Raw genomic sequence first — 241,155 nt, 5'->3', positions numbered from 1 at the left:
CACTCGCCTCTGGCCCTTCCATACAGGTTCATGGTGCTATACTTTAATCAGTCGCTGAAATCTATAATTTACTCTCCCGCCACCCTCCACCCCACCCCTTACCATACCTTCACTTGAATTTCTGAGCTCGCTATACTTCATTCTTTAAGCTAGTCAAATGACATCAAACTGAATTCGGGTCAAACCTGTTGATGTTAAAATATTTTCACATCATTGCTGTATTTTCAGGGCACCAATATTTCTGTCACCGTATAGAATATCTTCAAAGGTCACATGTGTATGACCTTTACTTGGAACTATGTATGCTTTACCCAATTACAGAGCATTAAAAGGCCAATAATAACAATAATCATAATATGTGACAGTCGGGTGTACTTGACAACGGCGGACAAGGACAATGGAATTGTGAAAATTGAAGCAAAAATTGAATTCACGAAAGAGATGACATTGTCGAAATCCTTGATATTGGCATTTTGGTTTACCCGGTTATGTAGGGTTATGCAGTTACACGTATGCATGCATGGAAAATCTGATCAGTTAGTAAAGCTTATATATTTCACATGTCGGCTGACCCTTCCATTAAGACAGCTATACAGCTATGTATATATATATATATATATATATATATATATATATATATATATATATATATATATATATATATATATATAGTTGGATAGCATCATGTTTGATCTCTAGAGTAGGGCAAAATATGTCACCAAAAACAGAACTAGTATTGTTCGATATAGGTGACAAACGCCTACAGTGGAATTACGATCTTTCCTTACCGGTTTCGAACCTCTGGACATACAATCAGCGTCCATAGCCTAGTGGTTAGGGTGTCCGCGTACAGAGCGGGAGGCCCGTGGTTCGAATCCCGGTGGAGGCTGAAAGTTTTTTCACTGTTCTTGATTTTCCAACTCATTACGATTTTCATTTATATATATATATATATATATATATATATATATATATATATATATGAATTAAAAGCAAACATTTTTGAGGTAAATTGATAGACATATATATATTTCATATCGACTATAAATGTGTGTACATTATAATATGTGTGGTTGCTTTATCATGATATTTCATACAAGTGCATGGATGACTATACTATATGTAAACTTTTATGTGTAAATACAGTATAATAGTTTGGATATAATGCAGACATCTTATAACGCTTTGTCTTTAAATTTCTTTATCAAATTATGTGTTTTTTATTTCCCTATAGCTCTCTCTCTCTCTTTTCTCTCTGTTTTATTCCCTTTTTAATATTAAATATCAGGAAATGATGGATCATGATATACGATATTTGTCAATTTAGGAAGAAAAAGAAAAACAAATATCAAAACAGATGAAAACTTAATAGCAATGACTAAAAAATATGTACGGGTACCCAGTACCGAGAAACCAATGTTACATGAGGTCAGGAGACGGTGGGGGAAAATAACAGGGATACGGAGGGGTTGGGTGGTGGGTTGTGTGGTTTGAATGGGATGGGAATTGGGTAGTAGAAGTATAGTTAATCTCACCAACAGACCAAAAATCATTATTTTTCTATATTCCGCTGTTTTATTATAATGTGAACTTTTCCATTCAATATAAAGGCACTTGTTTACGGACATAAAAACCAACACACAGACAAACAGACAGTGACTTCAACTTTAATCAGCAAAACGCCAACTAAGCAAACTTTTGTCATGATCACTTGACCAACTGGTTTCGATTTGCGAAAATAACCGGCGCTGGGCATGTGAACCTGCATTCTGAACGACGATGAATGAAGAAAAGAAAATCATTCTAACCAGATTCTAACCTGGGTGAAATGTCTTATAAAAGACGAAATATTAAGCCCAATTTCAAAACAGGTAATATTAAGTGTGAGGTCCGATAGACTTAACGCTTGCATCATGCATTCCATGAACTATGACGTCACATTACGTGCGGCACAAGTTACGTTCAACAAAAGAGTATATTAGCTAATGACACACTTAATTTTTCGCGCTTTTGTGTTTTGGCCTTCCCATAATTCTTAGTATAGTAAACTTACAGCGGCAGTATAGTTAACTTTCATGCGTAGCCGAATAACCGTGTTTCAGTAGGCTACACACTAAACCAAACAATCTTTTACGCCTATACGCAAGTCAGCAAGTTGTGCTGTGTTGTATATGCTTATGACGTATATAACGTATATTAAGATGTCAGGAGCAATCATGTAAACCATACATAATATTCAAAACAGGATATACGGCTCTGGGCTTTACGCTTGACTCCTGCCTTGCCATGAACTATGACGTCACATGATATACGGCTGACGAATACCGTGCATTAGAAATGTTTACCTCCAACAAATCCTACAATGATCCAAGTAAAAGTGGATCATCGTACATTAAAAATGCATATTTAAGATATGATTTTTCTTATTAAATGCGGCAAATCATCTAAGAGCCTAAATCATATAATAATAAATAATTATTATTTATTCTTAGCGCCTTAAATGTGTGCTGCAATATTAAAAATCATATTTGTAAACGCTATGTCATGCTCAGCACCATATTATGACTTTCTTTTTGCCATTTCATAACATTGATGGTTTCTATATAGCAGGATGTGATCATCCTTTTCAAAACAAACATCCTGAGAATTGTTACCTGTTAATCGATTAACCTACATGATACAGCGATGGAGTGGCTGTGTGAAGAAGAACGCGTGTGCTTTCTTCACATATATTCTCGCGGCCGCCGTACGATAGAATCAAGGGCGTATGCAAATACAACTTTATTCGGGAGGGGGGGGGGGAAGTTGGAGGGGTGTATATTGATCTTGAGACCCGATAGCATGTAGCTGAGAGACTGACAGTGTGAGGTTTGAAAAATGGTAAGGGAGAAATAGGGTGGGTGTGGGGAAAGGGACGGGGGAAGTAAACATGTACTGGAATTTTTCTTGAGCACTATATAGCTGCAATTTGGTTTTGCTCAGAGGTGTAAGACAGTAAGTGGGGGGGGGGGGGGGGTGGGGGATATCATGCTGTTATTGGTTGGGGTCTAGGGGATCGCCAAGGGCCCCTGCCCAAAATTGTTCTAAATGTACTCTGAATTATTAATATTAATATACCATGGATCCATCCCACGACTGTGAAACCGTTACGATACGTTATTTGATGTTTTATGCACCAGTCTCCGTCTTTTCTTGCACATCGCAGGCTCACCTTCCCCCTCCCCCCTCCTCCTTTAGTATAGTCCTATCTAATGGATAAGGCACCAGTCTGCGTCTTTTCTTGCACCTCGCAAGCTCGTATTGACCCCCCCCCCCCATCCTTTTATTATAGGCCTATATCACACGTGTATCATTCTATCCAGCGCCGACCCTTTAATCAATAATGATAAAACAAAATCCTCCTTCTGCTCATAATTCCTGTACGCTCACCATTTCCACTCATACATGACCGTTCTATTTAAATGTATATAAATATGAGAATGGCGTATACCTCTTACACTAGTATCAGTTGAATCGTTTAATTTAATCCTCATGGATTGTAGGCATTCGACCCTTTTTCATTTACGATCGTTGTATATAATTGGTTATCGACAAGCTTGCCGAGAATTGACATTACGGCAAAATATAAGTACCAAATGTTTCCTCCCCCCCCCCTCCCTCGCCCCACACATCCAACAAAAGAAGTTAATCTGGGAATCAGGGCGCGGTTCCATAAGGTGTTTTTTATCTCGAGAACTTGCAATGGAAGTGGGAAAGGGCAGGCCCATTTTCCAAGTTGACAAAATCAAATCAAAAGTATATCTATGGGCACAGCCGTATACGTTTAAATATGCCACAGAATGAACCATTTGACGTGCAAGATTTTTCTGGGAGACTAACCCAGACCCGCATGGATGGCGCTGGGTTGTATTGAGGGCCACATTCCCTCCTTAATACCAATGAGGGTGGGGGGGAGGAGGGAGGGAATATGGACCATATATCTTTACTGAATAACCTCGAATTCACTATTATGCGGGCACCCCCACCAGTCATGTTATAAATCGACTGATGTGGACATTTGGTTTCCTAGACATCTCCAGATTTAGAGTCAGAAGAAATACTTTAACGCACATGTGTATAAAGAATCATTCAGACCTTAAATTAAGACCCTTAAAAATTGTATACCCCCCCTCCAACCCCTCCCCCTCTCAAAGTACTTAACGTGTGGTCAATGTTGGGAGAACTTCTGCACTGTGGTCACTTCATCCCTTTCTGTTTCATGCCCGCTCATCCCTTCCATGTCCCCTCCTTAGTCTCATTGGAATATGTGAGGTCGACTGCTGTCTCCCACAAATGACTTCCCAAGGATATTCCGGAAGTACAGTTCACACACAAAAGCGCGGGAACAACAATTGTGACATACCATCGCATATGTGGACCTATTTCGCGAAACGAAGTCAAATGCACGTGAAAACGTACACAGGCCAATACCAGCCTCGCAACGATCCTCTACAATTTAGTAACAGTACGAAAATTACATAAATGATGGAGACGGAAAGCCAAAGCAAAGTAGAATCAAAGGGAAAAGAAGCAGGCGTTGTTAGTGAAAAGGATAGCGAAGCGAAGATATCAACAAAGTCGAAACCTGGCAAGTCGTCAAAGAAGTACCAAGTGCCGTGGTATGATCAAGTTTGTCGCTAGTTTATCTGGGCTGTCCAACTCTGGCCTAGCCTAACTTAGGACATAACTTAGACTATGCTATACATACATCACTCAAAAAGATATGAACATCGTCAAGGAAATTTGAAAGTGAAACCATCAGACAAAAGACAAAATGCATGGGCCAAACCTTGAAAGACTGTCGAATCTGAACAGTCAAAAATACTGTAGGCCATATAGTAAGGTGACCATATTTTCCTGACTGGAATCGGGGACATTTATTGCGTGACTGAAATGGGGTAGGGTTTAAGGGAGGGGTGAATATGTTCAAGTACCTAAGGTGCTTTAGATGTAAAATGGTGATACTTAGAAGCACTTTTTAAATCAATTTTACTTTCAAAAATGTAGCTTTCTCTTAGATGAAATTCACTTCCTTTACGGGGTTGTTTGAGAACTTGTGAGTTGCTGGTGTCATAAATTTGTGTTCTGTTCCTTTCTGCGACTGCACACTTGACAAACTTTTGTTTTTACAATTATTTTACTAATAATGTGGGATATTTTCGAAATTCCTGAACATTTTGACGAATCGGGGACATTTTTGGGGACACTTGGTCATCGTGGACAGACACTGTAATCGAGGACTGTCCCTGAAAATCGGGGACGTCTGGTCACCTTAACGTATATAAGCCCACAAACTGTACAGTGCATGGTCTTGGAATTGGGACACTATAATTTTTTTTTATAAATTGCAGTTTACTCAACAACAAGCTATTAATTTGAATTAAAAACATTGTGTTTTGTTTGCCCAAACTTTCTGCAATTTTCCAGGGAAGTTGCAAATCACAGAAGACGATTAAATTCCCAAACTGTTTATAACTCATTCAATTTTGTTTGCAATATAAGCAGCTGCTGTCATTCAGTAGTATCACGAAAGTGGTAGGTAGAGTCTATAAGTTCTATAACTTGTTAATTTGCTATTTGAAAATGTTTGTGAAATTAAAATGTTTCAAAACTAATTTTTATGTCTTAACTTCTTGACAACCAGGGTTGAAAAGTACAGACCTACAACGCTGAAAGATGTAGCCGGAAATGAAGAGACTGTTAGTCGATTGGAAGTCTTTGCCAGGGAAGGAAATGTTCCTAACATTATTATAGCAGTAAGTAAAACAAATCTAGATGAACAAAACATCATCAAGTGTAAATTACAAGTTATAAAGCCATCTAAAAGGTGACTTAATTATGGAAGAAATGTGATTGGTATTAAAGGGTGTGAAGACTCACGCAAAAAGAAACGTCTAATGCCGGTAATCTGACCTAGTTTCGAATGAGGTGTAACAGAAGTGTTAGACACCACCATCGATCCCAGAAAATACACACACAGCTTGTAACCGTCGGTAATTAGACACTAGTGTACAGTCAGTACATACAGTTTCGGTCAATACCCACAGCACAGTGTACAGTATAAACGATACAGCGATGGACATCTCAGGTCCAGCTAAATATAACAAGGTATCACGTTTCATTACTGTCTGCATTTTGTAGCGACATGAACAAAACGTCACTTGCAAGCAACAGAAAGTTAACTTTTTCAGATGGCGCAACGCGGTTTGGGGGTGAGTCTTCAATGCCTTTAAATATATAAATGTATAATAGTATAAAATAGCTTTAACTCTCAGTGATATGTTTTTTTTCTTCATGAATTTCATTTAATTTGATATTCTTTAAACTCAATTTAATCATGTGGGATAACAAAATTTGTAAAAACTTCTTTAAAATCTATTTGGCCTGGCACAAGAAAGTAGTTTTAAAGCTCGAAGGGGGAGTTTCTTGTTAAAAATCTTTGTGTGTTATTTCGAAGTATAGAGAAAAGACTTCACTTTTAGAGTGCCTTTCATGAAAACTTGCGAGATACGTTAATAACCAGGCTTTGACAATATTTTTGATTCTCAAGTTCATGCAGGAGTCACAGATAAAGGAGAAACCCAGATCATTGAATAATTCCATAGTTTGGATAACATCTTTTTGCTCTTAGTGATAAATTTGTATTGGATTTTATCTTGGACAAAATACTTATTTGTGAATGAAGTGATGGCATTTGTTAGCATCCTTGAAACTTAGAACACTCAAACACTGACACGTTCTCAGAATCTCATCCTTCCATTTAAACTGCCAGAATAGGTAGTAACCATTGATGTCAACAATTTCTTTTCCCCAGACTGCCTGGAAAAAATGTGGGCACCCTAGTTTATATACTGTACAAGTATATTGAAACCAAATTAATAAAAGACTTTTTCCACCATCTCTGTAGTAATATACAGAGATGGTTGAAAATGCTCAAAATTGACCTCTAAGTTGATTTTCTTCTTCAGGGACCACCAGGAACTGGTAAAACTACAAGCATCCTATGTCTGGCCCGGACACTTCTCGGCCCCATCTACAAAGATGCCGTCATGGAACTAAATGCATCAAATGAAAGGTAAGAGTATCCCCTTTGATAAGAGTGTCCATCTTACACATGGCCAAATCTGCTAAATAATCCTATGAGTTCTTTCATTAACATAGTATACTCTATATAATTGCAACATTGACTTAAACACTAAATCGTCAAAGTTATGTTGTCTCTAAGTCCTTGTTAGAGTTTTCACTAGCTATAAACCCTAACCATCACTGGATAGCTGATATATTGGCCATTTATGGCACCATCAACTTTCTGTATAATGACCATGAAGATTTTTCGCTATGAGAACCTGAAGTTTTCGTACTAACAATAGTAAACAATTATTGTATGCTGCTCCTTGGAGGCCAAGGTGGTCTAAAAATTGTCTCAATTCACCCAATATTTGCACCCAGACTTGTTTGATAACATATCAAAAAAAGATGTTCTCCTGACAGAGGTTGCAAGGAAAGGGGATTGGGTGTGACCAGGGGTGAACAGTGGCATTCTCAGAAGAAATTCATAGAAACTCTTCAGGTTTAGACATAACAGTCAAGATGCTTGATGATTTACAAACATGTTGCCATGGTTTCTATTCATAGAATGCTGTATCAATATCTTGCACTAAGTTGCTAGTGTCAAATATTGCTCCATCCACAAATACTGCCCATCAAACAAAACTTCCCTCACACAGATTACATCAAATTATGCTAATTTTCTATTTAATTTGACCTTTTTTTTCTAACTACTCCTCCTACCCAGAGGTATAGATGTGGTCCGTAACAAGATTAAAATGTTCGCACAGAAGAAAGTCACAATGTCTAAAGGATGTCACAAGATCATTATCCTGGACGAGGCAGATAGGTACGTTTAAACCGTCATGGAAAAATTCTCTAGGATTTTATCTTTTGGTCGTCACATGGACAACCAGACATTACTTTTTGGTCGTCTGAACAGCAAATTTGGGTGTCGGCAGAAATGTAGCAAAGTAACAAAGAAAGACAGATATGTACACTATAGAAGAGAATTGTGGGTTTGTTGAGTAGAACCAGATTTGGGCCAGTAAAATTCCCCATTGGCTGGATCAAAGGCTGACCACTATGTTTATATATATATTGTACAGTATATTCAAAGTAATGGAGGAAGATACCAATTTTTCATTTAACTTGTTTGGGAGTTTAACAATCTAAATTTGATGTACACAACTAATAGTCTACAAGACAACCTCCAAAGCTGATTTTGGTTGTCTGAATAGGGATTTAGTAGTCTTGAGCGATGGTTAAAATTTTGTCCTGACTTTCTGAATTGAGAAGAGAAATGGGCAGGTCAGAATACGGTTCATTCTTCTTTGAAAGGAAACTCAAAATATTATAAAATGTGCTTTTTACATGATTATGTACCACAAAGGCAAAACATTGCCTGATTAAAAACCATATGGCTGTGATCATGAGAAATGAATACTTACGTGCAACAAGCTCACATTTCAGTGCTCAGTGATCCATTGTACAAGGATAGACTCCATATGCTGTCTTTACTTCCATAGTATGACGGCAGGGGCGCAACAGGCACTGCGCAGGACCATGGAGATCTATTCCAAGACGACAAGGTTTGCCCTGGCCTGTAATGCATCTGACAAAATCATCGAACCCATCCAGTCGAGATGTGCCGTGCTGAGATACTCAAAGTTAACGGACGCTCAACTCTTGAAGAGGCTCCTGGAAATCTGCGAAGCCGAGAGCATAACTTACGACGATACCGGATTAGAAGCGATTATTTACACCAGCCAAGGAGATATGAGACAGGTAGCGTTGTAGCCATGTACTATCGGACAAATTTATGTTTAGATTCTCTTGAAACTTAACCTTCTCCTTAAAGGAACTATAAATTGCAGCTCCCCCTCCCCCCCCAAAAAAAAGAACATAAAAGTAGGGGAAAACAACAGCCTGGCTTTTTTGTTCAAGCTTTTGAGAGCAGCCCTATCATATTTGCTGATAATGAAGCAGTAATACAGGGCTTTTATTAGGTTACAGAAATCATGCAATTTCTTCGACTGACGATTGTTAAATGACCTATCACGTTTTTAAATTCCTAATATCCAATGACAGAATATTGCAAGTTTCTTTCTATATACTGGCAAATAGCAAAATCCTATGGCATTTAGACAGTAAATAGCCCAAATTTTGAGGCTTGCTCCCATCTTACTCATCAAAATCATAGAAATGTTTTGTTTTAGAAGGAAATTCAATAACGTTTTTGAGAGGTTTCATCTACAAAAACTGGAATGCTTCCATTAGGAGTAGTACACCCACTGTTAGAAACAATATACATTTACATATTTGATCTTTATAACAGTTTTACATTAATCTTTTCTTTCTCGCACAGGCAGTTAACAATCTCCAGTCAACGTTCTCTGGATTTGGGGAGGTCACAAGCGAGAATGTTTTCAAAGTAGGTTTCTGGAACTCGCCTTACCAATAGAAATAATTCTTTAAGTGATAAATGCAAACTGTATATGTTAGGCTGTTGACCTAACCTCAATGGTAATTGGAATTGAGAATAATACATAATACTGTCATTTTATGAAATGAGTTAGATAGAATAACCATTGTAAACCTGTTGAAGTGTTGTCGTACATGGACCTTTCATACACATACACTGTTTTTGACATCAAGTTTAGCTAGGTGCCTTTAAATTGTACTGCAATGTATCCCCTCACGTAAAGAAAAGTAAACTAAGATATATTTTAAAAGAGCAAAAAAATGATTTGCTAGAACGGGGTTCAAACCAGTGACCTCCAGACCGGACCTGTGCTTTACCAACTGCACAGTGCAGCCCTTAATTGGTGAAAATCCTTAGCAGCACAGGACTTGTAATTCTAATGTTTGTTTTGGCTGTGCCATGGACAACTGTTATTTTATGTTAATGTTTGGGAATTAAGGCATTTGGGAAGGGGACGGGGGGGGATTTAGCGGAGAGGTCTGTTTGTTATACACCTTCTTAGACTGTTTAACCTGCAGCTGTGGTACCTGTTGTGTTTGCTGTTGATATCAAGGCCTTTCTTGTCAGTTCTTACTTTACTTTGTTTTTAAAAACTTTGGTCTGGATGTTGGCACTGAGTTTAATACTTGTTCTTATTCATGAATGAATTCCGTGGAAGCGTTTTTACTTATTTATTTTTAGGCAAGGATTTTCAAATTCTTCTGTTGTTTCATTGAAACATTTTTTTATTTTCATTCTTACTTTGTGTTGCACCTTGAACAACATACTTATTGAATTTTTTTATTTTCATTCTTACTTTGTGTTGCACCTTGAACAACATACTTATTGAATTTATTTGTGTTGCTGTCGTTGTATTATATTGTTGGTGATTGCTCAAATGTGTTTGACGACGTGTTTATGGATTACAAGTATCCCCTTAGACTCGTAACGATAATGAAGACGGCATCTTGTATTTGATTATATTGCTCTCTCCTGTTAACTGTAGGTCTGTGATGAGCCACACCCAACTATGATAAAACAGATGTTAGACCATTGCGTGCAAGGAGAAATAGACAAAGCATATGAAATAATGAACCACATGTGGAGGATGGGCTATTCCCCACAGGACATCATCGGCAACGTCTTCAAAAACTGTAAAACACATCCGATGCCAGAATTCCTGAAGCTAGAATATGTTAAGGTAAGTCAAAATGGCAAATGTTGACGTATCAAAGGGAAAAACTGGAAAATAGAGGTAACCTTGTATTATAGTGTACTTGAGTGTAGGATATGATGATTGTGAATGTGGCAGTACTGATAGGCAGTGGAACACACGGTTCTCTCCTCATCTGGGAAAGAAGGCAAAGTAAAAACCTCTCAACATGGTCATAGAAGTCCTTGATGTTTGACGTTTAGTCTGAAAAAGTGAGGAAAAACCTCATTTGAACACCTCTCCTTATATCATGCGATATGACTTACGCGAGCAAGATTTAAGAAGTCTGAGATAAAGTTAATGTAATAAATCAAACTGGTGAAAAGTTATGGCTACATCATTTCATGTTTGGTGTTCATGGATCTTTGAATGTTCCCCTCACCACAAATTAACAAAACTGGTTAGCATGCATTTTGCAAGGTTACAGTTGTTAGACTTACTGAGGGTAGCCTAACATTATGTCATCATTAGTGTGTAGGCTTCATAGTAAGACTTGAAACAGACTTGTTGTTGTACTTGAAGAAAGTCTGGAATTTTATTTGGTAACAGGATCTCCAATACCAGAACAATTTGGTCCTTTAATATATAACATGTCCCTTTGTGAGTACACAGTGACATTTATACTTTATCAAAGTTAACTATCGGACTGGTTAAAATGCCCTGTACTCTTTAAAACACTCTTAGAAGCATTTATCCCAAAAAGTGAAAGAAGTCCTGAGATTTTGTGTGAACAAGAAAATTTACACTGTTTGATAATCTTCTTTTCTTTCAGGAAATTGGTTTCACCCAAATGAGAATTGCAGAAGGGGTGAACTCTCTCTTACAGATGTCAGGTTTATTAGCAAGGTTATGTAAGAAAACAGAAGAACCACAGGTGGAGTCCTGAAGGTAAACAACTCTGACCAAACAGTGGGGACAAGAACTCTTTCCATTCTTCAGGACGTAGCTCTTAAAGTTCAGAAGTAACTGTTGCAGACCACAACTATCTGATGAAGGATGTCTCGATAGGATTTTGAATCTTGGAAATATCATATTCCAATTGGGATGATTGTTAACATTAATAAAGAGATGTCAATATGTCCTCTCTTCAACCAATATTGGCTCGATTCCATAAATGACCTTTTACACTTTCCCGTTGAAATGTACAAGACAAGTGGTTTGTTTCTTGTTGGGAGAATGGATGAACGTGACCATGATTGCCAGTTGCGTAATAAGTTTAAACGGTAAGACGTAGGCAGAAAGTTAACATCCACAGATGTGTGTCGCAGTGGTGACAAGGGTAAAAGGACACATGTGGAGAAATTTAAAGGCAGGCAAGTACAGAGTGAATAGGTAGTGGCATACTTCCAATGATAAACAGACTGCAAGATTGGTTACTAACAACATACACTTAAAGTAGCCATGAAATACATTGACGCACTGTCAAAAATCAAACTGGTGAGCAACGAGGATAATTATAAATTGTGTTCATGTACAATCACATCATCTTCACTTCAATTTCCATCCAGTTTGGACAATTTTGTTTTCTATATTACTGTATTTTCATGTCAAACTTATGAATATCAGTTATCTAAGAGATAAATGGTTAGAACTGTACATACTATTAATGCGAGTGCTTTAAAGGCATTAAAGACTTGCGCACAAAGAAATGTCTAATGCTGGTAATCTGACCTAGTTTCGAATGAGGTGTAACAGAAGTGTTAGACACCACCATCGATCCCAGAAAATACACACACAGCTTGCTACCGTAGGTGATTAGACACTGTGTAGTGTAGTCAATACATACAGCTACAGTCAATACCCACAACACAGTGTATATAGCAGCGATGGCCATCTCAGGTCTAGATAAAAGATAACAACGTATCACATTTCATTACTGTCTGCATTTTGTAGCCACATGAAAAAAACTTCACTTGCAAGCAACAGAAAGTTAAACTTTTTCAGAGTGCGGCACATGGTTTGTGGCGAGTCTTCAATGCCTTTAAAGCATGAAATTGGGAGGGGGGGGAAGACAGTAAAGAGTGGTATTTAGCAGTCTGATGTACAGGGAATGGAGATCATTTTTCTGAAAGAAGTTCTAATATTACCGTACATCTGCCCATTTCTCAACAACAAGTCTCATCTTATTGTTAAGATTTAAAATCAAAGTAAATGAGATTTAAGTGTATTGATACAGTATGATGACAGGATGCCCAATAAACTTTGCACATTCAAATTGGGGCTTTTCTTGTCTCATGGAGAGAAAGTCTTGAAAGAAGGCAATGTCCTAGCTTTTAAGTTTAACTTGCGATTAGTTTCATGAATATAACATCATCTGAACACGACAATGACAATTGTACAATTCACCTGGTTACGTATTTTCATGTAAAATTTTTTTGTAACAGACCAAAGAAGTTGTTCACATTTGCATTTAATGCTGGCAGGGCAGGGGATATAAAGAATGCTTCAAGACTTCACCTAACATGGAATTAATATTGGAAGAGCTGTAGCTCAGCCTTGTTGATAGTACTAGTCAAACACAGTAGGTGGCAGGTTGTTGATGTCACCATCATGACATTTTGGTATAAATTGAAGTTCTTATAAGGAGAAGCAAACCCATCCCTCATCTTTACCATTTAAGGGATATTACGGTGGCAGACACTGTCTACTAATATTGTAGAGGAAATCTCTATCACATACGATGAAGATGGCAGGTTGGTTTGCTTTGTCATTTAATATCCTTAAAATGTGATCATTTCACTAAGTTTGATGATGTCACATCACCATGGTGATATCCATATGACATCAATATGGTGATCAAACCAGTGTTGTAAATAAACATATAAACTGTGAGAGATTTCGTTTCTTTTCCATGTATTATATGGCATCTATTATATAATATGAAAAAAACAGTTTATATACACAAAACTCCAGGCCAATATATGAACCACTTTACAATATATACAAAGCAAATTATGAAGCTATGAAGTTAAATAATTCATTTACAACTAAAATAATAGAGATTGATGAAAAGAAGAGTCCTTACATCATTTACATTTGGAGGCTAATTTGTTGGATTATCACTTCATATTATTGTAAGCTGTACAATACTCACAAATAACTGAAATCCAATCAAACTTACAAAGAGAATGTCATTGGTGGCTCCTATTTAGTGACTGGTTATTCTGTTTAGTCCAATAATACAAAGTTTTGTGTCTCGAAAATTTAATGTAATTTTTTGAGTTTATTCCCCCTGCTATCTTCTGTATTTTATGCAAAATGTCATCGTTTCTGTTGTGAATTGGTGAACTTAAAAGTAACATGCCTTTATAAGAAAAGTCACCCGAGAAAGAACCTTTAGTTTGTGTTACCCCAATATTCAACCAATTTCAATGCAACGTACAGCTTTAAGAACAACACGCACAAACTACACAAAAACGATAAATAGAAACCACAAAACATAAAATAATGGATCATCCCCCTAATAAACCCTTCATACAACCCCTCTTTCACAACTTTTACATACCAGCAACCAACAAGACAAATTAGTTTACCACACTTCTGATAGTGGAATCAGATTTTCCCTGACAATTAAGCCCAACTATGATAATAAGGTGGTTTTTTTCTCTATCACAACATGAATATTCACATATTAATATTCATAGTATTTATCAGACCTCCACTGGGGTAGTATCACTCCCCCTGTTATCATGACCCTAACAGATCAATGTAACTAATTTCAACATCGTTTGAAAGTTCAGTCCAGTTAGTTCAGTTAATATATTTCGCATATACATAGACATACAAAAACAGTGCAGTAATGGTATATACAGGATACTAGAAAAAACATAAAATGTTTTTATCAAAGCTAGTAACCCTAAAGAAAAAGAAAGAAAATAACAGAACAAAGTAAGAAAAACAAAATGTACAAAACAAAAATTGACAATAATATCAATCACGGTACTTGAAAGCATCAATCAACTACAGAAAAGATTGATTTCTTAGTTGATGTTAAAAGCTAAATAAATAATAAACATCAAACTGACCGAGAAATTATAAACAAATTTTGGAATGGCACAGATATCATCTGCTAGAATGGTATCTAAACCAATGACTTCTGGATTATTATCATTATAATCGAAAAGCTCTCTAATGAACACTTGCACAGATATAGCAGACAACATAGAGACCTGTTTGAATATGCAACATACAATCAATATGCAAATTAGATGAATCCTTGAAGTATTCTCAGTCTGATGGTAGTTCCCATGATTTGTGCTTTAATCATTTGGTACACACAGAACCATGTTGACTTATTATATTTATTATTATTATTTTAGGTTGAGAGTCTTGTTCAAGGCCAAGGCCCTATCACACGACTTTACAACTTAATCCCTGGCTATTGGTAACTTGTCACACACACACACCAAAGTGTGCACAATTCAAACAATCTCTCCTGGGGCACCACAACCATGTGTCTCCCCCGGGGACTTCCCATAGGGTGCAGCCACAAACCGGCGCACGCAACTATATTTACAAGTTACCTCGCAAGTCCCCATTTATACACCTGGGTGAAGAGAGACAATTGAGATAAAGTGCCTTGCCAACGACACAACGCAATGATCTGGCCAGGACTCGAACCTGTATTCCTTGGATCACAAGTCTGATGCCTTAGCCAATTGGCCACCACGCTCCCACATACTTATGTTGCTTGTCAGCAAATTGAGCCAAGTAATTGCAAGGTTGTCCGTGCAACGGTACAGTATTTGCCATTGTTACTCTCTGACCAGAAATGTTTGTTCTCCCTTGATCGTAGTTACAACATCTGGTAGAATTCACTTTCCTTTATGTTGCCAGAGTTGGTCAATAGTACTACAGCAAGGACAGAGGGTGTATCCAAACAGTTACCCGAAATATACGAACCACCTCAAAAAAAAAACTTTCACATTGCACCTAGTCATGGCAACTAATGTTGTTTCCTTTGCAAATTATTCAATCCGGTCTAATCTGCATTAAGTGGATCAGCCAGGCAAGCCCATTAAACGGTGGATGTATTTTCTATTTTTCTAAACAGTTCATACTAAAAACATATTTCCGGCCCAATAACAGATATATATATATCTCTGACTCTCCAATGGTAAGTTGTGTCCACAATGTACAATTTTGTTTTTCCTCAAATTCGGACATTATTTTACAATCTCATCTTTCCAAAGCTTCCAGCTCTTCTTCCTTTTTCGTAATAATTCTGAAGAAAGAAAACATTCGGACGATATGAAACATAAAGATATGTATCCTTGTCGTTAAAATAGAATAACTAGGTTAAGAATCCAATTAATATCATTCTGAGTTTATTTTCTTTTACAATTCAACCCTACAGAATAGAGCAGGCTCAACTCAAGTAAGTCACAAACAAGTAACTACTGAGGCAGTGGGGTGGGGGGAAGGGGTAGGGGCTAACACAAGACCATTGTGCTAAATGGCATAGTTCATTAAAAATAAAATAATACAAACATCTAGCATGAGAGAATATATCTGTCACTTTATACAGAACAAATGAGCTTATGCAGACTGCCTAACCTTGGAATTCACTAAACTAAAACAAATCTCAACAAATATGTCACACTATGGTTTTCATAACATTCAGAATATAAGACCGCTGGCCTGTCATCGCATACCAGTCAGAACAGAGGATATTAATTAATACAATGGATAATTAAATACTCCTTTCTAATTAAAATTAAGGTGACACAAATGAACTTACTTTTTTAGCTTTGAAATATTCATCTCCAACTGTTTTAAATTTTGTTGACTTTCATTTAGTGATGCAGTGTGACGAGTCTATGAATGAAAAACAAAATGTTAAAGGCAAATATAAATAATAAAAAAATAATGATTTAATTATAACACTGTTTCTCCTGTCTAACAGTAGCACCATACAATGGATAATGATTGTACATCCCTCCAACCTCAACGAGTGTTGTGAAATTACCTGGACACAACTTAAACTTGATTCTCACCAAATCCTTCCTTTCTGTTTTGCAAATGCATGTCTTAGGCCAGGCTTACTTGAACCAGCAGATAGCATAGAATAGGAGATACACCAGAGTGGCCTCTGAAAGATTTAGAGGTTGCAGAAAGTGGGGAAGGGAGGGATTCAGTCAAAACATAGAACTTAAAAAAAGCAGAGGCAACATTCTAATATAACTGCAAAACAGGGTTTTTAAGAACTGAGTGTGGAGAGAAGGGCTGTCAAGGAACGAATCTTACTTTTTTCATCTTCCCATTTTATTAACCATGAAATATTAAATGAATTTAATGAGCTCAAAGCTTGAGTGAAAACTCTACTCAAGTGATTTATACTTGAAAGGCTTGTTTATTAAAGTCAGACATTGTACTTTCTTACCAGAGCAGGCCTCAACATGGTGGTGTCTGCTGTTCCAGGAGGTGCTAAACACTCTGTGCAAGTCTCTTCAAGTCTGTAATGGCAGAAGTAAGAAAGTAGTTAAAAAATATAAAAGTTCTTTCTAGATATGCTCATTCATTGCACACTTGCAATCGACCTGACGTCATATTTAACAGCTCCCAAATATGCATGACGATTCTACATTCACCCAGTTATGTGTGTAACGCTTTACTCAATGCACACTTCAATATAGATCATATGCTATATATATATAAGAAATCACAATTATGCTTTGTTTCAATGGATGATGTTGTATACTTGTATTACAAGATGTTACATGGATGGATATAACTGTGTACACACAGGGTTGCTGGTCTTTCTGTGACACGACCGGCCAAACTGGTGGCCAAATCGGGGGAATAAAATACCAAACACGAATTTGCTATTATTTTACAGTTGACCCTGTACATGGATAGGAATTATTGAGTGGATTCACAGTTGTAATTGGGGTCTGTTAGATGAACAATTAGGGAGTGAAACATGGTAAAAAAATCCAATTTTTTTACCAACCTGTACGTCCTGAGTCAGACCGAACGACATGAAATGGTAGAAATCAATGTTCATTGTGGAAATTTAACAACTTTCGCTTAAACTGGTAGGCCAATTAAAAAACTTGCCGAAATACTGCTTGGCTAGACATTTCATTTTCCTCAGGGCAAAAAAATTTGGAAAATGCCTAATTTGTCATCTTTGGCATTCAAAATGCCAGACTAATATTTTATTACCTACTCTGTGATGTCATAAACAAATCAATCCTCACCTTGATGTTAAATCTGCAAAATGCTCTGAAATAAACTTCCTGTCCGATTTGTTTAATTGTTCACAGGCAGATCTGAAATTAGATGAAAAGGAGAGTTATATTGTTGGGTGATATTGCTATACAAAACTATCGTACACCACAACGTTAACAGTAACACCACAGTTTGGACAATAATATGCTTCTGAACACATTCCAGAGCTACTGTAGTCTGGTCACTACTCCCCCACTACTACTTCAAACTGTGTGGTATTGCTGTTCTTATGTATTGTACACAGCTACAATAACCACTCTAGTTACTAGTTATGATTATAATATGCTTCTGTACACATACCAGAGCTAGTCTGGTCACTACTCCTCCACTACTACTTCAAATTGTGTGATATCCCTGTTTTTATGTATTTTACACCACTAGTAAACCATTCTACTTACTAGTTATGATGATAATAATCTTTCTGAACAGAATCCAGAGCTAAGGGTAGAGTTTGATTAACTCTATAGTTTGTTGCTAGTCTGAGACTAGTACTCAGGTTTGAGTAGTTTGGTTGTACATAGTACATGATACCAGTCTTCAATCACAATATACTCACAGCTTGTTCTCTTCAATACTCTGCAACACTAAATTAATCAACTCTTTGGAGAGCGGCTTCCATCTGGCTTTTCTTTTATCTGTCACTTTTTGCAACAGTTTTCGAGACTGTGACTCCAGCTTACTGTGCAAACCTCGGGTGTATTAAGAGAAGAAGATTACAAATGACTGAACTATGTGATGCAACAGCACCAAGTGGCAAGTCATCTGACTCATCAAACGATTCATTAAGTGGCACGTTAAATAGCACATCAAGTGGCATCACAACATTCAACATTTTCATATTTGAGTAGTAAAAACTTTTCAACAGTACTTTTCAGGAGGTTCTGACTCTCATATTTTCTTCAGAGAATATTAAGGAATGCTCACTTAGACAAATAAAAATGTGAAATGGATAAATGAGGGAATATCCATTGAGGGTGAAGTTTCATCATGAGTGACCACTTAATATTTGACTTTCTAGCATAATTGGGGAGGATATCGATGACTCTTTAATAAGTATCCAACGTTGCTTCTGTTGACACATATATACACACCCTTTCTCTCTTTTTGAACCCTTTCATAAATTTTTGATTGTGTAATGCTCTTTCAATCTATATACACTTGCAAAGTATACCAAAACAGATCACGCTGCAATGGTATAAAAAACCTTTTACAGCTGAGGGGAATAACTTACTGGTCAGTCAAACTTTGCATACTAGTTTATTGGCTGTGTCTTCTTAAATACTATGGTTCTTGTGTTCAAAACTGTTGTGACTCTTTGCACTTAGTGTTATGGCATTTTGCTACGTATGTGATGCCAGATCAAATATTCCCAAAAGCCACACAAAATGAATAACAAATACACAAAGTATTCCTGTAAATTAAAGAACTGGATAAATGAATCAAAGGTTATTTAATGTTGAAAGGGAAGAGAAGAACTGTAAAAATTTAATATAAACTAGACGTTTTACTAATTTTTCTTTTATTTGTACAATGATTGGTACTGTACTACCTGCATCCATTGATTCGCTGCTTCTTTCAGCTGGACGAGGTGAATCTGACTTATTTCCTTTCTTGGAATTCTTTTTAGGCATTTTTGGGTGAAGTAACAGGAATGGCTTGTTGTAGTTCACAGCTTGCTGTCTGTAACAAAATAAAAGAGGACAAATACTGCTGAGTGTCTGGTTTGTCCGTCCAATAGAGCCTCACAATTTTCGCAGTAATATTATCAGACTGTTGTCTGCCAGGTGAAGGCTCTTGTAATGTAAGGATTATCATGTATCTCATTTTGAGATATTCAAAGAATAAAATATGTGCACAATAGTGAGAACTATTTGTAGTGATGCTTTGAACTTGATAAGGGACACCATATTAGGGCCATCATATTCTGCTGCTAAGTGGGATATGTAGGTTTGCTAAATAGCATATAACTATATTATTAAGTACATTTAATAACATGAGTTAATAGGTGATGTATGCATTATTTTAAGGTTAACATATTTTCCAGGAAATCTGGGCATATGTTGACACCCCATCCCCATGTTGACAATAAGGATCGGTATCCAGTACCTACTGTACACTGTACATTAGAGAGTTTATGTTTCAACAATGTTGGTCAAAGAAAGCCCAAGTTTAGAACACCTCATCCAGAAACAAGTGTTTTGCCCAAAATAAATGTCCAATGCCACACAAAATTGAAGGTACTGGAAGTCTTATTACTACTCACCAAGTGTAACAGTACAAGCTATGAAACTATTCAGTGATCTGGCTTCCATTATCAACATGTGAATTAACTTTATGCTTGTGGTTGTAAGCCTTTTCTTCAAATTTGAATAGGCCTTTATTTCGGGGACATAGGGTCTAGGCCTAGGGCAGTTTTATTCAGAGGACTGTACATGAAATCAGGGGATTGTCCCTGGAAATTGGAAACGTCTGGTCACTTTAAATTACTTTAATTGCTTAACTTAGGCCTAGTCTACTTCAGTTTCACAGTTCTGTCAAACTATGCCTAAACCAAGGTTACTGTAGCGGCTCTGTAAATGCAAGGTTGGCACTGTTGCTACTGTGTAGTGTTACTGTTAGGCTTAGCCTACAGTAGGCCAGACTAATGTTTGGCAGGGCAATGTACACTCGTATGCAGAAGTTGCATATATGATGTAGCCTAACGTTACTGGCTGTAGGAACAATTTGCAAACTGTGCCTAGTAAGTATTGTATTCATTTACTGTTTCTTGATATCTCCTGCGTAAGCCCCAACGATATATCCTGTTCATAGAACGAGAAGTACAATGTTTCAAACTTGAATGTCACTCAACCAATCAATATGTACATCAGGCCTACAGTTACGCGATGTAGTCTTCCTGTGGGACTAGTAACAACCTTTGCACTACCACAAGTACCAGGACTAATCATAGTTCGTATCGTCATTGAAGCAATGGTAACAGCTAAGATCAAATGTCTGATTGTTACTCGAATAACACATAAAAATCACCTTCAAGTCTCCTAGTCGTCAAATATGATGATGCGACAGTTCAGATCGATCCTTTGAGGAAAGAGTGAATATCAGTTCGGAAATTCGCGGGCCTCTCCACTGGGATGGTAATATCCGTCCATGTAAAGAAAATCTATTGAACGCCAAAAAGGCCAAAGGATGAGGACAATATATGGTCGGTCGAGCACCTAGATCAAATCGCGGCGAATGGAGCGAAAGTGGGCTAAGTTTATACATGTGCACGCATAATTAGCGTGAGTGAATCTGCCATAATATTGCAAATCAGTGAAATCTTCAGTTTGTAAAGGCCTAAACTTACACACCGCATAGAGATTAGAAAAGTGCACAAATGGTATACAGACTAAGCACAGACCGCTAGGTCTAAGAATGCCAAACCGATAACCGATATATTCATCCAAAGTATGCAATTGTTGAATTACATAGCCGATATTCACTCAAAGTGTAACTTACACAATCAAACTGCTACTACAAGAATCATTTCAAATGGTTGGGCAACCCGCTTTTTGAAGTAAACCCTCAGCAGTAACATCCACCACAACTAATACAAAATATAACCTCACAGAGAGGGTAATTACCGAGTCACACACAGTAACTACATTTCTAGTTATTTTGGGTATGCTCCGTTTACAAAAAAACGTCAGGGAAAGGGTTAAAAGATACAGCTTTCCTGATAACAAAGATAGCGCGGTACATGTATTCCGTGGGTGAATTATGCATTACATCACTATTCATGTATTGGGCATACCATCACAGATCATAAACGTCAAAGATGAGTACTTTGGGCTGTAACGGCTATGAAGGCAAGCTGTATATGGTACGTACAGCAAATGATAGGTTACACATTAGTTCGTAGTGATTTTCAAAACGTACACATGGGAGCGTACATTCGCCATTTTTTCTTGGGTCTAGAGTGAGTTTAGTGCAACAAAAGCTGGATCTTCTATATATACAGCTGCAATTATTGGCTGGTAGTACAGGGAACTGGGCAAAGCCGCCAGAAGCTGCTTTTGTAGACATTTCTTGTTCTCTCTTGAAGTTTATACACCAAAAATAAAATTCTCTAGAATGTTTTTATAAATCCAAGTGGCGGACTAGGGGGCTACACCCAGTGAACTGCAGGTTTAGATATTTCTGGATCCCTTGTAGTGAGTTTAAAGCACAAAAGTACATTGAAGGGCGAGGGATTCAATTTATCTGGAATGTATTACAAAGCCCTGGGGGAGGTTCAGGGGGCAAATTTGTTCCCAGTATCTCTAACATTCGCTGAAGTTTCTCGTTCTCTAGTAGCGGTCTAAAGTTCAAAATTACATGTCGGAAAGAAGGATTACAGTTCTCTTGGAAATATTTCAAGCCCTGGTGGGATCCAGAGCCACACATAAAGTAGGATATGCAGAAGTACCAGAGCACAGCACCATATAGCTGGATAGGTTAACACCGCTACTACTTATCGGTCTAAAGACACTAAATCAAAAAAGAAAGGACCATGAAAATTCAGTTTAATATTTATTTACATATGAATCACGAAGTAAAAAAAAAAAGAAGAAAAATGTACTGTCCAGAAAAAATGACTAAGTTGCCAAAGAGAAAAAAGATCTGTTTGTTCATTTCTCTTCAACCTAATCAAACTTATTCGGCATTTAATCGACAACTATGTATTAACCAACAGAGTGCAGAGCCTGTTTTCCAAACATAACTGATTCAAATCCCATGCTAGGCAGAAACCTCCCTTTCAACTTGTAAACCCTCCACTTGACAAAGACCTTGTGTCAATAGCTTAAAAATTCAGTAAATAATGATCAAGAAAACATTCTTCAAGTAGCCACCAAAAAGGTTACATTTTATTCCCTTTTCACCAAGAATCATGATAACATTATGAACTCTTGTGCTCTTTAGAAGGCAACAATATCACAAATGGACAATTCCCTTAAACCTCCTCCACTTGTTCTGAAAATAACCTCTACTTCAGAAGAGTTGATTTCTAAGTTTCTTCTGTCACTTTGGCAAATATGAAAAATGCTACATTTTTAATATATGTCATTTGAATACTTATTTATATTTTCAAGAAAGCATTTTTCCCCTAACCGATGCAAACTGATGACATTACATTAAATTAACACAATGTTAAATATATTTAGAAAATCAAATGACATTGCATGTTACACAAAATATCAAACCAAATATATAACCTTTTGTCTATTGAAATAATAAGATTCGGTTTGCTTTACAATGTATGCTTATTTCATTCTTTACTGTAGTTCCATGGCATACAAACAAACCAACAGACAAAAAGGACAAACTTTTTCCAGAAACAATTACACGACTGCTTGTGTGTTAAACTTTTCTGACCCGATGCTGTCGTTCTTATAAAGGCCACAAACTTCCATGCACACTTGTTCCCTTGATTTTACAGTGATACAGATCATCAAACAGTTGGTTAGATCAAACGAAGAGAATAGCATTTTCGTTCTAGGCTTGCCCCAAAACTTTCCAACTATCAGTTACAGATTTCGTCGGCAATATATCACAGATATATCACAGACATTGATGAATATTCAGTACCGATCATAAATAAGCGTATAGACAAACAAAATGGCAAACTTTGTTCTGAAAGTTAATCTTGATGTTAGTTCAATTTGGTCCATTATTTGATAATATGACCTTGCTATAGTAACTTAACTTGTGAATGTACCAAATGCTACAAAAGAGAATAAAATGAGGTGGGGGGAAAGTATAACGAGGACTGGGACATAAATTGATGGCTTAATACACACTCCTTTACAATAAATAGATCAGTATGTTTGTTATAGTAATAATTGCACAATGTTCTTTGAAGTCAATTCCCAGACGTAAGTTTTAAAAGTTCAAGAAAAATACAAGCTGCGCACCCATTACGATGATCGAAGCATCGGCAGTAAGTAGTAGTAGGTGGTGGCTGTAATTTCTATTCCTTTTTCCAAAAAAACCCTGCTTAACTGGGTTCTATCGATGTCATTTTTGGGAAGATTCTCCAGAACTGTGCCTAGACCGGGTGGCTGACCGTGATCTACTTCTGCTGCTGGTAGACATCTGTGAGTCGGAAGAATAACCACAGCTGGCAGACGGTCGGTTGTATGGAATTGGTAACTTGCGAGCACTGAAAGATGACCAGACAAAGATACCTTCAGAGCTAGCTCGGTCTGACCGATACACACAGCTATCTATGACTGAGTGTACTTTAAAACAATGGGGGGAGCCCTGTATTACTTCAAGGTCAAGTATTTGTAGCCTCTAATAAGTTTAGCAAGCACCCTTCCTGGAAGTTCTGATTCTACAAATTAATTCCATCACGCTGAGGTGAAAATCTCAGCGAGGGGATATAAGGTCCAGCAGAACAGTGTAAAGATAATACTTCTTGAAGGGTTGTAACATGAGTGACCACTATTTGATATTCTAGCATATTGGGGTACAATTTCAATTCTCTATAGTACTGTAAAATCTGGATTATCCTTATTTGATCCAGTATGAGTATTATCCTAATCCCAAAATCCAACCATTACTCTGTTTGTCATTCTATTTGTAGTTCTACAGATTACATTAGCAAAAGTAGTGCATTCTTTAGTATTATAACGAAAAATCAACTTTTTGACATATTTCCAGCAGACAATGTGCAGTGTATCTTTCAGTCAATAGATTGAAACTTGGAAAACAAAATAGATTTCTAAATATTCCATATAATACAAATAATGGTCTTTGTTTTTTTCATTTACTGTGCAAAAATCTGCTTGAACATGCCTGCAATCGGCCAACAAGTTAATAAGGGCATTTTGACGGTGACAACTGTGAGGCTGTAAAAAGATGCATTTTATAACAAGCTTATGAATATGTATTAGTATTGAATGCACTGCAAAAATTAAGTTGTACTGTGATGCTACAGCTGTGAATAAGATGCATGTTAATGGTGATTCATTGGCTCATGAATATGCATTAGTCATGATCCCCCCCAAAAAAATACAATATAAATTAACAATGCCATCAACTAGGAGGGGAATCCTTGACGAATATTTTCGAGTCAAAGTTCATCGGTGACTCTTTAATGAGATGCGGCAGCAGTGAAGGGAGCAGTAAGGTGTGCACGTTTTATAAAGTTTTCTGGTACAAAATGGCTCATATTAAAGGTGCATAGCCTCATTCCTACCAGTAAGATTGCAAGATCATTTTTTCATATTTTTGCATTTGAGGAGACTTTTGAGCCTAAATATTCTGGCCGGGTGGCAGGTGAACTTAAATTTTCACATCTTCCACTACAATGCAACTTTATGCTGCAGTATTCTCAAATGATGATCTGCTTCATATCTGAAGGACAGCATTATTATTTTCTAACAAGGGAAAGCTAACTGCTCGTTGGTCAATATACTAGTCGTGTATACTGCTAGTCTTGTATATTGAATGCTTATGATACTTAGCAAGTTATAAGTAGAGTAAAGATAAACATTTCTCTATTTTTTTTCTTTCTTAATTCTATTCATCTGAGTTGTTCCATTTGAGTCCAACTGATTGGTTGAAACTTCGAACATACCAGTGTCCCAAATTCTATGATTTAAAACTAACATTATACACATATCACAGATAAAATCAGCTTCTTCAAACAATTTATAATTTAGCTAATCATACCACTTATTCGAATAAACTAATTCCGCAATGAATCAAAATGTTAGTCGCAATGAATGGGGTGAGATGTCAGGAAGAATTGGTGAATGGTAATTGATGTTCAGAGTTGGCAAGGATAAAACCATACAACCGTAAACGGATAAAATCATACGACCACCAGTTTTGCTACATTAATAATTTGACAATTTCGGCATACTGGTGAGACAAAATCGGTACACCAGTGTAAAAAATTCTCATACAGTCGTGTCTTAAATTTTTTGTTGTTGTTGCATAGAACCAATTCTGCGCACTGAACTGCTACAGATTCTCATCAATTTTGGGTTTTTTCACTCACATTCACATCGTAATGAGAACTGCATTTTAGCGTGTCATGGATTGAATAAGATCCAGCTAATGCTATTATAGCACTGGTATAATGATGTATCATTTAAATCCAACTTTTCATTTTTATGCAGGTGTAACTAAACCCATGATAACAGTTTTTTTTTGTATCAACCACAAAGGAAAAAACTTTTGATAGCAAGTTTTAAATAATTTGAAAGTTTCATAACTGACTGGCTCTTTTGTTTCATCTTGATTTAAAAGAGTGGCTTCATTTTCATAGTGAGTTGGCTAAATACAGAATAAAATTGCGGGCAAAGACGATATATATATATTTTTGATGACCGTAACTCGCGGTAATAATAATATTAGTAAACCACTACGGTCCAGGCCGGGTAATAAGATTGTAAATACTCACTCGAGACCGTTATGTGGTGGCATGCAGCAAAAACATTCAAAGAAGTGATACACCACAATCAATTAATTAATCAATCACTTAATCAATTACGGTGAACTGGAGAAGTCAATACTTCATATTCATGCAGTAGTTATGATGTTAAGTAGAAACAAAAGTTGGCTCAGTTCACTAAATCATTTATTATTATAACAAATCTCACCAAACTTTTTTTTTGAAGAAATCTCTGCGATTTTTGCATTTTTGCTTACAGCAAATGAACTAAATCACGGAGATACGTAGAAATATTACAAGAGATGAGTTTTCTAGACTTCACTCGGCCTTCCTACACATTCACATGTTGTCATCAACAGAAGACATTAAAATTGCATTTCTCATTGCTGAAGTTGATAACTTAGCAAAAACTGCTGAAAATAGTCTGCATCTTCTAGTCAGAACCATATAAATCATAACAATTTCCATCGGGAAGATGATTTTTTTTTTTTTTTTTGGTGTTTTGTAAATTGCATCTGGCAACAGCTAAAATGAATGACATCATCAGGGCAATTCAGCTGCAAATATCTTTGTTTTTTTTATAATATTTCAAAGAAGAAAATAATATTTTGATTATCAAGTTGCATTCTGGTGAAATTTTTAAACTGCTGAGAACATTGACAGCTAGGCAAACGATCCAAATGTAATGGGTTTCATGGATAAATTAGCGAGAAGATTATAATAATCTAAGGATTAAAATTTTAAAGAATATTTGCTTTCAGACCACCTACTTCTGATCCAACACAAAAAACTAAACACACTGCAAGTTAAGTGCTGTGCAAAGTGCTTCAAATAGATTATCTAGTGAAGAACACTGAAACTGACATTAAAAACAAAACTTTTTCATCCACACCATAAATGAAGTAATCAGATAGTTTCAATCATAAAAACAAACATGAACACTGTTAATACAAATTTGTAAAGAAATTTCCAGAACAAAGTAACGTTATTGAACCGAAGCTACTTTTTCATGCACTTGCAAAAATTGGAAGATATTAATAATTAAGGGTGGAATATTCAAATATTTGACACCCAAAAAGATACAAAAAAATGACAAAAATATAAGATGAACATGGAAACATGATTAACTCTACATAAAGGAAAATTCATGCATAAATTAAAGAAGCAGTGTTGAGCATCTAAATTTGAAAAAAAATGATAACATGCAAAGAATGACAAAACTTTTGTTAGACAAAACAGAAACAACGAAGGAAAGACGTGAACACATGACACAGGAAGAAATAAATACAGATCATTATTATTAAGCTCCTCCTCCACTCATGAATATGCAGTAACCTCACTGATTGAAGCTGATAAAACTAAGATATTGGAAATGGATCAAAAGTTGGTATTAATATGCCCATACTAACCCTAGAGTAATATGACTAAGCAGAAACCCAGAGTAAAGAGAAAAACATTTTATAGAAAGATCTGCTTTATCTTGATATTAAATTCCCACAAATATATTTGACAATAAATGATCAACCGTAGGATATTTCCATTCTTTAAATTTTTTATGAGATATTTCCTGTTTACGCTTTAAAGACATTATTCTAGATAACGATAACAGCTATCAATTGTCTTGTCAATGTTAACTTATTGATATACAATATTTCTTCTGTTTGTTTGAGTGGCGGGCGGTATTTGCTAAATTATATGTAAAAAATAAGTTTGAACAAGTTTTGAATCGGTTCGTGATTCCTACCTTTTGTATGAAAACCAAAGATTCAAATTCGATAATTTACCTTTTCTAAATATGCCTTTTTTTAGACTTTACTGAAATTAAAATCTGGAAATCAGGAACGATTAAAGACAATTTCCTCCTCATAATTAGTAAAGCATGCATTTTAAAAAGAACTCGTAGAAAATTGAAACAATATGAAAGAATGCAAAAAACAATAACAAAAAAAGTTGCTGAAGATGAAATCAGCATGGATATCTACACAAAATGTGAGTTAGTGGGTTTGTCCAGTCCCAAGCTTTTCACTAAAAAAAATTTTTAATTTTTAAAAAATGACAAAACTGACTTTCTGTAACTGATAGGCGTGATATATGACTAAGTAATGATGATGATATCACTCTTAAGTATGATAAGGTGATATCACTCTAAATACAATGACTATCTTTTAGGCAGTATCCAAACTAAAATGTGGAAAAGCTTGGGAAGATATGGTGTTAAAAAGCTGATTTTTGTGTGGGCTACCATGCTGTTATAGATGAGTTCAAGCTCTCTGGAAAAAGTCAACTTTGATAGTTATTTTTAAAATAAATTCATGGTTTTTTTTGGGTGCATACTAATGATAGGATCGCTCAGCGATGATAGTCACGTGACCGGCTACGATCTCGCCGTCTCCTACTATAAGTGTCGTCATCCTCTCTTCTCCGGTCTCCATCTCTGCTTCTAGATCTTTAGGTTGGGAGAGTTTGAAAGAGAGTCACATTCATGAAAGAAATAGCAACGAGTAATAGAGAGAGAAATAGAGAGAGGGACCGGGTACGACATCGAATGTATAGAAAACGAGGAAACATAAAACATTTACCAACATTAAGAAATAGCACAAATACTCCCTCTTTTCTAAAACTTAACATTTTCATCAAAATGCTGAAGAAAGAGAGAAAAGAAGGTCCTTCACCAAACAGATGGTGGTATGAGACCCAAGAATGATAACAAATACTGACTGAAAATGGATTCTCCTTGTAGTCTTATGATCTTTGAGAGCCAAGTAAAAGATGAATCTATATACAATGCTAGACAACAAAATTTGACCAAAGTGGTATAAATTTGCGGGTTTTTTTCTTTTAGAATTTTTATATCAGGTAACTAAACATTTATTTTATCATATTTTTTATGATAAAAAGTTTTCCATACATATAAAACTAGAATTTTATTTTAGTTTACAAGTCATAGAAAAGTATTGTTTTGGACTAAAATTCTGGCAAGGAATAAATATTTTGGGTAAGCAAGACAAAAAATGATATCTTATGGATAAATCTTCAGATTCTAGAAAGTCAGAAGAACAGTTAAGAAAATAGAGAAACATAGCTAGAAACATTACACGGATGTGATATTTTTAGAGTATTCACATCTCACAAAGCATACTTTGAAAGAATCTTGGCTTCAATTCAAAAGATACACATCTATGTGAAGAGATATGTAATAATGTACAAGACATTAAAATGGTGTCCCTCCACAATCATGCAAAAACCATGTACCAAGTTTCAAAAAGGTATACATAAATAAAAATCATGCAAATTTTCTTGTGTTCTGATGTTGCAAATGCGGATTGAATTTAAAGAGTGAAAAAATTTTGCATATAAAGCACTGAGATGAAACAAATGTGTAACTTCTTAGGAATCTGAAGGCAATTTCAAGAATTTCAATAAATTTAGATAAGCTGGGCAAATAAAAAGCTAAGAAACACAATCAGATTGTCCTAAGGAAAGAAAAAAACAAGACATAAAACACAAATATCTAATTACTGGAAAAATGGGTAGAATTTTTTTTGGGGGGAGGGGGGGGTTAAGAAGGTTGGTTGCTTAGTATTAAAGCAAACCCAGCTTTAAACATTAATGTCACATGACAACATGACATTCTCCAAGAGAACAACAGTGTACTAAATAAAGTGACAAAACTTTCTACTATTTCAAGATTGCCAAGAAATGATCTATCTCTCTGCCTTTGTCAACCCCACCCACCCCCCACCCCTTCTTAATTTGGAATGTAGAACCATTGAGTATCATCTCCATACTCTTTTGGCTGGGGAGGGGAGGCGGGGAGGGGGGGGTGAGGAAACGGTACCAGGAAAACCATTACCACTAGACTTGTTTTCTCACTTTTCTATTTTAGTTTGAATACTTTTAAAACCACCAATCCTGTGTTCTGTAAAAACCTGAGACAAAGTGAAGATTTTACCTGTAAAGAAAGAAATTAATCTATAAAAGAAAGAATTATTCAAAAATAATTTTGGGCAAAAATCACTTGGTAAAGAGGGAGGCATTAGAAGTGACAATGATCGGACATTTTTGATTGAATCGCATCGGTCAATCCCGAAACCAGTCTGAGAAGTTTACCTGGTTATTCTTCGACGATCCAGAAAACTTGGGGAATCTCTTCGTTTCCTAATTGGAGAAAAACTCTTTTTCCTGTCACGGCCGCCGCGCGGTGAAGGGCTACCGCGAGACGCTGACCGCCTCTTGTCCGCTGGTGAGTACGATAGGGACTTGGAACGAGACCTTCTTGAATGAGACCTGGAGAAATGTTTTCATGTATTAGATGAGCTTTACCAACTTTTGTAAATATTTTATTCTTATAATTACGGGTTGCTTGCTGATCTGATATCTCGAAGAATCATGTCATATCTTCTTAAATCCTATCTGAAGTTTGTTAGAATACATCAAACAGCAAAGCAATGTCTTATGCACAACTCAATCTGTTTATTACAAATGTACTTTATCATAATAATAATAATAATAAACAGCAGTTATTTTTACGATGCTTAAACGACCACAAATGTGGGAGAAACCCTCAAGGGCTTATGGATTACAACTTACATGTCAGGTGGCTTACAGTTGAACATTTCTTTAACTCAAAATTTGGAATCTTTTCAATTTAGAAAGTTAATTCAGATGGGAAAACCGTAGATTGCTCCTGGATGGCCTTACTACGGCCTGGCCGGGTATCGAACCTGGAACCTCCCGATTGCTAAGCCTCATTGCTTTAAAATGCCACTGCCTTTATCCTCTTGGCCACAGCAGTCATTTTGCAGTAATTTTTCTTTACACTCATTACGGTCAACTCTCTCCCCTCTATTAAGTGTTTTACATGTGAATTATCATTCTTCTGAATATACATTTACATTTCTTTTTCGAATATTTAAGAAAGCAATTTTCTTTACCTGCTTCTAGAGTGGTGTCTTCTGTGGGATGGCGATCTGGACTGGCTTCTTGATCTGCTCCGAGAGTGTCTGACGATGTTAAAAAAGTGAAAAAAAAGATCCTGAAAAGATGGTGAACATACTACCTTCTGTCAGCCTGGCAAAAGACGGACTTCCATTTCGCTGGCACTAACCCTAAATGTAAAATCCTTTTGCCTTTCCAAACCAAATTAGCTCCCTCGGTCTCTATGAAGTTGCCTGCTTCAAGCTTAAGTAACACTGCAGCAGGGCTTATACTACAAGTTGTCCCTACTGAAACTTGGATGTTCCTACGGAAACCTGGATGCTACTACAGAAACCTGGATGTTTCTACAAAAACCTGTACATTCATATGGAAACCTGGATATTTCTACAGAAACCTGGACGTTCCTATGGAAACCTGGACATTCCTTTAATAGTTACTTCAGCTTTTGTCAGGTGGCAAAGTAACCTACAGTCCAGCGAGGTAGATGTGCAGTGAAATGTATAAGGAAGTCTGAGCAATAAGAAGGCCAATTTTAATTTTATTTGGCCAATCACAAAAGGCCTGGTAATTGTTCCTACAAGGTATCCTCTTGTACCGTAGGACAACCCTCACAAATCAGTCCCAGAATGCATCGTACTTACCTTCTTGTTTTCTTCTCGTCTTTATGAGGAGACGGACTCCTAGAGTTATCCGATTTGTCCGAGTACGGGCTGTGGGAATGTTTCCTTCGTTTTTTGCTCTTCTTTCTAGACGACCTGGTTTTGTCTGGTGAAGACCTAGAAAATAGCAAAATGCAAAACTGGTTAAGGAAACGGATTATTAATGCCAAAAAGTCCAACCAAAAAGTTTCCTCCGTTCCAAAATATTTGTATTTCTCTTGTAGATATGACGTACAGTACTACTGTAACAATATATATATCTGTTTGTACTTTTCAAGCATACTTTGTGTTTATAATAATTCCATAATGTCCCTCTAATAAAGGGTATTCCTAAATTGTTTGTCCACAAGTTAAGTCATGTGCTTGAATCCCAAACTTTCCTCCATTCTTCTCTTCAAGGCTGGTTAGCTTAAATAAGGGTATGCCGGTAGGTTTAAAGGGTTGCTAAAGGAAAACGTTTGAAAAATATTACATGAAACACAGAAGGTAACAAAATGTTTGAGAATCTGATACACAGATGATCCAATGCCATTTCTTCACCACCTGGGAGTACCACTGTTTCTTTAACTTTTTTAGTAGGATGCCTTAATTTTAGAGATAGGTGTCCCTAGAGACACCCATACTGTGGTATATGACATCAGGGCCATTCCAAATCCAACTATCGTCCTTAAGAGTTAGACCTGCATACAGCTGCAAGGTGTTTTACATGCCACATTGAAGAATCAGTTGGCAGACTTGTTAAGAATCTGTACTCGTACGCCAGCGTTGTAAGTACCCCCTTTGTACTTGTATAATAGTACAAATAGTACTTGTACTCATATTCAAACCCAAGACGAATTATACTTGGACATGTACTCGTGCTGTTGTACCCCAGGGAATCATTAATCCAGTATCCGCATCCTAAAACGGTCATGCCAAAAAGGTCAAACTGCTATACAAGTATATACAATGATGTATAGCAGTTTCTTGTACTCAGGAACCATAGTATTTCCTAAGAGACAAAGTTCAGCGACTTCAAAACTGCTACACAAAAGTTTGAACACTAAATTATTTCCCAAACTCATACTTCCAAGTTTTGGCAGTTGGTGATTGGCCCTTGGTGTGATAAATTCAGATATGCTCACTGCGTGACATATTCACGCAGACTTCTACAAGTCATACAGATCTACAAGTCTATAGTACTACACTGATATACAAATCAAATTCTTTGAGTTCCTTCCTTACCCTGCTGATTCTACACCAGATTCGTTATCAGATTTTTTCACATCCCTTGTTACACCTTCTGGATTCTCATTGTCTTTAGATCTGAAAAGCAAAACAAATAAATAACATCAATTCACTTATATTCATGACACATTACATCTCATATATTTGGGAAATTAAAAATCCATCACAGAAAACAGAATTTTTCTACTCCACTCTTCTCTCCCATCCTTACATCCCCCCTTCCTCATACTTCCCCCTCTTTACACCCCACACTCTCATCTTTGAAACCCACTTCTTACCCTCATCTATGAATCTGTTTGACAAAATATAAATCAACAAAAGCTCCCTCCTGTCTCAACCTAATACCCATCCTCTTTATCAGCTTTACTGGAAACGTCAGGGCCTTGATGATCTTTCAAACACACTGATGATCAAATGCATTGATGTTCCTGGTGTACTTATCAAGTTGCAGTTTGCATAAAAAATTCATACAATAAAGCTTAGCAAATGGTAGTGATGGGAATGGTCCAACAATTTGCTCCCGGGTTGCCCATTTGCTAACTTCGGTCGATCCACAGGGAACCCTCCCATTCATTATGGAGTTCCAGGAGCTCCAGGCTATTCAAAGATTACTTGGAAAGTTCTTAGAAACTACATCCATCCGATGTCCGATGGTGATGTCCGATGTGTAACTACGGACCAATCACAAAAAAGTTCTGTTCAACTTTTGTGGGACCGTTCAACTAAATTTGACAAAGGGGTGGTCAACTTATGAGCTGCCCAAGAGTACAAAGGTCAAGTTTTGTTGCATAAAAGTGTGCAAGTACGCAGTGCGGAGAGCTCGCTTCTAGGCTGTACAGTACACTGTGCACATGTAAAAGTAAACAAATGTACGTGATCAAAACATTCTCAAGTGGGAAAAGTGACAAATTTTCGTCAAATTTTACACATAAACACATCAAGAAGGAATTTCACCAAATGTTGAAATAACAGAAAAAGGGATTAACTTTTTCCCACCCTTTCATTAATTTAAATAAAACTAACTGACACGGAGAGTGATGCTTGTGAATTTTATGCATTTCGGGACCAAGTCATAACAGCTTGGACCTGGAAGTTTTTCAGTTGGTCACCTGGGTGCCCGGGTACATATTCCCATCACTAGCAAATGGTAACCAAAAACTTTCAAAACACTGGTCAACCAAGTTTCGTTGTAATTTGAAGTACTTACTCTTTGGGGGATTTCTTCTTCTCTGTATGAGACCTGTGAATGTAAGAGAGAGAAAGAGACAGTATAAGAGAGTTTATATGCCATGTACAACACAACCATCACCATGAAAGAAAGAGGATCATTAAAATACATTAAGTATATATATATATATATATATATATATATATATATATATATATATATACTGTACATATATATAAATGAAAATCGTAATGAGTTGGAAAATCAAGAACAGTGAAAAAACTTTCAGCCTCTACCGGGATTCGAACCACGGGCCTCCCGCTCTGTACGCGGACACCCTAACCACTAGGCTATGGACGCTTATTGTATGTCCAGAGGTTCGAAACCGGTAAGGAAGATAGTAATTCCACTGTAGGCGTTTGTCACCTGTATCGAACAATACTAGTTCTGTTTTTGGTGACATATTTTGCCTTACTCTAGAAATCAAACATGATGCTAACCAACTCGAAAATCATTTGTGATTCCTAAAGCCGGATCTCGAAAGAGATACTTTGAGCAGACTTTATGTTAATGCAATGGAGGTAAACGACAAAGGCAAATGAATATATATAAATGAAAATCGTAATGAGTTGGAAAATCAAGAACAGTGAAAAAACTTTCAGCCTCCACCGGGATTCGAACCACGGGCCTCTACACATGACCATTATTAGCATACCTATACATGACTATTGTACATGGTAGGTATGCCTAAACGAGGAACACATGTATCCAGTAACCATACATATGAATTACTACCAATTATACATTACTGTATATATACCACAATAAAATAAACATACAGTAAGTCAATAGTACCTGAGCTATAACAACAACAAGTATCTACATCTCTACATATATGTGCAGAGTGAAAAACAGAAGACTTGTCACATGTATGACACACACACACTAAATTTACAGAGCCTCTGTAAGTCTGTATACACTTGTTATAATGTGTTACTACATCTGCAACATAATGTGAATTATACACCATTATACCAGTGCTGCATGAACAGAATACAGTAAGATGATCTCTATGTTAGCAATATACAGAGAGTATGTAGTAATGCACCTCTACATATGGACTAGCAAAATGTTAAGGTATACGGTAAGTAGATGCAACCAAATCCCGACATGAGCAGCAGAAGTATGCAGTACCCTATGTATGGACTAGCTAAACAGTTTGGTAGATACCACTGGAACATCAACATATATGGTAAGTAGATACAACCAATAACCGACATGAGCAGCAGAAGTATGCAGTGCCCCGATGTATGGATTAGCTTAATAGTTTGGTAGATCTCACTGAAACATCAACATAGGTACAGTAAGTAGATACAACCAAATACCGACATGAGCAGCAGAAGTATGCAGTGCCCCTATGTATGGACTAGCTTTTAGTTTGGAAGATCTCACTGAAACATCAACATACGGTAAGTAGATACAACCAAAAACCGACATGAGCAGCAGAAGTATGCAGTGCCCCGAAGTATGGACTAGCAAAATAGTTTGGTAGATCTCACTGAAACATCAACATACGGTAAGTAGATTTAAAGTTACAGTTATAGGTCTTCTCCCTATCTATGACATCCCATATTGACCTTCTTACTCCTCCAAACAATCACAAAACACTGAAGTAATTTGATCAAGGCATTCAAGGTTTGATTAGTCTACAGTTAACCCGAATAGGCAGGTGAGGGTAAGGAGAGGGGGGAGCAGAAAGGGGGGGGGGACTTTTGCCTGGAGGCCAAAATTAATACTGATGTTTTAGTTGAAAGTTAAGTTAGTTACCTGAACCAACTTGAAATCACACTAAGTTAGAATCAGTTTACTTTGAACAGAAGGCTCATTTGGAAACAAATATTTACAGAAGAAAAAAGTGTAAGTGAAACATTAATTAACTCCATGAAGTTTGGTTAACTTGTAAGGACACAAACTGGAATATAAGATTGCACCATTTCTCTTGCTGGTCACAGGTTGTGCTTGTACAGTATTTCCTTTTAAGTTCTGTCGACATGTAAAAGGTGAATCTTCCACATAATTGTGGGATAAGTTGGTGGAGTTTGGGGAGCAGTGTTCATACACAGTCTATCCTCCGATATTTTTTACAATAACTGCAACAGTGCTATGATCGATCAATTGAATCGATCCATCGGTTGAAGAATTGATCGATAATGCAGGAGTATGCATATGGCAGATATGAGCAAATAACTCAATCTATGAACCAATGTAAATGAAGCACAGAAAAAAACTGGAAACCTTTAATAGTTTCCATATTTAGACATGGACTACCTTACACCAGCTTCAAAAATGATCTTTGCTACTAGTATTAAGCGGGCGATCTCTAAGCACTGAAATGCAAAATAACCATGATGATGTGGAGGCGAGTATGAAAGACCCCCTGGATGTTTGAGGCTATGAAAGTAACCTTTTCTTGTACTCACAACCCTGGAGAAAACTTCACAAAAGCATGAATATGAGCTCACATTTTTCACAATCCCCTTAAAGTTCACAATCTGCATGATACATGGTTGAAAATAAAAGCAACTAAAAAAAAAATTACGACAACTACAACAAACAACAATTTGAATTTACGATTCACAAAATGTTGTGTTTTTGAGACGAGTACCTCTTATGCCTCCTCCGATGCCTCCTTCCAGATCTAAAGGCAGCGTGCGTAAATTGGGAGGAACAAAGGTTTAAGTTAGTAGTGAATTTGGAGCATATCTTGTACCGGCTTTAGAGCGTGGTAGCATGCAACATATACAGAAAAGATGATGAATGTTTTCACCAAAACATGACAAGATTGGCTTGTTAAAGACAAATTGTACAGAGTAGAGATGTTTTGTCGGTTAAGAACACAGATTAAAAAGAAAAAAAGTAAAAGGTTCTAGAAATTCGCACCAATTTTACACACAGCATGCAAACTAGTGGATTGCACTCCAGAAAAAAAGAAATGGTAGATACCACATGCTGGAAGATTATTACTTACACCACAAAGTGACTAGATCCATTTCATGTGACTTTTACAGTTTTGTATTGGAGGGTGGGATAGGGGGGTCAGACTGGGATTGGCGTTAGGGGGAATGGTGGAGGTCATGTGGAAGATTCTAATTCATACATGTATAAAAGAAACATGACAAGAAATATTTATGTTACCTTTGGAGGGGACAGGGGTAGGGGGAATTATTTTCAAAATGGCTATTAGTTGCCATAGTTTATACTTCAGTCACTGAAATCGGTCTATTCACAAAATGACTGTTAAAACTTTAGTTATTAAGTATTGCTGGACAACTGGCCACAGCCGTGTGAGGTTGACACAGATAGCTTCACCTCGTTTACAGTTATAAACCAACTTACTTCTTCGCTCTGCACGTTACAGATACTACAAAATCAAACATTACAGCAGTAAGGTCAGAGTAGAATGTTTTGAGTAGCAGCTTTGAAGGCTTGGAATTTTATTTCTTACAAAATATTGTTTGTGTGTAAAACAAAAAGTGCTACACATCTTTAAATTTATACAGCAATTTGCCCATTTTATATAACAATTAGTAATTATGCAATACCGTATATTTATTATTCCCTGAGGGTTAACATAGTTGCATTCAGTTGGTCTTTTAATATTACGTTTAAATTCTTCAGGAAAATATTATGGTATAATTTATGTACAAACGTTTGTTTTTTCTTTTATTCTAAATCCTCGGATACCAAAAGAGGCAGGCATTGCAGGACAAGAACGCAATCTTTGATTAGAACACGGTTGAAAACAGATCAACCCTCTCTATTATGCGAACAACATTCCCTATAAATTTTGACCGATATAGTCTCAAACTGATGAACACTTTATCCAACTTTTAAAATGTCCTCATTTTATCAACTTATTACAGGCTTTTATGTTATGAACACACTGAAAGTTGCATCTCAATTCTCAATTTTTATTATTATTTTTTTGTTTTCTGTCATTTTTTGGTTTTGAATGTGCAGTTTAGTTTCTTCTAACAGAGACACTAATAAATGATAGTTTAAATAAAGCAGAATGACTCCTCAATTAGAAAGGGAAGGAAGAGAGGGTGGGTGGAAGAGGGGGGGGGGGGGGATGGGTGTTGAGTGAGCCTAACCAATAACTAAGTTATCAAACTTCTTTTTTACAAGTGTATCAGTATGATTATTTTTTAACATCAAATATTGTATCGTCCACAGTTTGACATTGTCTACTGTATGCAAACAGACTATGGCCAGCTGTCTTTAGATTTATGTTGAGAGGAATTCACCAAGACCAGATTTGAGAATTAAAACACTACATACAGTAGTACAATATAGTAAGACTTTAATAAAACAAAAGAAAAATCTGCTCCATACACTTTCCTTTATATCCAGGACAAATTAAAATAAATAATACACTTATTAATAATCATTGTCTTTCATACTGTTTTCCAAGTTGTGATATATTGTGGTGAACAGTATTACACTGAAAGTTATGCAAATTTTCTCAAGGAAACCTACCCACATTGGAGAGTCCATGCATTAACATTTTAATCTTTCCCATTGACAAATAACACTACAAGACATTAACTTTAAATAGAAAAAAATTAATTAATAAAACACCGGTATATCTGTCAATTATTTTGGTACTATAACTTTTTTTTAACAAACTTATATTATTTGAATAATCTGTGAAGACCTTTCCTGTTGATTGTTTTTTTATATTATTTTGAGTCCTTTTATCCTTTTTTCAAACTAATACAAAAGTTTCTGTGACTGAATCTCTGCCTAATATTCCAAACTTTAAATGTTTTTTAAATAAAAAATTTACATAACCTGAGATCTATGATGTGTTAACATTTATCATCTGGCTTACACAAAACTTTGTGGAAACAATCATATCTTGGGACAATAAATGAAATTAAAGAAACTGATGCTGAAATGTCGGGAAATCTAACGTGAAAAGTGCCAAGATACTGATGGAAACTGGTACACCGAATCAAAATGTTTCCATTATCATTCAAGAATTCTCTGATATGGCATACTTTGGTAAGTACTTTAGAGTCATAAGGAGTAGGGAGGGGGTAGGGTGGGGGTATCAAACATTTGCAGAGAATCCAATTTGCCAACTCTGTTCACATGTTTATGTTTCAATTATGAACCACAACCTTTATAATTTTTTCCTGACCCTAAAGCTCACCAAAGTTCCCATAGAGTCGTAAAAATGTCAGAAGTCTTTCCGCACAAGTTTGATTTCGAAAAAAACGTTCCAGTTTATTACAGGGAGTGAAATGTTGTCACAATTTCCTGTTCTAGTCAATGACAGTTATGGTTGGCGAAAAAACTCTGCCAAAAGGAAACTTATTCTTTACTTACTTTACATGTTGTTATGATGAGAAAAGTAAAATGAAAAGCGATAAAAAATACAGAAAGGTGCAAATGAAAGATGATTTTTGCGAAATACAGGAAAACGGCAAAAACAGAAAACTACCGCAGAGAGAGAAAGAAATATAAAGATGGAGAGAGATAAAAGTGAAGTTTTCGTTTCAACAAGCAGCCAAGATGTGAAACCAAACATGGAAACTGTCAAAAGCTGGTGAAGATAGCTGTGAGGGTAATGAGTTGAGGTTACACAAAGCATGATTTTGAATGGTAAATAAATAAGTGTACCAATTGATGTGCTCATTTTATGTAGTGACATAATATAGCACGACTACTAAGCTTTGAAAGTCTAACCATAACAATATGCTGAGAATTCTGGAACACCGAACAAGAAATGCAGTCATGGCGTGACTTGCACCAACCTACGAATGTCTTACCGGGTCCTTGAAGGCGGTTAAGGCATTCCACCGATCACCTTCTCACGGTTTCACAAAGCTTAGAAACCTTATTATGTACAGTCCCAGACTTGGCCTGCTATAGTTAAGTCGCTCTTAGCACCTACAGTACCCTGACAGTCAGTCATTAACTAATGATATTTTTCAAGATGTCATTTATCTAGACTTACAGGACTAGTATACCGTACAGTGTCACCATTCATCAAGTTCACAAATTTGAATGAAATGATATTGTACCAGCAATCGATACTTACAAATCTCAAAGTATTCAAAAAACATTTTTCAATGTGGAAGTCTGATAAATATGCTCTAGAAACGAAGGTCCCATTTTGGTGCTGATGGGAAGTTGACTTTCTTGAAACTTCAAATAAACAAGCCCTCCTCACACTATAGTATATCTCACAGTATAGACTTTTGTATTAACTCCTCGCCAAGAAATTTAGTTCAATGTTCCAATGTTTGAAAATGGGAACAAAGAAAGAAAAAAGTGGGTGGGGGGGGGGGGGATTTGATTCTAAAGAGAACAAAAGCTTGATACCCTTACCTTATAGCAGTTGAGAAACTGACATATGACCAGGCAAGGGATATATACACAGGCAGGGGATATACCCAAATGGTTGTTATCAAGAGGTTATGCAATGTTTATCCTGGCATGCAGTATATCCAGAGGGAGGGGCATTTACCCAAGGAATTGCTACTGTATATGAGGTATATATGCCACAAGATGGTATACTTCATTTCAAAGACTTGATATATCCAGGGAATTTGTACATACCCAGGAAACCTGCGAGAGGATATATATCTAATAAACAGACAAGCTGTTTATCTAGGGAATCCCCAATCTTCAAAGCTTACAATTTTTTGTTAACAATAAGGAATTTATCACCATGACGATAACATGTGTTCTACAAAATTACCCTCCGATATCATGTATATCTATGTAAACTCACAGCAGCTGTCATAACACAAACTCAAAGTAAACCCTGCTATAAATTGTGTGGCCTCACAGACTGTGGCATCATATTACAAGAGCCTGTTGTTTGGTAAGCTGTCAGTGTACATTCCCATGGCGACTAGGTGCCTCATTGTTTTTGATATTTCTTAACTCTGCCATTCCCAGTGACACAACCCAGCATTAACACAATGAACCACCAGCATACATGTTTTGTGCTACTGTAGGATTCTGCTTTAGTTCCTACACTATGCTGCACTGTGTTTACACAATTAGCAAGGTAACAACATCCACATAACAATAATCCGGACTATTACACCAACTGAATACTGTACACACACATATATATATATATATGTATATATACGTATTGTCTGTAAGTAAAATTCTCAGTACCATACTGAAAGCCTAGGTTGCACTTCTAATATGTGAATTAGAGCAAGATAAATATTTGTTTTATTACTGAACCCGGCATTCTTGTTTAATATTGAATGAATTTATCGAAGCATTTTGCAAGGCAGGAAACAAACAAAACAAAATTAATAGAGAAAGAGCAAAAATAAAGTGGAAAACAGCAAAAATGAAAGTCAAAATTGTTGGAACAAACATGCAATAAAAGTAAATGGTGAATCAAGGTAAAACAAGATTACGGAAAGGACAAAACAGCTGCGAACAAGCCCCAAAAAATGGAAACAATTTCCAAAATGCACATCAAACCATAAATTAAAACAAATGGGTGATAATTCTCTAGCTGCTAAGGACCATAATGTTCCTTCAAAATGTATTTATTGCTACCACTGACAATTATTACTGTCACAAATACAAAATGCTTGAAGCGTCCAATGAGGAATCCAAGCCCTTAGACAAACGATGTAGAAACGCAAATTAAGGAGTGCATGAAAACATGTGAGTTTGCGATCCATTACCATGGGAAAATGGCTTCCTGTGGAACTTTAAAAGGTGTGTATAACCCACACTGCTCTTCCAATCCCTTTCTACCTTTATTCACCCTCCCATTGCCCCAACCTACCTTCCCTCACCCCAACCAACCTTCCCTCACCCCAACCTACCTTCCCTTTCCCCAAACCACCTCCCCTCCTCTGTTACATTGTACTCCAATCCTTCATGCAGTAGCTGGTAATATTAATTCATACTACACATCTCAGCAGACTCAGCCTTTGTGTTTAATTCTCGAGTCCTGCTAGAACATCTCCAAGAAAGGATTATAGGATACACATTCATCATGCATGACATGTTTCTGGTTTAGATGCTGATTATAACCAGGTAATCCAAATCCCAGGTATTGACCTTGAATTCCATCACTCTGTGTTAAACCTTAAACCTAAATTTACGTGATGAACAAATGTGGGATTGTTTTCCTTTCATCACAGAACACAGCACATGATGAGATTCTTGACATTTTAATTTTAAACTTCAATAATGTTTAATTTGTTTTGTAAATGTCAAATTATCTGAAAATATAGCAATTTTTTTTCTTTCTTTGTGACTAACAGATACAGTTCTACATGTGTGAAACTACAGGGTACATTTCGGTGACTAATAAATATTCATGAATGTGATTCCCATCACTACACGATGGAACACCTACAACTCAAAAGAGTGCAAACAATCCAAACATTAAAGTCTTTACACCAAGTGTTTAACTACCGTTTACAGTTATACACATATATATAGGAAACCCTCTCAAACATTTTTCACATTACAAAAGAATGAGACCTATAAATGATACTTGACATGTGGTACCATGGTAAAAGTTGCAAAAAAATGCCAAATTTTTCTGATGATATATTGTAAATATTTGCCAATTCCCACACCATATTATGAGCGACTTTTTTAATGAGACCATTGTATACAATGCCAGCATGTTAACTACTTCAGAGATGAATATACAAGACCAATCATGCTAAACATATCAAGGAACTAATATCTGAAGACTGTCAGAATCTATCAATGAAGTAAGATTGAAAACTTTCTATGTTGAGATTAACACATAAATACAGTAAACTGTGTGTATTAGCCTCACAGAGCTTATGAGTCGTGAATAGTAATGAGAGAAGATTCTTCAGTCAACTTTAAAGACTTCAAGACAAATTAATCGATAATCTTTACAAGAAGAATATCATATCAGGTTTCCAGAATTCTACAAATTAAGATGGAACAACCTCCCCCCAGTCTACCCCCCCCCCCCACCATTAGCTCTCCCACCACAGACAACTGCAACAACTTTAATAAAAAAAAATTATAGTCAAATTTGCTTTGAACTTTTGTCTCAATCCAAGTGGACGGTTAAAGTACCAAGACAAAGTACCTACAGACACAGTCTCAAAAGAATTTAAAAAAATACAAATCATGAATTTTATTATGCATTTTTCCTCTCCCTTTTTTGAACATGCTTTTAACAGAGCATCCAAACTATTAAAATAGAAATAAACCAATCACAGTTTAAAATTTAGAAAAGAAGAATAGAAATTGAAGGTAAGATGATGAAAAAATAATTTACTATTATTTTATGGCACATAGCACAATGTAATATCTACCGACATTGTTGAAATTAAAAATGGTAAAAATAGCGAAATTCTGGCTAAATAAACTGCCATGTTTCTTTCCTTTCGTCCAAAAATTCTTGTCATGAATTGTAGCAATTACTGTGCACAGTGTGCAGTACAAGATAAATATGTATACCTACCTATGTGAGAGCAAGCATGCAATAACCCTATCCATCCATAATGCTAGATAACATTTTTCTTTACTTTTGAGACCAATTTTAGGCCATTTATGGTGTTGCTCCCTGTCATGTGCCATGCATTTGATACATACAAGCAACCTTTTCAATCTGTGGATAATCAATTCAAACTTTCAACCTTTTCGTTCCATTCATGAAATCAAACAGCCATCTGGGTCTTTCTTTTTAAATTCAAATGAATGTAATTAGTCGGTTATTGTTAAACTGTACTGAATTCTAAGCTTTCATTGCTCAGGCAATTGTCCATATATAGTATTAATAACGTTTAAAAGAGAAAATGAAAATATTCAAAAACTGGAGACTTTTCTGTTATTTTTAAAACTTAAAATAGTGTCAAACCCAGGAGAGGTTGCCACCGTTTAAAACTTTTTTCGGTCGTTTTTGCAGTATATTTGCAACGGTCTGCATGATCATAACGACCAGGAATGAAAAATTACAGGAGAAAGCTTCAACCTTGTACAACACATGGTCTTACATTATAAACAAGACACATACCTCTCGGAAGGAAAAATATTTGAGAGACACTTTTGCTTCCTCACTAATAACATGCTCAAAAAAAGAAGAAAAAAGATGGAATTAACTTGCATGCGACAAACTACCACATACACACATTCCACAATTGTTCATGCAGTCATATTTTCCTCATCGACGACTACGTACGAGTGAGAGAGACGAACGGACCAAGCGTAACATTTCCCTCTTCCCATTCTCATCAATGACTCAAAAGACCATAGCTGACCAATCAAACAATACAGATATACATAATAATCATAGAATTAAAGCAATAAATCAGTTTTTGACATAAAAGTTGGTACCAAAATTGTACTTCCATGGTGTCTTCTCTTACCCATTTTTTACAAGGCTTTCCATCTCACAAAGCCACTACTTGCCTTTTCGATTGTAATATTAAGTTACTGTACTTACACTCTCCAGGTTACTATACTAAACTGCAAAGTACTTCTTACAGGAACACAAAAACCCAAGCAATTAGTTTTGATGCTATTTGAGAACAGGGTGTCTACAAGGTAAAATCAAATTTCTTCTTTAAAAGACGACACATAATCCATCAGTACCAAAGACCGTGAGTACCACTAAAGTGTCAACAAAGTCATGAACATTTGTTCCAGATCACTAAAGAATTTTTTTGGGCACTTAAAATTTGCTTAATTTTGACCATTATAATGTACATAAAGGACAATATTTATAGAGTGTCTCACAAGTATGTGTTCCTATCAATTCACTGATGTTTACTTTTGCAGCGCCATATTGGTAGTAATTTTGCAAGCTACTGGCGTGCCTTCTGTTACATTCCCCCCCCCCTAACTCCGACACATCTGCACTCTTTCAAGGAATTTGGGATCTGCCACTGTTGTTGAACATAAACAATGGCAGTCAATAAAACAAACAAGACAAGATACCAATTAAGATTCCCACAGATGAAATTACAAATGGTATCAGTTGCCAGTATGTAACATTAAGGTGCCTTATTGTACCATCCACCTGATGTGAAATTTTTCTTTTCTCATCCAAATGCCTGGACCAGTGTTTTATTCACCAAACCTACACATCTCTCATACAGTGTACATATTGGTCATTCTTTGTTACTTTGTTACATTTTATTGAAAACCAAATCTGCTGTTCCGACGACAAGAAAAAAATCCTTTAAAACTTTGCCCTGTTTTAAAGTCATGTTGCTCATATGTTAATGTGCCAATTGCAGCAAGCCAAGTAAACCACTATACCAGACTATTGCTGAGGAGTTATCGGCAAACAGAGATAGATTGCGCAGAATTCAAGAAACGCATGTGATATGTGCTGCAGAGAGGGACTAAGATAAAGCAACAGTTTGGATATATAAGTTGAGATATAAGGAAGGCTTAGTGATTCACTAAAATACAAAACCCTATCAACGACTGCTTTGCTGAGACACATTAACTTGAAAATTCAATTTCAAATCCAGTTTCATGGTAATCATTGCGGTTGGAAATTTAAGCGGTATCTCGTAGCTTGTAAAGACAAACCTTAGAATTACAGTAAAAAAAAACAGGGAAAGCTGTGATTTGACCGGTCGGTAGACAGAATGTTATACCAGGAGTTATCAATTAGGTTTCTATGAGGGCCGGAGAGAGAAGAAAAGATTGGAGCAAAAGTGCCAGACAGAACCAAAATCTGACTACAACTATAATGATCAATGTGCATGATAAGAGGGTACATTGCTCAAGGCCTACGGCCCTATGGGTTGGCATACCAAATTACGGCATCATTATTTTGAACCATGGGCCAGATTAGATTCTTCCACAGGCTGGATATGGCCTGCAGGTCCTCCCATTGAGAACCCCTGGTATAAACTGACCATAATCTGAATGAATTGCTATGCATATCACACATCTTCAATACATTACCTTTTTCCTTTTCTATTTTATTTCCCATCTATTTCTTTTCACACAGACAGATGTCACTTAACATGTGATATCACATAGAGACAGGATACCAAAGACCAGAACATGTCCTCAACACGAGATATCACGAATAGACGAACATATTCCTATAAAACCATATATATATATAACCAGATGCCACATCACGGTGGACACACAAATTGCAGACATACCCTTCGATATGCGATCAAACAGATACCCCTATCTTTGGGAGATAGATATCAGAAAGGCAAACCTATCCAGCAGTTAACCAATGCATCCCGCCATCTCCAAGAGATACCTCACTGAGGTAGGCAACACCTTTAACAACGAGATGCTACATACCGTTCGGCGCACCTTTGACATGACAATCAGCACATTGATGTCAGTAGGTATCATTTAAAAAAAATTGTAACACTACGACTATCGCATGGCATCCCCATCTATGTAAAGATATGACAGATACACCCGAGACAAATGCCGTCTTCAGTCACTTTACTCGTGCCGCCCACCCCCTTTACTCAGAAGGGCGGCTGAACCATTACTTAATATGGATGATCATAAGCAGAAGATTATAAAATATATTCATGAAAATAAATTTGAAACTCTCAATATCATCTCTCTGTCAGATTTTCGATAATAAGACGTAAGTGAGATGTATATATCAGGAATGAAGTTAAATTTACCTGGCCATTGGATCAAATGCCTGCTTAAGAATGCGTACTTATGTGGGAGCATACAAAAAGAAGGAAAAGGGGCAAGAGAGAATGGAGATTCACGTTATTTTTCGGTTTCAAATGAATGAGCAGTTGAGAGAGAAAAAAAAAGAAAAAAAAGAGAAAAAAAACCAACATAAAACTGAAACGATTCAATTTTTTTTTAAACTTTTTACTTTTTAAACCATCTTTATATTAAAAAAAAAACATACCAACATGAATAAAACATGATCAGCATGCCAAGGCTAACAGCAAACAAGTTTTAATATTTTACTTTTAAGATTTAAATAGAAGGCTAGTCCCTACTGGCCATGTACTATATAAAATACCTATGATGCAAATCTCATACAACTATGTTACATTGTAATCAAATCCTTGTATAAATACAAAAAAGATTCTCAAAACAGTTATCCGACTGAGTAAACAGAGTAAACAGAAATAGAGAAAGAAAAATCATCCCTTAGTAGATCAGATATATGTTTCCCCCAAAAAAACTACCTACCCTCCCCTTCTCATTCTATTCTGTTCCTGTACCAACATTTCTTTGCCTGTTTATAAGAAAAAAAATTAAAACATACTACCACAGCTTGTTGTATCACATCAAGTAAATCCAGTGAAAAGTCATATTTTTTTAGACATTAGATAGTTGCATGAGTTTTAAAACCCCTACCTTTTGTGTTTCTTGTGTGATTTCTTCTTCTTCTTCTTATGCTTACGTTCTGGAGATTCACTTTCCGATCTAAAAAAAATACAACAAATATTACATTTGAGTTGTTTATACATATAACAAATTTTGTGGCTTAAGTCATCCTTTAACATTGTTCCCATGTTAAGCGGTTCTATACTTAATATTGGGTATTTGCAAAGTCCATCTCCATTACAGAACATAACATTGGAACCCAAAAAAAGGATTTTTTCAAATTATTTTTTTACAAAATTAACACACAATTGGCTGGATTGCATCACGTTGAAACTTGCTAAAAAAAACTAGTGTTTGAAGGAACATTTAAGTTGTGATATCTCACCAAACAGAGTTAAAGTTATCTTAGTTCTTCTGTTAAGTAACGTATCATAGTTAACCTCTATCACATAAACCAATGATGATGGTTAGGTTTCTGTATCCTTTGTGTCTGGTAAAATTGCTCTCTGTGGGGTTCTCTTGTGGTGAGCTTTTGATCTCAGAAGCAAACCTGTTGAGAACACAGTGTGACCCTTGTTCACAGAGGAAAGATCTGGAATTGTGCCTTCTTCACATTTATGGGTAGGTCCCTTTTAAATGAATTGATAATTTTTACAACCTAATAAAGTGCAGCCTGCATCCTCCTACAAACAATTCAACATCAATTTTGTAAGGTAGGGATGTCCCTGGCTGCTGGGGAGATGAATTGCTTAATGTAGAAATAATTCACTTTTATCTTCATTTCACTTACCTACTCCCATCATGTTTCTTTCTTTTCTTCTTTTCAGTTGAAGATGGATCAGCAGGTTCCAGAAGAATACTGGAAATTTATAAAGTGAAATACATGAACATTTAAGACTTTGAAACAAAGTTTGAGTTTATTGAAAAGAAAATCTCCATCCACAAAACAAATTTACAAACCGACTGTGTATCTTCCATATTGTTATATACAGGTATTTACCAAAATAACCCTCAAACAAGCCATGATTCACAGGCCGTATGAACTTTGTGAATTATTTGTAACCACGGGTAACAGCTCCTCGGCCTAGCAATTACAAAAGCTGCTCATTCAGGGAGCTTAAACATTCCTGGGGTTTCCATTCCAACTTCCACACCTGAAAAACAATGGACATTGCCTGGCTGGCCTATTCCGTTACCTATCATCACAGGTGGAAGTGCATTTTAGAAACATGGGTGAGGGAAGGGGCCGTTGTTGTGCCTGCAGTGATCTTGGAACAAAGTTGCAGGTACTGCACGAGCTAAGAGCATAGGCCAATATGCCTGAGCCCAGGACTAAAGACCATGTGATGGTCTAGTGAGCAGAGTCTGCGTATACAAAAACGAGCTGACAGTATGAAAAATAGGCAAATTCCGGCACACTATAGAGTATTTTCTATTGGGTAGTGCATTTCCTGAAGATGTGGACCTGGGTCAGTGGTCTAGTTTGTATAATTATTTGTATTATTGAAGAGATGCAAAAATGTACTACAGTTTACAACTATATCAATTGGAATTTGTACATTTGACACTATGTGTTAACAACCCTACAGCACGAAAGGCTGTGCTGTTCCCAGAAAATGTGGACCTTTTAAAAGGGGAGTGGGTACATACTTTGAGCACCACATGCAATGTCATCAGTTTGTGTAAGTGCAACTTTATTAAGCAGGTGGGTCTCCCCACTTCCACCCGTTGTGGTTTAATCTATCGAGGGTGAGGATAGCGATGGAGGTGTTTTCCAACTGCTTGCAAAGAATGGCTCTTTGATACAATACCTATACTTTTTCTGCTGCATGGCCTTAGCCTCTGCTTCCTTGGCTTTACGGTCTGGGTCGAACGAGCTGCCATCAACGTAAGTATCAGATATTCCAAACGCTTCTCGTAACTTTTGGTTCTGTTTCTCTTTGGCTGCGGCCAGCTGATGTGTTTCTGACACCCTTTGATCACGAAAAAAAAATATTTAAGTTATTCCCTGGCATTAATAAGCAAAAATGGCTAGTACTATCAGAAATTATGATATAAATGGACAAAAAAAGTCCAATTTAATCCATACTGCACTTCCATATCAAATACGTTACTGGTAAAAGACTGATTACATGCTAATCCTAAGGACACACTCCCTCCATATATAAAGCACATGTTCACCTTCTTTAAAAACAGCTGGTTGTACACGTTTCTTACTGAACTCACTGATAAATTCCACATCTAACCAGAGTCACTCCTGTTACCAGTATTATACAATGTTATGCCAATTCTGGCCTACTGCTATGAAATATCTGTTCTCATTTTCCCAGTACTAGTAGAGACATTAACAATTTTCCACCAAAAATCTTATAAACAAAATGTGCTAGAATAGGCACACCTGCCAAGAAAGGAATGTTTCTTTTAAAATATAAAATAATCGTTGCCCTAAGTTTTAATAAAGATCTCACTGTGTCAATGTTGCAGCACATGAAAGTGATGCATAACATATTGATGTATACCTCCTTTATTTACTGTGATGGTATAGAAGTTGTATCTAATTTACAATTTTAATTAAGAGAAAGCTTGGCTCATTAATATCTCGTCTCTTACTTTGACTTTGTCGTGGAGTCATCATCTGTATCTGTGACTCCTTCTTTGTCCATAAGCATTTTACGGAAGGCAGACACTTTGCGAGTAATTTCTTCCTCTGTGTGTCTAGTGAAAGAAGCAAATGACATACCAACGATAATAATACACGGTCAGGGATGCAGCCGAATCGAATGAGTAGTGTGTGTCAGACTTGAGAGAACAGAACTAAGAATGCCTCTAGCATGTATTAAAGATCAGACGTATAACTTAACTGATACAGCATACAGAGTATATAACAAAATGATCCGAGATGTGAAGATAAATTCAGAATTGAAAGATGTACACCAGTATGAAGGATTTCGTATTTTATGAAAGCAATTATATAATACTGTACATCTAGGCTAAAGTTGGAAGGGAGTACTTACAGGAAACAAATAAAGTGAGAGAGATGGAGTTCCCATATCCAGGGAATAGTGAAGATTTTGTGTACTCTTACTATGATTCCTGTGCAAAGAAGAGCTATAAATCTTTGCACAGTGCTTCTATAGTAATTTGCCAGTTTTGCATAGAATTTTGCTATGTGAAACAAGATAACTTCTTCTTTTTATTGGTAACTTTCATTATGTTAGTGAAGAGGAAACTTAATTTTCTCAAGTTTTACTGCCAGCTTATAAACCTTCTATTGCGATTTGTTTCAAAGTCCATTATTATCATCTTAAAGACCTACCCTTGTTCTTCCAAATGTTCTTGCATTTCAAAGCATTTGATCTCCACCTGTCGCTTCCTCTCGTGAGCCAATATTTCTTGGTTTGGAGGTCTGCTGAGGGCTGCTTCAGTTTTTTTAATTTCTTCCTCGGACTTATACTCCATCTTTTGGTGTGCATTTCGCACCAGGGCAAAGTTTCTTTGTACAAAGCCATTTGTCCCACTACCACGAGCTGTGGTGAGCCCTACACCGTTGTACATGACTCACAGGGAGTGATGTTTCTTAAAAATTCTGCAATTAAAAACCATGATAATAAGTTAGTGAAATTATTTTGACCTTAACATTGTCAACAAAGTTCATGTCACACAATTCTGAAAAGACTTAGCCCATATATTAGGCATACGGTGAGTATATAAGGCAAAACATCCACCTAGGCTAACAATAACATTAGGCCTAACAACGTAAGGCCTTACTAACTACAGTAATACAGAATATAAAGCTTTTGAAGAACATTTGCTGTTACGAATATGACATCACATACCACCTACTGTGAATACTACAAGGAAATATCAAGGGTTTAGTGAGTCAAAATAAGCTCCATTCAATCAAACATATAATAGGAAAAGATATCGAGATGTGGCTGTTAACTAACAGTGTGGAATATCTTTCTTTTTCATTTGTCACATTGTCGGCCACCACTCACACCACACAATGTCCCTTTATTTGATTCCCTAAATCATATACTATAAAGTATAGGCCTAGGACTAAGACTTTTTGTTTTCACAATCTGCTATGCCTAACGCTAAATGCAATCAACATGAAATGCAGGAATATGATGCCGACTATCAAACTATCTTTGCATCAACTGGCTGGCATCTTACTTACTATCCTAGCCGTACTCTAGCATACGCAATAGTAATTAGGTCAAACTTAGTAAGTATCAAAGCCTAACGTTATGTTTACTGACTCTACAGTGTAAGCACTTGTCACTAGAACGTAGAACTGTAGTATTGTCAACAGTACTACATGGTCCTGGGCCTATCACTCCAGTAATGTGCAACATCGCAACAAAAAGATACCCAAGTAAGAAGTCTAACAGTCCCTGTTCTACTGATTGATCTTACGTTTTACGCTACAAAATCCGTCGCAGCAGAACGTTTCACTCCCTGATGATATCGAAGTTATTTGAGTTTTTGGGATGAATAAAACGTTAATATTTTCCAATGTGCACTGGCGAAGCGAGACGAATTTCATCGATTTTACGATGCGCTGGTGTTGAATTGTGTGGATTTGCGAGATTTAGAACTTATATAGCGCCATCAAACTTACGAGCTCGACGCTTTTATTCGCTCGCGTTTAGGTTAACACTGAATTCATCACTTTCCATGCCGCTAATGCATACATAGACATATCCAGCGGTGGGGGGGGCAGTAAAGTCCTATAAATTGCTACAGGTTGGGCCGACTGAAACGTCATCATGGCTTATGTTCTTCCGAATCTTTATTTTCCATTTATAAATTAAATTTGTTTATTTATTCTTGAAATCTGCTTCATGTGGAACACTTATAGTTAATTGTCAATAGTTATATTTTATTCAGACCTTCAAATTGCCTCTTCATTCTTTCTTCTTTCTCTTAAGTTTTTCATCTTTTCCGTTATCTAAATTGCTCTGTAGATAACCGATTTGTACATTATACAGAAGAAACAAAAGACTTGAAAACAATATTTTTTATAGTGTTTTTATTCGTTTGTTTGATATTTTGCAGTTTTGTAGTTTTGCATTTTTCTGTTTCACCTTTTACTGTAAAGCGCTTAGTGGCCTCTGTGATGTTAGGCGCTATATAAATGCTTTATATTATTATTATTATTATTAATATTGCAATGATAATTTTACTCACTGTGTTTACTCAATGTGTTGTTGTTGAAAAGGAGATTCTTAATAAAATTTCCCAAAACTTTCAAAATTCTGCATTAACAATAAACATGCTAGCTGGAGTTGTGTCCATCCTTTGATGGAGGCATATTTACACTCTATAGATGATCAAATTCTGCCATCATGATATCCTTTCATAGAAAACTTGATCATTCTTCTCAGTTTTCCATATTGTAATAAATTTAGAGAAATATATATCAAACGTTACAAAATTTGCATTGCCTTAGAATTTTACTGCACCATTTCCCAAGCTAACCATTATTGAACTCAGGGGACAACTTGTTTGTATCAATTTTCTCAAGCTCCAAACCTGTAGGTTGCACAGTTTAAGCTGGCTACAGCTGATACGAACAACTGTTATCCATATTGACCCACACTAATGGAGATAGGATTAGTAGATCTGCAGTAAGTTTATAAGGAGAGAATTTCAGAAAGTCCTTAATGAAGTTAAGAAATACAATGAAACTTTATCCTGATAGTCTATGAAGCAAAGACAAACTTTTAAAAATTTGAGGGGAAAAAACATGTTACTCCTTTAATGACGTTTCAATAGAAATTCCCAGATTTTCCACCCACTTAGAGCTGGTATTAAAGTTGTTATTTGTATATATTATGATTCTGCCAAATCGATCCTCATTGTCATCCACTTACAATAAAATACCCGGTTAATTTCATTCGTATTGGTTGCCATGGTAACTTTGCATCTTTGGTTGTCATGGTAACTTTGCATTTTCAAATTGTCATGAACCACCAGTCTGTATGATTGATTTGAAGTTTAACAACCCCATTTCATGATTAGTATCCTCGCTCTCTCCAGGAATAACGCCATCTTTTCCAAGCACACATGATCTCAGGGTACCGCCACCAATTACACCCTCCAATGTTACCGTGGAAACTGACTCCATAAAAGTGACAATTATTTTACTAGTCTGTGGCACTTCTCCTGTAAACTGCCAGGCAGATTGTCCACACGAAGGCAATGCAGCTTTGAAAGAGAACTCTGAACTAAAAATTGAAATATGAGGAAAAGAACAAAAGAGAACAAACGAAGGTGATTAGTGAACTTTTAAAAGAAAGGAAGTCTCAAAAGATCTCAACATAAATCAGATGACTTGTTCATGTTTGAGGTTTTGGCATTAAAAGTTAAATTTGTGAAAAGCATTGTTTGGATGCATTTCAGTCTTGTGCAGATTCACAATTGTCGACCATGGTTTTATGCAAACATTATTGTGGAATGACAGGTGCCACTAAATTGTTGACCATGGTTTTATGCAAACATTATTGTGGAATGACAGGTGTCACTAAATCAAGTATTCCACACAGCTTTAGTGAAATGATAACATTACCTGTATTGGCACATAATTCAGATTAATAAACTGTAGAACAGTCCAAATTTTCCAGTTCATCTTTAGGGCAGTCCAAAATGTGGTTCTTATTTTATCCACAGATGCAGTATGTCCAATTCCCTGAAATAATGGATAAAAATATATATATGGGGCAGTGCAAAAATGGTTCAAACTTTGAAATTCATTTGTGATTATCTGCAAAGAGGAGTCCATGCTAATTTGTTTATTTAACTGGACTCGTTTGTTTACTAACTCATACTTACAATTCTTTGAGAAAAATCCATCTGGACCATCTCCAAATGGACCAAGGTACATAAAATGATTTAGGCAGCTGCTAAAGTTACCATGTTACCATGAAAAGGTTTCCTACCACTAAAATAAGTGAACAAGTTTCAAAGAAGAAGGTTGTAATTTTCAAGTTTTTTGGCAAAACAGACAACTTCACTAGTCACTGGCCTGCATCCCATTCCTGTGTTTGTTCAACCTCAGATACAGCTTATATCAGGCGCGTAGCCAAGGGGGGGGGGGCGTAGGGGGCAGCCACCACCCCCCCCTTGAGCATATTTTTTACAATTTTTTTTAAGGTTTTTATGATATCGCTAGTATTTTCAAAAGAGAAAATGCTAAGATGCAACTAACAAGGCATGGGAAGTGCCATTTCCGGCGATCTGGGAGGCATTTACAGCCAAAATTTTCTTGTACGCTTCGCACCAACACATGGTGGCGCTACGCTTAGATAGTTTGCAATGCCGAATCTACAGTTTCGCCCCTCCCTTGGCAAATTCCTGGCTACGCGCCTGGCCTATATACTAACTGGCAGGAGGGATAGCGGGACAAGTTGTTATTGTGTGCTTTATTAAGGTCAAATGCAAGTTTTGTCGGGCAGGTTAATTGAAAATTTTTATAGCTACCACATCAAACAAAACTTTCCCTTACAGTAGTAGTATCTAAATCAATGAATTATTGTTACACATGTCAAAGGCTAAATGTGGACATATACACACATGAACATAAGCACACAACTACAAATGCAAACATCCATGTAACTTTATTGGATGGGGTTATAAAAAGTTAAAAGAATATGAACCCATAGAAAGACCCACAGAATCAAGCGAGCATGCATGTATACAGTGTACACTAAAGCAACCTATTCTATTCTTACCTCTAATAATCCCAACAGATAGAAAAACACGAGGAGGTAGGGTGGTGCAATCACAAATCTGTCCGCTATGATTCTCTTGATAGCATAGTATGAGACATCTTTGGGAATAAACTGATCCAACCAAGAATAAAAGTAATGGGCTAATGGTCCTGAGTAACATAACCTGCAAAAATACAAAAATGTTAAGTTAGCTATGACAATTACGGAACAACATAAACAAACTCTATGAAATGAGTACGTGACTAAATATAAGTGTGTGAAATAAAATTTGTGAAATAAACTTAATGTAGACATGAAATAAATGTAATGAACTCATGTTAGACCAAATAATGGCCCAACTGATCAACAACTATCCTACGAAAAGGTTCATGATCACTAAATGTGGTGATCATAAGGATTGTCATTCCTCACAATGGCACACAGTCACATGTACATCCACAATACAGACTGGTATTCAAATTTGAATTCTAGTAAGTGCTGCTTGAATTAGTCATTCTCATATATATTGTTTCAACTGCTGTGCACCATTAGAATTGAAAACCTTTTCACATCTATCTTGGAGGTGAATTCAGGGAATCCGAAGCAACGAAAGGGTTATAGATAGGTCTTGATGAAAAGCAAATTTGTTTATTCAATAGTTCATAGACACAAAATGAAAAATAAGTCATATATTTATATTGTATGTGGATGTGGATGAGGGACATTACAAATTACGCCTGGTACTTTGAGTAGCCTCTCACCCTAAAATGGCAAAAGCCCCCGTCTGGCGAACGGTAAGAGGTGAAGAGTCTCTCAGGACAATCTTCTGTGCGATAATGTCTCCAACAGCTGCAATCACTCCACTGCAAATATTCAAAATCAAGAAATAATGAGAGTTCACTACAAAGCATATGAGATAAGGGAAGATCGGTTTTCTTATTTTCACTAAATATTCTGTGTTGTTTGCACAACAGCTGGATGAATGGAACATTTTTCCCTTAGCATGGTTATATGGAAAATGGTGCACTCAACCTGTTTAACATATATTTGTATTAAATATAACACATAAAACCTTGATTGCATATCACCACCAGAATGGATAAATTGTCATATTCAAATTGTTATAAAACTGGCCAAAGTTGGCTACATGGGAGAATTTGTGGCAAACTTTAGAAGGCTAGATAATTTCATCCAAAGCTAGACCTAGCCTTGCTGTCGTGCAGGCCTGCTACTTATCTGTGCAACCGATGTGAACGCTCCGCATTTCTATAGAGGTGAACGTCGGCGGACGTAGGTATTACGAAGTGCTAAGTACACAAGTAATACACGTCCGTGTCGCGGGCAAGCCTACTACTGCCTCCCAGTGTGTAATCTTACTTTTCGGTTAACAATAACAACTACTGTATAAGTAAAAATTCGCAGAACATGACTTAAGCCTACGCTAGGCATAGGCCTATATTGTAATAAAATTTGTTAAGGTACCTGGACACAGATTTAGTCAGCAGGGGTCGTTCCTTGAGGAGCTTGAGGTACGCTTTCCATATTTTCTCGGCTTCAACCGAAATTTTGCCTTTCTTTGAATCTTTTGCATCGTTCGCCCTACTGCTTTCCACTTCCATGTCAGGCCTTTAATTAATTTAAATTGTAAATAGAATTGATAGTCGCTACGGCAGTATTATAGACTGACGCCACACCTGTTTGAACGTAGCAGCCACTAAGAGCAGCCACTAACAGCAGCCAATAGTGTATACATCAACGTTACACGCCGTTGGCCACTGATGTTTGTACACTGTGACGAGCGCTGGGTACGCTGTGGCGGTAAAGTGGATCCCCAGCAGCCACTAAGGGCAGCCTAAATTAGCGGACAATAACAAGACTGCTACTTTTTCGTACCTGTTTTAAAGCGATCATAATTAACGCTATGAATACTGTAAAATGCCAATAATTGCACCATATGAGAGATGAGTTGTTGCTCTTTCATGTAATATAATTTTGGAATTTAATGGTGGACGAAATCTGCATCCATATTGAACTGAAACTTGTGATCCTACCAAATCTTGTGGAGAAAGGCGTAAATTGCGGCAATTTTTATACCATTGTTTTTCTTTTTTTTTTCAAATGTCTAAACAATTAATTTATGAGAATATGCAACAGTCAAGAGGGGTACAATGACGATGTTAAGTTATTCCTCTTATACGTGGTATGAAAAAACAGCCAGTAACACTTTGATTTATTGAAATTCGATGGCTACAAACCGTGTGATCCTAACAGGAGTGGGAAGCAAATGGGAAAATTAGCTCGAAACGCGCGGTAATGTGTTATGATCCAAACGTATTATTATTTCAAAATCGGTTAATTTGAGTTATCGACCTAGTTAGGAGGTCCGGTTAGCATCAAATCAAAGAAAACAATTTCTTCTTTCACGTGTAATACCTACTATCGGTAACAAAGCCGATTTTTTTTGACCAAAAGTGGCCTAAACGTTTTAAAATATTGATTTTTTTTTCTTCTTCTTCAAAATCAATTAATTCTAGTTATGGAACCTACTGGCATGTCTGGTTAGCACCACATTAAAGTAGAAAGGTTCATCTTTCACGTGGTATACCTCTACTATCGGTAACAAAAATGATTTCTTGACCAAAAGTGACCTTAAAGTTTTAACCCCGATACGGACATCTCTAAACGCGCTGTATATACGTAGTGTGTAATGATAAGAAAAATGGTTAATTTTTATTTTTTCAAAATCGATTAACTTTAGTTATGGAGCCTACTGGCATGTCTGGTTAGCACCACATTAAAGTAGAAAGGTTCATCTTTCACGTGGTATACCTCTACTATCGGTAACAAAAATGATTTCTTTACCAAAAATTGCCTTAAAGTTTTAACCCCGATACGGACATCTCTAAACGCGCTGTATATACGTAGTGTGTAATGATCAGAAAAATGGTTAATTTTTATTTTTTCAAAATCGATTAACTTTAGTTATGGAGCCTACTGGCATGTCCGGTTAGCACCACATTAAAGTAGACAGGTTCATCTTTCACGTGGTATACCTCTACTATCGGTAACAAAAATGATTTCTTGACCAAAAATTGCCTTAAAGTTTTAACCCCGATACGGACATCTCTAAACGCGCTGTATATACGTAGTGTGTAATGATCAGAAAAATGGTTAATTTTTATTTTTTCAAAATCGATTAACTTTAGTTATGGAGCCTACTGGCATGTCCGGTTAGCACCACATTAAAGTAGACAGGTTCATCTTTCACGTGGTATACCTCTACTATCGGTAACAAAAATGATTTCTTGACCAAAAATTGCCTTAAAGTTTTAACCCCGATACGGACATCTCTAAACGCGCTGTATATACGTAATGTGTAATGATCAGAAAAATGGTTAATTTTTATTTTTTCAAAATCGATTAACTTTAGTTATGGAGCCTACTGGCATGTCCGGTTAGCACCACATTAAAGTAGACAGGTTCATCTTTCACGTGATATGCCTCTGCTATCGGTAACAAAAATGATTTCTTGACCAAAAATTGCCTTAAAGTTTTAACCCCGATACGGACATCTCTAAACGCGCTGTATATACGTAGTGTGTAATGATCAGAAAAATGGTTAATTTTTATTTTTTTCAAAATCGATTAACTTTAGTTATGGAGCCTACTGGCATGTCCGGTTAGCATCACATTAAAGTAGAAAGGTTCCTCTTTCACGTGGTATATCTCTACTATCGGTAACAAAAATGATTTCTTGACCAAAAATTGCCTTAAAATTTTAACCCCGATACGGACATCTCTAAACGCGCTGTATATCTAATGTGTAATGATCCCAAAAATGATTTTATTTCCCCCTCCAAAATCGATTAACTTTAGTTATGGAGCCTACTAGGATGTCCGGTTAGCACAACATTAAAGTAGACAGGTTCATCTTTCACGTGATATACCTCTACTATCGGTAACAAAAATGATTTCTTGACCAAAAATGGCCTTAAAGTTTTAACCCCGATACGGACATCTCTAAACGCGCTGTATATACGTAGTGTGTAATGATCAGAAAAATGGTTAATTTTTATTTTTTTCAAAATCGATTAACTTTAGTTATGGAGCCTACTGGCATGTCCGGTTAGCACCACATTAAAGTAGAAAGGTCCCTCTTTCACGTGGTATACCTCTGCTATCGGTAACAAAAATGATTTCTTGACCAAAAATTGCCTTAAAGTTTTAACCCCGATACGGACATCTCTAAACGCGCTGTATATACGTAATGTGTAATGATAAGAAAAATGGTTAATTTTTATTTTTTCAAAATCGATTAACTTTAGTTATGGAGCCTACTGGCATGTCCGGTTAGCATCACATTAAAGTAGACAGGTTCATCTTTCACGTGATATACCTCTACTATCGGTAACAAAAATGATTTCTTGACCAAAAATTGCCTTAAAGTTTTAACCCCGATACGGACATCTCTAAACGCGCTGTATATACGTAGTGTGTAATGATCCCAAAAATGATTTTTTTCCCCTCCAAAATCGATTAACTTTAGTTATGGAGCCTACTAGGATGTCCGGTTAGCACAACATTAAAGTAGACAGGTTCATCTTTTACGTGGCATACCTCTACCATCGGTAACAAAAATGATTTCTTGACCAAAAATGGCCTTAAAGTTTTAACCCCGATACGGACATCTCTAAACGCGCTGTATATACGTAGTGTGTAATGATCAGAAAAATGGTTAATTTTTATTTTTTTCAAAATCGATTAACTTTAGTTATGGAGCCTACTGGCATGTCCGGTTAGCACCACATTAAAGTAGAAAGGTTCCTCTTTCACGTGGTATACCTCTGCTATCGGTAACAAAAATGATTTCTTGACCAAAAATTGCCTTAAAGTTTTAACCCCGATACGGACATCTCTAAACGCGCTGTATATACGTAATGTGTAATGATAAGAAAAATTGTCAATTTTTATTTTTTCAAAATCGATTAACTTTAGTTATGGAGCCTACTGGCATGTCCGGTTAGCATAACATTAAAGTAGAAAGTTTCCTCTTTCACGTGGTATACCTCTACTATCGGTAACAAAAATGATTTCTTGACCAAAAATTGCCTTAAAGTTTTAACCCCGATACGGACATCTCTAAACGCGCTGTATATACGTAATGTGTAATGATAAGAAAAATGGTTAATTTTTATTTTTTCAAAATCGATTAACTTTAGTTATGGAGCCTACTGGCATGTCCGGTTAGCACCACATTAAAGTAGAAAGGTTCATCTTTCACGTGGTATACGTCTACTATCGGTAACAAAAATGATTTCTTGACCAAAAATTGCCTTAAAGTTTTAACCCCGATATACGGACATCTCTAAACGCGCTGTATATACGTAATGTGTAATGATCAGAAAAATGGTTAATTTTTATTTTTTCATAATCGATTAACTTTAGTTATGGAGCCTACTGGCATGTCCGGTTAGCACCACATTAAAGTAGACAGGTTCATCTTTCACGTGATATACCTCTACTATCGGTAACAAAAATGATTTCTTGACCAAATATGGCCTTAAAGTTTTAACCCGATACGGACATCTCTAAACGCGCTGTATATACGTAGTGTGTAATGATCAGAAAAATGGTTAATTTTTATTTTTTTCAAAATCGATTAACTTTAGTTATGGAGCCTACTGGCATGTCCGGTTAGCATCACATTAAAGTAGAAAGGTTCCTCTTTCACGTGGTATATCTCTACTATCGGTAACAAAAATGATTTCTTGACCAAAAATGGCCTTAAAGTTTTAACCCCGATACGGACATCTCTAAACGCGCTGTATATACGTAATGTGTAATGATAAGAAAAACTGTCAATTTTTATTTTTTCAAAATCGATTAACTTTAGTTATGGAGCCTACTGGCATGTCCGGTTAGCACCACATTAAAGTAGAAAGGTTCATCTTTCACGTGGTATACGTCTACTATCGGTAACAAAAATGATTTCTTGACCAAAAATTGCCTTAAAGTTTTAACCCCGATACGGACATCTCTAAACGCGCTGTATATACGTAATGTGTAATGATAAGAAAAATGGTTAATTTTTATTTTTTCAAAATCGATTAACTTTAGTTATGGAGCCTACTGGCATGTCCGGTTAGCATCACATTAAAGTAGAAATTTTCCTCTTTCACGTGGTATACCTCTGCTATCGGTAACAAAAATGATTTCTTGACCAAAAATTGCCTTAAAGTTTTAACCCCGATACGGACATCTCTAAACGCGCTGTATATACGTAATGTGTAATGATAAGAAAAATGGTTAATTTTTATTTTTTCAAAATCGATTAACTTTAGTTATGGAGCCTACTGGCATGTCCGGTTAGCACCACATTAAAGTAGAAAGGTTCATCTTTCACGTGGTATACGTCTACTATCGGTAACAAAAATGATTTCTTGACCAAAAATTGCCTTAAAGTTTTAACCCCGATACGGACATCTCTAAACGCGCTGTATATACGTAGTGTGTAATGATCAGAAAAATGGTTAATTTATATTTTTTTCAAAATCGATTAACTTTAGTTATGGAGCCTACTAGGATGTCCGAATAGGACCACATTAAAGTAGAAAGTTTCCTCTTTCACGTGGTATATCTCTACTATCGGTAACAAAAATGATTTCTTGACCAAAAATTGCCTTAAAATTTTAACCCCGATACGGACATCTCTAAACGCGCTGTATATACGTAATGTGTAATGATAAGAAAAATGGTTAATTTTTATTTTTTCAAAATCGATTAACTTTAGTTATGGAGCCTACTGGCATGTCCGGTTAGCATCACATTAAAGTAGAAAGGTTCATCTTTCACGTGGTATACGTCTACTATCGGTAACAAAAATGATTTCTTGACCAAAAATTGCCTTAAATTTTTAACCCCGATACGGACATCTCTAAACGCGCTGTATATACGTAGTGTGTAATGATCAGAAAAATGGTTAATTTTTATTTTTTTCAAAATCGATTAACTTTAGTTATGGAGCCTACTGGCATGTCCGGTTAGCATCACATTAAAGTAGACAGGTTCATCTTTCACGTGGTATATCTCTACTATCGGTAACAAAAATGATTTCTTGACCAAAAATTGCCTTAAAATTTTAACCCCGATACGGACATCTCTAAACGCGCTGTATATCTAATGTGTAATGATCCCAAAAATGATTTTTTTCCCCTCCAAAATCGATTAACTTTAGTTATGGAGCCTACTAGGATGTCCGGTTAGCACAACATTAAAGTAGACAGGTTCATCTTTCACGTGATATACCTCTACTATCGGTAACAAAAATGATTTCTTGACCAAAAATTGCCTTAAAGTTTTAACCCCGATACGGACATCTCTAAACGCGCTGTATATACGTAGTGTGTAATGATCAGAAAAATGGTTAATTTTTATTTTTTTCAAAATCGATTAACTTTAGTTATGGAGCCTACTGGCATGTCCGGTTAGCACCACATTAAAGTAGAAAGGTTCCTCTTTCACGTGGTATACCTCTACCATCGGTAACAAATATGATTTCTTGACCAAAAATTGCCTTAAAGTTTTAACCCCGATACGGACATCTCTAAACGCGCTGTATATACGTAATGTGTAATGATAAGAAAAATGGTTAATTTTTATTTTTTCAAAATTGATTAACTTTAGTTATGGAGCCTACTGGCATGTCCGGTTAGCATCACATTAAAGTAGAAATTTTCCTCTTTCACGTGGTATACCTCTGCTATCGGTAACAAAAATGATTTCTTGACCAAAAATTGCCTTAAAGTTTTAACCCCGATACGGACATCTCTAAACGCGCTGTATATACGTAATGTGTAATGATAAGAAAAATGGTTAATTTTTATTTTTTCAAAATCGATTAACTTTAGTTATGGAGCCTACTGGCATGTCCGGTTAGCACCACATTAAAGTAGAAAGGTTCATCTTTCACGTGGTATACGTCTACTATCGGTAACAAAAATGATTTCTTGACCAAAAATTGCCTTAAATTTTTAACCCCGATACGGACATCTCTAAACGCGCTGTATATACGTAGTGTGTAATGATCAGAAAAATGGTTAATTTTTATTTTTTTCAAAATCGATTAACTTTAGTTATGGAGCCTACTGGCATGTCCGGTTAGCATCACATTAAAGTAGACAGGTTCATCTTTCACGTGGTATATCTCTACTATCGGTAACAAAAATGATTTCTTGACCAAAAATTGCCTTAAAATTTTAACCCCGATACGGACATCTCTAAACGCGCTGTATATCTAATGTGTAATGATCCCAAAAATGATTTTTTTCCCCTCCAAAATCGATTAACTTTAGTTATGGAGCCTACTAGGATGTCCGGTTAGCACAACATTAAAGTAGACAGGTTCATCTTTCACGTGATATACCTCTACTATCGGTAACAAAAATGATTTCTTGACCAAAAATTGCCTAAAAGTTTTAACCCCGATACGGACATCTCTAAACGCGCTGTATATACGTTATGTGTAATGATCAGAAAAATGGTTAATTTTTATTTTTTTCAAAATCGATTAACTTTAGTTATGGAGCCTACTGGCATGTCCGGTTAGCACCACATTAAAGTAGAAAGGTTCCTCTTTCACGTGGTATACCTCTACCATCGGTAACAAATATGATTTCTTGACCAAAAATTGCCTTAAAGTTTTAACCCCGATACGGACATCTCTAAACGCGCTGTATATACGTAATGTGTAATGATAAGAAAAATGGTTAATTTTTATTTTTTCAAAATTGATTAACTTTAGTTATGGAGCCTACTGGCATGTCCGGTTAGCATCACATTAAAGTAGAAATTTTCCTCTTTCACGTGGTATACCTCTGCTATCGGTAACAAAAATGATTTCTTGACCAAAAATTGCCTTAAAGTTTTAACCCCGATACGGACATCTCTAAACGCGCTGTATATACGTAATGTGTAATGATAAGAAAAATGGTTAATTTTTATTTTTTCAAAATCGATTAACTTTAGTTATGGAGCCTACTGGCATGTCCGGGTAGCACCACATTAAAGTAGAAAGGTTCATCTTTCACGTGGTATACGTCTACTATCGGTAACAAAAATGATTTCTTGACCAAAAATTGCCTTAAAGTTTTAACCCCGATACGGACATCTCTAAACGCGCTGTATATACGTAGTGTGTAATGATCAGAAAAATGGTTAATTTATATTTTTTTCAAAATCGATTAACTTTAGTTATGGAGCCTACTAGGATGTCCGAATAGGACCACATTAAAGTAGAAAGTTTCCTCTTTCACGTGGTATACCTCTACTATCGGTAACAAAAATGATTTCTTGACCAAAAGTGGCCTTAAAGTTTTAACCGTGATACGGACATCTCTAAACGCGCTGTATATACGTTATGTGTAATGATCCAAAAAATGATTAATTCCTGTGTGGGCAATTGGGCCTTTGAGGTTGCTGCATGGGTCCCGTTACAGTTAAAATATGAAGTCGTTGGTATTTTTGGATACCGCAATGTCCAATAGGGCCAACACCTCTAAACGAATTATCCTGCTTTTTGTTAACATAATCAAATCACGTGTGGGCCATGGGCCCTTGAGGTTGTCTGGGCCATGGTAGAGGATAAATTTGTAGTCATAGGTTTTTCTTTTTTTAATACCCGACAACCTTATGGTCCAGCGCCAATAAAAAGAAATCATCCTGCTCTCTTTTCACATGATTAAATCATGTGTGGGCCACGGGCCCTTTCTGGCTGCTGTATGGGTCCTGGTACATCATAAAGTTGTTGTTATTAGTATTTTTGGATACCCCAATTTCCAAAGGGTCCAATGCCACTTTAAGAATCACCCTGCTCTCATTTCACATAAATGAATCATATGTGGGCCACAGGCCTTTTTTGGTTGCTGCCTGCATGGGCCCATGTACATCATAAAGTTGCTGTAATTAGTATTTTGGGACACCCCAATGTTTAACTGGTGTACCGCAAAATGAATTATCCTTGTCTCTTTTCGCATGATTAATACCATTTTGATGGGCCCTTCTGCAGGGCCCGTCACAAGGTACAATTACTGTCATTGCTATGGTTCTAAAAGTATCTTACTTTGAGTTTTATCCAGCGCTTTTGCCTTGCGTCTTTCACATGATTAAATCAACATTTGAGCCCCCTATTTTAATTGAAGGCACATTTAGACTACATACACGCACATTGTGCGGCACGGCAGCAACACATAACCTTGAATCCTGGTCATAAACGGACATAAGCTGCCCATTAAACCCTCTGTCTCTTTTCAAATCTTCTGGGTTCCCGGTCCAGTTGAGTATCGAATCGATGCAGACTGGGTTGAAAGTAAACGCGGGCCAAGTGCAGTGCAATGCAATAAACTAGGCTCACATCACTGCAAGATGCGAGCCATCATAATGACGTCACAGGTCGATTTACTGCAAATTTATCCTCTACCATGGCCCAGACAACCTCAAGGGCCCATGGCCCACGCGTGATTTGATCATGTGCAAAGACACAAGGATTATTCTATAGTTGCATTGGACCCTTTATACATTGGAAAAAACAAAAAAATACCATCTACGACTTTTATCTGTACCGGGCCCCAGGCAACAGCCATAAAGTGCCCATGGCCCACACATGATTTGATTATGTTAACAAAAAGCAGGATAATTCTTTTAGAGGTGTTGGCCCTATTGGACATTGCGGTATCTAAAAATACCAACGACTTCATTTTTAACTGTAACGGGGCCCATGCAGCAACCTCAAAGGCCCAATTGCCCACACAGGAATTAATCATTTTTTGGATCATTACACATAACGTATATATATATATATGTTGAATTTGACATGTTGATAGACGTAATGACATATTGGTATTTTGTCTCGATATGTTCATATGGAATTGTAACATGTTGATATCGAATTGGACATATATATTAACTTGGACACTCCACTTTCTTTTTCGACATTTATGGAACGTTTGGCTCTCCGTACTCTTCGACTGTCTTTGTGTTATGTTATCACTTAGTTTTGTATGAACTGATCATCTGATCACTGTATCGTCTCTGTATTCCAATCAAGTCTTGGTAATAAACAGAAAGTAATTCATCAATTCTTTTCATGTTGCGATCACTCAGCTGATTAGATTTAAGAACTTTCATTCTCGATTCAGCATGACCAATTGTTCGTGGTACCGAAACTTTACGAACGTTTCTGGTAATACTATTTATATCTCTATATTAGTATGTCGGTTCAAGTCACCGAGAAGTAACCCAGACCAAAAAGCAGATGACGGTAATAAAACAGTCTCCAATTCTTTCATAAGTACTGGAGAGTAAAATAGATTGGGATCATACATTTGTTCTTGTATTCACTGGCGGATCCAAGGGGGGGCCAAGGGGGGCCATGCCCCCCCCCAAAGGTGAGCAAAAAAGTGTTTCCGAACATCCGCTAAATCGTATGATTGGAAATTAAAAAAAATCGAGAGGGATAGCAATGGTAGACTAGTCTAAACCTTTTCGTTTTCTGGTTTAAAATTAAATGCAGAGCTCCCAACTGACCCGCAATTCGCGGGAATTAGACCCGCAGTCTAACACCCAAACCCGCTGACCCGCACAAGCGTCCGAAAAAAACCGCATTGTAATTGTCAAGTATACATAAAACAATTTGCATCGAATTTTGTATGAGCATATGAGCATGTATGTATGAGCATGAGGATTTACAGTTTAACACCATTTTGCAGTTACAGGCTGGTTGTAAGAAATTTATAACCTATGAGAAATAAAATTTCTTGAGAAAGATGATCCCAACTTTGTTTTATAAATATTTTAGAAAATTACACCTGGGAAACATTTTTTTTAGAAGTAAATTAACATCACCATTGTACACTTTTGTCGCACCAAATTGCATCTGAGGGCATTCAGCAATAGAAAATTTTGGATGTAACTAAGTGTGAATATAGGGTTTGTCATGTCTCATAGAGAGTCTGTTTAACTTATAAGACGTTTTATTGTTGTGATAATATTACAAATTATACTTTTACAAAGAGGTAATGAGAAGAGAGATTAATATCGTCAGTCATTCTTTAGAACCTCAAGATCATACTGCAGGATGATTCGTACAGACTCCACACAGACTTCATGTTGGTTATATGGTCTTATGGTACGATGTGAAGATTTTCTTGTCATGCCTCAAAAAGGAAAATGACTAACTTCTTTTGAAAGAAAATACAGTACGACGAAAAGTTATCAATTTTATTTGATTACATATTTTGTCTATATAGTCTGATATTTCGGTACAGGTGGAGCACAGAAGTAGATTTGATACAAAGAGTAGCTATGGAGCACAAATATTCAGTTTGTTCCGACAAGAAGGACAAAATTGAATCATAAATAAATCTAATCAAGAAATCAGTTTTAGGGGTCTGTATCGGGGTTAAAACTTTAAGGTCACTTTTGGTCAAGAAATCATTTTTGTTACCGATAGTAGAGGAATACCACGTAAAAGAGGAACCTTTCTACTTCAATGTGAAGCTAACCGGACATCCTAGTAGGCTCCATAACTAAAGTAAATCGATTTTGAAAAAAATAAAAATTAACCATTTTTCTGATCATTACACATTACGTATATACAGCGCGTTTAGAGAAGGGTCTGTATCGGGGTTAAAACTTCAAGGTCACTTTTGGTCAAGAAATCAGTTTTGTTACCGATAGTAGAGGTATACCACGTAAAAGAGGAACCTTTCTACTTTAATGTGGTGCTTACCGGACATCCTAGTAGGCTCCATAACTAAAGTAAATCGATTTTGAAAAAAATAAAAATAATAAATTTTTCTGATCATTACACATAACGTATATACGGCGCGTTTAGAGAAGGGTCTGTATCGGGGTTAAAACTTCAAGGTCACTTTTGGTCAAGAAATCATTTTTGTTACCGATAGTAGAGGTATACCACGTAAAAGAGGAACCTTTCTACTTTAATGTGGTGCTAACCGGACATCCTAGTAGGCTCTATAACTAAAGTTAATCGATTTTGAAAAAAATAAAAATTAACCATTTTTCTGATCATTACACATTACGTATATACGGCGCGTTTAGAGAAGGGTCTGTATCGGGGTTAAAACTTTAAGGTCACTTTTGGTCAAGAAATCATTTTTGTTACCGATAGTAGTGGTATACCACGTAAAAGAGGAACCTTTCTACTTTAATGTGGTGCTAACCGGGCATCCTAGTAGGCTCCATAACTAAAGTTAATCGATTTTGAAAAAAATAAAAATTAACCATTTTTCTGATCATTACACATAACGTATATACGGCGCGTTTAGAGAAGGGTCTGTATCGGGGTTAAAACTTTAAGGTCACTTTTGGTCAAGAAATCATTTTTGTTACCGATAGTAGAGGTATACCACGTAAAAGAGGAACCTTTCTACTTTCATGTGGTGCTAACCGGGCATCCTAGTAGGCTCCATAACTAAGTTAATTGATTTTGAAAAAAATATAAATCAACCATTTTTCTGATCATTACACATTACGAATATACAGCGCGTTTAGAGAAGGGTCTGTATCGGGGTTAAACTTTAAGGTCACTTTTGGTCAAGAAATCATTTTTGTTACCGATAGTAGAGGTATACCACGTAAAAGAGGAACCTTTCTACTTTCATGTGGTGCTAACCGGACATCCTAGTAGGCTCCATAACTAAAGTTAATCGATTTTGAAAAAAAAAAAAAAAAATTAACCATTTTTCTGATCATTACACATTACGTATATACAGCGCGTTTAGAGATGTCCGTATCGGGGTTAAAACTTTAAGGTCACTTTTGGTCAAGAAATCATTTTTGTTACCGATAGTAGAGGCATACCACGTAAAAGAGGAACCTTTCTATTTCAATGTGAAGCTAACCGGACATCCTAGTAGGCTCCATAACTAAAGTTAATCGATTTTGAAAAAAATAAAAATCATAAATTTTTCTGATCATTACACATAACGTATATACGGCGCGTTTAGAGAAGGGTCTGTATCGGGGTTAAAACTTTAAGGTCACTTTTGGTCAAGAAATCATTTTTGTTACCGATAGTAGAGGTATACCACGTAAAAGAGGAACCTTTCTACTTTCATGTGGTGCTAACCGGGCATCCTAGTAGGCTCCATAACTAAAGTTAATCGATTTTGAAAAAAATATAAATCAACCATTTTTCTGATCATTACACATTACGAATATACAGCGCGTTTAGAGAAGGGTCTGTATCGGGGTTAAAACTTTAAGGTCACTTTTGTTCAAGAAATCATTTTTGTTACCGATAGTAGAGGTATACCACGTAAAAGAGGAACCTTTCTACTTTCATGTGGTGCTAACCGGACATCCTAGTAGGCTCCATAACTAAAGTTAATCGATTTTGAAAAAAAAAAAAAAATTAACCATTTTTCTGATCATTACACATTACGTATATACGGCGCGTTTAGAGATGTCCGTATCGGGGTTAAAACTTAAAGGTCACTTTTGGTCAAGAAATCATTTTTGTTACCGATAGTAGAGGCATACCACGTAAAAGAGGAACCTTTCTATTTCAATGTGAAGCTAACCGGACATCCTAGTAGGCTCCATAACTAAAGTTAATCGATTTTGAAAAAAATAAAATTAACCATTTTTCTGATCATTACACATTACGAATATTCAGCGCGTTTAGAGATGTCCGTATCGGGGTTAAAACTTCAAGGTCACTTTTGGTCAAGAAATCATTTTTGTTACCGATAGTAGAGGTATACCACGTAAAAGAGGAACCTTTCTACTTTAATGTGGTGCTAACCGGACATCCTAGTAGGCTCTATGACTAAAGTTAATTGATTTTGAAAAAAATAAAATCAACCATTTTGCTGATCATTACACATTACGAATATACAGCGCGTTTAGAGATGTCCGTATCAGGGTTAAAACTTTAAGGTCACTTTTGGTCAAGAAATCATTTTTGTTACCGATAGTAGAGGTATACCACATGAAAGAGGAACATTTCTACTTTCATGTGGTGCTAACCGGACATCCTAGTAGGCTCCATAACTAAAGTTAATCGATTTTGAAGGGGAAAAAAATCATTTTTTTTAGATCATTACACCTTAGATACAGCGCGTTTAGAGATGTCCGTATCGGGGTTAAAACTTTAAGGCCACTTTTGGTCAAGAAATCATTTTTTTTACCGATAGTAGAGGTATACCACGTAAAAGAGGAACCTTTCTACTTTGATGTGGTCCTATTCGGACATGCCAGTAGGCTCCATAACTAAAGTTAATCGATTTTGAAAAAAAAATAAAAATTAACCATTTTCCTGATCATTACACATTACGTATATACAGCGCGTTTAGAGATGTCCGGATCGGGGTTAAAACTTTAAGGCCATATTTGGTCAAGAAATCATTTTTGTTACCGATAGTAGAGGTATATCACGTGAAAGATGAACCTGTCTACTTTAATATGGTGCTAACCGGACATCCTAGTAGGCTCCATAACTAAAGTTAATCGATTTTGAAAAAAAAAATCATTTTTCTGATCATTACACATCTTAAGTATATACAGTGCGTTTGGGGTTTTTATTGTCACCAATCTAGCGTTTTTTCGTCAACTGTCGCTGGTAACACTGGTTATAACAAACACACACGACCGCAGTTGTAGTACTGTGTGTCATGTCTTACTGTCCTTTTTTTCTTAGTGGCTGCTGTTAGTGTCTGCTCTTAGTGGCTGCTACCTTCAATGAGGCTGACGCCACTGATCTGTAGTGTACAGATCAGCGTTACCAGCGACAGTTGACGAAAAAACGCTAGATTTGCGAAAATAAAGCCCTAGAAAACGCTAAATGGTAGTTTCCCTAACATTCGTGTTGTTTGGAGTCAATTTAACACAGATTCGTAGGATGAATGGGTCACCGATCACAAAATAGATTTTGAATAGTTGATTTGAGTGTAGTCTGACCCAGAAAATTTGAAAAAAAAATATGGAAATTTTCGGTAGGAAATTCCGAAGATTGGGCAAAAATACTCAAAATAAATTTGGATGGGTCTCCAAGTAAGAATTTTGTCTAAAAAATCTGAAAAGTGGTCAATTTTTGGCAAATTTAACTAGTTTTAGGCAAAAAACGGTAGAATTACCAAAATTAGAAAAAACGTGCGCTAGAACCCCACAAATGACTAAAAACGCTAGATCTAGTGTAAAAACGCTAACTCTGGTAACACTGGTACAGATCAGTGACTGACGCATGTCTGTAGTACTAGTCAGGGTTGACCCATCATTTTGAGTTCATTTCATGTACCTCTTCCGAAACACACTCATAAAAATTGAACACACCTTACACAAACGTTATAGTCAACCATGACTAACCTGTCGTCTGCTCCGTCCGATCCTAAAGTTGGACCAAAGTCTAAGTTAAATATTCAATTCGGTATATAATATCCCTGTTACGTGAGTTAATCTCGTTCTTGTACTTGTCGGCCAACCAAATCAAGTTGACCTTGTTTAAAAAATGAGCATCGAATTAATCAAACACTGTGGTGGATGCCACTGTGGAAGAGTTCGCTTTGAGGTTCTAGCACCTGAGATCTTGGAAGTTATGGACTGCAAGTAAGTGTCAAAATATTGTTACGAGGGCCCATTGTAGCATAACGCTAGTCACTGTTGAACCTAATGTTATAATATAGGAAGTATTTGAAACGGCCTACGTGACGAATCAATATTTGAGAAATTAGGTCGGGTTACCGTGTCAGAATGTTATTTGTAATGAGCAATACATGATTGTTCTGTTATATTCCTTATGATGACACGCTGGTGTCGGTTTCTCGAAACTGGGTCGAATTGTTACTCAGGTGTATCGAGAAAGATCCAGATGATTCTTGACATGGCGAATCGTATAAAAACCAGATCGGAAAGTCTCTCATTTTCTGAACGAATACAAGCGACGACACATATTATACCATTCTACTATATATCGCCAGTGCTCAACTGCCAGTAGTTTCTGAGGGATTGAGATATCGATACCAAGATTGGTTCTACACTTCCATTCAGAAGTTCGTTACGCCAGGAGTTGGTGGCTATAAAGCTGATTTTGGACTGGCTCTGGTAATATTTAGTCGGCGAGAAGTTCGACTTGTGCTTCACTCGATTGTGGCTGGAAGTCCGTCTTCTATTTTGGAGCATCGCCGGAAAGAAGGTGACTGCTGTTTCTGGGATCGCGAGAAACTTCGTCGAGGACCAGTGAATTTCGCGGTACAACGGACCGAGAATCGTCGTCATCAAGGTCGTGGCCGCTGAGGGATATCGCCGTTAGAAGAGACCAGCGTTTTTTAAAGTGTATCCTATCTTGTTAAGTTTGTGAGTAATTTTCTATATTGTAATTACCACTTGTTGTTGTTGGTTCAAACTCCATTGTTCAATATAGTTTACGTTCTCATTCAAATTCTCTAGACTCGTCAATTTGTCTGTGTTCCTTCCAGAAAGGAACCCAGGCTTGTGTCCCATTAAAAATTAATTATCGAGACCTCTCGCATTCCAACGTGACAAAATAGATTGTATCCTAAATTTCTAAAGGTGTAATGAGTACTATCAGTGGCATAAGTATAAGGCCTTGGGCTAACCTAGGCTAAAAATGTGGAATGACTGCAAATGTGGGGTGTTACTAAAACGAATGACAATTGCGTTACACATAACGAATGACAATATGTTGTACACACTAAAAAATTGCGTTGACTAAAACGAATGACAGTAATGACAGCACAGACATTTGCTTCAACCGGATATCACAGTTCAGACTTCGTGGGTATCTAGATCTAGTAAAGTACGGACAAGATACAAACGCACCTTATAGTAAGTGAAATTGTAAGTCTGATTTTAAAAAGTAAATATAACGTCATTTTTCCGATATTAATTGTTAGAAACTAACAATACTATAATCTTGAAACGGCTTCAGTTATCTTTCTATATAAATCTACAGAGGTAAAAAGCACAGCACTCAAGTGCATTCTCACACAAAAACTTTCCCTGTGGTTTCTATCCGTAAATTACACCAAAACCCTGCAACCATGTAACATGCAATTTTCCTCAAATCTTTTGCGCAGAAAACCAGTAACCGCATTTACTCCACTCCGTTAATCATTCTATCTCTTCTCAACACTGTCATTCGCTGTCATTCGCGAATGATAATTAGCCCTTTACAAAGTCAATTGTCATTCGCTGTCATTCGTTTTAGTTTGTCCCGCAAATGTGACACAAATTCTGCATCATATACTGCATTGTTTAATTTAACAGTGTGATACATTCTTAGTTGGTCTGTGTTCCTATCAATCATGATCAACAAATAATTTATCCTTCATTTACATTTTGAGGTGTGCTAATAGTAATAGTAGTTGTACCAGCTCTAGATCCAGAAATTACAAAGTAGGATTAATATTCGGCATAACCTTTTTTCTAATAGGGTTGTGAATGAATGGGAACGGTTTGCCTGAGAAAGTTGTATTTGCAAGTAGTGTGAATGGGTTAAAGAATGCCTATAGACAAGTTCTTTACGGATTGTAATTGGTCTGATTTTTTTTTTTGTGTCATGGTTTTTTTTCTCTCTCCCATAGGGTCCTTAATTGCCCCTCCTGAACCTTTGTTCTACTAAACTTAGCTAAACTAATCAGTCACTTTCAGTTGTGTTGTTACATTGACAAGATTTATTACCAGCACTTCAAAGTTAACATTCTGAAAGTTATGTATGGTACATAAGACCTATTTATGTCAGATTCACTTGTGGGCAGACCTGCTCACTTGTCTTTCACAAATAAAGGGAGATTTACAGATATTCATCCCCAAAAAGACTGGAAATTAGGACAAATATGGTGAATAAAGCTTAACCCAACTTAAGCAAGATGTTAAAGTTACAAAGAAACATGTTTGATACCTTTACACATCACCTCTGCAATAATATGTATAGGCTACATAAAGATCATTGTTGTGCTAACATTAGTAAGACAGAACGCGATGGCATCAATATTTTATGCAATTATTTCCTGAAAAAGGAAGTGGATTTTCTCCACAGCAATCTTAAAATAACTTGCTAAAATCCCCCTGCAGCCTCCAAAACATTATGTTTTGGACGTTAAATGGATGTGTGCCGAGAGATTGGCTTCTGTCAGCTTGCGAGTCTAAAGGCCTCCATGGCTTCTTTCGCGAGTTCCTGCTTGCGGGAAGATCACATATACATACATACATACATACATACATACATGATTAATAATGTGTGGTACACTCCCCCCCCCCACTCCTCTCCACTTTGTGCAGATTCACATACCACTAGGATGATTAGGATAAGTCAGTATAAATCAATGCAGTGACAGAATGAGGCCAAAATAATAACAAAAAGTTTGAGAAGTCAAGGAAGTTGGTTTAATCACATGTTCTTATACAAGTGAATTTCTATTTTTTGACAAATTATAATTTGTAAAGAACCTTTACAAGAAACATGTTACAAAATTTTGTAACATTTGACAGGTATTCCTGTCAGTTATGACCACAGCTTCGTCAGTAGACATTATTAACCCAAGTAACTTTTCTTCCTTTTTACAGTTGCAGCATATGTACAAAGAAACAGAACAGACATATTATTGTTCCAGAAGGAAACTTTAAATTACTTAAGGTATGGATTCAAAACATGGACAATTTATTTTTGCATTCGTGGAGTTTTGTCCAAATCCTAGCATGGCTAGATTGTTGTATAATAATAAGAATGTAGGATGAAGTACTACCATCTGTGGGGATAATTGTATACCAGATTGAAAAGTTTCATACTCAAAGTGTGCAAGCTTTCCACAGATGCCTTTGTTTTATTTCATAATTAACAGAAACTTGTTTCTCAAGTGGTGATACTGGTTTGTGATCAAGTTTGATACCCATACACAAATACGGAGGAGAGCTAGGTTTATCCCATACATCCCTTTTAAGACCATGTAGCCAAAACATTACAGATCCTGATTTCTGGCAATGACTGGACTCAACCTTAAAGTAAAGTGTGTGGTTACAACTCTGATGCAGACCTGTCAACAATCCTATGGAAGAGAGTGGATGTAATCACTAGACCATTGAATGTAGAACTCTTGACCATATCATCAGTGCATAACCCTTGATATCATTGATGTTTTTCAATTGTATACAAGAATGTTTTGCTTTTGATGAAATTTAAATCCTCTCTTTTTCTCCATTCGTTTTTGTTTGTTTCTTGCTTTAGGGGGAGGATTCTTTAACAGTTTATACATTTGGAACTGGAGTAGCCAAGCATACCTTTTGTAAGGTTTGTGGAGTGCAGAGCTTTTATTCTCCTCGGTCAAATCCAGACGGGAAAGGAATAGCAGTACACTGCCTTGATAGTGGAACTGTGAAGGGAACCAAACTACACACATTTGATGGACAGAACTGGGAGAAATCTATGAAAGAAGATGATCTTAGCAATATGTCCAAACCATGAAGGAATTCTCAGACCCTAAGTAGATATTCTGTAGGTAATAATTATGCAACTGCCAAATTATCAAATCATACCTGTCTGCTCAGCTTTACTTCAACTCTGTAATGTTTGGTTAATGACTCCAAACAGTGATTACCAATACAAGAAATAATCATAAGTACACAGAGATGGAAAGTGTAACTATATAGTTCTTTATTTAATGAAGTCTGATGCGCAGCATTGTATATTGAATACACAGTCACTCTTGAGGTCAAGGGGGTCTAGAACAAAGCTGGCAACTTGTCAACCATTATGACATCATCTAAGGGGAAGAGTTTCTCATACTGTGGTTTGCGAATGATACACTTTGTTACCAGGGGTTTACTATAGTTGCTCATCATTACAAACTCAGAATTTAACCAAAAACACCAAGATTCCCCAGTTTTTTCTGTGGAAACAATTTCCAGAACCATAAAACAAGATCTCCTTTCACTAAGTTAACTGCACCAGTTTGTTTTATTGCGATGCTAGGGAACAGTATCAGGAATCTATGTGGTCATGATGGTGTGTGTGTAACAGGGGGGCCTAAGGTGTACATAATAACTAAAGTCACTAGGCTAGGCTGTTTTATAACTGAAATATATAATTAAATATTAAATATTGAAATATAATTAAGTCAACTTGCACTGTGCTTGAGTAGTTGTAAGCTTTGGGGCACCCGTCAGAACTGGGGGTTATTGTGTGTTATTCCTTAATTTATCATTTGAATAAGGTGAATTATTTTAGACTGCGCTGGAGTGGATGTATTTTGGGGAAACTGCATTTAAGACTACATTTACCGGCCAGTTGATGGTTACTTAAGGTTGTATCATTTTGCTGTTATATTTTGATTAATTTATTTGTACTTACGGTTTTGGTGATCTTCCTTTATGCAGTGGCGTTGCTGGCAGGAACCTTGCATAATAAACGTAACCCTCACTCAGGAATGTGCTGTAATATCAGCAGTGTTACATTTGTGTGTGTACGTGCGTTACTCTTAGCTTATAAACACGATATCTCAGGAGCTTCATGCATAACCAAAAATTAGGACCACAGCTTGTTTTCTTTCTCACTCATGATTGGTTCATTCAGTGATAGATTTGATGAATAGTAATGATATTCCAAACTAGGTAATATTGAAACAATCAAAGCGAATCACTCACGATCAAAGTTAGTCGTATAACTTACCGCTTCATTCAATCTTTTATTTTACAGTCATCTATTCAACTTTCATTCATCTAATAGAAGTCGATTGTGGTTATCTGGTCGCGGAGCATTTTAATAATAATTTACCAAATCATTCAATTGAATGTGTGTTTTAATAACTTTCAACTTTCCTGCTGCGCCGAGTCCCCAATATGTCACAATTGGATATTCAAGACTGGGCTAACATAAGGGGTGGGGGGGGGGGGAATTGCAATGAAGACTTAGGAATTCTTTATGGTTGTCATTTTGTACAAGGGTGAAATTTACCCTAATTCCCACCCTCCTTTTCCCCTCTGTACACACATTTAGTCACTTCATGTAAGGACTGTCTTTATCACTTAATTGGTTGGAATATCAAGTTCACTGCACTCTTTCCAAAATCTACTGCATAAAACTGAAAGTTTAGGACCATCTGGTCGATGTGCGACAAAACAAAGACAAAAACATAGCCAAGGACATTAAATAAACTGTACTTATGAATGAAATTTATTGAAATTGTGACTGGATCTAACAAGTCTGCAGAGAGTGGATCATATCTGGAGACAAACTCCACAGTACCTTCAGTTACTGTCTACAAAGGGTAAAGATTATCACAGACATCAAACTGTCATTCTTGAAATGCTAACTATCTCAAGATCATCAATATCGGCCACATATTGTAACATGCTAGAAAATAATAGGACTTTTCATGAGGCTTCTGATTTTCAAAACTATCTTCAGACATTTGAAAATTGTTAAAATAGACGATAAAAATGTCTCTGTGTGGATATTAACTACATTTTAAAGTGGCAGTAAAATAGTTGCTATAAATTCATTGGTGACCATTTTCCCGAATTTCTAGCATATTTGGGAGCAATTCTGATGACCTTTCTGATTATTTTAACAAATCGCTTATGTCATATTTAGGCAAACTTCCTTTCAATGAAAAAATTTATAGCTACTTGCTTTGGACAGCCGAATGAGTTTGGCCAGATGGCAAATTTTGTCCTTCCCACAAAGGTGATGCATCATGAAAGGGGAGATGAGGAAAGGATTAGATATGGGTAGTCTCTAATCCCCAGTGAACCCCAATCAACTTGGGAGAGGCTACAGGAAGAGTTTTATAGCTCCCAAGTGGCTCCGATGCAGGAACTTATAAAAAGTACTGAGGTGTGTCATGGTCACTGTGATATTTCTATAACATTATGTAGCAAACATACTAAGGTTCTTTGTACAAAATGTAAGCATCTCTCCATTTCTGAACCCATTTTGGAAATCTTACATCTTGTGAAGCATTTTGCTATGCTTGACATTCCAAGTATTCAAACTTTCTTGCTTTTCGGTGACCGCAATTTTACAGCCTGTGCAAAGTGATCTATGTGGAGCATGTATGCCTCTCTCTCTCTCTCTCTCTCTCTCTAAAGTAACTTATGTTCAGAGAATTTTTTTTACTCAAATATTGACAACCTTTTTCATATCTGTAGGCAAACCTCCAAATCATTTTAGCAGACACTCTGATATATTTGGGAGTTTGAAAACAAGGGTCTGTCCTTCTGATTTCCCTATGAGTTTGTGTCTGCCTGTCACAAAGAATGAACGACAGCAACATCTAGTGACATCATACTGAGTGACCGGTACATTCTGAAGAGACATTGGACACAGTTGACATTCTCTCCTAAACATAAATGTAACACAAATGTTGTTTAAAGTAACTGGAAAATTTTCACTGCACTGAAGATGACTATCCCTATCATGATATAGGCCTTCCTTGATGACAACTAGTTGGATCTTCAAATGTTGTCAATACCTAAAGCAATCCTAATTGTAACACTTTCCAGGAAGGACATCTGCTGCTACAAAAACCCAAAGATGACAGTTTCTGCTTTGCCAATCTAACCATAAATTATCACAGTTACTTCCAACATAAAGGGCTTCTAGAATGTCAAGAATAATCCCATCTCTCAAGTTCATTCCTCTGCAGATATTTGAAAATATTTTGAATATACTCTAGCCAACTTTTGCTGTTTAAATAACATGTATTGAGCCAGATCATGTGACATAAGTAAACGGTTTCTCTTCATCTGAGTATCCTGCTGTTTTGAAAGAGTAATTTTCCACCAGTGTCTCGGAGCATATGTAAGTCCTGGGATTGATTTCCAGAGGTATTTTTCTAGTTCTTCTCTTCATAAACCACCTCATTTTATCAACCTAAACTATTCCTCAGGAGCCAAGACCTTCACAAACATCTGTTTGGATCCACTATGAAGCTGTGGAAGGTGTGACATCTGTTTCTCGTTGAGTGATGAAACGGCTTCTGTCTCTGGTAGGGCTCCAAGGAGGATGAGAACCATTTGATGATGAGCCCTCTTCATGCCAAACACCTTCACCATCTTAAGAGAGATTACACCAACATCAGTTCCTACCACTACGTTCCGTTTCAGCTAGACATTCTCGCACTAAACTCTTTGCATGGACTATACCTGTTAAGAACAAACCATGAATGATCAACAACTTAATCAGCTGGTTGGCAAAACGACAATGAATTTAAACCAGGGTTGTCCAACCTACGGCCCGCGGGCCACAGTGCGGCCTGCCGCAAGGTCCCGTCCGGCCCGCCAACCTCATTAATTTACAAATGTACATTTACCCAGGAATTCTTTTTTGATAAATTTCAGAGATCATTATATCTCAATATGAAGATTGTTTTGATACAGATCAGAAGGCTTGTGAAGTGTCATTTCCTGCAATCTAGTGGTCTTTTGGGTGATTTTTATTCTTGCACGCCACGCGCCAACCTACGGTGGCGCTCTGCTTGTATGGAAACTTCATTTCCCATACAGACCCCTAGCGGGGCCACTGAAATTTGCCGCTCTGGCACGAAACCCTGGATATGCCACAGGAGCTTGTAGGCTCATGCGGCCCCTCCTTTATCATAATCATTCGAGGTGGCCCTCCTCATCAAAAGGTTGGACAACCCTGATTTAAACCGATACAAATATCCATTTTAGCAACATTGCATTCATGTGTCAAACACTAGTGAAGGCTCACTGTGGCACCTAATGGCAGTTGTCTTTGTGCATACTAACTAATACTTCGGGATGGTACTGGTAAATTTTATTTTAAACGATAGGCCCCTACAACTTTCGTCTGAACCTAGGAGCGGCGAAGTTTGCATATAAGTGAAGAAAGGTACATTTTTTGGGCGACTGCTGTCGCCTGAGTTAGGGATGATATGAGACTAGAGAAGGAATTAAGATCAAAGCGAAGTCGCATGTTTTTTAATTAACAGGGTGATATTTCTATTTGTAGCATTTTATGACAATTTTGACAAAAATTTGGCAATTGCCAGACTGAAAACAGGTGCTAAAAATGTGAACAAAGAATCCTATGAAGTTGATGGAGTTCAAATGCTTCCTTCGTTGCAAATGTCGTTAGCAATTTTAGAAGGGACGCGGTTCCTCGCTGCTAGGTGTAAAACATTCAAAGGTGTTTGACAGGATCCTACAGGTAATTTCTCAGTCATAGATAACAATGAACTGAAACAGAATTGGACGATGCTTCACTCATAGACCCTCAGCTACAACATCTCTTGATCTTCTGTTCTAAATACACAACATATTTCATCACATTTTCTAATATTCAACTTATATTTTGTGCTCTTCTTTTTTTTTGGGGGGGGGGTACCATCAGCCATCAAACCTTTGAATATTGTGTTAACCATGAATCTATGAACTGGTACAGCATTGACAGATTTTTTAGATGCTCATGCATATTAATTATATTTGTGCTAGAATACAGCAATATATTTACCTCTCTTTAGTCTTTCTGTGGCCATTCTACTGCCTGCATAGGTCGGTCTGATATCTCTCCCCATGTCTTCGATGACCACTAAAAGATCAGCATATTTGCTCTGAGGGGCTGAAGGTCGTCCTGTACATGGGAAAGCAGAGACGACAGGTAAATATATAGCAATCATTATCATGAGTAATTTGGACGAAATTTTTTCAAAAATAATTTAAAAAAAAATAATCTCAAATTAATCCCCCCCCCCCCCAAAAAAGAGGAATGTATTATTATTTATATACAATAATCCAAAGGGGCTTGTAGCCTGGTGAAACAATCTGGTGGTTTCATGCTTGAACACTACAAAGAAAAGAAACCCTGCCTGGGAACCATAATCTATTGATGGAATTCCACAAAAATGACACCTTGGAGAAAATAAATTGGGCAAATATTTGGAAGGTTTCCTGAATGAACGAATAATACATTCCTTACCGTAAATTTGTGAAAACCCAAACTTTCCTGCATTTTGATGATTAAGGTTTAAGTGACTCCCAGATTTGGAGCAGCCACATTGGTCTTTTTGGGCATATTGTTGGCTATCCTTAACCGTATATACGATAAATGTATTACACAGCTTGGTCCGAATAATGCAGTTACAACAAACTCATGCAACTTATGACACTACTCATAGACATGACATAACTAGGCATGATAAGCATTGAGTTGATCACAGCCAATAAAATATCTTACACCCAGAGAAGCACCCTCAGCAATTCACCTTGCGAATACTAATGCTGCTCCCCTCTCAATAAACTTGATGTGACATACCTGCTGTTAAGAACTGATGCTGGGCCGTGGCTTGGGCCTGAACCTGGGCCTGTACCTGGGCTTGAGGTTGATGGTGGACCTGCGCCATCTGATGGGCTCGTTGTAAGTTGTGAGTACCTTGCATCTGTGAAAGATTTTGCACTGGCACACCGTGGACCAATATACTGTTGTGTGGAATGCTACTACTTGAACTATGACCTCCAGATGCCATTCTTGCAACCTGATGAAAATTATAAAAACAAAAGAAACTTAGACAGAGTAGGACAGTACAGATGTAGCTGCACTCGGTAGAAGATAAAAAACAGGAAATGTTACTAAAGCCCTGTGATACTACCTGAAATAAACCTAAACCTAACTCTTAAAAGCTACTTAAACATCACCAAAAGTGACTTATGACAGCTATGGAAAGATTGAAAATAGGACTGCAACAAAAAAACAGAAATCTGTGACTTTTTGTAATTTCCTTTTGTGGCTTAACAGATGTCACTTAGCTTTCCTGATTGATATGTCAACTTAAGTTAGTCCGTAAGTAATCAGGTAGCAGTAACACTCATTTATTGATCAATATGGAACAATTCACTGGTACGGATTGTTTATCGTATGATCTGCTAATCATATCAACGATTCAGCTATTTGAACATTTTTGTGCAATTGTGTAAGTTACCATGTCTACAAGCTGTGTTTACAAGAGATCATTAAACAGTAGAGATGAGGAATATTAGGACCGATATGACAGTGCCCCCTGTTAAAACGCTGGAGAGCCCTGTTAATTATGTGTGGCATGCAAGTAAGGTGAAAAATGCAAGTAAGGTGTCAATGCAAGTAAGGTGTCAATAATGATCATATGCTAATGATGTCAAAGGTTAACATGTGAGTACACCCATGTTTGAATAACACAAACAGTGCACGACATTAATGAAACAATGCTTGGAAAAGTTCAGAAGAAGACGATTTACGTGACATTTATCTAATTTAGAAAAATATACCTTGAGCAAGAAACAATGCAAATAGTTCAGAAAACCAGTTCAATATAAATAAGTGCAAAAAACCTGTAGAGTGAAATATACAAGATATCTTCAATTATTTTACCTGGTTGACTTTTGTTGCTTCTCACTTCAAACTAGCTTGAAATTAATCAGTTTCTCCCCTAACCCATGTTCCCTCATCCCCATGATGAAACCATGACAAGCATCACTAGCAAGTTTATTCTTTTAGTGGCCACACCTATCTTCTTCTTTTTTAATAGCAGGCTAATAAAACTTGCTAGGAGGTTCTCAAAGCTGGATGTTAACACGTGACACAAATGTTGACAATTAAGTCCCTCAGTTACCTAGACAGTCTCTGTTAACTAGACAAGCCAGAATCTCAAATAACTAGATAATTCATTGTCTCAGATAACTAGACAATTCATTGTCTCATATAACTAGACAATCCAGAGACTCAGATAACTGGACAATTCATTGTCTCAGATAACTAGAAAATCCAGTCTCAGATAACTAGAAAATCCAGTCTCAGATAACTAGACAATCCAGTCTCAGGTAACAAGACAATTCATTGTCTCATATAACTAGACAATCCAGTCTCAGATAACTGGACAATTCATTGTCTCAGATAACTAGACAATCCAGTCTCAGATAACTGGACAATCCAGTCTCATATAACTGGACAATCCAGTCTCAGATAACTAGACAATTCATTGTCTCAGATAACTAGACAATCCAGTCTCAGATAACTGGACAATCCAGTCTCAGATAACTAGACAATTCATTGTCTCAGATAACTAGACAATCCAGTCTCAGATAACTAGACAATCCAGTCTCAGATAACTAGACAACTCATTGTCTCAGATAACTAGAAAATCAAACATCTCAGGTACCAAGACAATTCATTGTCTCAGATAAATAGACAACTCATTGTCTCAGGTAACTAGACAATCCAGAGTCTCAGATAACTAGACAATTCCTTGTCTCAGATAATCAGACAATTCCTTGTCTCATATAATAAGACAATTCATTGTCTCAGAGAACTAGACACTTCATTGTCTCAGAGAACTAGACACTTCATTGTCTCAGAGAACTAGACAATTCATTGTCTCAGATAACTAGACAATCCAAAGTCTCAGATAACTAAGCATTTCATTGTCTCAGATAACTAGACAATTCTTTGTCTCAGATAACTAGACAATTCATTGTCTCATATAACTACACAACCAGAGTCTCAGATAACTAGACAAATTCAGTGTCTCAGTTCACTATACATTTGTTGTCTCATTAAAGTAGACATTCGTTGTCTCAGTTCACTATGAACTTAAGTGCCTCACATAACCAGTTTTGGCATTTCTGGCATACTCAAGTAAAGGATATTAAAAATTATTTTAGTAGCTTACAAAACACCTTGCATCAACAACCAGCATGAGAGAGAGCATTTGTTAAAGGGGGCAAGACTTAACAGTAATGAGAACCACTTGGTGTCTCAAACAAGACATCCATGAACTATTTCCTTGCATCGTTCGGAGATAAATGTTTTGGCTGACTAGAAATGCCATTGGCACAACTTTGTGGGCTAAGTGATATTAGCCTTTCTGTCTAAATGTTGATTATGAAATAAATGAAAAGTAACGGACAAAATTGACCAACGACAACAAATGATTATGATTATGACAGAGAGAAGACATCATTTACTACATACAATTAAGATGTTGTTAGAAAAGAAAAGAGGGACAGAGTTAATGTAAGGTCAATATTTCTATTGTTAAAATAACTTTATTTTTTTACATATTTCAAAAAGAGAATGATATGGAATAACTTGAGCACTTTTTTTTATGATTGGAAGACACAAATGAGTCAAGCTTATTACAAGTTCTCATTTTGTATTTATGCTTTCTTTTACAACTACTGGCCAGTTGCAATGTAGGCCACGAAGGATTATCCCCATCTTTCAGTTTCAAAATAAACTGGCATTTGGATCATAGCAGTGCCTATATTTTCAAATTCTTCAGTTAGTATTTAAAGTAGATAGTAGATACCATTATATTTTTGTTTCTTATAAAATGTACATTCACTGATTATGCCCACTGACCTTTTTTCACCAATATATGCCTTTTTCAAATTTTGAAAATTAGAACCAATCCAAACAAAGTCTTCCAGAAAAACTGGTTTAGCATATATATGAGTAAACATATTTTATCTATCTCATTTTTTGCTTTATGCACACTTAGTCCATAAATCAATTCCCTGATAAATTAAGAAAATAAAACTTAAAAAAGAACATCTGACATTACAGGACCTAGCGACAAACCAAAGTATGTCCACCAATTTCTTTCTCCCACGCCTGTTACACCCCCCCCCACACACACCCCCTCCCATTAGCTGATCTTAACATTACGGGCAGGGGGATAACATTAGTAAGTAGAGTGGAAACAAGTAAACAGAGAAGGCTGTGAAATTATAAAGTCAGTTAATCGAAACAACCATAAATGTCATGTGCAGATTTGTTATTGAAATGAAGAAAATGATCTGATATTATTAACAACTACATCCATGGCCGATGTAACGTTTCTTTGTTAGATTTGACTGATAGAGGTGGAGATGAAAAGAACAGATGGCTGGCTCCCAAAGGGGGTGTAACAAAACGACTTTCTATTTTATCCCTGAAGTGATGGCTATAACCAAGCATTTTCATCAACCATTCAGAGTTCTACATTGAAACTGGAGGCATAACAAATGTATTCCTCATTTCTACCATATATTTGTCACACAAGTTCGTTTTGGTTTTGAGAGATGAAACTACTATATGACTGTGACAATGCCCTTTGTTCTGCTTGCACAAAACAATATAATTGAGTGGGAATGATCAAAGTTTTGTCTCTATTTAAAAGAGTATTTTTTTGGTTTTCTTGTTGAACAGATCCTTTCTTAAATAATAGGCAGAAGTAAATATTAGTCTTAATTTGAGAAATGTGTAAGCTGATAATAAGGATGAGCAATTTTTTTTTTTCTGTGAGATGGATGCAACCAGTAGTTAGGTGATTCAGAACATACTGTAGACACTTTTGGCATCTTCATCTGTTTGTTGCTCACAGACATCCCATGATAGCTATGTTTTCTGAAAAAAAAGAGAAATATGAGACATATTATTATTATACAAAGATTTGCTGGTAAAAGTTCCATAACAAGAAAACAGAAATACAACTGATTAAAAGACTTTGTGTTTCTGTTCTTGATAACAAAGTGGCATTGTTAAACTGTAAGGTTTAAGGGAAAGACAAATGGGGTATACAAGATCTGAAGATACCTACTCTCTCTCACATGTAGATGTCTTCTCTCACATGTAGATGAGGTCAAGGACCGGGACCTTCACTTTAGTGTAAACAGTGTTTGTTCACTATGGTGTAAGCACACCATCTGCTTCATTCTGGGTAGAACTGAAGCCTAACTAGTTGGAGTCTAACTAATACCCTTGACCAAACAACCTTTCTGGAGTTGGATTTTTTCCCCCATACAAATTGTAATTAACACTGGTACGTAGCTCTAATGAAGACCAAAAATCAATCAATAAATTGTACATAATTAAATGAACAATACACTTTTAAATTAAAAAAAAAAACATCCATTTGCTAGAACTGTAATTTTGTATGCATACCTTTTCTTCTGCATGTTCTCCATTAGTTGGGAAGAACTATGATCTTTGTTGATCTTGAAGATGGATGGGTTTACATAGTCTCCTCCTAACTTATGTAAACCATACTTAAAGTGGCAGCTACATAGTCTGGAATGTGCCTTAGGCCTAGCATCGTCTCGTCTGGACCACAAAAAAAAAAAATTAACAAAGAATGATGTTGTATGATCAAAACATAAATCTGTTAAGTCTGTCACTTCCAAGAAAGACTCACGCAACAATATTACTTATATCAATAACATACAGTCCCACTTGGTCATGTTCCCAATGACAAAAAGAGCAAAGGCTTCTAGGCAGTTTCAAACCTATATTAAGCAAGTCAGAAATGTTGTTCAGTACCTTACTTGAAAGTAACCCCCCCCCCCCGGTGAGAATCCATGTAAAATCTTCCACACAAAAGGATATAGTAACATGGCATTTGTGTGTGTGTGCGTGACTATCTTCTGTGCAATGGCATGCCTTATTCTAGTTTAAGCCTTACTTTGAGCCTTATTTCCAAAACACCACTCGTATTTGAAGCAGCATAGCTGTGACAAAGCTGATAGCTTCATGTAGGGTTTCAAGGCTATAACTGCCAGTAAAGTAAAGCAGGTATGGTACAAACATACACTACAGGATTATCCACCGTATAATAATACCACCACGGTACACCAATCACCCAGTTTGATTATCTTACCTGCTCAACGCTGTCCATTTCTCATATGACGATTTGTGAGTGTCTTCACTTGGAAATCGATAAAATTTGCAATGGTGGCTCTCATTTGTGTGGTTACAACCGCCAGCAAAGCAACTAACCATATTGGATGGTTGCTTTAGCATGTGTAGAGCCAAGCTATGGAATAACTGGAATGGACAGGCGACTCGGATCGGCGATTATATGGCAAGTACTGTCGCTATGGAAATCAATGGGACCAGGTGCTGTATTATGTAACACTTTGATACTAGACAACATATGGAAGAACATTCACACATAATTCAAACCCACGGGGAGACAGTTGGCTGGGAATTGATTTACCTGCAATGAGCTACGGTACGTATGAGAGAACTATTCGCCATCACAATCAGTCTGGCTAAGTAGCTCTGGTTAAAAATTGATTGTCTATAGGATTATGAAAAACAAACACACTCAGAAAATATATTGAAGTCACAATACATTCATGAATGAACTTCACTACTGTACTACGTCAACAATGCAGAGTGGTCATTAAATGATTTGGTTTTGACAAACCTTATAGGAAGAGATTAATTTTCTTGAGGGAATGTTGAATTTGTGTGTGTAACTAGTACCTCACATGTTTACGGCCACCATAAATCTGTAACGTTAGGCCTAGCCTGTTTTTTACTTTACTTGTGTTAACGTTCCGATGTGCTATGCTGATTTGCAGAATACCCTGCAACTCTTGAACCTCACAGATTTTGACCAGAAGTTTATATTCAAGACTATAGTAAAAAATGTATTGCCGTTCTTAAAAAATCAGAGGTGTGTGAATTGCAGTTTATTTTGCATTTGATGGGTTAGAGGTACAGTTAAACATTTGTTAGAATAGGCCTACCAAGCACTTGTTTTTATATAAGAGTGCTAGCCTAGTATAGTAAAGGCTTCATAATTGAAGCACCTTCGTAATTGACGCACCTTCAAATATTAAGTAGCAACGATACAGCAGGCAACCTAAACTTTTTGCAGCGAAGCAAGTTACATATTTCATAAGTTTGAATCCATTTCAGCTATGTGCCGATCAATTTGTGTGTTTTTAAAGCTTTAAACACCCTCTCCCAAGTTTTGCACGTATTTTTGGGATTTGGAAATCTTACTCCCTAAAATAACCAATATTACCTCAGCATTATAAGGTCAGTACTCTCTGGGACCTGACCTGTCTGAGCTTAGGGTCTCAGAGCATAGCAAACAGCATTCGAAGTCAGTTGATGTATATTTACACAAAAGTTGCAGTTAGCTTATCGAGGAATGTGTCAATTTAGGGGTATGAAAGAACTTGACACGGCAGACATTTTGTGATCAAATTCTACCCAATTGTACATTGCATGTGCACAGAACAATAAATATTTTGAGATCATTACATTTCTGAGAAACCACTCATATGAAAAACACATACAGTTGAGTGATTTGGATTTTTTCTTGATAGACATCGTTGATCAAATCCTTAAGTGTGTCAATGATGAACCCACCATGCTACTAGGCTAGTCATACTAGTACTGCTGGGGGGGGGTTGTCAGTCCGCCATAAAAATATGCTCTTTTAGCCATAGAATAGGTGCCATTCTGCCATGGCGGTAAAGCACTTTTGTATGGCGAAAGAGCAAAATATTGAGGGTGCATTGTATAGTACTTCGCTTCACTCTACCTATTACTGCAAATCCACAAAATCAGTCATTTAATGCATCAATCAGAATCGGTCTCATTAGTAAATAATCAGCCTAATTTAATTTCATTTATTCAACCAACTATTATATATTTCAAGAGAGTGTATCGGCTCTTACAATTGAAACTATTCAATTAACCTGCACAGTAAAGACTGTATCAATTCAGTCTATTCAGCGAACCATCACATTTGAACTTGAAGATGGTGTAGGCCTACCTATATATCCTTCCATGGGATTCCATGAAACCTTCACTGATACATGGTAAAATCAATTCCTAAATGAGCCTTCCCGACATGGCGGAAAGGATCGAAACCTATGGCGGAAAGGTATGGCGGTATGTACCTATGGCGGAATGGCACTAGATCCGCACTTGATGCTACTGCTAGGCCAAATACTCCTGGGCGCACATTACTTGGCTAGGCCCATAATCCCAACGCGTATATGTGCAATACATGTTGCCTAACGCTGATTAGGAAGTGAACTAACTTTCGACTCGGAAGCCGGAACGTTATGCACATACTAATTACTATTACTAACACAATGGCGTAAGCCTACTCCAGACTCCACAGGCTTTGATTACTTTATGAAACGCACAGAAACCAGAAAACGATGATTATTGACCAGAGAGAAACATATTGTTTGTTACGTGATACACTGATAGTAAACACAAGAATAGCTTTAACCCGAAACTTACAAGATATTTCTCTTTTTCTTTGTAGATGTTGTACTTGCTTGTAAGTTGTAGGTTACAATCTGGGTCAATCGTCGCCTTGCTGTTTTTTGTACTTGCATATGGAACGCCACAAAAGGTACTCAGGTGGCGTTTTTATGGAACGCCAAAAGGACCAATGGTGGCGTTGCTACCCTAAATAAGAGGGGTTCTACTACCCTAAACACGAGGTGCTACTACCCTATATAGGAGGTGCTACTACTCTAAACAGAAGGTGCTACTACTCATATGAGACGAGGCTGCTGTAAAAGCTGCCGCAACTACACTAAATAGGCGATCCTACTATGCTACTACTACAGGCGGCGATGCTACCCTAAACAGGTGGTGCTACTACCCTGAACAGGAGGTGCTACTACCTAAACAGGAGGTGCTACTACCATAAACAGGTGGTGATACTACCCTTAACTAGAGGTGCTACTACCCTAATCAGGTGATTCTACTACCCTAAACAGGTGTTACTATCCTAAACAGGGGTCGATCTATTTTGTAACTACGACCCGTTTCCAAAGCAAACCGCAGTGAAGTAAATGCCATTACAAATCTGCTGGTTATTCTTTGCGGATACGTACACCTGCCATTCGACCGAATTAAAGAGATACAAAGTTTCAAACAAAGGTTAATTTTCAGCCGCTTAACCTTTTTGAGAAAAGTTTAATGGATACGATTTTCTGGACGGAAGTCAAAATGATATCATTATAAACAAAGAAACAAAGGCAATGCTGTTTTACCCCTGTCTGCCAGTACATAGTCAAACTTTTAACCGAATTCCTCATTTCTGATCACAGAAATCACTGAAGCGTGAAATCATAGAATATCTCCCGTAAAATATCGATTGCTACAAAATACTTAGCATTTTTATCGTATAGTGCTCCCCAACCCATCTGCCAGCTGTCGCTGTGGAATCTTCTTGTTTCACCCAACATTTTCTATAGAAATACCTTAAATCATCTTCACCGGATTTTTAGACCATCAGTAGTTTATTTCATCCTCTTCAACATCCAAGCATCAAAAAGAATGGGGATGATTCATAAAATGTCCCAAAAAATCAAATACAGTTGGTCCCTTTAGGGCTATTTTCCGATAAAAAAAAATGAATGAAATATACCATTTCACTGAGACAATGCGCTGTGTGATATGTAAGTATATATGAGGTCAAGGACAGGGCATCGTGTCACGGCTTGGGTCAATGAAAAGCCCATACACGAGGCGGTAAGGGAAACGGGTTGTGGGAGGGTAGGGGAAGAGGGAAGGAGAAACAGCAGTAAAGGAAATGGCGAGTAGCTGGAGGTCACAAGTGGTGAGGAATATTGGAAACTATCTCATGCAGTGTGGTAACCAGACGAAGGGTGCAGGGTGCAGTATGCTTCATGTCGTCCCTGCTAGATCTAGTACAGAAAAAGAGGCTATAGCAAAAACAAACATGGTTGAATCATCGGCCGAACCTCGGTGAAAGTATACTGTTTCGTATGTGCCTCTGGTCAACATTTTGATTTAAGAGTTCTCTCAAAGCTATGAATACCATTTAAATAGTTATTTCAAACAGACAAACACCACTAGGTAATTTGCTGTTATGTTTGATCTTTATTAATTAAATATATATGTTTATAGATAGAACCGACATTACGTATATCATTCCAAGGTGAACTTGTGCTCCAGTTTTGGGTAAATTCTTACCATTGTTTTGTCCAGTGAATATGCAAACATAAGCCGCTTTATTCAAGTGTTTTTTCAATAATTTATTTATAAGTTTCTTCATTTTTAACATGTTTTTCACTGTCAAAGAAAATCTAAATAATAAATTTAATTCTTTGTTTATGCTTGTTTAAGGGAACACTCCGACAGGCGCTAATGTTTACATCATTACTTCCCAATTTATTTTGTCTTCTGCCAATATACTTAACATGTTATCAATTATTGATTACATCCTTAATTAATTAACTAACATAACATCATCAGAGATGTATTTTATATACACTATAATATAAGAAATGGAAACAGAAAGTAAAATTAAAACGTTTCGCTATGTTAGGAAAATTTTATTCACTTCAACAGGGGACAAAAGGATTCACAAGTTGGGACGGAAATGAGGGGTATTGAAAACGGACAGTTTTATTAAAAAATACCAACAAGAGGTTCAGGGCGGACAAAGGTTCATGTTCCCTTTTCCGGAATGACAGGAAGTTATCATTTTACATCCGTAATTTATACACGTTTGAGGGACTATATACTGGGGGCAAGGGCAAGTCATGCTCCAGCAAGGTAGGCCACATAATAGGCTGTGGGGTGCAGGGCCTATGTTCCCTGTGGTTAATATGTGAATAGCGCCACAACTTATTTTAACCAAAAAGGAAAAAGAAAGAAAAACTAACTGCTGACAGCAATATGGAACTTATAGACCGGTTTTATTGTTAAAAAATACTGATGATTTAATTTTCAAGCAAACATACGGTGATTTTCTTTACCTCGTAAAACTTTTTTGCGATGTTCATATTGCAACTATACGAGAAGTTTTCAGACGGATTATGATTAACTTGGCGTGACATGACGTGAGTTACCCCGATTGTTACACCCTTGCACCCCCACCCCCCCCCCCCGCCTCCTGCCTTGTTACCGTGCACCGCTGTTCTTGGTGGTTAATTGAAATCGGATAGGCTCCATCCGCCATAACAGGATAGCCCTCCATTGTTTATATTGTAAACTTCCTGTTCTTCTACTTCATGGAGTATACCTACATTACATTTCACATGCAGCCCCCAATATATGTACAATGTTGTATGTACATTAAAATAGCTAAGTTAGGATAATAAAAGGAAACATTTTCCAAGATGTTTTCTGTTTGGACTATATTCCTCTTTACAAAACCAAAACTAACGTTACCGCAATCAGAGAAAGAAAATTATATTTCTTAGAAGTTGCATCGCGCCCTCTTTATTCTAAAGTTCTTCGCAGTATTGTTGGTTGAGATCATTTCCTCACTGGCTTTCGTTACAAATGTATCCATGCATTGAAGAGGCTTTTATATCATGTTTGTTTTTGTAAATCTCATTTGCTTTATTAACCTTTTTTTGTTGGTAAGCCTTGAAGAATTTTCTGAACGGAAAGAATAACTCAGTTTTAACGGCAGTCGTTCTGTAGTTAGTGTGGTAATGCATGCACACTTACATCGAGAAATGGATCTGATTATATGTGTATCGTTTAATTATAAGTGCTTCACCCACTGGAACGGGATTGCACCATGTTGCCTAAAAAAGCCCATTATCGTCTTCGAAGATAGGCCCGTAGACAGGACCCCGCCCCAACCTGGCCGGGCCTATATATAATGTGGAGGGGAGAGCGATTTGGCGATACGCAGTAAAAGTACTGTAATGAGCAAATTGTACGTCTGATTGGTCGATATTTCAACTCATTTTCATGGTTAGTCGACAATTGGAGACACTTGTAACAAGCAAAACAGGTCATCCCAATGAACTAGGTTTCTATTTACATTTGAACTAGTTTTTAACGCCACCGTGCATTCAAATTTTATAAACTGAACTCCGAATAGTTTCATTATATTAAAGAAAATTAATTATTTCCTATTGCGAAAGAAAAACATCTCCTGATTTATATGTCACAAGAAATGAAAGCCGAGTTATTCATAGTAATTAAATATCTCATCGGTTTCATTTATCATATTTCCTCTGTTATGATTGTGGCAGTCAAAGAAATAGTACAGGGGCAAAAGAGTGGTTTCATGAAGTCACTTATATATGTATGGAGGTAATAAATTGTAAAATATTGTTTTTAAAACTTTTTAAACGCGCAGCCACGGTTGAGGGCGGCGGGAATAGGTTCACCGATAATTCTCTGCCCCCCCCCCCCGGCATACTTTTTTTATATCATTTGAGGAATAGGTTCTGCCTGCCAACATCCTTAAAAAGGAACCCACCCCCACCCCCCGCCAAAGAAGTCTAGCAACTTATTGTTCTAACAAATAAATAGTCACAACCTGTCTGTTTGAAAAGGATTCAAATACTACAAAATGCAGATGAGTGGTTTTTAATATATAACGTTGAATAAAGTATTGATTATCATCTGAAAAGGCCCATGTTCGCTGAATAATAGTGATGAAATGTATATTTTACAGTAAACGATCTATGGTTTGTCGGAGGTGAGGTTGGGGGGGGGCGAAAAATATCGGTAGATACCGATCTTATTAAAGAAACAGCGATGTATTGGAAAGCATCCGTAAAATGTAGGCTACAGAATGCCAGCGCTCCGGCGAAGGTTGATTCCAAAATTCATACTTGTTTAGAGCAAAATTCTTGTTGGAAGTAATTTTTAAGGCAAAAAAAATCATGAAGGGAGAGGGGGGGGGGTAGTAATTGGGTGGTCGCCAGGGAGTCATCCCTTTTGTATTTTGAAATTATTCAAAAGCTGAAGAAACTCTTTAAAGAAAGAAACGGTGTAAACGAATAAAGCATGTACGACTAAAACGTTCCGATTGAGATTAAACTTTTGTACAAAAGTGATTTGGTGAAGTCGTCATTCAACATTAATCAGATTATAAGTTTCATGATATTGTACTTCATCTGTGTGTTTTGTTCTTGGGATGGGGGAGGGGCTATGGAAAGGGGGGAGTAGTTGGAAAGGGGGATGGGGTGTAGCTGGTTGAAGGTGATCATGAGACGGAAATGGGTGCACGACAGGATTTTATGTTGGATATTCATCATTGTGGATGTAGGCCTGTCTAATGTAAGCAAAAAGTCCATGATGATTCAGCATTCGGTAAAGTTTGTATATAGTCTTCAAGGAAGAGGAGAAACTTTAATTCCTGTATAAGCTTGTGTTCTTTCTATATACATGAAATGTCTTTGAAAGTCCAGTTTTGAGGTTATTGTTATACCATGGAGCTATTTATAGCTCCATGGTTATACTAACCTTCAGGCATATATTTTCCCTCGTGTTACAGCTTTGGGCACTACAGACGTATACCAGGCATTGATGGACCTATATACATGCATGGGCGGCCTAAGAAGAGAAATCCAGAGGAGGTGGATAACCGATTTGTTTTAAATAACTTTCAAAGTAATTAATTGGTTGACCGGTTTACAACAAAAGGATTAATAGTTGTTTGTCGGGTGTCTGGGTCTAGTAGTATTTGCGTAGAAAGGAGTACGTTGGATGCATTTCTTTTACATTTGGCACCACTGGTCAGTATATGGTACCCCCTGGCTTTCTCTGTTGACGAAAGGATTTACTTTGAATTCCCATTGAGATAGTTTCTTGACCATTTTTTTACTACTTTGGTTCTCCGGAGTAAATGGAGAGTAAGTTCCCCTCCTTTCCTCTTTACGGACGCCCATGGATCCATAACTCGAGGTTTCTCTAATTGCCAAAGCACAATTCCGTGGTAACCGAGAACACAATCTAGTTTAATTATTATAACGTTATAGACGTGCTCACTTGTAAAGCAATGAATGATAGTGTCCACAGTAGTATGTTATGATAAGATCCAACTCCTTTGGAGTGGTCGGAAGATAAACATTAGCGGTCATATTAACCCTCCTCCCATGATAAAAAAATATCTCGGATAAGCAGGTGTTACCGAAAATGTGAGAACTGATCTAGTGGTCTTCAATTAATCGGCAGGTGTAACTGCGTATACGTAATATCAACAAATATACTGTTGGTGATAATATTTCAAGTATTGATTTCAAGTATTTATTGATAACCAAGCAATTATATAACTAAATTATTTTTTATTATTATGATCAAGTTTCATCAGATGATGATGATGATATCGCCAACACATATTTTGACGATAGTGACGGTTGAGTTGATGTCAATTAATAGAGGGCGCCGTCCGTGAGTTGCTGATAATGATCTCCGACTGATTGATCTCCGACGATATCACAAGTGCCATGATAGATATCTGCAACTTAAATTGTTGATATAAGTAGCGTATGTACACACAAAGGTGAAGAATTATAAATATTTGAGATTATCAATAAAAAGATATTCATCATATAAATATTGTTGTCTCATTGTGCAGGTGATATACAAATGGATTCATAGATAAAATTAAATGACTATTGTATTTTGTAACTATTTCAGCATAGAAAGGCGGACAAGCGACTTAAGAAAAACCAAGGTATGGATGATGCTTCCAGCTAATTGATCTAAGGATGAATATTTACCCACCCACCACACCTCAATGAAGCGCATCCTGTATAAATGGTATCCCTGCTGAGAACAATTAGTTTCACAACAAGTTGAACCATTTTTAGTCTTTCTATTGAATTTTGACGAAACATTACGAAGAGGTTGCAATTCTGAAGTAAATTTCAAGTTGAGGGAGGAAAAGGGGGAGAGGGGGGGGGGGACGAAGTGACTTTGTGAAGCAATTACACGTTGAAACCATATTGATGGAAACTTCGGAGGGCCTAAATTTGATTTCAACATTACACGCGCGTAGTTACTCATTACTGGTCCTGCCCTTGGAGTTCCACTCGATCGTTCCGCGAAATCTTGAACCTGCATTGTACAAGTATCATCAGTGGCGTGTACAGGATTTCAAAGGCGTGTGTGAGTGGGAGGGGAGGGGGAGGAGCCCGGGACTGAAAACGAAAACAAGAGAGTGAAAATAAAGCATGCGCACAATGGTACCAAATTTTGTATTGACTTTGAACAATGAAAGGTGTTTCCGCGCACTTGCTACAGCTCATAGCTTTCCAATCAACAATCACACAATTACAAACCTACCAGCAGAATCCCCGCAAATTGTTTGCTTGCCCAAATGCTGCAGTTTCTTCATCGTCCTCTAATACGTTTTCCTCCTTTGATCCTCCATCGGCAGTGGTTTACTTCGGTCGATCGCGGAAGTAGGAAGGAAATTCAGTTGTTAGTTTTCCCTTTTCCTTCGATTTTCTCACTATTATGGTACAAATACCCGTACGTTGCAAGTTTAGATTAGTAATAGCAGTGTTGATATGACGGTGTTAAAAAAGGGTGTCAATTTCCGTAGTCCCATTTTCACACCTTCACACTGAAAGCAGACAACAAATTTATCGGCTAAACAATACGAAGAATGTGCGACAAAAGTGCTTCGTGTTCTCAATGGAATGTGCGGTATGCAAGTCGACAATATGACTCTCTGAATAGGACAAAGATTTGACTTAAAGTAATGTTAAAGTAACCATTTGAATTAATCTTTTCAACTGCAATGTCAGATATCATCTATGACACCGTATATTAGTTAACTATAATTACTGATTAAAGGTAATAAAACGTATCCCGATGATTCAAAGCAATAGCAGTACGTGACTATGAGTAGCACCTGGCAACTCGTTAAACCCACGCAGCAGACAGTCCACTGCGTTGATTATCATGTGTTGTGAGAGGCAGTCATGTCTCATCAATAATAAAAGCCTAACACCTATACGTGCTGTGTGTATCGTACAGTCAGCTTAGGCCGATCTTCATTATCCATCTGTACTTTACCGGTACCGCTAGTAGTAGTACTGCATTCGAAGTTATTCCAGGCTGTAGAGAGGCAACTGAGGATAAGAAAGTTGGATCGACTGTTCACATTTAGCAGCTAGTTGTACATGGAGATAACGGATATTATCAAGTAAAGCAAGTCAGCGAAGACCCAGACCAAGACCAGTTTCGGGAACTGATCGAATTTCGGAGATAAATCCTAACTCAGACGATAGTTACCACTATGGAAGATTTAGGTGAGTTGGGAGTGTAACTGAATTAACATGAACTGAATTAACATGATGCACGTTATTAATTTATATAAGGCGCTAATTAGGATTATGTCGTGTCACTGAATTTGCCTAAAACTAAGAGCGATGTCATAGATCTAAGTTCTAACCCCAAGTTAACACTAATACTAATATGTACTGTAAATATTCAAGAAATCAGTGTGTGAAAAAACAAACAAACGAAATGTGGCAGGTAGCCTACATTTAGGATCCTAATTTTAATAGGCAGAGCCTAGGCCTACTGAGGCTACAGTAGCCCAAGCAAGCCACTATTAAATTAAACTAAAGTTAGTCCCTAACGTTACCTAGTTAGGCGTACTATTACTAAGCACTAGTAATGGAATCTTCTATTGGCCAATGATAGGGAGGCGTTGAAAAGATAGATTAAGGTTTGGATATATCTTGACTTGGCTACTTTCAATCTTTCATCTTGTGTAGCCTAACTTAAGCACAGTTTGTGGGTTAGGCCTGTGCACAATAACTTTACGAGGTTCATTGTAGCTTTGCATTTTTAATTTTATATACTGTATAAAGGAATATCATGAAACAAGTTTAAGTCTGATGTAGGGCCTTGTGTAGTAAATCACATGTTGGAAAAGTGCACCTGGAGGACTGCATGTGGCCTTTGGGAAAACATTCTATTTCTGTGGCCTACAAGGAGGTTTTCTAATCCCTAGTGCTAATGAAGCACTAAAACCTACATGTTATGAAAAACATGAAATGAGGTAGACTATAGATGCTTACTTAAGTTAGTTTTAGAGGCCTTTAGCATGTACTTTTGAGACATTGTTTCAAGATAGAAAATAGATAATGCACATGTAGAATTTACTGATCTATTATTTGACTATAATGTATATTTTCCAATTTCATGGGGAGCACGCAGATTTAGACAATATTTTCAATGTAGCCTGTGGAATCCATTTTTGTGTGTGTATGTTTGTAATCAAAATTGCAACATTTACAACTTTACACCAAGGCTAAGAAAATATAATGATTAAGATAATGGTAGACTACTGATGGTACTCAATGCTGTGGCCGAGTGGATAAAGGCGGTGGCATTTGAAGTGATGATGCTTAGCAGTGGGGTGGTTCTGGGTCATAGTCAGGTGGGTTTCTCATCCAAGAGCAATCTATGGTTTTCCCATCTTAAATGACTTCTTAAATTGAAAGATTCCAAATTTGAGTTAAAATGTTGAATTGGAAGCCACCCAACGTGTAACTTGTAATTCAATGGCCCTTGCGGGTTTCTCCCACATGTGTGGTTGATTAAAATAATTGCTGATTATTATTAAATTTAAATTCTTATTATTATTTTATTTGTTTCTAGCATTATTTGTACATTTCTGGTTTGAATGCAATGTTTAAATTAATTATTATTTGTTGTGTATTGACACAGACTGAGACTTAGCATGCATGCCCTAAAATATCATTTTAATCTATATACAGTATGTATATGATCTCTGCAGGAATGAAGTAAAAATGTAGGACTTCAGATTCGATCAAATTTGTAAGCAAAGTATTTTTCGGGAGACAGTAATAATTCGAACATTATTGATGCAGTTCCTTCCTCAATTGATCAAATTGTCATTCTATACACAACAATTGACCTCCTATTCTGACCTTGTTTTCTGTTAAATGCTTAAATTTCAACAAGTCTGATTCATAGTCCAGTCCAACTCGGCAGTGACTATGAACATTTGTTTATTTTTAGACTATTGAATGCATGTTGAGATATAGCACAATTTCTTGTGGTCATTCATTCCTGTGTTACCAAATTCTGCTATAACTCTTTATTTTCAAACTTTCTTTGTTTTACACGTAAATTTCATGTTTAAGTCAGTTTTCCACAACTCTCATTTCAATTTTGTTCATACTATACTGTATGTATTTGGTATTAATTTGAAATTAAACATTTTGGTTAAAAAAAACACGAAATATCCTAGTCAATTTCAACCATCACAGTGCATTGATTGCTACTGTGCATACAAATATGCATAATTTATTATTGTACTTTTAATTCAGTGCTACTTTATCGGTCAGTGTGACAATGTAGAGATGTACGGTTCTGGTAATCAAGTCAAAGGTCATCCATTACGAAACTCCCCAGTTTGACTAACCTCAAATTGCTAAAAGATTTCAAAGGAACTTGCCTGGACATTTCTCACCCTATAATTCATTATGGCCTATTTTCAGACATTGAAGAATGTTAAATTATCTAGACCATTAATGCCTTAGATTTATTTAAGGAAATTAATTAGGGTGACAGCATGGAGCTATAAACGATTAAATAGCTCCATGGTGACAGTAAGTGAAGTTTTTAGTGATGTTTGAACTTTGTATCATCTTTGGGGTTAATACTGAAGACCTTTTTAGACTTGTGAAAGGTCGCATTGAAGTGTATAATATTGTAGTGCTACCAATGGGCAAAGGGTAATAAAAACATTCTTTTTTTCAGAAGGCACCTATTAGGGTTTGCAGTGGATGGCCTACAGTACCATACGTTAACACTGAGGTGTTATTGGCCTAATTTCTCCCTCTCATCCTCATTGTTATTGTTCTTATGTTTCTGTTGAAAATGTATTCTAGACTCAATGAAGTACAGTACTAATTAATTTAGAACTTTGTCCACTTCTGCCTATTTTTTTATTTTCATTATCCTTATACTGTGGCCATATGATAGTACACCTGTGTGCAGTATGGACCCCTCTATTTTATTACTGTATGCACACCTAACAGAACCATGAAAGTCAATTCAAATGTCAAATTTTGCTGGTTTGCACTCTCTTGTAAGTAAGAACATGTACTAAAGTACATGTTTGTCCTTGGAATTAACAGAGTGGGGGCTTAGCCATTAGGTATATGTTCGCAAATCCTTTGCACAATTAGTTCCATGAGTGTTCAAAGAGAACCTTGTTAAAATATACTTGCTTGTATTTACTTGGCTCCCAAATATCACTCGTAAATATCCAAACCAGTAAGTTTTGGAATATATGTATGATACATACAGTATAGTGTGTACAAGCGTAGCGAAAAGAACTATCCACATGAACTCACTATAAAATATACATAATTCTGTAAATATTCATTATGAATAGCGATCAAAATATTATCAAGTCCATCCCATTGTTAAATATTTGTTGAACAATGCTCACACGATTACACCATTGGTATTATACATACATGTGCAAAAATTAAGAGCAAAACTTGAGATTATATTTTTCGCTCATGGAACTACACATTGCTACCGAATTACTCCTGTATTGACAAAGAGGACTACAATCACAGGTGTTCATAAAGTGAAAGTAGGATGTTACAGTTTAGTGCTAAAATAAATATTTCATTAAACACAAGTGAAATTTGATTCCATCATCATGTTCACTTTTATTCGTATAAAAGGCTGAGAGGTTATAGCAATTTTACATGTGAGTTTATATTTCAGTTAAATGGGGAATTGTTTTTTCCCCCCTTATTCCAAACATTTCGAGTCAAGACCTTTTAATCTTCTCTCATTCTGGCGGATAATCTCATCAAGATTGAGATGAAATCACATAGCTGAAGTCTGACAAGAAGGCTCACAGTTGCATCCCTGTGACAAAATGTGCACACAAAATCCTCACCAAAGATAACAGTAATTCGTTTGTTTCGAATTTATGACAGGGTATTTGTATTTCAGCCCTACATATCTATTATTAGCTGTTCTTGTACTTCCTTCTAGGAAGTCCATCCTCTTTGACTTGTTTTTAGTAGTTTCAGATTTTCCTGTTGATGGAAATATATCTCTTTCATCTTAGCTGTATGGGTTTGTAGGTGATGGAGAACCATATTAACATGATGGTTAAAAGGCTACATTGTTCCTTTTTGGAGGAAGTCTGCAAATTAAATTCTTAAAGTGTAACAAGGAAGTGCTTGTAATGTCATATTTGTGCAAACTTCATTTTTAAGGTCATTAGTGCTTTGTTTCAAGAAATAAACATTAATACACATGTGTAAAAAAAATTCCTATGAGGGGTAGTTGAACTTTTCTGTAATTTGATAAATTTTATAAGTTCCCTTCAAGATATCTTGGGGTTTCAAATAAGATGTGAAAATCACAGTGTCATTGTAAATGAAAGGTAAAGAATGTCATTAATAATTGGAATAAATTGATAAATTGAACAAAAAAGTGCAATATGTGGTCAGATGATTTATCTGAAAGTCACAATTAACATCAACATTTGAAGTAAATGTACAATATATGCCATATAGTCTCCATGCATTAGGTATGTAATAGAGTAGAACTATATACCCATATGTGAGATTTTGGTCTAAAATTTCAATTGATGACTTGTATATTGTATGATAAAAGTCATGTATAATTATTATAGCTTAAACAAACCTAATCTTTCCTTCAATAACATTGCACAAAAGCATATTATCAACCAAGTGCTGACAATAAATCGTGTAAACAAATGTGTTTTACGTATGATGCTATTTTTGGACTTTGAAACTAATTGTAAACAACTGCTGATCGTGCACACAAACCCGGTTTGCAATATTGTTTTTCTGTATATGGTGCAAGCGTAGGGTTAACTATTGTGTGGTGTACAGTACCCTTTTGTCCAGCAATTACATACATATTATATAGTACAGTAACTCTCTGTAAGTCAAACATTACTAAGACGGCTTCGACCTTGTACATACCTCATACCGAGGGGACTTTCTTGCTTCAATAAATATCCTGTTATTGGCAAAATAAGTGCAAACAATTGGTACCTTGAACTTGGAAGGCTAATTAAGTTTGCCCTTTTGTCTTTGAAATTTGACTTGCTTGTTAAAAAAAACAGGAATGGCATCTGCTAAACGACCGAAAGGTAGGCACAAAGGTTCCTTGGTTGTGATTGTTTTCATCCTATATATGTGAATACAGTACTCTCAAACACTGTCAGATGCTGTTAGTCCTCTGTATACAGTATAGATATGTTGGTACCTTGAATTGGAAGGCTAATTAAGTTTGCCCTTTTGTCTTTGGAATTTAACTTGTATATAGAATTGTTGTACTATTTTGTGGTTAGCATTGCATCATTTAGCCTCTGAAGAAGATCCTGCTAGGATCGAAACGTCAGGCCAACTTACTTTTACACATTCTATAATTACACAGGCTCTCTAGTGGATAAGCAGTTTGCTAACAGTTTTATTTTATTTTGTTTAGATATGTTGTATAATTTTGTGGTTGGCATTGCATCATTAACAGTAGGTAACATTCCATGTTATAGGCCGATATCTTCTGTGTGAAGATTTGTCACTAAAAGTGATTGTTTTTATCCTATATATGTGAATACAGTACTCTCAAACACTGTCAGATGCTGTTAATCCTTTGGATATAGAATTGTTGTATAATTTTGTGGTTGGCATTGCATCTTTACAATAGCTGACATACCATATTGAAGGGCCTATATCTTCTGTGTAAAGATTTGTCATTAAAAGTGATTATTTTAATCCTATAATGCTATATATGTGAATACAGTACTCACAAACACTGTCAGAGATGATGTTAATCCTCTGTATGTATAGATATGTTGTATAATTTTGTGGTTGGCATTGCATCATTAACAGTAGTTGACATACCATATTGTAGGGCCAATATCTTCTGTGTGAAGATTTGTCACTAAAAGTGAATGTTTTTAATCCTATAATCCTATATATGTGAATACAGTACTCACAAACACTGTCAGAGATGATGTCAATCCTCTGTATGTATAGAATTGTTGTATAATTTTGTGGTTGGCATTGCATCATTTACAGGCTTAGCTGAAATACCATATTGTAGGGCCTATACTGTATCTTTTGTGTGAAGATTTGTCACTAAAAGTAACATCTGTTTAGCCAAGTCTTTGTTTTTTTCTCTCACTTCAATGAGGGTTCTGTTGTATTTACTGTACACTAGAGAGTCACACACATAAATTTAGGGAAGGTCAGCCCTTGCAAAATTTCTAGCTTGGATTGTTCACAAAGGTTATATTGCCAATCAGTTAGGTCTGTATCATCTCTGTGGGTTTACTGTACATAGTCAGTGAACTGTTTATACTGTACAGTATATACAGTATATTATACACACATATGTAATGGTTTCTGACTACCTAAATTATTGACATGCCATGACAATCTCAACAGTGTGTGCTGCATGGACTTCCCAGGGTTTGGGACTGCCAAATGACAGAGATCAAGCAAGACCAGAAAGTATCGTGCGACTGTCATAATGTTGTCATGACAGCATCAGAAATGATTTTGTAAATATTTATTTTAAGTGACACCAGTACAACTTGTAGCAAGCCCAGAAATCAGGCACAATGGTGTAATATAATATTGCATTTATAGAACTAAAAGATGCATGCAGTAAATTGATCATAGGTAGGTACAGTACCTGCATATATACAGTATTTGTTCAGTAGCAGACCACGTTAAAAGTTAATCAGGATAATCTTTAGTCTCACTGATAGTGCCGTTGGGCTTATTACAGTGCATGTACCATGGGTTCTACTGTGCTTTAAGGTCTGCTGACTCCTTGAGTGAAAATAACTTGAGTGAAACTTGAGTGAAAATAACTCATTGAGTGAAAACGAACGAGTGGGACAAAAAGCTGATTACGTTGACAACTTGTTTTATTTCGGTAAGGCCAAGTAAGTAACCTATCTTGCAAATTACTCTGCAAATAACAAGAATAATAATAATAATAATAATAATAAAAATAATAAAATTAATAAAACACAGAAACAAGGAGTAGCTGTTCTAGGCGCTCAACATAACATGTCAATCGCAATCAAAACAACAAGTAAAGAAAAGAAAAGAAAAGAGTCGTTAGGTAACTCAATACAGACATACTATGGTCTACGTTTTAGTATTACATACATCTGCAAATTTGTCGTTTCAAGTGTTTAAAACAGCTGAGCCTGAAATATTGTATTACAAAACACTTTACATTTAAAATCAAATCGGATTTTAATGCATTGAAATAGCAAGTGTATATCATGTTACTTGACAGGTAATTTGCTTCGTCTTCAGTCACCATATTAGAGCCTTTTAAAAAAAAAATTGATCTTAACTTTTTTCACAAACTTTCACAAAGAAGAAAATGTCTTAGGTGGATATGTTTTTTTTGAAAACTATTTTTAAGGATGGTAGACATACATGTCATAACAATGGGACCCTACAGTACTGTAGCTAGAATGGTTTGGGTATGTTCTTGACTGCAGATTGAACACAGTACCAGGAGTACAGTCATTCTCCAGTATTATGAGGCAGGAATACAATTAAACAAATGGTAATCTTCTAATTTAAACAGAAACCAAAGTACTTATATCAGAGACAAAATCCAGAGCCTTCAAACCTTGCACACAAAGTTTAAAACTTTAAATTATTCACCGAGGATACACATATACTGGTAGGTGTACACAGTCTTGATAAGAGCTCTATGAAAATACAATACATTATCGCCTGTGGCTCGGTCAGTTAAATGTTTCTTTGATTGGCATATAGAATATGATACTGTTACTGTGGAAACAAACAAACTCATTAGAAAGGAACGTTATAGATTGAAACAGAAAGAAGGTAGCAAGTAAACTTTTTCATTACAGTGAACTTGAGCTTTGGGGAAATTTTTTTGTGTCAGGTGCAAATTCCCAACGTGTAATTAATCGTCACTTTTGGTCCAAATATTGATAAAGGAAACCCAGTGAACGAAATGTCAAGGAGGTCAATGGAAGAGGTCATGTGGTTATTGTATTGTAAAATGTAGATCAGATGATCACCACCAGGATAATTCAGTATCTGACTGATGATTTTTGATATACAGTACAATCAGGATCCAATGCCTATTACAGAGTGTTTAAGTCCCTCATAATCCGATCAGTTTCTGATCAGCTGTAGATCTGAGAAGAGGGTCCAAGTGTACAGTGCATCAATGTTCTTTAGTGCTCAGTGAAGAGATTGCCAGAGCCCACATCACAGAGATAGTGTATTGATTCTATTGAAGTCTTGTCTGAACTCAAATGTCATAGCAGTGCCCAGAATCATACCAGGGAGACCCCTTTTGATCTGGTCTTGCAAAACAGATGGTATACTGTACTGTATGAGATTAAAGATATTGTTCACTGTGCTTACACCTCCTGCACAGTATGTGTGCACAAAGTCTATACACATTAACACTAATATCTTGTGCATTGGCATCAGAGGTGTGATTGTATGTAACATATTGCATGTATAGAATAATAGACACAATCTGTACAGAGAGAAAGAGAGAGATTCTGGTTAAAAATAGATTCAAAAGAATTCAAACTGTTATTATGCGGTCCTTTGAAAGTACTTGTGTATAAAGCACAATAACCTATTGTAGTGGAAACTCAGAAAGAATTTAGAGCAGCTTGATTGACTCTGGTCATAAATTTCATCAAACTTTTTGAATATATTGCTTGAAATAAGATTGCAATCGATGGAAACTGAGATCCCAAATATCAGTTAATGGAACAAGTAATTAATTTGATTTTATGTTAGAGTATAATATAATACTGTATGTAATAATCGGTCTGTAAGGCAGTTAGTTTACGCCGATATACAGCCACATGTGTGCACTTATGTATGGGTACAGTATGTGTGTGATTCTTAAAGTTCTGTTTTTCACACAGACATTTTCAAAATTTAGTAGTACACATGCACCGCAAAATTCTAGTTTTGAGTATAATTCTCAGTAGCTTTGTTTCCATATTGACCTGCTGCTTTCAATTGTTTCAATGTTTACAGTTTATCTCTGAAGAGGAAATATTTCACAAACATTCTTTAATATTGATTCTACTGCACCACAGGAGTAGTTTGTGGTTGGAAGACCATGCAGTAGACCCCAGCAAGTTGTGCCTGGGTACTGTAGTCCCGATCAGCGTTACCAGCGACAGTTGACGAAAAAACGCTAGATTTGCGAAAATAAATCCCTAGAAAACGCTAAATAGTAGTTTCCCTAACATTCGTGTTGTTTGGAGTCAATTTAGCACAGATTCGTAGGATGAATGGTCACCGATCACAAAATAGATTTTGAATAGTTGATTTGAGTGATAATATGACCCAGAAAATTTGAAAAAAATATGGATATTTTCGGTAGGAAATTCCAAAGATTGGGCAAAAATACTCAAAATAAATTTGGATGGGTCTCCAAGTAAGAATTTTGTCTAAAAAATCTGAAAAGTGGTCAATTTTTGGTAAATCTAACTAGTTTTAGGCAAAAAACGGTAGAATTACCCAAATTAGAAAAAACGTGCGCTAGAACCCCACAAATGACTAAAAACGCTAGATCTAGTGTAAAAACGCTAACTCTGGTAACACTGGTCCTGATTCCTCATGCAACTCAAGTCCTTTTCAAGGTGGCATACATCAATTGTGACTACTCTATATAGCTAGTGGTTGTGCTTTGGCCCTCAGAAACATGAATTATTGATTGATTATCGACAAAAGGGCTGTGAGTTGAAGGTGTTTCCATATTTATTCAGCTATGATGGTTTGCATTTACCTGCTTAGAGTGAGTGTCTTCAAGGATGCCACCATCGGAGGGCTTTCAACTGGGTATCAAGTTTCTTACGGATGACAGCTTTGCTAGCAGAACGGAAAATTAGCGAATACTTACTGACAGAGAATGTTAATACGATAATTAGGGTATATATGCTGAGATTGAGGATCATGTTGGGTTAACATCGACACTTTGAGTACAGTATTTGTTTTTTAACATTCGTTCGTATGATATCGAGAAAAGGTGATTTTTTCTTTTTTTAATTTGGTAATCAATAGATTTGTCATGAATCAGGACATTAAGTTGTTAAACGTTTTGTTCAAATTTATATGGAATTGACCTTCATAAAGGGTAATGTTTCACTTTGCATTTACTGTACCTGCTTAGAATGAATTGAGTATCTTCAAGGATCCTTATGAAGTAAACGCTAAAATACAAATACATTAATAAATAAAATCATAAACATTCAAATTAATTTTTTTTTTAGAGTACGTATATTTGGGGACCTCTTTAGTCCTACTTTCCACCCCCCCTCCCACCCCCACCTCAAAATTCCTCATTGACTTTTAATACTGGGAAGTACTCAGTAACTTTTGCCATTAAATTTTGAAACCCAGCTAAAAAATGTTGAAAACAGCAAACTGTAAAGTTTTGCAGAAAAGGTGATTGGAAAAGTATTCTGTACATTGATAAGCTGAAATCCGAGACCATATGCTACATGTGATATATTTTTACTGTATTGTATATTTGCCTAGAGGCTAGAGCTATTCAGAAATAACGAATTGCTCTTTGCAGTCCCAAGAGAAAAACGTTGACAACTTGGTCGTAAATTGTTTTTTTCCAGTGGCGCCAACTGTGCAATGTATTAATCTGGCTTTAAATTGACAAACTCATTGACATCTAGCCAATTTGGTGTTCCCTATCTTCTGGTCTCCATTCTTCTACAAAATAATTTAAACATTTTTGATGGTACAGTATAGGACTAACCAGATAGGTCAGTTTGTGTAATATATAACAGCCCTTAAACAGGATACTGTAATTCAACATTGCAGTGTTTGCTAATCACAAATTGTACTGTATTGTACAAGTATAGATTATAGGCACTCTGAAAGTTAATTTTGGAATTGGGAGGAGGGGGGCGGGAGGAGCACAGCACACTGAGAAAAATATGGGGGGTGGACATAATGGAGGCAATGCAGGCTGGTAGCCTTAGTGAGCATCATGGGGGCATTGTTCCAGGATTGAGGTCACCATCAGATCTGCAGAATTTTGGAGGGAGATGTGTGTAAATAATAATAGTTAGTAGAATTCAACCTACATTTTTTTTGGGGGGACATGGACAAATTTCATCGGTGGGGGGTGGGGGAAGGGGTACCAGACATGTTGCAGTGGCATCTGTCCCTTCCTTTCCTGCTAGCTTTAAATGAGACATAATCCCAACCATCATTTTCACTGATATTATAAAGATGGCATTTTCTGTATTTTAAAACTTCCTTGCTTACAAGTTTCCTCACAACTTCAGCAATCGTCCCCTTCCCATGTTATTTGGTTGTCCGAACCGCAAATTTGTTAGTCTGAAAAAACTAGTAAAATAACAAAACACCAATATGTACATTGAAGGAGAGATACTTACATAGGTTTGTTGAAATAGACCACCAACTTATTGAGTGCAACTAATTTATCACTTTACCTATGTGGAAGTTGTTAGTTACATTGCAAAATGAATTTGATGTAATAAGCTAGTGGTCTGTCGGACAACCTCCAAAGCTTTATTTTGGTCGTCCGAACAGAAATTTGGTCGTCTCGGAGGACCAGCTGATGATTGAAAACTTTGCTGTGACCAACAAAAAGTAAGATCTAATTGTCCGAGACACACCCAGTAGTATCCTTACAATTTTGCCCTGACTAATATTTACAATGTACCATTCTATTTTCCTCCCACTTTATCTCTTCATCCTACCCTTCTCCCTTCCTTACAATACCCTGTAATGACTTCACTGCTGAAAAAAATCAACAGTTTACAGAGACATTTACACCAATACATGTTTACCTTAAAAACAATTTTTAGTCAATTCTCAACATTTAATCATCCAGAAACCTTTCATGTCAGTTTAAGTCACTTGTAGAAATGCAGTTGTTATGAGGAGACAGGTAAGTTTGCCATACAAGAAGGTGAAGTAGCATATCATAGCAAAGGTTGCAGTGTAAAAGGAAAGAGTGTGATGTATAATACAATCCTATGCTCTATTGTTATTTTCAAGGAGCTCAAGTCGTTTGTCCATAATTGGTAATTAACAGTACTTTGGGTGACCTTTCATTTTGTGCTAGTTGCAGATGTACTTGAATTTAAATGGTAATTACTACTTTCGGTGACCTTTCATTGTCCTATTTGCAGATGTACTTGAATTTGGACTTATCTGGTCGGACTATTCATGTGACTGAATATAGACAAAAGTATCGGTTGAAGGTAATCAACCCTCTCCTGATTGGTGGGTTTAATCAGCCTATTAGACTCTGATATTCTAGTCATGAATATACATGAATGGTTCCAAATTAAAAATGCTTTTCCTATTATTCACATCATAGTTTGTAATTAGCTATAGGAATGTTATCGTTTGTGAAGTTTAAAAATGCATCCCTTTTTTTTTTCATCTTTCATGGAGATGAAAAATTTTGTACGCTGAACTGTGATAATATGGTACGTGAAATGCTTATTGTGTACAGTTTGTATAATGAGTGTTCAAAACTCAACAAGGCTGTAATTTTACATTTGTTTGGAGACCATCTAAAGTAACCTCAAAACAAAATCCACAAACAATCCTAAAACATTTGTATGAGGATGATGGAATTTGGCATAAAACTTCAAAGGTTTATGAATGAAAAAGTAAAACATTAATTATCATTTTACTTTGGTGGGACACTATTGAGCTGTATTAATATATATTTTTTTTTGGCATGAGTGACCGTTATATCACTTTTATAGCATATTTTTAGGGAAATACTGCCAACTTTTAATGGAGGTACATGTAGTTACTATTATATTTTATATATATAGATATGGTTCTTAGTTTTGAAAACAAAAAAACCTTACAACATGTGGAAGTTTTTTATGATAGAGAATGCTAATATTAGGTTGGAGGGTGTTTAGATGGTACTAAGTGCAAGTCACAAGTGGGAGGCGAAGAGGAAGGGGGGGGGGGGGTTAAGTTATTGAGTTATAAATTTGAACTAAATTTGAGACAATAGTTGGCCAACATTAGTTGTTAAACAAAGCTATTTAAAGCTGTTTTTTTGATGTATTGAGGATGCAGGTACTTATTGTGTATATACTACTAGATACATTAAATGCCCTCCCATATTCAGTGCCTCTGTTAGACAATCAACTGAATTCATGTTAAGAAAACAATCAATAACGAAATAGGAAATCTGACCAATTTCTGTTGTGACCTTCACATGTGATTTTTAGTCAATATGCAATGTATGTGTCTGGGCTTGATCTTGAATCTAATAGAATCATTTTAACTGCTATTATAATCGTGAACATGCACTGCACTCCTAAAGCAGGTGTGTTTTTATCTTTTTTTTGAAACCCTCCAAATATATTCAAGTGTTGTAGCATTCATGCTCAACCAGAAAGCACAACTACTTGAAGTTAGCTATTCAGGGTTTCAATGGAATGTGCTCCTTGGAAACATGCAGTTACTATTTTGTCTGTGATTATCTGACATATAGATCTCAAACTTGATAAGTGCACTACATGTATAATTGAAACTAGTAAATATATATAATTGAATATAATTGAATATATATATATATATATATATATATATATATATATATATATATATATATATATATATATATATATATATATATATATTTATATATTTATATATATATATATATATATTTATATATATATATATATATATATATATTTATATATATATATTTATACAGATGTATATATATATATATATCTATATCTATATATATATATATATATAGATATAGATATATATATATATATATATCTGTATATATCTATATATATCTGTATATATATATATATATATGTATATATATATGTATATGTATATATATATATATATATATATAGATATACATATAGATATATATACATATAGATATATATACATCTAGATATATCTAAATATCTATATATATCTATATATCAATAGGAATAACAGAACAACTGTTTAAACAACTATGCTGCATAAAGAGAAAGGCTGGATCTCGAGTGAAACTAAATAGTTTCAATTCCTGCTACTCCTTGTCAGGAGAACTAGTTTTGCTCGAAAGCTCTGCTAAAACCAAACATTGGCTGTTTTACTTCCAATCACTTACCTAATTTATCTACATATATATATCTATAAATAGATAGATAATTGTAGTGAGTTGGAAGATCCAGAACAGTGAAAAAACTTCCAACCTCCACCGGGATTCGAACCTGGGCCTCCCGCTTTATATGCGGACACCCTGGATACTCCATAGTAGCAACTCTTATCATACACCTTATTTTGTGTAATTCTATTAACAATTAATGTCATGATCATGTAACTGATACCTGCCTTGTGAAACTTAGCCAACAAAGAACTTCTCCTACAGTTTCGGTTCATTTTGCTTTGTTTACTTTGTTTATCACTTCACGGATAAACACAACAGGTTCAACATAACATAAATTGTAGTTACAGAAATTATACATACATGAGGTGAAAGGAAGTGCACAGAACTAGGACGGGTGATTGAAGATGTGCACTCCTGTATACAATACACAAAAAAACATCAATTAAATGAACAACTACAAAGACAAGCAGAAGAGAGACAGCTAGGTTTAAGCCACAAAGTAGGAAATGGATAACATCCCCAACCACCCATTAAACCCCCCTCCCACTCCCCACCACCCAAAAAAAGTTCCACCACATGATTTATGTTGACATGTTGGTTTCTCTGTATCAAGAAGGCTTATCGTCATTAGTACCGTTGATTTTCAGACAAGAAGTCTCCTTTAAGGATATTGTACTTGTTATTTAACTCTTTCCTTCCTGCCTGTAGGTACTCAGTCCCGCCCTATCCTGCAGCCAACCATGACTGCCAAACACATATATATAACTTTCAAGTCAAACTTGATACAAAGTGACAGTCACTTCTTCACTGATGGTTTATTTATAGTGTTGCGGTTAATACTACTGTATAGTGCGGCAGTCCGACAGTAGCTGAAGATATCCAGTTTCTAAACATCCTTTTTAGAATTGATTAAAGTAGCATTTGCGTTACTTTAATCTTCCCATGACTTCATTTACAGGGATTCAGTGTGATCAGCACTTTTAAAGCCTTTAATAGTTATTTAACTCACTCTTCAGGTGGTCTTAACATTTGAAGTATATAGTTTTAAATTCAATTATCACTGGCAACTCAGACTTTGAGATTAAAATCAAGGAAGCTCTCTACATCATAAAACTGAAACCAGTTTTAAATAGTCAGCTATTCCAACATGGATCCTTCTACCTACTCAATGTATTTTAAACTTTGCTACATATATCAACATGGTTAATCATATCTATGTCATCACGAATTGGCTCCAGACTTACGGAACTATATAAGTTTAAAGCCTTACTCTACCTGAGGAGGAAGATGAGATATCTTCGAAAACGTTCGAACAAACATGACGCTTGTAAATATTATTGTTTTGTGTTGCTCATTTATTTGGTTTTGTAATTATCATTTCTTTCTGCCTTGTCCATATGATTCTGCACTATTAAGACCTGTGTACAACATTTCTGTGTTATTATCTATCAAATGGAATCTTTAACGACCCGCTACACACTGTAGCTTTCTTTCGGTGTACAAGTTGAGCAGGGTCTCTTTATAATACTGTAGTTTCATCAATTGCCGATCATTATTGGAACTTCATTCAGTTGATTTGTAAATAAAATTGTGATAAACTAGCAAAATTACAATCTTCATTTTTTCTCCAGTCTAGCTGTGCTACCTCTTCCTTCCAATTCTACTGGATGTGGGATGGGATGAGATGGGTGGGAGGGGGGGGGAGAGAGGGGATGCAGTGCTTCACTAGACTGAAGCCAGGGTGGGAGGGGGGCACAGTGCATTACTAGACTGCAGGTCATGTATTGTCCCTCATAAATTCCTCAACCAGTAAGGTTTGGGGAAACAGCTGATTTACAATAGTGTGTTCATGTATCTACACCCTATATCTCATCAAGCTTGCATGTTGTTAGAGGGTTTAATTAAAATTTATTAATTCACATGTGACAGCGTGTGCTATATCTGGGTTTGAGTTCAAGTTTGTTATTAAACAGAAATGTTAATGATCAATCCTTTCCGTTTTATAACATTAGCATTGTTTTCAAAGAAAACTTCCATCTTTTTTTGCAAATTTATGTGTCCAGGATGTGCAAGTAAAGGGGAGAGAAATGAAAGGTAGTTAATTTTATGTACAGTTTCAGACTTTGTTGTTTACATTGGCACTTGGTGAGGTCTAAGTATGCATTGTTCATTGACAATAGTGTTAAGTCATGCATGAATATTATAAAAGAGCCTTCTACGCTGCTGTAGGCTGCTGCTGTATGGATATATATACAGCGCTGCATAGTTAACAGTGCAATCATTGTACACATTTATATACTAAGATACAGGGGTTTTTGTCCTAGAGGAGGATGTGAAAAGACGATTATATGTGATGGTACTCTGGCTAGCTAGCATGCAGAGATTATGGGTTGGCATTCATGGAAGAGGTGGATTTTATCTCAGCTGAGAGAATCAAACAATACATAACCTCCTTAATGATGTTTTGATCAGAAACTGAGTGGGAAGGTAAGGGGAGGGGGGGGGGGGAGGGAATGGGAAGTGACAAATGTGAATTCGAAAGCGATAGTGATATGAAATATTTGTGGATTTGCAAACACTGGTTCTAAGATCTGGGGAAGGGGAGAGGGTGAGGTTGGGATATAGTGTTGACAAGGCATTTGTGATTATAAATTTGTGAATCCCCTGTTGGGTGTGACTTCATACGTAGTCCAACTTATTGCAGGCCCATGTGTCAATACCACAAAGGCCTGCCAGAAGCCACATCTTTTATCATTATCAATGTGACTATGTATACATAGATCTGAGAACATGCATGCTAATGCCCACTGACTGTGTGTTTTACGTCGCTGTTAATTTTTAATACGCCATAGTATGTAGTACCCTTGTTGTGTTGTTCAATATTTACTGTATGTTGTTTTGACAAATCTTTCGTTTGTATTTAAATGACCCTCATCAATATTCTACAGAAACGCAACTTGACCCAAAAAAACGGGGGGGGGGGGGGGAGGTTGGGACTTGACATTTCTTGGTCGCCTTGAATGTAGTACCCGGTCTCAGAAGAAAAAAAATATGATGAAACTGGGTACTGTGGGTCTCAGTTCCTCCCAGAGAGATCATTATTGCATCACACTGATTGGTGTTATCCTGTCCTTGTAATAAGATATTCAGGGGTCCTATTTGGCCCCCCCTCCCCTGCCACCATGCTGCTGGGTAATATTGTGAAAGGCTACTGTAGTCCGCATCTTATACCCATGGATGGTTTAGTGTATGTTGTGGATGGGGAAGTTATTAAAGCAGTTCATGCATAAATTTAGTACATGGGTGGTACATTGTTATTTGAACTTGTCCACAAAAGTGTATACATGTACAGTAACGGGTCTTGTAGAGCTCTGTTTCGGATTTAATGTTTTCTGATGTAATGACATGTATTACGTACAGTACCTCATGTAATTGCACATGTAATGCGTAGAATAGATACAAAGTAAGTTGAAGAGAAAGTGACAACTCTGCCTTGAAGTAGAATGTTGAATCGCACTTAGTGTAATTGCCGATCTATAATTCCCCGAAAGAGCCTTCGGCAACAGTAGCTGGGTATAACCTGGGTATCTAATGGAACGTAATGGCATGAAAAGCAGTACATCCATTGAAAAACCTGTTACAATTTAGATGGAGAGCATCATTTGAATTGGCAAGATTCATGTTGTACTATACCTTGTGTACCTGGGCCAGTGTCCTATATGATGGGACTTGAGTTATGTGTCACTGTTTTAAATCAGTTGTTAAAGATACTTCCTCATGACAAGAACATTTAGACCCTCTCAGCTCTAACTAACATTATATCTTAATTTGTAATCATATATGAATAAAAAACCAAAAATGAGAAACACGTTGTGGAAAAACTTGAAAATTTTTACTCTAACAGTCTAACATGAACTTCCTTGCATTAGTGTACAATATGTAATTACAGGCCAAATTTTGATGTCAAGTTTTTGATTAGCACTGGTTAATTGTTATGGTTGTAGATATCTCACAATCCAATCAGGTGTCGTATTTACCGGAGGTATTTTAGTCTTTTGCTAAACTGAAAAATCAAATTTTGGTTCTCTGCATTCCATTAGAGATACTGATCATTTAGAATGACAAAAGGCTCATCCTGGTCATAGAAATGTGTAATTTAGAAACTATAATAGACTGTATGTATTGTTATTTGCTTCACTTAACCACAATAACCACAATAAAGAGGTGGTTTTTGTTGGCAATGTTCCCAAAGCTGTGAGATTGAAAAAGGGTTCACTTAAAATAGCAGTTTAAAAATACATTGTACAAATCGATACATATTTTGGCAATATAAACAACCTCATTTGTTTGGGAACTAATACGTACTACTATACATACATGTTTTACATGTACCATAATAATTTTGCAGAGATGGAGTCAATTAAAATGAAAAAATTCATTGTCTTGATCTGCAAAAGGTTTGTGTTTCTGCTATTGTGGAGCATTTAATTTGTTAGGATCTAGATTGTTAGAACTTTCGTGAGTAGGACGGAAAATTACAAAATTATCCGGGTTAAGCTCACGGAGTACTGTGGTTGGACTTTGATCTGTTTTAGGCTTAACGTACAGTAGTTGATCTCAGCTTATACATGAACTAAAAATAAGGTTATAAAAATTATTCATGGGAAAGACATATTCACTGTTCATGCTGCTGAAAGATTCATACTGGTCACATACAGTGGCGGAGCTAGGGGTATTGATCAGGAGGGGCGAGAATGGTCTGTAGGGGCGCTTTCGACACTATCTAAGCGGAGCGCCACCATAGGTTGGCGCGTAGCGTACAGAAATTTTTTGAGTAAAGGTACTCCCTAGATCGCCGGAAATGACCCTTTCCGGACCTGGCTAATTTGCAGATAAACGAAGAATAAATAGGTGTCATCGCCAAATTACACCAACAAAATGTGACAAATGTCAATAGGTACAGTAGATGACAGCGCAATATAAAAGTCAATAATCGCGAATAAGTAAAAAGTGGTAAAGCTGAAAAGGGTGCCAACAGTCCACTCGAGTCCGTCAGGGGGGCATCCGCCCCCCCCCCCCCTGACTGTATGGACGCTCCGCCACTGGTCATATATTTTCAAAATTTTGCAATCAATCTCTTCCCTTTGACAAGTGTGCTGCCATTCACTGAAACGTGACTAAATAACCGAAACCGTCACTCGAAAGCTTGACTTGTGAATTGGGGCAGACTGAGATTAAAGGCTAATTATTACTGCACCAATGAAACTAATTTATGAATTAACAGGACACCACACGCAGAAGGTAAAATTATATTGCGTATAATCTTGAGAGATCGAAAGGCAGGGTTTTTTACTCTCTTTTTAACTTTAGGCAATAGTTAGACATGATATTTATTTTATTTTCTGAGTGGGACCCATGATTATCCGGTTGCATCCTTCCTGTGTTAAATACAAAAATAATCCACAAGTAAGGGGGGAATGAATCATCGTCTGCTATCAGAATGAGACTTGTTAAACCTGGATTTCCTGCTGTTTGAGCTCTAAAACTCTCATTATGATTGAAAATGACACATTTAATCTTGGGGTTGCTCTAGGCTAATCACTCTGGTTTGGACAAGAGGTAAAAAAATGGGTTAAAGCTGTGTGTATTACTTGTGAACACTATATTAAAGGCAAACATTAAGTTTTCTCTTTTCATATTCTATTGGTTTTAAGAACTTGATTTCATGTTCTTCTTATGGCTTCTAATGCAGGCTATATGGAAAGGTCAAGCAGCCAATTGTCACTTTTTGGGAATGAAATTTGAAGGGGAAAGTCATGTACCACTGGTTATAATATTTTGAGATATGAAACAACCTTTTATATATATATATTTTCAAATCCTTTACTTTAGAATGCTGTTTACTTAAATAATTACCAGTTTAGACTTTTAAACAGTTCCAGTGTACAGAGGTATTGTATTGGCAGGGGATTCTGTGAGCATACAGTAATTGCAAGCAAACAATCTCAGCCATAGAGACTCCCTCTCCCCTCCCCTCCTCTCCCCTCTCCTCTCCCCTCCCCTCCCCTCTCCCTCTCTCTACCCTCTCTCTTCCTCGTTTCTCTTGCCTGTCTTTCCTTTTACCCATAGAAACATTCTAAAAGCCATAAATACAGTTTCTTATCATTATTCACTGTTGCCATCGAATTGAATTTATGTAATATATTCCTTTAATTGAAATTATCCCCCAATAATTACTTCTTGGCCTCTTCTCATGTAGATGACTTCTAGATTGCTGGTAGGTTGGTTTGCTTCTTATGGAGGGCCATTTTGAGGTTGTTTTATCTGTTTGCTGAATATGACCAGAAAGGTCACAAACGGGCAAAAGCTATTCAACTATATTTCCTTATAAGTCATATATGAATCTGAATCTTGGACTGCTGTCCACATCACAAGGACACATGAAAGTTTTCAACTTGTTTTGTAGAAACCTGAAATGGATTTACTGTATGTATGCTGATAACACTCAGGCATTAATGATTAAGATGTTAATCTCTTAACCAAATATCAGATTATGATTTCTGGAGTTATATCACATGAAATAAACTGTAAGTTTATGTGAAAAGTAATAATAATATATATATTTTTTTTGAAAACAGTGATCAATGCTGATACTTTTAAGGGATCTTCCTAATTGCTTCTTCGGACAACCTGCACTTTCTGTTAAGATTCGCAGATGGAGTGGTTTATATCTCAAAGTTAGTTTGTCCCTCATGATTGGTGTACGATGGCGAATATAAACTGAAGGTTCTTTTAATAGTTTCCTTAGTAAGTAAATAACTAGAACGGCATTGAACAACTTTGGATAGTCTTGTGGCTATCGGACAATAACTATCCTCATCTCCAAATGTTGGACGACCTTGAAGTATCTGTTATGGAAAGAAATTAAAGGGATAGTCCAGAAGGAGAGTTCAGAGGAAGATTTATTGACGGTGGTGTATTTATACAGTTGAGAGATTCATTTATGAAGTAGAAAAATTTAACCTGAAGTTTAATGAGAACCATAAATTTACTTCGCTCCTCGCTTACCTGTCTCCTCACAACCTTAGCACCTCATTCTACTGTGTCTAGTATGCCCTGGTAATCTTTTAACACTGTGCACCCGCAACGACCGGCTCCTCCGGTCGTTGCTCTTCCTTCTCATTCTACCATCCAAAGAGTCTACACATGCGTTTTCTAAACCAGTAAGTTTTATGATAACAAATATGTTAGTGTACTTCTATCACATCACACCACATTCACTCTGCTACAAGATGTGTGAACAAAAAATGTTACATAGGAATTGGATGCAAATTTGATCAGGATGCTTAGAGTATGTCCCTCTTTTCATCTGTCAAATCTGGAATTTTCTGCTCCACTTTTTCTTTTTGATACATTGTTTTGTTCTCTGACAGATTAAACTGTAAATGCTTTCTGATTTATTCTTGTGTGAAAATTTGTAACCTTCATAAAAAACATACATTTCAAAAGAGGAACAAGTAAACTGAAAGCTGAAGTATTTTAAAAAGGAAAGTGCACTTCAAAACATTAGTGGGCTCATATTTGACCAGGACACATGCACTCATGGTATGTGGCAAAACAAACTACTTTGAAGTGTATCGCTTTTATAATAACATGTTTACACTTTTTCCTTTGTAAAATTTTGCCAACTTATATAGTGAATATCCTCGCATACAGCTGTAATGGAGAGAAAGACAGAGAATTCAATCAATATGAGTGTATTTGATCTTGTTATGTTCATTTTTCCCCCTTCATGAATCTTCGTACAGCAACTAGGGAACTTTCTGTCTAGTTATTAGGAATAAGATAAAGTTTGGAAAAGGTTCAAAATTTCACATTTGAGATAAACATGACAATTTGCCTTTTGAGACTCTTCTAACATATTAGGACACACTCTATGTTCTCACTTTAATACATGTCACCATTGACAAATATGATTTTTTCCCTCATGAATATTCATATCATGATGTTTGACAGTTAACTCTTACTCCCAATTTATGGTAATCAGGTTGCCTCAGCGTACTGTAAGTATCGTATCTTCCCTAAGTTGTAAATTTATGGATGCACGAGAGCAGTCCTCTCTTCATAGACTTTGAATTTCTTTTTGTGAACTCATTTCTTTTCAGCAGATTAAAATTTATGTCCCCTGTTATTGAAGATGCGTTTATTATTATTACTATCTCATTTTGAAATATTTGTGATCATCTCTGGTGATGAAGTATAGTAGAAGTAGTAGTTGTAGAGTACTTCCTTCATCTTGGTAAGTACATAGACATCCTGTATCCCGGTGGTGAGGATGACCTGAGCTGACTCACTAAGTGAAGAGCAGCTCCTATCATGCTGGGATGCTGACTTTAAAGGTTGAGAGGAGGCATTCTCCACATGCTTGGAATAATTCACATGTTGACTCAGTAGTCCTATAGTACAGGAATTATAAATGTCACACAGGCTTCAGTAGTGTCATAGTACCAAGGAGTCACATAGGCCATGGAGGAAGAGTGTAAATGGAGATAGGAGAGAGATTTTTTTTCCAGAAAACTCTGGTGGGCTGGGAACTTAATTTTGACAGCGATAGTCACCTTCATGGATACAGTATATATATACATATAGTCAATGAACTTTAGTACCAGTGAGGGGATAAATGTAGTACCAGTGAGGGGGTTAATTTAGTACCAGTGAGGGGGTTAAATTTAGTACCAGTGAGGGGAGGAGGGGAGGGGGTTAATTGCCACTTTTCAGTTCAGTTGGTCAAAGAATCAATCCTGTAATTCCTTTTAAACAAGATATGTAATTTGTTTATTTTCTTAATATTTTCAGTGAATTCAATGAAGACTAACCTAGCCTTGTATTAAAAAAATATAAGCTTTCATTAATTTATGTGTTTAAGTTTTCAGCAGCATACAGAAGAATATATTAACTAATCATATTAACTTTGTTAGTTTATTAGTTAACTTCCTTCACACATTGTGTGGAAACAAAGAAACAAAAACAAATGAAACAAGTCATTCTTTAAATTTTCATCAAGTCTTATCGTACTGAGAAAGTAGAATAGAAATTGGTTTTGGGACCGGGTAAACTAGTTCCTTAAGAATTGTTTACCATGTTTGTATTAGGTTTACAAACTCAAAGAAAGTGCAATGGTACGAAGGGGATAGGTCAATCGTCCTTATTTGTATCAGAACCGTTGACCTTTTGAACAGGGGTCATCGAACAATGATGTTGAACAGTCCTCCTCCATTTTTGTCATTTATCCTGAGAGCGAATGCGGTAATTGCTCCGCAGTGGAATCTAGGTCTTGCATCCAGGTCTCTTTGAAGACCATCTTGAAAGTCGACTGTACCCCTGGATGGATCCCCTCGAGATAATAATTGTCAATGCTACCTAACATCTTTTAATGATAACCTACTGATTATATTAGAACCGTGGCCTGGTTAACCGTCTCTCTCTAACTCTCTCTTTTCTTTCTTTCTCTCTCTTGCAAATGTTTTTAACTACCAGCTGCTAAGGGAGGCCTTGCATTAATCTTGAGGGTATATTCTGTAACAGTGACATTTTTATTTTGTGATGGTTAAAAAGATAAATGTCATTGAAAGATAAAACTCGAGTACATCGATACATATATATATAGAGTTTATATACAAAGGCGGAGTGCTGGGTGTTTACTATGGTACCTAAATTGTGACATATCTCAGTTAATTAATGTGTGAAAAGAATGCTAATTACTCGGGAAGTCTGATCATTGTTCATTACTCTTCAAGATTGAAGTAAATTCAGTTAGTGTTAGTCAGATGTGCATTCTATCATTTACATTGGTAAACACAAGTATTTTGTTGCATATCTTAAAAGGTCTCATTTGAAGTGAAGACCTGCAGGCATCGACATAAAAAATAGAAATACTCCTCATTGTTTGCTTGATTCCAGCAAATTTCTGTAAATGTTTTCCATCCCTCCGTCTTCCTCCTCCTCCCCCCACCCCTTTTCTGTCTCTCAGTTTTTTGCTCTCTCGGTAAAATTCCTGAAGCGAGGGAAAAATCTGACAATGTTGTGTGATACACTGTACATAAGCAATCATTTTAAAGTAAAACAAAGCAAAGTTGGGACAATTCTCCACACGTAAACATACTGTACTTACATACTGTAGAAATGTCCACACATACACACACATGTACAGTAGACAAATTTCAACTGTGTTTTGATATCAATCTGCTTTTTAAGGAAATTGAAAAGTGATATACTGCCCTCTATTATCATAACCTTGTTTCCAAGCTGATGTTACATAGTGCTCTCTATTTCAGTTTGAGAACTATTCCAAATGAACTCAAAGCTCAATTCCAAAGTGAGTTGTTCCTTGCATATATATCTTCTCACAATTTTCTGTTGGATTATTATCCATTGGTAGACCTTGCCCCTGTTGTCATCCTATAGATGAATTTTTACATTCTGTTTGAAGTATGTATGTACATGTACAAAATGGATCTTTTTTAGGAAGAAAGCTAAATTTGCATTATTGTGCACTTCAACACCTTGTATTCAAAATGGATACATGGTTGTCCCCATCTACATATTGGGATGTCTGAGGGGGAGGAGGGTGGGGGGAGGTCGGGCGGGGAAAGGGTCACAATAGGGTGAAAGTAGATATTGTAAAAGTAGAGAATAATAGTGGTTGAAGAATAGAGGAGTTACAGTTTAGGATTTACTAGACATCCTTTTTGGAAATGTAGAGTGGGGGAGGAGGAGAGGAATGGCAACAGTGGCTATTTAAGGCTACCTGAGAAGACTGACTTGTAAGCAAACCTTGCCATTATTCATCCATATTTGTTGGATTGCAAAATTACTGATTCCAACACTTTTCTTGCCCGTTTTAACATTTGTTAAAAACAATTTACCAAATCTACTGACATTTACTCTTAATATTAAAAGCCTAACAGTTGATCAAACTAAGACACACTTCTGCCACATTTTATCACTAGTCACATGGTGGTAACCGAGCTAGCAATTCGCCTATCAACTTTCCATCGCTCGGATACTTAAATTCCTGCGTTAACTATTAATCACATGAAACACATGGAATTGGAAGCTGATGAAAATACTTTGTTTTGAGATTTTATTCTCAAATAACGTTGAAAAGTTCGTCAACATCAAAGCCAGAAGCTGTAAATCGATTGTCCACTTTGATGGAAGGAAGAGAAGATCCGATAAATAATAAATAGCCGTTCCTCTCAAAACTCGTCACATTTGATCTGTGTCATAAACTGCGATGCTGCCCTCTATTATTTTAAAGGATAATCAGGCTATTGGAGGTTTGATTAACTTCTTTGGAAAGAAGCTTTCCTGAGATGAAAGTGACATATTGAAACTGAAAGATATTCATAACCCCTAAACGCAATTTGATAGTCAGAAATTTGCTGCTACTTTCTGAGGGTAATTTTAGTTTGTTTTCTCAGTTCATACCCGGTCTCATTACAACCACTGCACACCTGTTCAATTATGTGATTTTAATACGTTTCTATTGTGCACAATTTTGTTGGAACATGGAACTTGTTTTCCAAGCCGGTTATATAGTTTCTTGATGTTTTCTGCACTAATGAGAACAATATTAGTTAAATTTGAGAGAAAAAGAATTGAAATAACACTTACATACCGAAATCAAAATGATGGAAACCTCACTGTACCTAGATTATGCAATGTACAAGGAAGGTCAGTGTTCAGGTCAAAGCTGGGGCCACATACCAGATCAGTGGAAGCAAGAGTGGGTTACTTGTGTGAAGACAGGTAGGTGACTGGTGGGAAGGGTGGGGGGCGGAGGGGGGGTGGTGGTGAAGAGAGCAATGATACAAAATCAAACACAGTAATTCAATGTCCAAAGTACATAGAGTGTTCAGTTGTTAATAAACAAATTGAACTTAAATTTTAAGTTTGACAAAACAGAAAAGGAAATTTTTGATTATGATTCACTTTCCTTACTGACATGTCAAGTATTTGAGACTTCAAAAAAATGTTGTTACCTTCTTGTTCAACCTATAACTGCTTCTTAGAAAATCATGGCAATTTTCCAAATGACAGTAATTATAAAGAAAATAAACATTTGTTAAACAAACCGTAGCACATTATTTCACATTATATGTTACAGAAGTAACTTGTACTCCTTACAACAGTAACTTGTATTATCTTTGAATTTTAGGACTTGACTACTCCTTTAATTCAACTTCAATAATGACTCCCTCCTCCTCTCCCCCTTCTTCTCCCACCCCCCCCCCCAATCTAACCCAGGATTGTTTTCCTTCAGGGGAAAGAAACCTAATCCTTTCAGTGTAAACTAATCTCAACTGTTGACAATAAAGCAGCATGTACTTTCATTGTGTAAAAATGGTACCAGAGACCTTACATGACCTTAGCAAATTGATAGTCGCTAGCCCATGGTACCTCTCTATAGATCCACACGGTAGTAGATACTGTCTCCATGTAAACTCCCAGCACAGCCATGTCTGTGATTTCATCAACATGGTATGTGTATACATACATCTACATACATCCTCAGCACCTTGCCAGCCACTACTTCCAGTGATACACTAAACTCAATTTGAACATTGGGAATACCAACCCACTACTTACACACACACACACATATATAGCATAGAGCAGCTATTCATTGACAGTGCTCAATTTCGCCCAAGGTGCTTTTCTTCCATGAACACTGTGTGACTCTGCACATGTGTGTACATGTACTGTATTCATCAGTGCTGCTAAATATTCTACATCTCTTGAAGACCAAACGGGCAATTGATTTGATAGATCACAAACCAAAGATATTACCTTTAGGCTGCTGTACTCTCTGAGCACTGCTCTGTTGGTATGTTGTTGCCGAGTACTGCTGCTGTCTGCTATAGTCTTCAGTCCTGTCGTCGTTGGTCGTAGTGGTCTCTGCTCCCGGTATTTCCAGCTCAATCTCTCAACTATATCATCTTCAGTCGTTATATTATCCATCTCCTCCGTCCACCACCTTGGTGTTTGTTTATTAATCCAGGCGAAAAAGAAATTTGGAAATATTTGCAGGAGAATAATTCCATGTTGGATATTCATTTTGTTGACATACAGTCTTGGAGTAAGGTCTGGTATGTCTTTTCAAATTCTTCTTTCAGGGTATCACTTTTACTTTCATTTTTCACAATTTATGAAAGCAATTGCATGGAAGCAGTGTCCAGTTTTCCTTTGTAAGAATTAGGCAAATATATATAGGTATATACTGTAGCAGTGAACCCTTGATCACCATGTTATTCAGTACTAATACCGCCTGCATGCTTTATTCAGACTCCAAAACATAGTGTATTTATATTACATACTTTGTGTATATATATATTCATTCATTCTCTGAACCAAATCAGTCATAATCTAATCGTAAACTCATATATATATCTTTCACTTCCTGAGATAGGAAGTGGATTGGACTTGTTTAACAAGATTTAAATAATTATTAAGTCACCCAGGAATTATATCTCTGACCTTTCAAATATAGCTGTTTCAGTGAGATCTCTTTTCAGATGTATGATTTAATTATGTCATTTGCAATATTGTGGAATATATAGAAATTTATTGTACAGAGTAGTTCACAGAGGCATGCGTGAACGGTTGCAGGAATCCGGTAGTTGAATTCTTGGCATTTATAGAAGGGTAACGTACATGGTTTGTTATTCGCTGTCCGGATAGAACTTGTTCATGCTTGATGTTGTGTTTGTGTTTGCGTGTGTGTTGTGAAGGTTAGATAGGAGAGCCATTATAATCAGTATCTTAAAATCTGTACCATCTGTGATGGAATTTGGATTTCTCCGGTAAGAAGCTAGCTACACTTGTCATCATCAATTGGTAAGTGTGTGTGCATACCTCCTCAGTTCTTTATCCATGATTGTGTTTTCCGTGCCATATTTGTTATAAAGAAGAGAGGTTCTAAATTTTTGTCAATTCTGAGTCATGCATCAATTTGAGATTTAGCCAAGCGTTATATAAATGCCAGATGAAACCATAACCTGATGTGCATGATTTGGCATTGCCATGGCAACTAAATTTCATATATTCCACATTCTGTTATTTTTTCAGTGTTAAGTGTTTCTTTCTATCATGGAATGTATCAAGCCATTTTTTTATTTTTTATGATTATTATTTTTCCATAATTGTAATTTGTAGTTGCCTACCTATCACATGATTACTACACTCAATTATAGATCTAGTTTAAGAGGTCATCAGTATTTGTTGCCATATATTAGCTCTAGCTAAAATTGCTAGAAGTTATGAAAGGTACTTTCCTAGAAGCTCTGATCCTCCGAATATGTCCTACCCATTTAAAGGAGTCTGAAGATAGACAATTTATTATCTTAGTGTGGATGACTACTTTCAGAGAGGTAGTTAAATGGGTGTTAAAATATTGAACATGGGTGGACCATATTATCTGATTTTCTAGCATGTTTGGGGAATAATACCTAAGACCTTTAACTTTTATTCTCACCATCCCTGAAAATGTCAAGGTTAAAAAAACACACAAGTTTTGATGGTGAAACAAACCATTTCTGATGAGACTTATAGATGTCTATGTCACTTGTACAGTAGTTCAGCTCAGTACTGTACATAGACTACAATGACAACATGGTGACCAACATTACATGAGGACAATAGTCTAGTTTACTTTGAGTCCATTGTACTGAACTTCTTTAAAGGGTGACTTTATAGGCAGTGGTATTGTCCTGATATGTTAGAGTTGCAAAAAAAGTAAAGAATAAATGAAGACATGATTGCTAATTATGTTTCTATAGCTATGAAAGTTTTCAAAATGTTCATCTCTTAAAATATGCTTAAAATACTCTGGAATGCTCCTTTAAGACTTCAGAGATGATGACCTCCTCATTGCAGGCCTACAGTATGTGTTTATGATAATCCTTTGTTAAATTTGAAAAACTTAACCCAAAGCACAATTCTTTTTATATAAGTCATATAAACAAGAGCGCACCCTTTCGATCACATCCAAGACTCTTTCCTGTGAAAAATTTGTAAAGAACCATATTGTAAACATATCATTTGTGGCCATAACATGCTTATGTTTATTCCACAGAGGTTTGTGTTGTATCTGAAGGAACTGACCTGACAATGTATTATTTGACTCCATTGTCCACCCACTTGTAGTTCATGACCTTCACCAGTTTAAAGGGTCAATTCTGAAAAAAACTTAACAAATGTTATAGACATCCAATCTGGACTGATAGCAGTGTGTTTGATGGTCAGCTGTACAACATACCAACTCTAATTTTATTCCTCAATTCTTCCTCTAAACTGACACCAGATTTATGCTACAACCACTTGAAAAAAACCCACAAAAATCCTATTAACTGTTCCTGAAATTTCCCACAAACTCCCAAATTCCTTTCAGCTGTAAATGTGTGAGATTGCACTCACAAACAAAAAGTTGTTTTGCAGAACATTCCAAGAGTGCTCATCCTCCTGGCCTGTAAGCTGTGACCCTCTGTGAGATGGGATACCTCTACAAAGCTATTGGAATTTGTCTTAAAAGTCGCTCTGTTTGGTCTAAGGGTCTGATTTATGAGCCTAAAGATAACTCTAATTTATGGCCACAGTTGTAATGCAGGGACAGTCTTGGACAATAACTGCATCACCATTGCCCCTTAAGATTGGTTATTAATGGTTGAGCTTGACCTCAAATGATCTTTAAAATGACCCTAGTTAACAGGGTCCTTTGTACTTCAACTTGATTTTACCCCTGAGATGAAGAGAAGAGTTAATATGGTGGTATGAGTTTAATAGTTGGAAAAGATTTTCTGGTTATTATGTAAAATTTGTCTTATGAATTATTTGAAAATGCATCTTTCCCAGAACCAGTTAACATCCATCTGGTGTTAAATGATGGATAAGAAATATCTGCAAGTTAGCTTGTTTACATGTTTGCTGGTTGCTTATTTTACCAGTGTTTTGTTGTAATTTTCCCACTCATACAAAACTGACTCTGTGATGATCTAGGCAAGAAATGGACTAGTGGTTCTCCTTGCTAAAGTAGAAAGTCAAACACTGTAATATAGAGTTAGAGTTACACTTGGATTTTGTATCTAGGTTAAAACTCTATGAGTGTTTGATTCCTCAAGTATCAACTTTAAAAAAAAAATTAAAGTTGTAGTCTAGGAGGTTTTGTTTTTCGCCATCTCTGGAGAGTCAGGTCCCATTGTTTTTACCTTTACAATAGAAATGACTGATTTGTAACCCTTTCCCCGCCCCCTCCTTTTGTTTGTGTCTCCTTTCCTGGAATACTGTGATCCAAAGGTCTCGACTGGTTAGTCATAGAGGAACAAGTCACAAACAGTAAAATTATGATTTATTTCTTGATGGATATTCGTTTTCAAAATTCTGAAAAAGATCCTGCTAGGCTCAAAGCATCAGGCCTTCTATATTACATATGACAGTTGCTGTAACAAGGACATATACCATTATGGGCAAGTCGGAGATACAACATTCATGTCTGGATGTCATATCCAAAAAGGTCTCTCCATGGGCTACAAGGGTTTGTGATTATCCCAAAGCCAACAAGTGACTTTAGAGGGGTACTGTAATTCGCATTACAGAGATAAATATGCGCCGTGTGACATTCTGAGACTGAGTAGCTTTCGCATATGTAGCTAATTGGAAATCTATTGGAAATGATAATGAGTAAAGTTAAGAATTAATGAGAATAAAGGAATGTGTGAATCTCTTGCGAAGTCATTTAAAGCTGGGAGGCAGAAACTGAAGGTGTATTTCATTATGTTAAGTTTGTCTTGGACATTGCAGTGAGCTTGGTTTGTTTTCGGCATGGATGGCCTTAAGCCTCGGGGAAGAGAGAACAAATCCTGTGTTCCTACTCTAAACATACAGTATCTGTAAACTACTTTTCATGCTCGGTTACTGTCAGAGTGTGCCTTGCTTTGCATCCTCACACTTCCATCTATACCCTAACCGAAGCACCGAGACATCAAGAAAACACTTCTGTCGAATGATCTCGACACAAATAAACCAGCCAGACACTTTCTTTTTTAGAAATTTTAGAATATTTCGTTTTGGTCTACAAGCTATTTTGTGTCCACCCCTCCACAAATATCTATCATGTGTATTGTCATAGAAAGGCTGCAAGGAATTGTCTCTGGTAATGCGCTCCTCCCTCCCTATCCTTTCCTTTCCTTTCCTTCCCCGTCACTTCTCCTCCTCCCCACCCTTCCCTCCCCTCCCCTCCCCTCCCAGAGTTCCCCTTCGCTTGTGTCATATTCATAGGTACAGGGTTTTGCAGTATGTTTTCCCATCATATCACTAGGTATCTACTATTGCGTGATTGGAGATACTAAAAGTTTCTCAAAATTTCACAAATCATCACCTGATGTAATTCATAAAGTTTTCTAATCACAACCAAAGATATGATTATGACTATGAAATAATAGGCAGTATATACCTGTTAGAACGTTATCCTTTCCTTATCCTAACATCTTGCTTTCTTTGTTGTCTCTTCTCGTAAAAAAGAAAAAAAGAAAATGACTCATTAATTTTATGATGTGGGGACCCTTTTGTGGAGTGCAGCATCAATGCAGGTTATTGTACTAATCTGTAAGAATTGTTTAAGGAACGTCCCCAGAGATGACTTTTGTGAAAGTACAAGATAGATAACAAAACCCCTTTGTTTTAGTAAAGATACAGACTTTATTATTACCATAGAGTCTATGGTTTAAATTGATCATCAAAAGTAAGAAATGAGATATAAAAAATGATAGCATCTTTGAAAAGATGAATGATTGAAGGGTTTATGAACAACCACTATCTAGCGGACAATGAGAACTGTAGGCTGCGCTGAAACCAAAATATTGATAAAGATAGAAGAAAAGTGACATTAGTCGATGTTTAACATTAAAGAAGAATTCATCTTAATTATTAAAGAGAAAATGATTAGCAGCTGAATAGAAATGAAAACATTTTGTTGTTTTAGACTCAATCGTGTTTACAGTTTGAACAGAAACAAAAGTGAAATAAAAGTTGCGTTAGGAAAAAAAAACCTTCATATTTTCAGAGGCTAATTATGAATGACATGGCTGGCCTACTTAGTCTAGCATTTAGGTCATTATAGGTCTGTTCCTCAGAATGCTAGAGAAAAATAATCAATAGCAAAATTAGAAGAGGATACAGTAATTTAGTGACTTTAAATAATAGGTTTACAATGTAGAATCAGTTTGTCACAGACAAAATGGTACCAGATTATCCATCCTTGGACTCTCTGTAGACTACGCGAAATGACAAGAACGTTTTCTTTGGTGAGGTTTATAACACTAGTACCAGTTAGATCGGGACCGAGGAGCCAATTTCACCATCGATTTGGCCTTAAAGAAGTACAATATTGTATATTTGCAAGGTGAATTCTTGAAAAAAAAATTCTGAGAAATTAAGCTTTAATATGATAACTGCCATTGGGTGTTTCTCTTTGTTGAATAATCAAATCCTCGTTAACATCATTACATTTGGAAGGTCTGTTTCATTTATCATTTTATTTTTATCAAAGAGTGTTATCATCTCTCGATTAATTTTATATTGCAACATTACTGTATTGAATTTGAAGGTCTCTCCAATTGTTAAGAAATATGGATCTGTCAATGAAACATGTAGGACAGGCTAGTCCGTCGTCTCGTATGCATTTTCATATTTCTCGAACAATGACGTTTTACGTCTGCGTGACAAAGTTGCGGCAAACAATATCGACGAAATGCAAAAACTGCTACAAGGGTCGATGGCTTGGCCTCTAGAACTGCATCAAGCTTGTTTAGATATAGAAGTTGTAAAACTCAAATACCGCAAAAACAATAACCGGAACAATGTCTACGTAGCCTTCGGCAAGGTAAAAAGTCGAATGACTTTGGGTTAAACAAGATTGGTAGACATGTCCGATTCGCAGAACTGACCGAGTTACGTTAGAAATCCTACCCGGTCGTTTCCTGTGCCACTCGTCCATCGTCACTCGTTGGCTTTATAACAGTTTCCTCACTGAGGATGTTCTATTACTGGTGGGGCCTTCCGATATCCCTAGTAGTTTCCTGTATTCAGCTTAGATAATGTAAGACAATCTCTTTCTCTGTAATATGGGTAGGATGTACTGTGGTTGTTGATGACATTGTATCAAGGCTATATACCGTGCATACACTCTGGCTTGTCAGGTTATACCATTTGGTACACAAACTGTACCGTATACCAGCAACATAAAACATTTCTCATACACGCCTCACGAGAATCGGTTCCTCATAGAGCTTGTATTCGGACACGCCTAAGAGTACTCTGCACCGCTTCGGTACAGCTGTGGTAAGTACAATAGACATTGCAGATTTGTGTTGAATTAGTTTATTTACTTCGATCCTCGCTTACCTGTCTCCTCACAACCTTAGCACTAGGTTCTACAGTGTTGATTTTGTTTATACATGCCCATTATTATCCATCCGTGGTGATATGTCAGATCACGAGGCTGTGATTGACTTTGCGATCTATGATCTGTCTCCCCAAACAAGTAAGTTTTGGGGAATCTACGATCTGTATTGAAGACTGCAAAGGAAAAGCCACTAGGGAAATAATTATCAGGAAATAATCAGGAAAGTAATTATCAATCAGAGTATGGTTCTTTGTCTCTTTTGAATGTTTTATATTAAACCTATGGTTAATATTTCATTGTAAAAGAGAGATGTGTAGTTATGATAAAAAGAAGTGATTTTGTAACATATAATAATTTACTTCCATTCCAAAACTCGGCTGTGAACTTGGGGATGAGTATATTGGTTTAACACCACAAGAAGAAAATGTCCCATTGTTGAAGAGTTTGTGTTTTAATGTATACTGTTCTTGGAAAGCAATTCAGGGGTATGGCACCGTGGAACTATCACTACATTATTCTCTCCAAATAACATATTTGACATTCTCGTTGGCAAGTACGAATCAGTCAACCATTGTCAATGAATCATGTAGTTATTGTGAAAGAGTGTAGATGTGATGATGTATATGGTCTGTTTAGCATTATTTCTCACCACATTGGTACTTAATTTTAAAATTCTAATCGCCATAGTAACTAATGCAGTTTCATTCTTGCCTTAATATAGTTCAAACCTGGTAGTAACTCATTTGAATATTCTTCCCGCGTTCTAAATTTGTCAGATCCGATTAATAAGGCTCTATGCTCTTCACCTAATAAATATGTCTTCATTGCTTGACACAGACTTTGAGGCAGTTATCAGTGGTCGCACATGACTCGGAAAGTCCGAGCTTGAATTTCGTCTGTTTGAATACGGTCGGTCGATATCTTACCAAAACCTACTTGCATTACTCTAGATACCGGCAAATTTAAGAGCACGACTCCATTCAATTCTCAACCTTTCAGATCCAATATATATGCTTTATCATATAATTTTAATGGTAATGTAAGATATAATGATACTACAGACTATGGAGTACAGAAAGTGAAACTTATCTTTGAAGACTAGCTGGTTGATATTGTTAAGTTCCATTGCATGCTGAGAAATTTAATTCAGTATTCAGTATCAGTAGGCCAGGCATGTTCAGGTATACAAAGAGTCATTGTAAAAAAGTCAAAGTTATTGAACAGGAAATTGGAATTAAAGTTTTTATGAACACCAATTTTTATCAGACAACAAATAATAAATAAATTTGTGTTATTGGTTTGTTCATTTGTGTTTGTATGACATGGTTGCAAACACAGCCTGGTTGGCAGACCGGGTGGCAGATGTTGGTTTGCTTAGGTTTAGTGTGGTGGTGTACGGTATAGGCTCATGTCCCATAACTTTGTATGCTGTTTTTACACTGTACACATATTTTGCTGCATTGCCTGACACTGTACTGTAGTTGAGGTGTTCTTAAGTCAAATTGTTACCACTTTTTCAATCGCAATTTTAATTCACAAATCCTTAATGAAAATGGCCAAAATTGCAAGGAGAAACAATTGAACATCAATTTTGTATTTTGAGACGCTTTCGTGGATTATTCCACCCATTTAGAGGAATTATAGAGTAAACTTCAACGCATGCAGGGAGTAAGTCTGAACCATTATAAGTATCATTCTCTGTATTTCTGGTGGAATCTGGTCAAACCATCGATGAAATCACATAGCTGGAGGATAGAGCTAAACCAGTGGGTAACATAAGAGAGGTCTTCCTCACTACTATCCTTTAAAAGAACATTAATGCGCTTTACGGATCGCGAAATTTACCGTACACCATCATACCCAATTACCCATAACCCGATTCTAATGTACATTACTGATAGGGGTACTCATATTGAGTATGGGGTACTCATACAGGGGTACGTGGGTACTCATACCCTCATTCATTTTGCCAATTCCCAAATGGGTCATCTCCTTTATTTTGATTTGTTGCTAACTACAGGTATGCATGGTTTTGTACAACATACTCTATTGCCCTCTTTTGTGGGATATATCACTGCAGTCTACACCTGTTAGAAGCAGTCTTTCGTGTTTGAAAGGAAACGTGCATTTCCTTCTAGTAGCCTTCTTATTAGTTGGGTCATTTGGGAGAGTTTAGTTCTCCATCCCTAATTCGAAACTAGTTTTAACATACTGTACATATCGATGGTGTGAGATTTCGCTGCCTCTCCCCTTCCTCTCACCTTCCTCGGCCAATTTGGATTGGAAATTTCGCAATTTTTGTAAGTTCCTCCGTATTACTCATCACTGAGCTAATTATACGCAGCAGCCTTTTACTGTTTGTCAAGCATTTTCTGTGTTTCTTTTCTTATCGGGTGAGTCATTTCTTCTAGTATGGATTTGCCTCATTCTTGAGCTGAAGGGTTGAAAGTAGAGAGAGTTTGATCTGGCAGTGAAATTGACAATTATTAACGTCCCTGAAGCGAACCTATAAGATGCACGCTTGCTCTTGCGTGGACTGACGAGGGAAAGTGCGGCAGCCTGTAATGACTGGTCGTGCTTTAGATTGGTTATTTGTTTGAACTCCTTCTTCTTCTACTTCTTCTTTGCACAGAGCAAATAATTCAAAACATAGAAAACATTGCTATTTGCAAAGTTTGTATAATGGATGACAGCATTAGTGGAAAAGATGAATGCGTTTATTGGACATGTATGATTCAGTCACAGCTAACATTGATGAATAAACATGTGCTACACCGTGCTTGGTGAAATTGTCGACCAAACTGAAAAGTTGTCTCAGTCCCGTCTCGTTGGGTTTAAGGCTCAACATTGTTAATAGCTGAGTATAAAAGGCATTTCCATTACAATTGGAAAAATGTTATTCCATACTTATAACTGTAGTTATTTCTGAAAAGAGGAAAAGATATTAGACCTTTTGTTGGTAATATGTGATATTTTGAGCAGAGTGAGATAGTCTTGATCAAAGTAATATTGTAATTGAGAGATTTGAGGCAACAGTAATTTATAATAGTTTAAAGAACTATTAAAAATTAAGCAGACTGGTAATAACTTTGCTTCAACAAATTTGTCCACAGACAGTTATGTGAACATTTCTCTTATCACATTGAAACTAAAGTGAAACCTCATTGACTTGATTATCATAAGAAAGGAAACCAAGTATTTCACATTTGTATCGATTGATTAGAAGAAAGGAAACCAAGTATTTCCCTTTTGTATCGATTGATTAGAAGAAAATAAACCAAGTATTTCACTTTTGTATTTGATTGATTAAAGAAAAAAACAAAGTATTTCACTTAGAACTGTATTTGATTGATTAGAAGAAAGGAAATCAAGTATTTCACTTTTGTATTTGATTGATTAAAGAAAAAACCCAAGTATTTCACTTTTGCATTTGATTGATTTAGAAGAAAAGGAACCAAGTATTTCCATTTTAGTATTTGCTTGATTTAGAAGAAAATAAACCAAGTATTTCACTTTTGTATTTGATTGATTAGAAGAAAGGAAACCAAGTATTTCATTTTTGTATTTGATTGATTAAAGAAAAAAAAACAAGTATTTCACTTCTGTATTTGATTGATTAGAAGAAAGGAAACCAAGTATTTCATTTTTGCTTTGGTTCATGTTGGATACAGAATAGAAACCTGATCAGGTGGCTGAATGAATTGTCATTACAGTACAGTAGTTCCCATTAAGATTGTGTAGAGGACTAATATATAATTGAATTGTACTGTATGGGGGCAGTTGTATATTACATGCAGTGATTATTAAATGCATTGGTTTTACAGTTTTATAAGTACTTAATGTTCTCCATGTTAGGTTGATACTGCCGATACAATCATGCCCATTTTTTAATTCTTAAATTGATACATTTGCAGGTACTTACAAATTGTTTACTAACTAACTAAAGCAGAATTCTGTGAATAGAAATTGTCTTTTTTTGCAACTAGACTTTCAGTGTGCAAGTCATCCATAGTGGAGTTTTGTTAAATGCTGGTACAATGGAACACGGAATCCCCATCAACATCTCTAATTAAAATTTCTGAGAAGCAAGTCGAGACAAATGCATTGAAAAAAAAAAAGGCTTTATCAAATTTTACTCATACTCACTCAGTCTGAGAATTGAGGGTAAAATGTTGCAGTGATCTAAAGGGAGCTACAGTAGTAGCCATATGGTGATTGATACCCTACAGTACCATTCAGTTTGAATGTTTTCTGGATACTATAATCAGCCACAACGTATTGCATTCAGAGACTTTCGACATCATACAACAAGGTAATGTTTTTGAAATATATTCTGGCATACCAGAGCAACAAGGTAAAGGTATACAAAATTCATATTAATACATGATACCTTGTGAGGCTAAATTTCTCTTCAGACTAATTTTTTTTTTTTGGTCATGTTTAAGAATTTCTCTTCCTGTTCTTTTTCAGATAAATTACTGGCAGACCTAGAGTCGACGACAAACCAGTTTAAAACCGCTTACGATCAGACAGACCCTGCCGTTCAGAAGTCTCCTGCTCCGTACCACCCTCCTCCAGCCCCGCTCCAATCACCAGGATCGCCTGTGTATTCAGAAATTCCTAACGGAACTTTCTCACCATCTCCTCAGCAGCCTTCACGGGTTGGTGCTATTTTTATGGTTACATTGTCTTCTTGTACTGTTGTTATTGATGCAGCTTTCTGTATTTCTGCAATTAGAGTTATATCCCCCCTCCCCTTCCCCTCTATTGCCTGGCACCTCTCTACACCCCTTTCATGGATTTTATTATGGATTGAACATATGAATAAGTAATTAATTCTTCCTTTCAGATTCTATAAATTTCATTAGTCATCAATTATACCAAAAAAATATCCTCCATCCTCCTCCTCATTCCCCTCATCTCTCCAACTCTTTCCCTCCTAGATTTTATTATGGCTTGAACGTTGATGTGAGCCAGAATGAATTCATCCTTTGATATTCTACAATTTCATTAGTCATCAGAAGTACCAAAAAAAACCCTCCTCCATCCCCTCATCCATCTCCTCCCCCCCACCCCTCCATCCCTTTCCCTCCTAGTTTTTGTCATAGATTGAATGTTGATATTAGCAAGTTATGTATTTTTCCTTGCAGAATATTTAAGTTTCATTAGTCATCAGAATTACCAAACATACTCATGTAATATTGCTCAAAGGCCACAGGAATCCATAAACTGAAGACACATGAGGTTATCCATTGAGCGTTAACGGAGATTTCTTTCAATTTATGGAAATTATGTAAATCCGATTTTAATATCAAATTAACTATAATAAACAAGCTTGATCAAATCAGCTCAGAACGCTGATTTATAACAACACAACAAAAAACAACAACAATATACCAGAGTTTGGTTTAGAGGGTAAAATCTGCAACTGTCTTTAGTAGTATTCTGTCTGTTACAATATTTAGCAATGCATGGCTTCTCACATAGCTTAGCTGTCAGGGTTTGTGCTTTTAATGGTGTTTGGAGCTGGTCGTAGTTTATTCGTTTGTTGGATAAGATTGGCAATTTTTCGTCTTCCATCATTCACGGAAGAATCGGTAGACATATTGACCTTAAAGCTGCGGAGTGTTTTGAGGTTTGCCAACATCTGGCGGTATCCATGCCTGACTGTTAAAGGAATATAAAACATGCCTGGATATACAATCTGTATCTTTTGAAACTTTTTTCGCAACCAGACTTAACTCACACCAGAAGGCAAATAGTTTAGAGGTTCGGAACACGAAAAAAAAGTATATCAGATTCATATCTTAATGACACCAAATTTCCACAGTTTTGAGTAAAAAATCGATATTATATAACCCACTGATTGGTTCTATATTGCTATGGTTAGGACTAAATAGATCTATTCAGATCAATTGAGGCGTATCCAAATTATATGTGAATATTATATGACTTGAGGTAGGAATGGCAGAACAACAAACTACAGCTTTCAAAGCTTGTCATACATTTTATCAGCAATACTTTAAATAAGTTATTTATTTAGACATCACAATTTATAATGTCTGAAAGTAATGAATAATAAAGGTGACAGACCAACCATGTTATTGTCCTAGTTGATAGAGTTAACTGTCACGAACAACTTTCCCAATCAGCTAAAAATGAATCTTATTTCATATGGCAGATATCAGAGATTCACTGTTCTTTCAAAACACAATACTAAAGACTTGATGAAATCTAAATATAAATGTGACATCATTGAGCCATAAATGGGCCTCAATGTGTTATATTTTTTTCTTTATTTACAACCATACTTTTATTCTGTAATGGAGATGGGTTTTGGTTGATATGGGTGAATGTAATATATTGAAGCTCTTAAAATGACCTACTGATGGCACATTGATTTCAATTCACTGTTAGCATTCAAGCTTGAAAAGTGTCATTAAGAAAAAGAAAGAGAAAATAAGAAGTTTTCAGATCCTACAGTAGTGGTATTATAACATCACAGATTAACAAAATGACAGCTCACATATATATTTCTATTTATATATATATTTCTATTTGTATTTCTATATATATTTCTATTTGTATTTGTATTTTCATTTCTATATATATATATATATATAAAATATAATATATAAATATAATGTGGGAGCTGCCATTTTGTATATATATGCACACAACATTAATTGCAACATTAACTGTTGGTAACTTGGTTCCATGTATAATGGTGACACAGTACACATATTTGTTATTTGTACTTGTGTAATCTGTCCATGAATTAATATCTCTTGTAGTTTGATTATCATGCGAATGATAATTAACTTAATACATAAGGACTTTAGAATGTAGACAGAGAATGACGCACACTTTTCAACACCTGAAAGAAATAAGGTCAAAGTTGAAGTTAAATTGAGATGTGATCTTTACATTTCCTCCTTGGTTTGGCTTCCATCGTAATCTTCAATTAACCCACACAAACTGACCATTTTCCGCAAATAGCTTATCAAAATATCTAAATAAACATCCTGTCTTGACAGTGTAAATGACGAGACTTACCTTCCTTCACCTTGTTCTATATGTTGGCATATCGCCTGCATCAACCATCCTGTTTGGAGTGATACTGTTCTGTTGTTATTAAATGCTGCATATGTGCTATTGCACATACAAACACTGTAAGTTGTACACTAACTACACTAGGATACTGCAATTACCTCTGGAATAATCTGTTTGGTTTTGAATAAATATACAGAACAAGACAAAGGAAAATTATTTGTGAGGGGAATTCTATTAACTGAAAGAAAAGTAGAAGAAGAAATGTCTTTGAAAGTACAGTAATTACATGGTAAGTAAAGAATTTCTTTGAAAGTAAGTGTTGTTCTCAATTCACTGGCGTATGTAAAATAGGTACGGTACAATAGTTTGTGCTATGGGTCACTCACATGTGGTGGACAACATGCAGTTTGTTGTGATCTTTCAAAGCTAGTACAGGTGCTTCAGATTTTTGTCCTTTCTAAATGTTTACGTTCAATCTAAAATATTGAAACTGTCTTTGCTTGCAGTGTCAACACTTTTTGACATTCTACCTTGAGTAAAGAAAACCAAAACGAAAGAGAAAGATTAAAGTTTTCACATCGTTGCAATCACAGATTTACGAAAGAACAGCTCTCTAGACACCACCTCTTTTAAACTGCCATATATCTCTCTCAAAAGGATCAAGAATGTTTTCTTTGCTGTATTAGAAAGTTTGTGCTGTCATATAAGCTAAGATAGATAATTTTTAGGTTTGTGTCCCCCTTTACTTCAGAACTATTAAACTGTAACATTTTGTAAATACTTCAAAACCCATAAACCCTAGACGCACCATATAACAACAGTGCATCACCATGAACCAACCGTAAGCTGTACACCAAATACAGATAAACTTAAAGTACACTAAAACAATACTTATAAAGTAAATATCTCTTTGACTACCCATTTGTGGTTCAAACATAGATAGCCTCTATAATATCCAACCATACAAAAAATATTCTTCCCCGGATTACCTCTGGTTACAACATACTGGCACATTGCTGTTGCTAGGGGAGCATTTTATTTGTTAATCAATATTGTCTTGGATTACTACAGCAGGATATAGGAGGAAACTGGTTATGTTGGCCATGGAGAATCTTTTGTGATATTCTCTGCGTAGATGATAGACATATTCATACACAAAGATATTAATTTTCGCACCACTTCCGTCGGGGGAAGTCTGTGTGGGAAGACTAAGTGGGTAGATTAGTATGTATGTGGCTTTACTCCTGTTTGTTGGTAGGAGTAGAGCTGTACATAACAGTCTGAATATTACAAAGTTCATTTATGTTCGTGGGAAGAACTGTACAATTACCGAACTGGTGTGTCAGTGTGTGTTATAAATACTCCATCTTTCTGTAGAGAAATAATCTTTGGAAGGTAAGATATACTGCAGAAATTCTTTTTGTATAAAATACTTTGTTGTTTTCTTTTATACCATGAGTTAGGCAGTCTGTTTACATGTTTAATACAAGGAGAGTTGCTCCGTTTTGTCGGGTTATATTGTAATAGGTCATAAATCATTCCTTGATGGTTCCATTTCGGATGCCACACATATGTCGAAAACAGTTCTACAAATTTATGATTTGATATCTTGTTATTCTGTGAATTAAACTGTAACACTTTGATAATAATGGCTTTGGAATAAGTGGAAACATTTTTGGATCACTTTGTGACCTTTTCACCTTTTTTTCCTGCTTATTCTTCTTCGTTAGTACGTGAAACAGACTTACACCGTGCAACAGCATCAACAGAGCCAAGTTCCTGCGGAGCCGCTGTATAGCCAGCCTCATAAAACTTCATTCAACCAATCAGCACCAGCGTTCAATTCAAATACACCTCCACCAAAACCGGCCAGACCAAGGGTACTGAACCAACCCCAAGAACCAACATACGCTCAACCAATACGCTCAAAGCCTGCCAACTACCAACAGCAATCCCAACAACCCCAGCAACAGCAACAACAGCATACAGGGAACAAGATGGACAACCTGCATGAACTAGACAGTCTGCTCCAAGATCTGGAAGCAGCTCAATACCAGTTTACCAAAGGTATGTCTTCATTGGTAGGAGAGAGTATGAACCATTGGGGAAGGTGGGGGGGTGGGAAATATGGGGGGGTGTCTTTATTGGTAGGAGAGAGTACAAACCATTGTGAATGTGGTGGGGGGTGGGTTGGGAAAAATGGAGGCTGTCTTTATTGGTAGGAGAGAGAACAAACCATTGGGCAAGGTGGTGGGGGTGGGGAAATATGGAGGCTGTCTTTATTGGTAGGAGAGAGAACAAACCATTGGGCAAGGTGGTGGGAGGGGGGGGTTGGGAAATATGGGGGTGTCTTTATTGGTATGAAAGAGTACACACCATTGTCATTAAGGATGAGGGAAAAGTGGGGGGTTGAGGGGAGGGGGTAGCGAAATAGCTTGATACAAACAGAGCACAAGCCATTGCCATAGGGAATAAGGGAGGGAGGGAGGGAGGGAGTGGTAGGGACGGGAGAAAGGGATTGTTTTAAGTGGATATAGAGTATCAACACTGGTCGTGGGACTAGAGTGGAAGGGGGAGAGGGAGAAGGGGAGTTGTGAGGAACAAGATCAATGTAAACTAAAAACAAATTTGGTCAACTGGTAAAGATTTCCAGAGTATTTCTGTCTCCTGCGATTTGTATTTTTTCAATATTGAATTCAATATCTTCTCCGACACTGTCACTCTGTCAGCAATTACCTCAATTAAATATACGGTCTGTATTACATGCAGATGCAAGTGTCATTAGTTTGAAATTCTGTGTAAATCAAATTCGTTGAGTCCTTGTATTAGTTGCATTTACCCACCAGACTGATACCCCTTAGGGGCCTTGGAAAGTTTGTTTCTTTTAATCAGGAATTTATGGGGTTTAATGCCAAAGGTGACGAAGGTAAGGAATGTGTTTTCCCAAAATTGTTTATGAAACCATTGTTGCTTTCTGAATGATAACATAAATGTCAGCCTGAACCTATAGAATGGGATATAAATATATATATATATATATATATATATACATATATATATATATACCAGCAAGATATGTTGTGTGGTGGGATGCAATTGCTAGGTACATATTGTCTTTGCATTACAAGGATTGGATCCAAGGTCAGTTAAGCTGTCCTGTTTTTGGTATTTGGAGGGAGGGGGGGGGGGGAAGCAAACCCATCAAAGTGAACTTAATGATAAAAGTGCCTTATATTGACGAACAGTTTCACTTCAAGAGTAATTAAGGGAGATGTCATAACTATTCAACAACAATGCCTCATGGATGCAACCACCTTTTTTTTACATGGAGGGGACAGGGGAGGGGGCTGGCCTAGGTGTTTGTGGAGTCATCTTTGGGAAGGGGGGGTTGCCCTTCCCTTTGAGACAATTTTGATAAATGATGGTTGCTTTTTTAGATGCAAAATGTTGCTATATTTTTCAACATTTGAAACAAATGTTGAAGAATTATTGACTGTTTAGGTTGTACTGTCCATACCTGTTATATATATTCATGTATATATATATTCATGTACTAGGAAGTATTGTAATGTTCTGTGGGGGTTGTCGGGTGGGGGAGCTAAATCTCCCCAGCGCCCCCTGCAATGACTTTGACAACAGACAGCAGGTGAAAGTTCGACTGAATGTGTGGACTATAATTTTGAGAGACTGAATTTTAAATGATTGACGCATCATTATGGCAGAAACACAGTAGAGTTGATAAAAGTATCAGGTAGTAGGGTCCCTAACCTTAGCAGTCTTCACCGAAAATGTGAGATATGACATTGAATCAACCCAGATTACAACAAAATCTCATATCAAAGGTGAACTTCCTATTAACTATAACATAGAGATAGGAATAATATTTATGGTACTGTTTATACTTTAACAATCAATAGAAAGAAACTAATCATAACAAGCATTAGCACATAGAAGGGACCGCCCGCTGCTGTGAACCTGAAAGTAGCTTTTACAAGCTTTAACAGTTGTTTATTGCTGTACATATGTAAATGTGCTATAATTGAGTTTCATATGACATTAGGTCCTCCATTGGAAACAGTGTACATTCAGTGTTCGGATCAACTTTACAAGGATATTCTGTGTATTGTGTCGCTAATCTATTTATGAAAATGTAGGTATCTATTTCTCCTTTCATGGTTTTTTGTTTTTGCCTTGTTCCTAATTAGCTTCATTTTTTCCTTTTTGGTGGAGTTACAATGCATTAAAACATGAACTGAACATTCTCATCGTTTTAGATGTAGGCCTACGTTAAAGGAAATAACCATATATCAGTTTAGGAGTGTAGTTGCATCCTGTATATCTCAGTATTTAGATTCAGTGTGTACCTGGTGGCGCTGACGCTAACTAGCCGAGCTTTTCCACATTATTTCTTAGGATCATACTGAATCGTAACATTAACTTCTGTACAGTACATATCTGGCAGGTGCTATCTATGGAGGTCAGAGTGATCAAAATGAATTCTCGATTTGAGAACTTAATAGCAATATGTTAAGTCTATATTAACAAAGCAATTTTTTGGCAACTATTGGCTTTGCTGAGGAAGTGCTAGATCGGGTGTATTTCTTCTCTGAAAGTGATCATAAGCTAGCTAGATAATTCAAAGGGGCCTGGGAAACTCTTTCACTTCCTTATAAATAACATTGCATTTCGAAGTACCCTGTATGTAATTTAGCCAATAAATTATGCACTGAACAAGTGAGTTTTTTCCAAGACTGAATCTGCGTGTCCTGTAATTAGATCGTGAAATGGGATACACCTGGACGCAGATCTGCTGGGTATGTTTGCCAGAATCATATCATCCCTCGCACTGAATCTTGCCTCGAATAAGGAGGCAGCGAGCACCGTTTCAGGAATATTGCTGGTCCCTTTGTCTGTCTGTCTCTCTGTCTGTGTACAGCTGTTGTTGTTGTTATATGTAGAATGTCAAGCTGAACAAAATGGAGAATTGTTCATGTAAGACTTCCTCTTAAACTAATAACTTTCAGCAACATGCAGATGATTCGTTTGTGTTTTTAAATATTTTCTTTCGGTTACTGAAATTTATGTTTGTTGCTATGTGGACATCCTGCGTATGCCTGTAAAAGTCTGACAAGTGATGAAGTGATATCTGGGAATGAATCGTTGTAAATCATGTTCAAGTTTTGTTGACATCAGGGGTTTTTGCTTTGCTCAGTCTTTGTGTCGTGAAGGGATCAAAATGTGGTGAAATAAGTAACTTGTCAAAATTATGTTTTTGATGTTTTGATGTATTTTTTCTTTTCCAGCACCATCAGACGTCCCTCCTCCCAAGCCGGCTCAATTCCCTGCTCAGGGGTCATCTAGCAAAGTACCGCCTGCCGTCGCTCCTAAACCAAAAAGCCCTTCGAAGAGTAAACCAGTCCCATACCAGGCTACAGTTAGGTAAGTATCTCTAACATAAAGGACAATTCTTTTGCTAGAAGACTTAGCCTTTAGAGACAATGTTTTCCCAATTTGATTTTTTTTTTAAAATTTATAATATGGATGTTTATTTTTTTCTGATTATTTGAGATCTTTATTAGTTATTTTCCTTCAGAAGTGTAGAATAACAAATGAAATTGAAACTTGTACATCCAGTGTCATATTATATTATACAAATATACATTTGACAGGCCTGTACTAACTAACCAATTTGATTTTTTTTTTAAATTTATAATATGGATGTTTATTTTTTTCTGATTATTTGAGATCTTTATTAGTTATTTTCTTTCAGAAGTGTAGAATAACAAATGAAATTGAAACTTGTACATCCAGTGTCATATTATATTATACAAATATACATTTGACAGGCCTGTACTAACTAACCGCACCAGGGACCTGGGCTAAACATTCCATGTTCTGTTACTACTAAGACTGTACTACAGTAGTGGATTGCACTGACACTCCTTACAGTATGAGTCATACCTGGTTATAAATGTCTCTGGAAAATCATGTCAAGTGTGATAATTTTGATGATAGCAGTGGAATTGAGACAGATGGATTTATTAAACAGTATTAGCAGAGGTATATATCAAGCAGGGAACATATAATGTATATATGTGGTTAACATTGTTTGTATTAGATTACAGATAAGTACCTAATGATAGCTTCATTAGCAGTTTTTCATGAGAAGGAATTCCCCACCCCCCCTTCCTACTAAAAAAAAAAAGGAAAAAACTAAAGTGTAGTTCAGTCTTCAAGGGTTTTGCAGACCAGGGATTTTGACTGTAATCTAACAGAGTTTTGTGTCTTTTTTCGAGTTTAATAAAGGGAAACATTAACCGGAATTTGTGTTACAGATTTTCTTTGAGAAATCAACCAATTCTGTTCTAGTTGTTGAAGAATGAGAGATCATGACACTGGTTTAAGATGGGAAGGGAAGGGGGGGGGGGAGGTGGAGGGAGGCGGAGGTAGGAAGCATGATAGGAGTTACACCAATGCTAAATGTTGTTTGAATTTCATTAGTGTTGAAAATTATGGGGTGGCAAGGTCCACACACACACTACCATCCTGACATTGGGGGGTATAGGAAAGTATCCATAACATTTCACAACAGAACTGATTTCAAGAGCAACTTAAAATCATAGAAATATGAATGCACTAGAACATTTATGAGATTTAAGAATCTATCCGCTCCCCCCCCCCCCCTCCCCAAGAAAAAGATTTAATCAAACTCATGTCAGAAGGCTGCTTTAATGGTTGGTGTGCATGACACTGTATGCTTCATGCTACAGACATCTCTGGTATGTAGTAGTAGTAAGGTATTGCAGACTTTGCATGGTTTGCCAGTTACTCATAGGTGATAAATCATTTGATCTTTGACCCTCATAATCATGTAAGAATGCAGGGTAGGTAAACCTAGACAGCTCTTATTTTCTAATATTTAAGTGCATGGAATCAGGTGCCAGGGTGTATAACAAAGAATTGACAATGCCAGGTAATTCACAGTGTAATCAAAAAGGGTGAGATGAGGTGAATTTATCGTTTATAGAATTGGTCTGATTAAATCAGAAGTCCCCCAACCCCCCCCCCCCCAAAAGGTTTTGTGGGAGTCCAGAACAGTGGAAAAGGGAGGCCAAAACATATTTGTTCTACTTCTAAAAAACTGTTATTTTAGGGCGGTTTCCCAACATTCATGCCAATGCGAATTCTCCACTGCATTTGGTCTGTTGAATACTGAATACAACAACTCACATTTCAAGACCATTTAAAAAATAATTTCATTTTATAAGGGCCAATTTTTTTTGGTTAAAAACAGCAAAGAAAAAGTGAAAGAAAGGTTTTCATTGCATCATTGTTAAATTTAACTTTTCAAGAGAAAGTCGTTAGTAAGTATGAAATTGAGAGTGAAAAATGTTAAAATCTGTAGGCAGATACCAAATCCTCTGAATTAAATATTCTATATAGGCACTCATAACTTCGTCACAGAAACAGAAACTTGTGAACAATCGCACACAGTTTTTTTTTTTTCAACTGTTATTCCGCATTGGACTGTCACGATATTGATGTCGTCTTCCATCCTGTTGGACACAGAAACCTGTTTATTTTTGTGAATTTTACGTTACAAAATCTTGCTTTTCCAGTCGATTATATATCATTATTGAAGAGAAATCATCTAATGGACGTCAGCGATGCTTAAATTCAAAACGGCGAAACGATTGTGAGTTGATCGGAGTTGATAGGATCAAGCAGAATTTCTCTTGAAGCTCCGTTTCATAAATTTAAAGTGATTCATAGATATTAAGGAGTGTCTACATCGTGATGGATATATAATATTATCTATTTCTGGTAAAGCTTTCAGAGGCACCATCAAGATATTTTCCATATCAGAGGTACTGTACTTTTGTTTTTCCTTCTTTCTCCTTCTACAGCCAATCATCACAGCAAGTCAGCCAGGCCCCTGTCTCATCACAGCCACAAATCAACCAGCCCGCACCTCGTAGTGCATCTTCGGCCACAAGAGAGTTAGATGACCTGATGGCTTCTTTATCTGATTTCCAGGTCAGTATATTATAACCAAATTTCCAACCAACTGCATACATTATTCAAGTTCTAGTAGTCCCAAAAAATGTTTTTAACACAAAAAAATCTACGAAAGAGGGCACACATGCCTTAACATCTTCTGGGGGACCCTAAGGTTTGGATGTCTCTGCTTGGAAGTGTTTAGAATGCTTCTTTTACCTTTTAAAGCTACCTCTTGACTTTGGGATACCTTAGACACTTAACCTCATCTGCCTGGTGGATAACCTAGCACTGTCATCATGGTTACATGGTTTGCTTGTCAGATACTGTAGGGTCTATTCAGCGAGGCGAATGAGTCTCCCTACATAAAACTAGGAACTTGATGCTACGGCTGTTATATTTTCCTCCCCTTTCTACATACGCTTCACAGACTCTGGACAGAAGATCTAATTAGTAAACACACGTCTTATCTTAAACCTATATATTTCTACTACCGATCTGGTAGTAATTTTGAAAACCAATCAGAGCTCTCCTAAACTAGATACGACATGAATATTCAGATAGACTATTTGTTATGAAAAAAACTTCACTCAGTTCCCAGCGACATCGATATTACTGAGATTTTCTGTTCGGTTGGAATTGTCGACTCGGCTACAACCATAATCTTCAAGACGAAAGGTTCCTAATCCTGCCTCTCACTAAGTCCTAGATGATTGTATTATTAGGGAGTTGTTACGTACAAATCCCTTGTACAGAGCAGCATCTCAGCCCTGGTATACATTATGCGTAATTATACATGAACATTATGTACGTTATAAGTACAGAACATACAGCACGAATATATTAAACTTTTGGACCTACGACATTGTTTACGTTTTTGCAATGGAACTCACCATTCGTAGGTGAGCACAAGATATTTCTGTGAACTAATTTATCACAGGTGATTATTTTGACACCTTAATGTCTACTAAGCACAATTTCAGTATGCATGCTACCAGAAAGAGAGGTGATACTTTGATAAAACTGAGGAGTTGCTATGTGTCGTTCATAGAGAGTACTCGCCCCTTCATCATGCCATCAGTCCAGATAGCCATAACTTATAACATTTAGCCCTAACTTAGATAGCCCTAACTTAGATAGCCTTAGATAGCCCTAACTTATAACATATAGCCCTAACTTATATAGCCCTAACTTAGATAGCCTTAGATAGCCCTTACTTTTAAATTACATAGATACTTAAACTGGTCTAAGCTTGACAGAACTTGTATTGCCCTAGCTTCTGTCAATCTTTTTAGATCTATCAGAACCTTTGTACAAGGAAATACTGGAAGAATTTCTGTTTTCAGAAAAGTCTCATTTCCAAGTGGAATCAAGAGTGATGCATCGAGGAACTATTTTTACACAGGATATATCTGTTTGTGAGTGTGTGTGAGAGATTGGTGACCATATATAGGTCACAGCTTTCTGTGGTTGTCAGTGCTAACCAGGCTGTGGATCTTGTGATGATGTGATGATAAAGATTTAATTCCCCTGTGCTGGGATGAACTTTAAATCGGAATGTCCCAGGTAATGCAGACTCTTGAATGTTTATCGTGAAGAAGGATAGGCTGTCATATTTGGAGTGAGGGGTTTAATAATTAAATCTTAGCATACTTTAACTGTTTAACAAATGTCTTTTTATATCAGTTGTCTCTGCTCTTGAATCAAACGAACGACAGTACCATCGCTGGAGAGAGGGACGGGGAGAGAGAGAGAGGGTGATGGCAGGTTGGGGGGGGGCACAGATGGGAGTGTGTGTTGAGGGAATGGTAGTATAGGGTAGCGTTAGTATCCAGGAAGTGATCAAATGACTATGCATTGAAAACCTAATTCCTGCAGCCGTGTCTGATTCAAGTAAAGGAGAGAGCGTAATGTAGTTAAACCTGGAAAGTGACTCATTGTTTATCAGTTACGTTCCCAAATATAGGAATATAAAAAGTATAACAAGAAACACACAGTGATACTTGAAGAGAAAGATTGACAGCTTATGAAATTTAAGACTAATTATGAGCTTTGAGGAGGAGGAGAAAGTTGAAATTTGTTCAAACAGGAAACTAGCACCTAACATTTTGCTTATGCAGCATGACTAGTATTTCCTGACCATTCATGCTTCCTGACTACTATCCATTTGTTATTAATTACCCTGTTTATTTTATTTCCTGAATGGCCTATTTTAAGTGGTTAGCAACGTTACAGTCCTGTCTGTCTATAAACTTGCCTACATTCATACCGAAACTCATGTTTAATGAGTGAACTTTACACATTATCACATTTTGTATCTATGAATGGTGTTTTATCATTTCGCAATGACAATGTTTAGATTCTGTGTTAGCAACAAGGTTCTGCTCTTCATATATACATGTTTCAGGTTGGTAAGAGTTGTGACACTTTTGAATTGATGAAGTATTTCCTGGTCAATATAAATATGTAAGTTTGCAAAGCATATTAAAGCAGCATTTTGCGTTTGGTCGCCGTTTTCTACTTTATTGACATGTCCATCAAGTTTTTTACATATATCAATCACAAAACAGCAAACTAAGATATTAGCCCAGTTTTTCCCTCCCAACATTGTTATTTGGCGAGTAATTAAGGATATTTGCAGATAATGAGAAAAGTGTCCACGACAAATTCCACATTTAAAATTAATCGCATACAGCTCCCCCAAACCCACTAGTTTGAATTCAACCAATCAGAGATGCAGATTTATTTATGAGCCGTTGCTAGAAATAGATTCAAGACTTTGCGTTGGTACAACCAGGGAGTTGTTATGGAACTCCCTGGTACAACTGCCATATTAACTGTACACAAATCAAGCATAGTGTTGTATTAGGTATTGGTCAATGACGTTCGTAGTGTTTAAATATTCATATTATGGGCAAGGTTTATTGGGATCCCAACGGAAAATATCTTGGAGAAAATCAAAGTTGAAAGTTGCAAATTTTTCGACTTTTATGCCACCATTTGAAGTAAGATTTAAATAGATAAACTAGTTGTGTATGTCGTTATGGCATAGTGCCAGAGTCATTGAGGTTGAGAGAAATCATAGAAAAGGACGCAAAATGCTGCTTTAAGTACAATAAATAGTTTTTTGTTTTCGTTTCTTCACTTACCTGTCTTCTCACTACCTCAGCACTCGATCTACCGTGTCTAGAGTGAACTGGGTAACCTTTTATTCACTGTACTCCCGCTATGACGTAACGGTCACCTCCGGTCGATGCCCCCCCTCCTTCTCATTCTACCATCCAAAGTGTCTAGAGGTGGAAAAATTTATAGACTTTGTTTTATATTTCAGATCTATGTTTGTCAGTAGCCATCTGGACTTGGTTTGGTTTGAATTACAGAGTCGTATCCAAGGAATATGCAATGGTGCAATGCAATATCTGGGAGCGTACGAGAAAAATTGGTCGTCCGGGAGGTAGGAAGTGGGAGGGGGTGGGGGGTGGGGTGGTGAAGGGTGTCTCCTCTGCGGTTCTCTTCTTCTCTGTTTTGTTCGTTTGAAGATAGGCACGACTATGATTTTACATTTTCCTTGTTTTTCCCTTCCTTGCCGACAGTTATCATCATCATCACCACCCAAAGATTCGGAGCCACAATATGCTCAACCGATGAAAGGGTCTCAAGCTCCCCCACCTCCACAGCAGGTCAATATGAACGGACAGAACGCTGCCCCCAGTCAGAAACCAGATCAACCGTAAGTTAAAACTTCAAACATCCATCATCTTTAAAAATCTCCTCAGAGAAAATAAACAAAGCAGAGAAAATTTCTCAAGTTCTGTCCCGGTCATAATTTGAAACAAGAGTTTTAAACATGTCGCTCCATCTTCAGGTGAGGTCGAGATCACCATTCTATTTCTACGAGGAAGTGAAATGTCCCAAAGGTATCTAAGTCTTTTAGATCTTGGAGTGAGAAAAAAAGGAAGTTGGATTGATAAAATTATGACTATACCTAGAGCTGTTAATATGAATTATTGCTTAATTTGGATCGTGTAATGTTGTGTTGTGTAAATGTAGATTTATAATCGATGAAAATGAGTTGTTTGATGCAGCGTATCTTACATACTTTCCTACAACATCAGTATATATATATGTACTCTTACACGATATATGCTTTTACTTAACATGCACAAGATGACTAGACTGGAGGTGAATATATGCAGTGGCGTCGCCAGACATTTCAATCTTGGGGAACACAGTGTGGGGAGGCATATCACATAATTAGGGGGCCACAATGTTTATTGGTGAATGCTGTCCAGGGGGAGGGGTCTAAGGGAAGGGGTGTCTCCCTTAAATTAAGGGTCCTTAGATGCAATCTGGTGCTATATTTTGCAACTTGAAGTAAATTTATGTTTTTAATTGAGGCAGATAAAGTTTTTGTTTGAGTATTTATTTTTAACACTACAAATCCATTCTGAGGGTGCACACTTTTTCGGGGGAGGGCACTACCCCCCCCCCCCCTAGGCTACCCTTTGGCGATGTCACTGGATTTATGTCATATATCTCAGATTCCTCAAAACTGTGGGTAGCATCCATTGGAACTATTGGATGAAAATAATGCTAGATATGTTCATAGTTCATAAAATAGTCGTCATCAATTTGTGTAATGATGGTTACAGTCAGTACAGATGTCGCATATGATTGTAGATAACTGATAAATGTATTCTTGAGATTTCTGCTGGTACTAAAAAAAAAATGATCAGCTTGGCTGGCCAACACAAAAACACAGTAAGAAAATGATTGCTTCCCTTTGTCTGTAATCTATAAATGAGAAATATGAAACCCGCTTATTAAAATGTAAAATGATTTATTATGATAACGGCTGTCAGTTATGGTGTCTGCAATAACATATGTTCTGCCTATAGCATGTAATCAGTCTAATGTTACTTGCAATTGATAATGGCTATATATGCAGCTGGTTGGTAATTTTTTTGTCCACATTTTCAATTTGTCACGGTAGATGTGATATTGGGCTGTTTTCTCTGGTTGGGTGTCGGTGAATTTTGTGATATTCCTTAATACTGCAGTAAACATAGCAAAGCAGTTAAGATCCCCCATAGTCTCTCTATAGTTTTGTGTGAAGAAAATTAACAGAATTTTGGAGAAAACTATGAAAAAAGCATGACAAGAAGAAGCTTGAAAATCCCTCTCTGGAAGCTTAAATTTATTTCGAGTAGTCCGCCGCCAGATTAAAAAAAAATGTGAAAAGTTTCAATGTTCATAAATCGATTTAGCAAACCTCTTGGAATGGCATAAACTCACTCATTGCCCAGTGACGGTAACCTAAAAATATAATGGAAGGTGTATATTGTGAAATTAAGCTTGTGTGAATTTAATTGTGCAGCTGTTGACCTGGAATAGCTATTTTGTTTATTTCTCAGTAAACTCAGCTACTGTAACTCATTAATATGAAGTTTCAGTAAAGCCTCATTATGCATTCCATTATAAACAGGAACTAACCGATCCCTAACTCTACAAACTGTGTTTTGATAGTATTGTGAAGTACTGTTAATAATCACACAGTCATGTCGATATACTATTTTCACAAATACTTTTGCCCAATCGCTGAGATCGAGCGAATGAGAATTTGAAGCAAAAACAGGGTGTCCAGTCTTTGTTATTTGTCTTGGATTGATACGAAAACATTGATCGAATGCAATTGCGGGCAGATGTATTAATGAACCTTTCCATTCATTAACTGTACTGGTTCTATACTGGGCTATGTACTGTACTCAATCACTATGTCTAGAACCATACGTATAAATGTCCCCCTCTATATATCTCTATATATTCCCGTAGCAGATAGAGAACTGTTCCAGTCATTAATTGCTTCCCCTGCTCTGAGTATAGCAAAACGTGTTCACTATGTAAGCTCCATATTGTGGTCAAGACACTACAATATTTTCTTTGACACCAACCAATTCCCCTGAGCTGAAACGCACCAGTTTGTTCGCTGGTGCGTTTCAGCTCAGGGGAATTGGTTTTAAAGTTTTTACTTATATACACAGAGTCGGTAGTTTGCACCTCATTCCTTGATAAAGCCTTAACCGGCGAAATATTGGAACATACAGCTTTGTATAATTTCTTACTGTGCTTGTTGAAGTCTCATATTCTACAATTCATATATATTATTTATATATATTTTATTTAAATTCATTTTATTTATATAAATATCTATTTGTTTATGTATTTATTTGTTTATTTTCTTCTAACAGTGGTGGAGATCAGCTTGATTCAATGCTAGGCCATCTACACTCGGACGTCAGCCGACAGGGAGTGAACACAGTGGCCAAGGGCCATTGTGCTGCTTGCAACAAGCAGATTGTCGGACAGGTAATCAAATTATGTCTTTGAGAAAACAATCGTGTGAAAAAATATCTGCTAGTTAGAGAATAGTACTGTGAAAGATGAAGATTCCAATTTGAGCAGCTTTGCCAAAACTTTTGCTATTTAGCACTATATGTACCATACAGTACTCCGGTGTAGTAGCCCCTCATGTACATGAACATGTACACCCTTAGATTGTTTGATGGTTCTTCTCATTCATTCTCCTGTATTTTGTGCCACTATTAATCCATCTACCCCCTCCCCCCCCGGGGGCATTGAAACCACCACCCACCCAACATCCCCAACACATCCAGTTTCCTGGTTTGGATGTTGTTCCTTCAAGTTTTTTTTTTTTGCAGCTGTTTGGCCTCACACCAATTCATTCTCCAGCATGTTGTACCTCCTAACTGCATTATTCCTATCTTCGTGTCATATCCCTGTTGGAGTTTAACAATGAAAGTAACTCACCAGGTATTAATTTACCACATAGTGTTTAGGTTATTTACATTCATGAGTTCATCGTCAGTTAGCAGGAAATAGCTGCATTAGTATAAATGTACTGTTCATCTATCAATGAATGTGTGATAGACCTAATAGACAGTCTATGTATGATAACATGAGCAGCCATAAAGTATGGTTGCACAACACAGGTTATTTAAAACTAGGCTAAGGGTTACTAGAGTAGTCTTCTGTGGGGAGGAAGATTTGATGATTAAACCGGAGATATAGTATGTCGGGCAACATCACAATCAATGAGTTTGATGCCATTTGGAAAGCCTGCATTAATATGGTAATTATATGGTAATTATATAGCAATTATATGGTAATTGAAGGAATATCCCAGTGACAAATAGTATAAAACTTGAATTGAAAAGAATTATAAATTCACACCGTATTTGAAAACCGCTCCAGGAGATCTTGTCCGTAACTCCGGATATGGTCGGTCGATCGTAACCTTCGTTGACTGTCGTCAGAACCTCTGAATGTTTAAGGAAGTTGATCACAGTAGGTGGGTGTGTGTGATGTCATATCAAGGCATATGATCTACGAAACCTGCGCTTAAGATCATTACTAAGCTTCTTGTTGAACATGGATTTTGTCTAAAATATTCAAGCTCTTAATATGACCTAATGATGGCATTGGTTTCAGCATCAACACTGTAAATATTATACACTGAAAATCTGAGGAGAAAAACAAAGAAATGCATAAACAGGTTTCAAAACCTAGCCACAATATCGCATCACAGATTTGTCAAGATGACAACTCCCAGAGACGACTTGAGATAATAGGATATCTCCTAAACGAAGCAAAAAAAATTTCTTAGCCAATTCGATGGAGTTATTTGTTAATCATAGAGATCTTATTTTATATAAGCTAAAGACCTAAGTTGGGTTTGAGTCGCTATTTTTCTCCCACGTATAAGTGTCACATTGTCAAACACTGGACTATGCTTCCCCTTTAACTTTGTGTCCTCTCTCTCCCTCAGATTGTGACTGCTCTTGGTAAAACCTGGCATCCCGAGCACTTTGTGTGCAACCACTGTCAGCAGGAGCTGGGAATGGAAAACTTTTTCGAGCGCGATGAGAAGGCTTACTGCGAGAATGATTACCACAACCTCTTCTCTCCGCGTTGCGCTTATTGCAACGGTGCTATACTAGGTGTAAGTAAAGGGAATATCGTTTGAAAATACTGCTCTTCACAGAGTCACGCTTTTTCACATCTCCGTATTACAGTGATATTTTGTCTTCCAGTCTACTGTAAGGGATAAAAAATTGTCCAAAAGATAGAAGAAAAAAAAATAGGACAGATGAACAAAAAGGAAGCAAACATTGGTTCACTTCCCCCTGTCTTGATATCTTGTTGTGTTTGTAAGATATATTATTTTGAAAGTAATTATTCATAAACTTGAATTAATACATGGTGCAATATCCAAGTTGTGATGTCACAGATTGACGATCACACATCAGACTGGTATTATCTTGCACTCAATTTAGCATAACCCTCCTCTACACTGCTTTTTAGCCAGGTTTAGTACCTTGTCGATGATACCTTTCTCTTTCGGTTTCATTCTCTCTCAGACATGCATCACTGCCCTGGAACAGACCTGGCATCCAGAACATTTCTTCTGCGCTCAGTGCGGCAAGAACTTTGGCAAAGACGGCTTCCACGAGAAGAACGGCAAGGCTTACTGCCCCGAGGACTACTTTGACATGTTTGCACCCAAGTGTGGCGGATGCCATCGTGCCATCATGGATAATTACATAACTGCCCTGAATGTGCAGTGGCACCCAGACTGTTTTGTCTGCGGGGTGAGTCCCTATCTGAGATTCATGATAAATGGATTTTAATATTCGTGACACCAGACTGATTGAAGTCATAAAAATTGAAAATCTAGGACCTGGCTTCCCCAACATTTTCCTGGACGACCCATGTTTTTGAATTGACAAGTCTTAAGTTTGCCACGCATTTCTAAGTCACCCAATATGTAGTACGTGATAATGATTGAGGATTCAACGGTACTTTGATTGATTTGAATTGCAATCTATTACACATCGAATAAGTTGATTGCAGTTAATTGTACAGTGACTGGAAGTTAGTAAACAACAGTACACACACATATTTATCAACACTGTGGATACAAATCACTTTGTGACTGGAAGGAAATTAAATGGTAAATTAAATCGATCATATAGTTCTGTGTTCCCCTAACCTGTTTGTGAAGCTACCTTAAAAACTTGGCAATACACTCTTGGTCACAACGCATAATTTTGGAATTATGGAGCTGGGGGAAATGCAAGGAATAACTAACTCCCTGTCATTTTTCCCAGGTAAAGATGTCTCGGTCACCCTTATATAGGCAGTTTCGTTACTTTAAGACCCATTCCTACCACTTATGCTGGAAACTAACTTTCTGGAAGTTTCCTCTTAAGTAAAAAAAATTACAATAGTTATGTCCACGTGGCCTTCTAACAAACTTTCAAATAATTGTATTAAACACACACTACAATAGTAATGTCAATATGGCCACTTCCATGAAACCTTCAAATCAGTTGTATTCATTTACACACACTACAATAGTGATGGCCACATGGCCACTTCCACCAAACTTTCAAAAAATTGTATTAAACACACACATACTACAATAGGTATGGCCACTTCCACCAAACTTTCAAATAATTGTATTAAACACACACACACACACTACAATAGTTATGTTAATATGGCCACTTCCATGAAATCTTCAAATCATTTGTATTCCATACACACGCACTACAATAGTAATGGCCACTTCCACCAAACTTTCAAATAATTGTATTAAACACACACACTACAATAGTTATGTCAATATGGCCACTTCCATGAAACCTTCAAATCATTTGTATTCCATACACACGCACTACAATAGTAACGGCCACTTCCACCAAACTTTCAAATAATTGTATACACACACACTACAACTTCCAACAAACTTTAAAATCAGTTGTATTAAACATACACACACACTTACAATAGTTATGGCCACTTCCACCAAACTTTCAAATAATTTTCTATTAAACACACACACACACACACATTTCACAGTCTGCTCTCTTTTTCTCTCCAGGAGTGCCGCATGCCATTCAACGGTGGCAGTTTCTTCGACCATGATGGCATCCCGTATTGTGAGATCCATTATCACGCAGTGAGGGGTTCCCTCTGCGCTGGCTGCAACAAGCCCATCACTGGACGATGCATCACTGCCATGCAGAAGAAGTTCCACCCGGAGCACTTTGTCTGTTCTTACTGCATGAAACAGCTAAACAAAGGCACGTTCAAAGAACAGAACGATAAACCCTACTGCCATACTTGCTTTGAAAAGTTATTTAGCTAAATTGTTTTCACCTTTTTTTCCTTTTTATATTTTTAACTGACTTTTTTTTTGTTTATGTAAAAGTTGGGTATTAACGAGAATGCTTATATATAAAATGTAGTGATATCAAAAAACAAAAAACAAAAAATAAATACTCAATAAATAAAAAGAAGCTTTACAAAAGAGAAATTAAAAAGTGGTTTGATTTTTAGAAATGTGATCTTTAGCAGCAGTTCTGTGTTTTTCTTGAGGCAAACAAAACTGAAAGGAAAAGTTTAAAGAAGCTAAAAGTGGAAACCATAGTATTTTTTTGAGAAGGTCAACTATTAATGAGCATTGGTTTACTCAGCGTTACATATTAGAGTTTAAAGATGATGATGAGAATGAAGGTTCTGTTCTTTATTGTAATATAAATCTGATATGTTCTGATATGAAAGAATTATTAAAACGCTTTCTTCTGTAAGAATGGAAGCACAATCTCGTGACACAGTGATTCAGCATTTTGGCATTCCTGTGCCAAATTGCAATAATTTGTACCAAATATCACTCAAACTAAAGTTCACAAATGATGAAACGTTCGGTCTCTGCAAAATTTGCTTGCATCAAGCAAAGCAAAAAATGGCATCAATTTAGCGAGTTTATTTGATTTTTTTCGCTTCAGCATTTTTGACATGGGCATAAAAATCACATGCAGAGAGCAAAACATGAAGTGTTCCAAAATTTCTGCTTACCTTTTTGGATATGAACATTAACTAATGATACCAATGAATTGAGTTTTAATGGTATTTGGAGTATCAAGTAACATGATAATAAAAATTAGAAGCATTCACAGCCAAAATAAGCTGCTGTAAAATTGTGTTTCTGATCTCAAATGAGTCTGTGTAGTCTTAATTTGTCAGTAAAACGTTGGATTAATTGGCATTTTCACTTTTGATTTGTGATTTTGTAGTCAGTATGCAACTACCTGTAGTTGATAGTGTGCTCTCTCTCCCATAAAAACAGTTACCGTCTCAAATTCCATCTAAATCTGTCAACTACTCTTTCTGATGGTGACAGGGCTTGCACCCAACATTTTAAATGGATAAAAAACTGTTAGACATGGCACACAGTTGTTGAAAGCCTCTATGTTGCTCAACAGAAGCAATTCTTTGCAGAGCAGCTTTCATTAGGAAAGTTAACAAAGGAAAGGAAACAATGGAAATTAAACAAAGGAAAGGAAACAAAGGGAATAAAGGTTAACAAAGGAAAGAAAACAAAGGAAAGAAAACAAAGGGAAGGAAACAAAGGAAAGGAAACAAAGGAAAGGAAACAATGCTGAAGCTATATAGTTGTACCTGTTGTTCTTGAATGCTGCAGTAGAATAAGACAACACTATTTTGTATATTTCTTATCATTAATATAATTTTTTATCTTCTCTTCATCTCTCATTGTTGAAGTAACAAACTTCAAATTTCAACCGACAGACATTCAAAGGTATTTCGATAACAAATTTGATTTACAATAAAATTTTATGATAAGGTTACATTCAATCAACAACAAAAAAACAAAAAAGAAGCAAAACCATAAAATTGGGAAAGCAAAACTTTCCATTTTCAATAGTGCATTGTAAATTCAAAAGTCTTTTGAAAAGTTCTGTCGTAGTGATGTTAAAAACGGTCGTCAGATAAATGTCTTTAAGTGTGCTGTAAAAAGAAAGTAAACGTGCCAGAAACCATTCAGATGTCATTAAGAACAGCTCTTTTATTTTTATACATAATTTAACGAGCAAATAATTACTTTCAATTTGGGCAGCAGTGTGAGTGAGTGGTTAGGATAGTGATCTTGGAATTAATGAGAGGACTCGTACAGTGATATTGTGAGGAAGGCCTGCCTGGCTTTTATTCTCACACTCATTTTCTCATTCCGAAGTGAACATACTATAACTTAAACCTCTGCTAAAGTAGGTAAAATGTGAAACCTTCCTAATTTCAAACGATACAATCTACTCTTAGTCTCCATGACTACAATGAACCTATCAAAATAAGTACATGATAATAAGAATGAATGCATACATTAAGTATCATTCATGGTTTAATTGTGTCATTGCCTGGCTACATCATAAGACCTAACATTGTTGATTAGCTGTAACTAATTAATTCATTAGGAACAATTTGACAAGTGAAAGCTGTATCCAGCAACACCCTGGAAGCAAATTTACTTTTGAAGTTCCTGGGAACAGTGAAAATAACCTTTAAATATGACCAATCCAAGAATTGATCTGACATGCATGACCCATCTTAGGCATCTAGGCATAATTGGACCATCTAGGCATTTCTGGACTCTCCAGGCATATATGGCCCATCTGATCATTTAAGGTCCATCAGGTCATGTATGGCCAATCAAAGCATGTGTTGTGCAACCAGGAATGTGTGATCCATCAGCTTATCCAGGCATGTATGACCCGTGGAGGTATGTTAGGTCCATCTAATCTACTTGGGTCCTTCTAGGATATGAATGGGCCCATCCTAGCAATCTAATTGTGTGTGCTCCATCTTTGGCCTATGTGGTGGCCCATCTTTATCATCATTTGTGATGCATATCTAGGCATGTATGGACCCAATGTCTAGACAAGGCAGTCACCCAATTTGGTATTTTTTATCTTAATTTACAAAATCAATTCTATCCTAGCTTATAGCCTTGATTGGATGGTAATGTTATCATCCAGAAGGAATTCTTTTTTTATTTTAATAATTTTTTTTTCTCAGTTGATTCAAAACTTGCGTATATATTAATTGCTTCTGTCATTTCTTATTTTTTTGTTCATATAATTCATTTTTGTGAATTGGTTTTAGTCAAATATGGACTTTCATTTATTCAGTTAATAGTTGTGCCTTTCTGTACAGATGAGAAAAATATTGATTTTTTAAGTTTTCTTATAGTAGGTTTCTCTACTGATACTTCACAATATAATGGATCTTGATTTGTTTCTTTTACTTTGTTTTCCTCCAAAAAATTAACAATATTGCTGGTAATCCAGATCAGTTTAGATTCCAAAAGGTTAAAAATTACAACAATTTATTCTGAAAATATCTTTTAATGTATTACAAACCAATGCTTAACTATCATCTTTCTCATAATGTCAGTAGAAATCATTTATAGTAAAATTTAAAAAAAAATTAAAATGTTGTTAATTTCTCCATCTCCTGCTCAAACACCTGACTAGGGACACAGAGTCATAGAATGTTGATATAATTGCTATTAAATTTTCTTTCCAAGAAATTAATAAGAAATATTAAAATACATGATACTTCTGAATTAAAAAAAAAAAATATCTAAATGTAAACTGACAAGGATTTCATAAGCTGGTTTCGTTTCTTATTCCACCGTTCCATCAAAATTCACTTTTGACAATTTTTACAATTTTCTGTAAAGTCTAGGGAGTTGTTTGTCTCATCGATAAAAGGTTTGATAAGCTGGTCATTTAGCCGTTGATAATAATAACATCAATTTGATGAAATAGCATCAGCGATTGATGATAATAGCATCAGCGATTGATGATATTAACATCAATGATTGATGATAATAGCATCAGCGGTTGATGATAATAGCATCAATGATTGATGATAATAGCATCAGCGGTTGTTGATAATAGCATCAGCTGTTGATGATAATAGGATCAGCGGTTGATGATAATAGCATCAGGGGTTGATGATAATAGCATTGTCAGCCCCAATTCTTATTGCAAAGTAAGCTAAATGTTTCATTTTGTTTCATCAGCAGAGTTTAACAGTCTACATGTGTCATTACTGCAACAAAACTACAAAATACTTCTAGGTGGATCGTGTTTGATGTTGAGGAAGGTCACATTGCGATCCCCCCCCCCCCATCCAGCTAGATAAAAATCCCTTGGTGATTAAACACTTGTAAATGCAGTGTGTAGAATTTGTTTGTTAACCACTTTATGTACTGCTTTGAAGGGAAATATATGAGATGGTGTGTTTATGAAAACATTTTTGAATGAAATGGTTTCGTCTTGCTATCTGACTTTAAAACTCATCATGGTAGATTTGGCAAATCTTGTTCATTACTTATTTTCTCTTTTTTCCTCATGTTTTGAAGTAAATGCAGTTCAACCAAAGTATAGATGCTGATAGGTTTTGTGAAAAAAAAGCCTATTTATGAATATTCATGTCTTTAAAATCAAACTTTGCCATTTAAAGCTGTTAATCATAATTAATTGAAATATGTATAATAATTTGATATTCATCTTTTTTTCTCCTTTTTTTGTGTGTTTTGGATGTGGGATTTTTTTTCTTATTCAAATTTGTAAGAATAAAAAGTACTAACTGCTTGCTAATACTTAAAAAGTATTTGTCAAGAGTCTTATTTTCCACTTGTCACTTTTATCTTAAAACCATTCTCTTAATATCTCTTAATGTTGCCCAAAAGTTTAAAAGAGTACTTATTAAGAGAATATGAACCTCTAAATTATTCATCGAAGACAATTATATTAGACAACACGTCCCGGCAAATTAAAATACTTGGCTCAATCGTCAAAGGAAGGTTTTCCGTCAAATTTAAATTTGTCGTCTATTTCTCTTTCAGTTTGCCTTTGAGCTTGTTATATTTTGTAATAATGGCTTACACCCTTTTCCAAGCTAGTCTAATAACATGTATCCCTCAGTTCTACTTAATAACAAGAACCCCTAAAATTAGATCTCACGTCTACACGGATGTAACCCCAGTGATGCGAGAGCAGCAGTGTCTAAAATAGTTATAACCAAAACTTTAACTTACAGGTATTCTACACCCTTGTCGAATACACCTGCTGAGGCCTTAATATGCAAACTAGGTTACATATCCTCTGTAGTAAACATCATTGAAGTTTTATATCCTATGCAATTTTCTTATACTCCCTTTATATGGTAAACTCATACCTAACGTCACAAAGGTCAGGCTAGCATCGAAACGTCACGCACGCACGCACTCTCCAATTATTAAATATACAAACTTGAAAAGCATATTAAAATAAGAACAAAACTCAGAGGAGGTTTTCATTATATTACAATATGTATTTATACACATAATGATGGTTTGCAAACATTGCTGATAATATGAACAGAACTTTGTGCTGAATAATGTAAACATAATTTCAAAAAGAACATTTATCTGTTCTTGCCATACTGCTTCAACATAATAGGATCATACCAAATCTTCTTGTGATATCCCAGCAGCTTTAGGACCCAAGTTTTACCCCTCACTGGTAACTTACTTACCATGCGACCACTTATACTGAAAGGTAGCACAGAAATGAAGTTAGGCCACAATTTACCTCCCCCCCCCCCTCCTTATCCATCCTTATTTTACTCTGCCTCTGTCTAGCACTTATTAAAGCCTTCCACAAATTGATGTCTTGCCTTCACCAATACTGAGCATTAGGTATTAATTTTTCACCTCTAGTTTTGCATAGTAACTTAAACATGGCTACCATACCACATCTGTATGTAAGTGACTGTAATAGTTTAGTACACATACCTAAGTAGATTCAGTGGTCTATTGCAAGGATTTCAAGATACTTTAAACCTGTTTGCATTGAGTATTTCAGCCATTGGCAGGATGGAAGGGAGGGAAGTGGAAACTTCCTCCCTTATCTTTCTCCCACCCCTCCCTTATCTCTCATCTCTCACATCCCTCCCTACCACCTCCCCTATCTCCCCCCCCCCATCTCCCTGTCTACCATCTAAATATAAAAAAACAGCATCTTGAGTCTCTCAAAAGGGTCCTGTTCTACTTGCTTTTGAAAGTAAGACTTTAATCTTCTATTAAAGTTTCCTGACTCATTAGATGCATTTAGTTGAAATTTAGCAAATATATAAATAAGGAGAACTTTGTAATGTAATTCATTTGCTGAATATCAATATGAAAATACTTAGAAGAATATTCCAGGAACATATACGCTAAGCAACCTGGTGAAACTTGAAAGCAATTCCTACAAATTGCATTTTTGAGATTGAAAGTATCACAGTTTTATATCATAATTGAACTTGAAAACTTGACTACCCTTTAAATAAGATAATGTCTAAAGGCATCCTACAGCATAAACATGTAATTTCATTGTGCGTTTGTTTTAATTTTCAGACATAATCTCAACTTTGAAATTCAACGTTGCAAGAATATAACGTATTAAAATCAAAAGAACACCTTGTCTTGAATTATCAGCATAGTTGAGTTTTCTAAAGGTATATTTTCATAGTCTTTAACTTGGCCTGAGATTGGAAAATTTCCACATTCAACAACAAAGTCATTTTTCAAAGTTTTAATTTGACAGACAACATACCTTCAGAATTTTTACAAGCCCTTTCTGAAAATCCTTGGAGAACCAAACTCACAGAGGAATTTCACTCACACTTGAAATTATTTAAATGAAAATCGGTGCATCAAATTAAAATTGAGGTTCACCTGAGGTATACATTTTGCAGCTTATTTTTACATCCCATCCTCTATAGACGAGAGCGGAATCAGATCATTTAAAATATATTTTTGACTTCCTGATGTGGAAGACGTTAAAATCTTCGGGCTGGTGATTTTCACAACTTTTTCTTGCCCGTTTCAGGCCCATAGCCCGGAATTTCAGGAGGGCCACCAACAATTTAAGGAGGGCCACCAACAATTTAAGGAAGGACACAATTATACATTTTAACAATGTTTTCTTATTCACTAACTTTGGTATCTATCAATACTGGAGTCCTCCTTTTAGAGAAATCCTGGATCCAACATTGCTGAGAACTAAGCAATTTTCTTTACTCCACAAGATTTAAATTCCTGTAGAGTATGGGAAAATCCTGTATCAGGAACATCAAACTTTAGTCAAACTCCATAACCCTAATGTTAAATTCCTGTTCTCAGTACATAGGTTTACATTCTTGAACACAAACCTACATGAAATTCCTGTCCACAACCCTTCATGAAATTACCGTCCACAAACATACTTTTAAATTCTTGTCCACAAACCTAAGTCCTTTTCACAACATTACTTCACATTTCTGTCTTCCAAACATTTTGTATAGCTGGTGCATATTGATTTTTTTCTTCTTCAAGATGATGAACGTAACAAACGCAGTGAAATAAATTCAAGAAACTTACTTTTAAGTCTCAAGTCAAAAAATTTGTGCTTTGTGAACAATGGTCATTACTTAAGAATGAAAACGAAGTACTCATCGTAAAATGAGTGAGAAAATTGAATAATTGCAAATTAAAATATCTAATATGAGTATACTTTCTGCCCTTTTCAAAAAGAGTAAGCAAACTTCAGCTACAAATCACTGTGTCAAATATCATGAGAAGTACTTTTAACAATAATGAGGGTAAGGTAGTAATGGCAGATCTTTAATTAAAATTTAAAGGGGCAAATATACCAAACTGATTCAAAAATTTAAACCTTACATGCCTTTGGTATGTTCTTTTCAAAAATACACTATGGATGTGTTCTGAGCATGTCCTAAACACAAAACAATGCTGGTATCAAACTTGTTAGCTTATCGACATCATTAATAAACAATGCAAAGTTCAAATAACATGGTGAATATTGCAATTATTGTCATAAAGACTAAAATCCCTCACCCTCAAGTTGATATCACACTTTGTGGCAATGCTACTATGTAGCATGGGCCAAGGAGGGCTATCATGGGAACAATACAGAAGCATTGCTGGGTGGGACCAAACATCACCGAAGACATTCTATCATAATCAGGACAAACACATCACAATATTTACGATAAAAGAAGTTGATGAAAATCTTTTTCAAAGATTTACAACAATATTAAACAACAAGCATAATTTCAAGACAGTACAATGCTTTGGTGAATTAACAAAACAATAGATTAGAAGTTTAAACTGGAAGCCCAATTGCATGGTGGGTAAAAAATGTACAATTAAAAGTTTAATTACATATATAAATTGGAAGAAAAATTGTTTACAACAAAGAACAGAAAATTCTCTTCACTATTGCAGTAGCCTGTACACACTGGCTCTGTATTCTCCTTCTGAATTTTTTTTAAAAAATGGTCCAAGAATAGGCAAATATATATTAACAACACAAATGAACAAGTAAACAAGCAAAACATAAAGAAGAAAAAAAGGTATAGACATTCATCATGATAAATCAAGAAGGAATAAATACTGAAAGATTGATTAAAAAAAAAAAAAAAACAGAGGTAAAAATATGCGACGAGGGAACCAAACATAAAACTGCCGTTGCAGTTGACAGTAAAATCCCCAGTGTTTTTTTTTTTTCTTTTTTCGATATTGCACGCTCTTACTCTTCGGTCTTGATTATCTTTGGGGATGCATTCGTGTAATCCACCTTGACTCTCAAGAACATCACGTCGTTCTTCACGTAATGCCGAGTCTTTAAGAATACGTGAGAGACGAAGGTCGGGTAGCCGTAACCTAAGGTGTGAACGTCTTTGCTGGGTCGCTGGAAGTTCTTCCAGGTCGGCTCGGGCTTGAAGCTCTCTTTGATGTGCATTCGCTTCGGCGAGTTGTCTGCCTGGTCCAGCAGCGTGAAGGAGATGGGGTGGGTGAAGGGCCACTTGAGGAGGGAGTCGTACTCCCCGCACATCACGCGCACGTAGACCGAGAGGTGGCTGCCCTCACCGGAGCCGTTACCATTGGGAAACAGGGAGACCTGGAGCTTGTAACCGTAGCGACCGGTAAAGAACGGAGGACTGCAGAGTTCTATCTCGGATTCAGACTTGGCGTTGGCGACTCTCTGCGAGTAGCGGTCGATCTTCCACAGGAGTTGTCCGTCCGTGTTCAGAGATAGTTCGTTGACCTGGGCCTGGAGCCTCTCGATGGTTTTCTGTTGTTGTTGTACGTATTTACACATCAGCGTCAGATGTTCCTTGGTGCTCTCGGCGACATGTTTATCCATGTTGAACTTTGGACCCTGAAAAAATAACATCAAGCAAAAAAAGGTAGATTAAACAAATGTTTTCGATCAAATTGCACAGACAAAATTTTGAATCTCTCTTTGGTAATATTGTAATTGTAATGTATTAAAAATATGATCTCCCAGAACAAAACAAAAGTAAACAGAGTAAGGGTAAAGGGGTTGACATGCCTTTTTACTGTTAAAATGATATTAAAAGATGTCAAGAAATGTCTTTAATTTAAATAATTGTCAAAACAGTCCATTCTCTGCTGATTTCTGGGTAATATGAAATGAAATTGTGAGATGATCCCTGGTTTATACACTTTATGCAAAGATACTGTGACTTCTGTCAAACACCCTCCGCAAAGAAATGGCTATATAGGGATCACCACCAACTAAGGGACAGATAGATGGGTTGGTAGAGAGCAGGGCAGGGGAGAGCAGGGCAGGGGAGGGCAGGGGAGAGCAGGGCAGGGGAGGGCAGGGGGAGAGCAGGGCAGGGGAGGGCAGGGGAGGGCTGGGCAGGGTAGAGCAGGGCAGGGGAGAGCAGGGTAGGGCTTATAATCCTGAGATCACTGATTAAAAACGTGTACTATCCTAAATTTCTTTGCTCTTTTCAAGTTTGCTTGTAATTATTGCTCATAAGTTTACTTTAAAGTGTTAAATTAAAAAAACAGACAATCTCTCACTTTATGTTTGCAGCCGTGTGAACTGAATGGGCAGAGGGCGGTAGACCCAGAACAGCTTGTCTTGGTATGTTTCTCCATATCCTCTCTGGGAACTTTACCCATCTCACAGCGATTCGGACAAGAGACCAGATACCTTGGACACTGGTGAAGATGATTCTAAGTGGAGAAAAGAATAAGTTTATTGATTAATAAGGAGGATATGATTATCACCAAACTTGTCCATACAAATTGTCACAACCATCACCCACAATGACAAAAAATAAAATAAATAAATAAACACCCACACCATAGATCTAGTCTCTGTTTGTGTAACTCACTGAAAACTAACTGATCACAATGGTGGAGTCTTTTAACTAATGAAATTAAATATTTTCTTGTAATAAATAGAATGAATAATAAATAAAAGCAAAGAATTTGACAACTTAAAGAATTGCATGACACAATGAACTCTAACAGAAGGAAATAAAGGGATGGTGGACCTTCTTCATACATAATAGGTAAACTAGAAAATGTTTTAACAAGAGCAAAGAAAATCTTGGGCTTAAACAGGATTTCTAACCAGTGACCCCAGGATTACAGGTCATAGGTTTGAAGTCAGTTCTACTCATTAATTTCAGTTCAATTTTGGCTCTCTTCAAACTTCCTTCATTTACAACATGGATGACTTGATCAAGTCTACAAACATGCCACAATTAAACCTTAAATTTGCTTGAAATATTCTTCACAAGGTTTTCTATGACATAGTTGTGGTATTTGAAACTATAATTGATGATATATTATTATAATTAGTGACATACTGATTATTGATCATATACAATGGATCATAAATAATGGATAATATATTATTGATAAGGTTTTGTCAAAACCCAATATTGAATATGGAAAATTGCTTCACAAACCCTGTTTTGTATACTTTCCACACGAAAAAATGAACAGAAAAACGATGGCAATCTAAAATTCATATGCTAAACTGGTCACATGACTTTTAAAGTGTTCCACCATTAAAAACCCCCAGCATATTTCTAGTTTCTATTTTATAAGGGAGGAGAGGGGGAGGCAGGGGGGGTGGTGTTCATCATAAGCAGCTCTATGATGGAAGCAAAAACTGATTGTTGGGTTTTCTTCTTATTTTATTCATATCTGCAAATTACCTTCCGCAATATGAACACTTCTAAATAAGTGAAAGAGGTCATTCCCAAGACAGAGTAATACAAATCTCCTTTAACAGACAACCCCTCCAATAGCTACAACAAGAAATAAACACTTCTAAAATCCAAAATAAATAGTCATTTTCAAGATAGCCTAATACAAGTCTCGTTCAGCAGACAATCCCCTCCAATAGCTACAACAAGAAATAAACATTTCTAAAATCCAAAATAAATAGTCATTTTCAAGATAGCCTAATACAAATCTCCTTCAACAGACAACCCCCTCCAATACTTACAACAAGAAATAAACATTTCTAAAATCCAAAATAAATAGTCATTTTCAAGATAGCCTAATACAAATCTCCTTCAACAGACAACCCCCTCCAATAGCTACAACTAGAAACAAACAATTCTAAAATCCAAAATAAATAGTCATTTTCAAGATAGCCTAATACAAATCTCCTTCAACAGACAACCCCCTCCAATACTTACAACAAGAAATAAACATTTCTAAAATCCAAAATAAATAGTCATTTTCAAGATAGCCTAATACAAATCTCCTTCAACAGACAACCCCCTCCAATAGCTACAACTAGAAACAAACAATTCTAAAATCCAAAATAAATAGTCATTTTCAAGATAGCCTAATACAAATCTCCTTCAACAGACAACCCCCTCCAATACTTACAACAAGAAATAAACATTTCTAAAATCCAAAATAAATAGTCATTTTCAAGATAGCCTAATACAAATCTCCTTCAACAGAAAACCCCCTCCAATAGCTACAACAAGAAATAAACAATTCTAAAATCCCAAAATAACAAGTCATTCTCAAGATAGCCTAATACAAGTCTCGTTCAACAGAAAACCCTTTCCAATAGCTACAACAAGAAACAAACAATTCTAAAACCTAAAATAACTAGTCATTTTCAAGATAGCCTAATACAAGTCTCGTTCAACAGACAACCCCCTCCAATAGCTACAACTAGAAACAAACAATTCTAAACCTTATCACAAAACCATTCATGAGCAAATCTGTCTATAAATAAAGACACACTCCTTTTATAACTCAAGCAATTCCCCATCAAGACTATAAATCTGGGTAAGCGTTAAAACTTCAATTTTACTACGTTTTGCACTTCTCCTGGTATTTCTAGAGTGCACTTCAAGATATTATACGAAGCAACCAATCAAGCACACATTTATTTTTTAAACTTGCTGGTAACACTTGTAGAAAGCGGTGAAATAACCACTCCAGTCAAGCAGAGGCCTTCCTTTGATAGGTCTAGCGGTTTTCTCTATTTTATGCTGGTTTTATCAGACAGTGTCGATGTGAAAAAACAAAAAAACAAATCTCTTGAAGTCGTAAATCATAAAGAGTTGAGAAGCAAAAAATAAAAAGAACAGAAATGAAGAAATGTTTTGCAGATTTGTTGGAATTCTTTTCAGATCTAGAGAATCTAACAGATACTAGTAGCCAGGTGAGGTGGAAGGAGGGGGGGGGTGGCACAGGGGTGCACATGCCCCCTCCCCAAATGTTTCATTTTTGTTCAAAATGTACAGCTCAATAAAACAAATAGGTAAGCTTGTATACAACAGAAAAGTGGAATACAACTGTAGGGAAAAAGATGTAAAATTTTGCATCATTTGCAAACATTACTCAATGAGGGGTAATCCACTCCCCTAAGATCCCCTCCCACAGGATGGCAATCCTCCTGCATTGATGTGCCCCCCCTCCCCCCTCAAATCGGTTCATCTGGCTAAAACTTACTGAAAATTTCTAAGTTTTCGTTTGTTATTAATACACCTTTTTTAAATTTAATTCTTAGTATCTCTAATCCCATATCTCATTGTTCATCTAATTAAACCTTGGATTGGGATTAATTTTATTACTGTTTGCTCACGACTTAATGAATTTGAAATTTACAGTTTATTATTACTATCATCTATTGGTAATTCAGAGGAGTCCCACACTCTACACAGTCACCACCCTAACCAAACCTAAACCAACCCCACCCCACTCCTACCCTCACGCCTGAGGAAATATTTTATCGTTCACATTTTATGTAGCAGCTTTGAGTTTTATGAATTTCACTTCCCCATGAAAAAGTGAAAATGATAAGGTCCTCTGCGCAAAAACCACCGGCATACATGTTTGTATTAGTGTTGCAATTTGCACATTTTTGTACAGTATTTTGCTCAGATATGATGTCAGATAAACTATTCTCTGCACAGCTTATCTCTGTCATAGTACTTTGAACCTATCTATGTATCCAATAACTATTTTACACAAGTTTTTGTTTTTCTTTCTTAATTTTGTTTTACTTTCTACCAAATTTCAAGAATATATCTTTGCTAAGTCTAAACTGGTTCAATTCAACTTTGATTTCTGTTATTGACAAATGATCACGAGTAAATCTGACCTAACATGACCTTGGCATGAGTACTGGTCACTATGAACAACTTACAAGATGGCTGTATTTAAAACAAACAGCAAATTTATTATTAAAGTTAACTTTCCATATTTGCTACCTGTAAAAGATATCTTATGTGACCTGTGAAACCCTTCGTGTAGCCATCTTGAAGTCTAGCTGACCCCACTTTTAATATTATTTTCCTTGTTCACTATGAACCCTCTTAAAACACACTGATGTAAATAGCTGTACTGTGATTTACAAGTCTTAATGGCCCACTTCACACCTATAACACGCTGTAAGAACCACCACCTTATTTAGCACCTCAATGGTATTTAACAGGAGTGACAGCAAATATATTCAGAACCAAATTACCTTGTCAACTTGGTTAAATCATTTTAGACAGGATTCACCCTTTTTTTTTGTTGCTTCTGATTCAGTTTGGGGGGAATACCATCAACTATGTCAAGGCAAACCATGAAACTCAACACTCAACTGTTTATAGTTCAAAGTCATTCACCGTGAAGCTGGACAATTTGCTTTAGACACTCTGGTGCTGTTTGCAAGGCCAAGAGCCCACAGGTCATCAAAGTGTTTTGTTTATTCGATTTTTGAAGTTTAAAGAAACTGAACTGATGGTAATGTACATGCGAATATTGTATATTCTACCAGGAAAACCCTAAATATTTCATTTTGTCATTTGTACATTCATATAGTGACAATAAATTGCTTGGTTCACCCCTCCCCTATCCCCCCCCCCCATCCCGAAGCTCACATGATGAAAATATTCTGACAATAAATTAGTTCTCTTTCAAACAAGAAAAAAAAAATCCTGCATATGTTTGTTTGCATTTTCAGCCTTGTTGAATCTAACCATCTTGTTCTCCATTTAATAACAAAAACTTTGATCATACCGTGGCGCTAAATTTTAATATTTCGGTATTTTCGGGTTGTGTGCAAACCACAATATAGAAGAATAAAAGTGTTTTTTGCTTGTTTATTCATACTTGGGATTTTCTTAACTCACTGCCAAAGCTGCTGCACAGTTGAGGCATCAAATGGACCACTATTATAAAGGTTCCAACCGCTGTATGAAGTCATGAAGTCATACCAATTTATGCCCCATTCCACACACTACTATACAACTGTTTGTGAGAATGAATAAATAAGCAATACACCTGATTATTCCATCATTATAAGGACCTTTCCTTTACCTGTAAGGTCTCATACACAAATTCCTTATGGCAGAATTTGCAAGGTATGGCCCTCTTCGGACACTCCTTTTCCATGTGTTGTTGGAGAAACCTTCGCTGAATCTCTGCTCCGCATTTGTTCTCACAGAAGACCTCCTCCATCTGACATTGACCGAGATGAAGCTATCAAAACAAAGAGAAGAAATATATTTACGAATATAATGAAATAAAACAATTACACACAATATCACGGATACATAATTTACATTTTCAACATTAAAAGCAACATATTGTGTTGAATCTGAAGGTTAGTCTGTATCAACAATGTATGAATCTACAGTGAATAAATTAATATATAAATATATATATGAATAAATGAATCTACAGTACAGCATAACAGTTCAATGCAGTGATATTTTAAAGATTTGGCCACCCCCCCTCCCAATTAGCCATTCATTTATACTGCTATATTATACTGTATTATATTTTGTATTAATTAATGTGACAATTTTTCTGATCGATGAATTTTTTAGAATGGAATAGAATTCATAATTGTTGGCAAAATTCTGATCTTTTTGTGATTAAATGTCATAGGTTGTTCATTTAGACAGAAAGTTTAATTAGTACTTCTTTTTTACAATTTAGCATTAACGAAAGCAAAAATACCACTGTTTTAAAAAAATAAAAAAAATGACTAAATTCTCAAATGGCAAATATTTATAAAATCATAGCATATGTATTAAATTCCATTTTAGCATTCCTATCAGTTCAATGGTGCCAGGAATCTCCACAGTTCTTGCTTTTTTTTGCATAAATACATGAATTGATCCAGCTGGAATTTCTAGTATAAATTAAACCCTTCCAAGGCAGATTTACATATCAACCCATCTGTCAGGTAAGTCAACTCTAAAAAAGAGAATTAGCAAACATCTTTGATCTTCATCCATCCATTTGCGTTTGAGTTGCTTCAATCCATCACCTCAAAACCTACGATTTAGCCCTGGGTCATTAACTTTTTCCTCCCCCATCGGTCATGCCTACAAGCCATGTTATATATATTTACACAAATTTGATACCTTCTCAATCTAGCTATTAAGAGAAGGATCACACACATAGAACTTCACAATTTTAGCTACATTATGCTAAAAAAAAAATTGCCAGTGCTTAAAAAGAATCCACTTGCTAAAATCAAGTTTTCACTGGTATTTTTTACTGAATTGCTACATAAACATCTTTAACGATACAGGCTAATTTTGCTTATCTAGCTAAGGCAGGGAAATATCGCCGATTCTTTGACTGACGTTTGCTAACCGACTCATCATGTGGTTATGTTCTTCACTCAATAAAAGAAGTGTTTTATGTTTTATTTCTAAGTACTGGCACATTTGACAAATATCCAGAGGTAGTTAGCCAATGAAATAAGCCAAATATTTAATGCCTGCTGCATCACCTTCCAGCCATTTTATTATTCAAAGATAGCTCGATATTCTTTTCTCAGAAATATTTTTGTTTAATTTTTAAATTTAGATTACGTACCATGTCAAAAGTAGATTGCTGAGTGGGCAGCTGCAGCATCCTGCAGCCAGGCTGCATTTGTCAGGCTATTGTTTGATATTGATCCGTTCTAGCAAAGCTGGATTTTACAGCTCCTGCAGCCTTACACACATATGCTAATTACAGTCAGCCATTACGTATTGGTTGTTACACTGGCGTTAGGCAACTGATCATACTTCAATATTCTGGGAAGGATTTCAATATTTTTTTATCAAATATCTGGTTTATATCAGTCACACACTTTTGAAATAAATTTACATAAAATGACAATAGAAAATGACGAAATGCTCTCTTGCATTCGGCAGGAGTTTGGACAGCGAAATTTTTATTTCTCTGTAATACTTTATATTATGGCGGCAAATTAAACTCGGCTATAGCCTCATTGCAATCTGTCGTCAGCCAGACTAGTTGGTTTTTATCTTTCAATATTCTGTTTTTCCCGGGGGTTTCAATATTTGAACCATTCAACCTTCCCTAGCCAGTTTGCCCCACAGCTTCTCTGTTAAATATCACACCTTCCCTCCTGGCTAAAACTTTGCCGGCTTCAACCAAGCATTCTGCTGCAAACCGATGCGATTCTACAGAGCAGCTACATATTAGCCCAACAGTACAAGCAATGCCTCAGACCGTCTTGGTATGGCAACGGCTAGCATATTATGCATTGGCCATCTAATTAAAGGGCAGCTTTGGTTAGCCCACAAATTAATTGCTGAAGATTATTAAAGCCAAAGGCAGTCGTAGTAGATATTAACTTTCTCCATGGTGAGTTTGAAAAGCTTTACTTTAAATGCAAATTCTGCACCTTGAATAATTTCTTGAGAGTTCTGCTGTATAAGCTACGAAACCCTTAAAATAAATACAAGCCGATTGCCATCTGAGCATTGGAGTCATGGCTCACATTACTTTAGCATTTAACAGAATGACCTCTGTAATTTAATACCACCAAGGATATATATAACATATATATATGTTATTGATCTGAATAGCAACTTAATGATGCCAGAGAAGTCAATGATACTAGAGAAGTATATTGAGTAATTATAGTGGACATGCTACGGTCGACTTGTCTCAAGTGGTTTTACGTAGCCATATGAGCTGATGTGGCTGGTACAGCATACACTATAGGTAAGACATATATACCGTACATATACACCACACATTAGGAAAGGAATTCTCTCCCCAGACATAACTACATTACTGACTAGCGGGAGAGAATGAATCCAGATACTATTGCTGGGTCAACTTATAGTGTATAGAACTTTTAGTATGTATGTTAGCATGTGATTTGAGAGGGACATGCAGTTTACTGCTCATAGCAACAAGCAAGCTATTATTTTATTTAATGACAGGGCTTAAACCTACTGGTTGGTTTTCTGCGATGCAGCATTTCCTATGAAAGTGTTGATACACTGACGCACAACATGAAAGAGTAAAACTGGTGCTACTATGTTTTATCAGATGGATAAAAGCATCTAGGAAGTCTGTTGCTTTCAAATTAAAAACATCAACACTTTGATTTAATAAAAGGCCAATGACAACTACCAAATGTACTCAAGTCTTGCAGTCATTGCACACAAATTTGGAGGTTGTGATTATCATGTTTAGGTAACTGAAAGATCAATTTTCAGTTGATTTGAATGTTTTCGAGTTAAGAATGAAATACATTTTACAATTTACAAGGAAAAACTTTGTGAGTGGGGGGGGATAGGGGGTGGAATATGGTTGAATATAAAATATATGAAAAAAGGAAAAGCACACATAACCTGCTTTAATCCTAAACACAATTGTGAGAATTAATAAGTCTCTTATAGTGGGTGACACAGAACCCATTTTTTTTGTAGTAGTGGGCCTCTTTCTACTGACACTAAATATAAAACACTGCACTTACAATATTATATTCTACAATCTTACATATGCACATCTCCCTTTACAAATTTTCACACTATCTCGTTGCTGATTGTCAATTGGCAGGTTTGTGGATACGACAGTCAGTGTGTTGATCAAGTAACAAAGCTTATTGCACATTAAAGAAAAAATAGTGGCAAGGACAAAATTAATATTTAAAAAAGAAATTAAAAAATAGGGCATTACAGATGCAGGGCAGGAATTCACAGTATAATTTGCCCAAGATTGGAGTGATTCTATATAATTGAAGGTTGACAATTTATTATAAACAAAAGGGCTTTTGTGCTAATGAATGATGAATATTGATAAGATATGGATTGACATAGACTGTCTTAGAAACTCAACACTTCAAGCCTGGTGAGCTATTCTATACATGCATTGATCTCACATCAATATATTCCAGTCATGACAAAGAGAATAACTTATATGTTGCCATCAAATGCATTTATGGATGAGATTGGGGTTGGGGATATTATAGGCCAGATGAGAAGGGAGGGGTCAGGGGCAATAGCTCCGGGCCCAGGGTCAAGTAGGGGGTCTGGCAAAATTTGGACATGCCCAGGGAAATACGTGACAGAGAACTTGTGCATGTATTTTCACTTTCATAATACATTTTAATATGGAAATATGAAGAGGCACAGTGACACGGTTGTCCTGGGGGGTTTAAACTGGTTGTCAATTCCTCTGTTGAGGGAAGGAGGATGGGTGAGGAATAGGTGGCAATTAAAAGAAGCATTCAAACGTGTCCAATCTCAATTTCCAATGATTTGACAGTTTCTCAGAATTATTCATAAGATCTAACGTAACTAATATCATTCACAAACGCTCCGACATTTTATGTCAGTCTTGCATTTTTCGTTTTTTTGAGAGAAAAATCTTGAAAAAAAAGGATAAAATTATTTACACTATCTGAGTATTTGGCTGCGTAATAAATATACTGCATGTATACTGTACATTTCTCAAACGATCTGTCCATCATTTTTTTGCCAAAAATTGGAAATTTTTCTTTCCAACAAAATTACAGAATCTTTATCTGCTGTTTGTCGCTACTGCCATCAATGGGTATGATTTTTATCCCGATTAATTAAAGTGAATAAACCCTGTTTTCCGTTATTGAGCAATGCAGCTAGATTAGATGACTGTTGGAAGAGATTTGAAACATGGATGAAGGACACAATTAACTATTTGGACATAAAATTCTCTCCGTAAGTTGGACTAATCCATTTTTTGTTGTCGTCATTGCCATTTTATTTCTTCATTCTGAATTAAGCCAGTCATTTTAAACTATGCTATTATATGAGCAGCACATACCAACCAACCAACCAACCACCCAACCAACCAACCAACCAACCACCAACCAATCAACCAACCACCAACCAATCAACCAACCAACATGAATTGTACTGTTAACACAGTTTATCATTACCTCTAACTTGGAACCAGACAGTTCTGTACCGCAGAACCGGCACGTGGATCTTCTTCTGGTGCAGTCATAGTGTAGATGGTCTTTCAGGTGGTTGCGTGACACCATGGCAGCGCATTCCGTGCAGGCTACCAGGTTGTACTGACAGGATTCCAGATGAGCCTAGAGAAGACGGAACAACAGAGACAAACGGTTTATTAGTTTTTTAGTTCAACAACATACGTGAGTATTGGACAACACATGACTAATTATTTCTTTTATTTTACGTAAATTAGTCGTCCCTCCGAGAATTAGAGTACACGGTTCTGGTTTTCTAACGAGGTATACACATTGAGAAATCTGTCCTACTTTCTATCAAGATGCCTGATTCATTTGTTGTAAACAATATTTGTTATTGATATTAATACATTGCTATACATGTTCCACATTTCTGTAATATCCCAACAAACAATTCTATGCAAATCACCTGCAATATCCACACACGATGTTTTAAATTAACGAGCTAAGCCATTCTATTCCCTCATATGACATTTTCAAACAAAATATAAAGAGAAAATTGTGAGGCTTACATCATTTTTTTCTCTCGGGCTGTCTACAAATTACCATGGCAACCGAGTTAATGACATACAAAAGACATGATGTAAACGACGCAAATCTCTTTCTTACACAACCAGATCAATTGTTCAACTATGGCATGGTTTGCATGCACTTGAAAAAACAAGCAAAAGTTTGAGCACAAATGATCAAATTTGATTGCGGGAATGGAATAATGCGAGAGGGATTGTTCAGCTGTCTTGCATATGTCGTTATAAATGGAAATAATTGCTCATTAGGGAAACTGTTTATGTAACAATATTTCTCTTTCAATACTGCTCTCCAAAATAACCTGGTTTTCTTTTAGGCCATACTTTGTCTTCAATTCCCTCCAGCAAACATTAAATTAATAACAATATTTGAATCAACTTGAAAAATGCCTTTAAAAAAAATATATATTCCCCACAATCCTGAACATTTAGTCAAATTTGATAAGAAAAATTCAAATATTTACATATATAATTATAACCACAACACACACTAATAGGAGAGGGTTGGCACTTCAGCTGTTTCATGAAACACTGTGGTTAAATTCTCTCCATCTGGAAGAAATAATCATTTAGTTTCGATTTCAGCTGGCAGACCGAACCGTTGAAGTAAGTTGTTGATTATGCAGGAACCTCGTTAAATTAGCCTATTAATAAGCTCATTATCAGGAAGAATACCCACTGGGTGGGTGGCATTAGGATTAAAATCTTAGCTGTATATGTCTTTGTTATGTCAGTGAGAAACCACACAAACAGATCATGCAGCAAACTATGACAGGATATTTAACATATGCTACACCATACTATTCGTACACTGTTATGTAGTAGGATTTAAAAATCAATAAATGTTGTCACATTTACAAGTTTGTAACAATCAAAATATACTTATTATATACTAAAAACATGATAATTTATATACTAAAATTTCTTTGTATTATGTTATATATGCTTTGATGCTGTCAAAAATGCTGCCCCCCAAAAAAGGGGGCTGAAAAATATATAACAATTCTGATCTCATTTGTTCATTTTAATGAAGTAAATTATATTCCAAACTCATCATGATAATCTCATGAGATATTAGTGAACTAAAGATCAAGCGTTTGTAAAATTTTCAATAATTTATCTAGAGGAGATAAGTCTGAACGTGCAGTACAAACAGTGCTTACAAGCCATCTCTTTTTTACCCCCTCTCAAGCACAACAGAATCTCACACTACAATTGACTTCATAGTATTTCCTCTGCAAATGCTAATTATGCTTGAAAATGTTGCATTAATATAGAACATATCTCTTTATTTCACTTACTGCTGAAATTATTAACATTTACAAGTTACCAACCACAGATATGGGTAAAAAAGATAACATTAAGTTAGATCCAACCCTACAAATTGGTACATTGATTTAAAACCAATTATCCAGCAGATAGAGGAGAAAAATATTGCACAACACCGAATCTAATGACTCCCCCCCCCCCCTTCCCCTCCAAATTTCACCACTGCTCCCTCATAGATCACTTCCTGTAATCCCATGGATCATCCCCTTAATCACCCTACATAGGATGACAGGCTATCAGGTCTATACATCTACCTGTATGGTTTATCCTCTTAGGCTGGTGAAGTAGCAAGGTCAGATCTACTTAAGATAGCTAAACGAAAAATCACCTTAATTCAGTTTCGGTAAAAAAAAAAATTACATTCTATTTTTTGTAGTCCCTTACAGAAAAATAACAGCTGATTAGCTTTGTTTTACCATTGATCTTCAATTCATACGTTTTAGCTAGACCAATCAGAGACCTGGTAAAATCTAAGCTTCCATTAAGTGCCTTCCTATCAACAATATTTACTTCCCGACACATCAACACACATATATACCACACTACACAGCACTTGCATGCGATGCAAAATGCTATCTGTGTGTTACCAGATAATAATAAAAGAAGAATAGTCTCGTATTTCAAGGCCGTTTTTATGACTTGTTTTTTTTTGCATTTGAAGGTTTCAGATGTCATTTTTTGCCCGCTCCACGGTAGCTCCCTTCAGTGTTTTAGATGGGGCCACTCGTCTTTGAGGGATATTTCCAGCATTAATGCCGCTTGTTTCCTCAACAACACATAGAAGTAGGTCAAGAGAAGAAGACGTAATCTGCGAACACCGCAGGCAGCCGTTCTCGATTCTGGTCCGAGAAACGGGATAAACAATTCTAGAATACTGAGTTAGTCTCCTGCCCAAGGAGTTTGGAAATTTTGGAATTTATAATGTGCTGAATTTCTTAAGTTTCTGTTTTTGATTTTATATGCAAATATGAGTTTGAAAACATCTCCAGACAAGCGTAAATCATCTGAAATCGAGTAGAGTGACAGAACGTGACAAAAAAATGGGAAAAAAAAGACTGCAAGGAAATCTCACTGATAATTATTATGAAAATAATGATATCTAATCCAGAAATTATCTTTATACTCATTCAGGCCCAAATGTACATGAGTACATTTTCACTGTCAACAATGCATGCTGAAAATACAGACTTGACTGATTAACAATTAACAAAACTGAATTTCAAAACCCAAAATCCTAAACAACTGAAGTTGGAAGATACACAGGTCGCAAAATGAAAAGATTACTAGGAGCCCTAGTATTTTATAGACCTGGTATTTTTGCAATTATCATGTTTAATAAGGTTTGCAGAATTTCTCCTCAAATGACCTTTGACCTCCACCAATTTCAATAGCATTCATTCTCGCTGACCATGGGGGGTCTACATACCACTTACTAAGGTAGATTAAATTGAACTTCTCCAGTTAACGAGAGACTCGTATTGACCTCTGTTGTACTCAAATGACCTTTGACCTCCACAGACACAAAGAGAGTTGAAGGATCTACGTGTAAAGTATGACGTTAATTCAAGCTCCGCTTATGGATTGATTGTTTTGACAAAGTTTTCAGTCTTTGACCTGTGGTGACCTCACATGACCTTCTCCTTCACTTTAGAGTAATTACAGCTTCTACCCTTTTGGTATACACACATATACCAGGGAGCTGCTACTCTAACGTTAGAGTAGCAGCTTCCTGCATATACTATCACCATCGCATGGGTTTCTTTTGTTGCAATCAAGGAACGAAAATGTTATTTAGTACTTTGAAAAGATCTTTATTCTAACAGATGGGCAAACCAATGTGAGCCTAGCACAGTTCGTTTTATAGAACAATTACCATAAAGATAAACACACATACACTGTATGTAAACAAACACACAGACAGACAGAGTTGCAGGGCTGGGCTCAATAAATCACAAGGAGCTCAAAGTTGGTATTCCCCTTTAAAAACCTTCGACTGCCAAATTTGTCACAGAGGACATATGCATGCACCCCCCCCCCCCTTTGCAATTTTGATCCATTGCTAACTTCTACCAGCAATCAAAATTAATGTTCTCTACAGATTAAAAGAAGCGTGAAAACAAAAATGTGACACCTCCGAGGCGGGCGACGAGATCTCAGTGATGAATGAGACACATTCCTGCAATACATTTAAAAGATTCACCTGTAAATTACTCCTTTCGTGGTTCTTGAGATATACTGTCAACACACACACATACACACACGCGCACATTGGTAAACATACAGCGCTACAGTAAGGATTGGATGATAACTCACGGAGGGTACTCAATGCCAATCATTAATACTACTCCAGGGTAAACACCCTAAACGATACTACAGCAGATGAGACGTGACGATAATCGGAGATCATCGGAGAGAGATGAATGGTTTTCATCGCAGTCTGTCTGGAAATCTATCCAACATCCATCTGACTAATTGGTCAATCCCCCCACCCCCCCTGCCTCCCCTTTATGTTTACTTTTAATCTAATTTGAGCTGAAGCATTTTATTATCAAAATTTAATCCACTTGAAAATGAGTAATTAAAGTTCCAAACGAAACAGCTCTTTTTCTTTTTCTTTTGTTTTAATATTTTCTTACAACATTTATGAAACAGTAAATAAATAAACACTGGATTAATCCACACCTTGAATGGCTTCAAACAACATCAGTTCGACACTTTGTCCCTGTTCTAAGCCAAACAAAACCATTTTTGGGGGTAAATTTTGCTACGAAATTTATGGAATGGTTATAAGTAAACTTAATGGATTAATCAACACCTGATCGCTTCACACAAATAGGAGCTGGGCACTTTGTCCCTGTTAAAAGTCTAACAACCCTATCACCCTGCTCTCTTCGGTAAAGTCCTGATCAAGTTAAATCGAAAAGATTAATTTGTTGATTCTTGTATTAAATAAAACAGCTTTTTGGGTTGATTTTTTGTTATAATTATATATGATACTATTTGTTGATAAAATTCCATACCAATGTAGATTATCAGCAAGTCTAGTAGTTTGATTTCAATTCAGGAAAAAATCAAAACATTTTGGAATATGTCTGATTTGTCTGATATTCATTTGATGTAATACAAAGTACTAAAAGTATCCGAAAGGACAACGAAATGGTGAGAACCAAATGGAATAAATTCAGTATTATTAAATAATTATCATAATGAAATTTACACTTAATAATTAACCTCTGCTTGGAATTTTTTGTTATCTAGGTGGTTTAGTTTGTCCACTTGCACTCTTATGTTAAGTTTATGTAGAGTAACTTCGTAATTTTTATAAATTTACAGACAGAATGCACATGACCTGCTGTTTAAATCAAAACTAATTACACTATAATCAATATAAATATATAAATATATATATTTCAATATATATATTTTAATATATATATATATATTTTAATATATATATATATATATATTTTAATATATATATATATATATATATATATATATATACACACACACACACACATATATGGTGACAATATTTCATTAAATGCTTAAGACAATAGAAGTACAACAGAACAATTAATCCATTCCATTTCAATGGTCCTTCAATTCTCCAGTAAGAAGTACATTGCATTATGGGTACACTAAAAGACCTTAATTGATATAAAAACCCCGCTACCACCGTAATGAAAACACATTAACAGTGAAAAAACGCGACTCGATGTCGTGAGAAATAATCGACCAAATTTGGTTCCGTCGGTCTATTTAATCCAGACGATTCTAAGAATACTTAAAACTTGATCAATTTTCCACCATTTTATAGGGATACGTGATAGACAACTTAGCCTAAATAATAATAACAATAGCAGAATCTTGAACCTACTACTATTCGGCAGAGATTTAATTCGCGAGCGCGGATACTTTTAATAGTGTCTCTCGACAGAGCCTGCAGGCATCTGGCAGGCAGTCTTTAGAGATTCCTATTGTGTTCCATAGACCTGAATCAACCCCCAGGCATGATAATATAACAAGGTTGCAGTTAATTGTACGGTAAGGTACGTGCAAGCCTCACGTACAATGATTAAATGCAGTAGCAGCAACTTCTGTCCAGAGCTGTATTTATTGAATTTCAGCCTGCTGGGAAGAAAAGTACTATCCCGGTCTTTGGGGATTTTGTCTGGCAATAACTAGGATAGATTAACTAACAGTAGCTATCATAATAAAGACTCATTGTGTAGATTTAGCAACTGATCGAAAACCAATATTAATATAATCACTGGAATAATACTATCTGGAACAGTATGGTGTACTAACAATAGTAGTTTTCTTTTGTTGCTTTTATCATGTTTACATGTTTATTGTGTCTAATATCACAGTAAAATGAAAAATACCTTGATATCATTTGCCAACAATTGTCCCAATTTATGGGCCTACTGTAATGGATAGGTTAAGATAAGTACCACTGAAGTTAATAACCAACTCCCTACTCCACCCTCCCTCCCCTCCCCCCTTCCAGAGTTGTGATACAATACCTAAAATGCTCACATCTAGTCATATTGGCTATATCAGGCTTAAACAGTATATACAGTATATGTAAAAATGTTTATCATGTTGAATGCAGTGCAGAATACTGTACATTCCAAAATATGTGAAAAAACATTCATACCTCTCCTCTCAAACTCATTTGCTAATAATTGTCCAGTTGGGGACTAGGAAAGGTGGCAATTTTTACTTGCCCTTTGATAATTTTGGGGTATTGTTTTACTTCCCTCACTTCGTTCAAAAAGCTTCTTTTTGAACTCATCTTATGCGTCAATGTTAACCAATAATTCTTCTGTTCATTTTGTTTTTGCTTTCTTTTCTCTCTTCCTCTCCCGGGCCTTGAGCACTCTTCCCGGTGGACGTGCGCGTGTTATAAATCTCTATTATTATTATTATTATTATTCAAATAAAGCAAAACTGTAAAAGCAAACTGCTTATCCACTGCATTCAGCCTCTGAAGAAGATCCTGCTAGGATTGAAACGTCAGGCCCTCTTACTTTTACACATATTATTATTATTATTTTTCTTTTCATTATTGTTATTAATATTTTATTTTATGAAAAGGGGAAAGAGGTGGTTCTGTAATTGGTGACTGTAGTGGAGATTCCACAAGACAGTACAGGTGCATATCATATGTCATATCTTTGTCTAAGTTTGAGAAATTATATAACATTTAAAAAATTGATGATTTTACTAATTATTGGTAAAACATAGACCTATACAAGTACAACTATGGTAAATTGTTAGATCCAATAAAATTTAAAAAATCAGGTTTTTAGCAAACTTAAATTTACTTTTTATTTTCAACCATTTCTCTGCCTAGCTAGGGTACCTTTCAGAAACCCCCTATAAAGCAACTTCCATACAGGCGTCACCCGAGATCACACATACCCAGTTTCATCTGATTGAACCAACAACTCAACCAAGTTGGCAGGGAAAGGGATTCCAAGAGAAGACCCCCAGCAAAGAAATTGTTATATTATTTGGGACTGACCCCACCAGCTAAGCGCTTTTGGCTGATAGCATAGTTGATATAGCACCGAACTTGTTATCCTAACGGCATTTGTTCAGACCTCCTTCAAACCCCAAAATTCCTTTGCTCTATTTATTGTTGGTATCGAATTTCCCTCCAAAGCATTTCTCTTTGTTGATTTACTGTAATATTTTCAATGTTTAAATTTTTTTAATTACATGTTACCTCTTTCTCGAAAAAGAATTATTTTCATGATTTTCGTGGCTTTCATCTCAGACTTTATACTATATCAAATCCAATATATCAGATAATCATCCACATGGGGAGGCCTCAGTTTACCCCAAACCATCTATATTTTCTTTAGTATTTTAAGCCTGAAGCTAATTTCATATCCAGTCTGTCTAAATATGTATAAAATTGTGGCCTCAAAATTAACTGATAAATGCATCATTTGTATTCTCATTCCGATTGGCGGTACTCTAAATATGTAGGAAGTAAAACTGTAGGCATATTTTGTTGGCATTTAGTGTAAGAAAAACATTAAAATGTGTCTTTACGGCTTGTTCATTACTTCATAAAATAATACATTTTCACAATGATTACTAAAGGGGAAACAACCCCCATACACCTCCCGACATCCCCTGCCCCCTCATTGTCACATTTGTAAAGATACCAGACAATCATAGCAGACAGCGTACATACAGATCTGGTCATCAAACCCAAGAGAACATAATTACGACTCGAGAAAGAGCAAACAATGTACAGCTGAATTTGTTTGCTATTATTATTAAACTGTGATATTTTTTTGCAAACAATTTCAAAAATATACTCTTCTTCATTTAATCTCTTCAATATTTCATCATATTCGGTCAAAATTTTACCTTGAGGTCTTTCAATTCATTGACCCACTTACAGCCATCCTTGTAGAAGGAGCACCTGACCTGCAACGACTGTATCTCGCTAGCCATTTCATTGTCGGGGTAGATCTGTAATGGAAAATAAATTATGAAAATAATTTTAATTTTTCATATTCGATCAAAAACATGGGGGTTGGGAAAAGGAAGGAAAGAAAGGCTTATTAGTGTTCTTGGAAATGCACGTGACAGCTTATTAATTCTTCTTTACACCCCCTGCAGCATGATAAATGATGAAATATTTCAAAACAAAAGCGAATTTGGCATATTAAAGATTTGAACAATCTCTATTCTTGGTGTTGTACTGTTAGAGTAATACATCATCCATCTACAACATCTATTGAGCAGGAAAGTCAGTTCATTTATACCTCACATATAATCCTTTCACTATATGTATAGAATTAGAGATAATAAATGGGGATTTGGGATGGGAGATGGGTGGAGGGTAGGGAGGGGGGCAGGGAGGGGAGGTTAAGTAATTGACACCACCAGTTGGATAAGATAGACAAGCACATCTACCTGCAAGAATTCTCTCGTAATCGCATTTGATTTGGAGTTTGGGTTATCATTTTCACATTTATTTCAAAGTGTTATCAAATTAATGCAGACCAATAAAGTACTGATAAATATTCATAAGACCTATTAAAATTAATTTTAAGACATTAAAGTAAGAGTTTATCAATTCAAGCTGTACGAGTCCTTACAATAAACAATAATGCTTGATCCAGATTTGCCTCAAATTCCCTGCCACTCCGCATTTCCCCGACCCATGCCCTCGAACTAGATGTAAAAAAATATCCCTTTGAAAGTCGGTCAAAGACATTCCACTAACCGAAAAACCAGTTTATTACGCTAATTACTATAAAGAATGCTTGCAGCTAGTCCATCTGAAAATACAATTAATAAAATTCTATATCATCCAGACCCATCTCTTGGTTTCGATCTTTAAAAGTCGATTGAGATGGTTCTATCATATTTCTAGCCTCCAGTTTGGTAAAAAAAGAAAGTAGACACACTTATATACAACAACAAAAAAACGTCCTCAGAAATGAAGATAAATTCTCTCTCCATCCTCCTCAATATACCTTCTAGATGGCTCCCATTCCAACCTGCCTCTCAGCAGGGAATCGTAGGAGCCACCTTTTCCGGCACGCACTTCATTAAAACATTTCAAGTGTAGGGAAGTGTTGTAAGCGCTTTTTATCCATACCTACAAAGAGTTCTCCTTGGCTGACAAAATTAAATTAGGAGAGCTGAAACTAGTTTAAACCCCTCTCAGATTTCACGAGTATCGTTATTTTATTACCTTATCCATCTATCTATCTATATACTTATATATATATACACATGTGCGGGACAAAATTGATTGCCGGGATCGGCTATCCCAAGCCATGCCACAAGCCATGAGAGAATTTACAAACCACGAGTGAATATTAATTTTGTCCATTTTCGCTATTTGAGACAAAGTTAATTTTCAAAAGCAAAATAGGTTAAGTATGATATCCAATTAGATTCCACTATTTGTGGCTAACCGCTCCTGTAGTACTCTTGAGAGGGGATCTTTTGAAGTATCCAGCTCAAAAAAAGGGATGTTGGTTAATTCCTCGCCCGCTGATAAAAGGAGGAGCATTCGAGTGTGAAGACACCTATTGATTTCGGGGCTAATAGGATTCATTTACGCATCCAAAATCACAGATGACTTGGGACATTATCTCGGCATCGCTTACCCAAGAAAACTTTGGACGAGTTAAAGAATGTAATCTGACTGCAAACTGTGAGGGAATGTTACATCAAAAAAAAACTAAATAAAAAACAAGGAACAACAAGGGAAAGAGAAAATGTGCTTCAAAATGTACCAATTTTCAGCTCGAGTTTTGGCGCCAGATATATATTGAAAGGTTTTTTTTGTTTGTTTATTGTATCGCCTAATGGGGATGGAGATATAAAATTACAGCGGCATAGAGCTGGTTATGACTAAGAAAGCAGTCAACACTCATTTGCCAGATCATATGTTGAGGATTTCTTAGATTTATACTTCAGATTTTTTGAGGTTTATCGAAAAATGAAGAAACATTTAGGACTTTAGTTTCCTCTTTGCATTTAAAAATGCAGAGTTCTTTTTTGTTTTCGAACTTTTTACTTTTTCTACAATGCATTCATGCATATAAAAACTTATCCTTAATTTTTTACTTAATTATAACACACTATCAATATTTTGTTTATTACTGATAAATCTTATACTTCACTTGTGACCCATCACCCCTCCCCTTCCCCCCCCATTCTTCTCTCTCCCCTAAAACAGATGACAATAATCATACACCCCCAAGAAAAAGTAGAAATAAAAGCTGAAAGTTTAATATGGCTTAAAAACCAACAGCAGTAAATATTTGAACTGAAGACACTCACGATATCACGAAAGTCGTGACTTTTGAAACAATTCTGTAGCTCTGCTTGAACGATACTGTTGTTGTTAATGTTATCGGTTTTTTTTCTATCGATGTACTTCATTTTTATGGTGAATTAACCATCGACAACGCTCCGAATCTCGTCCAGTATCTGTCAACTTTCTTTCCAATTCAAGGGGTCTAAAAGAGGCTAAATCACATTATACCCAAAAAAGAGGTAAGTTTTCCATGAGAGCAGATCTCTCGCTCCTTTTCGAGTGCTCTTGTCGATATTCTTGTACCTACCCTCTTTTTTTCCCCCTACTCTTATCTTTATTTTTATATCCAAGACTTAACCTGTGGCGGTCTTAGCGATATTCGACGACTAACTCGTTCAAATCGTTTGCCGATTTCAGTCGAGTAAACATATAAAAATGTGAGAAAAAGAGGACGATGGTATAAACCAGAGCAGATCAAGCAATGGCTTATGGCGAGACTATAAACAAGAGGCCATGGACGTACTCCATAGACGATAAGAAATGAAGAAAAAAAATACAGAAGACGAAAAGAAAAGAAGTACTGAGATATTTTAGATCAGTTCTGAGGGCAGGAAGACATCACCTTTGTCTAGAGATCGATCGCTGAACATTGACGTAAATAACGAGAATAAAAGTGTCTCTGCTGTGTCACATGATGTGGACCAGGGGGTAGGAGCCGGGGGGGGCACTGGGGGCACGTGCCCCCCACAAAATAGCAAATGTGTCCTACTGGCAAATAAAATGTGCCCCTTTTGATGAAGAACTTTCTTTTGGATATCTTAAGCCTTTGTTAATTTTAATATTTTATTTGAATGATTTATTTTTAGTCTGTACATGCTATTTTTGAAATGGCATCCCATATTTTTTTGTAGCATGGTTAACAATAAACAATCTCAATAAATAGTATTGATAGCATATTAACACATCATATATATTTAAGTGATATGGCCGGTGTGTATCGGTTTATAGCATAATGAGTGGTGGTTGTGGCATGAGAATGTGCCCCTCTGATGTTGTGCCCCCACTTTTTGGAAGCTTCCTACCCCGTGATGTGGACCTTTAATACAAAAAAATTGATAATAAGAGCAATGTCTTGCTTCCGGAAGCTTGAGAGAGGGAACAAGGGTGAGAGGGGCAAGAGAGAGAGGTGGAGAGAGAGTTTCTTCATGCCAGTGGCGGAGCGTCCATATAGTCAGGGGGGGGCAGATGCCCCCCCTGACGGACTCAAATGAACTGCTGGCGCCCTTTTCAGCTCTTTACCAGTTTTTACTTATTTGTGATTATTGACTTTTTTATTGCTCTCTCATCTACTTATTGACATTTGTCACATTTTGTTGGTGTAATTTGACGAAGACACCTATTTATTCTTCGTTTATCTGCAAATTAGCCAGGCCCGGAAAGGGTCATTTCCGGCGATCTATAGGGAGTATCTTTACTCAAAAATTTCTGACGTACGCGCCAACCAGTAGTGGCGCTCCGCTTAGATATTGTCGAAAGCGCCCATACAGACCATTCTCGCCCCTCCTGACCAATACCCCTAGCTCCGCCACTGCTTCATGCCCCTGTGCGAATTGAGAAAGTACAGTTTTTTGTTTGATGTTTCTCATTGTGCCACATTTTTATTTCCAATCAAAGACACAGACTGCTTCACTTGTTTTACCAGTCATTCTATCGGTATCACGACCCCTCACGACCCCTCAAATCCCTCGGTTCAATTAGTCTGAATAAGAAGGGAGAGGGTATAATCTACAGAACCTATCCTACCTACCTATAATCTACAGAACAGACCTGGATATAAATTAGCCTATATAAAGTAGGCAAGAGCGCTAATTTCACCTGCTCGTTCTGATGTTATCGTTTCTACCTCGGGTATTTTTATGTTTCTTTCTTAGAAAATATAAACCTGTAAACTATTTTTTGTTTAAATTGAGGTGTATATGTACTGATGTATACAACCACATCGATATCAGCCCCCCAAATTGACCAGCTGTCACTGAAAGTATTTATTGAAAGAAGTTGAACTTCAGAAGTTGAACGGACACATCAAACGCTGATTCATACTGTCTGTAGGTAAAGTAAATTTAAACTACAAGATCCACCTCCTCCTATCAAGAGGCTTAAATGCTATGGTGTTGCAAGACACTTCATTTTGCAAGTGTGGGTAAGAGGGCAAGGGGGGGGGGGACACAGCCAAAGTGAAAGAAATATTTGGGTGGGGTGCAGAATACTGCTGCATGGTACCGTAGGCACCAGCAAGAGGGTGGATCACAGTTAACCACGTCAATGTGGGGTACAGGGGCCTTCGACCCCTGGTGGGAGGGGGGGTGATAGGAGTGAATATTCCTGAAGCGTCGGTGTTTCACCGTCTCCAGAACAATTATTTAAGTTTCAAACAACCAAGTGATTAATTCTTTGCAAATTCTTCTAAAATTTACAGTTTGAAAACGACTCACAAGAACACTTAAATTAATTTACAATAAAAGTTGAGGGAAAAATTTAATGAATTAAAAAAATTAAATCCTTGCAGGATTTTTCTGTTTCTAACTGTTCTCCTATAACTGCAGTACCCAGCTACTATGATGATATTCGCAAACCATGATTGGAACAGTATCTTGCCCAAGTAAAATTAAACATTTCATTTTAATATTCCATGCATTTTAATTTTCACAAAAATGGAGATACATGAGAATACTTCCCAAAAATTTGCAAAAGTCTTTAATTACAAAAGCATTTTAGTCCTAGGGCTATAAAAACCTGTCCATGTGATATTACTTGACTCAAAACAAAAATTCATGGCGGGTTCTGATAAATACTCTCCGTAATGAAAAAGTTTAGTGAAACGAATGATACCGGGAGGATGTTAAAAAAATCAATAAAAAAAAATCAATAATTAAAACCTCATCAACTAATTAATATTTTACAAAGAGAGATGGTTAATCCTTTCTGCGCAACCTCAATCACTCGATCGATAAAACAGACAGTGGAATGTTGAAGTTATCTATCTATGATACCCATGTTATTAAATTATTATTAAAATTATTATTATTTATATCACATAAAGCTTATACTACCCTTTCTTGCCATTTTGGCCACTAAAATAAAAAGAATAAATATTTCTTCTTCCAGGATAATTAACTTACCGCAAGGTTACTGCCAACTTTCTTCCTTTCAAATAATCTCGAAATATCGCCAAAAATGCTCGTCATTTTTGCTTCCTTTCTGGATATGCTAATTCAACCAAAATGTCAATTTTATTTATTTTTTACCTTTCTTTCTTTTTCCAAAATTCCTATCAAACTTTTTTACTTCCGATTCTAAGATGACCTAGTAAGTAACCAACGATTCAGGGGCTTCCAGGACTTCTTTCACGATCCTTCAGGACTGACTGATAAAGCGGTTGGTAGACTCTTTTCATCCGTTTCTTATGAGAGTGATAGATGAGAAACTATTTGTCCTGTTACTTAACACAGGCCTTCAAAATGATGACAAGGTTCACCCGATTCTAACCAACTTTTTATCACCTAAATCTGACACAGAATAATTTCACGGCAATGTGGTCTCCGTACGACTAAAAATATTACGCATCTACGTGGCATTTTAAGTCCGATAGAGCAAATTATCTGAAGGTGTCGAGTGAAGATGCCCTTAATATTTGGTAAAGAAAGAGATGGTTAATCCTTGCTGAGTACTCTAACTCACTTATGAAAAATTGGAATTACTTTTTTTCCTGCACACGAGATGTTTCAAAACAACATCTCGAGGCATAAATTTTTGGTTTTATTCTGTTCTCTCTCTTAGTCTAACGATACGACCAGGATTAGCTCCCTTCCGCTTCGACAAAAGTCTGATGAAAGATGCTCCTCTCAATCACAGAAACACAGTCTATCTTCGACGATACAGCCTTTCGCTGTCCCACGCACAGAAAAGTTTTCATGAAGAGAAATTCACATCGCTCCCAAAAATTCTTTGAATGATTTACGTCAGTGTTCTCTCCCTTCTTCGTCGACGTCGTCCTCGTTGCTGCTGCCGTTACTATTCTGATAGATCACGATTCGAAGTCGGCTTCCTCTCCGCTCCGAGCCAAATCATCTACTGGTGAGGTAGCAGTCATCGGAGGGTATTATAAAAAACTCGCCGCTGAGTGAATACGCCAATTATATTAATTCTCTGCAGCCGCATCGGTGGCAAGGAGCGAAAAGTTGTCAACCTTATTAACGAGATGAAATTCCAATGAAGGCAATGGAAGTGAATCACGGGATATCCCAGGAGCGACGAAGACGATGTCTCTGATAGTTCTTGGGCAACGTGACTGGTAATTACGAGGTCGTCATTGAAAGGGTTCGATATGCTACAGTGTATGCAATACCACGAGGCGCTCTGAGGGCTAACGTAATATCACGGGAAGGCTCAAATTTCAATCTATGAATTACTGATGGAATTTTTTAAATGAATATAAAAAAGTGGATAATGACTGCAGTGTTGAGGATCTTAGGCATTGATTCTGATATAGTAGAACATAGATTCTTCATAATCTTTAAGGATTCCTCTAACTTTTATACCACAATGTCTAGATAATTTACAAGATCATAAAATGGCCACTTTAATGGATGATTTAATTCTCCTGTTCTATATGCTTTATTTTTAAACTTTTTGCAAAAGGGCTGAAGCCTATGGAAGATTAATTATCCCCGTCATAATAATGTGATTGTGGGGGTGATCTGTCTGCAAGTCATAGATATGATTAAGGCCATTGGAATGTATATTGGTTTTGTGGTGTTTATTATGTAACCAGAAGGTATCTATTTACTAAAGAATTTTAATCAACTGTAAAAGGAAAAAGAATTAGTTATGAAGCTATAACCAAAACTGAATAATGATGACTTTATACTTTCATATGTGTATCATTCCAATCAAACCACATCTTATATGATATATATAGCTAAATAGAATAGCTTAGAAAACTATATATATTATGTGAATCAAGGGTATGGAAAATATCTAGGATGAAAATATATATAAAAGCCAGAAATATTACATCATTTTTCAAACATTTGTTGTAATCTTGTAATTTCTATGGAGAACGATTCATATTTCTTCTCAATTTACCAATGGGCCGGTATATATTAAAAGGTCGAATTAAGTTTAGGTTATTCAGAATCCTTACTTGATATGATACACTCTTTCTAATGTTACAAAAGCATTGATTTATGACACTCAATTCGTCAGATATATGGGGAGCAGAATAAAAACATGTTTGAGATTACAAAAAGATAAAGCCTCTTCATGTTTAAGAATTACATCAAGAATAAATTAAGATCGGTTTGACACTTTTATTGGTCGCAGTGAACTTTATATCCTGGTAGCAGCTCTTCCATTCTATGTTTATTTCATGTTTATTTCATGTACCAGGCTGGTAATTAAATGTACGTCTTTGTACTTTCAAAGTGATTGACTTACATCAGCATAATCATCTTGCAAGATATATAATAAAATTTCAGATTTTTAAAGCAGAAAGCCTCAAAGTTTAAAGCTGCATTTGACGATGATGTATCACATCTTGTTGTTACTATATATGACCAGTGGTGTCCCCAGACTTTTGAAATTGATTGGGGGGAGGGGCACATAACAGGGGGAAGTACAGCTGGTGCCAGAGGTGTGGGACCCAAGGACATCATAGGGCCACCGGTGGGGTTCAAGGTCTCTCAAGCTTATGGCTTTTATTGTTTCCAGAACTAATATGTCAGCTTCAATTCAACAGATTTGTGGAGATAGACTATTAAGTAAATTATAGTCAGTAGCAGTCAAAGGGTAGCTGACATGTTTTCTTAAACATGGCAGATTTCATTGGGGGGGGGGGGCAATAGGGGACACCAAAACATTTTTTGGTGGAATGTGCCCTACTCCATGTCCAACCGCCCTCTCCCTGCCACGTATTCTGATTGACTAACAATTCAGTGTGGTTTATAGTTTTTACTTTTCCCAATTAAACAGACAGACAGACAGAGCGGGATTGGGTGAGAAAGGAACATGGGATGGGAACAAAATTGGGCATTAAAGGATTCCAGAAGGTCAGGCCCAGGTGATCAAGTGGGAATATGTATATCCAGTAATCTTCTCTTGCCATCTGACAAATTTACTTCATAAATCATTAAGTAGGAATATTTATCACAAACATGTGCAAAAATGTTACATACTATTTGAATGTCATCTTTTATAGTTCAATGAATATTCAGTGAGAATGCTGCTGTATCGGCCAGTTGGGACAGTTCTCTTAATGCTAGTACCACTCCACACTGTCCTACCATATCATGCTTCCAAGCACTCGTACTGGCAGTATGGACAGTTTCGAACCTTTATCTGATAGACACATGATGTTCATACTGCTTATACTGTCAGTATGAGTGCTTCGAAGCAGTACATGGAAGTACTGTATAGAGAGAATTGTCCCAACATGGGTGGCTGTAACAAAGACAGCATTGCCAGTTGCTAAATTATTACAGAGCATTACAAATGCAGGTATATACTGTACATGATTGGAAAAATAAATCCCAGGGGAGATTTTGTAACTTCTACTTTTACTCTTTCCTTCTTTATTTGTGTTTATTTTTTCTTCTCCTTTTTTTTTTGTTAATTGCTTTTTTTGAGGGTATAATGAGTTTCAATGGTGGAACAATGTAAGATTTTCAAATCTGATTATACCTCACCAACAGATACTGGGCAGTTGACCAATCATCTGGTAATCGTGTGTGTACTATATACTTGAGTATCACTGTATACAGCTATCCTTTGTTCTTGCATAAAGAAATCCTCAGTTTGATTAGAATTTATTTACAACTAATCCTACCTTGCTGCTTTGTCTCTTCAAACAGACCAAATTGAAGCAATTTACCGCTAATTATCTGCATGTTATAATTATCTGATGAATCATTTTATTATATTCTACAGCCAGTATTTTAAACTAGGATCTGTACTTTTAATTAAAAAGAAATTATATTTTTACTGTCTTAATTTTGTTGTTATAGATATCTGGAAAGATTACACATGTAGTGTTGCTCAAAAATATACATGTAAACAATAACTGTTCATATTCTACATTATTGAAGGAGAAGAAATAATTCATTCAGTGACAATTTCAATGTGGATTTTCAATGTTGCTACGGTTGCAACTAAGTATTGTGCCCATTATGAGCACATAGAAAACTGCTATAAAAATAGCTAAAGTACGATTCTACTGATAATTATTAAAGATTTTGTATACTTCTTTGTTATTAAAGCAAACAAAAGACAGCATATTGGCTCTCTTTTTTCAGCAATGCATACGAATATATTAATTATAAAAAGGACAAAAGCGCAACGGGAAAAATTAAAAGCCTGCTTAACAAACTGGATTTTGTAAATTTGTTCACACACACACACACAAACACTTCATTTGAAGTGTATGCAGAGGCCGAGGAATGTTTTTAAATTGAGCTGGAAAGGTTGTTCCTAGCTCGAAGCAGCTCTATTAACGTCAAACATCTAATCAAGTTGACTCGTCATGATTGTACAAGAGATGCAGGAATTGCCGTTCGAACTCTACCGACATCTCATCGGTATTTCTTGCTGATTGGGGAATAACAAATACAAACGTCGCTATCGAGAAATAAGCACGCTTTTCAATTATTCAGTGTGATTCCGTCGAGCCCCAGCGGGGTACATTTAATGATTCGTTAATGGAAATGTGATTAACTCTGATAAATTTTTACTTCCATGTTCAGTAATACGAGATACATACAGCCAACACGACTGATCCAAACTCACTTCCCTCTTTGGCATATTTTAACTTTCCTAACCATTTGGATTTTTTTTAACTCCACACAAGTTGACCTGCTTTTTAAATGTTGGCCTTCCAATCAAAAAACTTCTTTTCAGAATGAATAAAGTATATATCTATCACATGACCTACCTTCTTCTAGCGATTGTTAAAGGACATCTGTATGTTACCTAAATTTCTGAATTCTGATTATAACAGCAGATATAAGGTATGTTATCTATTTCTACGAAGGTTTAAAGACAACTTACCTGTTTCTACGCGTTACCTACCGTATTTCTACATTGGTTAACCTGCATGTTTATATAACTATCTACAACAGTTAAAAGACATATTAGCTTCTTATACCTTTGTCAATGTTTTCTTGTCATATAAAATAGAATTCGATACCTCGCCGTATTGCATCGTTGACTCAATTGTCATTCATTGCAAACAGCTAGTTCAGACAAAGCATCATTTATATGACTCATATCAGGATAAAAGTTTTCTTCACAGGCAATTGGTTTTGAATTATTCAGATAAATAAATAAGAAATCGAATGAAAAGTGCATGAAATAAGAATCTGACTACATAATTAAACAAATGGGGATATATTGTCTGTCTGTCTGTCTGTAAGTACAGTATGTTGTAAGATCAGGCCTCACGAAGTTCACAAGTTTAGGGCTTGCTAAAAATGGCATAGTGTAAAACATGTACTGGCTACAAAATCAAATTCCCACTTGCATAATTAATTGATTTAATACCAAGGAAACATCAGGCAGTTATTTTTACAATGCTTAAGCGACCGTGAATGTGGGAGAACACCGCAATGGTTAGGGATTACAACATTCACGTCTTCGGGTGGCTTCCAATTCAACATTTTAACTCAAATTTGGAATCTTTTCAACTTAGAAAGTCAATTTCAGATGGGACACCCCATAGATTGCTCTTGGATGAGAAACCCACCTTACTAAGACCCTGCCGGGGATCAAACCCAAACCCCGAACCCCAACATCCCGATTGCTAAGCCCTCGTTGCTTTCAATGCTATGTCTGTAAGATGTGGACTTCTTTACAACCTGGTTTACATCAACCTATTTTGACATCAATATCACCTCTCCTTTAATATCAGGCTCAGCCCAGTTCATGACCTAACGACCTGGTTTACTTCCGAACTACTTTGCCATCAATATCACTTCACCCTTTAATGCCTAGCTTAACCTAGCTTATTTCCCTCAATTTAATAACCACTAGCTCATTCACCTTTGCTTTAACACTGCATAATCCATTTAGTCCACTGTTTACCATGACTCATATTAAGTTACAATATATATGGTTTTCACTCTCTAGACTAAGGGATAATTAATTCATACATACCACTTCTCCTGAGGCTATGTTGTATTAAACTCATTTATCAACTACCACAACTTTTGTCTACAGATACTGTAAATTTAGAACCACAAGTTTGACCCCCAATCTTGACCAGGAAGTATAAAACCCGAGCTATTAACGGGGCCAAACCTTCCTCCTTAAACTTCCTTTGTTTTAAACGATAGCTGATGTCCAAATCATCTTCAGAGCCTCGTCGACATCGTTAAGACCCAAACCCCGAGGACTTTTATTTACCGACCAGAACGGGCAATTAGTGGAGAGATGTCTTGTTCTTTTATCTGCTCTTTATCGTCCAAAAATGATGGACTTTTAAAGAGAGAAATCTAGTACAGAAACAGGTCAAGAAGGTACCCGAACAGCAGCTTGACTTTCAAATGAGTACTTTATGTGATATATTAACTACATGCACGGTGGAGGGACGAGTACGTGATTTAATCGTACCAGAAAAATGCACAGACACGCTCACGTGCCCAAAGTTATACAGATTTAGACTACTGTAGCTGATCTAATTCCGCAAGAGCTGATCTCAATTTCTATTCGTCATCGAAATTCAACCCCTCGGGAAGAATTCCCTCTCTCCCGTTTTGATAATTTTCTCAGGACTTGTTTTACGAGTGACTGAAAAAGCTCATTTCTGTTTTTTCTTATTATTATTCTTATTAACGGTGTCATTTTCCAGGGATTACAGGGCTCCCTGTTTTGCCTTATATAAAGTGATCCATCTTAGTAAAATGCTGATCTATCCTATCCATCACCCTCAATTATTTGTCTTTGATTGATTTTAATAAACATATATATTCCTTCGGTAAGACTTCATCGCCGATTGCTCTTATCCATCTCAACTTCAACCATTTTTCCGAATCGATCCATCTAGAGTAAAACTCTGACAACTTTCTTTCGACAGCCCCCCAAAATGCTTCCGAAATAAAAAAAATAAAAAAAACATTCTTTTATTTGAAGCTTTAAGATCTATCTCTAGAGTTAAGATGTACATCCAGGACATTTTCAGTAAATTGTGATGATTAGGATGGACAGCCTTCCTATTCTTCCAAGATAATCCTGTAACAATTGGCCAAAACTTATATATATATATATATACATCCTCAGTAACGTCTAGGACTTTTGAAAGCGCGGGTCTGTGAATAAGGATCCTATCAAGGTATTACTGAAGAAGCCAGAGCTAAAGCTCTTGAGAAATATGGTCTTAGTGGAAATTGTGGGGAATGATTAAACCGAAGACTGTTTTAGTTCTTGAAAACTATGACCTTGAACCTTAGGATGAACGAAAAAAAGAGAAAGCCCTTTAAGGCTTGATGAGTTTGAGGATGAAGAATCTTATTAAAACTCTGCCTATTAATCTTATCAGTGAGACATGCCCAGGGGGCAGGCTGAGGCAGGCTTGCAGGCAGTTTGGGACAATTTTCTAATGCTAATACCACTCTATTCTGTCCTCCCATGTTATGCTTTCAAACACACATACTGACAGTACAAACAGTTCCTAATTCCTTCATCTTGATAAAAGTATGATATTCATATACTGTCAGTACAAGTGCTCTGAAGCAGGACATTTGAATGTACAATATAGCCACACAAAAAAATCAAAAATGAGTGCTGGGGAGAATGTAATCATTAGTAACAATATGAGTCAGACATGAGTTATTTGACCTCAAAGTCAACAAAGAAGAGGATATTAATGTTGTTAATTATACAATATCTTATATCTTAAAGAATTGAAATTAATTCAACTAAAAACAGTTCCCAACTGTAGGCTGACCATAAAACCGACTGAATCTACAATAAATCATCAAGATATGGAATAATCAAGTACAGAGATATTTTTTTCTAATTCTTTAACATTTTTTGAAATGTGCAGTCCCCACTTATTTCGCCGGTTGGCAAATTATTTTTCTCCCCCTTGAAACAGCATAGACAGTACTCTTTAATAAGTTCATAATAGAGTTGAGAAGTTGGGAAAATTCTATTAAACTCTGGGTCTGTAATATATTATATGTTAAAAATATTTTTGGATAATTTGCACTGAAAGGAGCTTAGTACTCGCAAGATATTTTAGTCTTGAGGTAGAAAAACCTAGGAATTAATTATTTCTCCTTTTTGAGAAATAAGTGCTTTAATAGAATAAGGCAGCTGAGGAGAACACACTACAGATGAAAGCTTAACTTCAAGACAGTTTACAAGGTTTATAGCAATTGCAAAAATATTTTCAAGTTGGCTCTTTCAAAATTTTATCTTAAAATAATCTCAGTTATCACTTAAAAGTGGAATAAGCATCCTGAGGATATGTTTTATTGTGAATGTATATATACACTTATCTTTTATAGTGACATTTTGTTAATGCATCTGGCAATTAGCAGAGCAAGTAACATCACCATGGCAACTGAGTCGAAAAAGTTCTTACCACGTACACACAATTAAAGTAAAAGGGTAAAAGAAAAGATCACAAACACAGGAAAGAATTTTGACTTCAAAGTAAAGTAATTGATATTATAAATTATAAAAAGAGATTTAAAAATAAAAATTTTTAATTTGAAAACGTTTTATCTGGCAAAGGCAAGATGCCTTAGTGTAGAGGTTTGTAAAGGTTGCGAAAAAGATGCGAAAGATTAATATACATAATGACAGTGCAGAATAAACTCTTTGACATTTATATCACTGCTTGAGATGAATAAATTGATGAATCCTTCTTGAATATATCAGACCAAATTTGGCTTGAGTTTGTCAGCAAAATCCCTGATAATTTACAGACTTACAAAGCTCTCAAATGGTCGATTTTGTTTTTCCATCTCCCAATGTTTAGATATTAATCCCCAACCTACTAACATATAGAAGTATCACATTTTTAAATATTCATGTTTCTAAGTAAAGTTACGGAGGCATAACAAAAAGAAAATTCAGATTTGAAAATAAACAGCCAGGGCTTGTCTAAATAATGATACACATGAATTATGTCAGATTGTTTCCAAGGAAGATTTAAAGCAAAAAGTTGACAAGGATATATAGTACACACATGCTCCAGAGGCTGTAAAGAACATAAAACATAAAAAAAATGATCATAAAAAAAAAAGACAAGAAAATGGGGGTTGCCAAAAATTTCCTTAAAAAATTGATGAATAAAAAGTTGTGTCTGTCTGACACTGTGATTTAAGAATGATCTTGTAAGTAATAAATATTGGAGAACTGTCAGAAAGGTGAAAAATCTGCAGTTTTTTACGATGGGAAAAGGCAAGAGTAAAGTTCTTTTTGGGTCATGTGGAATATTTTTAAGGGATTTGTAGGATTGGATTGACACATATTTTCAACAATCGATGATATTCAATGTCAGGAATAACTTTTTTGAATATGATTTGATCCATGGTGAAGTAATTAAGGCTGCTTTTGCCTCTGAGAGTTTTCCTGGGATATTAAAAAAAAAAAATCAAGAATGTTGCTACCTCCAGATGATAGATGGATTCATCCATGTTTTTAAAATTGGTAAGACTGAATGAACTTAAAGGAGTTAACTGTATAAACTATAAAGGAAGAGTAAACATCTGTTTTCAGTACTGACTGATCATGCAATAAGGATATACAGTGCTAGAAATGTTACCAGTTCATTCTAAGATACTCGTACAGTAGGAGTGCTGATATGATGAGCAGATAAGTAAGCAAGGAAGGAAGCAAAGTACATTTTAAGATCAAAGCCCTTACCACAGACCACAGATGTAAATGAGCACAACTTGAATATAAACATGTTGTAAAGTAAGTGCCTCCCAGTCTGATGATCCTTAATGCCTTATCATCCATTATGTAAAAAATATTGACAAAACTGTTTTCAAATCAGTTGAACAAATTTCTGATATTTATCAGAGCTTAGATGCTTCAGTATCCCTGTCCTAACCCCCCCCCCCCACCCCCACCACCAACACCCCTCTCTTAAACTCCTCTGCATGTGCTACTCAAAAAAAATTATATCTTATTTCTGCATCTCCCAAATGAGTTTCCATCTGTCATCCCCTCCAATCCCTTTCCACCCCTATCTTAACCTCCTATCTATCTCCTACCTTACCACTCCTATCCCCCACCCCCCCCCCCTATCTTGACCTCTCCTTCTCTCTGTCTCCTACCTAATCAATCCTAATCCTTCCCCAACCCACCTTAATAACCACAATGAAATGTAACAGTAATATTATTCACATCCTGATGAGAAGATTTCTAATTGGTTGAGCTGATTTTTCAGAGTAGCCAATCAGACAACTGGCCTAGCTAATTGATCTAATACAATCAAGATACCACAATTTTAGAGACAAAAAAAAAAATCTTGATAGTAAAAGTACAGGTATATAGTTGAATCAAGGACTGAGTCAGAGTGCACTCTTATAAGTGTTATTAAGGAAAATGCGTCTTTCAAAGCCAAAAGTTACATCTATCCATAATGAAAATTCCATTTCCAAAATGTTTCATAAAACTGGATATTTTGTTGATGTTAGTAGCCCTTTTAATTGAACCACACTAACAGAGAGACTATATACTGCAACATTAATGCTAAAAAGAAAAAAAATACATTAAGATTGTATAATTAACTTGGACAGATTAAAACATCCCAATTTGTCATAAAAATATGAATGACTTATCCCTCCGAAGTAGCTCGGTATAAAGTCACCTGGGAAATAGACCTTCTTGGAATACAGCTTCCAAAGTGTTGTCTATAAACTCGTAAAACATTGGTAGGAACAGCTTCCAAGACGGTCTGGCTTCTGTCAAACTCTTACTTTATTATTGATAAACAGAATGGTCCATAAACTTCATGATCCCATTTTTAGGAACAGTATACTGTATGGAAGCAGGGCTTATCAGAGGCAATAACTAAATAACATCCCATCTCGATAAAAGGAAATACACATATATATAGGTTGAACTATGTCTCACATAACCCTGATTGCACATTTTTAATATGACATTTATGATATATGGATCATTGAGTCATGACAACCGCAATAGCCTACTTGGATGTAAAGCTGTAATACCAACAGACCGCACGGTGATTGAAAAAGATAAAGCTTAGTCAAGTCTGACGTACCCAGTTACTGACACTGTTTACATGAGAAGAGATGAAAGAGTCATAAAAAGTCTTATAAATGGTCATTTTCAGTTTTCTTCCAACTTTCTGTGTAACAATCTGCCTTCCCGAGTTTTTAAAAAAACCTGACTTACGTCCAAATTTTTAAGCATTACTACTTTAAGTCTGATCTATTCTCAATGTTATAGTTAAATTTCTGTCCGTCTGCAGTCTTTAGCTGCAGTCTTCTTTTAATTATTCGTTTAGCAAAGTGAGACTTGGACGTGTGTTGCCCTATATCAGAATGGTATAAAGTTTTTAGTATTATTATTGTTATTAAGATGCTCTATAAGAACACCCAGGACTCATAGCTTAATATGGCCCTTTACAATTAAACCATAAAATATAGACAATTACATCAAAATTTGTCAAACACTTTGTACTAAATTGATACAAGAGCTCACTACTGATCATAGAAGCAGCTTAGCATATATTGATCTATACATAGATGAATAAGTATTTAATAAAAATGAATATATATGCTATTAACATATTCATGCCTCTCTCTATACTGTGCCCTTCCATATCATGTTTCAAAGAACTTGTATTGACAGTATGAACAGTTCCTAACCTATATATACAATAGAAACAGGATCATACTGCTCATACTGTCAGTATACGAATGCTGTGAAGTGGAACATATGAAAGCACTACAGTACTATAGAAAACATTATCCCTGCTGGGCACATGTACTTAAGTCTAAGAGTGACAAATAGTAACAACACAAGATATACCATCAGCTTGATGTCACCTACAATGTCATGAGAAGGTTAGCATCAAGTCATAAAATTGATCAAACCCCAACTAGAGATGTATTAAACCCTTTTGCTACATTTTATGGTGTCCGAGTCAAGTCGTTACCAGTAGTTTCCCTGAGTCAAGTGATGGACTAAAGGTCTTCACTTTTGAAATTTAGTGATTCCAGACTCGTTCTCAAAAAATTCCTTTAAGATGTCATCTAAAGATTTGATACTGCCCTATGAAAATGCCACAAAAAAAGTTACAGGCTGTTCATCTCTAAGCTATATATTCACTATATATTGACTTCCCTACAGAGAAAGGAGAGACAGACAGATTTACAGACATACAGACACAAAGCCAGCTACAAGCCGAAGTTGAATGACTAATTTTGCAAACTTAAACTGCTACTTTGGGAAAACAATCACAGATTAAACCCTGATAAAGACTGATAAGAATTTCTATTTGAACTTCTCTTACTAAAAGAATACAAGTTGAATTGGCTTCGTCCCCTGAATGATGGCAATCTCATTAAACTCTAGATCAGTGTTTGCATCACCGAACCCTTAATTTTTATTTCCAATTTCCACATCCCAGGAAGGAAAGCTTGTCCAGCAAATTAAATATTGTACAAACATAATTTTCAAAGCTTAATATTCCCATCAAAGACTGTAAAATCCTGATTAGAAGAAAAATTAAACAAATTGAGCCAATATTTACTCAACCAATATCTTTTGAAGATTGACTATATTTTGGAACTCTAGATTTGCCAGACACCAATACCCAGCATGGAATCAGTCTACAGGCCCTTTGGGGTTCTGAAGATAGTCAGAAACTAATTAAGATAAAGACTTTGCAGTCTGTAAAATGAAATTTGAGCTTCTTCAGAAATAGCAAACTTAATAATGTCAATTTTAAAGAGCTAAAGTAAGGGAGTCAAAAAGGTTTGTAATTATAAATCAATTGGAAGTATATTAATGTGACTTGATGCAACAATGGGTCATATTAATTACGGACACTTAACGAGAAAGGCACCCCCCGATTGGCGCGTCACTTCATTAAATAGGTCGGCCACAACGTAATTTAATTTAGATCATGCTATCATTTTTCATGGGTGTTAATGTTTGTGGTCACATGACTCAAAAAACACACAAGTTGCCAAGGAGGACAAATGCATGAACACTGTTAATTATTATAACAGGCAGATATGAATATGCATATTAAACACAGAAAACATGTAAGCAGTTGGACATTGATTCCACAGAGGCTACAGTACTAGTTAAAGTTGGCTCTCATAAAAGTACAGTTAAGCTCCACCCCCTTTTGGTAGGGCTTTCATTTAACATACCAGCTTCCAGTTAACCCACATTGACTTCATTACTCGCTTACCTGTCTCCCCACAACCTTAGCACCTCATTCTACCGTGCCTAGAATGAACTCCCCTCCCCCCTCGGGTCACTGTGCATGGCAATCAGCAAGATGGTAAGAGCATAGTGAAGACAACATTATGGAGAAACAACACAATTTCTTCAGAAATAGCACTTTGTAATGGCCTGAATTGTTTTAATATCTCCTGACCTAGCTCGACCACATTAGCATAACTATAAATATTCATCTTGTATTGTAATTACGCTTTAATGGTATTATATCACAACAGTAAAGAAGAGATTAAGCTTCTGAAAACAAAATCAGTTCAGCCACCAACAATTTCCCACCAGGATCTGATGACATGAGGTGTTTTACAGTTCAACTGAACTATCAAAATTAAATTAAACACTACAACATCAAAGGTACATTAATGGGAGCCAGCTTTTTTTGTTTAGGTGTGCATGCGTGTGTGTGTGTTAAACTTGGAGTTGTAAGTATCATTAAATTAGGAGTACATAATTTTACATTGCTCGGTCAAAATATTGATTTATCAATAAAACCCAACCCACATTACAAAAAAGAAGAATTTTTCCAGTCTTGTATTAATTTATCTTTGACGGTATACTCCTATCCATGTATTAAAATCATGAAATACACACCATTTCTTTATATACGATATATATACTAAAAAATTAACCAGTGCATGACAATGAAGTCTTACTTTATATCGAAAGCTTTTAACATTCATTTTGTGATAGATTGCAAAGAAACATTGTTTAAAAATCAAATTAAAAAACTCAGGCCTCAGCCAATGGTCTCTCACCTACGAGGTGTCAATTTTGACAAATAAGTGAATAACTTACAAACTCGGTGGAGGTGTGTATGTATGTGACTCATTCCACGAGGCCGGCGTCGGCTCGCCTGCATGTACATACCAGAAACATTGAAGGACATACAGGTCTGTCTACGTGATCTCCTTGATCAGCTCTTGACACGAAGACCCCAGTAATTATCTAAAAGAACTATCAATCCAAGGGGCCTCTACCTGGGCTATACCCAAAAGATAAAACTTGATGAAAAAGTTTGAACGGCAAAAAAACTACCAATTAAAGTTTGAGCACCTGTTCTGTGGTGAGTCATCGTTAAGCTAACCGACTAGGCGCCGCTCGACCATGTTCATCCATCACGACGAGGGGTCTTAATTTCCTAGCATCGTCTTCCCTCTTCAATGTTTCGCAGTTTGCCAATCAACTTTTACGACTAATTAAGAAGTGGAGAGTGCGCATCCTTTAAAAACCGTTTGGACGAATCGAGACGCACTGACGGACGTACATTCCTCTTCGAGTGACATGTTCAAACACAGTGCAAATAACCATCCTTGCGTTCCTTATTCATCAAACACGACTAATTCAAACCGGTTTCGAGTCGCTGGTATCCTTCCGGCGAGTGGCATCATCTTTGTACCTCTCTTCCCCCCGTCTCAAAGGTTTCCGTCCGTAACGAATATTGTCACGGGATGTGAGTCAATGTTTATTGAGCTTATCAATCAGATGTTGCACCAAACCATGTTCTAGGTATAAATCTGCTGCTCCCGTGTACCGACAGACTCGAGGAGGTACATCTCTGATCTATGTGCACCTCCGAAAAAAACACTCAAGTGTTTTACAATTTGCTTTAAACTGTCGCACTCATGAATCATCGTTATGCAACAAATTCAAGGACATGAAATGGAGCAAGAGGGGCTAGGCAAGAGGGGGGTAGAGAAATACTTGCACTTTTTCTTTTAACGAAGTGAACTTTTTAATGGTGGCAGTCTACGACAAAAAAAGACTGCATGTTGTTAAACTCAGAAGAGTTTACTCATTTTTGGTTATTTCAAGAGCCTTCTGAGGTTGTCTTGCATTTTCTAGACCAGCGAGAAAAAAATTGATTAAGCTTTCAAGCCTCAAGGGCACACAAACCTAAATATCATCTTTAGCTAATATGACAAAAATCTTTGTAAAAACAGTTCAGAGAAATCTTGATTCAATTTGGGAGAATCCTTGTATAGATATCTTGTATCAGAGCTGTCATTTTTCTGTGATGTCATGACTCTGTTAGGATTATTATAATTAACATGAAAATTTATTCATATTTTGTTATTTTCTTCTCTGTCCAATCATACTGTATTTCTGTATCCTTCTGTTAATGTACCCTGTTTACTAAACATTACTTTTGTTGTGTACCTAATGTTATACAAGTACATGAAGATTTAGGACCAATCCATGAACGGCTGTTTATAACAATGAGATCGCCAAACTTACTGGTCTGGATATTTACGAGTGACAAGCTTGCCTGTCTCCCCACAACCTTAATAATAATAATAATAATAATAAATGAGACTTATATAGCGCCAAATCAGTAGACCAAAGTCACTGCTCAAGGCGCTTTACAAAAAAAGCAGACTAATTTACAAAAGAACAAGTGAAAAGATGGGTCTTAAAGTAGACTTTTGAACACTCTAGTTCGGCCGTGCCTAGAATGAACAGGTAACATTTTAACACTGTGCGCCCTCTATAACCGACCTTTTCAGTCAATGCCCTTCCTTCTCATTCTACCACCCAATAGTGTCAGCATCTTATGTTTTTTGCTTATGTTATACTTAACAGTATTGTCTCATTTCTAAGTACACGAAGATAAGGACCAATCTGTGAATGGCTGTTTATTGCGATATGAGGTACAGTTTACATACGTGTGATGATTTAAGCCTTGAGACTGCACGGCAACTGATGGATATCTTTCTAGAGTATTACCATTATACAGAGACAAGTACAGTAATTAGCAAGAAGAATGAACATGCATGCAGACGTCCCTGAAAATATTAAATATTAATTCTTACCTTGGCATAATCTAATGGCAAATCATCCTCTGGACACTTGAAGATACCGACACTGTCAAATTAAAAGAAAAAGAAAATATTTTAAATATGTTGCGGTGAGAATTGAAGCTCAACAACAAAAATAATAAAAAATTTATAGACCTCACTAAAAGTGCCAAGTATCTGAATGACATTTTATCCCACTATAACACTTCCCCTCTAACCATCACCCCCCCCCCTATGGTCCCTGAGATACATACCTGTGCGTTGCGATAGGATATGCGATAGGGTATGTAATATCTCTGTCAGGGTGATGCTCGGCTGTTGAACACTGACTGTGGTTTAGGTTCATGCTACATGCACAAACAACAGTCAGTACATGAAAGTACAATTACCCTTAATGTACATGGCCTTCAAACTGTACTGTTCATTAATGCCGTAATACACCACGGCATTCACTGACATTAATGAAGCATCTTAATTGCCAGCAGCAATAATCATCTTTGCAGCAGAAAACAGAACTACTACATTATACTGTTCTACGATAGGACACATTTATGGCTATATTGATAGAACGTTTTGGCCTAATTTTTTGTAACATTGAAACTACTGTACCATCAGATGTTGCTGTGTAAATTCCTTGTATGATAATTATGTGGACATTTACTAAACATAGATATCACAGGGGCAAAACTGAACAATTTACTACTGGCATTTGGTAGGAACAAATAACATTAGCTTGATAACAGTTACATCAATCATGTATATTTGTCTCTGATCATTGAGATGAGACGCTATGTCATATATATATACAGTACATCCTAGTATTAAATGCTGTTTGGAATAAATTTCAACTAATTTTAGAAAGATTCCATTAAAGACCTAAAGTTAAGCAGTCTTAAATTGTTCATAATGATGATACTAATGATAAAAAAAATTATAATTAAAGATGACGATGATAATAATGCAGAAAAAAAACAGAAATAAAAACGATAAACTTCATGAAAAGCAGTCTTAAAATAGAATTAGAGCATACAAGGCAATTTAAAAATTTATAGAAAAAAATAAATGCACACCAGTAATAAAAAAAAAACACATTTTAACTGAAAAATATGGAAGAATAAACTGGTAGTACCTGCAGTCCAACAAGGAACACATGTCATAACTACTGTAGACTGTTTAATACCTCTGAGATCCTACAGAGCCATATTGCTGCCACAACTAATATCAACTTTAATCTGTCTGTCTGTAAACCTTTGCTTTTCACCCTACTCATTTTGACACATTCCCTATGTGAAATAATCCACGTGGTCAATCTACATAGTGCATCAACCTTTTAATTGGCCAATCATAATTAAGCACACATTCAAGATATTACACCATAGTTTTTGCCCCAGGGCCAGCTTTCCATGTACAGTATGGTTTTACAAAAAGTTGTGGTCTGACAAAAACTTTCTGACTTTATCAAAAGCAAGCTAAGCCACAAAATGTTTTTGTTAAAGTTCCCTACATAATGGCCACATGACCACCAATATAGATAAACAGGCTTAGAAAAGTCACTACTTTACAAATCATAACAAAGAACAGGCTTCAACAACAGAAGAGATATGCTACCACAGAACCCCCTAAAAAACATTTGACATTTCTAAAGACATGGACCATATCATAAAGTTTACAGCAAAATTTATAACATCCTCTGGAAAATAACCACAGCCTATATATAACAAAATGGTTCTGACAGCTTTCAAAATATTTGTAGTAGGGACTATTGCAAAAGATCCAAAAATATTATTCATTTTAAAGCAGTTTTTACTATCAAACATATTTATCCACCAATTTTATGGGTTTATAAAACTGATATGGAAAACCAGAGATTCCATGCAGACAAAGCTATAAATTTACAGGCACTATTCCAAGTTTTTCTCTACTCCATTTGAATGGAAACGGGCAGCTTGGCAGTTGTGTAAACATATCTACATTCATCCTATTGTTATGTTTTATCACCTTCTCCCATAAAACTTTACACATTATGGTTGTATTTGTATAGAATCCCTTGAAATGATGTGTAATTATAATACTGAATGGGGGGGGGGGATGGAGGAGGATTGATTAATTTATGCTTTACATACTCCCAATCAGAGTTGTGATCAAAGATAAGGGTATGGGACTTGGTGAAGCATTTATTAATGGATTCATACAAAAGGAAAGTAACAGAAAGGCATAATATAAAGGAACTTTTATCCAAATATTATTATTATTAAAATATTTCATCGCACAGCTAGATCAGAGATAAACAACGTTGAGGCTTTGTTCGGTTCTTTGTCTGTTCTGTTTCCAGTGAGTATATATATATTTGAAAACATATATGACACATTTGGGCATCCGTAGGGCATTATATGGGGGGGGGGAGGGGATGTTGGAGAGGGAGGAGGGAGGGAGGAAAGAGGAATAATTCAAATGGTGTTTTACTTGACTTAACTAGCATTTTGATTTTGGTCAAAATAATTTTCCAAGGACAATTTGTTTTTGTTAAAATATGATTGCAATTAACCAAACAAAGATATCGTTCTATGTTTTTCACCAAATAAATGTAATCGAATGATTAATAACTGAATTTGATTTAATCCTCTACGTTTTGTCGACATTGAATAATGTAATGTCATAGTAATATAAACCATTAAACCACATGTAAAAGCAATTACTTTCAAAATTCCAAGTTTGGGATTTGTTACTCTTACTATTTGTTACCAATGTACTACAATGAACCATCTACCATGCTACCAATCTCCCAATAGTCTATTATGCCAATCTCCAAAATGTCTACTGTGCCAATCTCCCAAATAGGCTACTATGCCAATCTTCCAAACAGTCTACTATACCAATCTCCCAAATAGTCTACTATGCCAATCTCAATTTGACAGAATAGCCATTAATTTTATGTACATGATCTATCTACAAACTCTAATCATTCAACTACAGAAGTATTAAACCAGACACTTCTACAATTCATCTGTCTATACATAAATGCCCTCCAAATCATAATTGATTAAGACATTTTTCACTTGTCAATCAAAATGGCAGAATGTTTTCATAATTTGATCAGCCATTCTCCCAACAGTGTGTATAAGTTACTTATAGCTCTAGGCAAATACACATGTTTATTTCCAACGCCTTGTGAACCCATGGTTATACCCTGGGAGATGCAGCCTCCCCTGGGCTTCCTAATTGTGCGAAATAATTGACATGACACCGCCCAATTCAGCACAGGACAGTGAGAAATGATTAGGCCCGGTGATCAGCACTGCAAATACAGTTGGTGAAAGTCTTCCCAACAGCTACTAACACTTTCACGCTACAGTATGATAAATGTTTAAAAATAAACCTTACTCATGTCTAAAAATCCACCTGACTCAAGTGACAGATTAACCTCTTCTCATAGATTTTCTAAGATGACAATAGTAGCTTCATCAGCTACAAGTATTATAGTCTAATTAATGTATTTGAACTTCAAAATAAAAATAAAAATAAAAATTGTATTTGAACTTGACAGTTAAAGGGGTAAAAATCTTCCCAACAGCTACTAACACTTTCACGCTACAATATGATAAATGTCTATAAATAAACCTTACTCATGTTTAAAAATACACCTGACTCAAATGACAGATTTACCTCTTCTCATAGATTTTCTAAGATGACAATAGTAGCTTCATCAGCTACATGTATTATAGTCTAATTAATGTATTTGAACTTGACAGTTAAAGGGGGAAAAATCTTCCCAACAGCTACTAACACTTTCACGCTACAATATGATAAATGTCTATAAATAAACCTTACTCATGTTTAAAAATACACCTGACTCAAGTGACAGTTTAACCTCTTCTCATAGTTTTGCTAAGATGACAATAGAAGCTTCATCAGCTACAAGTATTATAGTCTAATTAATGTATTTGAACTTGAAAATAAAAATAAATATAAATATTGTATTTGAACTTGACAGTTAAAGGGGTAAAAATCTTCCCAACAGCTACTAACACTTTCACGCTACAATATGATAAATGTCTAAAAATAAACCTTACTCATGTCTACAAATACACCTGACTCAAGTGACAGATTAACATCTTCTCATAGTTTTGCTGAGATGACAATAGAAGCTCTTCATCAGCTACATGTATTATATTCTAATTAATGTATTTCAACTTGACAGTTAAAGGGGACAAAATATTTAACCTGAAAATTTATTAAGAAATTGGTTGGAATATGACTTATTTATAATTTGCATATGAAACCAGTTGAAGGACTTATCACCTTAAAATTACTGGGACATAAAATTTTTAGATTACATACTGTTAATAATGATGCAGACAAATGGTTCAAAGAGGGAAATATTGGGTAATATATACTTCCATTGTTGATAAACTATATTAGCAAACATGCATTTTTTTTCGATAGAAGGGATTTAATGTGTTTAAATAAGGAGTTTTAGCCAGACTTGAGAAGAAACAGGGGGTCCAGTCTGTTGCACTACTTTCTATTCCACATTCTGGGGGTTAGGTCTGAAAGGTCCCCCTCCCATTTGCCAAAAGTTTGTTTGATTGAGCGTGCTTACGTTCAAAATGGTGGCAGCTAGCTGTTAGCTTAATTTTTCAAGCCGATGAATCAACCTTTATTTCACATCAGTTTTCTTATACCTTTCTAACATGTAACAGCAACAGCACAGCAATGTAAAGCATGCATCACTGGCTGCAATGTACGTTCATGTGTGCAGAATTTTTCTGTTCGTTTGTATGTATGTATGTATGTATTTTAGATCCTCCTGCAAGCAGGAACTCGCAAAGAAGTCTCATTGGCTTATCAAAGCAGCAAGCTGACCGAAGTCAGTCGCTTAGATTCTTATTTAACATCCATGATTATGAATTAGTTAATTGTTAACAACTCTGTAACTCTTGTCCATGTCTCTTGTCCTTGTCCAACTTGTGTCCTTATCAACTCTTTTCCAACTCTAGTCCATCCATCCATTCATTCCTTCTTCCCTTAAGTTTCTTTATTTACTTATTAATTTTTCTTTTTTGTCAAAAATAATCGCCAAACTGTCTTACGGACAAACATACTACAGCTAATGATTGGTATAACACAAATGACTCAACGCAAAACACTACCTAAAAGAATGACTTTTGACAGCATGTTAAGTTTTTAGGTTTTTCGTTCACTTCCGAAAAACAATGACAGACTGACAATTTGGTTACAATTCCCTAATCTCACGACCCAATTCCCTATTTAAATATTTAGGAATAGGCTGTCATATTATTACTCTGACTGCGACAAAGTCTCATGCCAACAGATTACTTATTTTCACCACAGCAATTTCAGCAGTCCAGAGAGATATTTCAGTCTTGGTGAGATTTAGAGAACACCGGTTCACCTCGGCTGTGACTCATACTGTACTATTCAAATTCCACCCCTCCGCATACCAGATTCCTTTGAAATTCTGTCATCTTCAAGTTTCAAACCGATCGCAATTTATTCTCACGGATTTTAACCAAATCTGCCCTCTTGACGATTTACGAGATATATTTCTACATTTTCAGAGAGCTCTTTTTTAAGTCGGACAGAATCCTATTAAGTATGCAAGAATCCTACTCGAGTCATTCAAGTGCCTGCCAATCTGGGTCTTTTTTGTTCCAACACTTTCCCCCTCTGGGGAAAAAGACACCATGAACTCATTCTAGGACCCTGGGGAGAAAAAATGTTGAAAACAGTTTCACACCCGGCTGCATGTTGGACCACCTCTGCCGATTAATCCAGTCACCTCCGTAGATAAAGTCTGGCTGCAGAGATAAAACTCAGGAAGGCATGCTTAACTAGATTTCCAATTTCAGGATAAGATCTTGCGTTTAATCGCCTTATTTGGTTAAAATGTTTTATCTAACTTCCTTTTCTTTGTCTTTCTGTTTCCTGTCTTTTTTTTTCTCCCTGATAAATCTGGCGATGAATTAATCAAGGAAATTAATTAGTCACATGAGTGGAGATAAGGAAGAGATAAATTATTGGAACAAAAGGCTAGATGGACCTATACTGCTGTCTGGTATGCATAAACATGGAAGGAAGGAGGGAACTCGGAATAAAAGTTTTGATGATGGAGGAATTTTTTTCAACATTTCTTGGGTAATAATATTTTATACTGAAGTCTCATTAAATGCTATAAATGTGCCAAATATGACGACTGCAGTGAATAAAACATTAGAATCGATTGAATTCTTTAATTTCAGTAAAAAAATATGGTACTCCAAGAGGGTATGTTTTGATTAAATACTCATAAACTCTTGTAGGGCCCTTTATCCTTTGGCCATGGGCAGGTAAGGCTGCTGGTACCAAGCCCCCCAAAACTCCCTCCCCAATCCTTTGGCCATGGGCAGGAAGGCTGCTGGTACCAAGCCCCCCAAAACTCCCCCCCCCCAAAAAAAAAAATTTGTGTAGCAGTTCTGCAGGCTCCGAACTGTCTCTCTCACAAAGTGCTATGGTTCCTGTGTACAAAATTACTATACATCTTCGTACCGTAACTTTATAGCATTTTGCTCATATTGGGTACTGGGTACTGGATAAATGATTCCTCGTGAAACATATTGGTCTGTCACTCCCTGTCGATAAATTTCTGTTCACATTTTGTTGAAGCAGTTTTGTGGGGTTTACGAATTAACTCGTTTTCACTGAATGCTGAAAATAGTATCCTTTAGTGTATAACCAGAAAGCCAGTTAGCTTTGTGACTCCTTGCCATACAATTTGCTCAAAATTAAAAATACTGTAATTATCTGACTAATGTAGAGCAAATGACCATTCTTGTACTCAATAAGACAGATCCACAAACCAAGTATGAAGTAAATCTACCATTAACTTTTTGAGTTACCGTGTTTATAAGCGAGTGTCACATACATACATACATACATACACACACACACAGTATGTACATACACACACACACACCATCGCATAGATTCATTATGCCTCTGGCAAGGAACCAAAACCTGTTATTCATCTTAATGCACTTGCAATGTGTAATAGCAACTTCACCATTTTGCATACCATAGAACTAAATGCGTTACCAGATAATTTATATGCCCTCATTCTTGTATTGGGGTGACTTTGTCTTGGATAAATTGCTAGCGCTTGATGAGCAATTGGAAATTGATGCTTCAAATGTCAAATCATTCATCACAGTTGAATTCAAACTCTTTTCCAAACATTCTTTTGTTTCACCCCCCCCCCTCCCCCCACCTTTCTGTATCTTGCTATTTTACTTCATTTTCAAACAACATCTTCCTCACAAAGCTTTATTAACTTTTTTCCCAATTTCCCTCAGGATTTCCAAATTATGCCAATCATTGAGTTATTTTGTGTAATCAATTTGAGTTTACAAAACTCACTCATTTTGAAGGACAAGAGCAGCAAATGAATTAAGTTACCATGACAATTTTTCACGTAAATGAGCGTTAAAGTTAGTAGCAAAACCAGGTTGATTGGCTGTCCTCGACTCTTCCATTAGCTTTGAAAAATTACTTTGAAAACCATCTTATAATCTGGAATTTTGGAGAGGGTATGGTAAAGATGTTTCAGAGACAGAGGGAGAGAGACTGTGTGTGTGTTCTTGGGTATTCCGCGATTTAAAAGAACTTTGTGAACAAATTGGAATCAGATTTCTGTACAATATCAAATAGAACTGTATTTTAATGATTCCAGCCATGTAGCTTAGGAACAGTATACATAGGAAAGTGCCAATGTAGTTTGGGGACAGGTAAGAGAAGAGTGAAGTAAAATAAAAATACTGGCTCCCTCCATTCCCTGGTCCCTATCCCCTCCAGTCCCTGGCCCTTAACTCCCTACATTCCCTGGTCCCTCTCCTCTTCCATTCCGTGGCTCCCTCCCTTCCCTGGCCTTTCTCCCTCCATTCCCTGGTTCCTATCACCCTCCTTTCCCTGGCTAGTACCCCTCCATTCCCTGGATCTTACCTCCCTCTTTTCCCTGGCCCCCTCCATTTCTCGGATCCTACCTCCCTCTATTCCCTGGCCCTGTTCCCCTTACTTTATCACATCCTTTATCCACCGTTAGTTTAATTGGATGTAGATTGACAAAATAGTCATAATTCACAATTTTATGGATATTCCAACAAATTACTTCCAACAATAATATATTCTGTAACCATAACAACATTGTAGGTGTGGTTACATTTTGTACAATTGACGTATAATCTATATCTGTATTAGAAATAGTCAAGATATGTATAAAAAGACAGTAATTTGAAGTACCTTGTGACATTTTAATATCACAAGATGTCAAAAAATCAAATTCCAAATTCCAAATTCCAAACTACGTACGGTAATATTTACAGCAATAATAACCAAGACAAAATATATATATATACGAAAACAAAAGCTTTCAATAAATACTTACAAATCGCATGGTGGCTCCATTTGTAATATATTGCCGTCGATTTTAACTAATAACAGTAGCTAGCACACAGGTATAACACAATACTGCAAATTAAATACAGCCAGCCAAAATCCCTCCAAAAAACAACATGCATCCATTGAATGCCTCCACAGATAAAAAAAAAAAGAAGTAAACACCTCCACTCAAAACAGCTCGAAAAACAAAAAGTAAGCAGTCAATTTTTAGCCCAAAAAAGCTGTAACTTCAATTAATCAATATTCAAAAAAGTCACTCATTTTCTGTCTTGTCTCATCCATCAATCCTGAGAGTTGTAAGTCTGTCTCTTTACAGAATCTCCTTTTTCACAAAGAAATCATTCCGACAAGATGACCATAAAACACACAACACAAGCTTGTTTTAATAGACCTACTGCAGTAAACATTACCAAATGCTTTTACAGATAGGAAATAGAACTTGTCACTGTGAGCTTTTGAGTATGTCAAAAGAGAAAACACAACACACAGCTTCAAGAGAGAGTCGAATCAAAATTTCTCCAACTAAATGCACTTTCCTACCAAAGTAACGATGACGGAATTTTACAAAGCCAAAAAAAAAAGACGAAAAAAAAAACAAGTGAAGAGAAGAGTACTCTATTGAAGTAAGGCCTCTTTTCGGATGCATGGGCTTTCGAGTATTTCGAAATAGCTTTCGATTTTTCTTCTTTTTTTTCTGAAGAGAATCTGTTGTTGACAATCGGCTCTTAGTTGACACAATACTGAAATCACTGCATGGAGGGTTTATAACAAGACTGAAAGACCAGATGTAATCACTGCCTTTTCAATTTGTCCTTGTTCCTTAAATCAAGTTGTTATCCTCTTCAGCTGTTATTGTCCATGCAAAGGATATTAAAGGCCAACCTCCTACTGTTGGTCTACCCAACAAAATTGGGGATAGAAAGAAATATTGTCAAACAATAGAACAGCTGATGGATCTTCCGAAGCCTTTAAGGCGGCATTTTATGATGATTTTGGTCGATTTCCGATTCTTCTACTATAATTGGATGGTACTTTAACTCTCCCACAACCATGCAGTTGATCAGTACAGTATAGATTTATATCAAATGATGATGGAAAAAAAAGTTGGAAAAATTTGTGAATTTCAAGAATTTAAGATTAAAGATCATACAAATTTACAGAACGGGAAAAACTTGTCCAGGAGGGGCGGAAATTTGTAAAATCAAAGTCATTCATGCCTTGATTTCAGAGATTCATCGATTGAATTTATGCATCGATTGAATTCAAAATTAACCTTCATTTGGTGAAAAAAATCTTGGTTGGTGTCTTAGCTTAACCAATTAAATTTTGTGATTTTCTTGACAGTAATACTCCAGAGGTAAAATTGCTAGTAAAAACTCCAATACTACAGTGAAATCAAATGCAAAAATTGGCCTTTTAGAATTTATCAATTTAACCAAGTAGAGGATTTTTTTTCAGAGGATAGGAATGTGCGTTTACAAATTTTTATCAGGGTTGACTTCTTTATGTTGGTCAGGTAAAGAGAGGAGTAACAGTTTGTGAGGCTGTATAATATATATCTTGGCCATTTATCTCTGCAGGGATGCGAAAGAGACAATCCTGGAAGGATTTACAAAAGGGAAACATAGGTAAAAGAATGCAAATCAATAATGTCAACATTTGTAATTTTTCATAAGTTAGAGCTATAATTCTACAAAATCTCTTAAACTCTACACATTTCCAAAAACCATCTCCAACGAATGACAGTTCAACATTTTGTCTGAGTCAGAATCATCATTTATCATTACTCTTTGGAGATCGAATTTCAGATCTGAGAATTGTCCATCCCCCCTATGTCCTACCCCCTATGCTCCTTCCTCATCCCTCCCTTTTCTCCAAAATAAATTCAATTGAAGGACTAAGTTAATTTCCAAAGATTACAATGTCTGTCACAATTTTACAACTTAACTGAATTACCAGATGTCGTAAATCCCCTGAGAAGATTGAAATTCATCATAAACTATTTCACAGATAATTTTATTTGGCATGTTCCCAGCATATGGCAAATCCATTAATTTGATTAGGGTCAGACTGGCATTAATACAACAAAGGTTCTTGTTCCTGGTTGTTACAGTATTTAACCCTTTAATGATGATTCATTTTCAGCCCATAATCCAGCCTTACAATCCATGTTAATCCTTAGGACTATAACAATCACTGCTCTAGTAACCTCCTAGGGTTCTATCAGATATAGATTTTCTAGTCAGAGGGGGAGATTTAGGCCACAAAGCCCACCCTCCGCTCTTTGATGTGGTGAAAGCATCCATAGTATTGTACATAGTCCATTTTTATCTGATATGTCTTTTCTTTATATACAATAAATAATGTAGTTTTTAACAAAAGTTTGATTTAAACCTTAATTACTTCTGGTCAAGTCTTCTGGACACTGTAACCAATATACATAGAAGTACCTTGTAGCTACCAGCCACTTTTTTATGCTGTCCTCACCTTTATAGGAGTTTGTCGCAAGAGATAGATCCGTCTTGAGATACAGGTTAAATTAGTTAAATATTAGGTTTCAAAAACTTAAAAATAATCAAAGGGGATAGATTTGCAGTTTTAATCATTCACGTTTGCTAGGTTTTACGGTGTACTCTTACAAAAAGTGACACAAAAAAATGAAAGATTGAAAAAAAAAAAATTAAACAAGGAAAATATATGATGGAATTGTACTTTGATAACTTAATTTGCCAATACGATCAGAATGTGATTTCTCACTTAAAGCCTTGCGATTCTTTCTATGACCAATCACAAGTTATCATTGCAATTCCCTCTGTGATGTGATACAAGACAGCTTGTTTACCTTGAAGACTCTCCGCACTTCTGCGAGAATCGTTAGGAACCGCTCATCTTTGGTCTTTAAACTTCACACAAACACGTTAAATCAATACCGTACTCCAAGTAGGAATTACAAACATCACAGAGAAAATAAAACCCAGATCGAACTAACCGTGAGCGATAAACAGTTTGACTAAGGTTCTTTAGAAGCAATGAGGGGATCAATATTCTCAAAACCACAGGCATGTTCGACGAAGCATCAAAAAATGAAACCGGCAGTCTAACTAAAATAGAGGTGTGAATGGCTTTCGATCAACTCTTTAGTGGGCTATAAAACCTATATAGACTATTACTTCTTACTTTGATTATGTTTTGGTTGATCATACAGTACAGTCATCAGTCTATCGACTGTGGGAAAACCTGATTCTTGTAAACGTTAACCTTGAGAGTTTTTAGTCATTTTTGGCCATTTAGCTTTTTGTTTGATGTCTTTGGTGTAATAATGCACCTTTCGATGAATGAGTTTATAACAACTACTAGTTAAATATCTCTCACCTTGAGAGGGCCTGAGCTATAACTCATTGCTATGTTATCAAATTTGCATATTGTGAGTCATCTTCAATGAGGACACTAGTTTGGCAACTTACAGATTTAAGTTTTGATTTGTTTTGTAACTTTCTGATCATCACACTCACCAAATTTTATTTTCAAATGAGCAAATGAGCAAATGAGCAAGAATTGAGCAAGAATGGGATTGGGGCCAATTGGACCTCAGGATATCAAGTTGATAAGCTATCAAGTCTTTTAATTTGGGGTGATCCCCTGTATAGCCATTTGGGGGTGATCCCATTTTTATTTAATTGAGAAACTGAAAATTGGTTTGCCTGGGTTTTTTTGTCTTTTCTTCACACATTACAATACATGATATATACTATTGTTTTGAAGAATTTCTGAGAACCATAGCTTCTTTAAAAATAAAACTTAAACTCATGTAAAGTCTAAAATAATTTCAGCCTCTTACAGTACTTTAAGCATCCATTGAATGATTCAGGGTTCAGAGTATTTAAAAGATACAAGTTACACAAAGAAGTACAGGAGGATTTTCCGTTTATGATTTAATTAAAGCAGGCAGCTGAAACATAGAGAGAGAGACACATGGATATACTGAGATCAAAAAACTACCAGAGCGCAAAACTAAAGAAATATTGATCTATTTCAACTGAACGTCATCAAATCAAATTGATAGCCGAGGCAGACCATCCTCGGAACAGACTGACTGGTTGATGTCGGGTTCATTTTAAAAAGGGACGCAGCATCTCCGAGAAATATGTCTGGCAGATATAGTAAGTAACTTTCACTGATATGTTCTAATTCAGCCAAATTGTCTATCTTATACTTGAACAAACCTTGGTTATGGTTAAAGTGAATTAGCACCTTTAAAAATAAAACTTAACTCATGTCAGGTCTAAAATAATTTCAGACTCTTGCAGTACTTTAAACATCCATTTGACTGATTCAGGGTTCAGGATTAATATTATGACATTTAGAGTAGCTCACTGGCTTCCGCCGTGTTTAATAGACATTTCAGATGCCTTGCTCTGTATGAATAATATAAGTAGCATTAAAGGACATTGCTTGTTGATGCTTTATTCAGAGGAGAATTAAACTACCGGCCATACCGACTCCGGGTCCTTGGACAGGTCAAAGTGAGACGTAAAGCTTAAAACTTGCATTACTGAGCTGGTGGCAATTTATGCCCTGAAATGAAGTCCACCCCTGGTCCAACTGACTGTCTCTTTAAGTTGAGACCTCCAATGAAAGGGAATAAAAACACAATAAAACGAGAGGAAATAAAGCCAAGGAGAGCAATAATTTGTTACTATTGAGTACCAGGGGTATAATGATTATAGTCTGGATTTGTGCAAGTCTGACATGTATGTATTACAGTACTCAAGGACAAGATTGCAATCAGATATCAAATCAAGAAATAGCCTCCAAGAATTTTTCCCAAGTGAGATTGACGAGCAAGTAATTAAAACATTTTCTTCCATCCTCGTCATTTTATTGCCCTGCACGTCCTGGGCATGTAAAAAGCTCCCCCCCCCCCAAATAAAAAAAAACAATGGTAACATATTGAAATTTAAGTTCATTATTTGAAAATTAGAGTCAATCAAATGACCTACACTGCTATCATGTGGTTTTTAGTGTTAAGTAACATGGACAGTCATAAGGTCAGAAGCATCATGTCATATCAGTAATTCATGACATCATTTTATTATGTTTTTTTTTTATGAAAAGCCTTTTTTTTGGAGGAATGAGTTTATAACTGATGTACAGATTTACGGAAACTGAAGATGTTCTTCAAGGTCAACTTCTTGGGAGACAGTAACAGATTAATTTCATATGGGAGATGACCCTCAGCTGACTCTTTGGGTTTAAGAATTTATAAATTGTCATAAAAGTTCAGAAATAAGTCAGAAAATCTTGATTCAAGGTTCCGAAGCAATTGTCTATTTTACACATACAAACACACCAAAATCACATGGAACTTACACGATCTGTAAAACAGAATGTCAGTAAGTTTGTCTGCACGCTCATAAATTTACTTAAAATTTCATCATGCACCTTAGGTTCTGATTTGGTCCTCATTTAAAGTATTGATTTTTATGAAATTTTGTGCTTCTCCTATATTCTTTGATACAAGTTCTCTCATTTCTCTAAGAGTCTACTTATAGCATTCTGGTCATTTTTGTGACTTTGCATTTGTGCCTTATCAATCGCTTGACTTGACTCAGAAAAACAATAGGAAATTTCATATGGTCGTACAGGGACCCCAATTCAGGTTTGAAATTGAAAGAGTGGGGGGGGGAGGTATAAGGGTGGGGGACAGGAATCAGACCATCCTTCTGTGGTGATTAAATTGCTGCCTGGTGCGAAATTATTGAGTGTGCCATGTTCCCTCCAAGGGGTCTTGCCTTTAAGCTATAAATTCAGTGGATCATCATGTGTTAAACTGTACTTCTTCTGTGCCATTCTCAAGAGTGGAAAAAATCAAATCATTTATAAAGCCCCCGCAGGAATCCTGTATCTGTAACAAGAACATAGGTGAGCTTTCATCTGTTCAAATACAATCTGTATCTCAAAGTGATTAGAAACTATTACACCTGCTATATTATTCCAAGGCCCTAAAGAGAGCCTGAATCACTAAGGGATATGGAAAGACCAAGGACGTGGACCAATTGTCACTTATAGGTTGAGTGAGGTATTGACCCATTTCACATTGGTTCAATTACACCTATACTATAGGGAAAGCAGAGTAATTGATTTCAAGTACCCTTAATTACATAACAAGGCACATTACCCCTGCTGTGCAGACTATAGGCCCAGCAGTATATATTGAGCTGCATGTCAATCATATATAGGATATAATCACACTGATCTCGGATCACTGTACTGCTTTTATTCTCGGAAAAGAGGTACAAAGGGGGTGTAATCATTTTCGATGAAAGCCCCTCTCGGTTTGAATACCCCCACTGTTCAAGTCGAAAAATGGAAGCTCATTTGATAAATTGATGGTGATGTCCACTTCTGAGAGTAAATGTACTCATTATTGCAATGTGGACAGGCATCGACAAAAGCAGGTGCGGGCACAAATCCCAACAGGGACAACAACAAAACTGATCCCTGCATGCATAATGAACTCAAATATTTACTCAGGATAATTAATTACCTGGTATATCCTAACTTACTTACTCGTGGTTGAGGTGTATACGCAATCGCTTATAAAACAAAAACAATAACTGTCTTCTGGAGAAACAATCAACTGAATGATAACGAAGAAATATAGCTTGCATTCTGTAGCTCACTATAGCTATGCTTACATACACCTGTTAACATCTTCCGCCCACACCCCCCACCCTCACCCCCCACCCCCACCCAACTCCAATCCTGTTTCCCGAAGGTAGATCATACCATAACCAATATATATCTCAATTGTGACATGTCTAGACTTGCTTCTTATTTACTGCAGTTTCCAACTCTTAAAGTTCACAATCAGCCACAGATATTTTGGGAGCGGCTTTTTATCATCATCACCAGTGAAAAAAATTCTGGTATCAACAAATAAATTCTAGCAAATTTTTTTTTTTTTTCAAAGCCCTTAAATATTCTTTGAACCATTCAGATTTCACATCTAGGAATACTATATATATGTCGAAAAATATATATATATATGTCAAAAAATGTCAAAAAAGAGAGATTTGAAACAAATTTTGTCCTCAAGGCACCTGTTATTATTGTCTTCCCAGGCATGATATTCAGTACATTTATACTAGCAGCCTCGGTCACTAGCCTTTGAATGTGACCCCTAGAACCAGACTCCGATGGAAATTTTACACCGTTTTCATTGATATTGATACTATCAATGCCATATAGATGTAGATAATATTATCTTATTTTTATAATTCCCCTTGCTTTTCAGGTCAAAACAATAAGAATTATACTAGTTTTTCATGATCTGCTCTTAAAAAAAAAAAGTCACTAAGTAAAATATTTTCTTATTTCCTCTATCATGTTTTCTTGAGCCCCTGTGAATTGCCTTGTCTGCTTTGCAAGGATATTGGATTACACTATTTTTTTTCCCCTTTTCTAACCAAGCTTTTATAAGTTCAAGAAAATGAAATTTGAGGAAAGTTAAGTTAAAGGGGATGTGTCAAGTGCAGTAAGTAACATAAAAAACATATTGATGATTCATTGAGTATAGGCCTAGTATGGGTCTCACATGCTAGGAGGAAAACAGTTGACTTGAAGTAACTTCATTTACAGGATGACTGCTACTTTAAATTGAACATCCAAAATACAGTTTAAACGGTGTTAACATTTAACAGTGGAGGTTTAATGTAGTCTCTAAAATACATATTTTTTCTGTGAGGAATGACACCTTTAAACATCAGAGGTTCATCAAGACATATTAAAGTCTAACACATAGACCATCAGTCCATAATGTATGCACTTTACGATAATCTACCTAAACTAAATGACTGGAATGTTTTAGCACGACGACCCCACTTCTGGGGCACCACGCCCTTTCTCTTCCTGCCAAATTTAAAAGGACATTTTCATACGATATTTCCTTCACTTTGTTTAAACTTTGGTGATAATGTTTTGTACTGTCTGTACCAAGAATTGATTTTCTTCACGTAATTGAAGCACTGTATAAGTATCCTTTTTAATTTGAAACTTTTGCCCTCATGTTTCATTTTGGCAAAGGTTTTTCGTTTTGGCATTTAAGCCAAGTGTTTTTTTAACTTGAACTATTTTGACCAGCAAAGATACTTTAATCTTGGATCATTTATTTATGATAATCATCAGATTATTTTTGACTGCCCTCAGGTAATAAAACTTCTCAACCAAAAGAAATTTTTAAAAGAAACAAAAATTGTGACAGTAGTTAATACCCAAGTCAGGTCAACATTACCAGATGTGTTCAAATAAACAAACATCCCTACAGTCAAGGTCAAAGGTTACACTCACCAATCATTCAGAAGTATTCCATACCTTTCACTGGATTATGAAATGAACTGCTTTAAAATTAACTTTCAAAACAACACTTACGATTTTTTTTATTAATTGCCTTGTGTTTCAAAACCAGGTACAATTTATTCCTTAGGCCATCCACACACATAGGGTCACCCAAGAAACAAATCATAGTGCGACATTTTACTCTACTCAGGGATAATAGAATGCAGCTCGGTCCTTGCCCTGGTATGTCCATTCAGGCCATATGTTATTTATGGGATAACAAATTCACAGAATATGAAGTAAACAAAATAAAAAAATATATAAAAAATGCAAAGCATGTCAGCTAGGAGGTATAACTGACCAATGCTATTATATACACAGTGTGAGTCATAACCATTTATGGATATATGGTTGCAGACCAGACGAACCACAGAGGTTGCCAACCTTTAGCCATGCATGGAAGAAAAAAATTCCTTTGGTATGCTACCATGTTTTAAGCAATTATTTGATCATTATGTAATTCAGAATAAAACAGAATTAACCTTCACAAATCATTCCCAAAGTTCTGTGTAAGGATTGCATTGCATACCACATTTATAACCGTACTTTTAACAGAACTGAAGTTAACCAAGTGTTGAGTCTGTAGGTACAGTACTTTAGGTCTCTAACAATAAGAAGCAGACCCCCTGCAATGACCTCAATGACCCTGTAGACACACCTCATCTTTCTTTGGAAATCCTTGGTCCATCACTGATTAGTTCCTGATTAAATTTTATAAAAAAAATTGTGACAAAAATGTTCTTAAAAAAAAATAAAAATAAAATTTACTCTCTAGAAATACAACCTTTGACAAGAGTAAAAATATCTGAACTTTAACATGGTTATTGCAAGCTTACAATATATAAGGATTGCATGTTTGAGTCCTGGCCAGATCATTACGTTGTGTCCTTGAGCATTTGCGCTTGATCTCCATTGCTTCTCTCTCCACCCTGTGAGGTAACTTCTATAGATGCATGCATCATTTGTAGCTACACCCTTTGGGTAGTCAATCCCCCCCTCCCCCCAGATGACACATACTGTAGATGTGGCCCACTGTAGTACCCTATCTTGGAGTGACTCCTTACTGAATTCAATTCTTTTAGTGTGCAGAATTGGCTGTGTGGATGTGACAAATGACAATTGAGTTACAAAATGACAAGGGGTTAAATCAGGGTTGTCCAACCTTTTGCAGAGGAGGGCCACATGGAATGATTATGAAGTAGGCCGGGCCAAATGAACCCTACGCTCGATTTTTCGATTTTTTGCCCGAAGCCCAAGGCAACAAAATGTGAAAACTGCGCGCCGTGCGCACTGATTTATTTTCCTTCCTGATAAAACAGATGAATAAAGTTCAGCCGCCCCCCCTTCCTCCGCTGAGAGAGTGTCACACAAACTGACCTGTATGCAGTTTTTTTGGACCGCAGAAGGTTCGAATGATCGACTATATAGCTTCAAATTGTTATCAATAAATCTGCTCACTAAAATTTCGCACCGTAGAGCATCTCTGGCGGGCCGGACGCAACCCTGCGGCGGGCCGGACTGTGGCCCGCGGGCCGTAGGTTGGACAACCCTGGGTTAAATCGATGCAGAAGGTCTTGCCTTGATATGAAACTGTAAACCTACAACTTGGAACTTTTTAACCATTCTCTCTTCAAGTCTGTGTACTGTAACTGGACTCAACACTGTTTCACTACTGTACTGTATATATACAATTCCCACCATTACTTGGCCTAATTGTGTCACAGTTATCAGGTACTTATTCTATAACTATCCCTTTAAATTAGACAGATTGTTAAACCAGGTATTTATCAGGTAAAGCAATTCACACTTGTCGATCAAGTCAAGCTCTCAAGATCCCCAAACAGACCATTACATTAGAGAGAACCCTGCAAACACTTTCCACTCATTAATAAACATCTGTTTGTATCCCTTCCTGCTCAATTCACAAACTTCAGGACTATTCTATATACAATAAGTCTTCCTACTTTATTTCCCCTCTAAATTCCAAAACTATATACCCCTCCCAGGATACCTATAATCCCCACCTATTGCATTACAATGAGACACTACTTTACTCTATATTCCTCCTTTTCAAATAACTGTCACAGACATCCAAAACTTTCTTCTTTTTTCTAGGACTTTGCCAGACTTCTTTTAACAAACAATCATTGGAATTTCTTCTCTATTGTTATGAAAGAGGACAATGGGGTTGGATTTATTCATCTCCTGAAAAGGAGTATCACCACAAGTAGAAAACCCTCCTCCATTGTTTATTGAGCCCCTCTGAGGTCCCAAAGAAACAGGGCTGTCTTTGAAACCGTCTGCGGTTTGGCCTACCGTAAATGATTTTTTTTTTATCCCTGTGAATACCCTTACGTTGCTAATCAAACCTAACTATTAATGGAATATTGAGTTTGCTAGGAGGATAGTGAGAGAGGTTGCTAGGTCTAGTAGGATTTTATCCTTCATTTTAAAAGATGACTCAAATACATCACAAAAGGAAATAGAAAGAGCAAGCTTAGAGAGAATCACCGAAAGAATCAATTCTACTTTGATATTCCATATTAAATAGATCTAATTAATATTGATGGATGGATCAACAAAAAAAGATTAGGCCTAATGTGAATAATTGATTACGTTTATACTTCATTTAATTATATTTAAATGTTGGATTTTACATTGTGTTCTATATAGTTCTACAATACCTCTATCCATTCTCAGGTCATAGAAATAATGTAGGGTATTTAGCTAAAGACTGATCCACCTAATTCTACCATCACCTTGAATTGGTGGCAATCATTTCAGGGCTACTCATTAACGAATTACGAATGCGAGTTAATTCAATGCAGATGATTCTACGTCCCACAACGATAACATGATTCTTTACTTTTCATTTGCAAAAATTAAATTCATGCCATATTTAATTCACTGTTCTGTAAAGCAATTTCTATAACATTTTAACTTTAAGTAACAGATTTTGTTGCCAGAATGTTATCTGGTCTGGAATAGAGAAGTTTAGTTCCATCGAATGTTATCAAATCATGAACATGAAATTCATGCAGCTTTAAACCACAGAGGTTAGAAGGGCCTCCTTCGGAGCAGAAAATTCACAAGAAGCAGAAAAGTCTATTTTATCTTGACCTACCCTTCAGAAAAAGGAATGAAACCCTTCTGTTATTTCCATGGTGATCAAGATATGATTATTTGCAGGTATAAAGTTCACCCCCTATGTGATCATAAGTTGAGGGTTTTGCCATAAAAAAAAAATGGTTTCCTGGAGGTTTTACCAGTTATATAGCTGTGTTAACTTCAAATCAAGTATAATTTATCACAAAGGAAACAAATTCAAGAGATACCTATGATAGCATATAATGATAAGAAATTGAAATGTACATGAAATCTTTGTTCTGTTTGTTAAATTTATACCAACCATTGCGCAGCTGCTAAACTCTTGTTTTGTTACTTTTTAGCACAGCCACCTTTTTGTTTTCAGATATCATAATGGGTGCTCTGCAGCTTGGTTACTAAGGTATAGCAATAAAATTGCTGGTAGAAATCCATGTATAAATAAATATTGATAACCAATATCTGAGTGTCTGGAAATTATACTGGTTTGTGACAACTTTATTGGACCTTGTTAAAACTGCAAACTGAACATATGTATACACAACAGGTTGGCAAGTTGTAACATATACAATGATGTATATAGTGTTATTTAAGTTATTTTACAGTGTTTGTTGATAACTTGAAAACAGAAATCGAGTGTTTCAATAAGCTACAAATCTATGGACATGTAATGTAACATATACATGTATTATTTATAGTACATGTCGATTTGAATACTGAACAGATTGTATATTACAAAGCACACTATATCCATGCTTATGTTATTTCCAATCATAAGGTCCCCGGTTCGAGTCACTCCCAGATTAATGTATGTCGTCCAGTTACAGAGTTGTTGACAATTAACAATTCATAATCATGGACGTTAAATATGAATGTAAGAGACTGACTTCGGTCAGCTTGCGGCTTTGATAAGCCAATGAGGCTTCTTCGCGAGTTCCTGCTTGCAGGAGGATCTAAAATACATACATACAGTCAATTCGAGTATTATCTACTGTGCAGTAGTGTGTATTACAAAGCCTACTGGTTACATGCATACCTTATTTGTACAGTATACTTGAGTGCTAATCTACTGCAGTAGTGTTTATTATATAACCAGACACACATGTAATGTTACATCCCGGATACATGTATTATTTATAGTACATAGATGATTCGAATACATTACAAAGCCTACTGTCTATACGTTATTTGTACAGTATACTTGAGTACTAATCTACTGCAGTAGTGTTTATTATATAACCAGACACACATGTAATGTTACATCCCGGATACATGTATTATTTATAGTACATAGATGATTCGAATACATTACAAAGCCTACTGTCTATACGTTATTTGTACAGTATACTTGAGTGCTAATCTACTGCAGTAGTGTTTATTATATAACCAGACACACATGTAATGTTACATCCCGGATACATGTATTATTTATAGTACATAGATGATTCGAATACATTACAAAGCCTACTGTCTATACGTTATTTGTACAGTATACTTGAGTACTAATCTACTGCAGTAGTGTTTATTACATAACCAGACACAAATGTACTGTTACATACTATATACATGTATTATTCATAGTACATAGATGATTCGAATACTGAACAGATTGTCTATTTATTACAAAGCCTACTGTCTACATGCATACGTTATTTGTACAGTATACTTGAGTACTACTCTACTGCAGTAGTGTTTATTACATGTAATGTTACATTTAGAGTCATTTAACAAATACCTAGGATTTGCCAAAGACAAATTATAATCAAGTGAATGTCTATCCTTGCTTTAACATCTATCACATTAAACCTTTCTACTAAAAACTGTAATATACAGTACTTTTAAGTTATCAATCGATGCTGTTTTAACTGTTTTTCCACTCTCGTTTTGTTGTCTGAAATTTCTTTGTTTTTTTTCTATGAAATTTCTATTCCAAATTTCTATTGTTGTCTAAAATTTCTATGTTTGCAAATCATCACCCAGCCATATCTAAGGCATGTATTTGCGACATTTTACAATTGGCTAGGTAATCACACGCACATGAGAAAAAGCTTAATGACACAGCTGATGCTTAGTGTCAAGCAGAAATCCAATTACCAAGTTCTTTCTCATTTTGAAAGTGTCTTTACAATTTGGAGGGAATAATTCAGATGGGAAAACAGATGAGAAAATATGTATATTCTTAATATCTGGAAATAATTTGAATTCAGAGGAGTGATATTTAAAGTCTTTTAGCAGAGATGCAAATACTGATGAGCTCAAATTCACCAGCTCTTAAAAAAAAAATAAAAATATGAAGCCACTCTAGTAAACAGCAGGCATGCTATCAAACTATTGAAGAAGGATGAACATGCTGAGATAATCAATGTTCCTTTAAAGGTCAAAGGTGATTTCTCTACTCTTCTTCTGTGTTTTACTTTTATACTCCAACTAGATGATTTCACTCATGCTTTGATCAGCTGATTCCGCAAGAATGAGATAGATTTGTACCTCTCAAGGTTACATCTAGTCAAACAGAAAAGCAAGAAAAATTTATCTTTCTGTGTGCATGCGTTAAATTTGATTCTGTACCGATGTTATCTGTATATGTGGGAAATAATTCATCAAAATTAATCAGAATAAAAAGTTGTTGTTTCATTCTTTCACTGCATAAAATGAATTTTTTTCTGTGTAAGACTGTTTGGATTAAAACTAGACTGTACCAAAAAGTCACCTTACAATTTGACTTTCAAAACAAGGCTTGAGAAGCTACCTTTGCCTATCAATGTAGACCTACATATGTAGACTACAGTCATTTCAAGTTAGGGGACAATCAAAGTTATCATGTATCCATTCATAAATACATGATACCCTAGTTTATCAATAACTCCAGTGAACATATAGCATAAAGTAAATTCAATGAGGGGAATTAACAAAGATCTGAATCTCTGCAGCTGCATACAGTAGACAACTGCCCTTTATATTTGTGGTGCAGTTTTAGTCTTCAAATATACATAAAACATAAAAAACAAAGGCCAGTCACCCTCCACATGAGACCCTTCATTGTATGCTTTCTATTCCATCAATACTTCGAATTGCAGATGGCCTTTCAATGCATTAAACATGAACACATCCGGAGAGCAGTTTGACAAAGAATTGTTAATGATCAAATTCAAACGATAAGAAACTTTTAAGGTGACTTTTGAAACAGCTTTAAGCACCGTCATTAAGCGGTAGGACTTTATCCTATCACGTCAATCTCTGACATGTTGAAGTGTTATCTTGTATACTTTACACACTAATTTATTGGACAATCTTAAGCTCGACACAGTACTTCCTGGCAGATAATTCAATGATGTTTAAATTAGTTTGTTATACAGTATTAGCTTTTGTTTCAGACATTTGTGGTACATGAAAAATGCCAAGTTGGAAGGAAATAGAGCTACAAAAATTAGTATCAGAGTCTAAATTATATACTAGCTTTGATATTCCCCGGGGCCAGCTGTGTGATGTCCACCAACTATAGCACATAAGATCTGTGACATCATTGAGCTAGTAGAATCAAGTGGCCAATCAATAAATCAAACAATTTTGAAAAGTTTCTCCCAAACCATTTTCTCCCCTGCTACTCCCCACCACAGCTCCACACCACCACGCTATAGCTTGTCTTAGGTCCCTGCTCTTGTATCTTACTCTCGGTCTTACCAATGTAGCTTGCAAAATTGTGTCATTTCCTTCCCTTGCCATGAATAAACGGGTGTTTCAGACATTTCCTCCTTGTTATTGTAAACAGTGGATGATATGAGTATAGGACTGCATTAAATTCTTGATAGGGCCGCATGTGTAGGCTATTGTGTTTACCTTTGTGTAATGAACATGCTGACATGGGCAGTCGCAAAGATTTTACGGTAAATCGTTCGCGCTATAAGGCAACAGAAAATAAATTTCTTTCTTTCGATTGCGACAGCTTTTCTCCATTAAACCGACCTGGTCAGAGTGCACTTAGGATAAGAAAACTAGAATCTACTTCGGAATTTTGTTTTCCGAAAAAGAAAAAAAAATACGTATTGAGACTTTAACATAGACATTTGAATTATTAACTACAGTACCTACTACTGCACAGGTGACACAAACAGATTTAACATGCTTTGTGGCTACAGTGAAGAATACAGTATGCTCCAATAAAAAGCCTTATCACACAAAGAACTTATATCTAGCAAGAATCAGACTGGCTCACCGGTTACCATGGTAGCATGACAGCGAAGCAGGCCAATCTCTGTAATTATACCTGCAAATAATATTATACAAAGTAAAGGCTTTCAGGAATATCCAAACTTCTACTGGTAGCGCTAATATGTTGCCTACATGCCTAGATGCATACCTCTGATAAATTTGCATGTCTCTATCTTTTTTTTTTTTTTATTTCCTTTTTATTCTTTTTTCTAAATTTCGAGTCCATGCATACATCGCAGTATACCAGAGGTACTAATTGTAGTTACAAGAAATAAAAGTAAAATTCTATTTCTGATACTTTGGTGATAAGCACAGATTTTACAACTGTAAGGCTACAGTGAACTATACATGTTCTGATAATTATTATCACGCAGAGTACCAAGCACTATATAGAGTATAGCAAGAATCAGATTCGTTGGTTACCATGGTATCACCACAGTGAAACAGGCCAATCTCTGTAATACCTGCAAATAACATTATTAGAAGGGCTAATTGCAAGTGTCCATACTGGTAGTGCTAATAGATATAAATACAGATCCTACTATACCTACAGTATGATAAATTTGGTTCTCCTGAAGTATACTTTTCTAAATTTTCTATCAACACACAAAAATAGCAAATTTGTAGTACTATATTTTGACTATAATCAAATTGTTTAGATGCACAATGGTAACTGACTACAATACTTAAACACAACACTGAAACACAATTTCTACCAAATTTTATTGATTACATAAAAATATGTTTACGTGCATGGCAAGATGCAATTTAAAAAGGGTGTCAATATCTTTCTAAAAGTATTGTCACTTTTCTGGATAAAATTCAAACAACTTACTGCATATCTGCCACCTCTGTAAGTCATGGGTTTCTTAAAGACACTCTTTGAATGAATATAATGGTTTGGAAACCCAAGGACGTGTGTATCCTCCTCTGAGCATGAGCTCTCGTTTTTCAAATCGATTGAAAATATTCCAAAGCGTTAGAAAAGTGTGTGAAATGAGACAGATTGGACAATGTGAGGTAGATGATTTGCATAACAAAATTGATTTTTAAGTGAATGGAAATGCAAACTAAACCAAACGTTTTTTTACACCTAGCAACAGCATGGAAACTAAAAGACTAACGACACAGAAACTTTGCTCTACAGCTCTCATACAGGTTTTGTTACTTTGGCCAATATGGCAAGATGGCCTAAATTATTTGTTGACACAGCTGCTGTAGCGTCCGACTGGATAAAAAAAAAGTTACCTAAAAATGGGCGGAAATTAGGCTCCTTGACTTGTGAAGTACACAGATGGTGAGGTTGAATGAGTTTATTTGTCTTTGTTCGTTGGGTCTTTGAGAGGAGATCATTATTTGTCCTTTGTCCATTTCCCATTTTTAATTTCTATCTTTTTTCCCCAAGATTTTCCCAGTATGGTCAATTTTATGAACTCATATTTCTATTTTCTCTAAAGTTACAGGAAAAAACAGTGATGTAAAACCTTACAAGTTAGGAGGGAGAATGGCAAATTAATACAAGGGCTGGGATGGTGGGGGGGGGGGGGGTGGAGGTGGAGCGATATATGCAAAGTGAAAGAGAAACAAGTGCTGTTACTTATTGATCATAACAATACATACAGTATACATATTTTGTACTTTAATTGAAGGTCTTTGGCCCAGTTCTCTCCTCGCTTAATTCTAGATTAAACAATTAATTATTCTGGGATCTCTAATTGCTAAACCACCACCTCCTGTTATTTTGAATTTCACTTGTAATAGCTGGCCCCTGTCAGTGCCCTTGCGGTTAAAATTCTAAAACGTGTTAAATGTCACCTCAGAGTGACTCTTATCCCCTTAGCGAACAAACTTTTCACACTTTAAATTTTTCGCTAAAGAGAAGGACTGTGGGAACGAGGGCCACTTCATGGATACTTCAATGGATCTGTCTGTGTACAGTTAAATACTAGGTTCGGGCAGGTTCCACATCACAAGTTGCTGTTCGAAAAACATTAGCGGATCTCTCCATTATGGTAAACAAACCAATATCGAGGTTATCTGAACATGCTTGAGTAAATTCAAACAGATATTCAGCGTCAATGCTAAATTTCAAGTGAAATACTGTTCTTTGATCTCTTGAAGCACAAGTATTCTAATTAAACACCTCCGGTTCTACCTCATAGAAGAATGTTTGTTCCTGGTTTCTGGTTCACACTCCTAACTCAAGTCTGGGTGTCAGGATATTCGATAAACGTGAAAAACAGAGCTGAAAGGTAAATATTTTTTTGAGATGTAAGTCTTGACAAAAATTCTTTCATACATGAAAGTTTTCTGGAATTACAAAAGTCACTGTATAAACAGTCGATTATGTCTCTGACTTTGCATAAATTTGACGAGCATTATACTGCGGAAACTGAAATGTCATGCCCCATCGTATGCATATTTTATTTTATTCGTAAAAGCCTTTTTTTTTTGAGATTCAGAGATCAGTATGCGGTATAATATTTCTGGATCATGTCCCATTCGTCACCCGGTTGTCTTAATTTGGGATATTCCATTCAATAATAGGTTGGCGTCGATTAAGAGGTAAAAGTCGGCATAGGTTTAAGGGATGAATAATGATATGAATAAAATTAATTCACTAACTTAAAAATGGGTCAGGGATGTGAAGTGTCGTTCTCAAAATAATTTGAGAATGACAAAGCAATGAATGTTTTAGATTGTACATAACTACAACACACCCCGACTTAATAGTGGAATATTCCGACTAGAGACTAATGGGACCTGATCCATCTTTCTTCACAGCAAGTCATTTTGCAATTTTTTTTCAAACTGATTGGAAATACGTAGAGAACTTTACAATCACAACAAAAAGGAGAATTTAACAATCACAAAAACAAGAGAATTAAATTATTGACCCAAATTAAATTTTCCAGTACAATTCTTACTACAGTATACAGTATGTGGTGACTTCAAAATTACAAATTTTAACAGAACTTTTCCCTGTTAGCTGAATCAATTAATAGTCAGTGTGACACACTGTCTTTAAGACTAACCATACTATACAAGAGAGACCCTGTATACCTGGAAAACCTTACCAAAGTTCTGATGAAGAATATTGTTTGTGTTTGTTACACAATCAAACAGCTAGCAAACAATCACTCCTAAGCTAACAAATGGCCATTCCCTACATCGCACACACACACATATATATGTATATATACACACACTGTAGGAGTACCATGTATTTGTTGTACAAATCAATACGACAATACACTTTACCAATCTATATATACAGAGGTAACAGCGGCATAGTGTCAGTACTAGGTTAATTAAATTCTGTGTTATTGGTAATGGCTAAAGGGAGTTAGCATATATATCGCTCCTAGGGCATAAAAGACATTTAATATCAACTCAAAATCACTGAGTGATAAAAGAATGCTAGGTTCACTTAATTCTAAACACTGCCAAGGCTGATTTCATATTTGCTTTATTCAGAAAGGATTGATGGTAGAAATTAATTACGATTCTTGACAGTGGCGGGGGGGGGGGGGGGTGGGGGTGGAAGAGGTATATATATCAAATGTCAAGCAGTGCAAATGTACTCCTTGGTAAATTTTCCATCTAAGTAAGAGATACATATTGGTTAGTATGGCAGTAGTACAGTACATGCGATGATGTGGTGGTTGTAAAAACTTTGAATGAAAAGAGAGTATATACAATAAAAAGTTAACTTATTTGACTGTCCTCACAACTTACTTGTATACTTGTAAATTTATACTGTGTAGTAGGATAGAACTTTAGAACACATGAAAATGCTAATTTCACCTGCAGTCAAAAAAATAAATAAATAGAAATAAAAAAATAGAAGAGATATTAAAGCTACAGTAGAAGATGTAAAAGATATAGCCTTGATATAAAAGAAACATGATTTTTGAAATTGTAAAAATCCTAGCAAATTTATAAATTTCACAAAAGAACACAAGCATACCAATGCAACAACTATATACTACAGTTTGAGATAAGAACAAAGTAAATGTACAGTACTGCCTCAGGTAGAAACGACAGATGGAATCCTGAAGACCGACGGCGTTGTACGAGATAAAAATCGCTGAAGCAAAATTTGCCAACAAAATGTCAATCAGTGAACTACATTTTGTGGTTAAAAGTTCAATAACAGTTACACTTGAATACCATGCACTAGCTACAAGAACTAACCACTTCAGAAGATCCATATATATGGTCTTATCTGGACAGAAGCGCCACGGTTCATGTAAAAGACATACAAATCATTCCCAGTGCTATATAATGCGGAGGTCTTCTCTCTTCTCCAGTCAGGCAGCTACTCTTGGCTGCTAATAGACTCACAAATTTGATTATCTGGCAGCTGCAGTCAAAGTACAGATTTTCATCCCCGCTGATTGCCTCATGCTAAACCTCTTCTCAAAGCATCTTCCATTCTAATTCTTACATATCTCTCTCTCCCTCTGCTCTGTTCATTTTATTATATATTTTTTTTATGATACTCTCCTGAGTGACAGACTTTTTGGCCTCATCAAGAGGTCAGCGAGAAGAACATACCAAATGCCACAGGGAGGAAGACTATTAACAGATGGAGCTATTGTGTTGTGAGAACATTTGTGACCTCTGCACCCAATATTTGTATTTAAAAGGATGGTGGGAGGGGGAGATACTTTCTTCACCTTAAACTGTTGGCTGGGGTCAATAGGTACATGGCAGGTTACATCATCACTGACAAAAGGGATAAAGATCAAGTACACCAAGGGTCCCAGAGTCTGCTCAGCATAAAATCTTGAAACTTAGTTGAAGACTGACAAGTTGTAACATGTCTGAAAGCTTTTTCAGACTAGACTGATAAGAGCTGCTCAACTCTTCCCTGGACTGATAATGATGAATGGAAAGGTGAGATAGGTGTCAGAGGGGACTTAATATTAGAAATCCATGCTGAGAATCAGTACAATAGGATTAAACTAAGCTGCAGGGATGCTGTAAAACTCCTGGTAAACATGTACAAACATGAAAAATGTATGCGTCTGGGCAATATATACCAGCTAGAACCCTGGTGTTGGGACAGCAATGTGGAATGTAAGCAAAGCTACTGTACCTGATGCCATCACAAACAAACAGACAGACAGTTCAGCATCCTGACATATATATTGTAACAAGGCTTCACACTTACTGTGTACTGTAACTCTGATAGTACAGTATCTGTGAGATACTATAACTCAAACCAGACACACCTGGTAGCTTGTCCCATAAATAAATAAATATAAAATGCTCATTTTTTTCCCTCTTTATTCTTTAGTGTGTAATCTTATGATTAGTTTTCAACAAAGCAATATCAATCACCTTGTGACTATATACATCCCTCTTATTTGTTTAATAAATTACAGTACATGTGCTACAGAATAACTTTGTTATTAAAGGCAAGGTTACTTCAAAATGACAAAACTAGCTAAAAAGTGGGATGATCTTCAGGGAGCCTTAAATTAATGCTATCTAGAGCCCTCATGGTGTAGATTTTTGTTTGTGATCTAGTGATGCTCAGAACGGTTCAGTGGTTTCATGACTTCATATTTATTGTATGTTTGAAAATGGTGTGGACTTGTGCAAAATAGCTATATAGTCAATGACAAAAACTGAATGGTCACTTTCATTACCAGATTCACAAGAAAAGAAAAGGGAAGGAAAGGGGATGAGAAAGGATGGGTAGACAAGGGAAGATAAGGTAAGGGAGGGGATGGGAAGGTAAAGGGACATGTAGAGAAGGGGAAAGTATGGAATGGGAACAGAGGGGGAGGAGAAAGGTGGGGAAGAGAAAAGGTAGGGAAAGAGAGGGCACAAGGGGAAGGGAAGGGGTGGGAGAGAAGGAAGGAGAGGGAGGAGGGGGTTAAATGAATTAATTTACAAATATACTGCTGTGTCAAACAGTGAGTATTGTAAATGGCATTGAAATTGTGGTAAGTCTACTTGTTCACCTAATGGTACACAGGCTGCACAGTGGTATCCCTCTGTTCCATACATCAAAAAAATTTAATCATACATTTTGACATCACAAATAAAATCACTGAGATATCATTATCACTATTTTAAGATGTTGAACATGTCACAAACTTAATTCAGGCACCAGGGGCTTCTGGTTAGTACCCAATTGTCAAGAGACCAACTACTAAATTTCTATGGTAAAATTTATAAAACATTTTCACATCCACACTTTCCACTGTCAATTTCAAATGCTCTTATTATTTGAAATAAATGTACAAAGTTTACGCATATTAAATACTGTGCAACAATCAGATCATGATTCAGACAAGGTATGTGCTAGTTACTGGTCCATGCGTTTGAAACATCAAAGCTTGACTTTCTAAATTCACTTTTATTCGGCCTTCCTGATTCGACCATTCAGAAACTTCAAAAGATCCAAAATACCGCTGCCCATATTGTGAAAAGGAAGGGAAGAAAATGCCGAACAACTCCACTTCTGAAGGAACTTCATTGGCTCCCTATTAGCTACAGAATTCAGTATAAACTACTTCTTCTCACCTTTTGTGCTCATCATCTGGAACAGCCTGTGTACCTGTCGCAACTTCTCTTGCCATATATTCCAACTCGCACACTTTGTTCCTCCAACAAACTGTATATAACTGTATATAACTGTATATAACGCTTGAAGACCCTATGGTTACAGAAGCTTTGAATACTCTGGCTCTTATCTCTGGAACAAGTTACCAGATCACATTCGAACATGCTCTAAACTTTCTACATTCAAAAGTCTACTTAAGACCCATCTTTTCACTAGTTCTTTTGTAAATTAATCTGCTTTCTCTGTAAAGCCCCTTGAGCAGTGACTTATATACCTGTACACTGATTTGGCGATATGTAAGTCTCATTTATTAATATTATTATTATATTACTGCCCCTTAATTGTGACAGTAAACAGACCCCCTACTGAGTGTGAGTCCACGACTTAACACATAATCACTGAACGCCTAGTCCCTCCTGATTTTAACATAGTTTAAGAGTATCGACTCAATTCTCTGAAAATAGGATGTGTATATTAATGTTCGCATATATACAGCATTCATGGAAAATTGAAAATCAAAACTTAGAATAGAATCTATACATTCTTTGGGAATGACGACTAGTGTACAAAGTGTCAGATAAGCTTCAGAAAGTCCTTAAGCATACCATGATACAATGTTCAAAGTACAACATTTCTCAACCACCAGCCAAGTAAACATTTCCAGATGTATACACAGATTATATATGAGATAAGACTACAACAATAAAGATAGAAAATGCAAATAAAACAAAGAAGGAGCACAGTTTTAATATCAGTTTTCACATAGGCCTACAACCAGGACATAACTAGCAAACCTTTGGAAGCGATTTGAGTTTTAAACACATAAACAATAGTATAATTCAACACTACTTAAGCAAAGAAAAATATAATGTTCTAAATCTTAAGATTTTGGGCACTCCCACAAGAAGGTTAAACAGTGTGCAGGGATGTGCTCACACCGGGCGGCAGCGTGCGGCTGCGCCCAGCAGTTCTGAATGCTGCCCAGCACAAACAGTATTTTAAACATTTCCACCCGGTACATTTTTATGATAATTTAACAAATTTTACCACAACCAAAATCTGGGAGAATGTATGGCACAGAATAGGAAAAAATAGCACCACCTAAGCATACTTTGTTCGCAAAAATTGTCCAATGGGGAGGGGATACCCCCACCGATGAGACCCCTCTCCCAGGGTGTGGATCACACTACCGCACAATCTGCCCAGCACTCAAATGTTCCTGAGCACATACCTGAGTGTTTTATTCCATGTTTCTATAAGAAATTACAAATACTTAAGTGCATTTTACAAACATAAATTACAAGGAACAGTTGAAACATAGCAAAACTGTTATCAAAGGTACTAACCATGTAGAGAAAACAGGAGGGTTTTAAATATACAAAATAATCCATTTAACAGCATTGCCCATTTGTGAATGAAATTGTTTAAAGAAAAAGAAACATGTGTTTGAACACTACAACAAAAAGTTTGGTGAAATAATGTCTCATCACTAATGATATCATCATATCAGGCATAGTCACATTCATACTGTTTTTCACTGATTTTCTTTTTTCTCTTTTTTTTTTTATATGGCACAAATACCTGTTGGGTAAGCCTAACAAAGTTAATCACATGCAAACTAACCGTACATGGATAGGCCTAATTTTGTTATGGTGAGGTTTGTTCTTTCTTACCTCAAATATGCTTGAAGACATGAATCACAGTATCGATGTCCACAGCTTGTTATCTGGACAGGATCTCTCATTGTCAATTGACATAGCGAGCAGACGAGATGGCGTTCCAACTTGTCGCGAAATCGGTACTGATGCCCCGGCATTGCTACTCTTTCAACTTTCCGCTGATAAGAAGAAATCTTGTTGGGATTTACCTAGCTTTCCGTCGGTGAAAAACTGCCTCAATAAGTTGAATAACGAAGACAGAAGCAACCCTAGACGATTTCAATGTTATCTAGTCTTTACACTTGATAGTGGAACCTACTAGTTGGTTTAACTTCAACGTTAGTTCACGGTAGCAGACAGCTTTCCACATGGGAATTGTATGCTTTGGCGATGTGTAATAATAGTGTAGTTTACAACTACCACTAGTACCAGCTGACCGACCACAGTTTACAGGTTTGGTTTGTTGCTCGACAAATGATACACATCTGTTTACACCTGCGGGTGAAGTAGTACCGAAGTCGGTATGTGAGAGATTATGAAGATTATAAAGCCATCAATCAATGTAACTAGTTGGAAATGTAACTCAAAAAGTGCCCGTTGGTACTTTAGAATAATGAATAACGATGTGAAACGTGGAATCAAACTAAACCTATTTAGGAAAAGGTCCTCAGTGTCACTGTTAACAATGTTCGAATTGAAAGTGGTTTAAGGGCTTCCGTATAAACTGTGGTCACCAGAAGTTAGGGACGGTGTCAATCACAGAAGAAGTAAACAGCAGTCGTATAAAATATTGCGCAACACAGGATTACCCCACTAGGGTGCGTTGTGTTGTGTATACGAGACAAACGACACGTACATGGTGCAGAAGTTTCACCAGGCCGCTCATTTCAAACGGCGCATATTAACAGATTTCTTGCCTTTTAATCCAGTGAACTTTTTCACATAAATTCACGAAAACTAAATCTTAATCACAGTTGATAGTTGACAATGTTTCATTTTGTATTTGTTTATAGACTTGTTTATCCCCAACGGTCTCCAACACAATGTCTGCTATATCACATTTGGTCAGCTGTAAACTGCAGGACTGGCGAAGTTAGTGGGAAGATTGACAGAATATGATGGTCTCAAATACATGCATTTAGCATTATGCCAGACTGTTTTGCAATTCAATCATCGCATTTCGTCTAAAAGTTCTTCTCGGATTTTGAATGTGTTCTTACGCTTTAAACGGCATTCCGTAACTGAATGTAATGGTTTTAGCATTCGTAGCTTGTGTATTCAACATACGAGGCCTACATGACCGAGGTACGGCGTACATAGGTTAATTACCGACAGGTATCCCTCAGCATACAGCTGGTATTCTCATCTATTGGTATTCTCATCCAAACCTTAGTATCTATTCCGTGTCGATTTCCTAATAGTTACCGATTCTTTGGAACTTAACTGTGTATGGGCTAATACAGCCACAATGAACTTCGTCGTCGTGTGTCCTGGCACAAAAAAAAAAATTCGTCCTGACCCGGTAAATGGTTATGTCGAGCCAATGGCTCGCTCGTCTTCTCATAAAATATTAATGCTCATGGGCTTAAACCGGACAAATATTTTTGGCGTGTTTAAAATTTCTTAAAGTCAACTACATGACCCATGCAATTAGAGGGATACTCTAAATATCCAGTTAAACATAACAGCAGCGAGGGAAATACAATGACGATGAGATTTAAACGCTTGATGAAGTTTCATCATGGGTGACCATTATAGAAAATTCTAGCATTTTGGTAGCAATACTGGCGACCTTTAAAGGAGAAACAAACCCAAACATCGTCATGATCATGCGCAATGGAGACGATTGTGACGACCCCATTCACCTTCAAACAGCGAAGAAAAACTTATTTAATGTTTTTAATATATCATGATGGATTTCAACAAATGACGTAGAATCATGAAAGTCTATTTAAAAATATGACATAGTCTAGCCGTTTCAAGCCAAGTCAACTCAAATAAATTTCTGCTTTGAGAAAACCTTACAAACTTTATTGTTCGATGCTAAAAAAAACAGCCAACAAAGAAAGCCAACAGAACAAAAGAACACTAATTGTAATTAGTGATCAATTCGTTTTAATGATATTTACTGGTTTAAAGTGCAAGATGTCAATGGCTTTGATCGGAAACTGTTTATAGCCTATGCAGTATCGGTAAAATTTTAAAATTTCACATGTCAAGTTAACGTAACTCGGTATCTCGACAAAAATCAAAGTTTTGTCGAGATGCCAAGTTGGGTGTAAAATGGTAACTCGGCAGTTTGACAAATTTTAACGAGATGTCAAGTTAGCGTATAAATTCGGTATCTCGACAAAAGTTCAATATTTTGTCGAGATGTCGTGTTATGCTAACATTACAACTCCAGGGTGTTGTTCCAAAATAACTCCCTGGTAACTCTACATCCAGGCGCGTAGCCAATGGGGGGGGGAGCGAAGGGGGCGACCGCCCACCCCCCTTTATGCATATTTTTTATTTTTTTTATTTTTTATGATATCGCTAGTAATTTCAGAATATAAACTGCTTAGATGCAACTGACAAGGCCTGGGAAGTGCCATTTCCAGCGATCTGGGCGGCATTTTTCTTGTACGCTTCGCGCCAACTTATGGTGGCGCTACGCTTAGATAGTTTGCCTGCAGGCTTCGCCCTCTCTTTGCAAATTCCTCACTACGCACCTCTCTACATCTTATGACCGCCGAGACATTTAGTTATCTATTGTAAAACTCCCCCAATAGATGGGAGTATAATATGGAGAAATCAGGACCTCCAGCAAAGTACTGTTTGAAAACTTCTAGCAATTCATTAGCGTGCTAAAATTTGAGGACAAATACTGCTAACCTTTAGTTCGGAGTTTCTCTAAGAATTATATAAAGACTGATTGAAGATATAGTTTCCTGCCGACTGTTTGTAATTCTCGACATGTCAGGGACTGTTTCTCAATAAATATAAGCAAAATTACACCGAAGACTTTTATAACTTTGTTAGTACAAACAGTTTTCAGTTTCTTTATATAGTTTCTTTGTGTGAAGTTTAAATTATTTACGATCCTTTGTCTCCCAGTAAAGTTCTAACCTATGTCTCATACACAGTGGACGGTTAGTTTGAAGTTAAATATCAAATTCTCTGCTCTCGACATGCATAGTTTGTTGATTTGGTCATCAAAGGCATATATATACTTTTGTGGATAGTATACTATATTCGAGCGAATTCGGGAGTACGGTAGCCCGTTCCATTACGAGGTAACGGGGCTAGTATAAGTGTTATTATTCAGTACCATTGTTGGAACGTACAGGGGAGGTAGGGGTAAGGGAGGTGTAGGAATGGAAGGACCGTTGACAGGCCTGACGAGAGGGTAATTTATTGGGGTACAAGCCCGATTGAATTTCATTCGCACATAACATCTTCCATGTCTTCCCGATCTGAACACAACCTTATTCAGTTGACAACGACATATTTTATGCTATGTCAAATACCCCTGACAATGTAATATAACGTTGACTAGTCAACTTCCATTGAAGTAATTAAG

The 241,155-nt window shown here is 36.3% G+C and overlaps 8 protein-coding genes across 32 annotated transcripts; 3 read left to right on the top strand and 5 right to left on the bottom strand.

Annotated features, from left to right (window-relative positions):
* The first annotated feature begins 4,236 nt into the window (after positions 1 to 4,236).
* Positions 4,237 to 14,180, top strand: LOC139981638 (replication factor C subunit 2-like). The gene is made up of 8 exons (XM_071994176.1): positions 4,237 to 4,658; positions 5,684 to 5,795; positions 7,008 to 7,114; positions 7,835 to 7,936; positions 8,616 to 8,874; positions 9,455 to 9,520; positions 10,557 to 10,751; positions 11,536 to 14,180. Exons 1-8 carry the CDS (start codon positions 4,522 to 4,524, stop codon positions 11,647 to 11,649), a joined length of 1,092 nt encoding a protein of 363 aa, XP_071850277.1. The 5' UTR covers positions 4,237 to 4,521; the 3' UTR covers positions 11,650 to 14,180.
* Positions 13,604 to 21,045, bottom strand: LOC139981640 (uncharacterized). 2 transcript variants are annotated; one of them, XM_071994180.1, is made up of 7 exons: positions 21,024 to 21,045; positions 19,546 to 19,676; positions 18,553 to 18,685; positions 17,966 to 18,037; positions 17,146 to 17,218; positions 16,504 to 16,580; positions 13,604 to 15,987 (listed from the first exon to the last, which is right to left on the bottom strand). In XM_071994180.1, exons 2-7 carry the CDS (start codon positions 19,625 to 19,627, stop codon positions 15,942 to 15,944), a joined length of 483 nt encoding a protein of 160 aa, XP_071850281.1. In that variant the 5' UTR covers positions 19,628 to 19,676; positions 21,024 to 21,045; the 3' UTR covers positions 13,604 to 15,941. The 2 variants fall into 2 exon arrangements, with proteins under 2 accessions (XP_071850281.1, XP_071850280.1); XM_071994179.1 differs by lacking the exon at positions 21,024 to 21,045 and having other exon boundaries at positions 19,543 to 19,676.
* Positions 21,046 to 22,534: 1,489 nt separating this feature from the next.
* LOC139981047 (uncharacterized) lies at positions 22,535 to 52,343 on the bottom strand. 6 transcript variants are annotated; one of them, XM_071993178.1, is made up of 14 exons: positions 52,177 to 52,343; positions 51,074 to 51,343; positions 50,368 to 50,472; positions 49,569 to 49,730; positions 48,548 to 48,616; positions 47,788 to 47,856; positions 47,088 to 47,124; positions 37,079 to 37,111; positions 34,453 to 34,485; positions 33,243 to 33,323; positions 32,001 to 32,135; positions 31,356 to 31,424; positions 30,532 to 30,708; positions 22,535 to 24,177 (listed from the first exon to the last, which is right to left on the bottom strand). In XM_071993178.1, the coding sequence occupies exons 2-14, from the start codon at positions 51,264 to 51,266 to the stop codon at positions 24,033 to 24,035; spliced, it is 1,308 nt and encodes a 435-aa protein (XP_071849279.1). In that variant the 5' UTR covers positions 51,267 to 51,343; positions 52,177 to 52,343; the 3' UTR covers positions 22,535 to 24,032. The 6 variants fall into 6 exon arrangements, with proteins under 6 accessions (XP_071849279.1, XP_071849280.1, XP_071849276.1 ...); XM_071993179.1 differs by lacking the exon at positions 52,177 to 52,343 and adding an exon at positions 51,938 to 52,033; XM_071993181.1 differs by lacking the exon at positions 47,088 to 47,124 and adding an exon at positions 28,756 to 28,867 and having other exon boundaries at positions 24,037 to 24,177; positions 52,177 to 52,340.
* Positions 52,344 to 52,936: 593 nt separating this feature from the next.
* Positions 52,937 to 71,262, bottom strand: LOC139981049 (peroxisomal membrane protein 2-like). The gene is made up of 6 exons (XM_071993187.1): positions 71,248 to 71,262; positions 56,955 to 57,164; positions 56,234 to 56,335; positions 55,494 to 55,656; positions 54,332 to 54,451; positions 52,937 to 53,990 (listed from the first exon to the last, which is right to left on the bottom strand). Exons 2-6 carry the CDS (start codon positions 57,089 to 57,091, stop codon positions 53,910 to 53,912), a joined length of 603 nt encoding a protein of 200 aa, XP_071849288.1. The 5' UTR covers positions 57,092 to 57,164; positions 71,248 to 71,262; the 3' UTR covers positions 52,937 to 53,909.
* Positions 71,263 to 71,846: 584 nt separating this feature from the next.
* LOC139981050 (centromere protein V-like) lies at positions 71,847 to 77,289 on the top strand. The gene is made up of 3 exons (XM_071993188.1): positions 71,847 to 72,095; positions 75,075 to 75,144; positions 75,733 to 77,289. Exons 1-3 carry the CDS (start codon positions 71,998 to 72,000, stop codon positions 75,967 to 75,969), a joined length of 405 nt encoding a protein of 134 aa, XP_071849289.1. The 5' UTR covers positions 71,847 to 71,997; the 3' UTR covers positions 75,970 to 77,289.
* A 366-nt stretch (positions 77,290 to 77,655) lies between these two features.
* Positions 77,656 to 89,682, bottom strand: LOC139981048 (uncharacterized). Of its 4 annotated transcripts, none has more exons than XM_071993182.1 (7): positions 89,530 to 89,682; positions 87,134 to 87,350; positions 86,422 to 86,580; positions 85,821 to 85,884; positions 81,781 to 82,000; positions 80,980 to 81,099; positions 77,656 to 79,649 (listed from the first exon to the last, which is right to left on the bottom strand). In XM_071993182.1, exons 2-7 carry the CDS (start codon positions 87,274 to 87,276, stop codon positions 79,582 to 79,584), a joined length of 774 nt encoding a protein of 257 aa, XP_071849283.1. In that variant the 5' UTR covers positions 87,277 to 87,350; positions 89,530 to 89,682; the 3' UTR covers positions 77,656 to 79,581. The 4 variants fall into 4 exon arrangements, with proteins under 4 accessions (XP_071849283.1, XP_071849284.1, XP_071849285.1 ...); XM_071993183.1 differs by lacking the exon at positions 89,530 to 89,682 and adding an exon at positions 89,178 to 89,466; XM_071993184.1 differs by lacking the exon at positions 89,530 to 89,682 and adding an exon at positions 89,051 to 89,068.
* Positions 89,683 to 96,850: 7,168 nt separating this feature from the next.
* LOC139981044 (paxillin-like) lies at positions 96,851 to 161,960 on the top strand. 4 transcript variants are annotated; one of them, XM_071993158.1, is made up of 10 exons: positions 96,851 to 97,283; positions 135,140 to 135,330; positions 139,453 to 139,789; positions 143,026 to 143,161; positions 145,630 to 145,759; positions 149,314 to 149,450; positions 151,969 to 152,086; positions 153,567 to 153,740; positions 154,159 to 154,389; positions 155,685 to 161,960. In XM_071993158.1, the coding sequence occupies exons 1-10, from the start codon at positions 97,271 to 97,273 to the stop codon at positions 155,949 to 155,951; spliced, it is 1,734 nt and encodes a 577-aa protein (XP_071849259.1). In that variant the 5' UTR covers positions 96,851 to 97,270; the 3' UTR covers positions 155,952 to 161,960. The 4 variants fall into 4 exon arrangements, with proteins under 4 accessions (XP_071849259.1, XP_071849258.1, XP_071849261.1 ...); XM_071993157.1 differs by lacking the exon at positions 96,851 to 97,283 and adding an exon at positions 102,007 to 102,166; XM_071993160.1 differs by lacking the exon at positions 96,851 to 97,283 and adding an exon at positions 124,061 to 124,361.
* LOC139981045 (TNF receptor-associated factor 4-like) lies at positions 159,765 to 238,599 on the bottom strand. 13 transcript variants are annotated; one of them, XM_071993164.1, is made up of 8 exons: positions 230,188 to 230,207; positions 229,357 to 229,407; positions 205,206 to 205,257; positions 183,474 to 183,578; positions 175,171 to 175,329; positions 170,307 to 170,468; positions 165,531 to 165,686; positions 159,765 to 164,856 (listed from the first exon to the last, which is right to left on the bottom strand). In XM_071993164.1, the coding sequence occupies exons 1-8, from the start codon at positions 230,190 to 230,192 to the stop codon at positions 164,224 to 164,226; spliced, it is 1,323 nt and encodes a 440-aa protein (XP_071849265.1). In that variant the 5' UTR covers positions 230,193 to 230,207; the 3' UTR covers positions 159,765 to 164,223. The 13 variants fall into 13 exon arrangements, with proteins under 13 accessions (XP_071849265.1, XP_071849263.1, XP_071849266.1 ...); XM_071993162.1 differs by lacking the exons at positions 229,357 to 229,407; positions 230,188 to 230,207 and adding an exon at positions 237,609 to 238,599; XM_071993165.1 differs by lacking the exons at positions 229,357 to 229,407; positions 230,188 to 230,207 and adding an exon at positions 235,896 to 235,966.
* Between the last annotated feature and the right edge of the window lie 2,556 nt (positions 238,600 to 241,155).

The sequence above is a fragment of the Apostichopus japonicus genome, chromosome 15, assembly GCF_037975245.1.
Source record: "Apostichopus japonicus isolate 1M-3 chromosome 15, ASM3797524v1, whole genome shotgun sequence".
NCBI classification, from domain to species: Eukaryota; Metazoa; Echinodermata; class Holothuroidea; order Aspidochirotida; family Stichopodidae; genus Apostichopus; species Apostichopus japonicus.
The sequence above is the reverse complement of the archived record's forward strand: the minus strand, read 5'-3'. Positions and strand labels throughout refer to the sequence as shown.

Excerpts from the sequence above, each read along its gene's own strand:
- LOC139981638 (XM_071994176.1), top strand. The coding sequence starts at position 4,522 with ATGATGGAGACGGAAAGCCAAAGCAAAGTAGAATCAAAGGGAAAAGAA. Across the intron at positions 5,796-7,007 it reads TTCCTAACATTATTATAGCA|GGACCACCAGGAACTGGTAA; the intron begins GTAAGTAAAACA and ends TTTCTTCTTCAG. Across the intron at positions 10,752-11,535 it reads TGAAGCTAGAATATGTTAAG|GAAATTGGTTTCACCCAAAT; the intron begins GTAAGTCAAAAT and ends CTTTTCTTTCAG.
- LOC139981640 (XM_071994179.1), bottom strand. The coding sequence starts at position 19,627 with ATGCCTAAAAAGAATTCCAAGAAAGGAAATAAGTCAGATTCACCTCGT. Across the intron at positions 18,686-19,542 it reads CGAATCAATGGATGCAGGTA|GTTTGCACAGTAAGCTGGAG; the intron begins GTACAGTACCAA and ends AATACACCCGAG. Across the intron at positions 17,219-17,965 it reads TTTGCAGATTTAACATCAAG|ACTTGAAGAGACTTGCACAG; the intron begins GTGAGGATTGAT and ends CTGCCATTACAG.
- LOC139981047 (XM_071993175.1), bottom strand. The coding sequence starts at position 51,312 with ATGTACAACGGTGTAGGGCTCACCACAGCTCGTGGTAGTGGGACAAAT. Across the intron at positions 50,473-51,073 it reads GAACATTTGGAAGAACAAGG|ACACACAGAGGAAGAAATTA; the intron begins GTAGGTCTTTAA and ends TTCTTTCACTAG. Across the intron at positions 24,178-30,531 it reads GATCGTCGAAGAATAACCAG|TGCTCGCAAGTTACCAATTC; the intron begins GTAAACTTCTCA and ends GTCATCTTTCAG.
- LOC139981049 (XM_071993187.1), bottom strand. The coding sequence starts at position 57,091 with ATGGAAGTGGAAAGCAGTAGGGCGAACGATGCAAAAGATTCAAAGAAA. Across the intron at positions 54,452-55,493 it reads ATCTGTTGGGATTATTAGAG|GGAATTGGACATACTGCATC; the intron begins GTAAGAATAGAA and ends CCATTATTTCAG. Across the intron at positions 53,991-54,331 it reads TGAATTATGTGCCAATACAG|TTCAGAGTTCTCTTTCAAAG; the intron begins GTAATGTTATCA and ends TTCAATTTTTAG.
- LOC139981050 (XM_071993188.1), top strand. The coding sequence starts at position 71,998 with ATGAGCATCGAATTAATCAAACACTGTGGTGGATGCCACTGTGGAAGA. Across the intron at positions 72,096-75,074 it reads TTGGAAGTTATGGACTGCAA|TTGCAGCATATGTACAAAGA; the intron begins GTAAGTGTCAAA and ends TCCTTTTTACAG. Across the intron at positions 75,145-75,732 it reads GAAACTTTAAATTACTTAAG|GGGGAGGATTCTTTAACAGT; the intron begins GTATGGATTCAA and ends TTCTTGCTTTAG.
- LOC139981048 (XM_071993182.1), bottom strand. The coding sequence starts at position 87,276 with ATGCTAAAGCAACCATCCAATATGGTTAGTTGCTTTGCTGGCGGTTGT. Across the intron at positions 82,001-85,820 it reads AGATGCCAAAAGTGTCTACA|GTTGCAAGAATGGCATCTGG; the intron begins GTATGTTCTGAA and ends AATTTTCATCAG. Across the intron at positions 81,100-81,780 it reads GCATCAGTTCTTAACAGCAG|GACGACCTTCAGCCCCTCAG; the intron begins GTATGTCACATC and ends TCCCATGTACAG.
- LOC139981044 (XM_071993157.1), top strand. The coding sequence starts at position 102,142 with ATGGCATCTGCTAAACGACCGAAAG. Across the intron at positions 143,162-145,629 it reads CCATACCAGGCTACAGTTAG|CCAATCATCACAGCAAGTCA; the intron begins GTAAGTATCTCT and ends CTCCTTCTACAG. Across the intron at positions 154,390-155,684 it reads CAGACTGTTTTGTCTGCGGG|GAGTGCCGCATGCCATTCAA; the intron begins GTGAGTCCCTAT and ends TTTTCTCTCCAG.
- LOC139981045 (XM_071993161.1), bottom strand. The coding sequence starts at position 229,517 with ATGCAAATTTATCAGAGGTATGCATCTAGGCATGTAGGCAACATATTA. Across the intron at positions 183,579-205,205 it reads TGCCATTAGATTATGCCAAG|ATCTACCCCGACAATGAAAT; the intron begins GTAAGAATTAAT and ends TTTCCATTACAG. Across the intron at positions 164,857-165,530 it reads CACACGGCTGCAAACATAAA|GGTCCAAAGTTCAACATGGA; the intron begins GTGAGAGATTGT and ends TTATTTTTTCAG.